The 248,217-nt window shown below is 32.9% G+C and overlaps 42 protein-coding genes and 1 non-coding gene across 60 annotated transcripts; 23 read left to right on the top strand and 20 right to left on the bottom strand.

Moving 5' to 3' along the window:
* The first annotated feature begins 2,356 nt into the window (after nucleotides 1–2,356).
* LOC128041936 (probable F-box protein At4g22030) lies at nucleotides 2,357–3,911 on the top strand. The gene has a single exon (XM_052632917.1). The coding sequence runs from the start codon at nucleotides 2,454–2,456 to the stop codon at nucleotides 3,720–3,722; it is 1,269 nt and encodes a 422-aa protein (XP_052488877.1). The 5' UTR covers nucleotides 2,357–2,453; the 3' UTR covers nucleotides 3,723–3,911.
* An 828-nt stretch (nucleotides 3,912–4,739) lies between these two features.
* LOC105771527 (glycine-rich protein 5) lies at nucleotides 4,740–5,627 on the bottom strand. Its single transcript, XM_052632113.1, has 3 exons — nucleotides 5,366–5,627; nucleotides 5,068–5,253; nucleotides 4,740–5,014 (listed from the first exon to the last, which is right to left on the bottom strand). Exons 1-3 carry the CDS (start codon nucleotides 5,625–5,627, stop codon nucleotides 4,740–4,742), a joined length of 723 nt encoding a protein of 240 aa, XP_052488073.1.
* Nucleotides 5,628–9,467: 3,840 nt separating this feature from the next.
* On the top strand, nucleotides 9,468–11,158 carry LOC105774291 (uncharacterized). The gene is made up of 2 exons (XM_012596738.2): nucleotides 9,468–9,832; nucleotides 10,607–11,158. Exons 1-2 carry the CDS (start codon nucleotides 9,547–9,549, stop codon nucleotides 10,987–10,989), a joined length of 669 nt encoding a protein of 222 aa, XP_012452192.1. The 5' UTR covers nucleotides 9,468–9,546; the 3' UTR covers nucleotides 10,990–11,158.
* A 4,543-nt stretch (nucleotides 11,159–15,701) lies between these two features.
* Nucleotides 15,702–19,124, top strand: LOC105773320 (wall-associated receptor kinase-like 20). Of its 2 annotated transcripts, XR_008196659.1 has the most exons (5): nucleotides 15,702–16,543; nucleotides 16,618–16,659; nucleotides 17,100–17,238; nucleotides 17,396–18,700; nucleotides 18,786–19,124. XR_008196659.1 is itself a non-coding variant. In XM_012595095.2 (3 exons), the coding sequence occupies exons 1-3, from the start codon at nucleotides 15,739–15,741 to the stop codon at nucleotides 17,225–17,227; spliced, it is 975 nt and encodes a 324-aa protein (XP_012450549.1). In that variant the 5' UTR covers nucleotides 15,702–15,738; the 3' UTR covers nucleotides 17,228–17,398. The 2 variants fall into 2 exon arrangements, 1 of the variants encoding a protein (XP_012450549.1); XM_012595095.2 differs by lacking the exon at nucleotides 18,786–19,124 and having other exon boundaries at nucleotides 17,100–17,398.
* On the top strand, nucleotides 18,263–18,953 carry LOC105773324 (NAC domain-containing protein JA2). Its single transcript, XM_012595100.2, has 2 exons — nucleotides 18,263–18,700; nucleotides 18,786–18,953. The coding sequence occupies exons 1-2, from the start codon at nucleotides 18,263–18,265 to the stop codon at nucleotides 18,951–18,953; spliced, it is 606 nt and encodes a 201-aa protein (XP_012450554.1).
* Nucleotides 19,125–19,945: 821 nt separating the features above from the next.
* Nucleotides 19,946–22,312, bottom strand: LOC105773322 (plant UBX domain-containing protein 4). 3 transcript variants are annotated; one of them, XM_052632242.1, is made up of 5 exons: nucleotides 22,107–22,312; nucleotides 21,937–21,981; nucleotides 20,901–21,186; nucleotides 20,676–20,771; nucleotides 19,946–20,516 (listed from the first exon to the last, which is right to left on the bottom strand). In XM_052632242.1, exons 1-5 carry the CDS (start codon nucleotides 22,253–22,255, stop codon nucleotides 20,133–20,135), a joined length of 960 nt encoding a protein of 319 aa, XP_052488202.1. In that variant the 5' UTR covers nucleotides 22,256–22,312; the 3' UTR covers nucleotides 19,946–20,132. The 3 variants fall into 3 exon arrangements, with proteins under 3 accessions (XP_052488202.1, XP_012450552.1, XP_052488203.1); XM_012595098.2 differs by lacking the exon at nucleotides 21,937–21,981; XM_052632243.1 differs by lacking the exon at nucleotides 21,937–21,981 and having other exon boundaries at nucleotides 20,901–21,195.
* Nucleotides 22,313–27,376: 5,064 nt separating this feature from the next.
* LOC105773323 (hypothetical protein) lies at nucleotides 27,377–29,931 on the bottom strand. The gene is made up of 3 exons (XM_012595099.2): nucleotides 29,505–29,931; nucleotides 27,976–28,149; nucleotides 27,377–27,870 (listed from the first exon to the last, which is right to left on the bottom strand). Exons 1-3 carry the CDS (start codon nucleotides 29,838–29,840, stop codon nucleotides 27,730–27,732), a joined length of 651 nt encoding a protein of 216 aa, XP_012450553.1. The 5' UTR covers nucleotides 29,841–29,931; the 3' UTR covers nucleotides 27,377–27,729.
* A 3,537-nt stretch (nucleotides 29,932–33,468) lies between these two features.
* LOC105773321 (uncharacterized) lies at nucleotides 33,469–35,375 on the bottom strand. The gene is made up of 2 exons (XM_012595097.2): nucleotides 34,803–35,375; nucleotides 33,469–34,170 (listed from the first exon to the last, which is right to left on the bottom strand). The coding sequence occupies exons 1-2, from the start codon at nucleotides 35,227–35,229 to the stop codon at nucleotides 33,668–33,670; spliced, it is 930 nt and encodes a 309-aa protein (XP_012450551.1). The 5' UTR covers nucleotides 35,230–35,375; the 3' UTR covers nucleotides 33,469–33,667.
* A 3,493-nt stretch (nucleotides 35,376–38,868) lies between these two features.
* On the top strand, nucleotides 38,869–41,824 carry LOC105773221 (alkaline ceramidase). Of its 4 annotated transcripts, none has more exons than XM_052632468.1 (5): nucleotides 38,869–39,070; nucleotides 39,438–39,615; nucleotides 39,697–40,269; nucleotides 40,572–40,917; nucleotides 41,037–41,824. In XM_052632468.1, the coding sequence occupies exons 4-5, from the start codon at nucleotides 40,664–40,666 to the stop codon at nucleotides 41,548–41,550; spliced, it is 768 nt and encodes a 255-aa protein (XP_052488428.1). In that variant the 5' UTR covers nucleotides 38,869–39,070; nucleotides 39,438–39,615; nucleotides 39,697–40,269; nucleotides 40,572–40,663; the 3' UTR covers nucleotides 41,551–41,824. The 4 variants fall into 4 exon arrangements, with proteins under 4 accessions (XP_052488428.1, XP_052488429.1, XP_012450383.1 ...); XM_052632469.1 differs by having other exon boundaries at nucleotides 39,438–39,583; XM_012594929.2 differs by having other exon boundaries at nucleotides 39,438–40,283.
* A 435-nt stretch (nucleotides 41,825–42,259) lies between these two features.
* Nucleotides 42,260–47,346, bottom strand: LOC105773219 (phosphatidate cytidylyltransferase 2). 2 transcript variants are annotated; one of them, XM_052632467.1, is made up of 12 exons: nucleotides 47,121–47,346; nucleotides 46,214–46,413; nucleotides 45,867–46,120; nucleotides 45,611–45,762; nucleotides 45,249–45,390; nucleotides 44,883–45,039; nucleotides 44,252–44,299; nucleotides 44,075–44,161; nucleotides 43,184–43,312; nucleotides 43,036–43,092; nucleotides 42,622–42,705; nucleotides 42,260–42,534 (listed from the first exon to the last, which is right to left on the bottom strand). In XM_052632467.1, the coding sequence occupies exons 2-12, from the start codon at nucleotides 46,286–46,288 to the stop codon at nucleotides 42,448–42,450; spliced, it is 1,272 nt and encodes a 423-aa protein (XP_052488427.1). In that variant the 5' UTR covers nucleotides 46,289–46,413; nucleotides 47,121–47,346; the 3' UTR covers nucleotides 42,260–42,447. The 2 variants fall into 2 exon arrangements, with proteins under 2 accessions (XP_052488427.1, XP_012450380.1); XM_012594926.2 differs by having other exon boundaries at nucleotides 47,118–47,346.
* Nucleotides 47,347–53,494: 6,148 nt separating this feature from the next.
* Nucleotides 53,495–58,499, top strand: LOC105773048 (fumarylacetoacetase). Its single transcript, XM_052632443.1, has 14 exons — nucleotides 53,495–53,867; nucleotides 53,967–54,045; nucleotides 54,700–54,758; nucleotides 54,838–54,962; nucleotides 55,060–55,134; nucleotides 55,638–55,713; nucleotides 55,805–55,904; nucleotides 55,997–56,056; nucleotides 56,271–56,341; nucleotides 56,443–56,505; nucleotides 57,065–57,129; nucleotides 57,356–57,452; nucleotides 57,939–58,064; nucleotides 58,187–58,499. Exons 1-14 carry the CDS (start codon nucleotides 53,664–53,666, stop codon nucleotides 58,247–58,249), a joined length of 1,263 nt encoding a protein of 420 aa, XP_052488403.1. The 5' UTR covers nucleotides 53,495–53,663; the 3' UTR covers nucleotides 58,250–58,499.
* Nucleotides 58,500–58,722: 223 nt separating this feature from the next.
* On the top strand, nucleotides 58,723–59,646 carry LOC128041865 (BAG family molecular chaperone regulator 5, mitochondrial). Its single transcript, XM_052632445.1, has one exon. It carries the CDS (start codon nucleotides 58,884–58,886, stop codon nucleotides 59,526–59,528), a length of 645 nt encoding a protein of 214 aa, XP_052488405.1. The 5' UTR covers nucleotides 58,723–58,883; the 3' UTR covers nucleotides 59,529–59,646.
* A 128-nt stretch (nucleotides 59,647–59,774) lies between these two features.
* Nucleotides 59,775–60,378, bottom strand: LOC105773047 (uncharacterized). The gene has a single exon (XM_012594655.2). It carries the CDS (start codon nucleotides 60,229–60,231, stop codon nucleotides 59,911–59,913), a length of 321 nt encoding a protein of 106 aa, XP_012450109.1. The 5' UTR covers nucleotides 60,232–60,378; the 3' UTR covers nucleotides 59,775–59,910.
* A 2,563-nt stretch (nucleotides 60,379–62,941) lies between these two features.
* Nucleotides 62,942–66,966, bottom strand: LOC105773294 (uncharacterized). Of its 2 annotated transcripts, XM_012595048.2 has the most exons (10): nucleotides 66,804–66,966; nucleotides 65,807–66,156; nucleotides 65,453–65,697; nucleotides 65,011–65,095; nucleotides 64,719–64,904; nucleotides 64,463–64,630; nucleotides 64,144–64,362; nucleotides 63,697–63,865; nucleotides 63,401–63,575; nucleotides 62,942–63,319 (listed from the first exon to the last, which is right to left on the bottom strand). In XM_012595048.2, the coding sequence occupies exons 2-10, from the start codon at nucleotides 66,119–66,121 to the stop codon at nucleotides 63,226–63,228; spliced, it is 1,656 nt and encodes a 551-aa protein (XP_012450502.2). In that variant the 5' UTR covers nucleotides 66,122–66,156; nucleotides 66,804–66,966; the 3' UTR covers nucleotides 62,942–63,225. The 2 variants fall into 2 exon arrangements, with proteins under 2 accessions (XP_012450502.2, XP_052488873.1); XM_052632913.1 differs by lacking the exons at nucleotides 65,453–65,697; nucleotides 66,804–66,966 and having other exon boundaries at nucleotides 65,807–65,936.
* Nucleotides 66,967–68,206: 1,240 nt separating this feature from the next.
* LOC105773295 (uncharacterized) lies at nucleotides 68,207–70,750 on the bottom strand. Its single transcript, XM_012595049.2, has 3 exons — nucleotides 70,503–70,750; nucleotides 68,668–68,889; nucleotides 68,207–68,553 (listed from the first exon to the last, which is right to left on the bottom strand). Exons 1-3 carry the CDS (start codon nucleotides 70,689–70,691, stop codon nucleotides 68,344–68,346), a joined length of 621 nt encoding a protein of 206 aa, XP_012450503.1. The 5' UTR covers nucleotides 70,692–70,750; the 3' UTR covers nucleotides 68,207–68,343.
* Nucleotides 70,751–77,336: 6,586 nt separating this feature from the next.
* LOC105772179 (uncharacterized) lies at nucleotides 77,337–79,852 on the top strand. Its single transcript, XM_012593489.2, has 6 exons — nucleotides 77,337–77,977; nucleotides 78,409–78,520; nucleotides 78,601–78,772; nucleotides 78,844–79,031; nucleotides 79,298–79,455; nucleotides 79,553–79,852. Exons 1-5 carry the CDS (start codon nucleotides 77,454–77,456, stop codon nucleotides 79,421–79,423), a joined length of 1,122 nt encoding a protein of 373 aa, XP_012448943.1. The 5' UTR covers nucleotides 77,337–77,453; the 3' UTR covers nucleotides 79,424–79,455; nucleotides 79,553–79,852.
* Nucleotides 79,853–81,681: 1,829 nt separating this feature from the next.
* On the bottom strand, nucleotides 81,682–84,592 carry LOC105772178 (cytochrome b561 and DOMON domain-containing protein At5g47530). Its single transcript, XM_012593488.2, has 3 exons — nucleotides 83,856–84,592; nucleotides 82,802–83,056; nucleotides 81,682–82,156 (listed from the first exon to the last, which is right to left on the bottom strand). The coding sequence occupies exons 1-3, from the start codon at nucleotides 84,477–84,479 to the stop codon at nucleotides 81,821–81,823; spliced, it is 1,215 nt and encodes a 404-aa protein (XP_012448942.1). The 5' UTR covers nucleotides 84,480–84,592; the 3' UTR covers nucleotides 81,682–81,820.
* A 3,103-nt stretch (nucleotides 84,593–87,695) lies between these two features.
* LOC105772180 (thymidine kinase a) lies at nucleotides 87,696–90,308 on the top strand. The gene is made up of 4 exons (XM_012593491.2): nucleotides 87,696–88,216; nucleotides 89,281–89,425; nucleotides 89,520–89,641; nucleotides 89,896–90,308. The coding sequence occupies exons 1-4, from the start codon at nucleotides 87,843–87,845 to the stop codon at nucleotides 90,149–90,151; spliced, it is 897 nt and encodes a 298-aa protein (XP_012448945.1). The 5' UTR covers nucleotides 87,696–87,842; the 3' UTR covers nucleotides 90,152–90,308.
* A 940-nt stretch (nucleotides 90,309–91,248) lies between these two features.
* LOC128041988 (small nucleolar RNA SNORD96 family) lies at nucleotides 91,249–91,341 on the bottom strand. Its single transcript, XR_008197196.1, has one exon. It is a non-coding gene; the product is annotated as a small nucleolar RNA SNORD96 family (small nucleolar RNA).
* A 1,366-nt stretch (nucleotides 91,342–92,707) lies between these two features.
* Nucleotides 92,708–95,294, bottom strand: LOC105772181 (uncharacterized). Of its 4 annotated transcripts, none has more exons than XR_001126621.2 (6): nucleotides 95,097–95,292; nucleotides 94,435–94,849; nucleotides 94,184–94,330; nucleotides 93,980–94,087; nucleotides 93,614–93,713; nucleotides 92,708–93,096 (listed from the first exon to the last, which is right to left on the bottom strand). XR_001126621.2 is itself a non-coding variant. In XM_012593494.2 (5 exons), the coding sequence occupies exons 2-5, from the start codon at nucleotides 94,781–94,783 to the stop codon at nucleotides 92,997–92,999; spliced, it is 624 nt and encodes a 207-aa protein (XP_012448948.1). In that variant the 5' UTR covers nucleotides 94,784–94,849; nucleotides 95,097–95,294; the 3' UTR covers nucleotides 92,708–92,996. The 4 variants fall into 4 exon arrangements, 2 of the variants coding, with proteins under 2 accessions (XP_012448948.1, XP_052488074.1); XR_001126620.2 differs by having other exon boundaries at nucleotides 92,708–93,016; nucleotides 95,097–95,291; XM_012593494.2 differs by lacking the exon at nucleotides 93,614–93,713 and having other exon boundaries at nucleotides 92,708–93,016; nucleotides 95,097–95,294.
* A 2,918-nt stretch (nucleotides 95,295–98,212) lies between these two features.
* Nucleotides 98,213–101,214, bottom strand: LOC105772177 (scarecrow-like protein 13). Of its 2 annotated transcripts, none has more exons than XM_012593485.2 (2): nucleotides 101,059–101,214; nucleotides 98,213–100,362 (listed from the first exon to the last, which is right to left on the bottom strand). In XM_012593485.2, the coding sequence occupies exon 2, from the start codon at nucleotides 100,156–100,158 to the stop codon at nucleotides 98,512–98,514; it is 1,647 nt and encodes a 548-aa protein (XP_012448939.1). In that variant the 5' UTR covers nucleotides 100,159–100,362; nucleotides 101,059–101,214; the 3' UTR covers nucleotides 98,213–98,511. The 2 variants fall into 2 exon arrangements, with proteins under 2 accessions (XP_012448939.1, XP_012448941.1); XM_012593487.2 differs by having other exon boundaries at nucleotides 101,096–101,181.
* Nucleotides 101,215–111,570: 10,356 nt separating this feature from the next.
* On the bottom strand, nucleotides 111,571–112,368 carry LOC105772176 (NADH-ubiquinone oxidoreductase 20.9 kDa subunit). Its single transcript, XM_012593484.2, has 2 exons — nucleotides 112,107–112,368; nucleotides 111,571–111,957 (listed from the first exon to the last, which is right to left on the bottom strand). Exons 1-2 carry the CDS (start codon nucleotides 112,258–112,260, stop codon nucleotides 111,794–111,796), a joined length of 318 nt encoding a protein of 105 aa, XP_012448938.1. The 5' UTR covers nucleotides 112,261–112,368; the 3' UTR covers nucleotides 111,571–111,793.
* Nucleotides 112,369–114,017: 1,649 nt separating this feature from the next.
* Nucleotides 114,018–118,580, top strand: LOC105772174 (protein NAR1). Its single transcript, XM_012593483.1, has 11 exons — nucleotides 114,018–114,328; nucleotides 114,587–114,654; nucleotides 114,827–114,980; nucleotides 115,180–115,366; nucleotides 115,551–115,677; nucleotides 116,326–116,503; nucleotides 116,617–116,666; nucleotides 116,753–116,924; nucleotides 117,070–117,196; nucleotides 117,328–117,419; nucleotides 117,936–118,580. The coding sequence occupies exons 1-11, from the start codon at nucleotides 114,206–114,208 to the stop codon at nucleotides 118,086–118,088; spliced, it is 1,431 nt and encodes a 476-aa protein (XP_012448937.1). The 5' UTR covers nucleotides 114,018–114,205; the 3' UTR covers nucleotides 118,089–118,580.
* A 724-nt stretch (nucleotides 118,581–119,304) lies between these two features.
* LOC105772173 (pentatricopeptide repeat-containing protein At4g16390, chloroplastic) lies at nucleotides 119,305–121,716 on the bottom strand. Its single transcript, XM_012593482.2, has one exon. The coding sequence runs from the start codon at nucleotides 121,629–121,631 to the stop codon at nucleotides 119,532–119,534; it is 2,100 nt and encodes a 699-aa protein (XP_012448936.1). The 5' UTR covers nucleotides 121,632–121,716; the 3' UTR covers nucleotides 119,305–119,531.
* A 4,354-nt stretch (nucleotides 121,717–126,070) lies between these two features.
* Nucleotides 126,071–128,803, top strand: LOC105774001 (heavy metal-associated isoprenylated plant protein 7). The gene is made up of 5 exons (XM_012596282.2): nucleotides 126,071–126,132; nucleotides 126,232–126,346; nucleotides 126,415–126,623; nucleotides 127,589–127,679; nucleotides 128,297–128,803. Exons 1-5 carry the CDS (start codon nucleotides 126,124–126,126, stop codon nucleotides 128,632–128,634), a joined length of 762 nt encoding a protein of 253 aa, XP_012451736.1. The 5' UTR covers nucleotides 126,071–126,123; the 3' UTR covers nucleotides 128,635–128,803.
* Nucleotides 128,804–130,236: 1,433 nt separating this feature from the next.
* LOC105773777 (SNF1-related protein kinase regulatory subunit beta-2) lies at nucleotides 130,237–134,702 on the bottom strand. The gene is made up of 4 exons (XM_012595890.2): nucleotides 134,038–134,702; nucleotides 131,884–132,062; nucleotides 131,617–131,779; nucleotides 130,237–130,770 (listed from the first exon to the last, which is right to left on the bottom strand). The coding sequence occupies exons 1-4, from the start codon at nucleotides 134,200–134,202 to the stop codon at nucleotides 130,444–130,446; spliced, it is 834 nt and encodes a 277-aa protein (XP_012451344.1). The 5' UTR covers nucleotides 134,203–134,702; the 3' UTR covers nucleotides 130,237–130,443.
* A 4,844-nt stretch (nucleotides 134,703–139,546) lies between these two features.
* On the bottom strand, nucleotides 139,547–142,360 carry LOC105774504 (uncharacterized). The gene is made up of 2 exons (XM_012597016.2): nucleotides 141,979–142,360; nucleotides 139,547–140,233 (listed from the first exon to the last, which is right to left on the bottom strand). The coding sequence occupies exons 1-2, from the start codon at nucleotides 142,304–142,306 to the stop codon at nucleotides 139,890–139,892; spliced, it is 672 nt and encodes a 223-aa protein (XP_012452470.1). The 5' UTR covers nucleotides 142,307–142,360; the 3' UTR covers nucleotides 139,547–139,889.
* Nucleotides 142,361–146,777: 4,417 nt separating this feature from the next.
* On the bottom strand, nucleotides 146,778–152,118 carry LOC105772593 (nudix hydrolase 2). The gene is made up of 10 exons (XM_012593963.2): nucleotides 151,969–152,118; nucleotides 150,025–150,185; nucleotides 149,678–149,892; nucleotides 148,928–148,993; nucleotides 148,649–148,786; nucleotides 147,854–147,931; nucleotides 147,732–147,782; nucleotides 147,601–147,635; nucleotides 147,254–147,362; nucleotides 146,778–147,117 (listed from the first exon to the last, which is right to left on the bottom strand). Exons 2-10 carry the CDS (start codon nucleotides 150,152–150,154, stop codon nucleotides 146,926–146,928), a joined length of 1,014 nt encoding a protein of 337 aa, XP_012449417.1. The 5' UTR covers nucleotides 150,155–150,185; nucleotides 151,969–152,118; the 3' UTR covers nucleotides 146,778–146,925.
* Nucleotides 151,984–155,681, top strand: LOC105772592 (trihelix transcription factor GT-2). Of its 2 annotated transcripts, none has more exons than XM_012593958.2 (2): nucleotides 151,984–152,354; nucleotides 154,530–155,681. In XM_012593958.2, exons 1-2 carry the CDS (start codon nucleotides 151,984–151,986, stop codon nucleotides 155,386–155,388), a joined length of 1,230 nt encoding a protein of 409 aa, XP_012449412.1. In that variant the 3' UTR covers nucleotides 155,389–155,681. The 2 variants fall into 2 exon arrangements, with proteins under 2 accessions (XP_012449412.1, XP_012449413.1); XM_012593959.2 differs by having other exon boundaries at nucleotides 154,533–155,681.
* A 1,459-nt stretch (nucleotides 155,682–157,140) lies between these two features.
* LOC105772591 (sister chromatid cohesion protein PDS5 homolog A) lies at nucleotides 157,141–170,872 on the top strand. 2 transcript variants are annotated; one of them, XM_012593956.2, is made up of 33 exons: nucleotides 157,141–157,487; nucleotides 158,816–159,019; nucleotides 159,130–159,311; nucleotides 159,705–159,831; nucleotides 159,948–160,166; nucleotides 160,494–160,710; nucleotides 160,797–160,942; nucleotides 161,047–161,192; nucleotides 161,693–161,842; nucleotides 161,948–161,996; nucleotides 162,093–162,284; nucleotides 162,504–162,686; nucleotides 162,943–163,097; nucleotides 163,177–163,303; nucleotides 163,378–163,527; nucleotides 163,622–163,681; nucleotides 163,847–163,983; nucleotides 164,153–164,270; nucleotides 164,356–164,490; nucleotides 164,602–164,801; nucleotides 165,406–165,562; nucleotides 165,749–165,889; nucleotides 166,186–166,266; nucleotides 166,602–167,246; nucleotides 167,347–167,418; nucleotides 167,933–168,012; nucleotides 168,689–168,740; nucleotides 168,828–168,914; nucleotides 169,008–169,051; nucleotides 169,270–169,332; nucleotides 169,408–169,541; nucleotides 169,832–170,244; nucleotides 170,336–170,872. In XM_012593956.2, exons 1-33 carry the CDS (start codon nucleotides 157,395–157,397, stop codon nucleotides 170,384–170,386), a joined length of 5,010 nt encoding a protein of 1,669 aa, XP_012449410.2. In that variant the 5' UTR covers nucleotides 157,141–157,394; the 3' UTR covers nucleotides 170,387–170,872. The 2 variants fall into 2 exon arrangements, with proteins under 2 accessions (XP_012449410.2, XP_012449411.2); XM_012593957.2 differs by having other exon boundaries at nucleotides 164,605–164,801.
* A 1,360-nt stretch (nucleotides 170,873–172,232) lies between these two features.
* Nucleotides 172,233–175,744, top strand: LOC105773978 (protein C2-DOMAIN ABA-RELATED 11). Its single transcript, XM_012596246.2, has 4 exons — nucleotides 172,233–172,396; nucleotides 172,565–172,702; nucleotides 173,643–173,738; nucleotides 175,075–175,744. Exons 2-4 carry the CDS (start codon nucleotides 172,592–172,594, stop codon nucleotides 175,369–175,371), a joined length of 504 nt encoding a protein of 167 aa, XP_012451700.1. The 5' UTR covers nucleotides 172,233–172,396; nucleotides 172,565–172,591; the 3' UTR covers nucleotides 175,372–175,744.
* A 1,328-nt stretch (nucleotides 175,745–177,072) lies between these two features.
* On the top strand, nucleotides 177,073–181,685 carry LOC105773847 (acetyl-CoA acetyltransferase, cytosolic 1). Its single transcript, XM_012595999.2, has 15 exons — nucleotides 177,073–177,267; nucleotides 177,385–177,432; nucleotides 177,539–177,637; nucleotides 177,896–178,069; nucleotides 178,152–178,257; nucleotides 179,024–179,162; nucleotides 179,262–179,339; nucleotides 179,429–179,494; nucleotides 179,612–179,697; nucleotides 179,920–180,019; nucleotides 180,104–180,214; nucleotides 180,317–180,358; nucleotides 180,501–180,587; nucleotides 180,825–180,910; nucleotides 181,261–181,685. The coding sequence occupies exons 2-15, from the start codon at nucleotides 177,399–177,401 to the stop codon at nucleotides 181,298–181,300; spliced, it is 1,248 nt and encodes a 415-aa protein (XP_012451453.1). The 5' UTR covers nucleotides 177,073–177,267; nucleotides 177,385–177,398; the 3' UTR covers nucleotides 181,301–181,685.
* A 3,642-nt stretch (nucleotides 181,686–185,327) lies between these two features.
* On the top strand, nucleotides 185,328–187,672 carry LOC105773110 (U-box domain-containing protein 35). Of its 2 annotated transcripts, XM_052632397.1 has the most exons (5): nucleotides 185,328–185,736; nucleotides 185,844–185,962; nucleotides 186,906–187,030; nucleotides 187,130–187,430; nucleotides 187,578–187,672. In XM_052632397.1, exons 1-4 carry the CDS (start codon nucleotides 185,403–185,405, stop codon nucleotides 187,380–187,382), a joined length of 831 nt encoding a protein of 276 aa, XP_052488357.1. In that variant the 5' UTR covers nucleotides 185,328–185,402; the 3' UTR covers nucleotides 187,383–187,430; nucleotides 187,578–187,672. The 2 variants fall into 2 exon arrangements, with proteins under 2 accessions (XP_052488357.1, XP_012450235.1); XM_012594781.2 differs by having other exon boundaries at nucleotides 187,130–187,593.
* LOC105773109 (serine/threonine-protein kinase D6PKL2) lies at nucleotides 187,549–190,703 on the bottom strand. The gene is made up of 3 exons (XM_012594780.2): nucleotides 190,504–190,703; nucleotides 188,713–189,667; nucleotides 187,549–188,624 (listed from the first exon to the last, which is right to left on the bottom strand). The coding sequence occupies exons 2-3, from the start codon at nucleotides 189,555–189,557 to the stop codon at nucleotides 187,748–187,750; spliced, it is 1,722 nt and encodes a 573-aa protein (XP_012450234.1). The 5' UTR covers nucleotides 189,558–189,667; nucleotides 190,504–190,703; the 3' UTR covers nucleotides 187,549–187,747.
* A 5,402-nt stretch (nucleotides 190,704–196,105) lies between these two features.
* Nucleotides 196,106–200,297, top strand: LOC105774880 (oligopeptide transporter 1). The gene is given in 10 exon segments (XM_012597447.2): nucleotides 196,106–196,335; nucleotides 196,415–196,860; nucleotides 197,259–197,356; nucleotides 198,138–198,710; nucleotides 198,971–199,140; nucleotides 199,143–199,228; nucleotides 199,295–199,477; nucleotides 199,548–199,641; nucleotides 199,644–199,823; nucleotides 199,826–200,297. Coding segments are annotated over 10 exon segments (2,247 nt in total). The 5' UTR covers nucleotides 196,106–196,262; the 3' UTR covers nucleotides 200,170–200,297.
* A 773-nt stretch (nucleotides 200,298–201,070) lies between these two features.
* On the bottom strand, nucleotides 201,071–205,903 carry LOC128041809 (phosphoglycolate phosphatase 2-like). Its single transcript, XM_052632221.1, has 11 exons — nucleotides 205,693–205,903; nucleotides 205,542–205,609; nucleotides 205,354–205,446; nucleotides 205,198–205,269; nucleotides 203,912–203,983; nucleotides 203,593–203,652; nucleotides 203,460–203,512; nucleotides 202,653–202,750; nucleotides 202,481–202,580; nucleotides 201,502–201,605; nucleotides 201,071–201,407 (listed from the first exon to the last, which is right to left on the bottom strand). The coding sequence occupies exons 1-11, from the start codon at nucleotides 205,835–205,837 to the stop codon at nucleotides 201,307–201,309; spliced, it is 966 nt and encodes a 321-aa protein (XP_052488181.1). The 5' UTR covers nucleotides 205,838–205,903; the 3' UTR covers nucleotides 201,071–201,306.
* Nucleotides 205,904–207,880: 1,977 nt separating this feature from the next.
* LOC128041808 (oligopeptide transporter 1-like) lies at nucleotides 207,881–212,119 on the top strand. The gene is made up of 7 exons (XM_052632220.1): nucleotides 207,881–208,163; nucleotides 208,243–208,688; nucleotides 209,081–209,178; nucleotides 209,958–210,530; nucleotides 210,790–211,048; nucleotides 211,115–211,297; nucleotides 211,368–212,119. Exons 1-7 carry the CDS (start codon nucleotides 208,091–208,093, stop codon nucleotides 211,989–211,991), a joined length of 2,256 nt encoding a protein of 751 aa, XP_052488180.1. The 5' UTR covers nucleotides 207,881–208,090; the 3' UTR covers nucleotides 211,992–212,119.
* Nucleotides 212,120–212,888: 769 nt separating this feature from the next.
* On the bottom strand, nucleotides 212,889–217,902 carry LOC105774079 (phosphoglycolate phosphatase 2). The gene is made up of 11 exons (XM_012596417.2): nucleotides 217,517–217,902; nucleotides 217,366–217,433; nucleotides 217,178–217,270; nucleotides 217,022–217,093; nucleotides 215,734–215,805; nucleotides 215,415–215,474; nucleotides 215,281–215,333; nucleotides 214,474–214,571; nucleotides 214,302–214,401; nucleotides 213,320–213,423; nucleotides 212,889–213,225 (listed from the first exon to the last, which is right to left on the bottom strand). Exons 1-11 carry the CDS (start codon nucleotides 217,659–217,661, stop codon nucleotides 213,125–213,127), a joined length of 966 nt encoding a protein of 321 aa, XP_012451871.1. The 5' UTR covers nucleotides 217,662–217,902; the 3' UTR covers nucleotides 212,889–213,124.
* Nucleotides 217,903–219,537: 1,635 nt separating this feature from the next.
* Nucleotides 219,538–225,023, top strand: LOC105773059 (C2 and GRAM domain-containing protein At1g03370). The gene is made up of 10 exons (XM_012594673.2): nucleotides 219,538–219,579; nucleotides 220,033–220,568; nucleotides 220,766–221,989; nucleotides 222,110–222,292; nucleotides 222,467–222,750; nucleotides 222,854–222,970; nucleotides 223,090–223,352; nucleotides 223,667–223,835; nucleotides 224,043–224,315; nucleotides 224,393–225,023. Exons 2-10 carry the CDS (start codon nucleotides 220,220–220,222, stop codon nucleotides 224,552–224,554), a joined length of 3,024 nt encoding a protein of 1,007 aa, XP_012450127.1. The 5' UTR covers nucleotides 219,538–219,579; nucleotides 220,033–220,219; the 3' UTR covers nucleotides 224,555–225,023.
* Nucleotides 225,024–225,375: 352 nt separating this feature from the next.
* LOC105773062 (hypothetical protein) lies at nucleotides 225,376–226,532 on the top strand. The gene has a single exon (XM_012594677.2). It carries the CDS (start codon nucleotides 225,443–225,445, stop codon nucleotides 226,265–226,267), a length of 825 nt encoding a protein of 274 aa, XP_012450131.1. The 5' UTR covers nucleotides 225,376–225,442; the 3' UTR covers nucleotides 226,268–226,532.
* Nucleotides 226,533–227,397: 865 nt separating this feature from the next.
* Nucleotides 227,398–230,501, top strand: LOC105773060 (protein phosphatase 1 regulatory inhibitor subunit PPP1R8 homolog). Its single transcript, XM_012594676.2, has 3 exons — nucleotides 227,398–227,709; nucleotides 228,296–228,868; nucleotides 229,478–230,501. The coding sequence occupies exons 2-3, from the start codon at nucleotides 228,456–228,458 to the stop codon at nucleotides 230,271–230,273; spliced, it is 1,209 nt and encodes a 402-aa protein (XP_012450130.1). The 5' UTR covers nucleotides 227,398–227,709; nucleotides 228,296–228,455; the 3' UTR covers nucleotides 230,274–230,501.
* Nucleotides 230,502–234,406: 3,905 nt separating this feature from the next.
* Nucleotides 234,407–240,140, top strand: LOC105773824 (BTB/POZ domain-containing protein At5g47800). 3 transcript variants are annotated; one of them, XM_012595970.2, is made up of 8 exons: nucleotides 234,407–234,770; nucleotides 235,505–235,587; nucleotides 236,630–236,726; nucleotides 237,214–237,304; nucleotides 237,374–237,443; nucleotides 237,527–237,931; nucleotides 238,364–239,104; nucleotides 239,447–240,140. In XM_012595970.2, exons 4-8 carry the CDS (start codon nucleotides 237,246–237,248, stop codon nucleotides 239,879–239,881), a joined length of 1,710 nt encoding a protein of 569 aa, XP_012451424.1. In that variant the 5' UTR covers nucleotides 234,407–234,770; nucleotides 235,505–235,587; nucleotides 236,630–236,726; nucleotides 237,214–237,245; the 3' UTR covers nucleotides 239,882–240,140. The 3 variants fall into 3 exon arrangements, with proteins under 3 accessions (XP_012451424.1, XP_052488634.1, XP_012451429.1); XM_052632674.1 differs by having other exon boundaries at nucleotides 234,410–234,770; nucleotides 237,533–237,931; XM_012595975.2 differs by lacking the exons at nucleotides 234,407–234,770; nucleotides 235,505–235,587; nucleotides 236,630–236,726 and adding an exon at nucleotides 236,840–237,066.
* A 1,980-nt stretch (nucleotides 240,141–242,120) lies between these two features.
* Nucleotides 242,121–242,678, top strand: LOC105772170 (uncharacterized). The gene has a single exon (XM_012593479.1). It carries the CDS (start codon nucleotides 242,121–242,123, stop codon nucleotides 242,676–242,678), a length of 558 nt encoding a protein of 185 aa, XP_012448933.1.
* The last annotated feature ends 5,539 nt before the right edge of the window (nucleotides 242,679–248,217 follow it).

Consider the following 248,217-nt stretch of genomic DNA (forward strand, 5'->3'; position numbering starts at 1 on the left):
ACAAAAAAGTCAACATTCTTTTATAAAATCTAACACTAAAAAACGAAAATTTAAATTAGTATTTTAGGCTTTGTCTACAGAGGAAATTCATATATTCAACACTACATCATCAAATAAATTTTACTAATTCAATAAATTAGTATTTTACGTTTTGTCTACAAAGGAAATTCATATATTTAAACTTTTTTTTGTGTTTCAACTTGTCAAACGTTTTCACAAATTATTCAAATATACTAACAATGTTATTTGTATAGATGACATGATCTTTTTTTTGTATTGTATATGTTTAATTACTTTTAGTTTTATTTATTTAATTATTTTATTAATTAAAAATAATGAATTTCTTTTAATTTGGGTTTTTAAAGCTCTTTTTTTCTTATTTAATATCAAAATGTTAAGCATAGCTCAATATCAAAAAATTTTGCATGAATTTCGTCTAATACTAACAATATTTTTTAAAAACCATGTGGCAGGTTGTGTCGATTGTGCGAATTTGCACTATGAACAACGAAAAAGCATGATTTTTAGGTTTTTCGAACATTCTAATATGTATATGTGACGAAAAATAAGAAGATAGGAGAGAGTCATCCTAGAATATTTAAGAAAACAACTTGAAAAACACCATTGAAGCCGATTCTGAAGCATATTTCCATCAATATTGAAGATTCGCATTTGATTTCTTAGGAAGCCATCATGAGTTTCTTTGTTTCTTGTGATTATACTGTTGTCTCTAGATGTTTTTATTTTCAAGTATGAACTAATTTTCTAAATACCTAACGAGATGAATCCTATGATGAATTCTGTTTTTTAATTTTTATTTCATGCAATAAATATTTAGTTTCTTGTTCTCAATTATGTGTGCTTAATTCTTGGTTTATTATTTATAGACTATTGATCCATGTTTGATGTGCTTAAATCAGAGAAGGAATAAACCTGCTTAAGAGTAGATCATGCGTAATTGAGTGGACTTGCATGCAATCTTAGAAATAGGATTAAATAAATCTACTAGATTAGGTTAGAGTCAAATCTATTAGGAAAATCCATAGCATAAGTTAATGCGATAATAGGGGTGTTAATTAGAAATAAATTTCAATTAATCAACCTAGAGTCAATTGCTCTTCCTCTCGAAACAGATATTAGCATAATTTAGAGATTTCTACGGATCAAAATACTAAGTAAAAGAATTACGTAATTTAGATTGATAGTGACAAATGAAGTCTAGGTAAATTCTTTCTTGGACATTGTTTCGCTTCTTAGTTGTTAATCGTTTATTTTCTTGCTTTGTTCTTTGTTGTGTTCATTAGTGAATTAATTTAATTAATTTTAGGGTTTTCTACAAAGGAATTTCATATATTCAACATTACATCATCATATAAATTTTACTAATTCAATAAATTATTATTTTAGGATTTGTCTACAAAGGAAATTCATATATTCAAATATATTTTGTTTGATTTGGTGTTTAAACTTGTTAAACGTTTTACAAATTACTCCAATATACTAATAATGTTATTTTTATGAGGTAGTAAAATAATCAATGTATGATCGACATATGATGAGATGACATGATTTTTTTTGTATTTTATATGTTCAATTACTTTTAGTTTTATTTATTTAATTATTTTACTAATTGAAAATAATGAATTTCTTTTAATTTGGGTTTTAAAGCTCTTTTTCTTATTTAATATTAATTTGTTAAGCATAGCTTAAAACCGAAATTTTTAACATGAATTTCCTCTAATACTTATAATATTTTGGTAGCATAACAAAAAATTTTAACACCGTTAGTGTTTTGCATAATTTTATAACATTTAATAAGTTTAGGTACCAAATTAGGGAAAAAAAGCCAAGTTCATGTACCAAATTAAGAAAAAGTGTCAAGTTTAGGTATCTGATGTTATATTGAGCCCTTTTTATTTTTATTTTGAGATAAGGCAATATTTAGTTCTTAAATTTTTAATTTTTCTCAATTTGGTCTCTAAACTCTAAGATTGTACCACGCCATCATCAAAATTCTTTTATAAAATATAATTTTAGGTGATGATGTTGCAATTAGGATGTCATATTATCACATGAATCAAAACGGAAAAGTTGGTAAATTATGAGATTAATATAGACTAAAGGACTAAAATTAAAAAAATTGTTGAATTTAAGGACTGGATGTTAGTTTTTCCTTTTATTTTTGATATAACATTGAACGAGACAACCTTTTAATAGGTCAGCTAATGTAACAAAGATTGGTCAATTCAATCAGACAGTCAAATTAGCAGACCAAATCAGCTATCCCTCATTGCTTGCTATAAATACGCCCCCATTTCACCTTTCATCTCTAAATCTCTTCTTTAATTTCCTTTGCTCAAAGCCTCCAATCAACCCACCAAATTTCTATATTTCCTCTCTTTTTTTCATATATATACATACATACATATATATATATATATATATATATACATATGGCTTCTTTACATGCTTCTAATAATTTTCTCCTCTCATCATCTTCTGCTTCAAACCAAATCCGTGCTGCTATATCCATCCCAAAGCTCCCATCGGTAAGATTTTCAGCCCCTAAATTACGACAACCCAAAACACAGTCCGAGCAATTGAATAGTAAAGACGGGTTCATCAACACAATCCCAATCCAAAACAATGTCCATAGCACACCATTGGTTCAACAAACCTCATCTGTTTCAATGGCTACCTTTCAACTGTATGCCATCTTAGAGGCCATAGCTGACAGAGTGGAGATGCATAACAACATTGGGGAACAACGAGATAACTGGAACACCCTTCTACTCAACTCCATCAATATGATTACCCTCACCGCCGCAACCATGGCAGGTGTCGCCGCCGCAACTGGCGTTGGCGCTGGGGTTTCTGCTATGGGTTTGAAGTTGGCATCCAGTGTGATGTTCTCAGCAGCCACTGGGATGTTGGTATTGATGAATAAGATTCAACCCTCACAGCTTGTGGAAGAGCAACGTAATGCCACGAGATTGTTTAAGCAGCTGCAATCCCAAATCAAAACCCTACTTGCTGTTGGTTCTCCATGCCAAGATGACGTGAATGATGCTATGGAGAAAGTGTTGGCACTTGACAAAGCTTACCCTCTTCCTTTGCTTGGTGTTATGCTTGAAAAATTCCCTGCAAGTTTAGAGCCTGCTGTTTGGTGGCCTACAAAACAGTCTCCAAACTCAAACAAAGCATTGACGAACAACAATGGGTGGACCAGGGAATTGGAAATGGAAATGAGAGAAGTGGTTGAAGTAATAAAGAGAAAAGACAGTGAAGATTACGAGAGATTAGGCAACAAGGCTTTGAACATGAACAAAGTTTTAGCTACATCAGGGCCATTGCTAACTGGAATAGCAGCTCTAGGATCGGCTTTCATGGTTTCTTCCAACAGCCCTTGGGCGGCCACAGTGGCGGCTGTTGCAGGAGCTTTAGCTTCAGCTGTGAACACCTTCGAGCACGGTGGCCAAGTTGGTATGGTGTTCGAGATGTACAGGAACAACGCTGGGTTCTTTAAGCTTATGCAAGAATCGATAGAATCAACGTTGGATGAATGTGATGTGGAGAAAAGAGAAAATGGGGAGTTGTTTGAAATGAAAGTGGCATTGCAACTGGGAAGAAGCTTATCAGAACTGAGAGATGTAGCCAAAAAATCAAGCTATTCTCGTATAGAAGGAAGCCCCATGGATGAATTTGCAAGCAAGCTGTTTTGATCCAATATTCTTTGACGTATAGATTCTTTCATTCATTCTTTCATTCGTTCAATTAAGCAATGATATTATACATATATTTGTACAATTTTGTAAGATGATATATATACAAGATCTAGGTTCAAACTTAAATACATATAAATGTATTTAACCATGTTTTTTGGAAATTAGAATCAGAAAGTGATTACTACATTTGTCAAACCCAACATTACTCCATTGTTGACGTGCTGTATCTCGCCCTTCATACCACTCTACCATGTATACAAATGTGTAAGATGGACACTAAATTATGCAAACCCAAAGGGAAATACTATGGTAAAAGAGTTGAATGTTATTATTATTGCCTTTGTTGTAGGTAATTTAACACCGTGAAGGAAAGGGTCTTGATTACCCTAATATGTTTCACATTTTGTTTCTTCCATTATGATGTAAGCAAAATGTTGACCAACTTTTGAAGGCTTACTTATCTTTAAGCCCAATAACTTAAACACCAATAGTACCATCATTCTACTAGGAATTTCTCAACTCATACTTAAATAAAAATTGTCTGAGAGTCTTCATTTTATTTTGTATATATATATATATATATATATATATATATGTTGTATGTGAGTTTTATCCGGTTCTTTTTAGTTTGGTTCGATTGTTTTCAATTTTTCGTTCATTATATTTTGTATTGATTTAATTTTACATTATAATTGGTCCGACATATATTTGTATTTGTGATTGTACTAATAATACTCTTAAAAAAATTTTAAATCAAAATATCTTCCATTTTTACTTTATGATACATAAAAATTAATTTTTCGGTTTTATTCTCTTAAATATGCTGATAAAATGAAAATTCCCCCCATCAATACAACTATAGAGGATGAAAAGTAGATTAAAGCATTAATGCATGCATGCATATTTGACAACAAAAGAAAGAGGTTTATTTGACAAACAAATCTCAAAGTTTCTAAACTTGAACATGAGACATAGGATATCCATTGTAGAAGGCGAAACCATGCATGTGTAGGTCTAAGGATGACCATGTTCAGTACTTGTATCTTTAACTCCACTTGTTCCTGGTCCAAAACCAACCCCAATGCCCATTCCCATTCCCATTCCCATTCCCATACCAAATCCCATGTTACCTTTGCCACCACCACGTCCTTTCTCAACATTTGAACCCCCTCCCATTCCCATTCCCATGCCTTCCCCATGTCCATATCCTTCTCCTCCATTTCCACCACCTCCACCCCTGCCTTCACCACCACCTCCTCCTCCTCCTTCAATGCCAGCTATCCCAAAACCTGCACCAAAACCATTACCATGACCTGAGCCTCCACCAGAACCACCCCACTACCACCCCCTCCTCCGCCGCAACCACTTGATGTCCCATCACTTCCACTTCCACTTGCACCACCAACACCAACACCTGCACCATAACCATTACCATGGCCATAACCTCCACTAGACCCTTTACTAACACCACCACCGCCACCACCTCCTCCGCCTCCACCGCCACCTCCTTCTCCTCCTATGCTTGCTCCTGCACCAAAACCACTACCATGACCAAACCCTTCACCAAACCTACCATAACCACTTCCACTTCCACCTCCACCACCTCCTCCAAAACCACCCCACCAACACTACCCCTACACCTCCTCCTACACCATGCCCCTCTCCATATCCAATACCATTACTTGAAGCACCACCTCCTCCACCCCCACCACCTCCTCCTCCTCTACCTCCACCACCAAAGAAACTACCACAACTTCGCCAACTTCTATATAAACAATGATTATCATCCCCATTATCACCATTATACCCAACATCACCTCCTCCAACAACAAGACTCAAAGTACCAGCAATACTTAAAAAAACAAGACCCACATACCACAATTTAGCATCCATTGCTGCCATTGTTTGGGAATAGACTAAGAACTAGACCCACACTTGCTTGGTTTCACTCTCCATCTCCATGATCACCTATTTATACACCACAAAGTTCAGTACCCGACAATCATTATACGATAATTACCCGCGAATAATGAAAAAAAGACATTGAAGTCAAAACACAAATCCAAAATTGTCTTGTGAAGTCAACCATAGCCGACAAATAATATTACATTATTATACAACATACATTGGTCTTAACCAAGTCCAATAAAAAAACACAAACAATTGTACCAAACCATTTTCCTTTATACGTATGGTGTTATGAGGCTGCATATATTTAATTCGAGATATTATGCTATTAATCAACTAGAGATGGTGGAGTAGGTAATGGAACTAATAATCCAATCTTTTTTAAATTTAAGTGAGAGAAAAATTAATTTTACAATGTTTTTTTAATGATTTTATGCATCGTGACTCGTAATAATTATAATAATAAAATCGACTATACTTACAATCTAATGATTTTTATGATTATTATGCTAAAAGGATTCAACTAGAGATGTAGAGGGACAACGGGTTCTTTAAGCATATGCAAGAATCGATTGAATCAACATCGGAAGAAAGTGATGTGAAGCAAAGAGAAAATGGGGAGTTGTTTGAAATCAAAGTGGCATTGCAATTAGGAAGAAGCTTATCAGAATTGAGAGATGTTGCCAAAAATTCAAGCTATTCTCGTATTGAAGGAAGCCCCATTGATGCATTTGCAAGCAAGCTTTTTTGATCCAATATTTTTTGATGTAGAGATTCTTTAGTTCATTCTCTCATTCATTCAATTAACTGATGATATACATATTTGTACAATTTTGGAAGGTGATGATGTACACTAGATATAGGTTCAATCTTGATGATGATGAATACAATACATAGGTTGAATCATGAATATTTAACATGCCACGTAAAATAAACCTTATGATGCGAGTCTTAAAGCCAAATTTTAGACCTATAGATATGATGGGTTTATACTACCTCAAGGCCCAACAACAAGGTTAAAATTCAAGCAAATAAAAACCAAGATTCAATCAAAGACAATATGTGAGGATGAATTTTTTCGAGGAAACAAGGAATGATATTTCCACAGAATGTGTGAAATTTATTAAAGTCAATTCAACCAAGTTGTTAATTTTCAAACTAAAAATATTAGTCAACTTGCAAAGAATTTTTGGATGGGAATGGGTTTAGATGTCTTCATAACATTTGAAAATCTATCTCTTAGCTTCGAAATGCACTTTGAATCACTCAATTTCGAGTTTGAGGGCTTAAATTATGACCATTTTTGTGAAGATTGCGTAAGCAGAATTTCTAGATGAGTTTATGACGGAATTACGAGTATCGAGCTTTTAATTCGAGTTTGAATCATATTGGCTTCGATTTTTAGGCTTAATTTTTATTATATATGAGCTCCATACTGTATTTATTTATTTTAAATTTTGGATATTGTTTAAGTATTTTAAGTTGTTTAGGAGTTTTTATTTGTTAGTCAAAAAAAGAAAGTTTAGTTTAAAATAAATTACTCCTTATTTAGGTTAATTAGAGTTTAATTATACTTTAAAGTTTTATTTGGATCTACTTAGCCAGCCTATATAAAGGCCTCTTCATTGTTATTAGGGACACAATTTGTTTTTATTACTAAAGTTTTATTTGTGGAAGATTTCTTTCTTGTGATTTTTAGAAGTAGTTTTCTTCTCGATTTTCTTCAAAGAGTCATGGGAATTCAATTTTCATCCTTCAATTTGCCAATGACTATTTCTTGGAGGGGTGATTAAAGCCATTAATTGAGTTTGTTTGGATTTATATTTCAAAGAGTTTAATTGGACACTTATCCTTCTATCCATCATATCCATCGGTTTATTCGATCCATTTTTCACTTTTAAATTTCATTTATTTATTTAGTTATTTATTGTTTTGAATATTTATTATTAGTCTTAATTTTTTTTTCTTTTAGTGTTTTTGTTTTCTTTAATTTCCAAATTTGTTTATTTCTTCTTTCTGAGTCAAATGAATCTTTTCTTCTTAAGTCAAATAACTTGAATATGATCATGATCTCGCTTCCTCGCTTAATCCTTTATCACCTTATCTTTTAATGGTACTTGGATGATCATTTTGTAACAATTTGATAATGTTAGTGATAGTTTTATAAGATTTGAAAGTTAGATGACCGAAATTATGTGTTTGACGATCAAATTCATAAATTTTGCAAATATGAAAGGTTAAATTTATTTAATTATATAAAATTAGAATCAAATTGATAGAATGTAAAAGTATTGAAAACTAAATGTGTTATTGTATTAGTTAGAAAAAGCATATGTCATAATCTCCATTAACTATTTAATAGAGAGTCACGAAAACAAAAAAATAATCTAAAACGTTACTGACAAAATTGAAAATCTTTATAGCTTAGTGTCCAAAACAGAAACACGCTAATAGTTAGGTGATTAAAGGTATGGTTTACCCTTTAGTTTAAAGGCAAGCATTGAAGTTTCTAGTAATTTCTTTTTCTTGGTTAATGCACTATTTCAGGCTTGAATTTGGTAATTGTTCTCAGATTAGGGTTTGAACTTATTTTAGTTCAAGTTAGTCCCTGAACTTGACAATTGTTCTTGCATTAGAGCTTAAACCTTTTTTAAGGAAATACCAAGGACTAACTTGAAGAAAGAAAATTTAGGCCCCAATGTTTAAAAAATTCGAATCAAATAGAGTGAAATGAAATTCGAATTGAATTGAATCTAGTTAAGTTTAAAAAATTAAACATATCAAATTAAAATCTTGTTACAATATAACTAATTCCATATTAGAGCACTTATCATTTCAGAAAATTTTAACTTTCTTTATATATTCTTTAGAATTTTTTAAAAAATTTAAAAAATATAAATTTTGAAATTTTTATAAATATTTTGAATTTTTGAAAATTATTTTGAATTATTTTTGTAATTTTTTTGAAAGACCAATTTGCTCATTTTCAAAATTGACAACGACCAAAGGAGTATTTACACCCATCTGCTATTCGAATTATTTGAACTGGAAAATTTAACTTGACTCGAACTCAAAACTCGAATTACTTATTCGAGTCGACTTGAATAACTCGATTCGATTAACTCGAAATTCAAAATATTTTTTTTCAATATTTTCGAATCAAATCGAGTTTTGCTCACCTCTAAAAATAAACTTTGAAAAATTAACGAAGGCTTCAAGTCGTGTATCAATGCCATTTTTTTGAAGGTTCTATTCGCCCTTACTTATACCATGGTATGCAAAGAGTTACTAGCAAATGAACATCGAGGATACAATGAAACCTAATGACTGTCTACGTTTTGCACTACAGAAACAATCCAGTAAGCACTAAACGGAGCATAGCAATGATATCAATTGCTATAAAGAATTTCTGTAGTAATTCTTTATAGAACAATCTGGGAATATAAAAAATAGTAGGAGGATAGACAGAAACTTTGTTTCTATGTTTTTTTAGGGTGTGTCATATAAATGAAAACATACTCCTATTTATTGGAGGTCTCATCTCTCTTCACAGAGACATACCCAAATGAATGGTCATATTTTATATTTTCAAATATAAAATAAGCTTTCAACCTCTATGCTCGGACTTGTATACCAACTGATTCTCGACCTGGCCAGCCGGTCTGGTTGAAATAACACTGCTTTAAGTAATATAATAGTTTTAAAGGTCCCTAATTTCAAATAACAAATAAAAGAAAGGGAAAAATCAAATAAACTAAAAGATAAGGGGCCTTTAAGAAAATATCAAGAAATTACTTAAAAGGACCCAATCTACGACTTGAAGTTGTTAACGGGAATTGCAGCAGCCCTTGACCCTTTTACCCTTCTTTCTTTAGCTCTCTGAATTTCACTTTGGGTGTTTTTTTTTTTAAAGATGATTCAATTATTGTTCATGGTGATATTCTCAGAGATGGCGGTGATCATGGTATTATCATTCAAGACACCGTTTAGGAAGCTGGTGATAATGGGTCTGGATCGGCTTAAACGAGGACGAGGTCCTGTGGTGGTTAAGACGGTGGCCGGAACGGTGTTTGTAGTGATGGTGTCGAGCGTATACAGCATGATGGAGATCCAGAAACGTTGGGTCGATGATGATGGACCGGTTAGTTCAACGGACCAGGTTCTTATGGTCCGACACCTTCTTGAAGCTACTCTCATGGGTAATTAATTAGTTCTTGCTTCAGTTGAATCAATTGTTTTAAATATAGTTGTTTGATTGTTAATCTCTAATTTTTTCACTTTTGTTGGAATCTTAGTTTTCAATCATAAGTATATGAAAATGTAAATCCAAGTCAAATTCTGCTTGAATGCTTACTGTTTTGCGATGTGGTATATTCAATTGGTTGACCATTGAATTATAGAATCAGTTAGGCAGGATTTAGCTTAGGTTGTTGTTGAAAGGCGGATTTTTCGGGGAGAAGTTTTTGAAGTGTTGTTCACGGCCAGTTGTTTAAACCCCTCCAACAATTGTCGGTATTGTTCCCGTCTTTGTTAACCCCTTGAGGCTCTCAGTGGAATCGGAGATAAAATCAGGAATTAAAGCAGAGCACAGTACCGACCATTGTTGGCGGCTCCGCTGGCTGCCTGACGAACAACATTTTGAAGACTTCTCTCGAAGGAGTTATCCCTTAACATTGCTTATCTTCAAAGATGGGACCTTGTTCTTTGTCTTGGTATAAAGCATATAGGAACTATTTTACATGGAAGCATTCGTTTTCGTTAAGCGATCCGTTGTTTGACACATAGTTATACACGATAATCATAGGAATATAATCCTCCGTATATATGAAAAAAACTCGGAAATTATTGAGCATAACTGTATAGGGTACATGCTCATATCTAACACTCACTTCCAACTCGGTAACATAGTCTAGGACTACTTTGTGACACAATTTTCATTTGCTCTCTGGTTTTTTTATGGTAACTTGTTGCAGGGGCCACAATTTTCCTAGCACTAATGATAGATAGATTACACCATTATATCAGAGAACTCCGGATAAGAAGGAAGACCATGGATGCTGTCAAGAAACAAGGTCAAGGTTCCGATGATAAAAAACCCGATGGCTTTGACAAAGTTAAATCCTTGGAAGAAGAAGTAATGACTCTTCGTGAGAAACTTAAGCAGCTGGAGTCTGATATCGAGGCAAAGACTAAACAGATTAATGCTGCAGAAGTTAATACGGTTGCTTTAAGGAAACAATCCGAAGGTTTACTTCTCGAGTATGATCGGTTACTTGAGGAGAACGAAAGCCTTCGGGGTCAGTTGCAATCTTTGGACCGGAAATTGTCACGTTCAGATAGTAAGAAGAATTTATAACGACCCAAATATCTTTTGCAAATCGGTATAGTTTAACTGTTGATTGCTGTTTTAGTTTGTCAAACATTCATCCTTTTTTAAAAGTGTTCTAAAACTTTTGAGGTTTAGAGAAATTGACCTTTATGTGTATTATGGAATCAAATGTTGAATAGATGAGTTTTGGAGAACATTTTTAAAGTTTTTTTCATGGAGAAAAAAGGTTTTGCTACTCGGGTTTTAAGTTCGGTCTAGATCAGGTGAGTTTGAGGTCGAGGATTGGTGATAGAATCCGTTAAATTATCGATTTTTATTCAATCAGTTCAATTGGTTTGAAGGTTGATTTAACAATAATTAAATAAATAATTACAAAATTTATAAAAGTAAACTACATCAAGGTTACTAAACTATTAGTAAGTTTATATTTTGGTCACTTAACTTTAAAAAGTTACAGAATAGTCATCAAGCTATGTGAAAGTTTTCATTAAGTCATTAGGCTTTAGTACGACTGTTGTATGCTTTCTTTGTTCGCACCGATAAAAAGGTCTCATTCCCCTTCTCTTTTACAATTAAGTGTTTTTTTTTTCACGAAACAATTTTGAACGTCACGAATCTACGAATCAAAATCTAGGCAACTTTCTTCTCCAATCTCCGACACTAACCGTCAGATTGACTTAGATATAAGATATGTTTTACTTGTTGATGGGTACTAATTCACCGTACCGATTGTTGAATTGTCACTTAAAGCTTGTTAGCCGGACTTTTAAAAAAAAAACATAATAGCCTAACTATTTAAATAAAAACTTTTGAATAGTTCAATGACATTTTCTAGCTTTTTAAATTCATGTACATATTTTCTAGCCATCCTACGAAATGGCTTGAAAGTGGGTCAATTGCAGCTGCCAATTGTTGACGCACCATCTCCGTAATAATATAAAATCTCATAAAATTCTGAAATTTCCAAACTGGTAGACTATTAAATATTAAATTATCAATTTAATCCACTCTAAATTGTGGTCTATTTATCGAGTGTTTACATTTTCTGAGAATTATTTAAATTTGAGTCACAAAAATGTTACGTATTGTGGTGTGTGTTAACAATAATTTACTTTGGCCATAGCATGTGTGAGTTATGACTTAGACTGCCACTAAACTTCGTTATCTTCCTAATGGCAGTCTTATATGGTAGTCTAAATACGTTTTAAATGTCAATTTAGATGTCCTATGTGACAATCCAATTTGGATGTCCTATGTGACAATCCAATTTAAATTTATTTAATTAAAAACCTATTTTCATCTCAGCAATTGAATATCCAATTTGGCATATAAAACTCATATGGACTACCACGTAGGGCCGCCGTTAAGAAGGTAACGGAGTTTAGTGTTAGAGTGACTACTTCGTAACAAAATGGTAACGTAAGTGACTAAAACGTAACATTTCAAACATAAGTAACTAAAATGTAATCTGAGGCAAACAAAAGTGATTATTTTTGTAGTTTACCCTTGAATTAAAAGAGTATTGAAATTTGAGATTTAATTTTGTTTTTATTTGAAATAATTTGGTTTGTTCATTTTTTGGTGAAAGTATCATGGAGGCCCCTATATTAAGAATCAGATTGCATTTTACTCTCTATTCAAAAAATAGGCAAGTTAGTCCTTATACGTTAAATCAAATAGCAAATTGGTCATTCTATTAAAAATTCCATCTATTTTTGCTGTTAAAAATTGATTCATATACATCAGCATGAAGTACACATGGACACCACATGGCACTATTTGGTTATTCTATCGGCCACGTCAGTTTTTAATAGTACAAATGGATGGAAATTTTAACAGAAATGACCAATTTGCTCTTTGTTTTAATGTACAAATTAGAACAAGGGATAATTTGTCCAATTTTTCAATAGAAGAGACAAAATGCAATCTAACTCCTAGTATAAGGACTTTCATGCACCATTTATTTTTATAATATTATTAGTATGTGCAAATTGATAATATTAGTAGTTGCTAATGTAAAATTCATTTTACTATTATTTATTCAATCTCAAAATCACTTTAAAATATTGTCAATTATGTTGAATTGATAATCAATTTATATGTCTACCAAATGTTATTAATGATAATAACTAATAATCTTATGAATTTCGACCTACGAATAATATTATAAAATTAAAATAAAGAGATTAAATCTGGAATTTTAATATATATATATATAGTAGAAGGACTAAAATCATAATTAACCCCATAATATTTAATTTTTTTGAATTAATCATTATACTACGTACAAGTTATGAATTCAGTCCATGTACTCTAATTTAATCATTTTTAGTACGATTGCTTTTCAAGTTTTAAAAATTTAGTCTTAACGTAAATGATAGAACAACTGCAATGACCCACTTCCTCTTACCGTGGTAGAGATGGCATCAACAACTACCGTGGCAGCTACCATGTTGTTTTCAGGTTCAATTCCCGGTGCCGATGAAATTATGAACCCAACATTGCTTGCTAGGGTCGTCCTTCCATGTTCCTCAACCATGGTGATGATTTCAGCATTGGCTCCATTTCCGACCACAACATTAGACCTTAATCCCCAGACCATCTTCAATTGCCTCGAGTTTTTGATCAACCACTGTTTAATCAATCAAGATTTTCAGGCCTACAATTGTCTCATGACATCTAATCTTTTTCACAATTAAGCCACCAAGTTTCTCGGCAGCCGACACAGTGGCCACTGCCATTGTCTTGTTGGGTTAAACTTTTAAATTGGAGTTTTGATAATAAAAAAATAAGTACCGAGAAAGTTTTATCTTTCTATTTAAGAGTTTAAATGATTCAATTTCAAGTTTAATCCGAATCCAATGTGATTACCCAACATTAATAAATACCTTAAAAGTTAGAGAAATTAAAGTTAAATAATAGTTACAACAAAATGTTACCATTAAAAAGAAAGCAATTAAAAACTTGGGATCGATAAGTTACCTGTCGGATAATACTTTGAAGATTTCTTTCGAACGTGGTCCCATGCTTGCATATATGTTGTCTTTGAGCCTTGTTGATTATTCGAATCCCCGCACACATTCTCTATGATTAATATGTCGACACATAATACTCTTCGCAGAGACTAAGGACAAAACTTTGACACAGAGATAATTTTCAGGTGTTGAAAAATTAATCGATTGTCTGACAAATAACACTTCAAAATTTTTTCTCGAAAGATTCGATGCGCTCGAGAAAACCTATTGTATAGATGTATGGCAATGATAATATATCGTTTTCAATAGCTCAAAGTAGTGGATTGTGGTGATGAGATGCAATAGTTTTTGTGGGACTAAAAATGAGATACATTTGTCGACTTTCCACTCGATCGACAATGACACTACATCGCCTGTCATGATCCATGCCAATCGAACATCCAATTAATGTGTCTGAAATTTACAAATACTAAGGAGATTAGATCCCCACGACGTGGAACTTTGTGGGTCGTACCGTACGGACCTTATCCACCGTACGGTTTATATATTTCATATCATCTTTCTTACGCCATTTTATCACGTTTTGAGTTGGTAGAATTAATCAAACAATTAATTACAAAATTTAGAAAAATAAGTTATTAAATTATTAGTAAATTTATATGTTGGTCATTTAACTTCAAAACGATACAAAATAGTCACTAAATTATTTTAAAGTTTTAATTTAAGTCACTAGACTGTTAAAATCGCTAATATATAGTCTTCTCTTTTCGCACCACCTACACTAATTGAAACCTCTCATTCCCTTCTCCATTTCAATTTGGTCGTATTTGATTCTTTTTAATAATACAATGAGTAAATTGATTCGTTTAACAGTAGAGGGACTAATTTGATCAGACCTCTATAATAGAAAAGCCTCTCAGATACATTCACTGAAAATCAATTTATTACATCCCTTAAGTGCCAAAAGTTTACATCTTTGGAGGAAATTGGTTTAAGGGACTAAATGAAAAATCTACCATTTTTGGAATCATGGTTTCTTTGGGTTTAAGGTTTACTTTCTTGGATATTGGATCAATATAACAAAGATAATTTGTAAAGTGGACAAATCCAATAATAATTTCAAAATAGTCGAGATTTATTTTAACCTATTTGTTTTCTTTCACATCATTAATCTTTTTTTTTATCTAATATCGGTCCCTATACTATACAAAAGTTATTGATTCAGTCCTTGTAGTTTAATTTGATCATTTTTAGTCCCTATACTTTTTAAATTTTAAAATTTCAGTCCTCCCTAACCGATACCTATTAAAAATTCTATTCAAAACTAAAACTTCGAAATTTGATCACTGTAGGGACTTGGAATGATCCAATTACAAAATATAGACTAAATCCACAGTTGTACATATGGTACAAGACCAGAAATTGAATTTAACTAAGCATATTTAAATGTTACGGTTGGGGTTAGGACTAAATCCACAACTTTAGCAAAATACAAAAATTAATAGTAAAATTTAACGTATAATTTATAATATATATATATATATATATAAAAGTGAACTCTATCCTTATGTAAATTTGCTTACAAATAAAGTAAAAGCATTTAACAATGGAATCCAAACATTTTCAGCTTTAATGAAATTCACATGGTCGTCAATCTTCTTGAAACTATAAAGCACAAAAGCAAAAGCAAAAGCAAAAGTGAAAAAACACAGATTCTCTCACTTTTTATGACATTAAAAACATTACAAAATCCCACAACAAAAAACAAAAAAAAAAGAACACAGTTTCCATTATTACACAAATGGATTCATTTACTTCATTTCTATGTTTATGTTCCATAATTTTTCAATCTGTTAGCCTTATAGATGCTCAAGCAAGCCTTTGTAGAACTACTTGTGGTGATATCCCTATAAATTACCCTTTTGGTATTGATGATGGTTGTGGTAGTCCTTATTATAGACACATGCTAGTTTGTTCCGATCTCGGAAACCTTTATCTCCGTACACCTTCCGGTCGATACCCTGTTCATAGCATTAGTTACTCCGATCCTCATATTCTTGTTACCGATCCGTTGATGTGGAATTGTAGAGACGGTGATCATTTTCGTCCTACGAGACCTTTTAGTCTCGATACAAGTACGCCTTTCACATTGTCCTCTCAGAATGACTACTTGTTCTTCAATTGTAGTGAAGATTATGTTATCGTCGAGCCGAAGCCTATCTTCTGTGAGCGATTCCCTGACCGGTGTGATTCGTCGTGCGATAGTGCTAGTTATCTTTGCAGGCATTTACCCGAATGTGCTGATGCGCTTAGTGCTAGCTCGTGTTGCTCGTACTACCCGAAAGCAACTGAGTCGTTACGGCTGATGCTTCGGTATTGCGCGTCGTATACAAGCGTGTATTGGAAAACAGTCGGATCCACAACGAATTCGCCTTATAGTCAAGTACCTGAATATGGAATCCGAGTCGATTTCGATGTTCCGGTTACTACACATTGTCTTCAGTGTCAAGATCCATCAAAGGGTAGTGGAACATGCGGATTTGATACACAAACACATATTTTCCTTTGTTTATGTAAAGAAGGAAATGTCACATCCTATTGTAAAGGCATGTTTGTTTCTCGAGAAATTTTCTGTAAATTTGCCATGAAAGTTTCTAATCACTTTTTTTTTCTTGCACAGGTCATGACATTTCAAGGCACAAAAGGGCAGGAGTCATTGCAGGTGAATTTTATGTGATCATTAGATTTAAATTGCAGTCACGATATGAACTTGATCGAAACTGCAAAAATAAGATGAAAAGAAACTCGATTTAATTCAAAAATATCTTTTTTTTTTAATTTTGAGTTAATTAAATCGAATTATTTAAGTTATACTTTTTTTCGAATTGACTCAAACAAATAAGTCGATTTTTCGAATTCGACTCAAGTTGAATTTTACAACTTGAGTAATTTGAATAACTCAAATAAAAAATTGATGTAAATATCCATTGGGCCGCTAATAGTTTTGAAAATGTGCATATTGATCCCTCTACAAGAATACAAAATAATCTATTCAAAGTTCAACTAACGAAATTTTACTCGATTCAATCGAACGCTCACCCATTTACAAAATAATCAGCTTAACATCGGAACCAGGATTTAATGAAATTGTGAATGTGACAGGGACTGTAACTGGAATTTCAGCAGCTGGAGCTATAGGAATTGGGATTGGTATATGGGTGGTGAAAAAAGTGAGAGCTAAAGCACCTGTAACATGTGGGGTTCAAAGCAATGAGAATAGGATTTTCTGAAGAAAGTTAAAGTAAACTGCAAATTTCTGTCTTTTTTTCTTTCTTTTTCTGAAATCAAATTTCGAGCTGTAAAGTGAAACCTCGTTAATGGTTTTTGTTTATGTCTTGTTTTCTGCTTTTTGCGATGGAAATTTGAGCTAACTGAGGATTCAACCGGTAATTTTGCAGCCATTCTCGATATTGTTATTTACTTTGCTCCAAAAATTCCCGACCCCAAACAGGTCTCTTCACCACCACTTTGTTCCGGTCACCAATTTGCTTCAAAAATTGAGGTTGTCTACAACCGGGCCGGAGAATGATTTGGAGAGGACTGGCACTGCTGGTTGGTTCAGGAATCAGGAGGATTGTGGTCTTCCCTATCGGACCTCATCTTTTTCATCGGCGGCTCCTTTTCTTCAGTGTCATCTTTAGCATTTTGATTCCGAATACCACAAACAACATAACCACCGATCTACAATATTTAAGAAGAAACAATCAGTAATGTCAACCCTAGATGAACAAAATATATTATTTTCCAAATCAATCAAAAGGATGATACTTGTCTGTCGTGGTCGTCAACAAGCGTGAAAACTCATGCATGACCCAATGTCCTTTTACGCCTTCGCTGGAACCCTTCACTTCGAAAACAAAGCTACTCGATCGATCCATGTTTTTGTCTGTTAATAAATTTTTAAAGGATTAAATTAAATTTTTATAATTTTAGGAGATCCAAAGTACAATTTTACCTTTATTAATTTTTATAATTTTTATCATGGAATAATAATTCCTTTTTTGTGCGGATAAGGTGATGTATTTATGTAATAATAATCCCTTTTTTTCATTTAATATATATATAAGATTTTTCATTTAATAATAATTCTTTTTTTCCAGATAACGTTATGTATTAAAATGGTTTTCAAAAATTTTAAAATAATTTTTAAATTTCAAAAATGTATAAAAATCCCTATTATGAGAAAATTTAATCAACTTTCGGGTTTCTACAACTTCAACGAAGTGTAGCTACCTATTTTCTTCAGTCATTCAGATACTAAATTTATGGAGTTTGATACTTATGATTATGAGTTCTTGATGACGGGAATTCCTCCCGGTTATCGATTTGAACCAACTGACATTGAGCTCCTTCAAGATTACCTCTTGAAGAAAGTGAATGGTGAACCGTTACCCTATAATATTATCTCCGAATGCGAAATCTATGGCAACCAAGGTAAAGAGCCATGGAAGATTTTCATTGAGACTTCAACCAAAACCTTTTATGTTTTCACCAAGTTGAAGAAAAAGAGTAAAGGCAAAAATATTGATCGAGTAGCTGGGTGTGGGACATGGAAAGGTCAAAGAACCGATCCTATTATGTATGAGGAGATGAAAATCGGGAATCGGAAACTTTTTGTTTTTCAAGTGAAGGGTTCCAACGAAGGCGTAAAAGGGCATTGGATCATGCACGAGTTTTCGCTTGTTGACGAGGAAGACAAACAAGTAGGCCCTAACCCTGATTTCGTAAATAGTATGTTTTGTTCATCTAGGGTTGAGATTACTCATTGTTTCTTCTTAAATATTGCAGATCGGTGATTATGTTCTTTGTAGTATTCGGAATAAAAATGCTAAAGATGACACTGAAGAAGAGGAGCCTCCGATGAAAAAGATGAGGTACAATTCGGAAGACCACAATTCTCCTGAACCAACCAGCAGTGACAGTCCTCTCCAAACCCTTCTCTCGGACTGGTCGTAGACAACCTCAATTTTTGAAGCAAAGTGGTGACCGGAACAAAGTGGTGGTGAAGAGACTTGTTTGGGCGGTACAGACATGACGGTGGCTCGGGAATTTTTGCAGCAAATTGTAGGAAAAAAAACTGTTTTGTATGTAATTTTATTTGCAGAAAACATTATGGAATTCGTTTTATGATCTGTTTTGTATGATACAGTAATACTATTAAATATCCTGCAAAATCACCGATTGAATCCTGGCTCAAATTTGTTTTACAAAAACCAAAAACCAAGACGTAAACAAAAAACCACTAACGAGGTTTCAGTTTACAGCTCGAAAATCCTATTCTCATTGCTTTGAACCCCACCTGTTACAGGTGCTTTACCTCTCACTCTTTTCAACACCCATATACCAATCCCGATTCCTATAGCTCCAGCTGCTGAAATTCCAGTTACAGTCCCGGTCAGATTAACACATGAAATTCACTTTTTATATTTACGGATTCTATTTACGGAAATAATGTTTCGATTGACAATACAAGTATTATAACAAATAAAGATTTTCAACATGTTAGGGTATGGTAAAGTAAATACATTCAAGTTATATAATTCAATTTTTTTTATATGTCATCCATTTTGATTTCTCGTTCGGGTTCAAAGAAGAGATCATGTAACAAGCTTTGAAATAATTTAAGTGTCATTGGTATCGGTGGTGGTGAGCGTTCGATTATGATGTAATTAATGAATCTTTGATTAAATGAATAAACCGTATTCAGTCATTAAAATGTTAATTTTAACATGACAACACCTCTAAACACCGAAGATTATGGCTCAAAACACCTTAAAATATTAATTTCAAAAAGTCAATCTTTTTAATGTCGAGTGTAATGAAGCACTGGTGAACAAATTGGCAGTAATGTGCGATTGTGAAGTGGGGGCTTTTCCATGCAAATATCTGGATATGTGGCTTGGGGCTGTCTCTGGAAAGTTGACATTTCAGGATCCTATAGTCGAAAGTTTCCGGAAAAAAATTATCTATGTGGAGAATCAAACAATTTGATCCCATTTAACCAGACTCAGACATCAAAACCTGCTTCTTGTACATAGTAGCGGTTCATAATCGTTCAAAATTATGGAAAATCTTCACTCGGTACAATAAGCAGTTATAGTAATGAGTAGATGGACGAGTTCTATGCAGCCCAAGCTAGAATTTCTGTATTACCACAGAATTGGCCAGGCCTGCCTGCTCGATGGTTTGGGTTGGATCAACAAGAAGTTTAGGAGGGAATCCCATCATCTGCAGTTGATAAATTGTTGCACTCTCAGGTCTAGATGCATCAATGAATGAACGGATGTCTCCAACTGTATTGTGCAAATTGAAGCGAGCGACCATGCGAGTCCCGTCAGCCAACCTAAGCTGAATTGAGGTTGATGGTAAACTTTCGTCAACAACCAGGCCAGGAGAAGGATTTGGAGCAGTGTTGAGAGGACTGGTACTGCTGGTTTCTTCAGGAGTTGCGGAAGTACTGCCGCTACCGAGAGTTCTTCCGACACCCTGAAATGCTGCCTGGTGCTTCTTCTTTGGTTCCTGCATGAAAGACAAAACATGGGATTGATATCATCAAGTGGACTTCAAGAATCAGCCAGTTAGTGTTCAATGAACATAAGAAGAAAACGGATACATGTCTGAAGAAGGCCTTTTCGATCCCTTCCTAAATTCTATACAATGCTGAAAACAGAGACTTACAGGGTATTTCTCGTTTCTCTTTATCAGATTGACATGAACAGGAGACCTTTTATCAGCACTCTCAAGTTCTTTAGGACACTCGGACTTTCTGATGCTCTGCATCAACATTCAACTAAGTTATTAATACAACACAAAAAGGTATTCAGAAAACATATAGAATGAAACAAATGTTTGCAAGATGCATGAAACAGAAACGACAAGAATGGAACGCCTAATTAGCATTACCTCTAAGAAATGTGCATTTTCGGGATCATCCAACCTTCTCAGAGGACCATCATTTACAGTGAAGCCATTAGTCCAGAAAACAATGTTGTGAATAACAGTCTGAGGCTGCTGAGGTACAGAAGATACAGTTTCCCCTGAAAGTAATCTACCGGTTCCAGTAAAACTTGTTGAACTTGACGATGGATTAAGCTGTTCAATTGGCCGTTCTACGGCTCCCAGTTGCCTAGCTTGATTGAAAATCCCATCTACTTCATTATTCTTCGAAGGATCTTGAACAAGCATGCCACTGCAAAATCTAAAGAGTTATACTCGATCACCCTTAAGCATTTCATCATATTGAATTGCAGGGTTGGTATTTTCTTTAAGATGAACACCTCGAGAAAGCTTAACATAGAAAAGTAAATGGTTTCATCAACAATGAAAAGAATGACAAATGTGTATATATAAATCAACCAGTTACTGAACCTCGCATCAGAAGTGCGGACCAAAACTTAGCAGTTCCTAGTTATACTGGAAATACATCAAAAAATGCAGCACTACTGACATTCCAATACTATTAAAATAGAAAAATAATTATATATCTCCTGATGGCAGATATAACACAAACTTTTGATGAAGCCTATGAATGTTGCCTAGAAAAATTGAAACTAATTTGCTATCATGAATAAAAACACTGCATTTGCTTGCAGTGAATTTTTATGGCAGAGAAAAGCTACAGATCGTTTTCTCCGATGTGCCAAAACAAGGTAGCATGTACTTATCAAACAACATAAAAATTGTACCTAATTCATCAAAATTTCTCAAACAAAACCTTTATGAATGCCTGTCTAGAAGTTGAATTCAACTTGCAATACGAACACATAAGCTCAAACTAGCATCATTTACAAAAGAGACAGGGCATAATACAAGTAGAGTAAGATAATTTATCAATATCGTCTGAAATTCCATATCAAGCAGCTAACAGTAAAGTAAATTCAAGCTATCAAAGGACTAAATTCAACACGATCTGCTATTCTTAGATCAGATGCGCTAATACCTTAGGTTTAAGATGCTTAAAAATTTGTGCGATAAGAATCCACAGCTGATAATAACAATAACGATACGTACGCATCGATTAAATTCAGAGGAAAGAATTGGAATGAAAGTAAGCAAAACAATTTTGAAAAATAAAAATAAAAATAGGCGAGAGAAAGAGATAGAGAGGACCTTTTCTCGCCGCCGGTGTAGTACTCCTGAGGATTATCGGAATCGCTGCCGGAATCAGGTCCAGACGGCCTGTTGAGATCGGCGAGCGTACGGATGCCACCGGAACGGCTGCTCGACGGCTTAGCAGGTTTCTTGTCATGTGAGGCCATTGGTATTCTCTGATTAAGAATGAAGCTTAAAGAGAATAATTGCAGAAAATGGATATGGAATCGACACTCTTTTCGCTAACATTTAAATTCAAAAATAGTAATTACTTCACTTCACCATATGTTTTTGGTTAAATTCTGTGATTAGTCCCTGTATTATACATAAATTGCATATATAATCTCTATACTTTAATTTAATCATTTTTAATCCTTTACTTTTCAAATGTTAAAACTTTAGTCCAGATTAAACGATAGCCATTAAAGGTTCTTAAGTTAAATGCTTCTATTTTCACATAATACTCACAAAAAAAAACTATATTATTTGACTTAATGGATTTATTTGTTATCTTTTAAGTCGAGATTGAAATTTCAAAATTCAAAAAGTATAATGACCTAATTTTAGACCAAACACGAAATTCACGACTTACGAGATCAATAGTAAAATTTGACCTAAGGGATTTAATTGCTAACATTTGGTTTCGAACTCAAATTTTGAAATTTAAAAAGTACAAGGACTGAAATTGATCATTTTAAAAAGTATAAAGACTAAAATTGATCAAATTAGAATACAAAAATTAAATCGACAACTTATGCATAATACAGAGGTTAATGGTAAAAATTGACCTTTCTTTTTCTTCCTTTGGTTCACTAATCATTGTGATCACTAGTAACCTATTACCACTAGGCTTGTCCATGGCTCGAACAGCCCACCTGGCCCAATAGGCCCAACCTAATTCGAGTTGGGCTTAGATAAAGATTTTTATGTCTTGGACCAACCCAATATGAATTTAATTTAAAAATAAAAATAAAAATTTTAAATTAAATTAAATTAATTATAAAAATATATAAATTGTTGATATAAAAATAGTTTTTTAATATTTTATTAATTTTTGAACAATGAAACGAGTTTTGCCGACTGAGCCTTAGCTTGATTGGCATCCACATTGTTGTTAGTGCAGGAGAATGTGAATTTGAGTACACTTAAGTACATTTTATCCTCCTATATAAGGGTTGAGGGGTTATAGATAATTCTAAACTTTATATAAAAACAACAATGAAATGAATTTTTGGGATGAGTCCAAAACAGGCCTAAACTTGAATTTTTTTGAAACTAGACCTTGAACGGACCCATAAACAAGTCTAGTCACCACCTTCTTCAACCAAAACCCATATGAACTTAATTAATTTGACCCATTGCCCATTTCTTAACAAATATTGTCATTGTTACATTAACTTAAATTAAATTTAGTTACTTTTATAATGTTATCATATATGGGTTAAGTGGATTTTGATTTGTGAGCTTAATTTTATGATCGCAATATAACAGTAAAAAGATAATAAAAAATCTGCATCATCTCTTTATTAACTGTTGAGAGGAGGTCAGACTCTCTTTAGAGAGAAAATTTTGAAGTGTCGCCCATTAGAGAGTTAATGGACTCCTCAACAGAAGGTATCGTCTCCGTGTCAAGGTTTTGTCCGACCTCTATGGAGAGCCATTGTACGATTCACAGAAGAAGGCACCTCGATTGATGGAGATAGGTACTTGCAAACTCATAGGAGAGGTATTAGTATTGTGCACAATATTAGATGGCACCATGGTTGCACAATACTAACACCTCTCTCATGAGTTTTTAGATACCTATCTCCACCAACTGAAGCGCCTCTTAGTGAGGCCGATAACTCACACATGATAACTGAAAACTCGACTCTAATTCGACTCTAATTTTCTTGAGTTTTAATATTAAATTCGACTCTAATTTTCTTTTTTTTTTTAAAGCCTCCACTTTGAATTGTTTCATCTTGAAAATTGCAAGAATTTGTTTTATAGAACCAAAATATTCTCTATTTATGTTTAACCATTAACGGAAACTAATTCTTTCAGTGGTTCCGCTCTTAACAATATCAATTTTAGAATTTAAACTTAAATTTTCTTAATGGGTGTGCAATACGCATTATCATTGCACTTAACATTTATCGATAAAAACTAAAAAAATCTTAACTAATATACATACACACACAAAATCATTATTATAAAATTAAAATATAGTATTTTAATAAAATAAATAAATTGATATGAATTTTATCTAAACTTAAGGTAAAAGTACCATAGAGGTCCCTATATTATGAGTCAAATTTCATTTTCTCCCTTTATTCAAAAAATGGGCAATATAGTCCCTGTTTGTTAAATTGAAGAGTAAATTAGTTATTTTTATTAAAAATTTCATCCATTTTTACTGTTAAGAACTAGTGTGGCCGACAAAATAACTAGATACGTGTACCTTATGCTAACATATAAATGACTAGTTTTTAACAGTAAAAATGGATGGAATTATTAACAAAAGGACCAGTTCACTCTTTAATTTAACGTATAGGGATTAATTCATCTATTTTTTTTAAATAGAGTAGACAAAAGTATAATTTTACCTTAAACTTAATCCGGTCCCAACATCAAAACTTTCAATATAGAAATAGACATGGCCTACAATTACGCTATACTCCATGCAGAAAAAGCCATTCTAGTCCCCAACAAAGCTAGTGTAAAATACAACGAAGTAGAAGCAAAGAGAAGGACAAAAAGGTCAATTCATGTTCTTTTTTAACTTTGTATTACTCAAAACATTATCCAAAATGTTAGAACAGAAAAACAAAGTACTTTGGTCATGTCGAATCGTTGTCTGAATAATTAGAAACTAAAGCCTTTTGAAACTCACCTAGGATCCTCCGATTTGTCAACAAAGCTTGCAACTCTCTCGTTTTTGGTCTATTAAAGGTGACCATTTCTAGAACACAAAGGACTCCTTCAAGGGGTTTTGTTTGAAGAAACCAGAAAATAATCATCTTCCATTATTACTCTCTCATCATCCATGAATGTAAGTTTTCTTTATTTTGTTTTCGTGTTTTTTTGTTATTTCATGTAGCTGTTTTGTTTGTTGAAAAAGAAAATTGAGAATCCGTTTGCATGAATAGTTTGAATTTGACGTGCTAAAAATATGTAAATTTACGAAAATTATATTAACTTTTTAACAGATTAAGTCTAAATTGTTCATATGATAATCACACTTGTATTTACAGTTTGATCCACATATTTTAACGTCATTTTTGACTCGGCATTTAATATGTCTATCTAAGTGTAATTAACTTGAAAATATATTCCTAATAAACACAAGTTCCAACAATGTAGACCAAAGAGTATTGAGAGAAGGCTACTCTTTCTGAATAAGTCTTTGAAGTGGCATCTATCTAGGGGCTAATGGACCCCTCAACGGATCTATATTGTCTCTAGTTAAGGTTTCGTCTCCCAACTCTACGAAAAATCCAAATGCCTAAAACAACAGGTTTAACAGAGCAGGAGTACCTCGTTGGATCAGACCGTGTGTAGAGTACGACCACCTACCAAGAATACGTAAGGATTGACACTTGGGTTTAAACCCATGTCCTTAAATTGCATCAATTAGCATTTATACTACTTGATCAGGTGGACGTGTGCCACACAAATTCCATTTCAACAAGGCGCTCCCACTCTGTTGAACCCATCGTCTGAAGCACTTAGGCTCTTCGCAGAGTTGAGAGAAGAAATCCAGGTCAAAGACAATACCGATCTGTTGAGGGATATGCCAGTTTTGAACAGACAACCCTTCAAAAACTTTTCCAAAAAAAGTCAACCTCCCCTCAACGAGTATCAATAGCAAATGTGCAACTTTCAATAGACAATTAGTCATTAAGATTGCATCATTTCCATTTCTAGGTTTAATATTTGATCATAACTATTTTGTCTCGTCATTTCAATTTTCACTTGACAACATGATGGAATTTTGAGTATAGAAACATGATGAAACAGCAACAATACCTCCATTTGGGGAATGGGATGAAACTGATCCAACATCAGGTCAAAAGTTCACCGTAATATTTGACAAAAAGAAAGAGGAGAAGAATGATCCCTCCTTCACTTTCCCTATTAGTGCTCCTCCAAAATCATCCCGTTCTTCAAATTTTCTTCGGAGCAAACGTCCCAGTCCTTCCTTTTACTCCAAGGTAGTTCTTTTTCCTTTTTGGTATATTAAAGTATCTTTCCTGTCTCTTTTACCATCCATGAAGACTTTTTTGAAGTTATGAAGGTCTCCCCTCAATATTGTTTTCCTAATAGTACAATGTATCTTACCGAGGTAAAAGTATCATGCAGGTCCCCTATATTAGGAGTCTCTATTCAAAAAATGAGCAAATTAGTTTTTATACGTTAGATCAAAGAGTAAACTAGTTCTTCTGTTAAAAATTCCATCAATTCTGTTGTTAAAAATTGGTCATTGTACATCAAGATTACGTATGTGTGACACGCCATATATTATTGTCTAGTTACTCCATCAATCACGTCAGTTTTTAACCGTGCAAATAGATGAAATTTTTAATAATAAAAACCAGTTTGTGCATTGAACGATTAATTTGTTCATTTTTTAATAATAAAAAAAAAGTAAAATGTAATATGACTCTTAGTACAAACGCCTCCGTAATACTTTTACTGTCTTATCAATTCATTATGTTAATAATGATAAATTAAAATTATTGTTTTTTATTATGCAGATATGTTGTTGTTTATCAGCACGGTGAAATGACTAAAATACACAATGGAATGGGTGGAAGTATCTATGAAGTTCCTCTATTATAAGTACGAGATTAAATTAATTATTATATTATTATATTGATCAATTTAATTCTTGTACTATTACAAACATCAAACTAAAACAAAGATAACGTTTGCTGTTTTAAAAATGACATAAAATTATTTCTCATTTACAGTTTAATCACAAATAAATCATTTTATCTGCAAAATCAAAAAAAAAAGCTTTCAAAATAAAATTTCGTCAAGCAATAAATGATATTTTTATATTTTTAAAGAGTAAATATTGAATCGGTTAAATTTTAATATTATTTAATTTTTTTAATAATAGAGGGACTAATTTGATACATTTAAGACATAAATGAAACCTGAATCTTTAATGGTTTTTGTTTTTAATTGCTTTTATTGGAATCTTTATCGAATTTGCCACAAATAGTAAGATTCAATTCTGCATGTCACTGGTGTACTAGGACAGTAGGGACCATTTTGATAATGGAAACAATGAAGCAACCTGAGAAAATAAATTTCCATAAAAAGACGTTCAAAAGACCAATTTAATTTGTATGTCCCAACATATCCTGTCCCCCAACATATCCTACAAATCTAGTGGGGAAACAAACAATATGGGATGTTCTACCAAAACAATAGATTGTTCTGTTCTTAATCAAATACAAATTGCAATCAGCTAGTCAATGGAGTGTATCAAATAAAAAAGAACTAAACGTACAAAGATAAGCCATTTTCAAATGCATTTAGCTTTAAGGGTTAAAAGACGACCAACCGATGAGAAAGGCCGGAGGAAAAATTGAATCTCTAAGAAGAATGTCGAGCCAATGTCTCTACTTTATCATCTTTATCGAAATTACTAGCGGCTACTTGATTTCACTCTTTCCAGCTGTCCATGGCGATTTGGTTTCGAATCAGACTCACCATCATGGGCTGTCAAACCTAAACTCAAATCCAATGTGCTTTCGTTCAGATCTTGTCGTACCATTTTATCATCCTCCTGAAACAGAGAATTGAAAATATAATAATAAGTGTAGAGGAAAGGAGTCCCTGTCCCGAACCGGCCCCAGCCAAAAGGGAAAGACATCAATAATTAGCAGCTTACCTCATTTTCTTCCATAGGCACATCGTTAATGTCAGGTTTTTCATCAAAACCATCAGTCCTGGAAGTTGGCTCTGCTACACTGGGGTCAGACTCACTTGGTTTATCTTCATCGTCAACGTTTTCTGCAGCCTCGTTTTCAGCAGCTTCCCTTTTTTGTTCTTCTAACACAGCAATCTACACGGTCAAGCAATCAAAACAATTATACGTTTTATGACCCGAAAACTTAACTGATCCCTAAAATATGCCGTAAAAACCCACTTGACAAAAGCAGTTGTTATCCTTGTTATGAACAAAGGCATGAGCATTGTACATCGTGCCAAACCAATTGACAACCTCGACAACAAACTGCACGAGCTAGATTTTAAAGGGATTCAAGGCCAAAGCAAGACTCCTCTAACACCGACTGACATACGGGTTTAGCTCTGTCGGCAAGATTATTATACGCTACATATCATGCTACAATAATTTCACATACTAAATCAGATGGTAAAAGTACCATGGAGGCCCTAAGGTACACGTGGCATGCCACATGTCATTGTTTGGTTATTCTATCAGCCATGCTAGTTTTAATAGTACAAATGGATGAATTTTTTAATGGAAATGACCAATTTACTCTTTGATCTAATGTATAGGGACTAATTTGCCCATTTTTTGAGTAGAAGGGGCAAAATGCAATCTAACTCCTAGTACAAAGGCTTTCATGGTACTTTTACCTAGACCAAATAGGTTTAACCACTACTAGAACCAAGTTGCTTAAAGCAACTGCATAGAAATCGTGTCTTCCACTGCCAAAAGGCTACCGCTTTGCAAGGCTCCAAAAAGCTCATTTATACTATGCAACCTCCCTACGGCTTTTTGCAAAGAGATTGTTTCAACAACTCAAATCCGTGACCTTCCAATCACAAAGTAGCAACCTTATCAATTGCTACCAAGGCTCGCCCTAATCCGAGAAAAGAAAAAGGGATACCCTTTATAGCACTATATTATTGGTTTTAAAAAGATCTCGAAACCTTGAAATGCATCTATGAGCATAAGGACGACAAGCAGCTCTATTTTTCTATATCCTTTATACATAATACCCAAATTAGCTATGCAATTAAAATTAGCTTCTAAACAAGTTAAGAACAGATTTTGACAAATATACAAAAAAAAACATGAAACTCTTAAAATTTCAGCCTTTGATCAAAGAAAAAAAAATATCAAAATAAACATTATAGAGTCAATGTATATTATAGTATCAAAATCCAATCACCCAAAGCTCCATCAGTCATATTAATCTTGAGAAATCCTTACTTTCAAAGCAGTTCCATTGAATCTAACCACAAAAGAAAACCCTAAAACCACTATAAACCCAAACCCCAGCTCACAGATCCAGTAATTTATATCAATAAACACCAAAATCAGATCCTAATTCACAGTAAATCACCACCAAGAAAATCAATACAAAGTATAAACAAAGACGGAAAACTTCAATTCACAACCAAAAAAATCGAAATTGACGAAACCCAAGGAAGAAACAAAAAATTTACCGGAATGTATTTAAATTTCCGCCTCGGAGGCTCCTCCGGCGCCGCTACCGTATCCTCCTTAGGAGAATTGTTCATATAGTTGTTATTGTTTTGGCTTTGGGTTATTGGGGTCCATTTAAAAAGGACAAGATGAGGACCGTTATTACCGTTAGAAGTACCATTGCTGTTGCTATGGTGATTTTGAGAATGATTATTGTTGTTACCGCCGCCACCGCCGGTGTTAGAAGGGGAAACGTTTACCCATTTCTTCTTCCATTTTCTTACCGGTCCGGTGAACACCGTGACTGGTCCATACCGAGTGGAGGACCGGCCAAGTCGAGCTCCTACTCCTTCCATTAAACTCAGCCGCGTTAGATCGGTGGCGAATTCGCCGTGACTCGCTCTAAAAATTAAAAAACGGAAATTTCGCTTCTTTGTTTTTTTCTTTCCCCTCTTCCCACTCTTTTTTATGTAGAAAGTTTGGGCCTGGATTTGGTGTGGCCAGGTCCAGAATGCGAGCGCGAATCAGAACCGTTAAATTTGTGTTCTGGCTCATGATATGGTAATTTTACGGCCTTTTTATTGTGATGGTGATTTTGTAATGATTGGAAATTGGAATGATACTTTCTATTGCTTGAAGTCATTTTCTCCTTTTTAATTATGTTTTTCCTTTTCCGGAAAGAAATAAATTCCCTCATTTTCATGAATCTTACTAAATTAATATATAGTTAAATAACAGCTATTCAATGTTGTCGGAATCTGATCGGATTAGTTCATCGAATTAGTTAAATCGAAAATTAATAGTTGTACAGATTCGAATAAAGATATGAAATTAGGTTTTAAACAAACCATTCAACATAGTCATCAAACCACGAATCAGAATCAATTCAATCAGTTTAATCTAATTTATTAGCCCAAATTCGTAAAATCTTTCCCAAACAAATAAAACCCAAATAAATTGGTCTAAATAGATAAACCTAACATAAAAAAAAATACACTAAATGTTAAAATATGTTATAAGTCACCGTACCTTCAAAATTTTGGAATTTAGCCTGTTTATTTTTCAGATTTCAAAATTCAGATGCAACAGTTAATATTGTTAGAACTTTTTGATAAATTCAAGTTAATCTTCCATTTTTTTTAAAATTTTATGTCTACCAAGTTAGTTTTTTTTTTCAAAATATTACACCAGCAAACAGGGGCGAAGATAGAAAATTTTTTACGAGGGCCGAAATTAAATTGTACTTTTTACGATAGTAAAAGTGTAATTTCATCATTTTAATAGTCTATATCTTTATAATTTTTAAAAGAATAAATCAAAATTTTATTATTTTTAGGGGCCTAAAGTGCAATTTTACCTTTACTAATTTAAAATTTTAAAAAATTTAAAGGACCTAAATGAAAATTTTCTATTTTAAGGGGGTCGGGCTCCTACCAACCCCCCTAGTTTCGCCCCTGCCTAGGGGTGAGTATTTGATTGATTCGAGTCGAATCGAGTCAAAAAATTTCGAGTTAGTCGAGTTGAGGAATCCTATTTTAGCAACCAAACTCAATTTGAATTTTCTTCGAGTCAAGTTAACAAATCATATTATTTATACTCAATGTTGTGTTTACGTGGACTGATTATTTAACTAGTAGACGAAGTACAATATTATTTAACTACATAAACAAATATAATAATTTTACCTTTTAACTTAATGAGTAAACATTTATCAAAACAACGTAGTTTTGCCTTTTCTTATTTGGATTTTCGAATAACTCGAATTGTGTAATTCATATTCGAGTTAAACCGAAAAACTTAATTTTTTATTCGAGTTGATCCGAATAACTTGATTAACTCAAATAACTCAAACTATTTAATTCAAAATTTGAATTTCTTTTATCGAGTTTTTTGAATCGAACCGAATTTTACTCACCTCTACTTCTGCCAACAAATTTAACAAAAAAAAAATTAACAACGCAAATAGTTAAAAAATAAATCTCACAATTCTTGTAAGTGTTTATTTTTTTTAATTATATAAATATAATTGATTAACTCGAGGTCATCGATTAATTGAATATCAATCATATTTTTCTAAATAATTTAAAAGGTATAATAATTTTAAAATATTTTCTAAAATATAATATTTAAAAAAAATACTCATAAATTCCTATATATTGTGGAAACCAATGTCGACATTATTCTCCATTGAGGTATACTATGTTGTAATCTTACTCTAGCGCCTAGTTTGGGAACTGAGAACAATCGTAGAGTCCTTTTGTATGGTAAACATTAATCCGGTTAGATTCTTATTATATTTTTTTTCTTTAAACACGATGTCTAAATCGTTCATAGTCTCTCCCTAACCCATATAGAGGGATAATGCATTTCAGCGCACTCGAATTCACGTTCTACTGCATTATGATAATACCCAGATCTATCAAGCTAAAACTCAATCGACACTTTTTATAATATAATTTAACATAGAGTTTTTATTGTATAAATTTGAATTCCAATTATTTTGACATATTTTCAAACATAAATAGCCGACGCAACTTGCCTCCAAAATCGTCACTATATGTGTACAGTTAAACCCATCATTATTAGCTACGATTGCAACCCAATGGCATTTGCATTGAATACATCGCTCAAATAACCAAATTTATTATTAGCAACGTAATCAACTCTGCACTAGCAAGCGCCAACATGAATACCATTGTCAAGTAAACCCCAATAGTGCATTAACTCTTATCAATTTATAAAGGTCAATAAGCCAAATACGTCGACAAGTACTCAAACATAATCGAGACAAATGAAAATCCCAACAATTATAAGGGTGAGTTTGGATGGGCGGTGCGTTTACCTGCGGTTAGTGTAAATACAGCGGTGGCGGTGAGATTAGATACTGTAGCGATACTGTAGCGTGAGACAAAAAGTAAGCTAAACGCACCGCATCGCACCCAATCGCCCATCCAAACCCACCCTAAATACCCTCTATAACTTCATCTTTACAAATACCGAGGCCTTAAGTTGATCATTACTTACAGAAAATATTAAACGAAAATTGCTTCCAAAATCGTCACTATATGTACACTTAAACCCCATGCATGGAATATCATTATCATAATCCACGATTTCAACCCAATGCTAGCATTTGCATTAAACACAGCACTCAAATAACCACTTTCAAACCCTCTTTATTATTAGCAACGAAACTATCTCTGTAATAGGACAAAACCGTCACTAATTGTTCATACCAAACCCCAAAAGGAAGCTATTTAGGATTTTAAAATTAAACTAAGATAGATCAGAATGACAAATGACCCATCTCAGAGTGGTCAAAATCACACAAAGTACATTTACTTGAAAAAAGAAAGTGAAAGCTCTAACACAAAACTATACATAAAAAATTAATTATGTCCACATATTTTAAAAAAATCCAAGGGTGTTTGGTTCGTTAAATCTTAAATTATGTTTCGTACTAGGATTACGAGAATGTAAGATTACAGGTGTAATGCCAGATTACATTATTTGGTTCATTTGGCTGGAATGTAAGATTCATGTATTTGGTTGACGAAATGTAAAATTACTTGAAAGCACATTTTACTTAATTGTTCTTGTTATAGATTTTTTAAAACAAGTTTAGTTCCTTTAATATTTTTAGTCTCAATTTCCATAAAATTTTGATAAATTATTACGATTCTTACTTTTTATTACAGTGTATATATTAATAAATACACTGTTTTGAAATAAATTTATAAATCATAACTATAATAATTCATGAAAAGTGATTGCAACTCTAACCATAGTTATAGTTGAAATCATAACTAATATATTATTAAATAAAACTGTAACGTATGACATCTACCAGTTCACTATTGAGAAGAAAAAATATTTTTTTTGGGTTTTAATCCGTCTTAAGAAAAAAGCCTAAATTGATTAGAGTAGTAAAAATAAAGGGCAAATTGATCCAAAATTTAAAATTACACCCGTAACCTAAGATCATTTAAAGAATGAATCGTAATGAAATTACATGGTCGAAATGTGGAATATAACATTATGGGCAGTAATATTACATTAAATGCTAACAATGTGAAATACTTCGGACCTTGTGCTGATCATTACTTACATAAAGCAATCAACAAAAATTCCCTCCAAAATCGTCACTGTATATACACTTAACCTAGAAAATCATCTTTATTAGCTATGACTGCATAAACGCAGCACTCAAATAACCAACTTTCAAACCAATTTTACTATTAGCAACGAAACCATCTCTGCAATAAAATGAAACCGCCGGTAATTCCTCGAACCCAACCGATCTCTTCGTCGCCGTTGCTACATTCTTTGAAGCATTTTTATCCAAGTTTTCGTCATTTGTTGTACGTTTATAATGAGCAAACCATTTAGCCTGCATGTACCCAAGTCTTCTCCAAGGTGGCACTTTCAGTCCATTACTTTTCATCGATTCCCTCATCGATTTACACATCAATCTCGTGATTTGCTTAAGTTCTTCTGGTTTACCGGCGAAAATCCGTGGGAAAATCTGGATAAGTGAGTCGTAACTCGTTGTTGGTCGAGCTATTTCGAACTCACCGCCGAGGTTGAGTTCGATGATGTAACGAGTCCGGTTCACGTTCACGTCTATGTATTCGTGACGTCCGGCTGGGTGCCTCCCGAATTTCTCCCACCGTGATTTGCACAGTCCTGTTTAAGCAATGTTGTCATTAAAGAACGAAGTTTAAAAGGTTAAATTTTGGTTTTAATCCCTTTACTTTGTTTAAATTTGAGATTTTGGCTTGTAGTTTAATTTGGCTTAATTTAGTCCCTCCACCTTTTATAATCTTATTAATTACTAGGGGGAAACATTGTTGGAGCAAGAGGGGTCCTTGGCCCCTCCAAAAATTTTGGAAAATTTTTATTATACTCATTTTTAAAAATTTTAATTAGGTCCATCAAATTTTTTAGAAAATTTAATTAAGCCTTCCAAAAGTTTTAAAATTTTTAATTAGACTCTCCAAAACTTTTGAAAATTCTCATTAATCCTCTCAAAATTTTTAAAAATTTTAATTAAACCCTCCAAAATTTATGGAAATTCTTATTAAGCTGCTAAGTTTTTAGAAAAATTTAATTAGACCTTTGAAATTTTCGAAAACTTTAAGCAGGCTCGTTCCACATTTGTTAATTATTCCAAATAATTGGCATGATTTTTGGGAAAGGGATGCTTTTAAAGATAAAATTAAAGTATATAGATTAAATTTCAAATAGTAGAGGGACCAAAATTGAATTTTACCTATTTAAAACCAGTAGCAGAAATGGAGAAAGCAAAAAAAACTTACCAGCATCAAAGCCATTATCTCTCAAATCAGACATAATCCGACGTTTAAAACCCTCCGACGACATATCCAAAACATTCCGGCAAGCCAGCTCTACAAGTCCGACGATCTTGACCTTCACGTTATCACCTTTGTTCTTCACCAATTGCTTTAAAGCATCTTTGGTCTCCGACCAATAACCCTCCGGCTCCGACTCCGACCCATCATCATGCTCATCATCTTCCTTCTCCGGCGCCGTCTTATTACCCTCATGATCACCAGTTTCGATAAAAGAATTTACAAGGTCCGAAAGATCTGACAAATCTTCCGACGAATGATCACTTCCGCTACTACTCTCGCATTGCCGTGCTACCACCGTCGACGCACGTGCCGCCTCGTCAAAAGCCGCCGCTATCTTATTGAACCTCACCGGAATCCTCGCCATCATCATCAACAAAATTAAACCCTTTTTTTATATGATCGAAGGGGACGTATAAATGTCTAAAAAAAAAACAAAAGGCTAAAGCTTTTGGAGTTTTGACAATGGCGTTGCTATGTGGTCATTTAGATCAGTGGATTCGAAGAATATGTCCTAAAGATTACACGAAAATGGTGTAATTAAATATGGAATTAATTGTGTATTTATAGAGTATCTGAGATATATGGGTATTGAATGGGATTTGACTTAATTCTTCACTGTTTTGAATGAACTTCACCTGCTTTTAAGTCTAGATTCATCGAAAACATAAGGGATTTATGAACCTGTACTATATTCATTTTTTTAGAACTAATTGCACAAATCATCCTCTAACTATAATCTTCATTCTAATTAAGTCCTCGAATTTTAAAACATTTTAATTAGGGATAAATAGGTAAAAGTATCACGGAGGCCATTTTCCTATGAGCCAGACTGCATTTTACCTCCCTTAACTCAAAAAATTAGCAAATTAATCATTTCTATTAAAAATTTTATCCATTTCTACTGTTAAAAACTAGTGTGACTAACATAATAACTAAACAGTTACACGTGGCGTGCTAGTTGTACCTTATTTTGGTTTATAGGGACCAGTTTTTAATAGTAGAATTTGACGATCTTTTTAACAGAAGGACTAGTTTGCTCTTTAATCTAATGTATAATGACTAATTTACTCATTTTTTAGTAGAGGGGATAAAATGCAATCCGACTCCTAGTACAAGGGCCTCCATGGTACTTTTACCAGGATAAGTATCAAAACTATACATGAACTTTGATTCAATGTTCAATATCGTTCATGAACTTTGGTTTTTATGCGATTATATCTAAATTTTTGATTTGATTCAATTTTCATAAATCACTAACAATGTTATTGAATTAGCACCATTTTACGTGAATATATTGCGTGCACGAACAATTATATTAATTCAATATGAAAAATAAATGGATGTATGTATTTATATGTGTACAGTTGAATCAAAATCAAAGTTCCATGTATACATATGAATTGTAACTCAAGCTTCATGTGTATAATTGCACCAAATCAAAGTTCATGTATCGAATTGCACATTGGACCAAACTTTATGTATAAATTTGATATTTATCCATTTTAATTACATCCTCAAACTATCGATGTTATATTAATAAGATATTTTCATTACTAAAATCGTTAATTTAACCATTAAATGAGACCTCGATCTTTTGGGTCATAATTTAAAATGATAAGTTTAAAGAAAAATGAATTGATGTAAAATATTGATTCGAGATTTTCAAACTTTTACAAAAACTATCCTTTCACTCTTTTTTTTTTTACTTTATTTTTAGTTTTAAATTTAAAAGTTATACGGCAACATTTTACTTTTATTTTAAATTACATCATATAATTAGAATGTTTTTAAAGTTTGGGGACCAATTTAAAATGAGGGTCATAGTTCAGGGAATGTCTGGTGAAATTAACTCTCTTTCTTTTCATTGTAATGTTTGTTTTTAATTACGATTAAATAGGCTAAATATGCCGATTTTTTTAATTGGCCAAATAGTTCATTGTTTTTCAAAATTTAGAGAAATAGATCGATTTTGAAAAGAGTGTGTGAAAGTACATCTAGCTAAACGAGCTTTCATGCCAACTGTGCAGAAAGCTCTCCCAGTTGATCGATAGCTATTTGTGCAAGTATCTTACGATTCAGAAGCAATTGTTTCTTGTACAGATTGTGTATTAATCTACTATAACTATAGGATACCCCCACTCAGCGAATTAGTACTGCATTTATTCGAGTGATCCACAAACGACGAAAATCCCTTTTTTTCCTATCTCTATCCCGATGAGCCGAAACCAAAGCTCTTATTCTTTGTTGAGTAATAGTTCGAGTAAGTCTTGAATAAGCCATTTCACACACTCTCTCCAAAATCGATCTATTACTCTAAATCTTGAAAAAAAAACCGACTTATTTAGTCAATTAAAAAAAATCGGCATCCTTTAATTACTGTATTAATGATGTCTTATCTGTCTAAATAACTACGTGGGAAATAGAAGCCGCCGTTGTTCAATGATTATTATTATTTTAAAGGGGCAAGAGTTTTGCTAAAAAAAACTGAACGGTGGTGGAGTTGTTTTGGAGTGACCAAGTTCAATGAACCTATATGTCAATGTCTAGGTACAATGAATCTGATTTCACCTGATGATTGAGCATTATCCATGAGAGAAATTGTTAAAGGTTAATGAATCCAATTTACAATCTAAATCAGAACACGTGGATCCAATTTAAATAATATTATTTGTCGAATATCTAAATTTAAAATAAAAAATAATTTTTAATTTTTTTTCGGATATTCCAAATCCGCAAAATTCGAATATGAATCCACTAAAATTATTTTTTATATACACAAGTGAATTCAGATCTCCAAATCCGAACTCGAATCTATATTTTTTATTCGAATAAATAATGTGAATTTGAATAATAAATATTCAAATAATCTATTCATTTGTATCCATTTTGAATTTATTGTAAATAATAAGTTTAAAGTTTGAATTCGAATATCATTTGAATCTGCAGAAAACAAATCGAGTATCTAAATCCGCGATATAAGTTACCATCCGCAATGAATTCGAAAGCTTTGTAATAGCTTATACATTTGCAATATACATTTATTGATATTAGAGGTGCTTATCAGTTAAGTCAGGTTTAAGTACGATATTAAGACATTTTATGCTTGCTCAAGTTTGATTCGACCTGAAATATGAGTCTAAAATTTTATTCAAACTCACCCTTATTTGTAATTGGCTAACCCAAACCCATTAAGGTCCACCCATATTATTATAACTTTCATTTTTATGTGCTATAAATTATATAATATATAAAAATTAGTATAATGTATTATACACATAAAAAACGGGTCAAGTTCAGCTCATGCTTTGAATGTTCAAATCTGAACTCGACCCATATTTTAAATAGCCCTACTTTTTTGCCTAAACACTCTAAAATTTCAGACAGGCCTTCAAGTTTAGGCTCGTAACTTAACCCATGAACATGTCTAATACACATTAATACCAATAAAATAAAAGTACGTCCACCCACATGATACTATCTAAACCTATTTGATGGTTAGGTTATTTGCCTAAGACTGAAGTCCAACCCGATATTTGAGAGAATCTAGACAAAAATATTAGGTTCAAAAAATAGTTTTGAACAATAAAATTAAGCCCGTTTATAATAGGAGTTGGGCTCATGCTTGCCCCTGCTCGACTCATTTTTAATATTATGTATATCATATAAAAATTAAATCTAAAATAATCTATAATACCATGATGTGAATATGAGTATATCTAAAACGGGTTTGGTCTAAACGATTTACAAAATAGAGGAATTTGTACAAAATTTTAAATTCACATTTCAAATTAAATTGTATCTGAACAAGTATAAATCATATTAATACCATAGAATGAATAAACCCGAAGTAGCATTGGCATAAAGAAGTGAGATAAGAAAGCTACTGAGCCCATGACATGGGGACACAGCCCATTCTTCCCGTACTACAAGAGAGGAGTCTTCAAAGAATCATCATCTATGGCGTTTAAGGCCCATTCCAATTTTTCTTGTCACCTTCGTGGGGGACACCTTACTCTCAAAAACCCAAAATTTTAACCCTTTTTTCTCTTTATTAGCGACACATTATCTTTTGCCTCGAACGCCTAAAAGTCTAAATTACCATATTCCCAGTTATCCCTTACTAACGTATACTTTGTGTCTCAAAGGGAAATAGAGGACAGCACAATATTCCATTTCAGCAGAGCATGATGAGATCTATCTCCACCTCTAAGGTTTTATTTTTCTTTTCCATTATATTTAATTTTTTTTAATTATATGAGTGTAGATATGATTACATGTTTGATAGGTGTTTAATTTTGGATTTAATTTGCTTAAGAAAATTTTGAGTGCTGGGATAGATAGCTTTATTGTTTAAACAATGCTTGTTTTGGGGTATTTTGTAGGAATGCGAATTTAGCTTCTTTGTTGCTTGTTGATGGTTCAGCTAATATAGTTTTTGGTTTATAGATTAAATGATATGGTTAGTGGTGAAATTGTTTATTGAATCTTTATGTCGTTGCTTTTTGGGGTTTTTTTTGTTGTTGTTGTTTTTTTTTAAAAAATTGATGGAAATTGAGATGAAGTTTGTGTGTGGTGGAGGCTAAGGACTGTTCACTCTTAGGGCGGAGAGCCGTACTCTTTGGGTGGTAGGAGGTGAAGAAGAAAGAGGAGCTTAAGGAAGAAAACGGTAGTGAGAGGTATCTATATGAGGTTGACCTCTTTTGCCACATGTAGTCGCTTGATAGGTTCGTTGGCCGCTTCTATGATCTCTGGTTAGGTGAATAACTTGAGATCGCCTAAATTTTCAAGTACGTGGTGATAATTGATGGTTGTCTTATCGAAGTGACCTTGTTGTCAGGGGTGGTTGGCTTGCACTTCCTTTGATCCTGACAAACAATACTTATGGTGGAAGAGATAAGATTGACGAAACCTGATGGGCGGAGTTAGGTGGTGAAGTGATCATGGTACTTTGGCGCAGATTGCCAAGTAGCGTATGTATTTGGAACAGTCCTTATGGTGGAAGAGATAAGACGGACGAAACCAGATCGGCGGAGTTAGATGATGGTTGTCTTTGATAGGCTTGTTGCTCCTTCTCATGATCTCTTGTTAGATGAGTAATGTGACATCACCAAGATTTCAAAATACGATAAGTGATAGTTGTCTTACTGGAGTGACCTTATTATTAGGGGTGGTTAGCTTGCACATTCCCTTGATCCTGGCAGAACAATCCTTATGGTGGAAGAGATAAGACTGACGAAACCAGATGGGTGAAGTTAGGTGATCACGGTACTTTGGCGCAGATTGCCAAGTGGAGTACATATATGGAACAGTCCTTATGGTGGAAGAGATAAGACTGACAAAACGAGATGGGCGGAGTTTGGGGATGATTGTCTTGATAGCCTCGCTGGTCCTTCCCATCATCCCTTGTTAGGTGAGTATTGTTAGGTGAGTAATGTGATATCATCAAGATTTCAAAGTATATGGGTGATAAATGATGGTTGTCTTGTTGGAGTGGTTGGCTTGTGCGTTCCTTAGGTGGTCATGGTACTCTGACGAGGATTGCCAAGCGGCGGAGTACATATATATATATATATATAACAAAGTTCAATGTTTTTGTTCTCCTTTGGCTAGCCTTCTCCTTAAAGTCTTGCTTTTGGGGCTTATAATCTGTTTCCATTGTTCTCATCTTCCTGCTCTTATAAATGCTTAAACATCAGACCTTATTTTTTTCAGGACATGGTTTTGAAGGTTTCATGAGCTCTGCAACCTTCTTAGGCTGGAGAACGATCGCGTTCATTCACAATTGCATACATTTATAGCTGAAAATGGCTGATGGAATATCAAGCTTTTGGGGTCCAGTCACATCTACAAGCGAGTGTTGTGAGAAGAATTATGCCTACTCTTCTTATGTTGCAGAGTTCTACAATACTATATCGAATATCCTCGCCATTCTTTTAGCCTTCATCGGTCTCGTAAATGCCATACGACAGAGGTTCGAGAAAAGATTCACTGTTCTTCATGTATCTAATATGATACTTGCCATTGGAAGCATGTTATACCATGCCACCTTGCAACGCTTGTGAGTATCGATCTTTATACTTGATGTAGTTCGGAATTAGTTAGTTGGCCATTCAAATGCATGCTTTTCGTTCATGGATGGTAATTGTTTCATTGGTTTGCATCTGAATATATTAACAGGCAACAACAAGGTGATGAAACTCCTATGGTATGGGAGATGCTTCTTTATATGTACATCTTGTACTCACCGGATTGGCATTACCGAAGCACGATGCCCACTTTCCTTTTCCTTTACGGTGCCATTTTTGCCGTCGTTCATTCTGTCATTCGTTTTGGCATCGGCTTTAAAGTGCATTACGTGATTCTCTGCCTTCTTTGTATCCCACGGATGTATAAGTACTACATTCACACCAATGATGCCTCTGCTAAGAAGCTCGCGAAGTTGTATGTGGCTACGCTTTCCCTAGGTAGTTTATGCTGGTTCTCCGATCGTGTTTTCTGCAAACAGATATCGAGTTGGCCAATCAACCCCCAAGGTCATGCTTTATGGCATCTCTTGATGGGTTTCAATTCATATTTTGCAAACACATTTTTAATGTTCTGTCGTGCTCAGCAACGGGGATGGGCGCCGAAAGTCGTTTATCTTATGGGCATTCTCCCGTATGTGAAGATTGAGAAACCGAAAACACAATGACGATCGAGGAGGGAACTCTGAAATATAGTTTTCCTTCCCCCGTTATGGGAGGTAATCAAGAAAAGCAATGAAAAAAGTCTCAAGGATGATTTATTCATTGAAGTTGTTTGTCAGGATCTCATTGAAGTTTTAATTTGTAAAAAAGTAGAAACATGTACCATATTTAAAATGCTTTTTGTTTGAATTATGCTAGTAGTTAGGGTTTTGAGATAGATCATGAATTTTTGTTCTTATAGTTTTTTTCCTTACTATGGAGATTTTGGATTTTGGATTACGAATTAGATTCTATTTTATCCTCTCTATTTTAAAAATAAATAAATTACTTATTATATATTAAATCAAAGAGAAAATTAGTTGAAAATAAATTACTTATTATATATTAAATCAAAGAGAAAATTAATTTTTCAACCGAGTGATGAAGAATGGGACGCTGAACAACTAGTTCGGAAACCATATTGATAGATCAATATAGACAAAAATTCATGTGTCCATACATCTCGATCGAGAAAATCGACCCGTATTCGAAGTAACATAGCTCACAACCATTTGAGCAAATCTTCCTCTTGATATCAAACAAGTTAGCATTCCCATTTAAGCACCAATTGTATCACTGCTTACTCAGTTCTCGCTATGCTCAAACCCAAAAACCAATCGAAAACCAATACACATACATGTATATATTGAGAGAGAACTTAGAAACACCAGAATATAAACTCTCTGCTAAGCTTTCATGTATATATAAATCAATGATTAATTGGCTTAAATGTTACACTATACAGTGTGAGGATAAAGAATGCCTGTCTAAAGATAAATTACTGGGAAACAAGTTCATAACGCCATATACATATGCTCGGGAAAAGAACAAGATGATTGTTTGCTCAGAATTAAGCTGTGTATTTAAGAATGTCCAAGTCTGTCCTGCAAGATCTGCCCAAGCTTTGCGAGAAGAGTTTGCTGCTCCTCGAAAGTAAGGTTCGTCAAGACCTGTGTAGTGATGCAGTGTATCTTTTACAGTTACAAACCCTAAGTAAAAACCGAACAGCCTAAGTAAAACACTAAGGATTCATTTACCTGGTCCAAGATCATTTCAACTGAGATGCCCTCACGCACAATGAAGGACTGGTGATAGATATATGCAAAAACTGCCATCACCATCTATATTTAACAGTCGAACAAGTCAGAGTCGCATAGATATGTTGAACTAGCACTCTAATGAAATGTAGATCCATTCGTTATATTTACTACTTAACAACAGTAAACAACAAAATTCATACAGCTACATATCAATAAAAACTTTTTCCAACACATATCCGGACATGAGAATTAGATACAAGTCCCCAAGAACCCCTAAATAGACGAAAAATTTCGACATACCTGTGTAGGACACATGCCTCTATTTAACACTCGCCCCCGAGTCTGACTAATATAAAGACATGACATTTAATTTAAATGTTCAATTAGGATGAAGAGTCCCAATTTTCTTACCTGGCAATCCATTCTATCTGTAATTCCACCATGTCCAGGTATACTATCACCAAAGTCCTGTAGTGATATTGGAAGTGGGGGTTAAAATATTTAAGTATCAAAACAAGCTAAGCAAAATCTGAATGGAGAATACGGAAGGAGTTGATACCTTGATTTTAAAAGCTCGTTTGAAACCACTTGCAAAAAAGCCCCCAAAAGGTGCTATAATGGATGCAAACAAACCAAGGCATAAAGCATGCCACTGAACTGGCAAAATAGAGATCTCTTTCCAAGGAAACTGCAAAAAATTGGAATAACGATAACCTTTTAACTTACTCATATTAAAGTTCCCATTGTTAGAATCTATGTTACATGCACTCTTCATTTTCTCGCATCCATGTCTTACATATAAGCTAGAAAATTGCTTTTTTTTTTGGGGGGGGGGGGGGGCAGGGCAAAGTACAATTTTCATCATTATACTAATATGAAATTTCATAAAATTTTAAGGGGCTATATGGAAAATCTACCATTTTGAGAGGGACAAAGGCCACTGCCTGCCTGCCTTTGCCTTCATCCCTATTTTCATATATTCACATGTGGGTATAGGAGTATGATCCTCCTAATATATGAAACAACTTAGAAAAGTTTGGCTATATCTGCTTTGGGTACATATTCTTATCCAACACTTACCCCCGAGCCCAAGTAACATAGCTTAGAATTTGACTATGGGACTTAACGAACCCAAGCAGTTCGAGTTGAGATGATAATCATTCAACAAACCTACATCGATGAAGACACTAAAGCTTATTATATGTAACTAGCAAATCTTGTTGACTGCAGCGGCTCATATTTAGTAAGAGATACTTCAAAATTGGATGATATTCAAATATCTAGTCTTTCCCTTTTAACCAGGGAAATCGGAACAATCAGACTAGAGTTCATGCCGAAACTTTTATGGGGAAGTTAAAAGTGTAATTGTCTCTTTCAAGCAAACCAAATCATACCAACTGAAAGAATAATTAGGGCAATAGATTCAGATAAAAATTATATGTAAGCTTACCCATTGACTAATCCATCCTGGTAAAGTATAATACTCTGGCTTGAACAATGGACCTGGGTCGCATTGAAGCCAACCAGTTGATAAATCCTGTAATCAGTACCCTCACACCATAAGTTTAATGAAAAAGAAACTGGTGCCTCTTGAAGAATCAAAGAAAAAGTTCGATCCAATAATTACCTTCCTTGGACAGGTTAGCCATTGGAAACGACCCAAGATATTTGCAAGCTGCATATGCAAAATCTTACGTCATGTTTATGAACACGTACTAATATGAAAATATATACCATAATACAAAACGCGCATAACATAACTTCCCAAGGTTGTTTTAAAGATTCATGATGAAAATTGGAAAGAAAATGAAAATAAAAAATGAATGTTTATACTTGTCATTCAGCAGCATTAATCAAGGCATCAGCATTAGATATTACAAGGTGTTCAATAATCCTTCACAAATGAAGGGTGAGAAGGATGCTTGTCAATGCATAAATCTATTAAACTCATCCACAAATGTAAAATATCAACTATGACTCCTAACATTGATACCACAGAGAAAAAGAAAAACAAATAAAGAATATTACAAGCCCCTTAAAGCATCAGTAAGGACAGTTGTATTGCCTGCATTGAAAATGCTACTACTGCATTAACCTTTTCATAACGAACCAGTTTAAACTATTGCATTCTATTTGACTTTTGTAGTTTAGTGAATTTCCCTATCCTATTGATGTAAAACCTGCAGAAGATAAATGAAATCCTGACTACAAACAAGATGGAGTCAAATTCAAGATAGAAAAAAAAAAATTATGCTCACCACAAATGCAGAGATCATAGTTGTAACAGAAGCTCCAATAAATCCCTCCCACGTTTTCTTCGGAGATAATTTAATTAATGGTGTTCTTCCAAAGAAAAAACCAACGACATAAGCAAAAATATCGTTTATGACAATAAGCGACGCTGGAAGAAGAAACCTGGGAAAAAAAGTTCTTTAGTTAAGCAAGAAGAACAGGACGATGAATAGGGAAAGAGAGAATACAATCAAGGTACCAACATTCAATTGATTAAAATTACAAAACAGAGACCCTTTCAATTTTATCTTCATGATGGTGTACATTTGCTTATCTATATCTGCGTGCAAGTGCACAAAGATAGGAAACGTAATTCTCGAATGAGAAGTTACCAAAAAATTCCTTCAAAGATATTGGCCACAGTGAAGGATGACTGTGTGAACACTACAATGAGAATCATATGCGTCCATGCATACTGGCGAAACTGATACTTGTACATGTTCTTCTTCAATGTAAGAATAAACCACATAAAACCTGATCCCAAGAACCCAACACAAAAAAGAAAAGATATCAATGGCCATAGGTATTATTTTATATAAAAGGAAAATTCAAGGGGGCAATCACCATATAAAAAAGTAAGAAAAGCATCTAGCATATAAGAAAACGATGTAGGCATTCCCAGAAATAATAAACTAGTTCCACTTTGGTCAAAACGATATAGGCATTCACACATAAAATGAAATGCTTAACCAACCTGCAATGTACAAGAAGTAACAGATAGCCATTTGATACTTGATAAGGCTGCTAACAAACTGATACAAAAATTTGTCCGGAGTAACAGAATTGACGAGTGGTTGACTGAGAAGGCGGCCATATACAAATAACATTGCAGTGAAGAAGAAATGCCTGCCATAAAACAGAGATGAATACATGCTAGTAAGATCGAACACTAATGTCTATGGCACAACAAGTCTTGGTTGCCATATTGAAGGAAAATGTAGTATTCTCACCAATTTAATAGCCTAAATCCTGGAAGATGCTCATCTTCATGTGCTTTTCTGAGTAGATTAAACAGCTCTTTTGCCATAAATATTTGGATAACCACCACCATAGCTGTGATATAAAGATGACCCATGTAGACAACTAATGCAAAACCCCCAATCATCCAAACAGTAGAGTATGTCCGAATCCACATTGATTTGTACTTGTTACGGTCATCAACAAGCAAAGTTCCACCATTTGGTTTGCTAGGTTCTGGAATAACCTGAAAAAATATTTGGATTTTTATTAAGTTAAAGATAAAAGAACAGTTTTGCTTGCATAGAGAAATCTCCCTTTCAACGTCTGAGTACCCAACCTCATTAGAACGTTTACGCTGCCGAACCCGAGAAGTACCAGCTGATGATAGGGCTATATTGTTCTCCTTTTCCATGGCTCTTTAGTCGAATGTCAATCGTCAAACAAAAACACATGCATATACTTGTGAAGCAGGAAAGAACTGTTACCGTCCAAGGTACCAAATTACACACACTTGAAAGAGATGACAACTGGAACTCACTGCAATGGTATTCATATAAAAGCTATAATCAGCTAGTTGAAGAAATATCATGCAGCAAGTAAGCATAGGCACAAAAAATTCATTAAATATGCCTGCATTCGAACCTTTTTCTTCTGAAATACACTACAACATAGTCTACAACACATCCAGTTAAAGCCATACATTCACCATGCTCTATCATTGAAGCTAAAAAAATAGACATATATCATAGACAAAAAAGCACCTTCTGGTTCAAAATAAGCAACTTTAAAAAGACATGAAAAATTCATCTAGTCCAAAATCATACACGGCATGGGTCTTTATAAATATTACTGAAATCCCAATCTCTAGCCTTCTCCACTCATGTTTTAAGGCAAACAGTGATATTCCAACAAGATGAAAGAACCATATATATATATATATATATATATATATATATATATATTGAATGGCAACTTTTAAGCTAATTAAAATAACATTCAAACCTTAAACGATACTTTAACCAGGAAAATTTGATCAATTAATGAATCTAGACGTTCTCCCAATGAAAATTTTCAAATTCCAGGTTCAGCAGTAGATTTAAAAAGAGGAATTTCACTCAAAACTATTAAGCTAATTAATTACAAACAAAAGAAAAATCTATAGAAACTGAACCAAATAACACAAACCCAGAAAAAACCAACAATCAAAGTTTAAATTTAAGACAGTAAAGAATGAAAGTAACCACTCAAAATCAAAACTGAAGCTGAAAGAAACTCAATTTCTGGAACACCAAAAGACCGCCGGAAAATCAGAGAAAAACATTAACAGCGGCTAATATAAAAGCATTAGCGAGAGAATTGGAAATCTGGGTTTAGGGTTTATTGCAGTTATAAATAAATAAACCCTCTTGAAAGCAAGTGACAGAGAGAATAAGAATAATTAAAGGATGAGGAGGACAAGTAAAGCAAAAGGCTGACGCTTTTCTTTCTTTCTTTTCCCTGCTTACTAAAAGAAGACATAAAAAAAAGCAAAGATTCTTATGCAGTTAAAAGATTCTAAAGGTTTCTTTTCCCGACCTTGAATTTAATAATTATTTTCATATTGGGTCTAATATTTTTATTCGGACTTACACAATTGTTCTTATACGAGTGGTCTGATTTTTTTTTTAAGTTAATTCTTGAAAACCCTAAAGTTTAAACTCTAATATGAGAACAATTACCAAGTTTAGGCCCCAATATGAGAGCAATTGCCAATACCAGATACTAACTTGGATCGAAAAATATTCAAAGTCTAGTGTGAGAACAATTGCCTAATACAAGGCCCAATATGATAAAAATGGTCAAGTTCAGACCTTAAATAATGATTAATACAAATTCTATAACTACCCATCAATCTTGAACTCAACGATGTTAACCGAGCTAATACTCAATTAATAATATATTAATATACTTTTATATTAAACACGTAGCTCGGGCAAAAGAGCAATTGGTAGAACTATAGAAGTGTTCATGGCACAGTTATTGAGCTATACTTTAACCATAAAAGTAACTAAAAATTTGACGGCATTAGAGGGAATTCATGTTAAAAAAATAGGTATTGAGTTATTCTTATCGAATTAATATTAAATAAGAAAAATAGTTTTAAAAATCCAAATTAAAAGAATTTTATTATTTTCAATTAATAAATTAATCAATTAATTAAATAAAAATAATAAAAGTAATTAAACATATAAAATAAAAAAATCATATCATCTATCACATGTCGGTCATACGTTGATTATTTTTGTTACCTCATAAAAAATAACATTGATAGTATATTAGAGTGATTTGTAAAGCGTTTGACAAGTTCAAGTACCAAATCGAGCAAAAAATAATTAGGTACAAAATTATGAAAAAGAGTCAAATTCAAATAACAAATTAAACCTAAAAAAGATTAAATACCAACCTAAAAAAAAGTTTAAGTATGAAATTAGAAAATGAGTAATTTTAAATGTTTCGTTCTTATATATCGAAGATGTATTCGAATATATTGTATAATATGCTATAAGTACAAATACATTAAAAATTGTACAAAGGCATCAATCAGCCTCCTCAAATTCAAATACGAGTGACGAAGTCAAAGGGGTTGGCAGGGACCGGTTCAAGAAAAATTTTATTTAAGTTTTTTTTATAATTTATAAAATTTTAAATTAGTAATAATAAAATTACACTTTGACTCCCTAAAAATGATAAAATTTTTACTATCATAAAAATATAAATTTTAATTTTAATTCTCTAATTTTTTTTTAATTTTGTCCTATATGAAAAAGATGTCAAATAAGACAAACCCAAGACAATGGGTCACATTGGTTTTATCACTGTATTTTCTTTGTCAAATACAAAATCTAAGTTTGATTCAATATGGGCAGTCTTTCATATGGAGGAGAAGAAACCAAGGAAAATATGGAGGAGGAGAATACTTTTATTTGTTTTAACCCATCTTCAATAAAAACCCCATTACTTAGGGGCGAGTGTTCGATCAAATTGAGTCGAGTGAAAAATTTTGAGTTAATTGAATTGACGAGTCCTATTTTATTATTCTAACTCAATTTGAAATAAGATTCGAGTCGAGCCGAATCGAATCGAGTGAAATTGTTCAAATTTAATTAAAAATTAAGCATAGCAAATTAAAATCTTGCTATAGTATAACTAATTCCATGTAACCATATATAAATTTGAAACCATATGTGTTTGAAAACTTTTTCAAAGTAAAATAATAATAAATTCGTTATTTTGATAAACTTGAATAATTAATTAACTTATTTAGGTGGCTAAAATAATTGTCTTAGAAAATTTTAGTTTTTAAAATATAAATTTGGAATTTTATAATTATTTTGAATTTTGAAAATTTTATAATTTTGTTGAGGAGAGACCATTTTTTCTGATTTTTAAAACTTGACACCGACTAAAAGGGTATTAACACTAATTTTTTATTCGAATTGTAAAATTCAACTCGATTCAAACTCGAAATTCGAATTACTAATTTGAGTTAACTCGAATAATTCAAATAACTCAAACAATTCGATTCGATTAACTCAAAATTCAATTTTTCGAATCGAATCGAGTTTTACTCACCCTACTATTATTTACATCTATTTATGTTATATATCTCCTTTCAAATTAAATTATATATATATATATATATATATATTAATCCGCATCAATTTAGCTGAGTAATAAATAAAATACCCATTTATAGAAAGTATTTTTTTCAAAGGTGTATTTCTATAAAATCAATAAAAAATTTCACATTACCAAATCTAAACCTAGTACTTTTTATTTTACAATTTCATCCAAAACTTCATTTACCTCTATATAACCTTTTAATAAATATATTTATTATATAATTTTTCATCTATATCATGGATGCGATATAATCTAATCTAATACTATTATTTAAATGTTTGACAATTCGTGTCACGTATCAATAGAATCTCGCTCAATTGAAAATTTATCGAAACTCGTTTCTTTTATAAAATAAGAAATATTATTATGGGGATGCTTTATGTTTTTTTAAAATATATTTTTATAAAAATCTAAACAATACACAAACACAAGGGTGACACTAGCTCCACCTAAAATAGAAAAAATATAAAATTGGCCTCTTTATATTTTATAAATTTATAGATTAGTACAAATGGTTAAATTACATACTTTACCCCTCAAAATAATAAAAATTAATTTAATCCTTTAAAATTATAAATATATAAGTCGATACAATAATGAAATTACATTTTAGCTATCATAAAAGTACATATGTCAATTCCAACCTATTTTTACTTGTTTATTTTATCATAACTTTTTTTCTTAACAATCATCGTATCGACTCTTTTTAACATAATGCTTAGAACTATTCATTGTCTATTCTCAACCTATAATCAACCTATAAATAGGAGAATAATGCACTTCAACGTACTTAAACTCACGTCCTCTTACATTGACAATAATACTCATACCAATCGAGCCGAGAATTGTTTTTCATAAAAAATTTTATAGTTTAACCATTTTTCCCATGCATATATTATATTTATAGTATCGTAGATGTCACCTATGCCCTCTTTGTTGTTATTGACAACATAACCCTAGACTTCACCGTCATGACAATCCCCCATTTGATCCTTATATAAACCCTCAAAAAGCACTAATCCAACCTCTCCCAACGTTGCTAATAATCCTGCTTATATTCGCCATTGGCACCAATGGGAGCTAAAGTAGGCAAACACTCAAACCTAAAGCCAGAATCCAAGGCATTAGTGATCGGTTCAAGCACTCAAAAGCCATCCATCATTGAAGCCATAAAGCCCCAATGCTTGAAAACAAGAAAGTCGACGAAGAACTACAATGGCTTTAAAAGGCCGTCGCAATCACTGGCCGAGGAAAGGGTTACAAAAGCGAGGAAGTTGTTGACTTTAGAAGACTGGTTATTAGCTTCTCCTGGTGGACCTTTGAAGGATTATTTTAATGGAGGCGAGCTTTATGTTTTTAAACAGTTTAATAAAAGGGTTCATCCGTCTTCTTCTTCAATGGAAATTGAACCAAGGGTTAACGATCACGATGGTTTCTCCGTTGATCTGTCTTCTTCGGTTGATGTTTCGGGTTGTTCTTCGTTTAGTAGAAGTCAAAGTGGGAAATCGAAAAAGAAAGTGAGTTTTAGGTTACCGGAAGAGGCTGATATTATGGTGTTTTACTCGCCGGCCGGTGGTGATATTTGAGTGTACTTTGAGAGAGTGATGGAGAATATCCTTCTATATCTAACGTCGTATTGTATCATGAAATCTATAAATAGGTGAAAGTAACTAAGAGATCCCTGTATTATAGGGATTGCATCAAATTAGTACATCTATTATTAAATAGATCAATTTAGTCCTCGTACTCTAATAATTAAAGTCAAATTGAAATAGAGTTAACATTTATTGTTTAACATAGTTAATTTTTAAAATAATTTTATGTTTCTTTTGTTTGGAATTGAATAGAGGACTAATTTGATCCGCCCTACAATATTTTAAATTTTTGACTTATTTAATTATTTTTGATAGTATAAGGACTAAATTGATTCATTTAATAATAGATGGACTAATTTGATCTAGTCTCTATAATATAGGGACCTTTATGGCACTTTAATCTATTATAATATATTATCCATGAATGTTTGAAGAATCTAATTTAGCACTCAATGCTTACATATTTTTTAATTTAACCCTAATTATTGTTTTGAGCTGAATTTGACACGTAACTTTTATAAATAAATATATTTAATTATCAACTTTTCAAAAGAGTCAAATTATTTTTAACGAAAATACTAATTAAAGCATTAGTTTGCATGGTAATCCATAGGTACTTTGTGCTCTATCTTTTTTTTTTTTTTGGAAATTTTATGGATTTTTTATAAGTTTTGTGAATTTGGAATGTTTTATTTTTACAAATTTTTTGACATGACATATAAGATAAATAGCGTCATGCCAGCATTAAGTATATGTGGACTGTCATGCAAATTGTCATACCAACTTCGCTAAAAAAATATTTTTATTAAAAAAGCAAGTTGATTCTTTTTTAAAGTTTGAGAGTTAAATTTAGTTCAAAAAAAAGAAAAGACCAATGGGTCACAATTTAATCAGTTTGGTTGATTTAACTGCTAGACAAACAATAACTAAGTAATTAATTAAAATTAATAGAAATTTTAAAAATAAAAAATTTATTAAACCGGTTCAACTATCGATTTTTGTCCTATTTTTTTATCAGTTTTGAGTAGTTTCCGATTCAATTAGTTCAACTCTTTTGTTCGAGCCAATATACCAAACAATTTTCAATCTAATTAATCCAACCAACCAATCCAGGCTTGTTTTAAGAACATTGGTCACATCATCAAATCTTGACGGAATCCAAATTTAGGGACCAAAATAGATCTAGTATCAAGTCCAGGTACCAAAGCGAACTAAAAACAAATATAAATATTAAAATGAACCTAATTGTCAAATTCAAGGGTAAAAAATTATATTATCCTTGAATAATACAACTTGTTTTTAAAAATGTTATCCATAAAACCTCGTGGCTACAAAATGTTTTTTTTTTTTTTGTGAATTATAAGAAGATGACAGAACTCTAACAACAATACGACCGGTACGACTTAAATTTAGGCCATATTTGGGGCCGTGAACACCTTAACCATCAGGCCAACACGAGTTTCTCAACAGCTACCCAATTTGTTAGATGGAAAGATAAAGTCTTAATATCAGGTGCTTAATCAACAAATTAGTATTTAATTTAGTCCTTGTAAACATTGAAGAGCAAGTTGCGTAAAACAATGTCTTTCTTATTATTATTTGGTTGATCTAATAAATTGATATTTTGTTAGGTGTTTTTAAGTTGTAAAAATATTTTGGATAAATTATATTAGTAGTTATCTAACTTTTAGTAAATTTATTTTTGTCATCTAATTATGACAAATTACAAAATAGTCACTCAACTGTTTAATTTTGTCTTTTTATCAAATGGATAGTTTTTAAAATTGATATAATAGTTGCTTTAACTGTTAACATTTATAAATTATGTCAATTTAATCGATTAAATAAAATTAACCCTCAACATTTACACATTATGTAGTTTGGTCTCTCTCTCGTAGTTTTGCTTTTCTTTATGACATCGAGGGTTAATTTTAAAAGAATAAGAAAAGATGAAAATTATTATATTGGATTTTTCGATGTTTCTTTTTTGTATATTTTAATTAAATTTAGTTGATAAATTCATTTTTTAGCTTTTTTGGTACAAGGGCCACAAAGAAAAGCAAAACTACAAAAGAGAACAAGTTACACAATGTATAAATATTGAAGGTTAGATTGTTTTTAGAATCAAGACTAAATTGACAAAATGTATAAATATTGAGGGTTAAAATATAATTATGTCAATTTAAAAAGTTGTCATAGTTGGCCTGTTGTTGACAAAAAGACAAAATTGAATAGTTGGGTGAAAAACAATATTAATAGTTGGAGGACTACTAGTGTAATTTACCAAATATTCTACCTACCAAATAATTACAAAATTTACAGTGAAGTGCAAAGACTGAATTGAAAAGTTGGTAGCGTCGTGCTTGTCCTCCTCCTTCGTTGAAAATGATGATGGCATCGGCAACTACCTCACATGTGAGGTCCATTATAAATACCCACATTCATGGAAACTAATTCACTCTCACCTCTCTACTTACTCCACCACAGCTTGCTTCACCCTTCACCTTAGCCCCCCATTTCTGTGCGAAAATGGCTTTGAAATCCTTCATCCATGTCCATCCCGACTCCCATTTCCCCATCCAAAACCTTCCTTACGGAGCATTCAAAACCCATTCTACTACACTCCCCCGTCTCGGCGTCGCAATCGGTGACTACGTTTTGGACCTCTCCGAGATCGCTAAATCCGGTCTGTTCAACAGCCCTTTACTCGCCGGTTCCGATTGCTTCCTTCAGGTTTTCCAGTTCTGTCTCTTAGTTTCTTAAGAACTCTTAAGCTGGGAGTTTTATAAAGATTAAATTAATTGATTGTAATTTGATTGGTTTTTGTGCCAGCCTACTTTGAACAAATTTTTAGCTATGGGACGACCTGCTTGGAAAGAAGCACGTGATTCTCTTCAAAAGCTATTGTCATGTATGTCTTCATGATTGTATTACTCGGATTCTTTATGTTGAACTTATATTCAAACATGGGTACGAAATATTAATTTATATTTCTATCATTTTTTAAGGGACTAAACAGATTTTTTTTTCATATTTTGGGGGGCCAAAGTGAGATTTTACCATGGATTAACCTGTAATTTTATTACTTCTAAAGGGACTGAACAGAAAATTTTCATTTGGGGCAAGGCCCCTGCCAGCCCCTGCACATACTTGTATCTAATGCTCATGCCTGAGACAGAATAAGTTACTTCTGTTTTGCTGATAGCATGAATAATATTATTACCAAGTATTCAATACTCATACCCGAGTCTGAATAAGATGATTTTGCTGATAGAATGAATAAGATGCTCATACCTGTATTCAGTACTCGTACTGAGTCTGAATAAGATACTTGATTTTGCTGATAGCATGAATAAGACACTCATATATCTGTATTCAATACTCATACCCGAGTCCGAGTAAGATGATTTTGCTGATAGCATGAATGTTATTAGTACCAAGTATTATTGAAGTTGCAATAGTATGGTTTTTAGCTTAATGTAGTTTTCAGTTGAAATGAAGATTAAGATTCATTTTTTGATATTTGGAAGGGAGAAAATTTGACCATTTTTATGGATCTGTGCAGCTACAGAACCAGCCTTGCGTGATAATATGGAGTTGAGGCAGAAAGCACTGGTGCCAATGGTAAGAATATGCTGGTGTGTTTCAGTATGTTATCAGTGTGAAGTTGTTCTGTTTTACGATTTTGTTGTGAAATCTTTAGAGCGAAGTGGAAATGGTTCTTCCTATGGAAATTGGAGATTACACAGACTTCTTTTCATCAATGCATCATGCTAAGAACTGTGGAACCATATTTGTTGGACCTAAAAACCCCATTGCACCTAACTGGTAAATCTTACTTTTGAAAGTTTTAACAAATGAAAGAGTGATGGGTTATTTTCCTTATTTTCGAAACTCATAAGCATGGCTATTCTGCCCTATCCAGGTTCCGTCTTCCTATTGCATATCATGGACGAGCATCTTCGGTTGTCATCTCTGGAACTGATATTATTAGACCAAGGTTAGAAGTTCATATGACTTATTCCAGTAAAAGTATCATTGTACTAGAAAACAGATTGCATTTTGCCCCCTCTACTAAAAAATAGTTAAATTAGTCTCTATACGTTAGAGCAAAGAGCAAATTAGTCCTTCTGTTAAAAATTCCATCCATTTCTAGTGTTAAAAACTAATCCATGTACATCAAAATGAGGTATACGTGGCACGCCACATGTAATTGCCTGGGTCAATTTTTAACAGCAAAAATGGATGAAATTTTTAACAAAAAAGACCAAGTTGCTCTTTTATCTAATGTACAAGGACTAATTCGCCCATTTTTTGAGTAAAGGGGGCAAAATGTAATCTGACTCTTAATACAGGGGCCTCTATGGTACTTTTACCACTTATATTTTTGCCAGTATATGGAACTTCATATAATTTCAGTCAAAATGTTCAGAATCATTTTCTTTTAATTAGTGATTGAGATACTAGCATAGCTGTTCTAATTGGCTTAGTTCACTGTTCTAGGGGTCAAGGGCATCCAACTGGTAACTCTACACCATATTTTGGTCCTTCACTGAAGCTAGATTTTGAACTTGAAATGGTCAGCCATTCATTTTATTGTCATCATGTTATTCTCTTATTGCACCTCACCATGAGTTATTCTCTTATATGGTCTCTTACTAATCTGGCAGGGTACTGTAGTTGGTCCAGGAAATGAATTAGGAAAAACTATAGATGTTAATGAGGCTGCAGATCATATCTTTGGTGTTGTCTTGATGAACGATTGGAGCGGTATGATTATGTTTAGTTGCTTCACTTCATCATCCCCATTTCTTTCCAACAAAATTTCAATAGCTTATTTAAAAGAAACTTGGTTTTGGCAGCTCGAGATATTCAGGCATGGGAATATGTTCCTCTTGGACCCTTTCTTGGAAAGAGTTTTGGTAAGTACTAGTGTATGTCACCCGTGTCTGACATATATGTGGATGTAGGAATAGGGACCCTAAAAGGCCCTCCAAATACATGGAGAAACATAGAAACAGTTCAACATACTCGTGTTAGACACTCACACTTTAGCCTTAAGTAACATAGGATGACTGTGTGATTCTTCATAGGTTGTTATAGTTGGACTTTACATTTTCCTCCCTCATCTTTTAGGTACTACAATATCACCTTGGATTGTGACCCTAGATGCTCTACAGCCTTTCGCATGTGATGCTCCTAAGCAGGTATCTTAAATCTTAAAGCAATTTGAGCCTTTTTTCCCCTATTCTCTTTAATGGTCACTATTCTTAATATAACTAGCTGAAGAGGCCTATTATCATTGCAGGATCCCCCTCCACTGCCATATTTGGCTGAGAAGACATCCAAAAATTATGATATTGCATTGGAGGTAGCATCTAGCAGCTTAACAGATATATATCCCATTTGACTTTCAATACTTCACTATTCATCTTATTCTTCCATATTATACTCTAATACACTTCTTTTCCCTAGTTTCTTGTTCTTGAATTACAAGGTGAAAGTACCATGGATGCCCCTATACTAGGAGTCAAATTGCATTTTGCTCCCTTTCATCAAAAAATGGGCAAATTAGTTATTGCACCTTAGATAAAAAAGCAAACCGGTCCTTTTGTTAAATATTTCATCCATTTCTACTGTTAAAAATCTATTTGACTAATGGAATAACTAGATAGTTACATGTAGCGTGCCACGTGTAACTCATGTTGGCAAACAAGGACTAGTTTTTAATTGTAGAAATGGATGAAATTTTTAACAGAATGACCAGTTTGCTCTTTGATCTAATATACAATCACTAATTTGCCAAATTTTTAAGTAAAGGGAGCAAAATGCAATCTAAATCCTAGTATAAGGGCCTCCATGTACTTTTACCAAATTACAAATGCTTAAATTTTATAATATTCTTGTGGCAACCTTTTTCTTGCTTCTAGGTTCAAATTAAACCTTCTGGACAAAAGGATTCAAGTGTGGTTACAAGAAGTAATCTCAAGAACCTGTAAGGAGTTCGAAGTCACTAGTGCTCTTATTAATTTGAAAGTGCTTCTGGATGAGAGTCATTTTTTCCCTTAATGAACTGAAGAAAATTGATATTGCTTGAACTGAAGACGTTGCATATCTATCTATACTTTTTTTAACATATGCTAATTTGCTGATTTTCAAAAGTGTACTGAGTTCTTGGCCAAAAAGAATCATTTACTGAATTTGTATAACCTTTGTAACAGATATTGGACATTGACTCAACAGCTAGCACACCATACAATCAATGGTTGCAACCTGAGGCCTGGTGATCTGCTTGGAACTGGGACCATTAGTGGGCCTGTATGTATATGCCAATCCACATACTGAGTAATCATGTAATTGTATATGCATTAGATATTTGTCCAACTTCATCCACTACTCTTTGTCCTTGTGCCTCTTGTATTCAGTGTACCTTTGATGCGTACTGAACAAGGCAGCCAAGTGGGGTCTTTGGGCATATCATATGTGCTTGCCTTAGACACTCATTTAAGCCAATACTTCTAACTATATATAGGTGACAATATTAAAGCAAAGTAAAGAAGTTCAAGAAACACATTGATTAAAATTTCGGCATTTTTAGTTAGTTTTTCATCGCAGTGGGAATGGCTATGCTACTAATTGTATGAATTTAGTATTGACCTATGTTGCTTGTCGGTGTACGTGAGTTGCATTATGATAGTCAATGGGTCATTGCTGCATCTGTTTTCAAATCTTCAATATTTCGAGCAATAACTGTAAATTATCTGGCAACGTTAGCTCAAAGTTCAGCGTCTGTGTTTCGAGCAGGAGCCAGATTCTCTTGGGTGTTTGCTGGAACTAACATGGAATGGACAGAAAGCATTGTCGTTAAATGGGACAACCCGAAAGTTCTTGGAAGATGGGGATGAAGTAATCTTCACTGGTTGCTGCAAGGTACTTCTCTTTGCTTCACTAGTTGCAAATATATTCTAGTAGTTCGTGTATCACCCATCATATGCAATTACTTGATAGGCTGATCATAAAAAGATAACCTGAATTTGTCTAACCTGAAACAGGGTGATGGTTACAACGTCGGTTTCGGAACCTGCACCGGTAAGGTTGTTCCACCACGAGATTGAGGACACTGTTGTTTTTAGAGACAAAAAAGAGCCGAGTAGTTTGCTGCTGCCATTGTTGGTCTTCAGTAGAAATTATCATAACTGAATTGGTGGTCTTTCTTGTTGTACACCTGTTGTTTAGAATGTTTAGTTGTTTGTAAACCCCTCAATGTCTGTTGAAACCTGGAATTGCTCAATGTGTCAAGCATTCATTAGGCTGTATGAATATTTTTGTTTTAAATAAGTAAACTCGTGTCGAATATTCATTAAACTGTACTTATTTCGTTAAATATCAAACTCATGTACCAAATAATATAATAATCCGAATGTAACCAATATAAATATACCAACAAATTACATCAATTTAAAATAAAAGGATCAACTTTCAAATTTAAACATAAAAAAGGACCAAAACCATAATTCCACTAAAATAAATACAAAGCAGGGTCCAATCGTGAAAAAAGCAGAGGAGGGTCCCTTAGTTAAAAAAAAAGCGGTGCTGTGTACTAACGCCACCCATTTGCATATTAGGCGCTGAAACCATTCAAAGCTAGAAAAAAGAGAGAGGGTAAATTGAACTCAACAGTCCCCTACAGTTTATAAACTCGTTGCCGACAATCTTCACCGTCACTTACTAATCCCCTAAAAAAAAACCATGAAATCCTCTCGCCAATTCAGCTACTCATCGTCTTCAACCTCCACACTAGTCTTCACTTTCAACAGCGACCACTCAAATTCTCCTCAACAACCCAAAGAAATCCCCATCGAAACCCCAGTCCCAATCACCGTCCACCTCCCCGACGCCGCCTCCGTCGCAGCCGCAACCAAGATCCAATCAGTTTACCGAGCCCATGTCATCCGCAACCTGTACAAACAGATCTCAGACGTGAATTCCTCTGCCGACCGTCTGCAACACTTGATCCAACGGCAAGAAACAGTGGACGCTATCAGGAACGACGAGAAAGAGAAGCTGAGGATAAACGAAACGTTGATGGGTCTTTTACTGAAACTGGATTCGGTACCAGGTTTGGATCCGACGGTAAGGGAAGGGAGGAGGAAAGTGAGCCGTAGGATCGTGGGGTTGCAAGAGATAGTAGATGGGATATCGGAAACGAAAGTGGAGGACGACGGAGAGTGGTGGTGTGGACAGCCGCGTGGGATATTTACGATGAAGGATTGGGATGAAGTGGTGGAAGTGATGGAGGAGGAAGTGTGTAAAGAGAGAGGTGGGGCGGAAATGGAGAGGTTTTGCGCCGAGTATTTAGGGTTTAGATGCTTACAGAGGTTTCTACGCGAGTGAATCAAATTCTATGTACTTTGTTTTTTTCTACTTCATTATTGTATTGTATAAAATATGTATTTTACCCTAAGCTTTTCTGTAAAATTATACTCTATAAATACAAATAAAATTTTATAAATTACGGGTAGATTTGGATGGGCGATTGGATACGGTGTGTTATGTTTAGCTTATTTTTCGTCTCACGCTATCTAATCTCGTTACAGTTATTTTTACACTAACCGTAATTAAATGCGAATCGGAGATGGATTAAAATGGACCAAATATGATATAATTTAGATTCCAATATTAATTAAGCTTGAAGCAAAACAACAGTTGAAAGAGAAGAGTTTAGAATAGAAAAAAACAACAAATACAAACGTAGTTTTGCATGAAAAGAGTGGATTCAAGCAACACAACTACATTTGCACCGTGACATGCATTTCTTACAATCGGAAAGTGTCGGCTTCCCACCGTCGCAATCACACCGCCTCATGCATTTAGACCTGGAACTTCCGCCCCACAAGCACCGTGCCATGCACCGTAGAAGCGGCACACACCTTGGACAACCGTATTTCATTTGCTCGGCAATGCAGTCTTTACACCCTTTATTATTACTACCGCCGCCATTATAGGAACAAGCTAGAGCTGGAAAAGCCATCCATGACAATAATATCACCAGAACCGCCATACCCAAAGCTAAATTATGCACCTTCTTCGTCTTCATTCTTCCCTTTATCTGTCTCTTTGCCTATTTCCAGGTGTTCTTATAGAGAGCATATATTTGCAGCAATGGCTTTAATAGCCGTTTGATGAAAATCTTGTGGTTCATGGAATTACAAAGTGGGTTTTATTTTTAGGATGGATTGGGATGGGGGGTTTGCTTGCCGCCTTGCCCTGCATGCTTTCATTCAATGAAGTCATTAAATGTTCTTGCAGCCATGTCTTGGTTTGCACAAACAGCTCATTATCATTTTTTCTTTCTCGAGGTTCAACTCTTATCTTTGATAAAACAATTTGATGGATTTTGCAGTTCATTAGTGTAAACAATAAATAATTTCATGTTTAAGGTTAAAAGGTAAATTTGGATGAGCGTTTACTTATTGTTAATATAAAAATAGTGGTATCAGTGATATTAGATATTGTGGTGATATTGTAACGCAAGACAAAAAATAAACTAAATGTACCGTACTTAATCAATTTCGGGTTTGAATAGTGTTTATTTATATTATATGCAATTTTTAATCAATTTCAATTAGGTAAATTTGTGAGTTGTTTTAGATTTTAGTTGTTTTGAACATAAAATTTCAAATCAGATCATTATAGGTTTAGATCGTTTCAATTATAAACTCTTCAAATTTAAGTCGTTTCACGTTTGAATTTAAGTCATTTTAAATTCAACTTGTTTAGAACAAATTAAACTTAATTTAGATTAAACCTTTATTGAATTTGAATATCTAACAAATAATTTAATCAATGCATATTCAAATTCGAATAGCAAAACTCGAATTTAGGGCAGATATACAAAAATTACAAATATAAGTTTGAGTTTTAGAGTAGATCAAATCTTTTTGCCCCCTTTAGATTTGTTCATGGATTGAGTTATCCGTCCAGACTCGAAAGTCTGTCTAAAATTTGAAAAATTTTAAACAAAAAAGTTAAATCCATTTAAAATATGAATTGAGCTCAGGCTTAAACATTTAAATTTATAATACTTTGCATTACGTTACTTTTATATATATTAAATAATTTAAAACAGATTAAAAATTAATCCTATATTAAATATAAAATACTACTCTAATATAAACATTAAAATAATGTTTAGAAGACTATATAAAAAATTCAATAAATAAAAAATATATAAATTATTAAATATTAAAATAATATAATATATCTTTTAAAAAAATTAAAAAATAATATGGACGAGCCTAAAATGAGTTTAAGTTAGTCATGTACAAATATGGACAAGTTTGAGCAAAATTTTAAGACCATATTTCGAGGCAGACTGAGCTTGAACAAACATTAAATATAATAATATTATGCTTAAGCCGGACCTAAACCCCTTTCCATTACGTTTATTAAGTTTACAAATACAATTCAATTATTTTTATAAATAAATGTCCGAAAAATTATAAAATAAAATCAATATAAAACATGAACAAACGAAAAATTGAAAAATAACCAGACAAAACTCATCTATACTAAAATTCAAACCGTCCCAAATTTTGGGTTCAAACAAAGAAAGTTTCCATTCCATGCAACTTGTCAAATAAGGTGGGGGAACATTTTCAGTTTCTGTTTTCATACAATTGGATCGAAGTATTTTCAAACCTTGTATATACATTCACTGTAAGCTTACAAAATGTATATACTAAATGCCATTGTGATTGGTTAATTGCATTGCGGTCTCGATATACCGAAGATGTCCATCAATGGGTAGAAAATATAGCTAACCAAAGAAGTCAAATCATAGATATTTTGGCACAAATCAATGGCAGCTTCTTCGGTAAAAATACCAGATGCTCATGTATCAGAAGTCAGATTGTATTTTATCTCCTTCACTTGAAAAATGAACAAATTAATCCCTATATATTAGAGTAAAGAGCAAACTTGTCTTTTCTATTAAAAATTTCATCCATTTCTACTGTTAAAAACTGCCTTGGCTGATAGAATAACCAGGCAATTCACGCCACGTGTACCTCATTTTGACATACAAGGTTTAGTTTTAACAGTAGAAATGAATGAAATTTTTAACAAGAGAACCAATTTGCTCTTTAATCTAACGTATAGGAACTACTTTGTCCATTTTTTGAGTAGAGAGGACAAAATACCATCCGACTACTAATACAAAGGCCTCCATGGTACTTTTACCCAGCTTCTTCTGCTGCTAATGACTATATAAAGGACTCTACCTTTTGAGTGTTTCCCTAACAAATAAAGCAAAAACGGGTTTAAAGAGATGTGTATTGGTATGGGTTTTGTGTGTTGTTATTGCTTTAACTTTCCCTTTTAATGGAAGATCAAGAGAATTATGGGATACTACTAGGAAAGCAGAGGCTCCTCAAACACAGTTATTTGCAACACAGACTCTCCATCAAACAGGTCAGATCTAGCTACTCCAAACACTCCCTTTTTTTCATTTGTTATTGTTAATGGCTAAAGTAATTTAGTCGGAAAGAGCTAATAGTTGATTTGCCACTGGATGCCAACAGGTTCTTATCCTTGGGCTGACGGTCCGAACCACTATATGACCAGCGGAGGTCTGACAGTCTGACCGCCGATGGCTAATGGCTTAGAGTGATGAAGCAAATGCTAGCACACAAACACACACACACACACACACACAGATATACCTGGCCCTTCAAGATCTATATATGCACAAAAGTTGTAATAAAAAAATAGAAAGAAATAAAACGAATAAGAGGTTAAAATTCAGGTTTGAACTGGTTAAAATGATATCCTTTAAAAGGTTATTGTATTGTATTTAGTTTTGTGTTCGTAGTACTTTATAAGCATGTTTCTTCAGAATAGCAAAAATTAATACTAAGAATTAAATTGTTGAAGATAGACAACCAGCTTCATAACAGCAAATCAGACACTTTATAAGCATTTTTTTTTCTGTCTTCACCTAAACCACATAAAAAAATTGCAAGAACTAACCTTGAAGAACCAACAGCAAGTAACCGTATGCCAATAGTATCAGTTGATAGAATTTTGTAAACTACTGTTGCTGTTCGTATATCTGCATGTAAGCTTCAGACAATGCAACCATCTGAGGAAGTGTTTCAGAAACATGCAGATCCTGCATTTCATACCTGCAATACATAAAATCAGATGTATTATTCATTATTTTGTAGCGTTTCACTCACTTAAATGCTAATTATTTAGAAAATTACCATAGTTCTTCTGATTTCCGCTGTACGAAGACCCTGTAGAACCCCTCATCAGGCTTACCATCATGAACAATATTAGCAATCAGATCATACTTGGACCGCAACTTTTCATTCTCTTTGGTCGGTGCTGGCAGAGGAATGTAGTCCTTCAACTCTAGGTTTTTCACAGGAAAGTTAACTGCAAAAGAGAAATATTCCGTATAAAGTGACAAGAACAGCAGTAGGTCTTGTGAGATGTAGTGATCACGTTCCAGAGATCGATAAAACAAATATCCAATAACATAACTGATAAAACTAACCCAATGTTGGATTCTTTTCTCTGAAGAAATTATTCTTAGTAAAGCGGCTCATGCGAACTATCAAGTACTGTGGCAATCTGGTGACACGGTATCTCATCCTCGCTGGAGGACGAACAGTGGTCGTTACAGTCTCACCATCAAACTTCTTCAATATATTGAACAAAGGAACCTAAAGAAAATTCAGAAATAAAATTAACCTCGATACACTAAAAGCAATCAGAAATCATAAATTCCCTAGTTGGTTTTCCACTCCAAGTTTATTTCATAACAGCATTTTCCTTCTTTCTGTCTGATCAACAGAACAAACACAAAATATTTAAAGACCATTATCGATGTCAAAGGCATCCATAACTTCCCTTGCCATTCATTGGTCCCCCCTAGTTCATTGTCATCTAAACTTAAAAGATTCCATGCATGAACCCAAAAAAAGGAGTTTATATAAAATACCTGAGGTATTATATTTTTCTCCATCACATCTTTGAAAAGAGGTGGTTCTGGCAAATCCAATCCAAGCATCAGAAAAGGCATTCTGTAAGTTTCGGTACCAATATTATTATTCTCAGTTGCACCATCCATAATCTTCAGAGCTCCATTGTGTTCCCCACCACCTTCTTTTCTCTCACTAATAGCTTTGTTCTGCGTCTCTTTTACAACCTCCAGTTCCCCCTAATAATACCGGAATGTAAAATAAGCAGTAAGGACAATAAACTAACTTAAAACAAGATATAAAAACACAAAAGAATGACAGTAAGGTTCTAATTAGAACCTGAAAGCACTTATGGATGATGCTGCTACTTTTCTTTGAAATTCTAAGATCTGCATGCAGTGTATTAAGAAGCCATGACATAAACTCTACTGGCTCAGACTGCACACCTATTCGAAACCGTTTTTTACTGGCTTTCATAACGGCCTGTAGAAACTCGTGAGGGCTCACCTGTTTACACAAGTAATTTGAAATACCATGAATCAATGTGTTTCAAAACAATAATCATGCAATAACATGATTATAAGTATGATTCAACCTGTCCTTTAAAGTTTCGAGCATGCCAAATCTTTCGTGTGAGCTCCCCAAATCGATGAACAAGCTGAGATCTACAGTGCTGGTAATTTTCAGGGATGAGGAAAAAGTTCCTCAAGGGAGTAACTCTCATTAAAGATTGAATGGTGACATTGACAAAATCAGTTTTTTGAATATTATTCAATCCCACCTGAAGATATGCACAAATAATGAGATCATATCAATACAAAAGAAGGAAAAAAAATTAAAGACTTACTTAAATATGTGCCCTTGATTTTGAGAACAAAGATGATTACCATTCCTGGAAGGTAATCTGAACCGTCAAGTGCTCTAGACCATTGCTTGTTCTTGTCAAGTTGTTCAACTTGTTCTCTGGAAAACCTGCAAATATGGAGCCCAAGAAAAAACTGAAGTCCTCAAAAGTAAAGGCCTCTTATCACCAAAGGAAACTTTAAAATTGAAAGGAAATCTAAACAAATATCAACCACCAAAGAGTAATGTAGATAAAAAATCCTTTCAAGTTGTTAGCTAAAAGCTCTAAAGAAAACATGAACCTCGTGCAAGCTAGATAACCCATAGTAAATTACGGCACAAACTTCACGCAAGCTAGATGTTCAGAGAATGATATGATACAGTTGCACTATGCATACATATGCAGGGACAAAGTAAACTGAAGGGAGGATAAGAATAAAGGGAAAAAGGGGAGGAGCAAGTAAAAGCAATGAGATATGAGCAAACCTTGGGTTTAGAACATATCGTATATCATCTAATGACGGGTCATTAATTTCATATCCATCAGGGAGACAATACACCTTCTCAGTTCGAAGATTGATATAGACATGATGTCCTGCTTCGAGACTATGAGTGTAAGCATGGGACTTCTTCCCTCTTCCTTGGTAATACTTCCCACATACCAGACATGCATACACATTCAAATTTGACAAAGAGACCGAACAAAACCTCTCAAAATCAAAATCTAGCACCTATAGAACAGGACAGAATAATCATTTTAAAAGATCTTAAAAGAAAAATAAAACCAAGTAATTGACAATTCCAATACCCACTCAAATATCAACATTTAAAGTCATTTACCTGTCGGTTAACAGTATCAAGGTAAGGGCAGTCTCTTCGTACTTCAACCTGGCGATTTGATTTGTCTAAAATTGATCCTCTCCCATATGGATCATCGTCATCGTCATCATCATCATCTTCTTCTTCAGTTTCAACCCTTCGGCCAACTTCTTCTGCCCCACCACTGTGATCCAATACCCTCCTTTCATCATCTTCATCATCATTGTAAGGCACAAGCGGTTCTTCAGCAGGTGAAGAAGGAGAATCCACAATCCTCCGCCGTCTTGAGTCTCGTTCCTCATCTACGCTATCACCATCTTTCCTGCTTCTTCTCATCTTTGTTTCCCTCTACTTCACTCTTTCAGTTTCAGCTAATAAAACCCATTTCATCAAAAAAATTAAATTTTATTAGGTTGCGTTAAGGAATTCAGATTTCAAAACATGCATTTGAATTTAAAAATACTATAAATTGTGTAATAAAACAAATGTAAATGTAATATATTCATGATTATTTTTCAAATTCAAAAGATGGATTTCTTATATAACTAATTACTAGTGAATTGAAATGGCTTAATTTTTGAATTTTACTTAATTATGCATAATGTATGCATTTCATCCTCACAATTTACATAGCAAATGAAATCAAAATACAAATTTCCAGATTCAAACTTCCATACCAAGCATTAGGATCGTCTGTTGCATTTACTTACCCAATATAAATGAAAAAAGAACATAAAACTGTTCTTCTAAAAATTCATAGCCAATAATCTAGGGTTCTTCTCGAGTAGCAAAAATTTATAGTAGCAAAATAACGAAACTTGGAGGTGCTTTTTTTTTTAATTCGTGAATTAATTTATATGATTTAAATCAGGAAACGATAAAAGGAAGAGATGTATAAGGAGATTCGACAAGAATTATCAAGATCTTTTAGCAAATAATAATAATAATAATAATAATAATAATAACAGATTAACAGAACTTAAAAAAAGAAGAAGAAGAAGAAGAAGAAGAAGCGTACCACCAAAAAGAAAAAGAGAATTAATGGCGAAGCTGATAGAGGAGTCTCTAGGCAGAGGCAAAAGCTGAAGATAATATTCACTGCAGCAGGCCGTCGATGTATTGAGAACACAAACACAGTGACTGGAGAGGTAAGAGCCAGCACAATTTCACAATTGAAAAAAGTTTCGTTTTTGCAATCAAATAAAAAAGGGTAAACTACAACCAAGGTCATTAAACTATTAGCAAATTTATATTTTGGTCACTTAACTTCAAAAAGTCACAAAATGACTTATTAACTTCATTTAATTTACTGAGTTATTTAAAAGTTTTTATTTAAGTTTCTTTGCTGTTAAGTTTTTTTTTTTTAATTCAACTAATGAGTTCCAAATTATTTGAATCTAAGCCAATCTGACGAGCAATACTGGAGATCGAAGGAAAAAACCTATTTGACTTTTGATCTGCATATTCGTGAAAGAGAATGGAAAAAAAAACTTTCGATAAGTATAGACAGTATGAACAAAATAACCATACAATAACAATTTTAACAACCCAATAATTTAAATAAAATATTTTAAAAAAATCAATGATCATTTTGTAATTGAAGTTATTAATAGTTGAATAACCTTGGATGTAATTTACTCAATAAAAACTAGATTTTATACTTCTATGAAAACTTAATTTTAATATAAAAATAATTTATTGCCTCAATAAGATATGTTAATTATTTTTCATTCCATTACAAATTACGAGAAGAAGTTGATTTTTTTCTTTCATAACAAATTGACGAAAAATATAAGGATCAAAATTGATCAAATATAACGACTAATAGCAAAATTTAACCCTTTTTTCTCTTTCTGGTGCAATATTGTCTTCCTCCGGTTGAACCCCTCATTCATTTCATTTCATTTCAAGTTTCAACCAGTAGTATAACTCCATGCTTCCCCTCAGCTAAAATTCTAGTCAGCAGAGAAAACAATAACATCTGCGGCCTACCGGTAGTCCATGGCAAGCAGGCCACGACAGTAATAAGCCTCAATCATGAGGTATTAATCCGAAGTCTAACAATGAAATCAAAGCTTAATTATGGTGAAATAACTAGCATGGCCCTACATCCCACATCAAGCTCCATAAGCAACCGAGGGTCAAAGGCCGAAACCATAAACAAGTCTGACAATTAAACAGACAGTGCAAAAGTATCGATTTAAGCAAGATTTACAGCATGTTCAGAAACAATCACTTTAGCTATGCTCGAGTAAATAGATACAACGGTCAAAGAGAATCATAAGTAAAATAGTGCTAAATTTCAGCATGTCTTGCACAACTGAAACAAGTCTGTCGTTATGTTCTAGTTTATGTAAATATGTCGAAAGAACGAACAAATTTATTTTCCATACCATGAATGTTGTAAAGAGAAGACACATGTAAATTTTAACTAACATCTCATTCATTAACTTTCACAAAGGTATTTCTGAATACTACGGGTCAAATGCAATAATCATCGACCACACATGTTAACATAAAGAACAAAAAAAGGTTATGTCCAAACCTGCCATATAATTTCAATTGCTTCCCCATTTTCTCAAAACACTCTCTTTAGCAGAAACTTGAACATATGCTTCATTGTTTACCGTATTGCTAGAATCAACAGGACCATTTCCTAGGATTTTTGATGTTACATAGGAGAATCCGTCTCTGGTTCCTCGCAAAGCATAAAGCAATGGATTGAAGATGACAGCCAGCAATAGTTCCCCCTTTGCAATTACAAGATACTAGCAAATGAAACAAAGAACAACATTATGTGCCGGAGCAAAACCAAGTAGCAGCGTCTCTCGGAATGATGATATACAAATAACCATTTCAAAAAGGAAAAGTAAACATCGTACCATGACAATAATACCAAGAATAGCTAGGCTTGCTTGTTGAGCTTCTTGCCAAAAATGATCGCCATTGGACCAACCAAATCTTCCACCCCATCCAAACCAACCTCCGCCACCAGCATTATCCCCACCACCTGCTTCCTCTCTTCTTTTAATTTCTTTGTTCCACTTCTCGAATTCAGTTTTCTTTCCACCAAGTGCACTTTCTAATGCTTTTCTAGCTTGTTCCTGCAACCACACAGGAAAACTTGTTATATGGGACAAATCGCAGTCCAATTATCCAATCCAGTGTCGAGCACGATTATGGTTGTTACAGGCCAAGTTGTTGGGTCTTGGTCCAGTCTACTAAGAAGTTATGCAAGTTGATATATAACAGAGCAACAACTTGCACGATAGTCACGAAACAATTTTACTAAATTCTACTGCCTACTCCTCCTCCCCTTTCTCCCTATCTCCTTCAATCTTTCTGAAATATCTACTTCTATAGTTTTCGGTTGGATAGTACCAAAATTAATGGCAAAGATGAGTACAATTGGGAAATATGCATCATTAAATATGTTGAGGGGAGGCCGACTCCTTCCAGAGAAGTTTGTAAAGTGTTATCCGTCTGGAACTAACGGGCCCGTCAATGAGTCAATATTGTCCCCGGATCGGACCAGGCTTTTATCTCCCAGCCAAGCACGGTTCAACCTAGCGAAACGCTCCTGCTCTGTGAACCCACTCCCCAAGCAGCCTCTTCAGGCACTCAAGCTCTTTGCAAAGTCAGGGGGACAAAACCCCAACCCAGACCCGGAACAATACTGACCTGTTGAGGGGTTGTTTGGCTCCACACTTCAGACTTTCCCGACGGAGTCGAACTCCACTCAACAAAACATGAAAAAAAATCATACTTTGAAGCCATTTGAACAAAGGAATTCATCAAGTAATTACATTTACTGAAAAACAAATAGGATAAACGTACAACAAATTCACATTACATAAACTACTGAAAAACCAAATAGGATTAAATGCATACAAAAAATTTACTATCAGCTACAAAACAAGATAGACGTCCATGTTCCAACCTGCCTAAACCAAAATATTTATTCATTTTGCAGCCAAAACATATGTAGTAATCCAAAATAAAATATAGAAACAAAGGGGAAAAAAGGGATAAATGTATATAATTGTGGTGGCAAAGACAAGTCTAATTGGGAAAATGCATCATTAAACATGTTGCGGGGAGTCTGGCCAAAAAAGAAAAAAAACATGTTGTGGGGAGGCTGACTTCCTCCGGAAAAGTCTGAAGTGTCGTCTGTTCAGAACAAATGTGCCCCTCAACAGGTCAATATTGTTTGCAATTCAGACCGGAGTTTTGTCTCCCAAACACGCATGGTACAACCTAGCAAGACACTCCTACTCTGTGAACCGACGCCCCAACAGCCTCTTCAGGCCCTTGGGCTCTCCGCAATGCCCCGACCCAGCCTGGGGACAACACCGAGCTGTTGAGAGGTTGTTTGACTCCAAATGGATGACCCTTCACATAGTTTTCCCCCGAAGGAATCAACCCCCACTCAACAAAACACAAAAAGAATCATACTTCGAAGCCATCGGAACCATAGAACTCGTCAAGTAATTACATAAACTACTGAAAAAAAAAAGGATAAACGTACAACAAATAGGATAAATGTATCCAACAAATTCATTAACTATCAGCTACAAACAGGGTAAACTTCCAAGTTCCAACCTGCCTAAAGCCCTAAACCAAAATCATTATTCATTTTGCAGCCAAAACATGTAAACATCCAGAATCAAATATAGAAACAAAAGGGATAAATGTGTTGAATTGTGGTGGTAACTACCTCTCTGCGGTTATCTGAGAAAAGGCAACAAAATCTGCCGTTGCATTTGAGCCTGAGCACCAAAGAGCTCCAGTTTCGGCCAACATGTTGAGTGCGGGAAGCGTTGATAGACAGTAAACCAGATGATTCGGGTCGGGTCGTAAACAATGAAGATGAACCGAGAGAGTTTAGGTTTAGAACTTGCGCCATGGTTTTCGCATGTCCCGCTGATGATGATGCGCGCCTCTCTCTATGATAAGAGTTAGGGACCTTAGGCCATTTCCCGGTTATTGAAAGCCCAATTTGTGCAACTTTCTTTAGGCCCCATGCAAGGGAATTTTGGGCTAAGTCTATATCTCAGAATTGAAATTTTAATCTTTATATATAAATTTTAGCCCTAAAGTTCGCAACTAGATGCACTTTGGTACCTAAAATTTTTTAGTCTACTTTGGTCTTTAAATTTGGCAATTAAATTCATTTTGGTCCCCAGACTTGGATTTTGTCAACATTTTGATGATGTGACCAGTGTTACTAGAATAAGTCTGTGTTTGATAGGGGAAAACCAATTCCGGAATTGGTTTTACACGTTTTCCAATGTTTGATAGCAGGAAAATATTTTCTTTTTGTAAAACCAACTCCGCAACACGGGAAAACCTATTACAAATTTGGGGAAAATGTCTTACGCTTTTGAACTCGATAAGACATTTTCCGGAAAATGACGCATTCTTCTCCCCTTTCCCCTTTCCCTTCCCCTACCCTTTTCCCTTCCCCTTGGGTTGGAAATCAGTTTGGTCAAGGACCTCTTCCGGTTCCTCCTTAATCCAGGTAAGGCTCCTTCTTCTTCTTCCGTTCTTCATTACTTTTTCTTCTTTTGTTCTTCATCTTCTCTTCTCAGCATATTCTGTTTTGTTTCCTCTCTTTCTCTCTTTCTCAGGCAAATTTACCATGAATTCTTCGCTGATTCTTGGCTTAAGGCGATGGTCGTTATTTGATTTCTAACATTTTTATTTTAATGAATTATGTTGATTGTCATCAAATTGAGAGAAAGTATAGTAGCCGATAAAGATTACAGATTATCTATTGGGCTATTCGCCTCCTATTTGGGTGACTTTTCTTGCTGGATGATATTTTGGTTATATTTTGGTTATATACAGATGGTTGATTATGTCATTTAAGCATATATTCTTCATAAATCTCCCCTTGAAAAAAAAAAGAAAAAAGAACTTTCTTCTGTTCAATGGTGTTATTCAATGGCTACCTTTTTTACTATGCAGGGTGCTGTATACGCCATAGATATGATTATGGAGCCATCATCCTACTAGGTAATCATTTTGGATTTGGTTTTAGCTATTACACAAACTTCTGAATATAAAATGCTAACATCACACAACTTAATTTTTTTTTTTGATAAATCACACAACCTACTATCAAATGAATATACAAGGGAACATCTTTGTGGCCAATGTCTAATCCCTTACTCAAATTACCAGTGATGCCATGGACTTGTGATAGTTCACTATTTGTCTGCTAGGTGAGCAGATATGGAAGAGAGCAAAGCTCTTCCCCAAAACGTAGATGGATAGGATAAGATGTGGACTAGGGTAATCTTTTATATGAAATAGAGTATTCATTGATGGTTTATTGCATTGCCTCTAGTGAGATTCATAGGCATCTTCACTAAATGTATATCATATGATAACCAGTTGGGTTTGGGTTAAGTCTAGAACTGTTTTCTACTTTTTCTTTGTGCATTTTTTGGCTAGGATGAGTTGTACAGGGAAACTAAAACAAATCTTTAGCTTCTGAGAATTCCCTATTTCTTTTTCTGAAGAATTTTGTCAGCTCTACTTGATTGTACCAAAGCATCAAACTTGTATAAATATGCGAAGCAATGCCCCTAGAAATGTGCAGATGTTACTATTAGCTAGTAGTCGCACTTCCTTAGAGTCTTCTATTAGATGTTTTCGTACCAAAGTTCAAAGATAGAACGATCGATGCCATATATTTATTTAACTAAAATATGGCTTGTGATATTTTGTCTGCATTTGAGGTAATGTTCTTAATAACATTAAGAAAATGATAGTAATTATCCCTTTCTTTTAATGCATATTTAAATGGAAATGGTTTTTGTGATCAAGATGAAAAGAATAGAGCACATCTTTCAAGTGGCTAAGGTTATCCATTAGAATGTATGGAAGTTTTAAAGGAAAGGATTAAACAAATTATACCAAATGATATAACCCCTAAATGATATAATTCAGTTTGAAATGTATGTAACATACTCTGTCAAAAGTTCTAAGAGCAAGATTGTGAGGTTCAATGAGCCTAAGTGGACAATACCTCATCAAAAGTTCTAATAGCAAGTTTGCGACTTCTTTCTTCTCTGAGAATGAGGAGTGCAGTTAAAATTGTGAATGAGAGGTTTATATTTGATCGATTTCTGTCTTTTTCTTCTATAATTTCCTGGCCTTATGATGCGGGGAACCTTATTGAACCCCATATTCTTTTAAGGAAATATAGTCATTTTTCTCATGTTGTACTAGCTGAACTGTATTGTTCTTTTATATATGTGCTGCTATAATTTTACCAGGTTGTTATACATTATCTTAACTCACACGACTTGTACCTGATGCAAATGTCTATATATACATGGCAAACACATTCTAAACATGAAAATATGAGTTGCATTTTACTAATATCTCTTGCGACTGGTGCCTGATGTGATGTCCATATATCCAAACATGAAAATGTTGGTTCCAATTTACATATCATGAAGATGGTAGTTATATAATTTTACATTCATGTGTTTTGGTGTGATTGCAGATAAAGGATGGTTTCTTTGAGGGAAAGACACTGTTGTGTCTCATTATGTACGCAATGGGGAAGAGCAGATCTGTGCTCTCAAAGACATTGGTCCTAAGTAGTTTCAAATTCATTTATTGCAAATCTTAGATGGAACCATAAAAGACTTTGGCAGTACTAAATGCGGTTTTGATGTTTTGTTTTGGGTTTGGATAGAAAAAGAGAACAACAATATAACTAGTTTCTTGTTGTGCTATGGATTGCTTTTGCTTTTCTTTTCAATAATTTTATTATCTCGTCTTTATTTTTGTGTTGGTAACATTTAAATTATAGCTTTTAATTGCATATTACACTTGCATTAGTTACCCAATATATATTAATGTAGTAATTTAAGTTTGACATATCATTTAGTACGAGTTAATACAATATACTAGTTAAAAAAATGAAATTTTCTAATAATTACAGTATTTTTATTTTAATTTAAATCCCATGTTAAATATATGTATCACAAGAATCAGATTGGATAAAAGTAGAATCAAATTAATATAAAATTTAAATACAAATAAATGTTTTAATAATGAAGAAGTAAAATCAAATCGGTATAATCTACAAATAGATGAACATTTGGAATTTAATTGGGTAAAACTTTTATTAATAAAAATTTATTTATAAATAAATCATTGCAATATGTGTAAAAATAATTTAAAATATAAAAATTTATTAATATGTATATAAATTTATTAATATATGTAAAACAACTTTTTGAAAAATATTTTCAGAAATCATCAAACAATGCAGAAAATATTTTACAGATTCAATCAAACACCAGAAAATATTTTCTAGTAAATCATTTTACAGAAAAGTAAAACATTTTCCAGAAATCATTTTACGGAAAACATTTTACTGCCAATCAAACAGACCCTAAGACCGAGAATTAATCAATATAACAGTTCGAACAATGGGGTTGAACTGATTGACTCAAAAACTACTTGAAATTAGTAAAAATTGAAAACCAAGACAAAAATCGACAATTGAACAAGTTCAACCGGTTTAATAATTTATATATATATTTATGAATATTTAATTATTTATTTAATTATTGTTGGTTTGCGTTTGAACCAATCAAACTAGTCGAATTAGGAATCAGTAGTTTGACCTGTTCAACCATTGGTCTAATTATTAAAACATTGGATGTGATACTTTCAGATCGTGCCACATTAACACCTAAAAATTTATATAAACTTTTAAATCTTCAAGTAATGATTTGACATAATCTCAGAGTGTCACGTAATTAAACTTTTATAATTTTCAAGTTCAGGGATACAAATGGACCTAATTACCATGTTCAAGTGCTAAAGTGAAAAAAAAAATGCACAATTACCAAAGTGAACCCAGTTGCCAAGTTTAAAAATAAAAAAAACATATTATCCTTTTTATTTTTTAAGAACTTAGTTATTATTTTATTTTTCGAATTTAGATCCATTATTACCATCATTTAATTTTTATATATTATAGTACAAAAATCTATGTAGTATTTTATCATCTATAGGCGACGGAATAGAAAATGTCATACAAGAATGATTTTAGTAGCCCAATAATTTATATGAAAATTTTCAGTATAATTCAATCATCATTGTGTAACCTTTTGAAGTTAAGTGACTAAAATATAAAATTATAAATAGTTTAGTGACTTTAGGTTTAATTTAACCTTCGGATAAAGAATCTAATTTAATAATAATAATAATAATAATAATAGAAAAGGTATCTAGAATTTAAAGCCTGTTCTGTCCCTAAGGACAAGACAGTTTAATTTAAATTCAAAAATATTTTGAAAATGATTTTTCATGTTTATCCTTTTCCCTTAACTTTTTTTTTTCCCTTTAATTTCAAAAATTAGATACCTACCTGCAACGCTACTCGAAGTTACATTCCTACCCCTTACTCCACCTTGGCCTTTGCTCTTATAGAAACAAAATACAAGAAGGTCAGTCTTGTCATTCCAACTCAGTTTAAAGCGGGGGAAACATAAAAAGGAAGGAAGCACCATTGTGTAAGTACAATTCTACCCCCAACAGCAACCTTTCTCTCAAATAAATTTAATATATTTGTATTTTCTATTTATAAAGAATATGAATTGTATAATTCATTAATAATTCTATATTATATAATAAATTTTAAGGTTAAATTAGCCTAATATATCGGAAAAAAGTTAATTGGTAAAATAGGCCGCTTTTTTTTTTTTAATACGTCCACTGGACACATTTTCTTTGTAATTGTCGGAAAATAATAGTAGTTGGATGAACTTTTCATACACTATCTCTAAAATTGACCTATTTCGCTAACTCTTGAAAAAAAAGGCCTATCTGACAAATTTAAAAAACTGATATTTTTAGCTTATTTAGCCAAATTTTAAAATATTCATATATGTGTTTTTAGGGTTAATTATAGAAAATTAATTGATTATTCAACTTCAAAAATATTATAATTTAATTTTAAAGTATTAATATCGTATCAATTAAATATTTAATTATATTAAATGAATGCCGCTTTAAATCACTAGTGTAACATTTTAAAAATGTAATTGTGAACACAAGCATACCTACTGTATGGATAACTTTAGTCTGTCATGTTAAAGTAAAAAGATTGTACCATTAAAATTTAAGAATACTTCCTTTCTTTTCTTTTTCCTTGACAACTCAAATTCGAGATATTCATGCGATAGATACATATGTGTTTGCAATTTGACTCGTAATTTAAATATGCGTCATACCAAATTTGAGTTGTATTTTAAAGCTCAAGCTAATGGTGAGGTTGAAGGAAGAACATGGTTGACACAGTACTGATATATGGTAAAATTAACAGTTTCATCTATACTAATCATAAATAGTTAACTGGATTGGTGTTATGAGTTGACTCTATATTTATTTTTTATGCAATAAAATAATGTCTCGCTTTTTTACATATGATTTAAATTTTAAAATAATAAAATAGTTTTTAGAATTTCTTTTCACCCATGATGACAAATTTAATTTCAAAATTAGGTACATTTTTTTAATGATCTCATTATAAGTTATAGTCATATCAGTTATTTTGGACACGATACCTAAAATCACTCATAGCCCATCTTTAACCCATAAATAAGGGATAATGTGCATTAATACACTCGAACTCAGTTTCTCCTGCATTGGCAATAATATTTATACTAATCGAACTAAGACTCAATCATATAGCTTTCGCCTAGTTTTCAATTAACCATACGAGTAAAAATTTATTTTAGAATATCATTAATTCAAGTTTATGAAAATCTTTTAATAATTTGTCGATTTAAGTTTAATTATTAAAAAAAATCAAGAAATTAATTTCAAAATGTGCAAATACTAGAATCACTTCGTACGTTTAAAATAAGGGTAAATTGCGTCTAATGTAATTGAACTATTTAAAACTTTATATTTTAGTCATTTAACTTCAAAAAGTTACAAAATTTCCACTAAATTGTTTAAAATTTATCATTTAAATCACTGGATTATTAAAATTACCATTATATGGCCTTCTCCAATCGAAAGGGTAAACTTCCCATTCTCTTTTACAACTTAGTTTTTTTTTTCATGAAACAACTTTTAACGTTATGAATCTATGAACCAAAATTCGAATATATTTCTTCTCCGATCTCTAACACCAACCATCAGATCAACTTGGATCTAAAGTATATTCTTCCACTCATCGATGGGTACTATTCCATTGTATTGATCGTTGAATCGTGGCTCGAAGATTTCCAGCTAGACTTTAAAAAATACTTAACAATCTAACGACTTAAATGAAGACATTCAAATAATATAATAACTATTTTATAACATTTTAAAGTTAAGTGACCAAAATGTAAACTTATTAATAGTTCAATGGCATTGAATGTAATTTACCCGTCTTAACACTTCAAAGCGTCTATCATGAAGGGCAGGAGCGTCTTTTGGTATAAATTTAAACAAAAAGTAGATAAAGAGGGAGATTTTGGTCATTTTAATAAATATAAAGAGAGAGAGAATAGAGAAAGACAGAGCAGTTGGAGAGAGATAGAGACAAACAGAGAAGAGAGAAACGTTTGTTTGTCTTGTTTTTTTTTTTGGTTGGTTTGGTCGCAGTTAAAAAGGTTGTGTCATTATATGAAAGAAAACCATGGTGTCGGACCAAGAAATAGCAAGAGGTGTGGAGAACTTACTCCGGCAATCGGACCCTAGCGTCGCCACCAACTTAAACGGCGTCGTTCAACAGCTTGAAGCCAAGTTAGGTCTTGACCTTTCTCATAAAGCTGGTTTCATTAGGGACCAGATCAACCTCCTCCTCAGTCCACCACAAACCCAAGCTCAGCCACCTCCAAAGGACCATTTTAACCTCCAACACCACCCTCAATTCACTTCCCATCATCATCATCCCCAATTTCCTCCCCATTTTGCCCTTCAACATCACTCACAATTTCCTTCTCATGAACTCAACTTCCGTCAACCGCATCCTCCTCTCACAGCTCAACCACCGCCGCAGCTTCAGCCACAATTGCAGCGGCACCACCCCCATCACCGTCAGCACCATCACCACCAGCAGCAACCTCAACAGCTTCAGCAGCCCCAGCCGGTTGCCTCCAAAGCCGAAGTTTTCACTCAAAATGCCGCTACCATTGCCACTACCGAAGTCCCTAAAGAAAGGTTTACCGCCTTTTTCTCAATGCTTCGTCCTATTTTTCGGTTTTGCGTGTGGGGTTATGTAAAAAATAGGTTGATTTTTTAGGGTCTATTAATTAGGATTTTGGGGTTTTTGTTTTGTTTTTACAAAAAGGTTAGCCTTTTTTTGTAAGTTTTGTGCTACTGAATTTGGGTTTTCCTTCTCAAGAGTTTAGGATTGTTAGTGTAATTCCCCCCTTTTTAGGGATTTAGGGTTTATATTACCATGAAGGTAATGAGAAAATTCCAAAATATTTTTACCAATTTTACCCGTTCATAGTACTGATTTGGTGCACATTAGGGTTTATATTAGCTGAATATCCTGGTTTGTTGTTGGTTATGTTTCTTCAGGAATGTCGATGAAGCTTAATCGGTAGCTAACGTATTCGTCTTTCTTTTCGATATTGTTATCGCAGTGCTCCGGTTGGACCTAAAAGAAGAGGTGGATCAGGGGGTTTGAACAAAGTGTGTAGTGTTTCACCAGCACTTCAAGCCATTGTCGGCGAGCCAGCTTTGCCTAGGACTGAGGTTGATTTCTCCAAATTTATTACAGTATTTAGTTTTAATGTCTGAATGTTGCTATTCTTACATGCATCTGTTTGATTTAGATTGTCAAGCAGCTATGGGCATATATAAGGAAAAACAGCCTGCAAGATCCGAGTAACAAGAGAAAGATCATTTGCGATGATGCCTTACGTGTGGTGTTTGAGACAGACTGCACTGATATGTTCAAGATGAACAAGCTGCTGGCAAAACATATTACCCCCCTCGATCCTTCAAGTATGTTTCGATATCTGCAATATGTTTTTGTTCTATGACGAGTCGGTTAATAATTTTGCTAATCTTTGCAGAGGAATCGAGTCAAACTAGAAAAGGGAAGGTAAAAGTCGAGTCCACCACTGAAGGTGTTGAACCAGGGCCCAAACCTGTAATATTATCCGAGGCGCTTGCCAAGTTTTTGGGTACTGGAGGAAGAGAAATGCTAGCAACCGAGGCAGAAAATCGTGTTTGGGAGTACATAAAGGTTAATCGTTTGGAGGTATGTGGCTTGTACTTAAGTTTGTGCATCTCTTGATTAGTTATCGTGGCCGTGATTGAGGGTAAAATTCCCATGGAAGATCCTATATTAGGGGTCAGGTTGCATTTTGCCCCCTTTACTCAAAAAATGAGCCAGTTAGTCCCGATATGTTAGATCAAAAAGCAAACTGGTCCTTTTTGTTAAAACTTCTCATCCGTTAAAAACTGACTGTACTTCTACCCGAGATTGATTTTTTTTCTTCTCATGTTTCAACTGCATATTTATAGGATCCGTCGAATTCAATGGTGGTACTGTGTGATGCCAATCTTCGTGAACTTCTTGGATGCGAAAGCATATCAGTGATGGGCGTACGGGAGACGCTACTACGACATCATTTATTTAAGCAGTCTTAAGATCTCTGATATATATCTGCTAGTATTAACTGGTTAGTATCAACGCTCGAATAAGTTCATTATCATAGAATGCGATGCAAGCCCTTTTAATATCGTTCTGCCATTAATTCCCGAACTTGTTTCTCGCAGGTAGAACAAATAGTGACGGCCCTTTTCTCTTTTGTACGCGGTTCTTTTGTTATGTTGGTTCTTTTTGTGCATTCGAGTTCTTTAGATTCGAAAGCTTTAAAGCTAGTTTGCTTGTGTATGGTCGAAATGAAAATGTAGGATGGGGCTTATGATGGCAAGGATATTTTGTAGTTATGCCGTTAGCCCCGGAACCATCTAGGTGTACTTGTTTATTTTGTCATAGGACCGTCTTTTCCGATGCTAACCTCAAAACTAAACTGAAGTTGAAATGGAAATACAAGCTGGTTTAACTTATTACAATGACTGTATTCTGTATATGCATCCAGTTACATAGTTTCTAAGTGTTGGCTCTAAATTCAACTTGCTTTGTGTTTTTCTTTTTGGTGGCTGCAAGTTCACCAATTTAGGCAAAGACTATATATGCAGGATATTTCATCAGCTGTCAATATAGGCAAGGACTATAATATAAATATTAGAAAACTATCAAAAGAAAATTTTTTAGTGGAGCTGATATTAATTTGTATATTTTATGAGAGTTAAAATGCAATGGTACCATTGTATTAACTTATATTTTATGATTTTCAAAAGAATTAAATTAAAATTCTATATATATATATATATATTTTTTTTTTGCTATATAATAACTTAAAATTTTATAAAATATTTGGGCTTTAAAAATAATAATTTTTCATTTTAAGGAAGTTAGGGTCACTTTGCCTTTGGATGGTAAATTTATCGAGTTTAATATTTTATTTAAATCCTCTTAAATTTTAAACTTCGTGGATCAGTTCTAATGGAGTAATCAAATGAAATCTTTAAGCTTGATTTTGGCTCAAAATAAACTTGAATTATTCAAGTTCAGTTTGAATAGTTTTGTTTAGGGTAAATTATATCTCTAGTCACTGAATTATTAGTAAATTTATGTTTTGTCACTTAACTTTAAAAATTATAAAATGATCATTTAATTATTTAAAAGTTTTCATATAGGTCACTAAACTATTTGCAATTTTTGTTGAAGTCACCAAGTAGCTAAGGTTTTGTTTTGTTTTTTAATCCGTTCTCTCAATTTTGAGTTTGAGTAAATTGGCCCTTTTCAAAAAAAAAAAAAAGAGCAATTTAGTTCTTGTCAATTTTAAAATTAGTGATTAAGGACAATTAATAACAACATTACTATTTTTGATCCATTTTACATAATATTGATTGATATAATAACAAATTTGGCTTTCAGATTTACATATTTTGTTAATTTAGTCTGATTCTAGCAAATTAAACTAATTTAGCTCACAATATTTACACATTTTGTCAAATCAATCTTGATTTGAAAAAAATTATAGAAAATCTAAGAAATTTAAAAGAATATATAAAATTAATTTAAACTCCATAAAATATCTATGACGTATTAAAGGACCAATCATATTGTGCCATGTGTAATAAAAATATTTAATTTAATTTAAATTCTATTTTATTTTCTTTTAATTTTTATTAATTAAAAATTTTAATAAATTTAAATAATTAGTTAACCTTTTCAATTTTATTTCTTTATTTTTAATCTTTCTTCTTCTTATTCTTCTCCTAGCTTCATCACCATCGTCATTCACCATTATCACAGCGGAACTCCATTCAAGCAACCACTGCCATCGCCACTCAAGCTCCAACCCAACGTCATTCACACGCCTCCACCATCGCTATTTTATCATTTGGTGGAGGTGTGTGAACGACACTGGGTGGATCGACAACGGCCTAAATGGAGTTTGACATTGGTGATTGTGATAAAGCTAGGAGGAGGAGGAAAGAAGAAAGATTAAAAGGAAAGAAATAAAATGAAAAGGTTAATTAATTAATTAAATTTATTTATTTTTTAAATAATAAAAAAATAAAAGAAAGAAAAAATTAAATAAAATATATTTAACACATATGGCACAATATGATTTGGCAACTTTAATACGTTATATATATTTGACAGCTAAATTAGTTTAATTTGTTAGAATCAAGACTAAATTAATAAAATATGTAAAAGTTGAGGGCAAATTTATTATTACACCAATTAATATTATGTAGTTCATTTCCAAAATTAACAGAGGTTAAATTACTCTTGAGAGGGACTGATTTGCTCAAACTCGAAACTGAGAGGATCTGAAGAGGTAATGTAGAATAAAATAGAAATTAAACTATTACAAGAGTATCAAAAGAATAAGTCTCTACTTCTAAATTCTCTCTGAAAATCTCATACATACATAAATAATAACACTAACAGCAGAGGGTCCAACATCATGCCTGCTGTGTCCTAACACCATGGCCGTACACCCCATTTCCTTCACCACCATTAACGCCGCCATACGGCAGTTTCCCTTCACTTTCCGACCTTTTCCTCCTCACTGCGACGAACCATGTGTAAGCTTCCAACAAGACAGCAGTAGATGCCAAAGCCACGATGACACCAATGTAAGCATGCTTCCATTTCTTCTCAGGTTCCAATATGTCGAATCCTTTGAATATGTTGACCACACTGAGGATTATCACTGTGTATCCCACCAAATGATGATATATATTCCAGTACAATCTGTATTTATGCTCTGGTTTTGGCCTTACAAGCAATGCAAATACCTAAAAAAATTATCAGGAGTGAATTAAAAAAAATTATTTTTAGAGGACTAAAGTATAATTTTATCATAAATTAATCATTTTTTGTAGGAAACTAAAATAGCAAATCTCCATTTGGAGGGTCAAGCAATAGATTAAGAGTAAGGGTCAACATTCAATCGAATCGAGTCAAATTGTGAAAAAATTTCGACTTAATTGTATTGACAAGTCCAATTTTATCATCATAACTAGACTAAAAAAAATTTCAAGTTGAGTCAAGTCGAATAAATTTGTTCGAGTTAAATTTAAGAAAAATTAAATTGGATATATTGAAATCTTGCTAGCATATATATTTAATTTTTTAATAAATTTATTTTTTGAGTTTATAAATATTATAAATTTTGGAGAACAATATTTTATAAATATTTTTTGAGAAGGACTAATTTGCACATTTTCAAAACTGTTATCCAAGGGTATTTACATCAATTTGTTATTAGAGTTATTCGAATTATTCAAGTGATAGAATTCACCTCAACTCAAACTAGAAAAACCGAATTACTTATGCGAGTTGATTCGAATAACTAGATTCAACTAACTCGAAATTCATCAAAAAAATTAATTTTTTCAAATCGAATTAAATTTTGCTCACCACTATATATATGTGTTTACCTGAAGTGTTCCGAGGCTGAAAAGGATAATCCCAATGGTTCTATGAGCATCAAATTGAATACCAACGGATTCGCTACCGAGTTTAAGACCGGTACCCCAACCAGCAACCCCAACGACGTAAGCCGAGAATTGACACAAAACATGGAGATAAAACCAAGCTGGATCAGCAGATTTGAATACCTTCAAGTACCTTGCTATTATAGCACCCATAGGCATCAATATACCCCAACTCACTGTGTTCAACACTCCATGTATCTGTAATATTTTGATCATGTTTACAATTTGAAAAAAGGCATATATCAGATGGAGTTCTCAATATTTACAATTTTTTTTATTAATTTGACTTTTATTATTATTTTAGTTAATTTTGACCTTCATTTATAAAAAAGAAATATTCGAATAATATTTTTAAAATAAATATAGACTAAAATATTAATTTTAATAAGGTTGGTATGACAATTATGTGGCAGTCCACTTATATATCGTCTTGACATGACACAAATGATCTTATGTGTTATGTCAAAAAATAAATTAAAAATTATAAAATAATAAAAATTCAAAATTTAAAAAATTATAAAAACTCATAATTTTTTAAAAACATAGCATGAAGTAAATGTGAATGGTTATGTGGGCTACTATATTTAAAATTTGGGTAAACTACAATATAGGTTACCCAACTATGAAAAGTTACAAAATAGTCATCTAACTATTCAATTTTGTCCTTTTAAATCACCAACGGCTAACGTAAAAATGAAAACACCTAAAGATATAATATTGCTATGCGATAAAAAATAAAATTAGATAGTGGAGTGACCATTTTGTAATTTTTAATAGTTTGGATGATCAATAAAAAAAAGAAAGAAAGAGGTGACTACTAATGTAGTTTACACTTAAAAATTTAAAGTTTTAACCGGTATTTTAGTTAGAAAACAACAATTCAACTCCTTTTAAAAAGTTGAGGTGAAATTTAGCTCAAAAAATTAAAGACTAAATTGATAAAAGATATAAATGTTGATGACTAAAATTGAGAAAAAAATTAAAGCCATTCACTTACGTTTCTCTTTTTAAGCTTTGAACCACCACCATTACTTGTTCCAGCCTCACCAGAAACCAAATTCAAAGTACCCATGGATTGAACATTAGCACCAGAAGTAACATGCATTTGTGGGATATTTCCATTAAGGCCCCCTTCTTGCCAAACTTGATTCAACATGGTACCATTGTTCGAAAGACCCAAAGTCGCAAATATAATAATCTCATCGTTTTCATAACTTGCAGACAGATCAGACACATTGAAACTCAACTCACCTTCTTGCAACTGTGTTTGGTACTGTGTAATAGGCGATGTATAAACCCTCATAGTACCATTTGTTTGTTGATAAGCAACAAGTGCTTGTGACCCGACCATACCTGTTGATGTCGGGTTTATAGCCCATGCAACCCATCTAGATGATCCGATTCCACTATGCCTGTATGCTATTTCGAGCTTGCTTGATGAAGTATCATAGTTGAAATGAAGAAATGAGTTCAAAACAGGAAGATCAGAACATGTTTTGAAGACACGATTGTTGGGAAATGAATGCTTGGCACAGTTTTGGCCGTAGGATGATGATAAAAGGAAGCATGTAATGAGAGAAAGTGATAAAGTGAGCTTTAGGGTTAGTCGTCGTCCTCGCATGGTGATACAATGGGGAAATATTTTGGTTCTGATATATGATGTGAAAGTCTTTTCTTTGTGTTAATGGTGTTTCTCCAACAGGAATGGGGGGTGTTAATATAAGAGGGAGGGTATGTCGGTCGATGAACATGAATGAACGAGAAATTATATATATTGGGTTCTAGTTTCCTTGGAACATCTGTTTTCACTCTTACCAAACTTCCAACAACAATTATATGTTTTGGGATAAACTAATAATTAGTCCTTAAATTTAGTAAATTTTTTTAATTTAGTCCCTAAATTTGGATTTTTTTTAGGTGTGAAGACGTGACACTTTATTAAAGTATCATTTCGTCACTTAAAAATTTTAAAGATGATATAAAAACTAAAATTACAATTATATATACAAAGAAACGCGATACAATCTCAAAGTGTCGTAGTATCACACGTTAATAGAATCTAAATTTAGGGACCAAATTGAGAAAAGCTATCAAGTTTTGAGACTAACATGGACCAAAAAAATGTCAAATTCAAAAACTAAATGTTATTTTATTTTAGGATAAATATAAAACTATACATGAATTTTAATTTTGTGCGATTTTATACAAGAAATTTTGATTTGATTCGATTTTAAAAATTAATAACAATATTATTGAATTAACACTATTTTACATTAGATATCACGTACGAAACAATTATATTAATTCAATATGCAAATAAATGTAATATGTTTATTTTTTTTATATATGTACCAACCTTTAAATAGGAGGATAATATACTTTAATTCACTCGAACTCACGTCTTTCTATGCTGACAACAATATCAATGTTAGTCGAGTTAAAATCCAATCATATTTTAGTGCCTAATACTTTTATTATTAAAACCCAAAGTAGGTGGGTGGAGGGTTTAATTAATGGTTAAAGGGAAAAGGTGTGTTGAAACATTTGGACTGTATCTAAAACGAGTCAAAAGCATTTTGCAGGCTTTTTGTTGGCGGTGGGTTAGGTATTCTAAGGTTCTAGAGATGCTTTTTTGGGTTGGGTGTCAAAACGACCCTAACCAAACCTCACCGGCTCACCTGCACCACCACATCGTGGCACCACATGGCCATGCCATCAGCCAGCTACTTCGGTCAACGTAGGTCGAGTGGGACACCCACTCCAACACCCCAACCTTTTCTCTTATTTCATTCAATCTCTTTGTTAAACCAATTCAGAATTCAGTAGTTAAACCACAAAACTTGACACTACGTGATAATTCCTCTTTAGAACATATTACAACTATTCATGAGTCGAGTTACTCGTATAAATTTAAAAGTCTGTTTAAAATTTGAGAGAATTTGAAAAATAGTTTAAGCCCGTTTAAAATACGGATATCCTCTTCCAGAAATTTCCGTAGGAGGATCCAGGAAAACGCGTAGAAGTCCAAGAACGCCCTTTGCCTCCTTTACAGTACAATCTGCAATTTTATTGTCGTCTCTCAAAAGATGCAGGAATTTCACCTACCATTGTTTAAACACCCACCATGCATGAATCATTCGTAGTTGCTTGGATTTCCAGAACGTGAAGAAACCCATCAACTTTACCTCAACTCTTAATGCTTGTAATTAAACTAAAAGAAACTAGATTTGGAAGTTGATGAGATTGTGACTAACACAAACAATCTAAGGGGTCCATTTGTTGTTTACTAAAAAAGAGGTGACCAAAATTTGATGATTCATTGCATATATTTGCATTGGTGTTGGGTGTTTGTGCTTTTGACCTAATGAGATGAGTTGAATGGCTTTTCGTAGCAACCTTGTACACCCCAACATCCATTGATTGTAACCCTTCAACCACCCTTGTAATTTTTTATAATCTTTGGTTTGCTTGAATGGGTGCTTAGGTCAACGATTCCATTCTTCCCATAGAAGTTTACTATTTAGAGTTCGGGATTTAAACTTTACTGGCGGTAAAATTTCATTTTATTTTTGCTAGGTGATTGTGTACCACACACATAGTCCAATTTGACGACGTGTTTTCATTTCGTAAACTTCACGCGGTTCTTGATGGAGTCAAGAGATAAAACTTCGACCTCAAATTTTATCGAATATGTTGAGAAGTTTATATATCATGGATGTATGACACTTTAAAGATTTTTCTTAAAGAAAGCAAAAAAATCTATAAAAAACATAAATAATTATTACAACATATCATATCATGTCATGCATTTGCTAGGAGTCTTAGCATTTCTATTCATTTGCATTCCATGAGGTAAATATTTCTCATAGACATGTCTAACGCTCACATTTTGGATCAAGAGAACTGATGACCATGATGAGAATTACGGTGAGATTCGACCTGAGCTTGTAACTGAAGACTATGAGGAGGAATTAAACATAGTTGAAGTGGTCTCTAATCCAACTGACATAGCAACAAATCTAACTGTAAAAGTAGAAGTGACAGATGAGCTAACCACTAACATGGAGCTTAAACCGATAGTGAATGGAAGTGTAGAAGTGCCAATACACTTTCTGGCCATTGTAGAGAAAGTGCCAACCGAAGAATTCGGGGAGTTTCATTCATTCTCATTCGACAACGGTAGCAAGGCTCGGGCAACCGAAATTTCATACGACATGAAAGGGAGGAAGCTCGAGGCAATAATACCCCGAAAAACGATTTGGGGATGGCTTGAATTTGGTACCAAATGGCTTGTAATGTGGATGTTGCGCCGAACGAAAATAAGGCGACATCATTGGAATCGATCGAAGGGGCTGGTTCGTATACATCGATAGAGGAACAAACATTGGATCAAAGTGCCCATGTTGAATTTTTGATTTAGCATTTATTAAGAGTGTTAGCTCTAGGTATCGTAATAATATATATTGATAGTTTTCATATCAGATTGAATATTTTCAAAGCATAATTACCACATTTGACATTTTATAAAAGCATAGGTACCGAATAATACACAAATTGATAGTTCAAATATCATATCGGACATTTTCAAAGTACAAGTACTACATTAAATATTTTATAAAAAATAAAAATATTAAATAATACACAAATTAATAGTTTAAGTACCACATAAAATATTTTATAAAAGTATTTATCTCAAAATAAAATAAACTTGAAAGCAAGTTGGACCGAGCATTGACCCAACTTCGATTTTGAACGGGTCCAGAGTCTAACTTTTATGGGCCTAATAAACCGGTCCAAACCCTTTGAATGGTACTTTAGGCTTCGCCGGCGGTAGTCTGCTGACGTAAAGCGGAGTGTTAGGGCGGAGAATCAGATTCTATGTCACTTAAACGCTAAAACCCTAATTCTCTCTTAAACCCTAAAATTATTCATTGGAAGCGCCACTTGCCAAATTTCACTCTTTCAACATGCAAATGCCCTTGAGATGAGCCTCTCCATCTTCCCCACTTTTAGTATATCTCAAAAATCAATGTTACCCACTTCTATTTCAAGCATGAAATCCCTAATTTCCCCTCCCTTTTCTCCCTTAATTCTTCATTTCCCCAAAACCAAACCTTTTGCCTTCTTCTCTTTACCCTCAAAACCCCCCAATGTTTCGTACCCTAAATTTCTCCACGCAAAACCTTCAATGCCTTCGCCAAGATCCCCGATTTTTTCAATCCCGATTCGACAATCGCATATAGAGACACCCCAATCTTCTTTGCCGTGCGGTGAGGTCCACGTCATCGTCGGACCCATGTTTGCTGGCAAGACAACCACACTTCTCCACCGAATCCAAGCTGAAAGCAACAATGGCAGGTTCAAAGTTCAAAAAAATAAAAAAACCCTTATATTCCTTTCGCGGTTTTGTTTGTTCCATAGAGCTGGGTTAAATTCTGGTTTTAGATGTTGTATAAGTTAATGGTTTAGATAAAAAAGAATTGCTGTGATGAACCAGCTTTCAGGCTTGTCAGCTTATGCACTTCTCTTGCAACATTGTATATTCAGTGGGAGAATAATCCATTGCATAAATGGTTGTTAATTGGATGTGTTTTCAACCAATATCTGAAGATTTTAAGTTGTTGATATTGTGTGTGCAAAATTAAGGGTTATAAAACTTGCCCCTGTTTTAAAGGCATCCGAAAATCCTTTGTAGTACTCTTTGTTTTGATGTTGTGCTGAGAAACAGGGGCCTGTCGAAGTTTCTAAAACTTCATATCTCGATCTTAAGACTCGAGGATGGAAATTTTGTTAATGTAATTGTTAAGCTACAACGTAGGGAAGTCGTTATGAATCTTTTTGAGCGGGTCGGCTCTTGAGAGAGAGGTCTTTGAAATGTTGTCAGTTGAGCAGCCGATTGGACCCTTAAACAATGGAGATATTGTGAACGGGGCATCTATGCTCGGTTTTAGCCTCAGCTTTTCTCTCCTAATTCTGAGGAGAGCCCAACGGGTTCATGGAGTTTAGCATGAAGTGCTCCCTAAACTCTTTGAACCCTTTGACTCTCCTCGGTGTACAGGAGACAAAACCCCACCACAGGGACAGTACCTTCCATTAAGGGTCTGAGACTCTCACCTCAACAAATCTTAACCATTTTACTAACAGATTGTCTGTCCTTCACACCGAGCAAAGCCATTGTGTGAGTTGAGAAATGTACATAAATTTGGTGACCTTGTGACCTTTCAGTAGGTTGTATTCTATGTGCTGAAAAGTACCTGCTTCGTAAATGTTCGTGTTTTATTCATTGGATAGTTATCTTCAGCAAACTTACGTTGAGGTCACATGGCTTGTCGTTTGCGCTTCTGATACAATGATCTCTACTTGGTTTTCTTGTTAGACTCTCGTCTTGTTTAACCTGTCTATCTTTAAATTTGGCTATGCAGAACTGTGGCTGTAATAAAATCAAACAAGGATACAAGGTATGGATTGGATTCAATTGTGACACATGATGGCATGAAACTACCATGTTGGGCATTAGCAAATTTATCATCATTCAGACAAAAGATTGGCCCCGATGCTTATGATCAGGTTTGCATCTTTCTCCCGAGCTTCACGAGTGTTACGGGTCTATATGGGTATTTATTGTTGAACTTACTCATAAATGACCCAGTGCTTGTAACAGCTTGATGTCATTGGCATCGATGAAGCTCAATTCTTCGAAGACCTTTATGACTTCTGCTGTGAAGCTGCGGATCATGATTGCAAAACCGTGATAGTAGCCGGGCTGGATGGTGACTATTTAAGGTATTATTTTATCGGCTTACGTTTTCGAGATGCATTCATATAACACCCTCTTAGATAAAAATACCATGGAGGCTATTGTACTAGGTGTCAAATTGTATTTACTCCCTCTACATAGTTCACGTACGCATATTGGAGTTAATTTGTCCATTTTTTGAGTAGAAAAAGGCAAAATGCAATTCAACTCTTATTACAAGGGCTTACGAAGTATTTTTTTACCCATCCTCTTGTGATTTAAACCCAATTCTTGCAAGCAGAAGGAGCTTTGGATCGGTGCTCAATATCATTCCCCTTGCTAACTCCGTGACGAAGTTAACGGCTCGATGTGAGCTTTGCGGAAAACGAGCTTTCTTTACCTTAAGGAAGACCGATGAGACAGAAACGGAGTTGATTGGTGGAGCCGAAGTTTACATGCCGGTATGCCGACAGCACTATGTGGACGGGCAAGTTGTGATTGGAGCTGCAAGAAGTGTGTTGGAATCAAAGAAGCTTCAATGTGGGACTTGCGCATAGTTCTTTTGTTTATCCTTGTTTATGTGGCCCTTTAAAAAAAGGGTAATTGGTAACAATCTATGTATTGTGGATGTAAATGCAGTTTGGAAATTTGCATAATGTAGCTTTCATGACATTTTTATTTCTCTGTAATGAAAATGTGATTTCTTGTCCTTTACCTACTTGAAGGAACCAGCTTCCCCTGGGAATGGGTTAGGTCGGTCGTATAATTCAATTTTAAGTCCTTCATTGTCTTTTCTCCAAAGAGATTTTCAAGATTAATTCTAAATTTTGCTTTTACTTTAAAAACTATGAAATTTATTTTTTGATTTTTAATTCTTTTATTTTAAAAAATCAGTAACTTTTCAAACAAATAAACCAATCAAGATTTTTATACGATATTTTAAAATATACATTTTATTGAAATTTTATTATTTTAGAATAAAAAGAAAAGATAAATTTTAATTCAATTTAATAAATTATAGCTTTTAAGTTAGTTTCATTAAATAATTATTTTACGTTAAATAAAAAGTAAATTGATTAATTCTTTATTAATTTATTTTCAGGAGATACATGTAACATTCCATATATAACCATCCTACAAACAACACCATTTTTAACAATAAAATAAATATTTTATTAAATTAACCAATTTATTTTTGTTCCAATAAAAAACTTAAAATGTAAATTAATTTCTAAATTTCCAATACAAAAATATCCATGATAATTTCACCACCAATTTTCAAAATTGCAATTAATAATTTCTCAAATATTTTTATTTTCTTATCAATATTCTAAATTTCTTCCACAACAATAACAATTTTCGATTTTTCTTCCGCTCGTCAATTTCCAAAATTTTCTTCCTCAACCACAAGTTTGATTTCTCAATTTATCTTCCTCAACCCTAAATCATAGAGAGGCACGTCGGGGGAATCCAACAAGTAAAACTCCTGTAAGGCATTTCCATATGAAAAACCCTTTAAACAATTTCTAAAAAGACATTTAATTTAGTAATTTGAATAAAAAATTTTAATACGCGAAACCCTAATATAACCAGCGAAATCATTGCTGCTAAATGTGAGAAAAATAATAAGTGAAAAAAGCATTATAATTTGAAAAGGCCTCAGAATTGCAGAATAACATCAAGGCTTTATTTAAAGCCATTCAGTCCCGAAAGATGGTGTTTTTATAATTGCTTTCCTCATCAGCCACACTCTCAAAAATCCAAAGGAATAATATACATACACACAGAATAAGTACAATTAATTAGATCAGAAAAAAAAAAAAACTACGAGATCTAAAGGAAGCGTAAATAATAAATGTTCGTCTCATGGCCAGTCCCAAGAGGTAAAAGCAGCGACGCTGCTCCACAAGGCGATGGAATATGAGACAACTCGTCGACGGAGGAGCTCCACGAATGGAGGACCGTCAACGTCAACGAGCTTTTTTCTATGGCGTTATCTTCGAGATTTACAAACACAATATACGGTTTGCCCCGGTTTTATAGATAAGGATTTTGAATCCTCCGCCATATATACGATCAAATTGAACACCTAAAAATAAGAAAAGAAGAAGAAATTAATAGATTCAAAGTATTTGATCAGGGATTTTTAGACGAATTTGAAGCTTTGCTTGGAAGAATTGAGCGGTGAGTCGTAAAATGGGTGTTTCCAAGGTTAATTTATAGCGTGGCTCGCCGCCACTCGCTTTTGATGCTAGGGTTTTTGCATAGCGACATAAAGTATCAAGGCCCAACTAAAGGCCCAACAATTTTAACACTTGGAATTGCAAAGCTAAATTTTGAGAATGGCTTAATTACAGGATTAGCTCCAAATTAAATATTTTTTTCTCACTTAGATACTTAAAATTTCTTTTTTATTAAAACTGGTATATAAATTTTCAATTTTGTTTCATATTATTCTAAGAGTGTAAGATGTCCAATAGGAAACAAAAATTTAAGTACCTAGGCAGGAAAAACACTATAATTATTGGGCCAATTTTATATTTAAGCTTTTTGGAATTGAAGGGTTGAAAATAAAATATTAAATTTCTAAATTGAATTTATTTAAAGCCAAATTTAAATTATAAAACTTGTATACAATATGTTACTACACTTAAATACGAATAGGAGCACATTGCTTAATAAATGTAAATGTTGAATTTTGAAAAAATAAATATTTACACCCTTAATTTATTGTATTTTATGTTATTTGCCAATAAATTTAAATATTAAACAATATATTTTAATTCGAATATAAAAATAAAATATTTAGAAAATCCATAAAATTTAACAATACCCAAACTAGTAATAAAATTAATTAATTTACATTATAAATTTATTTGTTATTTGATAATACTATAATGTTATCTATAATTTACTTATTTTTCAATGCTCCTAATAAGAGGATTTATATATTTGATATAATTTTTTTCAAAGGGTTATTAAATAAGCCCTCAAACAAGCCCTAAGAGTTAGATTCAAGGACAAAATTTAAAATTTAAACAAATTACTTCTTTTTATCATAATCAAAATAAACTTGACTTGATCTATAATAAACGATGAAGAACATAAAAAAATGAGAAACCAAAACTTGTAGGATAGATTGATCCAAGTGATGGTAAAACAAGAGAGGTCATTGCACTGAAGATTGATCCAAATGAATGAAAAAAGTCACTAAAAATTTTGGTGGGGAGGGACCAAATCATATCATATCATATCATAAATATTTGTTAAAAACCCCTCCCCTTCACATGTTAAAAAAATCAAGTCCTAGCATAGGGCTCTTTTCATCACCACAAAATTCTATTCTAAACTACCCTGACCTTATTATGTACAGCAAGTTGTCAATATCATCTTCCTTTGCTATCATCCTTTTTCTCCACATCCTGCAGTCATAGCATACAAAATGCCCAAAAAAAAGGGTTTAGATCAATGCCGGTGTTGCCGAATCCCGTATAATCGTCATCTGTTATTAGGTTGAATATACATTGTATAATGAGCATTAGATAAGAACTTCAGTTTCATCCATTTCGATGTCACAAAGTAATATACAATGCAACAGCCAAAGAATCTCAACTATGGAAGAGAAACCAAAAGATATATAGCTAGGGTTAAAGTACCTGGGAGGTCCCTGTATTATAGGGACTGGATAAAATTAGCCCCTGAACTATTAAAAAGAATCAAATAAGTCCAAATTGTAAGAGTTAACATTTATTGTATAAAAAAATGTCTTGAAAATTATTTTTTTTCAATTGCATTAAACTCCAAACAAAAATTGCATTTACAGAACCATAAAAACTTTAAAATTATGAGCTCTGCTATACAATAAATGATATTTTTCAAATAGGAAATGTTAACTATATTCCAATTTGGACTTATTTGATTCTTTTTAATACTACAGTCTACAAGGATTAAATCAATCCATTTAATAGTAGAAGGACCTCTCAAGTACATTCATCTATAACTAGTGGAAATAAACTTACAAATTTTATATTGAAAGAATCTGGGGAGGAGCCAAAATAGGGTTGTGTATGACTGATTTGTATGTTCATCAATAGTTACACCAGACCAGAGATGTTCACCCTAAACATAATAATAGCAAAATTTGTCATTATCCTTCTCGAAAACTACTGTTGAACCAACTATTAGTTTATCTGAATGCCATCAAAAACGATAATTCTTACAAATATCGCTTCCAACTCTATGAATGTTAAATTGTAAGTTACATAATAGCAGCTCTAGAGATTGCATTACGAATCTAGGTTTTCTAAGAGCAAGCACTTTCAGCAAAGAACAATCGATTTCGTGTGATATGGTACAAACTAAAGAATATACGTACACATTCTTACCTTCTGTTATGCTTTGATGGCTTTGACTAAGAATCTCTTGCACAGCAGGATTTGTTGTTCGAGCAAGTCGTTTAATACGATTCAATCGCAATCCTTTTGAACTTAAACCTGAACACCATTTTTTTATATACAAACACAGAATCCGAAATTTGAGTAGTTCATTAATAAATGGTAATATAAAGTGATATGAATTTTTAAACTTACAATTGGAAGTTCCATTTTCCTTCATCAGCCCACCAATTGAAACCCCATCACCAACAGGATCATTTATTGCTCGAGCCAGATGTTTTATGCGATTCAAACGTACCTTTCCAGGTAAAATAGCTAACTTATGAGCAGGGACATCCAAACCTGTTGAAGTAAACCATAACAATGAACTAGTAAGAACATAATCACACTGTGTTTTATATCCTTTTTGAAGTTAACATTAATGGTTATTTTAAAGGGGAGCTGACTGTGGGAGTTTCCTGTATCGAGAATCAGTCTTTGTTGTTGTCCGTGATCCGTTCTTAGAAAAGCATCAGCAGCAACAGCAACATCAGCATTACACCGAGGACTAACATCCGAAACCGAAACACAAGTTAAAGCATTACTTAAAGGTAATTGAATTGGTGATATAGGAGGGTTTAATCGAGCCATTTCGGCTCTTTGTCTTCGCAATTGATAGTTCCTTCGACGTCTGGCTAAATGCTTTTCTTTTTCCTCAAGGCTCATTGATTGCCTTCTTTGCCTATCCCTTATACGACGACGTTCCCTCTCTAACTCCTTTCGTATCTCTGATCTGCTTGTTAATTCTTCCATCATCGTTTCACAGTAGAATTCGATTGAATCACACAATCTTCAGTTAATTAAAACATCCACTAGATTTTCCTGTAAAACAAATATTAAAATTTAAAAAAAAAAAAGCAATCAATGAGAATAATTATATATAAAATAAAAACAATTTCAAAATCGTGAGAAAGGAAAGCTAAATCTAATGATTAAACATTTTTTTTCCATAAAAAGCTGCAAACTTCTCTGATCTTATAAATGAATATTCCTCACATTCAAATCAAAACCATCACAAATTTTTTTATTAAAAAAAACAGTAATGGAAAATGAAGAGGAAAACCCTAACCTGGAGACGGTGGAATTGAACGTAGGATGAACAACAAATCTGGAAAATAAACAAATAAATCATAGACAAAGGCAAATGTAAGAACTGAAAACGAGATCGAATCGGTGCTTTTCTTTTCTCTTTTATTAATATAATTTTGGGCGAATTGAAACTGTTCCTTCTTCGTAAAATTAAAGCCCGTTATTCATTTTGATAATTTCATTTTAGGGAAAAATAATAATATTTATTTTACAATTTGAATTCGAGTCAATTTAATTTATTTTTAATTATATAATATTTGAATTATCTAATATTATTTCTTTTAACAACTTTAACCCTCAACATTTAGAAATTGTGTAATTTGATCCTTTTATCTTTCAATTTTACTTTTTTGACACTAAGTGTTAAATTGAAAAAAAACAAATTTCACAATGGATAAATGTTAAGAGTTAATTTAAAAAAATTAAGACTAATTTGACATAATATATAAATATTGAAAGCTTAAAATTACCATTATGCTAATTCAAAGTCAGCCACTTAATTACTGGTGACAAAAATAAATAAATAATTGAGTGATAATTTTGTAAATTTTCATAGTTGGGTGACTATAAGTATGATTTACCCTTTATATTTTTGGTTGATAGGGAACGATGGTATTGGTAGGTAGTATGTGTTTGACTTTCATAGGCGCCTTGTATTCACTTTTTGTTCTTTGTATGTTGCGCCAAAAGCCAATACGACAGCGTATTGGTAAACTTTCTGAATAACAAACAAAACCATGAGAAAATTATTTTTCATCACATCTTAAAAACAAAATAAATATAAATATTTTTTTTTCTAAAAAGTAATTCTATTTTTTCGAATATCATTTTCATGAAGCAAAGCTTGAATCCTAAATACGGAGAGTCCTCCCCTTATGATATTCGCCTAATCTTCTACGGTGTCGTTTTCCCGCTTATGTTTTGTCTATTATCTTTTTCCTCTTGAAAACTCTTTTCTAAGGAGTTTCTCGTAGAAACCTTTGTCCAAAAAAGGGAAGGATTCCCATTATCACAAAGAAAGAGGGGATTATAGTGCAATTTGCCCTTAAATTGCCACAATTGGTAAGGTTTCTTCTTTTATTATTATTGAATAAGTACACTTACTATTTTCGATATTCGTAATTCTTTATATGATTAATATCTTAATAATTTAATTGTACGATTAATATTTTAATGATTCAATTATTATGAAAATTTTTAAACTGATTCGATATCTTTATCATATTAATTTAAAATATTATATATATATATATGTGTGGTGTATGCGGAGTCGTTATATGCTGGACGAATGATTTCTCCACAATCATGATTGAGGAGGGGAGTGGTACTTTAGATCTGAGCGATTGGCAACGTGTAATCAAGAGCCGAGAGAGACGACTAGAGGTGCTCATGGGCCGGGCGGCCCGGCCCGATGGCCCGCCCGAAATATGGGAGGGTTTGGGTAAAAATATAGACCCGAAATATGGGCTTGGGTAAAAAAACGAGGCCCGTTTAGAAAACGGGCCGGGCCTCGGGTACAACTTTTTTGGCCCGGGCCCGGCTCGGCCCGATATAATAAATATTTTTATTTTAAAATTTTTTAATTTTTAAAATAAATTTTTGGTATTTTATTAAAAAATGGGCTGGGCCGGGCCGGGCCCGAGCTTATGATTTTTTCCCGGGCCGGCCCTGGGCAAAATTTCAGGCCCATATTTTGAGCTGGGCTAAAATTTTTATGGGCCCGGCCCATGGGGACGACAAGGTTTTTCTTCCTCTGGAGATGGGCATTTCAACGGTTTCTTTGATTTTCGAAATTGGGGCTCCACAAAGGTGACTAGGTTTTTCTTTCGTTTTTACTTTGGTTGTGGGTAGGATGTAGTAACTGTTATCTTTTTCTTGTTTAGGACTTTCTTTAGTTTTCTTAATTGCAGTCTGTTTATGTCATTGTGTATTATGTTGCCATTTCCAATTATATATAAGCCCAACTTTTATTCAAAAAAAATATTATATATATATTAATATTTATTGAACGGTTACGAGTTTTTTAACATGAAACAAATAGTTAAAAAAAATTTAATTTACATCAAATTTGACATACGTGATCTATATAAATGAAATATAAAATGTAACGGTTGGATAATTAAAATATCAACATACAGACTAGGGAAAACATTTAATTTTTTCGATTAGTTTTTTATTAATTTGACTTAATCGACCATAATCTACAAAAATTGACTCAACCAAATTAAAGCTCAATTATAAATAATTAGAAATACATTAAATTAAATCGATTTTTAGGTCAAATCGGTTAAAAAATTAAGAACAGTTAATCCACCGAAATAACTATCTAAATTGAATTTATAACCGAAAAAACCGCCAAATTAAAATCGATTAAGTCGATTTTCTCGATTTTAACCGAAAATTGCTCTCCCGTGCATATAAAGAGATACGAAAGAGTGTAAAACTATTTTCGTTTTATACAATGGATCTCTCCCCACGCATAACACACAAACACAATATTTGGGGCCCTTCTCCACCACTTACTAGATGAGATGACATTTATTTTTGTTGTTTCCATTGAAAGGAAACCATACAAACGCCTAATGGCGCTTAGGGATAGTCCCCAAAAAGGAAAAGTTGTTCCGAATACAAGACAAGACAAATACAGCTCAAAGCTAGGAACAACTACGATCGTGGTGCGATAGTTCCAACCCCAACATAAGGCTTTAGGTTTACCTATAACCAACCATAGAGTCCAAAACCATGACCATACAAAAACGGAAGGAAAAGGAGGAGATCAAGACCGCAACTACAGGCCTCAACAAGTGACTATGAGATGCCGTGTTCATGGTTTTAGGCCATCGAGGAGGAACCCGCAAAACCGTGCACGACCATGTAAGGATAGAGCCATACTCCAACGGAGCTCAACAACCTTTAGAGCTAGAGTCTAAAGCAATGGAAGCTGTGAAACATCACCAAATCCAACTGAGGTGGCCCGAGTCCGGTTCCCATACTGCTGATGGGTGCCATGACCAACTTAAAATTATAGAGCTGAGGAGGAGTCAGCGCAGAGAGAACCACTTGAAAAAGAGACAGAAAGGGAGTCTTTTGAGAAAATACCGAAAAAAAATTCGTCACTGTCATTTCCTATTAAAAACAGGTAATAGTATATGAATTGATTCACTGATTGATGTGAGCCAATATCCACAAAGTGACTAAAATCTGCTCAAAGCTGTTTCATAAGAAATGTACACTGAGATTTTTGCAATTCAGTCCCTTTGCCTAAAAAACCAACAAAAAGCTAAGCTCATATTTTTCTATAAATTTACAGCACACACCTAAAGGTTGATGCTATAAAATTAAGAAGAAAAAAAAAGGGTATTTGGGTAGAATTTACAGATTCCTCCATTCCTTTTTCACCTCCATGCAGAAGAGGTTGCCATGGCTCTGTTTATCCACCCAAGATAGAGAGACCCTTCTCTCTCTACAACTCTATAGTTGTTGTTATATTCTTTTAACATATCTCGTACCGCTGATGTGACCAAAGAACTCAACGGATATGGAGAAAAACCAGCCATCATAAATCTCGACCTCCATTTTCCGAGAAGTTCGTGTCTTTCCACCCTTTCTTGCCCTTCACAAGCAATCATATTCACAATATCCCGAGCCACGCAATGCTGTTCTGCACTGATCCTTTGCTTGTCGTCTCTTGGACAAGCTACGTCTATGGATTCGAACATAGCTGTGTAATAATTGAGTGTCTCGATGTACCGAGAAAAAAAGGGGGATGTGTTGGTGTTAGACTCTTGCTCAACAAGGGTGACGACTTTGGGGGACAAACTCTTCACCAATCTCAACAATCGGTCTCTGTGGTTCGAGATGGTTACGCTCTCGTCCGGCATGTGATGCAATACATAAGGGAAATTCACGGCTAGGGCTTCCCCAGGACGAATGTTGAGATTCTGTACTTGAATCTCGGAAGTAGACACGCTAGTATCATGAAACTCGAATGGCACTTTGTACGACTTAGCAAATTCCGATAGCTTCTGCCCCACAATACTAAGTCCGCCACCTCGAGCATGATTTGACTGAGAATCATCAATACCAGTAACACGGATAAATGGAGGCCCACCAGGGCGTTTTGAAAGAGCTGCAATAAGGTACATCCATTGGGTACCCTGTGCTATTTGGAAATCAATGATATGAATTCTCTGCTCGTATTCCATGACTTCCTTGATGACAGCATTAGCTGATGTGTATGCAAACTTCCAGTACGGGCAGATTCGAAAGAGAATATGCATGTAAGACATTAGTTCCGAGCTTGTCGGTTCTTGACATTTTAAGGCTTTGTAGATATTACTCCCCGATGATTCCAACCTTGCTCTAAGCCCTTCAAGAACATAAGCACCCAATCGTTGGAGTGGTTCCCCAGATACAGAAACCATTTTCTCCAACACATGCATTAAACCTGCCACTCTCGACTTGTCATTGTCGTAAAGCGCTTGACCACAAGCAATAAGCACCTCCTTCAAGTCTAATCTAGGAATCATGTCCACCAGTTGCTCGTGGTTCAAGCCTGCCATTGAAGCAGCTTGGTGAGCTCCACTAGTAAAGCAACAATTGCAGCTGTCTATAATATCCGATTCAGGCCCCAACAACGAGACTTCCAGCTCTCGTAACTTGTGCTTCAATCCATTGCTATCATCAACAACAGAAGATCCACTGAACGGTGATCCATGTGTATTGTCGGGGGAATGATGAGGATCAGACATCCACGATTGAGAACCTTGTGGAGAGAAAGGACTCCTGCTCGACGAGACACTTATAGCAGAAGGGGAATCATAAGCAACGATACTAGCAGCCGCCGTGGATGATTCCAGAGTAAAAATCTGGTCATTGTAGGCTTGATAGGACACACTGGGTCCTTGACTGCCGATATCCGAACATGCATTGTTCTCTAATATCTGAATATGAGGCAAACAAAATTGATCAACATCCTTAACAGGTTGGTGATACAACCTGTGGATATTGACCCGAGTTTGGTGTTTCTGAGACGTTTGCATCTAAACCGAACCCTGCTTGTCAATAAAGCAGTCGATTTTCGATAGAATTCGTTGATAATACTAGTAACACCTTCGTCTTCTAACAGCAAACAATCACTCGATCAAGCAAAATCACTCGTTAACCAAAAACAGAATAGATTAAGCAAATCTCCATGAATGAATTAACCCAGTTTGATCCTCAGCATCAATTTTGACAATCACAATCTGTTTTAAAGAAATCCAAGAAAAATAAAAGAGATTAGATTATGTAACTAAAAAGGGGGTAAAAAGTCAGAGAAAAACCAAGCAATAAAAAAAAAAAAGAAAAAAGGAAGCCATAGCTAACAAGCAATCTATATACAAGAGCGATCAGCTCCAAGATTCATTATTCATTTAAATCTAACATATAGAAATGCTTTTTTTAATTATTATTATGGGATGCTTGTAAAGCTAAAGCAAATACTTCATATATCATAAAAAAATGCCAGAATTTCATTTTCTAAGCTACCAAAAGTACCAAAAAAAAAAGTTGTTGATATGATTGTCATAAAAACACAAATACACACACAAAAGAAAAACCATTTTGATTATTTTAGAGCTAACCCAAATTCCCAAATCATAAATTATGAACAAAAACGAACCATAAGCTTCAAATTGAACTTAAACAAAAAAAAAAAAAGGTTGGTGATATGATATCATCAGAAACATAAATACAAAAAAAAAAAACAACAACAACATTTTTATTAATTTTAGAGCTAACCCATATTCCCAAATCATAAATTATGAACAAAAAACGAAACATAAACTCCAAATTGAGCTCAAAGAACAATGATTTTTCAACCCCACAACTTATCATCAGCCATAGATAACCAAAAACAAAGGGATTAAAACGATGAACCGAAGAGTAAATAATTAGCATACCTTAGTCAAAAAACAGCAGCTCTTTTCTTTTTTTTACCTTTTAATTTCTTCTTCAACAACCGTCAAAGCCCTTTTTTGTGTCTCTGATCTAAAGATGATGGCTGCTTTTGATTTTCGTTCCGGTCACTGGAAAATTAATGGTGGAACCTGTATTATTTTTATATATATAGTCGTGAGTGTGATGAATTTACCAATAAACGCCCTTGGTAATCTTTTGTATTTACACGAATGCCACTCCGAAAATTCTAAAAGAGGGCGTAAAACAAAAAAATCTTTACTCGCTCACAACGTGTGGACCGCCGTGTGCGCTCTCGGCACCAAACCGAGTGTGAGACTTAATTCAATTTAGTCCCTCTATTATTAATTAAAAATTTTAAATAAGATTAAATTAAAATAAAGTCAATTTAAAAAAAATTAAACTGGAAATGAAAAAATAATAATATTTAAGATATCTTTTTGTACAATAAATTTTAATTTTGTTAAATGGACTTATTTAATTATTTTTAATTTTGTAAGGATTAAATTGATGATTAATTTAGTCTAGTCCTTGTAATACACAAACTTTCATAAGAGAGTAATCGGTTTAATATGTGAGTTCAGTTAGTTTTTTTTTTCAAATCAAATTAATCGATTTTAACATGAAATAACGGACCCTACCGACTTTAATTAAGAAAGTCAACCAAACTGAACTGACATTGACTCAATTGATCTCTTCAATTAACCGTTCCAAAATTTTTGGGTTGGTTTAGTTGTATTGAATTAATATATTTAATATATTATAAATAACTAAAAATAATATAAGGTAAGTTAGTTTTTTCGATCAATTTGATTTTGGCAAAGGTCAAAATTAACTAAGCCATCCCACCGGACTAAGGGTGGGTTTGGATAAACGTACTGCCCGTCCAAACTCACTGTAAATTATAATCAAATTGAGTTGGATTTATATTAAGATTATTCGATTTTTTTTATTTGGATCAATATCACATGTCTAATTTAATATATATATATATATATATAAATTAAAATCTGTTTTCAGTCATTAAAATAATAAAATTAGTAATATATTTATTGTAAATAATAGAATAATGTGAGTGCAAAATAAGTCAAGTTTTCCCCCATTTTTAATTTTCAACTTCGAAGATATACAACAATTAATTGGCTTGAGATAGGAAAAGGCTTCGAATTTGATGGCCTTTTTTAATTCTAGAAGACGACTTTATTATTTAAATATGCTTCAACGTGGAAAATAAATTTTCACTTTTTATTTACTACTCTGTTAATTTAGCACCGTCCAATTTAAAGAAAAAAACTACAATTTAAGTGAATCGACCCAGTTCATACGGTTCTCGGTTAAATAAATTATTAAAAAATAAATATAATTGTTAAAATAATTTTAAAAAAAAACGGTTCAACCACACTACGAATCAAATGGTCTAATATCTTTTTTTAAATTGGATTGAACGGTCAGTCCAATTCAGCTAACAGTGGTAAAGACATGTAATGGGAAATTACCAATTCAATCCGTTCAAAAATGATAAAATTATATTTTAACCTCTTAAAAATTTATAATTAATTTACAAATATTAAAATATTGATAAATAAATTTTAATTCAATTCACATTTTATTGTTTCAATAATAATCTCATCTACTTCAATGATTAGGGTTATATGTATAATATAATTTTTTTCAATTTTAATAGCATAAATTTTGACTTTTTTGCTTGTGTTGACAATTGATGTTAAAATTATTTTAGCAATTGATATTAAAATTAAAATGAAATACCTAACTTTTAATTTATTTCTTGAATATTATATAAGAATAGGGGAGTTAGTAGGGTCTCGACCCTCTCTAAAATAAAAATTTTCCATCTAGTCTCTTTAAGATTTTAAAAATTTAAATTAGTAAACGTAAAATCACACTTTGACTCCTTAAAAATGATAAAATTTTGATTCAATTATTTAAAATTATAATCATATAAATTAAATTATATTTTTATTATTATAAAAAATATAATTTAATTTCGATCTCTCAAAAAAAATTTTGACTTCATCCCGGATAACAATGATATTAAAAAAAAAGACGTAATCAATGATGCCGTTAGCCATGAATATGGGATTAAATAATAAACTAACTGCACGTTAACATCAGATTTTGGAGACGCCTGAATCAACAAAATACCATGGGCGGAAGCAATGAATGAGTAAATGGCAGTTGTGTAAATTATGACAAATTGAGGGGGGTTTGGGGGAAGCCGCATCTACCAGGAAGTTGGGCACTTGGCAGTAAGACAGGTTGCTCATTCCCCGAAGCAACCCTAACTTTCCCGAACGTGTTTTTGTAATTATTTTTTTTTGTTTTTTTTTGTTTTTATCATATTATTTGTTTTTTTTTTATGAAAGTTAACAAATTGTAAATATTATACTGTAAGAAGATGACGTGGCAACGTGCAGATGGTAGGCAGGTTCCTTCTCTAGTTTCTCCGTGTCATCGTCATAAGATCAGGTGCTTCTGGAATCATAGTACCCCTCGAGATAATACGGTGAGATGCGATGCCAAAAATCTCTTCGTCTCTATGGAATTTGTAAATTAAATATTTTATTTAAAAATTGAGTAAATTAATTTTTATATATTATATTAAATAGTAAATTAATTTATTTTACTGTTAAAAGCGATACCAGTGTATAAAAATAGATAATATAGTTCTTATATATTAAATCGAATGACAAATTGATATTTCTATTAGAAATTTTATCGTTGTATTAGGAGTCAAATTGTAATATATCACATCTATTAAAAAATAAATAAATTAGTCTATATACGACAGATTAAATAGCAATAAAAATCCCATCCATTTCTATTTTAAAATAATGGTCTTTGTATGTTAAAATGAGGTACACGTGATACACTAAATCGTTTTTAGCCTAGTTAGCTCATGGCAACAACTTTGACAATTTTAATTTAATAAACACATCCATGTGTTACGGACCACAGTTCAAAGCTCATGATCATTGCACAAAGAAATGGATGACTAGAAATTGAGTTCTTACGTAGTTAATAAATGACTAAAAACCCTTTTTTTCTAACTGTATGTCAGAATGAGGTACAGGCGGTACACTGAATATTTTTACTTTGTAGAAAAATAGGTTTTTAAGTTAATTTAATAAACACGTCCGAGTTTACCACGTGATAAATGTTTTTACTTGGTTAATAAATGACTAAAAACCCAGTTGCCACGAGCCAACTAGACTAAAAACCAATGAGACAAAAACACTCTCGTGGTAAATGTTTTAATTTAGTTAATAAATGACCAAAAATCCATTTTTTCTACAAAGTAAAAACATTTACCATGAGGGTGTTTTTGTCTTACAAAAAAATAATTTAAACCCTAAATAAATTTAGAAAGATCCCACTCTTTACGTTACCATTTCACCTAAAGCTTTGTTTATTTTATACATCGTTTTTTATAAATATATTGTGGGTATGTCATAATCTAACTTATGCTATACTTAAAACTCTTTACTGAATTAGTGTTACGAGTCAATCAGACACCGAAATTTCATCTCAAATTTACATAAAAAAAAAAAACCAATCAATGAATATAAAGAGAGGATGGAGTCTAATTGAGTCAAACAAAACCATAAAATTGAAACTTAAAAGTCTGAGATTGAAATATTGAAGATAAAAAAGATGATTATGAGATTCAAAAGCAAATATTACTTTATAATTCGTACATATATTTTTCATAGTGCTGTCCTTTTACATGTGTGTATGCTCTCTTTTTCCCCTCGAAAAGGGCTATTTTTCTTGTATTGAAAAGTAAACACCTCAATGAGATAAATGTTGATTAAAAATAGGGATAAATTAATATTTAGCCCCTGAACTTATTAATGTTTCCTACATTGGTCTCTAAATCTTTTCTGGCCCACAATAATCTTAAAACTTTGGCAACTTTTCACAACATGGTCGTGAACTTGAATTTTGTTAAGGTAGATCATGTTATCACTTGATTTTTTTTTATTTTTATTTTCAGGTGATGATATGACAGGATTCATAGCGCTACATCATTACCCTTGAATGGAATCTAAGTTAAGGGATCAAATTGAAAAAAAAAAGTTGTCAAATGTCGAGATTAATTTGAATTAAGAAAGTTTAAGGATCAAATTGAAACAAATCCAAAGTCAAAAATTAAGGATGTGTTTGATAATGTATTGAAAATGAACTTTCAACATTTAATTTATTAATTGTGTTTGACAGTCGTATTAGTATTTTACTCGGACGTTGTTTGATAAACTAAAATTTAAGTGCCCAAAAATTAAGTGTTGAATTTTATTTTTTACTAAATTTTATAAGTGCTGAATTTATATTAGAAAAATTGATTGGTAAATTGTAAAATATAAATATTGAATATAATTATATTGTTTGATAAAAACAAATCTTGATTTAAAAAATATTTATTTATTAGTTTTAATCTTATTAATATAATATTTTATATTATTTAAAATAGTTTTGGGTAAAAGATAAATATCTTATTTATTTTAAAATTATAATTTATTTCAATCTTTTATTTTCTATATTATAAACTGAAAATTTAAGTACGATGAATTTTATAAGTGTTGAATTTATACTAAAATTTATTTGGTAAATTAGTAAATATGACTAAGTAGGTAGCTACTTATCACTTGGCGTTGAAAATATTAAATTGATTTTATTTTTCAAAAAAAAATATTTTTAACTAAATTAATTTCTCATTTTATTAAATTTAAAATATTCAAATTATTATCTTTACTATTATCCATAGCTCGTAAACTTTTAAATAGGAGGACGATGTGTTTCAGTTAGACATGTCCATGGGCCGGGCAGCCCGGCCCGGCCCGACGGCTCGTTTGAAATATGGGAGGGTTCGAGTAAAAATATAAGCCCGAAATATGGGCTTGGACAAAAAAACGATGCCCGTTTAAAAAATAGGCCGGGCCTCGGGCACCACTTTTTTGGCCTAGACCCGGCCCGGCCCGAATATAATAAATATATATTTTTTATTTTTATTTTTTATTTTTAAAATACTTTTATTTTTATTTTTTATTTTTAAAATAAATTTTTAATGTTTATTAAAAAATGGGTCGAGTCGGGCCGGCTTATGATATTTTTCCCGGGCTGGACCTGGGCAAAATTTCATACCCATATTTCGGGCCGGGCCTAGGAGGCGGGCCGAACATTTTTCCGGGCCTAGCCCGAACCCGGCCCGGCCCATGGACAGGTCTAGTTTCAGTGCACTCAAACATAATCCTCTTGCATTGATAATAATACTGATACCAATCGAGTTAAGACTCAATCGATAAATTTGATTATTTTTAAAGAAATTAAAATATTAGAAACACATTAAATCATGGATGTAATAAAGTCATCAATGGCGGCATAATTTTACCACAATGATATATTCCCAAAATCACCATATGCATACCACGGTTTATCGTTGACTATTTTACATTGGCTAATTGATGATAAGTCTTATGGTACAAGTATCGAATTCCAATCAACGGTATTGTTTCACCCACCGTGCTATATTTTATTTATAGGGTAAATTACGTATCTAATTTATATTTTAGTCACTCAATTTTAAAAAATTATAAAATAATTACTAAATTATTCGAAAGTTTTCATTTAGATTACTGGGTTCTTAAGTTTTCTTTCTTAAAAAAATTGAACTACCAATTTTTAAGCGACGGTTCGAGGATCTGTACGATAAATCTGTACCCAACGGTAATTTTAGAATATTTTTATAAGGAGAGGACAAAGTCAGCAAGAATGGACCTACACAACTCAATGGTGCGTCATGTGGGGGATTTGATGAGCATAACGATTGAGAGAGCCTATGACTGCAAAATATATTACATGATTAAAGCTGATTTATTATCTCTTATACTTTTTCCTCTTTTCTTCTTTTTAAGCTTTGTCTTATTCTTCCAAACCCAATAGTAATGAAAATTTTCATTATTGGACCCATCTGTGATGTATATGATTGAAATATTAAGTTATTCATTTAAAAATAATTAAATGAAATTTAATTGAAATAATAAAAATAACTAATTATCATGTTTTTGGTATACATATTTATTTATGGTAAATTATTAAAATAGTCACTTTTGTTTGTTTTAGATTACATTTTAGTCACTTACGTTATCGTTTTGTTACGAAATGACCACTCTGTCGTTAAGATCTGTTACCTCCCAAACGACAGTCTGATGTGGCAGTTAAAATAAGTTTAAAATGCCAACGTGGATGTCCAGCTGAGATGATAAATGTTGAATTTTTTTAATGAAAATAGAATACAAAATTTACCCTAAAACCCAAATCATTCATGCTGGACATCCCAAAATTTTGTATTCTATTATCATTAAAAAAGAATTAACTTTTCTCATCCCAACTGGACATCCACGTTAGCATTTAAAATACATTTTCACTGTCACGTCGGACTGTCATTTGGAAGGTAACAGATCTTAACGACTGAGTGGTCATTTCGTAACAAAACGATAACATAAGTAATCAAAACGTAACATTTCAAATATAAGCGACTAAAATATAATATGAAGCAAACAAAAGTGACTATTTTGACAGTTTACCCATTTACTTATTTATTATTAGTTTGTAGCAATTTGCTATAGTTTTGGTTATATATCATTGGTTTTGACTCTTGATTTTAATTTAATTTTGACAATATTACTTTTATATCGAGAGAGATGTTTTCAAGGGAAAAATTTGATGTTAACATTTCAATTGAAGTAGTTAATAGTGTCAATTATTTTGATTGATTAGCTAATGGCGTTATACAAGTAAATGGGCTAAAATGTAGGGACTAAATCTCAATTTTGAGTGTAACAAAAGAGACCAAAATTATAATTTAAGTATTATTTGATTATTATTTTTAAGAACATTATTTTTACGTAATTGAAAATAATTCATTGACTTTATTTTTAATTTTTTAGTGATAATTTGAAGGTGTTTTTATTTGTTTATAAGACATTTGTCAATCCCTTAACTCTACTCGTGGAATCTAAAACCTACACTCTGAGAACGACGACTCTTTTTTTTTAATATTAATCTCATTATAAAATTATATAACTCTACATCATTCTATACTTGATGATAACACCGATAGCAATCGAATCAAGATTCAGGGCCAGTTATTCATTGCTTAAAAAAAGTACTTCTGACTCCAAAAGTACTTTTGAAAGAAAAGCTGTGAATAACAAGCTGCTTTTAGCTGAAATTTTTAGCTTTTTAAAAGTGTTTTTCAAAAGCATTTTTGAAAATGAGCTGAAAAGTAGAAGTTAAAAATTTTAGCTTTTCCTCTCCCAAAAACACTTTTGGTGCTTAATTACTTTTTCACCCCTCCAACAACATAATATTTTTCTTTTTTTTTTCTTGGTGCTTAATTACAATTGTGTTAAAATCATTAATTAAAAATAAAAAATATTTTTTAAAATACTAATTACAAATATTTAATGGTTATATTTAAACATTTAAAATATATTTTATATATTCTAATTAAATTTTATAAATAATTAATATTTATTACTTAAAAATATTTACAATTTATATTTCATATATTAAAATATTAACAACAAGTTATAATATTTTTTATATTATTACTAAAATATAATAATATTAACTAATTTAAATATTATTTAAATACATATTTGTTACTTGATAATAACATGTCTAAAATGAAATTTTATTTCAAAAGCACTTTTTGACAGAAATACTAAATATTCAAATTTTAAACAACACTTTTCAAAAACACTTTTCAAAAACAATAAAGATATAAACCTGCATGGGTAACTACTTTCTAAGAAAGAATACAAGGTAGAACATGACATAGGTTTAGGAACATAAGGTGGTGGGATGACGTCACTTGCTTTTTTACCCTGCATATGAAATAGACAATAAAAAAGACAAAAGACAAAAAGTGATGCAAACATTTCATCCAACTTGACTTCACTGTTTTTAGTGTTTAAATTCAATCCAATTGAACCCAACAACGACAATAAACGAGCCACGTCATTCATGACTCAATCTCACCATATGAACTAAAACCACCTTTCTTTAACCATTGGACTACAACTGAACAGCTTAGTTTAGTTTAACATTATGGGTAAATTGAGCTCAAAGTCACTAACCTATTAATAAATTTACATTTTAATTCTTTAATTTTAAAATATTATAAAATAATTATTGAACTATTCGAAAATTTTTATTCAAGCCATTAGGGTGTTAGATTTTTTATTTTTTGTTTAAGTTTGATCAGTGAAAGCTACGCAATAATTCAATTACCAATACGATAAATCAATATCCATCAACGAGTAAAAAACGTATCCTAAATCCGAATTAATTTGACTATCAATGTCGAAAATCAGTGAAGAAAGCTATTTGCATTTTAATTCGTAGATTCATGATATTCAAAGTAATTTCATGAAAAAAAACTAAACTATACAACATTAATTTTAACAGCTCAATGACTTAAATAAAAATTTTAAATAATTCAATGATATTTTATAATTTTTTGAAGTTAAGTGACCAAAACATAAATTTACTAATAATTTAATGACATCGAGTGTAATTTACCCTAATAATTAGTGATTTAAATGGCAATGTTTTTCTGTAAAAAATTGTGTGTTTTTTAATAATCAAATGTAAGACTAAACACACGGTTACACACCTAAAAGTTTCGGACAAAACACTAGTGCACCCTTGTTTTTTCCTTTCGTTCTTGGGCTACAGGTTTCTGGTTGGTAGTAAAGATAGGTTCTATGGGCTTAAAAGCTGCCACTTTACGCCGACCAGCCACCACGTGCAGCCCGTTTTCAAGGTCAAAGTTGCTAAGTATTCGGCATTATCATCGATCTTCAGATATCGAGTCTCTAAACCGGATTCAGTCCTTCAAAAATATTCATCGAAAGAAAGAAGAAACACCTTTGTAACATGACAAATGCTATGGTGTCAGAAACCGGAGGCAACCTATGTGCATATTTAAGACCACGAAAGTTCACAAAATCAATCATTACTTGGGATGTAATCTAGCAGAGCCCGAATACTGCCAAGCTCAAGATTGACTAGAAATTTGAAGTTTGATACTCAGCTCATGTTCAATCGAACATTTGTATTTTAAGGTCGAGATATAATTGAACTACTCGAGTTCAAGCTTAATTAAGTTCGTTTACCAATTTTTAAACTCAAGCTTGAACTTGAGCTTGAGCTCTCGATATTTAAACTTAAGGTTAATAATATATATTAGGGGCAATCGTATAATTTAATAATATAAAAATATGAAAAGCTTGATAAGGCTTGTGAACCTTTCAAGCCAAGTATTACTAAGCTCGAATTCAACTCGATCAATAGCTCAAGCTCGACATTTACACCCCTAATCATTACAAAACAATCTCCTAAAACATCAACAACTTAAGCTTAACCAATGATGTTCATGCTAATAAATTAAAGACTAGTGATGGTACCTGTCTCTTACACGGCAGCTTCCTGGACCTATCTCTCGAGGACGACCCATAGTCCTAAAACTCAACTACAACATCAAAATGAATAGCAGGGAGGAATATTGTTATCTAAAAACGAAAAAGAACAACCATCGTCGGGACACTGAACTATATGCCCCCGAAAGTGTTACGAAATTTTAAACCAAGAAGAAACTACAACACCGATAATGACATAGCCCAAAGAGTTAACCAGAATACTTCTTAAGTGATAACAATAAGCTAGGAACCTGAAATTCAAGAAAATCAAGATGGTGAACATCCTTTAGATTCTAATACCGCAAAGAGTCGTAAGTTGAAAAGCCCCAAATCTTTTAATCTACGCCCTCAAAAAGAAACTAATATTCACATAACTGTAAGTTATATATGCTAACACGAACCAAGAAATGAGGAAAGACGGAAGGTAAAAGTACCATGGAGGCCGCTGTACTAGGAGTCGGATTGTATTTTACTCCCTTTACTAAAGATATGGACAAATTAGTCCTTATACGGTAGGTCAAAGAGTAAACTAATCCTTTACATTAAATAATTCATCAATTTATACTATTAAAAACTAACCTAGATGACGGACAAAAATGGAACCATCAAGTCCATAAAAAGCAACCAAAATATTTTGAAATTTGATATAACTCGCTAACATGAAGCACACAATGAGGAAAGATTGAACCATAAAACCAAAAAAAGCAACCAAAGCGTTTTGAAGATCAATATAACTCACTAACACGAACCGAGCAATGAAAACTCGAATGTAGGAAGATGGAACCGTAATTCCAATAAAAAAACAACAGAAACATTTTGAAATCGATATAGCTTGCTACCACGAACCAAGCAATGAAAACTTGTATGGAGGAAGATGGAACCATAAAGCCAATAAAAAGCAACCTGAACATTTTGAAAATCGACATAACTTGCTAACACGAACCAAGCAATGAAAACTCGAAAGTAGGCCATTTTAATGCTGCAAACAATCAATTGCATCAAAAGGTTGGTGCCTTCTAACAGTTATTCAAAGACAACCTCATTTCAGTGGGATCTTAGACCCATATAAGTCACATTTTAAAGCATCAAAAGAGTACAGCAGCAATACAAATGCCTTGAAATGAACAACATGAAATCAAAGACAGCAATGAAGATTATTCAAATTGTCCTAAAAACATAAAAGTGAATAGACGAGAATAGAAAAAGAGAGAAATGGCTAGTTTTTGAGTCCACGTTTTCGGTATCGAGCGACCTCGCCATCATTAGGGAAAAATCCCATGAGTCGACCCGCTGAGTTCTGGTACGCGTACATAAATCCACCCATTAACCCGATCAACCCTCCTGTCACCATTGAAGGCCCTTTTAATCCTGGTTTTATCCCTGCATCAACCAAGAAAAAGAAAAAAGAGGTTGAAACTTTGAGCCAAAAACCCTTTCTTCCCCCAATTAAACAAATTCAAATGCTAATAGATCAAAAAAGAAAAGACCCACATGCATTTCAATGTTACAAAATTAGAAAAAAGGGTTACCGGAGAGGTAGCCGACGGTGACGGAAACGCCGGTAATGGTAGTGAAACGGAGGTAATCGAGGGTGTTGAAATTGCCAACGACTTTGGTGAAAGGAGGGTTTCGATCTATAACTGGGTACTCTGGTTTGGCCGAAGCTGTTATGTCTGTGTTCATCTTTGATGTTCGGTTTTTTTCTTTGTTTTCCCTATTGCAGGCGCTGTTTGGTGTTGGCTTCGATGACTAAGTACACTCGATTGGGAAAAATAAATAGAAGACCAGAACAGGACGCCTCTGGTCGGAATTTGTTTTTTATTCTTCAGATTTGGGCCAATCCAAAAACCATGTTATAAAATGGATTTATTTTCTGTTTAGTGGTGATTGGTTTTGGGCTTTCATATTTTGTCCATGTAAAGACCAAAGCCTTTTTATGTGGACTGAAAAACTAAAGTAATTTTATATTTTAGTCATTAAATTTTAAAAAGTTACAAAATAGTCATTATACGATTCAAAATTTTCATTTAAGTCGGTGAATTGTAAAAATTATTCTTGTATAGCTTTTTCTGTTCAGTCTACCTTCACAAATCGAAAACTCTTCTTTTTATTCTCTTCTACGGCTTAGCCTTAATTATACAGTTTTCTTCTCTGATTTTTGATATTGATGGTAAAATCAACTTGGATCTAAAGTATATTCTTCTATTCGTCGATGGGTACTAATCTATCGTATTGACCGTCGATTCATTGATGATCACTTTGCTGGTATCTATGGACAAGCAGGAATAGTCGAGTGTTTAATGGCCGAAGCTTTGATTAGGAGAGTATTCTTGATAGAGGCATGCGATTAGCAGCGAGTGTTATTTAAGGCTCAGGTGGAGATGTGGTCGGTCGTCAAGCAAGTTGTTGGCAGGCAACCTACGTTGATTTTATGGGAATGACTGCCCTTAGGCTGGCTAAAGATAAACACTGATGGCGCGAGAAATGCTTCCTCGAGGGTCACTATTGCGGGTAGTGTGTTTTGCAACCGTGAAGGGAGGTGGGTACAAGGTTTTGCTCACAATGGGGACTACTGCTGTGGGGAGTATAATATGATGGTCTAATGTTAGCATGGTCTAATTTTTTTTTCTTTCAAAATATAATTTTTTGAATAAATATTATTATTTTGAGCTGGAGGTAGATAAATTCTAGTTATTTATATAATTATTATATATTTAAATAAAATAAAACAACATATTTATTTGTATTCAAATTTAATTAAATTTGAGCTTGAAAATTCTATTAATGATTTTTAAAACGAGTAATTTTGAGCTTAATTTTTTATTTAAACTCAAATAAAATTTTAAATACAAATTGTAAGTAATATTTAAAGAAAAATTATTTATTTGATATTTTAGTAGTTTTCTTAATTCATTATTTTTAGTAAATTTTAAATATTGTCTCATTTTTCTTAAAATTATTCAAACAATATTTCTATATATGTTACTCAAATACCTAACTTTTTGGTAAATGTACTTGAAAGGTCCTTCTATTATAGGTATCAAATCAAATTAGTCCATATATTATTAAAAAATAAAATAAAATAAAATTAGAATGGAATTAACATTTAATCTTTTAAAAATATTATTTACTATCTAACAATGTTAATATTTTTAAGTTTTTATGGTTCTATAAATGAAAAATTTTGTTTGGAATTGAATCGCAATTAAAAAAAAAGAATTTTCAAGATATTTTTCTATATAATAAATGTTAACTTCACTACAAATTGGACTTATTTGATTTTTTTTAATAGTAGAAGAATTAAATTGATCCATTTAATAATATAAAGACTAATTTGATCCATTTCTTATAATACAGGGACCACCGAAGAAATTTAACCTAAATGTTTTTCTCTTAGTTCATAATCAAATAATAAAAAAGAGGTCCCTAATACACACGCGCCTTTGCTTTCTGCTTCCCTCCGGTGATAGTTACCGCCTTTGACCTAGGAAACTATTTCAAGCTCCTTCAACCTTTCTCTCCTCTGAAAAGAAGCTTATTATCGAATCAAAGTAAATTTGTAGCTTTAATTATCGATTTTCGAATTGAATTTTAGGCGTTGTATAATAGGAGCTGAGAATTTAAAACGATGTCGGAGAAGTTCTCGCCGACTCTCAGAATCGGAGATCTCAGTGATTTCATAGCACCGTCTCAAGCCTGCGTCGTTTCTCTCAAAGGACTCAAAGCAACCCCTAAGAAACCTGAACCTCAGGTACTTACACCTTTACTTTCCTCAATTATGAATCCATTTTTTAAGGATTTTTTTGTGATTTTTGCCAATTTTGATTCGGAATTGCATGCAATAGTTATTATTATTATTATTTTGTAATTTGGTCCTGTTTTAGCTTGGTGATGTTTTATAATCGCATCGGCTTAATTCTACTAATTTATCAAATTATATAGCAGTAGAAGGGAATGAATTTTCGTTATTTTTGGTTAAAATTTTCTTATTTGAAATGCTTTGCTGAAGGTTTTAGCTGGTAAGAGTCAGCAAACTGAACCAGTAAAAATTTCACTCAAGGATTGCTTGGCATGTAGGTAATATGTTTCTCTATCTTCGACCTATCCTTCTTGTCTTTAAAATTGCTTATCTTGTTCATTTGAGGAAATTTTCTTGTTTATTAAGGGTATAATTTTAAGGTAATTATCAGAATAGTTGAATGTTGAATGACTAGTTTATGACTTTCAATTGTTCTTCGCGATGTTGTAGTGGGTGCATAACCTCAGCGGAGACTGTGATGCTTGAGAAGCAAAGCTTAGATGAATTCCTTTCCAATATTAATAAAGGGAAAGCTGTAATTGTATCCCTGTCTCCACAGTCAAGGGCCTCCCTTGCTGCTCACTTTGGCATTCCTCCACTAAAGGTATGATGTAACTTTAGAAACCTAACCTAGAACACTTTGATCGTGGCATTCTACCCCCTATCTGTAATTCCTTCCGACTAAATATGTGATTCCCAACATATGATATTGCATTATTCTGTTTGAAGTACTTCAAATGTTGCCTAAATGTTATTTAAGTTGAATGTTTCTAATTATGGAAGTTCTTTTTCTCATATTTCAGGTTTTCAAGAAACTCACAACTTTTTTAAAGTCTTTGGGAGTAAAGGCTGTTTTAGATACTTGCTGTATTAGAGACTTAACGTTGATTGAAACTTGTCATGAATTCATTGCTCGATATAAACAAGGCCAAGCAACTGACGACGAGAAAAGCAAATCCTCGCTCCCAATGCTGTCCTCGTCATGTCCAGGTATACATCTTTTCTAGCAATAATTTAATTGTATTGCCTCTTCCTAAAACCCCAAAATGCATATGCACAGATGGTTTGGACTTGTGTATTATATATTGAGAAGACTATGCCAGGGATGTCATAGTAATTTATAGAATTCCAGTGACCAAAAGTGGTTTTCCTGTGTGTCTTTCTCTAATTCCAGGGTGGATATGCTATGCGGAAAAACAACTAGGATCCTATATTTTACCATACATATCCTCAGTCAAGAGTCCTCAGCAATCAATGGGAGCTGCTATTAAGCATCATATATGTCAAACAATGGGTTTCAGGTAGTCTTGTCTGTTCAACTTTTATTCATCAGACTTGTGATTTCTTTTGGTCATGATCATGCTATGAACAACACTTCTGCTAGCAGAGACAACTTAAAACTAGTTATGTACTCTAGTAATGATATTTGGCTTTTAAGTTTCAGATGAATTGTGCGAGTAGCAATTCTCTTATAATTTAATTTAGAAAACTAAAATCTTGCTAAATTCCGTAATTTCCAATGAATTACAGCATACTGTTTACAACGACAAAGCCTTCCACACTTCTAATGCTAGTGGAGAAACTTGAAAGTAAATGAAGATTGAAGGTCATAACTGTGACAAAATCATATTCATTTGGCATTCTAAGTACCTCCATATTAATTAGTATAATTAAAGGATTGTTCTAATTGCTTTCTTTTTAACAATGTGGGTCGTAGAACATCTCTCCAGTCCCTTTTGTCTTTTTTATTTACTATTCAAGTGCTACAAAAAGTTAGCTTTTCATCTATGGACTGACATTTCAAGAAGGCCAATCTTCAGTTGGTATCTGATAAAAATTTCTAGTCTTATATCTTGATACTATCCAAATATTAGAGGAAATGGAGAATGCTGAAAGCTTTATATTATTCTTAATGCTTGAATTACCAGATAATTCATTTTACTTGATAGGCCGGAGGAGATTTACCATGTAACTGTGATGCCATGTTATGATAAGAAGCTTGAGGCTGCCAGGGAGGACTTTGTTTTTCAAGCAGAATCTAATGATGAAAGCCATGCAGATCAAGGTGTTTGTATTCCAGAGGTTGACTCTGTCTTGACCTCTGGAGAAGTATTAGATTTGATACAGGTGAAGTCAAGGTTGCACATGATCTTAATTTGACATTTTAATGTAACAATTTTATGTTGATTACCTTATGGCTTTATGTAATCATTTTTAATTTATTTGGTCAATTTATGCAGTTGAAAGAAGTTGATTTTGATGCCTTGGAAGAGTCACCTATAGATAGAATGTAAGTACCACAATTATCCTCCCTAAAGAGATCCTCTATTGCCACCTTGTTGTTACATACAAACAAAAATTATTATCGTTCCACAGGTTGGCAAATCTTGATGAGCAAGGACATCTTTATGGTGTCTCAGGAGGCTCTGGAGGTTATGCAGAAACTGTCTTCCGGTATGCTGCAAAAGTTCTCTTTGGAAGAGAAATTGATAGCCCTTTGGACTTCAGAATTATAAGAAATTCTGATTTCCGAGAATTGAGTCTAGAAGTAAGTTTGCTTTTTAATTTGATAGCATTTTTTTTAGCATGGTTTTGTTATCTAAACTCAAATGGCTCAAATGGTCATGGTACCAACTTCAACTCTACATTTATTTCTTTTTTCTCCTTTATTATCCTGACAGTCAAATATGTAGGTGGAGGGGAAAACCGTGCTGAAATTCGCCCTATGTTATGGCTTCCAAAACCTGCAAAACATTGTCAGGAAAGTTAAAACAAGGAAATGTGATTATCAGTTTGTGGAAGTCATGGCATGCCCTTCAGGTTTCTGTTTCCTTATATCGTTTTATCTTTTTGGATGTCGAATTGGGTTTTTGAAACATTCACTTGTAGCTCCTTATAAGATGGTGAAAATTCCGGTTTAGCATAACAGTTTGGTATGTTAATACATGCAGGTTGCTTAAATGGGGGAGGGCAAATCAAGCCAAAGCCAGGACAATCTCCAAAGGAGTTAATTAAATCATTAGAAGCCATTTACATGGAAAACGTGAGTGTCTATTTTTGGTTATCAATTTATTCACTTGTTTTGGAAAACCAAAAATAATAATTCATCAAGCTAAAATACTTCGTTATGGACAACAATTATGTACGTTTGGTTGGAGTTTTATTTTTTCAACATGTTTTAGTCATTGGTTAGCTATATACTAATCACAATTGGTAATTTTTAGCCACATACATGACTTGTTTGTGGCAAAGAGAAGGAAAAATTTTCACTTACTTCGAAGAGGTCTTATTTTTTACAAGACTTTTTACTCATCTTTCTAATTGCATGTTTATATGTGTACTAATTATTGTCTAAACTAATTTAAAACATGTGTTAAATAAGTTTTTTCCTCGTGTTATTACACTAGTAACCCAATGTAGCATTAAAGCATAATCATACCTGCAACGCTGTACTGCTAGAAGTGAGCATTTACATGCCATAAACGATCAAGCTCTCTTTCGAATGTGCATTTATTCCTTTTTGTTCTTTCTTTTTAATTGATTCTTCATTATGCCATAGGTTCTGGAAGCTGATCCATTTAAGAACCCTCTGGTAAAACGGTTGTATGATGAGTGGCTTGGGCACCCAGGTTCTGAAAAAGCGAAAAGGCACATGCACACAGGATACCACCCTGTTGTAAAAAGTGTCACTGCTCAGTTGCACAATTGGTAAAAACACTTTTCTAACATATCTGGTCCTGTTTAACATGGTAACTTTTCCTCTGTTGTCTCTCCTTGAGTGCATGTTCATTGTTTTTCGGCCGTGGCATGTCTTCATTGGTCGTTTATTCCTTTCGTAATTGCATTTGCGAGGAGACCAATTTTGATAAGCAGATAATTTGTTTTGAAGAAATTTATTTATTATCACAATCTTTTTTTTTTTTTGGCTACGTCTTTATCGGATACGGGTATGTGTTCGATATTTCGTATACTCGTTTGTTTTAACCTTTTAATGTATTTGAAGAATCATACTCAATACGTACGTCCGAATGTATGTCATGTACAACTGTCGGACACATACTTTATAGAAAAAAAAGGTGTATGGGTAACATAGCTTGTCATGTATTTGCTGTGTTAGATATTAGGCAAAAGAAGGAATTGATTCGTGTTCTTAATGGTATTTAGAAACATTTTATAGCATATATGCCAGTGTGTTTGTTGTTAAGGTTTTGTTTTGGTTAATGTACCTATCATGTCTCTTTATTATAGGGATTGATCAATTTAATCCTTATATTATTAAAAAGATCAAATTTGGACAGTTAATTTCACTATTTAAAATTGAGATTAAAATTATTTTTACTGTTCAACCTTTTTCAATATTTTTACTATTTAAATAGTAAATGTTGAAACTTGATTTTTTTAGGTAAATTACTCAATAGTTATCCAAGTTTTGTGCATTACCCATTTCAAATTTTTGTTATTTTTATTTTAATCACTGCTGTTATATAAATTCGAATTTTGTCACTCCAAACAGATTGAACTATATTTTTGATACAATACTTATAATTATTTATAGTTACTTTTTAATTTTTAAATAGGAAAATAATGCGTTTCAACGCACTTGAAGTTATGTCCTCTTGCACAGGTAACAATATTAAGCTAAAAACTCAATCCCCATATTTAATATCTTTTAATCCTACATAATTTTTATATAAAGTAAAATAATTTACACGAAATTTTTATTTGACCGATAATTTTTTAGCTGCAAACGACGATTCATCAGTGGACTCTTAATCTGAAAGGGTTTGGGCTAAGCTTCACTCGTTTTTTTAATATAAGGTCTTATTTGAATATACTCATTCTTAGCACTCGAGAACGATGCTTAAAGCAGATTACATTATAAATTTTTTTTAAAAATAAAAACAAATTGTTCAAAATGGCAAAGACAGTTGGCCCAACTCATGCAAGACTCCAGTAATTTGGCAGCACTTCATTAACTTACATCAGGATATATAGGAATATAGTGTACCATGCTACAAAATTTTCCCACCATTAAATTAGAGGATGCTAATAAAGATGAAAAAGAGGAGTTTGAGAAAATATTTTGTTTCTAGACATTATATATTGATGCAATGAACTGACCTAGGGCAAAGACTTCTTCATGAACACACACAACCTATGCAACTACCAAGTCGGGTGAACGTCTCGACTCCAACCATGACTCGGCAGCAACTTTTGTCGTCAAAAACCAGCCAGCTTTATCTGAGGCTTCATGGAACGGAGCATCTAGTTCCTTCAAATGCGACTCAATGACAGTTGCCAATCCTTTCTCCGAGTATTTGTGTTTCCCATGTCCGGTATTGATTCCGAGCAATGGGGGAAGCTCCTCCCCAGACTCCTGTACCTTTGTCAAATCATTGATCCAAACATGTAGTGCAGTTAAAGCTGCCCCGAGAGATAGACTCTTGAGATTCAAGGACCATTGTGTTGGAGACCTTGATTGTATACCGGCATAAATCTCTAGGGAAAGTCCCAGCTCTAAAAGATCACAAGCTCTTTCCAACAAATCTAAGTTAACACAGAGATCAATCAAACAGTTACAGTAAGGCTTCTTTACATCGGAACTGATATGATTAAAAAGTTCCAATGCTTCGTTCTTGAAATTCCCTTCAACGTTTTGCTCCCCTATCAAAAGTTTCACCACACGACCTAGTTCTGGTTTAGCCTTCTCGATGCAATCCATTACCTTACCAAGTTCTTCTCTAGGTGTATGTGTCATCACATTCAGAAGACAACCGCAAAACCTATCATCCGGAGTAATTCCCAATTCATAAACTCGGTTAAACATCCTCACAACATCGTCGGTACGCTGAGCTTTCCCGTAGCATTGGATAAGGGATGTCAGAACAAAAATGTTGGGCTCAAAGCCAGCTTCAAGCATCATGTTCAAAATCCCCTCAGCCTCCGAAACTTTCCCGCTACAAGAATATATGGTGATCAAAGATGAAAACGTCCAACTGTCAGGTTTGCAAGCCCCGGAATTTTTCATGTCTTCAAAAATTTCAGCAGCTTCATCTGCAAAACCAACATCAGCACACATTGCTAAAAGGGTATTGTAAAGAACAACAGTCAACTCCAATCCCTTATCTTTCATCTCTTTATACACATTTAGAGCATCTTCACCATACCGAGCTCTTCCATAAGCTCGTAAAAGTGCAGCGTACGTTGCCCAATTTGGTGAAAATCCATTAGAAAGCATCTCTTTGTAAATACTCTTGGCTTGCCAAGGCCTCTTGGCTCTCCCCATGGCATCCAACAAAGTATTATATATAACTACATTAGGTTTAACACCTAAGGCCTTCATTTCCTCATAAACATTTAAACATCCATCATAATTTCCAGATACACCATAGATTTTAATCAAAGTTGAAAATGTAACAGGATCGATACGCCACTTTTCTGTTCTAGCACGGTCATACAAGGTGAAGGCCATATCAACATTTCCAGCACGGCCATAAGCATCGATCATGGCAGAGTAAGTAACATCATCAGGGTCACACTCATAAGTAGGCATTTTCTCAAACCACTCAACAGCCTTACTTGGCAAACCACAGACCCTAGAACAACTAATCAAAGTCGAAAAAGTAACATTATCAGGCTTAACCCCTCTTTGAAGCATTTCATCGAACAGTTTCTCAGCACCATCCAAATCCTTAGACTTCCTCAAAACCTTAAGAGTAACATTATAAAGAATGACCTCTCGACTGGTTTTCGTTAATATCTTTCGAAAATGATCAAGAACAAGCAACGCAGTATTAGGGTTCGACATGTTATTGAGAACAACAACAGCATCTTGTTCCGATACATCGTCACCTAAACTACTCAGAACAGCTAAAACATCTTTTTCATTTGGATTACAAGAATCCAAAGACTCAGCTACTTTGAGCAGAGAAGAATACCTTGAATCATAAGTCAATTGCCTAAGACGTGAAGCTCTGGGGCTTCGAGGATTGACCCACACATAGCTTTTCGAAGCGGTTTTGCCATCTGGGTATTGTGAATTGGTGAGTTTTCGAGGGATTTGAGTCTCTTGCGACATTAGGTCTTCCAAAGAAACATGGCTGCTGCTTGCTTTGATAGAGGTTTTAGATAAGGAAACCAGGTTTAGAGAAGTGGGTGGGTTGGTTCTTAAGGATTTTGGTTTTGGTGAAACAGAGAGAGAGTGACGGTCACGTAAAAGAGAAGAAGGTGAGGAACATAGATGATGATACGCCATTGATGTATCTGTTTGTTTAAGCTTTAAAGCTTAAACTTTAGAGAGAAGAAGAGGGAGTGTGTTTTCTGTATAGGGAAATGACCTTATCTACAAAAAACAAACTTTGAAAGATAACACAAAGGTTAGATTTTTTTAATTTTACCATCTTACCCTTGTATGTTCTTCCATATTACGATTTTGCTTTCTTTATGTATCAAAGTATCTAGTTTTAATAGCTGTTTTGGCCACCGTATTATAACCAAATTTTCTTTTTATTATTTCTTGGGTCACCAGCCCGTTCTTGAGAGATAAAGCATTTATGGTGAAAAATTAAAAATATTAATCATTTAATTAATTTATTTTAGTCTAAAATTTTCTTTCCCACATCAAAAGCTGAAAATAATAAAATTTAGGCTCCTTTCAGCCTTGAGCCTTGGACGGCTGTACTCTCAAACTACCCTGAGGTTAGGCCTATGGGTCGCTTTGCTTTCTCTATTTTCATTAGGTCCTTTTTAACCTTTTACTATCGCCCACTTTTTCGCATTTGATTGGTTTAAACGATTATGTGGGATTTTTTTTATTGGAAATAGTTAAATAGCCAATGTGATAGACGAATGAAAGCAAAGGGGCCAAAGTAACTGAACAAAATAGTAAGAGGGACGAAGTGAGAATTTCATTATAGTGTAAGGAACAAAATGATAAAGAAAATTAGTAAAAGGGCCAATGTGAGAATTTCATTATAGTACAAAGGACAAAATGATAAAAAAAATAGTAAAAGGACCAAAGTGAGAATTTCACTATAGGGCCAAAATAAGTATTAATTCAAATATTTATTTTCTTTTACGACAGGTACAACCATTATTTTGTTTTGTTTTAAACTTCACAAATAGGGTCAGGGATTGATAAGTGTCATACAGGATGCAGTGAAATATTAATAAAAAAAACATGACAATTTTTTAAAGTTACTTTTGAAATAAAAGAAAGTATATTTTCGGTGTACCAAATATTAACCTTACATTTTTTAGTAACTAAAAAGTAAACCAAATCAAAACAAGTTATAAACGAATGAATAATCAAAACATAACTAAACAAAATTCACACGTAACAACTATGCACACTAAGACTAGAGACCCATAAATAACACTTACACATGGTGGCACATTGAGCCTCAACCTTTGTCAATAATATAGGGTGCTTATGGTGGCTAGTTTAGCCGGATTATGCGCCCCAAATTTTAGTTAAGCTTGTTCATATTTGTAGATGTCTATTTCAAGTTTGTTTAGGTTCCTATTGTATTTTTTTTTATATTTTTAAAAATTATAATTATTTTTGTTTTAGATTTAGATTTAGTCATTATATATATTTTATTAAATTTATGCATATATGAGTTAACATATTTTTAAATATTTACTATTTACTATTTTTATGATATAAATTACATAAATAAAATAAAATAACCAACATATAGGCCTGTTAAAGGTGTCCAATATCATTCCAATCAAAATGAAGCAAGAAACAACACATTTTGGGCTATTATTGGACTTAAACAACAAGAAGATAAAGGTGGTGAATGGTGATACAAGTGGTGGTAAAGGTGTCAGAGCAGGTGGTGGTGGTGGTGGTGGAGGTGCTTGATCTCAACTTCTAATCCTTTTCACTTCTCTAACTCAATGATAATACCATACAAATAAGATTTAGAAGGTCTAATTATAATTTTAATCCCTTTATTATGCTAATTAATTAGTGATTTAAACTTTTAAAATTGGTATAATTGATCTCTTTGCTACTATTGAGTTTTATTTCGATTGGTAAAATTATCATAAAAGTCCTTAAACTAAGAGTCAATTTGTATTTTATTCCCTTTACTCATAAAAAGACAAATTAGTCCCTATTCGTTAGATCGAAGAGTATATATGAGTTATTCTGTTAAAAACTTCATCCATTTCTGTTGTTAGAAACTGGCATTGTTGACAAAATAACCAAACAGTGTCACGTGTATCTCATGCTAATGTATGTGGATCAATTTTTAATAGTAGGTATAGATGAAATTTTCAATCAAATAACTAGTTTACTATTTGATTTAATGTGCATGGACTAATTTTCTCGTTTTTTTATATTAAAAAGGGCAAAATATAATACAACTTTCAATACAGGAGCCTACATGATACTTTCACCCAATAACATTACGTGACATAAAAAAATTTACACACATAACAAAACTCGAAAGTGAATATTTTAATGACTCAGATCTTCCATCTTAACCAATAATCATTAACAAATATATATATATAGATAGATACAGACATAAAAGAAAAGAAAAAGCTTTATCAAAATTACCAAGTCGCAGCGGCGAAGCTAAGGGGGCTAGCAAGGCCCCGACCCCCCTAAAATGAAAAATTTTCTACTTAAGCCCTTTATGATTTATAAAAATTTAAATTAGTAATGGTAAAATTACACTTTGGCCCCCAAAAATAATAAAAAATTGATTTAATCCTTTAAAAATTATAAAGATATAGACTATTAAAAAGGTGAAATTACATTTTTACTATAGTAAAAATATACAATTTAATTTCGACTCCTTTAATTTTTTTTTTTTTGCAAATTTTAACTTAATCGATTTATTAGATTTTCATTTTGATGTATTTATTTTTGTTTTCAACAATGAATGGAGGAAAAATTTATTAATCTATCAACCACAAAAAAAGGACAACATATAAATAAAGTAAATCATACTACTTTTATCAATTAATCAAGTTTTCCATTAAAGGTAACATATCCACGTCGCATTCCATTTATTACACAATAATTCATGTCTCTAATTGAATTTTGGGTAAATTGTACTCAACGTCATTAAACTATTAGTAAATTTATATCGTGGCCATTCAATTTCAAAAGATTACAAAATAGTCACTAAATTATTCGAAATTTTTTATTTAAGTTACTAAGGTGTTAAAATCCTTATTATATGGCTTCTTTGTTCACACGTCTACACCAATCGAAAGCTCACATTTCCTTTATATTCTACAGTTTAGTTTTTTTTTTCATGAAATAACTTTGAGTGTCGTAAATCTGCGAACTAAAATCCAAACAATTTTTTTCTTCAATCCATGACATTGACCGTCGAATCAACTTGGATCTAAGGTGTCTTCTTCTACTCATTGATGAGTAGTAATCCACTATACCAATCGTCGAATCGTCACTTGGAGTTAGCTAGTCAGGCTTTAAAAAAAAAACTTAATAGACTGGTGACTTAAATAAAAAAACTTTTGAATAGTTCAATGACTTAAATAAGACATTTCAGATAGTTCAAAGACCATTTTATAACTTTTTAAAATTAGGTAACTAAAACATAAAATTTACCCTAAAATATATTACGTAATATTCACGATGCTTAGCTATTTACGTATGTACCTCATCATTCAAAGAGATGGGCAAATTGATTGAGATGTTGAGTCAGCCAAAGGACACAATGTCTACCCATCCATTAAATAATTCCACGTCAGATTTGCACAATTTCCACCTTCTTTAAAGTTTAAACCCCCCTCCTCTTCTCCACATAAATTCAAATAAAAAAAAAGCAAACTATATAAAAAAAACAAGGGTAAGTTGCATCTAAAGTCATTAAATTATTAGTAAGTTTACGTTTTGGTCACTTAATTTAAAGTTACAAAATGATTATTCAATTATTTGGAAATTTTCATTCAAAGTCGTTGAACTACTCAAAAGTTTTTATTTAAGTCACTGGGCTGTTAATGTTTTTTTTTTCAAGTCTAACTAGCGATCTCCAAGTGACGGTTCGATGATTGGCACGTTGAATTAATATCCATCAACAAGTATAAGAACATACCTTATATCCAAGTTTATATGACAGTCAGTGTTAGATATTGGAAAAAAAAAGATGTTTAGATTTTGGTTCACAAATTATTGATGTTTAAAACTGTTTCATCAAAAAAAAAAACCTGACTTGTAAAAGAGAAAGGGAAGGAAAGCTTTCAATTGGTGTAGATGGTGTGAACGGAGAAGGCCATATACAAGGGTGGCATCCCGCCAAGGGACCCTAACAAGGTCCCTAACACCCCTAAAATGTAAAATTTTACTTTTGACCCTTTAAAATTTACGAGATTTTAATTTAGTGAACGGTAGTAGTATACTTTGGCTCCATAATGATAAAATTTTGATTTAGTCATTTAAAAAATATAAAGATACAAACTATTAAAATTGTGAAATCTTAAAAACATACAACTTAATTTCAGCCCTTAGAAAAAAAAATTTTGGCTTCGTCCCTGGCCATACAATAGCGATATTAACAACTCAGTGACTTAAATAAAAAATTCCAAATAGTTCGATGGTCATTTTATAACTTTTTAAAAGTTAAATGACCAAAAAGTAAATGTACTAATAATTTACTGAGCTTGGTGCAATTTACCCAAAAAGAAAGTTAATTATTTGTTGCACATAAATAGAGCCGTGCTCCTAAAGGTCCTCATAAGTAATTCTCAGAAGCGTCGCGAGAATGGGAGAAGTAAGCCTTTCCTAATATTACTGTATCTTAAAATTTATTTTGTGTTCATCGGAGTATTGAGCTTCATTATTATGTTTTGTATGCATGGCAATTTCAAAGGACAAAAAAGAAGAAGAGAAAAAGGAAGAAGAAAACCCAGAGATTATACTAAAAGTTGATATGCACTGTGAAGCTTGTGCTAGAAAAGTTGCAAGAACCCTCAAAGGATTTGAAGGTTATATTTTTATAAATTTTTCCTTTTAATATTATTATTATTTGGTCCCTAAAATATTTGACCGACAGGAGTGGAGGATGTTGCGACTGATAGCAAGGCAAATAAGGTGGTGGTGAAAGGAAAGACGGCCAACCCCGTCAAGGTTCACGAAAGGCTATTAAAGAAATACGGTAGAAAAGTGGAGTTAGTCTCGCCGTTGCCGGAACCACCGCCGCCGGAAGAGAACAAGGAAGAAAACAAAGAAGCTAAACCCAAAGAAGAAGAACAGAAACAAGAGGTAATAATTAAAAAAAAAGGGTCAAATTATGATGTTGGTCCCTTTATTATTACTCTCAAAATTTGGTTTTAATCTCTTTTATTTTAATTTTGACATAATTTAATCCTCAGTGAAGGTACATAAGAGGTTCCTCTACCTCATCAAATTAGTCCCTCTATTATTAAAAAGAATAAAATAAGTCCAATCCCTATGTTATAAGGACCTCCCAAGCACTTTAACCTTTAATACTCATTTAGATTAAAGGACTAACTCTCAAAATGAATCATAATAGAAGGACCTTAGAATGAAACCATAACATGCTTTTGAGTTTGAAATTAGCTTGGCTACTACTATACCTGCTATGCTATGCTATCTAATCCCATACTGTAACAAAAAAAAAAAAACCAGTGTGTGGTGTGGTGCTGTTTTGGTGCTGACATTGAAAGTAACATAACAAGTTGGCCTTGATCACACCCCCATAGGGCTATAGCCCACTGGCTCGTATTACGAAGGAGAGAGGCTTCTGTTTAAAAGGTGACCCCACGGTTCCATTTTCACTACAAGCCTTTGTACTATTAACTGTGACTGCATGTTGGGTGTCGCAGCCATGGGGTCAAGCCCTTCGAGCTCACGGGTTGACACTGAATTCAGATCCTACCTGCCTTTTCATCATTAACTTAATTATCGTTTATGATCGTTAATTATTGGGTCTAGGTTTTGTTTTTATTTGTACAAATAGTGGGGTTCTGGTATTTGTTTAAAGGCTTTTTTAAATTTTTACTTCTCGTAATAAGAGATCGGTGGGTGGATCTTTTTTTATTAATTAATTTAATATTTAGAGATTATTTTACTCTTTTTTTTAGTAATAAAAATAAAATACGATCTAATTTTTAATACAAAAATTTTTATGATAATTTTATCGGAGAATATCATAATTATTTTAATTTTTTGTAAGTATTTATTTATTTAAATATTCATTGTGGCAGCCTCCTGCAGTGATAACGGTAGTATTGAAGGTTGGCATGCATTGTGAAGCATGCGCTCAAGCATTGCGTAAGCGAATAAGGAAGATCCAAGGTACTCCATTTCATTCATTATTATTTTCCTATATCATTTACATTTCGGTATAAATATTAGATATAAGTAGATTGAATTTTAGCTCGATTGGCATGGGTATTGTTGCTAGTGTAGGAGGAGGTAGTTTCGAGTGTGTTAAAACGCATTATCCTCTTATTTATGGGTAGGGGAGGGGCTATGAGTAATTTTAAGTATTGTGTTAAAAAAAATTAGATATGATCAGAACTTATAATAATAAGTATTATAAATTTAGACCTAATAATAACATTTTAACATTTAGTCCCTGGACTTGGTAACTCCATTCCTACCATAGTCTTTGAACAGTTTTTGGTCACATTATTTTCGAATTTGATAACGGTTTTCGATTTGGTCTTTGGATTTGGATTTTGTTAAGATTTGTTATGTCATCACCTGAATTTTCTTAAAAATAATTTTTTAGATTACTTATTTTAAAATTTTTAGACGATAACGTGGTACAATCTTAAAGTGTCATGTCATCATATTTTAATGGAATCAAAATTTAGGGATCAAATTAAAAGTTGTTACCAAAATTTGAGTCTTATGTAGACAAAAAAAATTATAAGGATTAAATTGAAAAATAATGTAATTAATGACAGGCGTAGAGACGGTGGAAACCGATGTGGGAAATGATAAAGTAACCGTAAAAGGCACCGTAGATCCTACAAAGCTGGTTGATTATGTTTACAAGAGAACCGGCAAGCAAGCATCCATAGTGAAAGGCGAAGAAAAGAAGGAAGAACAACAACAAGAAGAAGCAGAGAAAAAACCAGCAGAAGAGGCCAACAAAGAAACCAAACCAGAAGAAGAAGACGACAGAAAGAGTGATGATGTAATAAAGCGAAGTGAATACTTACAATCCAAGTATTTCTCGGAGCTGGAATATCCTCCTCAGTTTTTCAGTGATGACAACCCAAATGCTTGCTCTCTTATGTAATTTTTATTACCATGATTGATGATCCATGCAATTTTCCATGTACGTATGTATGTAATAAGGTGCTGACAATGCTTGGTTGTGACAATCTCGTATGCTTGGTTTTAGAACCATGTATGGAGAGACAGATTAGTTGGTCGTAATATTGATTATACTCAACTTTTTGGTTTAATTGTGATTTTGATCCCTCTACTAGAATTTAATCTTTACTGTCATTAGTTGTTTAAAGTACTTGAGAGGTCCGGAGTGGATCAATTTTGTCTCTATATTATTACAAGAAATCAAATAAGTCCAAATTGTAACAGAGTTAACATTTACTGTATAAAAGATGTCTTGAAAATTATTATTTTTCAACTGCAGTTCAAGTCTAAATGTTAACTCTATTCCGGTTTGACATTATTTTATTCTTTTAATAATACAATGACTAAATTAATCCATCCAATAATAGAAGGATTTCTCAAGTACATTCACCGTCATTAATTAATCCAAATAAATAATAACGTTAACTATTTCGATATAAAAATAGGGTAATCAAAATTACAATAAACTTTGGTCCTATGTATAATTTGATGCATGAACTTTGATTGTGGTTCATATGTACATACAATTTCTTTTTTTTTTGATTCAATTATACACGTTTAAAGAAATAGTTATATCCATTTATTTTCATATTAGATTCGTACAATTGTTTATGCATATATAATATTAAGCGTAAAACAGTGTTATGTCGACAATGGTGTTAGTGGTTTGAAAAAGTTGAATCAAATTAAAATTCATGTATAAAATTGTACATTGAACCAAAACTCATGTACATTATTAAACATTGGACCGAAATCCATGTATAGTTTTGATATTTATGCATATAAAATATCATTGCATATTTTTTCTTAAAATCATCCGTTCCAACTAATCACAATTAACCAAAATAGATAAGAGCGATATTTGGGATAAAGTCATTTAGTCCCTGAAACTTAGTATCTTTTTTCAACTTAGTCCTCAAACTTTTTTTATCCAGATTTGTTGAAGTTTTTTTTTCCAATTTTGGTTTGTGATTACATGGCACTCTGCCATCACCTAGATGTCAAACTGGCACAAATCACATGGATCAGAGCTTAGAAGATTTGCAAAATTCCAACACTAATGATTTGGACAAAAAAAATTCAGACTAAATTGAGAAAAATTTAAATGTTTATTTATATTAACTAATAATATTATAAAGAAAAGAGACCAAATATTTTAAATTAAAAGAGTAAGCTATAATAAAGTTTACTCAACTATGTTTTTTTTAGTCACCAAAGCATAAAAAGTTATAAAATAATCATTCAACTATTCAATTTTATTTTTTTAATCACCTAAAGTTGGAAACACCTATAAATTTAAGTTAAATGGGTGAGAAAAAAGAATTGAATAATTAAGTAAACCTTTGTAACTTTTCATAATTGGGTAAAAAAAACCGTGACTAGTAATATAATTTACCCAAATTAAAAAATAATGACTAAATCCCAAGTTCGAGCTAATAGAGGGATCAAAACCATAATTTGACCCAACTTTTTAAACTTTCATTCTTTAACCAAATTGGCCTAAGAGGAGAATTATTAGTATAAATTTCATGGGAACCAAATACTTATATATATAAAGCGTGGAGAAAAACAAAGATCAGAATCTTTAGAAGTTTTCATATGGCGACTCCCTACCTAGGCTATATATAGTTAAAGTTGACGGCACAACATCTATACTGATAACTATATATCAACCACATTCATGTGATCCACCCGAGACTACAAAGATCCCGTACCGGGACACAATCTAATACTACCGCTGCACGGGTTTGTACAGCACCACGGTCACATACTTGGCTCGAAACCGATGAGTCGAACCGAGTGCCACCACAGGTTGGCCATTTTTCCCCTTTTGAATGTACAGATGGTTGAGGATTGCGTGCTTTGGTCTCGACAGAGGTGGCGGGATCTCCATGTGAGATGCAGGTAGATTAAGGAGTGGAAGTTGTAGGTGAGGAGGGACGAGTGGTGGCTCCTTAGCGAAATCTTCGGCTCCAAGCGGCAAATTACTGTAACTTGACTCGGGGGACAGCGGAGGTTCGAAACTAGATATACTTTCAATATCTTCCGGAACATAATCCTGCAGGGTTATCATTCACAAGGTGACGAAGGGAAGGAGAAAGAAGACGGTAGGTAAATGTACCTAAAAGTCCCTTCATTATAAGGATCTGATCAAATTAGTCACGCTACTATCAAATGGATCAATTTAATCCTTGTACTATTAAAAAGAATAAAATAAAGCCAAATTAGAATATAGTTAATATTTACCGTTTAAAAAAGTTAATATTTTTAAAGTTTTTATGGTTTTGCAAATAAAATCTTTTGTTTAAAATTGAAGTGCAATTGAAAAAAACAAATTTCAAGACATTTTTTTATATAGTAAATGTTAAATCAATAACAATTTGGACTTATTTCATTCTTTTTAATAATTTAAGGACTAAATTGATCCATTTAATAATAAAGAGGCTAATTAGATCTAGCCCTTGTAATACAGAGACCTCTCAAGTACTTTAACCAAAGACGGTAATACAAGCAAGAATGCATAGTAGTAGTCCCATGCATCTACGGTTTGCCACTTTCACAATGAATATAGCAAAATATAATAGAAAGTACGAAAACCGGATGCTATAGCCAAGTGGAAATCGGCACTTTAGACCACACAAGGAACAAAATGCTTTGATGCTTAGCAATACATGAACATTAACCGTAACGACAATGATAGCTTGATAAACAAGTACGTGTTACAATGCATCAATAGGAAATACCACCAAGGAATGAATTTATTCCGAGCTGAATATTCCTAAGCAGAAGAATGGAAGACAGGAACAGATATATATTTACAGAAAGCACTCGTATTCAATGAAAACAAATAGTTGGAAATCCTAAAACTACGAATACCATACCAAGATAAAGACAATAAATTTACCTGCAAGTCCAAAATGTTGTTAGCATTGCCTGTGCCGTCTTGAGCCCATGGCAAGTCAGGGGCATACCTCCATTGTCCATCGACAATGAACCTATACTGGTAAACACCCGATGGTAACACTTTCATAATAGTGAAGTCTTTTCCACATCTCTGCAAAGGGATTCTGATTAAGATAGCAAACACGTGTTAAATGTCGCAGTTCATAAAGAGCTAACTATTTTTCTTTCGATATAAAAAAAACATAGGGAAGTAGTGAATATCGAGAACCTTGTCTTCCAATTATCCCATGATCCCTCAACGGCTACTTCTTTGCCACCATAGCCCCATGTAATCATTGTTGGAATTCCCTTCTCGGTGCAGCCATCTTCGTATCCGATTGCAGACTGCATCCACGATGGGCTTGATCCGTGCATCTCATCAGGTCTTTGTAAAGGAACAACTGGAACCTGTGTTGAAATAAGACACGGTGGACAAAATTGTAGGCTTTTTCAGAGAAATCAACAACACATGAACAACGAGAAAAATCCTGAAACAGACCGAAACTAGAAATCTAATAAAATAACAGATTCAAGAAATCTGGCCATGCAACGTGTATGGGGTTAGGCTTAAAAGAGATTTAGGGCAGGATTTGGATTACAAGGAGAAAAGGGTTTTTGGATTTAGAAATAGAAAGGGAAGCTCAGAATAAAGGAGTCCGAGACAAAGAAATGCGGGATTATTACATGCAGAAATGGTGGGAAGGCTATGAAGCATTTGGAGGGACTAATAAGAACATTCCTTGTCTTGCAGGACTATTAGGGGTAGTACATGGTAAGAAGCTCCCCCGTCCCGCCAAAAAGACAAATTTGAACATTCCATAGCCCTAAACTATGAGCTAAATTATACAAAAGCTGGTCATTTGCAGATATTGCAAGAAATCGCACATAGGTCCCTATTGCCTGCATGTTAAGAAATGTTGGGTGTAATGGTAAGGCACATTATACTTATACAGAGTGAACATAGGTTTGAACTTTGGAGACAACATTGTTGGGAGAGGCAGCCATGAACCTGGAACATAGACCGTAAAACAGACATGGAAGACAAAAAAAAAATTAAGAACTGCCTAAACTGCCCATAAAGGCTGCATTGAAGACAACCTATAGATTAGGTTAGTTTTATCCATAATGCACCACAAGTTTTAAAGCTATAGCAGGAAAATTAACACGTCATGCATCAATGAATACCATTTTCTGCCATAGATAGCATAGACAGTAGCATTCTCGATCAGGTGACCAAATTTTACGGCCATTTACATTAAACCCATACAATTTCCACATAATAAGTTTCCTCTCTACCCGAGGCCCTTTGTATACACATAAATTCTTGCAAAAGTTAAATGAAACAAGCATTATAACTAACCAATAAACAAAGGGATCACACTAAGACTTTCCACCAAAATTGCAACACGAAAAAAAAAACATGAATTTATCAAAGGAATTAAATACAAACTAGGCTTGAATCCCTAATACATAATAGTCTCCAATTTTCATTTGTGACTTTCCAATTTCATTGAATCTTGAAGAAACATAAAAAGCCAAAACTCAAGATTTAAACTATGTATTCTTAAAAATGAAAACTCTATATACAAAATAGTTTCTAAACTATAATTTTTTGCAAATTGTGCGAACTTTAATTTCATTGAATTAGGCACCAACCACTAAGTTAAATACTCGAGTTTATGCGAAAATTACAGATCAAAAACAAACTCCTGCTACAATGTAAGAGCTTTGATTCATTATTTACATAAAAATCTTGAAACCTCTAAGTTAAATACTCAAGTTTAAGAGAAAATGATGAATCAAAATCAAACTCATTCTACAATGTAAGAGCTTTGATTCCTTGTTTACATGAAAATCTTGAAACCTCTAAGTTAAATATTCAAGTTTAAGCGAAAATGATGAATCAAAATCAAACTCATTCTACAATGTAAGAGCTTTGATTCATTATTTACATGAAAATTTTTAAACCTCTAAGTTTAATACTCAAGTTTAGCGAAAATGATGAATCAAAATCAAACTCATTCTACAATGTAAGAGCTTTGATTCATTACTTACAAGAAAATCTTGAAGCCTCTAAATTTACAACACATTGATCCATTTATAAGTTTTCTTTTTCTTTACATTGTTTTAACTTTTAAATAGAAACTCACAATATTTATTGAAAATTTACAGATACTTAGCATTAATTGGGAAAAACAGTTTTGCTAGTAGCTATGAACCAATAAACAAATGAACTACTAATTAAAAATTCACTTTCATAATCATTCTTTTATCTTGATATTATGCATTCGAAACCAGATTCCCATGCAAGAAAATCAAATCATATTCCACGAAATAAAAATCCCAAGCAGAAAAACGTAAGAAAATAAAAGTAATTGAGTACCTGAGGAGTAAACATGAGAGGAGAATGTGTTGATGTGGGACTGTGAGGAGGTGAGTGACCCATAGGTGCCGCCATAGCTTCAAGAGCACTGTTAGCCCTTGTTTCTTCTTCTTCAATCCCTGATGGGCTATTACTCCCATCTTCTCTTCCATTCACATTCCCCATTTTTTTTTAATTATTAGTATTAAACTATTAATTATTGTTTCTTTATTGATGATCAATTTATCACTTCTAAAAAAATTTATATAAACTAAGCAGAGAAAAAAAAAACCCAAATTCCCACCACTCACAGAATCTCAAAATTGACTCATGATTCCCCCATTATAATAGATACCCATACCCATCTTTCAAAAACAAAAACCCAGATGTAGAATTGGGAGAATTTTGTAAAAAAAATTGAAAAGAAGAAGAAGAAGAAGAAAATTGAGCGATGAGTTAGGAGTGGTGATGAAGTAGTGGGGATCTGGAATGGGGGATGAATGGATGATGGTCACGTCATCATTTGACAAAGTCTTTTGTTTCTCAGTTTTGGTTTGGTTTTTTATTTGGTTTTTTCGGGGGTTGAGATTAGGGCAATAACATGAGCCCTTTTTTCACCCTGTTCTGTCTCTGATTTCTATCGCCCAAAGCTTTAATGTCTAATGCCTGGCTTACCCTTTCCTCCTTCACTTTTGAGCTCTGCTTTATATAATATCTTCTTCTTTTTTACTTAAATTAAAAAATATTAAAATATTTTATAAATAAAAGTCTTGTCTGATTTTTTAAAAATAATTATTTACAATTGCTAAAATAAGGGTTAAATTATTTTTAAAGCCTGAGCTTAATAACTTTTCTTCTATTAGAGTTTGAATTTTTTTTATCGAAGTTAGGCCTTGAACTTAGCAATTGTTCTCGTGTTGAGGCTTGAACTTTTCTTTTGTCCAAGTTAGTCCTCGAAAACTTAAAATTCAAGCCCCAATATGAAAATAATTGACAAATTTAAGCCCAAAATATGAGAATAATTGTCAAATTTAGAGACTAACTTGGAAAAAAAATTCAAGCTCTAATTTAGGAATAGTTGCCTAGATAGACCTCACTCAATGTGGAAACCATTGACAATTAATTTGGACCCAAAAAAAAAAAAAATCAGAATCCAATGTAAAAAAAAATTCAAGCTTAAATCTCAAATTGTGATTTAACCCTTAAAATAAATATTCAAAATTTAATTATTACATATATTATACAGTAAATAATTATTTTTAATATTTAAAAATAAATATTTTCACGTATAAATTATAAAAGGATAAATGGCGGGATGGAAACTAACATATTTCAATATTGTTCAGTATAATATTCGTTTATTAAGCTAAATAACGAGTATGAACAAATAATTTTGTTCATCTATTAAACAGTGAGTTTGAATAGAGATGTGTTCGGTTTATTTATGTTCAATAACAAGTTTGCTTATTAACTCGTTTATAGACTCATTAATTTAAACAAAATATTTTTCTATGAATGATACTTAAATAGTATTTTTCCTCTATTTTTATATTTAAGCTTAGTTAGTTAGTTAGTTAGTTTATTTTGTTGTTTATGTTGGTTTATTGTTTGTGGACATGTTCACTTAACATTCGCGAATATATAAATGAAGTAAAATAAATCGAGCCTGAATATATCAAACAATAAATGAACCGAGTTCGAACATTGTGTTAAAAATTTAATCGAACACGAAGAGAATATAAACAACTTCAAAAATAAACAAACGAACAAGAATAAAGCTTTGTTTGTTTGAATCTGGTTTATTTACGCCCCTAGTAAAGTGTCGCAAGATCAAACTTAATATTTGTACACTTCAACACAACACAAACCCTAATTAATTAATTGCTAATGTATTATACACATAACAATTTTTGTGTATGCCATGTCAGCAAAGCTAACAAACATTTATTAAATTTTTTTATCCATTTTGAGGTAATTTAACAAACAATGCAAAGTTCAAGTGCTAAAAGAAGCAAAAAATTTAAATGGAATGCTTTTTTTTTTTGGTAACATTGAAGAGCAAAATATATATATATATATATATATATAAACATTTAATTTATCATTTCAATCAAATATTCATTTAAAATATATTTATTACATAATTTTTATCTTTCATAGGTCATAATTATATCTGTTCTTTTTGACATAATGTTTAAAATTACTCATAGCTCATCCCTGACCCATAAATAAGAACATAATGTGTTTTAGCGCACTCGAACCCATATACCCATGCTAGTGACTCAATCAACAAATATTTATTAGGGTAAACTATCAAAATAGTCACTTTTGTTTAGCTCAGGTTATATTTTAGTCACTTATGTTTGAAATGTTACATTTTAGTCACTGAGCCGTTAATTGTCATTAACGGTGTAACGGTAAGCTAACGTGACACGTTAAACCATCATTTCAAACGCAAATTTTAGGTTAAATTCTACAATTAGTCCCTATGTTTTTTTTTTCTTTTTGACCAATTTAATATTTTTCTTTTATGCTCTTTTAATTTTCCTTTTTTTTCCCATTCTCTTCTGCTTCTCCCTTTGTTTTCATCCTTTCTTCATTTATTTTAACGTAATTTTTCTATGTTTTTCATTTGTTAAAATTAGTCAACAAGCTCGCCTCACTCGAAAAAATTAATTTGTTAAAAAATAGTATAGGGACTAGTTTTAGCAGATAAAAACATAGAAAAACTACATTAAAAGAAATGGATAAGTGAGGAAAACAGAGAGAGAAGCAGAAGATAATGAGAAAAAAAAAGTTAAAAAACATAAAAGACAAAATTAAATCGCTCAAAACGAAAAAAATATGGGGATTGATTATATAAATTAACTTAAAATTTTTATTTGAAAGGATGATTCAACGTGCCACGTCAGCTTACAGTTACATCGTTAACGACAATTAACGGCTCAATGACTAAAATGTTACAATACGATAACATAAGTGACTAAAATATAACTCGAACTAAACAAAAGTGACTATGTTGACAGTTTATCCTATTTATTATTTAATGTTTGCATAAATTGTTTAATAAATAATTGATTGTATTGATTAAGATTTTATTTTTTCTAGAAAATAAAAGGCTGATAAATGCTTGTCTAAATATGGAATTAATAAATAATTAGACATTTTATAGGTTTCCTCGTGACATTGAAGGAACTCAATTGTTTCTATATATAAAACTAACCTTTCACTTCACTTCATTTTTTACAATATTAACTTTCCTTTTTCATAATAAACAATTTCATTGGAATAAACAATGTTTTGGATTTCTCGAGTTAATATTTACTATATAAAATGTATTTAAATTTATTTATTTTTGATTCTGATTTAATTTTAAACAAAAGTTTTATTTATAAAATTGTAAAATTTTAAAATATTAACTTCGTTAAACAATAAATAGTAATTTCGCCTTGTTTGATTTAACCCATTAGCGAGATTAACTTAATTAAGTCTCTATAATATAGGGTCCTCTTAGGTACATTCATTATTTATATTAAATATAATAAGAACACAAATTAAAATGCAGAACTCAAGTATTTGGTCTGATGGCCAAGGGATATTAACCTATAAAATCCACTCAGTTCGAGCCTTCGAGGGAGCAAGTGGTAGGTCTTTATTTGGGTAATGTCTAAAGGTGTTCATGGCCAGGCCGGATTGGATTTGGGTTGAGTTTAAATATGATATGAACACACTTTATATTCGTCTAAAGTTGACCCACCAGAAATATGAGTCTAAAATTTTGCACAAGTCTATCTATATTTGCAAATGACCAACCCAAGCCTATTTTAAATCCACCCACATTTTTTTTTGAAAAAAATAAGGAATACATTTATACTATTTTTAATTTAATATTTTTATTTATTGAAATTTTATATATAATCATATTAACTTTTTTTAATGTTTGCATTGCAGTAGATTTATTTTTTACATTTTATAAATTACATAATATAAAACATTACAAATTAAAAAAAGAAAGGGTCGATCGAGTTCAAGTTTTGAACGTTCAAGCCCGAGCTTAACCTATATTTTAAATGAACTTAATTTTTTTATCCAAACTTATTTTTTGAATTTAATATTTTTGTCAAAACATTTTCAAAACTTCGCGTTAACCTTAAAAATTAAACAAATAACTCGATCCATAATTGGTGTATCCAGGCCAACCAAGTCAGACTAGTTGCTCAGCTCACGAGCACCTCCAACTGCCAATAGGAAAAGGACCTATCAGCGTTAATGAGGAAGCGGCAAAATGGCCGCCCCATTTCACGAAGTGGTCCATCAATAGACAAGCAATTATACGAGCTCAAGCGTGGTACCCGTACTACAAATTACTACAGGTTAATATGTTATGAGGTTGAAAATTCTCTCTGGGACAATACATCAAACACGTAGATGGCCTACCCGAATAGCCCCCATGAGCCGTATCTGATGACATAGGAGAAAAGCCCCATTTATGCATCATAAAACAAAGCATTGAATTATATTTGTTGCCTTTCCTAGTCATAGCAGCAATTCAGTGCTAATTTATACATTTTCAACAGCCATTCTTATTTTGGTACAATGCTTCGGTTTATTGCTTCTTCTCCTAAATGAAAGATTCGAAAGGATTTTGGTTGGCTCAATTTGAATTTTAAAATTTTGGTTGGCTCAATTTGAATTTTAAAATTTACATAAGATCAAATTTAATGTTTATTTTTTAAATTTAATTTTTATATTTTAGTTAAATTTGACAATCAACATCTTGAAAAAGAAATCTAATTTATTTTTTTATAATGGAAATAAAAACTAAAATTTTAAAATTTTAAATATACAGCCCACGTATATTCCAAATCGACAACCATTATTTTATCTATGACAGCTATCACCTGCTAGGGAAACTTACGGATGGTCTAGAAGTATAGTTACTTTATAACCTACCTCTCGATTAGGAGATTATTGTTATATCCCTACCTCAATTGGGATTAAGTTGGGCCCTTTTTTGGGCCACTCAAAGCCCATTGAGAGGAATAATTGGATATGAACTCTTATTTACCTATAAATACCCGTACTTTTTTCCACTCAAAACCTTAATACATTATGCATTTATATTGAGTCCATTTACTTTTCCGGCATTTGGTCCTAGAATGAGTGAACCGGCCTTCCTTGACACCACCTCTCTCCTCCGTCCTCGTTGATATCATGCATCAACAAGTATATTAACCCTTGATATAATGTTCAAGGGTGAAGCAATTAAATTGCTTTAGAAGTTAGGAGGGGCTAAAGACGAACCATAAATTTTGGTGGGCAAAGTACAATGTTACTATTATAGTAATATACGATTTCATGAAATCTTAAGATACTAAATGACAAATCTACCATTTTTAAGGGTGAAAGTCGCTGTTGACCTTTGTGTTTGCCCTAATAAATGCTTTGGCCACAAATTCTAAAAAGAAATAAAAAATATTAAATATATATATCAAAGTCTATATTAAACAAAACAAAATATAGAAATACCTTAAAAGACAAATAAATAAATAAATAAATATAAAAACACTCCAATGTTAAATCCATTTTAAGCATTGAGTGTTTATCATGTTTTGGGTTATTTTCAATTTAACCCCTGAAAATAAATAGTTTAAAACATGCAAGTGTATTTGGTTCTCTTGGCTCAAAAGCAAGATACAATACAAAACATTGTTATATACATGGCAATGTATATATGTATATATATTGTTACATATGTAATGGAGGGAGATGATTAAATGCAGCTTGTAAACTCAATAATGTGACTGAAGCGCCATCTAAATGAGCCCATAAAATTGTCATATACATCCACACATACACACATCATATCCCAATCAAGACGCTATTTGTTTATTGGTATTGGTAGCCCTTGTGATGCATGATTTTGAAGGTTTAGACATGATGTCTTGGAACCGAATCCTTCCAGCCGTGTAGGTACGAATTCCGTTCCCGACCGATGAAAGTCTCAGGTGCTCGTGTTTCTTCACGAACGCCGGTCGGCACATCGACTCTTTCGGTATTCCAATGACTTTAACGGTACATATCTTTTGCAAATCGGCAACTCCGTGAAGGTGGGATGGAAGATCGATCATGAAATCTCCGTATTCATCGGTTGTAGCTGGTGTTGTACCTGATTTGGTCTTACAAGGAGTTTCACATTTAACAGACACCAAAGCCCCTGTGTATAAAGGTGACAACGGATCATATATCTATAATTTTATTATCTTTGATGGTTAAATTATGGTTTTGATCTCTTTACTATGCTACAGTTTATAATTTAGTCCTATCCTATAAATTGTTAATACCGTTAATTATTCTTATTAAATTGCTGATAGCACCTTAGTGAGAATACTTAACAATGTTTCGATTAACTAATAACATTATAAATATAGGAAAACTAAATTATAGCAAATTAATGTACATAAATTACAATTAACATTTTACATAACAAAAGGACTAAAATTATAATTTTACCTTAAATTAAAGTAAGAGCTTTGACAAATAATTGATCACAGACAAGAAAAATAATAACGGTATATTATTATCAATACCAATTTGATTATTTATGGACTAATTAATACAATTAAATTGTCCCATACTTTTTTTTCTTTTAGAAATGAATACATGCAATAAATGTGTGATGCATTTTAGTCCTCATTAATTAATTTAAATTAAAGGGACTAATGCAATTATGCCTAACAGTGACATTGCATTTTCTGTGGACCCCAGAGGTTTATATCTTCATGAATTTAGAAAATAATGATTGCCCTTTACTATTTAATCCAATAAATATTAATTAAAATTTTATTTTTCACTTTCTTTACGTTAAAGTATATATTTATCGTAATTAAACCTGAGATGACATCCAATAAATAAATAATTTATAAATAAATAAAAAAAAGGATAAATGTTCAATTTCATATTGCTTCATTTTGCAACAATATTGTGGCGACTTGTCACCCGATGACGTCCAAATTTCTTTAATCGCAAGTTTTGTATGATACATACAAAGCAACGTCTTAAACAACTCTTTTATGTGACTATCAACGTTTCTTTGTTTTAGGTCCAAGGCAACCCTAAATTTAGTGTGTGTTTTTTTAATTTTAAATTTTCTCATTTAAAAATCACAACACATGCAATCATAAGGAAATAATTTTCAACTCAACAAACATATATGGTGAAAATCATTAATGGTGTCAATAAAGATATAAAATAAATCTTGTTTTTTTAAATATAAGCAGGTTGAGTCTTAATTCTATTGGCATGGGCATTAAGGGCGAAATCAGAAAATCTTTTTAGGGGTTGAAATGAAATTTTAATTTTTAATAGTCTATATCTTTATAATTTTTAAAAGATTAGATCAAATTTTTGTAATTTTAGGGGGACCAAAAATAATTTTATTTTTATTAATTTGAAATTTTAAAATTTTCTAAAGGGCCTAAATAGTAATTTTATATTTTAGGGAGTCGAGGCCCGTGCCAGCCTAAATTTGACTTTAATGAACATTATTACCAATGTAGGAGACGTAGATTCGAGAGCTTTTTTATGAGCTGTAGAGTAACTATAATTAATTTTAGACAGAAATTTCAAAATAAAATATTAATATAAAAAATCGAAAATCCTAGGGAATGAAACCTAAGGAAATGAAGATATATACTTTTATTGGGTGACTCAAAGGGTGTTGGAGCAATATAGCAATCCTAAGTTTATACAAACAAACAAAAATGAAGTTTTAGAAAGAAACGAAGATTCCATGATTCAACATATTATTGATTAATTTACGAAGGATTTGGGATTTTGGAATTAATCTACGCTAAATATCTTTCAACAAACAACAAAATCAAGCATCAAGATAATCAAAACCAGAGAATCACGATGAAGAATAAATGATATATATATATGAAATGGCGGAATGGAAAATACCTGATATAGGCCATGAACGAAGTTCAGGTTGTGGATCGCGGCGGCGGCGTTGGTGGCAAGCTTCACAAAGAACAGTTCCGGTGACGAGAACGGTCGAGAGCTTCTCTTCGCCGTATCCTGCCAAATGCACCATCTCATCTCTGCTTGAAAACTCGTACAGCGTTGGCTTATTCTTAATGATGAAATGATCTTCTTCGAGTTTCGCCGCCACCGCCATTAATGGAGTTTGCTGAAGGAACAAGAAGAAGAAGACGATCGTCATCGTCATTGCCATCGCCGAGCAAAAGCTGCTCATCGTCGAACTTTTACTCTGAATTTTGATCTGCATATACCTTTGTTTTTAAAAAAACTATCGAGTGTTTCAGCTCAGGGCCAAATGACAGATTAATAGAAAGAGAGAGCGCCAAATATGCCGCCGTTTTATATTAGGTTAAATTATTCTATTAGTACCTGCACTATGCATAAATTATGGATTTAGTCCTTGTACTTTAATTTGGTCATTCTCAGTCCCTGTACTTTTAGAATTTTAAAATTTTAGTCCTGAAAAAATTGACAGCTATTAAATTCAATGCCATACTATGGTTGACAAACATGGGCCAATTCAAAAAGCAAATGACTAAAATTGATCAAATTAAAGTATAGGTACTAAATCAACAACTTATGCAAAATATAAAGTCTAATAGAAGAATTTGACCTTTATATTTCGTACAATTTTTCTTTTCCTTTTTTACGACACTGCCCTTATTTGTTGACCTACAAAGTACAAACAAGAAGGGGGATGGTCAAATGGTGTAAATATTAAACACAATAAAATTGCATTCGGGAATATTAAAAAATTAGACTCTCCAAATAATTAAATTTTTTATTATGGAATATTTATTAAACGTTTTTTGATGAAAAATGTTGGCTGCATATTACCAATGATTATAAAATGGATAAATTAGAAGGGTGGTTTTGGTAAAATAAGACAAAATGTGGGTCAAAATGAGAGACGTAGATATTGGATTTGGAACCCTTTTTTTTTTTTCTTCTTCTTCTTAAAAAAAGGCAGATCAACTGTAAAGTTGGTATAGGCCGGAAGGAAGTTTAACTGTTGGTTGGTTGCCTACTCCTATCACATAATATAGGTCAAATTATGCTTTTGGTCCTTTTCTCATGTTCATATTTGAGATTTAATCCTTTTTTCGCTGACTAGGAGCGGAACATTGTTGGAGCCAATGGGGGCCTTGGTTTCCTTAACGTTTTGGAAAATTTTTGAAAATTTTAACTAGCTCCCTATAATTTTTATAATTTCTAATTAAGCCTCCAAAAGTTTTGAAAGTTTAAAGCATTCTCATTTTTAATTAAATCCCGTTCCTAAATTTTTTAAAATTTTGATTAGGTCCCTGAAACTTAATATTTCAACTATCATGCTTACATAATCTTTTACTTTTAATTTCATGTTGGGAGTGATCATAATTTTAAATTGGAATAATTAATGGTGTTTAACTGTTTGAACTAATTAATAATATTATAAAAATAGAAGGATCAAATTATACCACATTGAAGTAGAAGGATTAAAACTGAATTTAAATATAATATAAGGACGAAACCATAATTTGACCTATAATATAGATTTTTTAAAAGCCTTTATCCAACCTTTTAATTTAATCAATATATATACACATATTTTATATATAGATTAGAGACACACAAAGAGGATGATCGATTCGAAATATAATCACATTTATTCGTATATAAAAAAACTCTAAATTGATATTATATTTATATCAAAATTTTATATAAATTTCATAGAGAATGATTATATATATATATATATATATATATATAACTAAATTATTTTTATAAAAAGGAGACTTGGGCGGGAAGAACAAGTTCATAATATTCAAGCCTGCCCCAACAATCACCTATCTACATTTTTTTTTCTTTTTTGCTATTTCAAGCATAGAGATTTTTTTTAAACCACGAGAGTTAAGTGAGATGGTAACGGTCTTTCTTATCTTAACTAATGATCGAGGGTTCGATCTTTATCTTTGATATAAAGCAGTTTTAAAACTCGTGATCAACATCTACCCCTTTAATAGGCTTATAGAATACGAAAAATTAATTACTGGGCTCGTACAGATGAATATATCGGGATACCTAAAGAAAGAGTATTTTTTAATTAATTAAATAGGTTTGTCACAAATTAGTTGCCACATTAGCTCTTACTTAGGGGATTGCTAATGTATTATATATATATATATAAGTGGGAATTTAGGGAATTGCGAAATCGTGAAAAAAGAGGGTAAGGTGAAGTGTATAAAACAGGAGATGGAGTTGGTAACCTGACATATTATCTGCATTAGAGAAAGATTGGTTGTCCTATTTTCTATTTTCTATTACATTACTCTTTTCATTGTAATTTAATTATGCTTTTAGAATATTTATGATTGAGTCTCAGTTTGATTGGTATAGGTAGTGTTATCAATGCAGGAGGATATAGGTTCGAGTGTGTTGAAGTGTCAAAAAGAACAAAGATGATGTATAAATTTATTTTCTGACTTATAATTTAACCAATAACTTTTTTTGATAAAAGTATCATGGAGGCTCTTGTATTATGAGTTAGTCCTTGTACGTTTAACCAATTAGCAAACCGGTACTTTCTGTTAAAAATTCATTTATTTCTACTGTTTAAAACTGGTATGACTAACATGATAACCAGAAAGTTACGCGTGGTGTGCAATTGTACTTCATTATGACACATATGGACCATTTTTGAACAATAGAAATGAATGAAGTTTTTAACAAAATGACCAACTTGCTTTTCTATTTAACGTACAGGGATGAAATTATCCATTTCTTGAGAAAAGTGGTAAGATGCAATCTTACTCCTAATACAAGAGCCTCCATAGTATTTTTACCCTTATATATCCATAATACAACTTTAATTATGTTTCTAATATTTTAAGATAATGTATAAATGATACAAGGATTGTGAAGGCCCTGTACTAGAAATCAGACTACAGTTTGACATATTTATTTAAAAAATTGGTAAAATAGTTATTGTACGTGAGATCAAAGAGCAAATTAATTATAATTTCGAGGTTTTCGAAGCTTTTACGAAATTTTATCTTTCACTATTTTATTTTTATAGTTTTAGTTTTTTACTTTTAAAGGTAATGCGGCAATGTTCTATTTTATTAAAATTTGAGAATATCGATACAATTAACTATTTTTATTTATTTGTTCCATATTTGTATTGAGTTTTACATTGTAATTTATTTCGAGATGGATGTTAACTCGAATCTGAGCTTAAACGATTTAACCTTTGTATATATATTCATCTATTTAATTTTAAAAATATTATTATTTATTTTATTTAAAATTATGTATGTTTGTAGTTATTCATTTAAATTAAATGAAACATATTCAACATGTTTACAAATATTAAACATTATGGTTGTCAACTATAATACTCACACATGTTCAACAATAAACAAACACCAATAAATATATTTATTATTATTTAGATATAAAATAATAAAATATAAATATTAAAATCTATATTGTAAATAAATAAAACAAATAAATAATTCATAAATAAATTTATTTATAAATTAAGGATGCTCGAAATTTTATTTATATTAAAAAATCAAATTAAGAAAAGAAAAACAGCATCGCAACTTTATTTTGCCATTAATATTTATTTAATTTGATGGAAAGAGTAAAGCGAATGTATTGCCAATTTATTTTGCTATTAATATTTATTTATTTATTCTAATGGATTGATTGAAACGCAGTAGCAACATGGTTCATTTTATGTATTTTTTTCATTTATATTATTTTTCCAGTGTAAAATATTTTTTAAAATTATTTTTTCAAAAATTATTTTCGAGAAATTTTCATAATTGATCTAGACAACGAAGTTTGATTATTTATTAATAAAATTAATAAATAAAATTTATTTAAAATGATTTTTATTATAATAATATAAAAATGAAAGAAAGGCAAATGGTTTGGAAAAAAAATCAAATTACATAAAATTGATAATGCATAAAAAAAGGAAGAAGCAATAATTGGTTTTCTTTTGGGTTTAGAAACAGAGGAGAATGGGCCCTAAAATGAAAAATTGTTATTTAAGTCATTTAAATTTTTTAAATTTTAAATTAGTAAATATAAAATTACACTTTAATTTCTTAAAATTAAAAAATTGATTTAATCCTTTAAAATGATAAAGATTTAGATTATAAAAATTAAAATTTCATTCGCCCCTAAAAATTATTCGGTTTCGCTCCTATTTAGAAATACAAGAAGCTTTTGAAAATGTTCTTCTACCAGGAAAATAGAAAATTTAGGTTGACTTGTAAAAATATTGAGATGGACGGAATTTATTTTCTAGAAACAAATATAGGAAAATGATTAAAATATTTTAAGTGAGTATTTTTATTTCAAAATGTCTTATCGATAAATTTAACAATGTTAATAGTTGAACCTAAAATTTGAAATTTAAAAGCTAGAGAGACTAACGGTGCAACGAGCTCATGGTGGTCCAAAGTGATGGCAACCAAGAGGCTCACCCTCGTCCAGGGGTGGTGCCAGAAAATGAAAATGTGCATTTTTGTACTTGTAAAATTACATTTTGGCTTTTAAAAAATTATGAAGATAAACTATTAAAATGGTAAAATTGCATTTTAGCTCCCATAAAAATATACAACTAAAAACCAGCGCCCCACCGGCCAACATGGACTCGACCACCTCTGCTGTGTAATATGCTTAAATTTCGATCAAATTCAATATAATTAGAGAAGACAAGGATATTCAAATCTAAACTTTGAATGAATCATTCATTTTATTCAATGTTGTGCAACAGGTAGCATCATTTGTATAAATCAAAAGAATTTATTTATGAATTTTAGAAGTTGAATCCTTGCCCCATGTATAATGTTAGGCGCCATAATCCAGGATTTACTGCCCATTGAGGTCAGTAGTGTTGAAGTACATGTAGTTCTTTTCGTCTGAGAATACCGATGTGGTAGGCACCGGAGAAAACCCGGAATAGTTTCTATCTTTCTTTGCCAAGCATATATCAACAATGTATTTCAAGAGTTCGTGTTTCTGGACGAATGGCTGCGCCTCGTATTCTTCAAATGGCATCCACTGCAGAAAACATAGAATTAACCATGAAAGGTTTCATCGAATGCAGACTGATTCCGAACTGCGTCGATAGTTTTCTGATGTTGTTGCGAAATGACACATCCTTGTAACTATAAAAAGAAAGTGGCTGTGAATTTACCTTGGCTGCCTCTAACTCGGTTTCCTGCTTCTGAACTTCTGAAGAAAGTGGCTCGAGCAGGCATAGGAAGAATATATCCGACTTATCGAAGAATGCTTTGTGACTTTGTCTGCAAATAGTTGAAGGAGTCGGGTTTTCGGTTCATGATAAAAAACCCATTAAAGAAATGCATCCTACATATTGTACTCCTTAAGATTGTTATAACACGCATGAAAGATGATTGTGTTTTCACGTCATGCCCAAGTATGATTTAGAAAGGTCGATAAACCCTAAACCTTAAACTTAGAACCGTAAGATACATGCTTGTGTTTTCATTTTAAGTAGTTATGCTTAAACAGATTACATACCTGAATGCCAGTATTTCGATAAATTTGGTATCAACCTGAGTCAAAAAACGACCGAAGATCCTCAGAATCATTAACAAACATGATTCACCATCTTGTCATATATGTGTGTATATCGAAAAATTGTTACTCACTGCTGTCTCTTCTTTGACTTCTCGAACCGCAGCTGCGCAGATATCTTCTCCCTGGAGATAAAATAGTTCAAGAAGGGAAAATACATGCCATTGTATTATATATAGAATCCCGACACACATACCTCATTCACAACTCCTGTAGGGAACTTCCACACACCCGTACCTCGAAACCGTCCAGTGCTCTCTTGAACCACTAAAACCTATGATCGAGATATGAAAACCCAGAAAGTTGAAAATTATAACCATGTTTCAAGTCCAGCAGCGGCATGGATAAGCAAGTATCAGCAAGTGAGATGTAAAAGTGAACGAGTGAGTGAGTGAGCATTCGAGAAATTATTAGCAGCAGTTGCAGTGTTAAAATTAGTTAAATACTGAAGATGATGATGGATATTGGATAGTACAGAACGGGGGAGGGACTGCAGCCACAAGTTCTTTAGGAACTCGACGTGTCAAAGAGAGTCTCGGTGTGCCTTTTTTCCACTCGCTTCAACATGGATTATACACTGAAAAGTTGCAGGCTGATTTGAGCATATATGAAACCATCTTCAACATGAAAGAACAAGGGGTATCGTATTTATCCATATATGATTCACATCTAAAATTGTGTATATTCAACCAAGGGTTAAATCGTTAGGTCACAACTGCGAGGTGGTGCAGTATACGAAGCGGAGAAAAGCTAAAAACTGCTAAATGAGTCGAGGAACTATGAACGTCCTCAAATGAAGAAAATGCACAATGTATGGGTATACATAGTGAAGCATAAATGAAGATCCCTGGCATTAAAAAGTATTGTGCAATAAAAACTGTCAAATTGTAGGAGATTTCTCATTCTAGTGATAAATGAAATATTTTATGCGAACTGGATACCGATCGAAGCCATAAATAAATGGCAAGCTGCATGGAATTGGGGAATTTACCTCTCTCTTTTCGTTCATGACAAATGCACCGATGCCTATCCGGTGTGAAGCATTTGCAGGAAGAGTATGTGTACCTTCAGGAATCCAATAACAAAGCATCAAGTAATTTGGCTCAGCATGGTGAAACCAAAATCCTTCCTGTGCAGCAATACAGCAGTAACGTAAGATATACGACAGACGAATGAAAAAGAATAATAAAAGTGGCAGCTATCAAGTTAGCATTCACAAGGGCTTTCGAGAAATCAGCTCGATTTGGTTGTAAAGGATGAAAAAAATCACCTTGACAGCAGCTTCAACAAGATTGACATGCTGAATAGGCAATTTGATCCACACACCCTTTTTACCCTGCAAGACATGTTCTTACCGCTGTTAAACCAGGAGTGATTTTGTAGAAACCAAATATCAAAATGTAAAACAGGAGGTGCTAACAACTCAAGTATCTTAATTTCATTATAGAATCCAAAGTTAACCTACTAAGAATGATGAAGGAAAGGCCCAATGTAAAGACACTAGCAATGAAAAAGAAGTGTTGTACGTCTCTATCATGCTTGGAAGACATTGCCAGGTCAACCATCACGCACAGAAGGCCTCGCCAAAGTGCTACATGACTACAGACACGTGGACAAAACGTTATCTACACGTGGCCCAAAATGCCCCACACTTGTCCCATAGGACTTTGGACTTTGGAGCTATATAAACCACCCCTTATGATATAAAAGAGGGATTTTCTCAACACAAGCCCGTCGAGTGAAACCGCCATTGACCACCAAACCCGTAGTTTCCCTTCACCAAACAGTAATATAACAGTATCTAGAAATTTTGTGCGAGCGGTGGGCTGTTGCCAAGGGTGTAGCTAGAGGGGACAGGCAGTGGCCATGGCCCCTTAGCTCAGTGATATATTATCACTGTTAGTGCTTTATAGTTCTAAAACAATTAATTTAATCAAAATTTAAACATTTTTTTAAACTTCGGCCCCCCAAGCTTTTCAAATTCCTGGCTTAGAAACAATAAGAGGGTAATAAAGAAAACCTGGTGTCGCCACTGTGCTATTGAAGCTCTAAGCACTGAACCAAAGAGGGCAGAATCCATAGCTTCTCTCACTTCAACAATTACTCCTCCATATCTATCATCGACTGCATTAAGTAATTTAAAATCTTGAAATACTTGTTCATCTTTTTCATTTACGGGCGTTGAATTCACTGATGTTGACATGGCCCTGAATCTGGTTCTGGTTCTATAGCTAGCTGCCACAAAATCAAACATAAACATTAAAAAATCTAATTGATTTCAAACCCAGAATTTATAACCTTTTTTTCTGTACTCACATAAAAAAAAGTTTAAAACTTGATGAAGCTTTTTTCATTTTAGATACATACCAGTTGAAGATGAAGACAGTTGAAGTGTCGTACAAGAGGCCAACTTTGGGGCAAATCGGAATCCCAATAAAGACCAAAGATTTCTGGCTGTGATTGAAAAGCTTAGCAATGCTGCGGGTCTTCTCAACATGTTTTTTGATTCAATTATTACGGGCTATAAGCTGGCATTTTAGTAATATAAAACAATCAAATAAATATTATTTTAATAGCGTTTTATTTTGGTTTCAGATTGGGTGATTTGTGAAATGGCCATGGCTAAGCCACACATGGCGCCGGCAATGAGGTGGGCAGCTATCGTTTATAAACTTAAAATTAAAAACCACCTAAAAGGAACCACAGGGACGACACAACTGATGTAATGGAATCCGCTGTGGGTCTTTTACATGAATAAAAAACTAAACTTAGGTCTGGTTAATGTGTTAGGCGGCAACAGCTCGAAAAGCCGCCCAATTAGGAAAAAAATAATATTTTTAAGGTGCTTCTGCCATTTTGTTAGACTACATCAAAAATCATTTATATTTTCTTTAAATATTATACAATATCGAAAAATTATAAAAATAAAAAATTAAAGTTATTTTGCTTAATTAACGACCGGTTCAAAATAAAAATAAAAAAATAGAATAAAAATGAAGCCGACACACACCCTTACACATTATACCAGTTTTTTTCTTAAAAAAAATTAAACCGATATCGCCAACCTGTTAAGCAACCCAACTTAAAATTTTTTTTGTATTTATTCAATATTTTCTAATCTTCAAAACCACAAAAAAATATAACATTTAGAGCTAGTATCACTTAACAATTTGGCGACATCACTTAAAAAATATTTTTTTTTTGTTTTATCTAAAATGAGTGTCTTATGATGGGCTATTTTTGAGATCGGTGCTGCTTGATAAATTGGTAACAACTAAGTTTACTGTAGAAATCATACTATTTACGTAAATAATTTAAAGCATGTCCCATTATAGCAAATTTTTTGTATTATCCATGTAAAAACTCAACCCGTATATGAAATTTCATGTTTTTAATGGTTAAAATATATCATAAGTCTTTATACTCTTCAAAATTTAGGATTTAGTCTTTATATATTTATTTCTTATAATTTAGTCTATTTATTTTTCAGATTTTAAAATTTACGTTTAATTGTCAATACTTGATAAATTTGTTGGTGTATTATTTTGAAATGAAATAAAATACTCACTTGTTAGAAATGTAATTAAAAGTAACAATTCTAATCAAGGACGAAGGAGCATGGCAAGCCCTTAAAATTGAAAATTTTGCTTTAGTCCCCAAAGTTTATAAAATCTTAAGTTAATATATGATGAAATTATAGTTTGACTTTTAAAAACTGCTAAAATTTTGATTTAATCTTTTGAAAACTATAAATATATAATTTAATATAAGGGTGAATTGCATTTTATCTCTCATAAAATATATAATTTCATCTCGACTCTCATAAAAAAATTATGACTTTTCCTCTTATTGTAATAAACTTAAAATTATCAAAATAATCTTAATCATGTTAATTGGACTTAAATTTTAAAATTTTAAAAATTAAAAAATTAAAAATTTTTAAAATAAAATTATAAAAACTAAATTTCAAATATAAAAAAATTACTGTTACTTATATAAGCATATTTTATTTTTTTTTTTTGGAAAAGGAAGGGGAATGAAAGATCTAAGCGGATGACACGTGGCAATAGAATAAAACCGTAATTATCTTCAAACGATAGGTCAAAGCCGTAATTTTTGCAGGCTCTAGCTTTGCCCTTTTTTTTTACTTCTATTTACTATTTCACATTTTCACCCAAGTTCCAAACCTAAACCCTCACGCCACCGCCGCCCCATTTTTGATTTTTTTTTTAAGTGGGAGTAATAATTTATTCGAATTATTAGCAGTAGTAGTTATAATTTACCGGTAGTAATTTCTGTTGGGTTTTTTACCGTGTAAAGAGTGAAATGGAGCTTTTCACCGGCGGCCGGGAAGCTTTCCCTCAACACGTGACGCCATTTCCTGATTTAACGGCGATTATGGAACCGGCGGAGGACTTGATGATGAGTGATCATCGACCTACTCTGCCACCGCGAAAGCTGCGTCCGATTAGGTACAACGGGAGGTCACCGGCGAGCTCACAAGCGGAGGATCACTCGGAGTTTGCTGAGGCGGTTGAACTTGTCGGTGATGAGGTGTGCGCGATAAATGGAAGTTCCTTTGACTACTTGACACCTCCTATTAAAGCTGAAGTTGGTGACGTGACGGCTACTGTCGGCGGAGGCGGCAGCGGAGTAGAAGGACCGCCTAGCTCGGAGCAGAGAGGAGAGCCTTCTGGGTACGTATGTATGTTTATTACTCCTTCCACTACATAACCTTATATTGGTTAAAATCTATCTACTTTATTCGTGTGTATGTATGTTCCTTATCATCTCAGAACAGATATTTATTCAATAAACTATACTAATATATTAATATACTTCCACCCCTTATTAGATTAGATTAGGTAGATCTTTCTTCTTTTTTTCTTTTTTTTTTTTGAAATTTGAAGTTGAAATGTTAAAATTTCCCCCAAAAAAACTAGTAATTTGGTGCATCTTGGTTAAGTTCATTTGAGCAAATAGTAATGGCTGCCTTAAGTAAATGTTAGGTTGGGTTCTTTTAATATCCTTTAATTTGAGTTTTTGAGTACTTTCTTGTTTATGTCGGTACATCTTTTTCATGGTAAAGCCTGTTTTCTTTTTTATGCAAATGTTTGGAACAAAAGTATAAATAAAGCTAAATGCTAAAATGAGAGTCCAAAGGTTGCTCATATAGGGGTTCAAACAAAGGCTTTTCACGCATTTCGATCTAGTTTGTAGTAAAAATTACGGGAATGCTTACGGGTTTAGAATAGAACACATTATAGTTGAATCAAATGATACTTGAAAAGAAGAGAGAAAAAATAAAACATAATCTGGAACATGATATACAGCATTTGAAAAGCCTTATTTGAGCACTTTCGAGAATGTTTAGCCTTTATTTTACCATTTTAAAAGGTTTGGCTTTCATTTAAGCACTTTCATATATGTTTAACTCTTGTATGACCATTTTAGATAAAAGTACCATGGAATCATATTGCATTTTGCTCCCTTTATTAAAAGATAAGCAATTTAGTCCTTGTACATTAGATTAACAGTAGAAATGGATGGATTTTTTAACAGAACTGGTTTGCTCTTTAATTTAACATACAGGGACTAATTTGCCCATATTTTAAGTAGAAGAGGCAAAAGGCAATCCAACTTCTAGTATAGGGGCCTCCAGGGTACTTTTACCGATTGTTTTAAAAGGTTTGGCTCTTACGTGAGCATCCCTTAAAGATTTAGGACCTAGTTTGAGCATTTAGTCTATAAATAATACCTTGGACAATAACTAGTGTAAGCTAATTTGTTGAAATGTTGATATTTCTTTGGATTTTCCAATGTATAATATCTTTGCCTATTTCAGTGGGAATGATGAAAAATGTTGCCAACTTGAACTTTTTGCATTTTAAAGAACATTATTATTTGTTAAACCTAAAAGGTGATGTGCCCTAAGTGAATTTATTAGCAAAACTTTTTTCATCTCTTCCTTTCCTTTCTTCCATTTTAGTAGATCGGACGGCCATGTCAGTGTTTATGGCATTTATTTTTTAGTAGATCACATGGGAGAAAGGGATGTACAATACAAAGCATCATCAAATTTATGTTTTATGTACAATGAGTCCCGTTGTGTTCAACTTCCTAGTTTTCTAATGGAGGTAAGAGTTTATTGGGGTTTTGCCGAATTCGGGTGAAAATAAAATGGGAGTGAGTCCTCTTGTCTTCGAAAGTAGTATGGCTAACTTTACAGGCTGATTAATTGATTTGTCATTACTTGCTATTTTTGTCAATTCCTGCTTTTCATAGTTCCGCATGGCATTCTTGTTCGACTTTTTGAATGTGCATTTCGAAATTGTGTGTGAAGACATAATAATACTTTATAAAAGGTGAAAAGTGCTAACAATACCATGGAGGCCCTTGTAGTAAAAGTTGGATTGAATTTTGTCCCCTCTACTCAAAAAATGGACAAATGACTCTATGTGCATTAGATCAAAGAGCAAACTGGTCTTTCTGTTAAAAAATTCATTCATTTCTACTATTAAAAATTGGTTCATATCTGTTAGCATGAGGTACATGTGACATGCCACTAGTCATTGTCGGGTTATTCTGTCAACCATGTCAGTTTTTAACAGTACAAATGGATAAAATTTTTAATAAAAATGATCAATTTGCTCTTTGATCTAATGTACAATGACTAATTTACCTATTTTTTTAGTAGAGGCGGCAAAACGAAATTTGACTCCTAGTACAGGGGCTTCCATTATACTTATACCGTGAAAAGTTGATCGAGTTTATTGTATCGACATGCCATATGGTCTGAAGCTTATTTCAGCAAATTCGTGTCTGTAACCAGTAATCCAATCGAATGTATTGTGATATTTTCCTTGTTTCAGTAGCTCATCTTCGGATAGTGATGATGATCTGTCAGCAACTGGGAACGAACCTTTAAAGAAGAGGAAGCGAAAAAGCAGGAAAAAGATCAAACTTTTCTTGGAAAAATTGGTGATGAAAGTGATGGATAAGCAGGAGCAGATGCATAAGCAATTAATGGAGATGATTGAGAAGAGGGAAAAGGAGAGACTGATTAGAGAAGAAGCATGGAAACGGCAAGAGATGGAAAGGGTAAAAAGAGACGAGGAAGCAAGAGCACAAGAGATGTCTCGTAGCATAGCTCTCATTTCCTTTATCCAAAACGCTTTAGGCCATGAAATTGAAATACCCATATCGACAATGTCATGCATGGAGGAAAATGGGTTTAAAGATGCAAGTGAAGATCATATTCAAAAGGACACGGTTAATCCAATTGGTCCAACGAATAGATGGCAAGAAGGGATGATGCAAGCTAACGGGGCCGAAAATCATGAAGGCGGTGTCAGCTGTGATCCAAATAATAGGAGATGGCCAGATGCAGAAGTACAAGCGCTGGTAATGCTTCGAAGCACTTTGGAACACAAGTTCCACATCACGGGCTCTAAGTGCTCCATATGGGACGAGATATCGGCTGGGATGTATAATATGGGTTACTCCCGAAGCGCAAAGAAGTGTAAAGAGAAATGGGAAAATATCAATAAATACTTCAGAAAATCCATGGGGAGTGGTAAGAAGCATCACGAAAACAGCAAGAGATGTGCGTATTTTCATGATTTGGATGTGCTGTACAAGAATGGATTCGGTAATCCAGTGAACCATATCAACTGTATCAAAGTCGATAACATGGACAACGGTGAAAGCTTGAAAGGTAATGAAGGTTAATAAAATTAGGATTTGGGATTTTACTGGCTGTGACTTTGCAGGGACCTTGAGAGCATGAAAAGCAGAAAATATTGAGAAACTCTTATGAATGAAGGGCCTCAAAACCTGATTATGAGGTAGTCACGTGAACATTGTTTGTAATTTGGGCATGGAATCTGTTTCTTTTGTCCATTTTTGTTTTTGTTTTCCTTAGTCATTGATATTTTACCTCTTGTTGTGTTCATTGTCCCGTAAGAAACAGAGGATATCAGTTGGGAACCGAAGTTGATTTGCATCTTGTCAGTTGTGTGTGATATGTTTTTTCTTTAAATATGCTATAAGTCACTGTACTTTTCACAAATTTAGAATTTAATCCTTTTATTTTAGGAATTTGATCTTTTATTTTCAGATTTCAAAATTTAAGTTTAATTGTTAATTTTTTTGTTGTTATTAAATTTGTTGACGTAACATTTGAAATTAAAGAAACTCATTTAGTAGCAATTTAATTTAAAAATTTTAAAATGACGGTGTAATAGGCTTGAATTTAACAAGATAATTTTAATAGCGTTAACAATTAGACTTTTATAAAGTAGAGGATTAAATTTTAAAAATAAAAGTACAGTGATTGAATTTTAAAATTATGAATAGTATAGGGATTTATGATAAATTTGAACTTTTCTTATTTTGAAATAATTTTTAATTAAATATTGAATTTTAAATTTAATTTAAAAGTTAAATTGGTGGTAAAATTTAATCATGATAATTGAATGACGAATTTTTCATAGTTTTAAAATATAATTATAAATATCAACAAAAAAAATGTGATGTTATAAGATGACAGATTAACCCTAATAATTATGGTGAGTAATTATGAATCCTCGATGACAATATTTGTCTTAATCACTCATGATTAACTTCTTTGAAAATGCATGCATGCCTAATTTAGTTTCTAGTTTTAATTATGTTTTTGGCAATTTATTTAACGAAAATGAAAAATACGTAATGCACATAAATAATGTTGTATCAAAACATTATACATTATGATAAGGGTAAATTACATTTAAGTTTAGTAAATTATTAATAAGTTTACGTTTTGGTCATTAGATTGTTTGAATATTTTAGTTTAAATCACTGAATAATTTGAAAGCTTCTATTTAAGTCCCTGAATTATTTGGAATGTTTATTTACGTCACTGAGTTGTTAAGACTTTTTTTTTTTAAAATAGTTAATTAGTTACAAACAACGATTTGACAATTGGTATGGTGGGTTAATACCTACCGATGAGTATAAGAATATATTTTAAATCTTTGTTGATTTGACGGTAAATATCAGAGATCATAGAAGAAAGTTGTTGGGATTTTGATTTATAGATTTGTGACGTTCAAAGTTGTTTCATAAAAAAAATTATATGTGAACTTTTAATTGGTGTTTGTAGTGTGAACAATGAAAGTTATATAATAATCTAGTGACTTAAATGAACATTTTAATTAATTAAGTGACTATTTTATAATTTTTAAAGTAAAATGACTAAAATATAAATTTATTAATAATTTAATAATATTAGAGTGAAATTTTGAATTAGATCAAGTCTCTATATTTTTAAAATTTAAAATTTTAATCATAATCATTAATTAATTAACTGAATTTTAAGGATTAAAAATAAATAAAAATCTTATAATAAACTAAAGGACAAGGAAGAAACGAAAAATATGACATCAGCAATTATCTTATTAAAAAAGAAAGAAAGAAAAGAAATCAGGCATTTGGAGGGGAATTTAAGTTGCATTTAGAGCTCATTTGGGGTGGTCTATGTGTTAGATTCGAAAAAAGCCTCGAATCCCGAAACTCAGAGGCGTAGCGAGCGAGCGCGAGCCATAGCCTGAAAAACCCAAACCCCTTTTCGTTCTTTTGTTCATATTCTCAAGTATCTTTGTATCCACTGTGCGACTCATTGAGCTGAGACTGGGAGCTATAGAGAAGGAGACGAAGCTGCTGCTTTGCCCTGTGAGTAGAAATTACGGATAATAATGGCGGATAAGCTGGAAGAACAGCTCAAGGAGCTGGGATCCAAGCTGGACCCTCCTCCAACCACCAAGGACGCTCTTCTTAAGCTCTTAGAGGTACGCATTCATTCTTCAACTTAATTACTTAATTCTACCGAGCTTTCATAGTTTCCCTAGGGTTAATTCAAGCTTAACCTTTTTTCTTTTCTTTAGTATTTTAGGTTTTAAGGCTGTAATAGACTGTTTACTTGAATTAGATTTATTACTTGAAGTTTGTTCTTAATTGGATTTGTGGAGAAATTTGGTTGAATTAGGGTTGTTTCTATAATTCACGAGGTTTTTCCTTAGTTACATTTTTTTCTACTTATTTCCTGCAGTTCCCACTTGTATTTTTCGCTCTTTTATTGTTCTTGTCTCAAGTGGTTGTGTCTTCAAACATGTTATGGTTCTTCTAGGTAGTGCATCAGGATCTGAGTTAGCTGCAATGTGCTATGCCTTGAGAGCTGGACCTTGTTTGACTTTTTCCCCTCAAGTTTGAATGATTGATAACCTTTGTACTTTAATAACATTAATATGCCAGAAATCTTTGTTTTCGGCTGCACTTCATGAATTACACCACCCACCATTGCATAACATGACAAAAAATGCATACTATGGACCTAGTTATAGTTTGGAATTGTCATTGTGGTTTGAGAAGGGCTTTAAGGGGTATTGGGGTAAACATTATCAGCCTTGAAAAGAATTCAACCTAGATTCGAAATTAGTTCGGGTTGGCTGCATTAATAAAATTTTCTTCCTTCTGTTAGGTTGTGGGTTCTATCCTTAAAATGCTCAAAAGAAGCTAACTAATCTTTATCAATGTCAATCCATGTAAAATGTTGTTTTACGCTCCCTCGTTCCATTTTTTTGTACATTGGATTACTTTTGCATACTCGAAAATCCATTGCTCTACTTTGCACTTGACTAAACAATCAAATATGTCGTTCCTTTTGTTTACAAATGATTAAATTTACATCGATAAAACAAATGCCTCAGTGAAGAATTCATGTCTTATCCGAACATAGGGCAAAGTGATTTTGTCGAATATGCATTGGTTTTGTTTTCATGTCACATGTTGCTTGGAATCTCTAATACACTTGTTATTTTTTTATGACCTGAAGAGGTATCTTCTTATGCATGTTTATGACTGTAGCATTGGTTGATATTTCTCAATGGTTGTAAAGCTTCCCCCCCCCTCCATATATATTTTTTCATTCTTGCCTATTTCTTTTGATATTTCACATATCATTCTTTATCTTGTTGCTGACTTTCCCTCACTTCTTCCGTTTCGGAAATTCACACATCTGGCATTGGGCCTATGTGCCAAGACAGATGGGTCTGTGATAATATGTACTGCTTCATGTTATTTGGTATATATCGTTAATATTTTCTCCTCTAATCTGCAGCAAGCTGCTACATGTCTTTCTGAGCTTGATCAGTCTCCAACATCATCAATAATGGAATCAATGCAGCCTCTGCTTAATGCAATTGTCAAGCCTGAACTGCTGAAGCATCAAGATAAGGATGCAAAACTTCTAGTTGCAACCTGTATTTGTGAGATAACTCGGATAACTGCGCCTGAAGCGCCTTACAGTGATGATGTTCTAAAGGTGATTTTCTTTCTGAAGGTTTACTGTTTACTGTTTTTGGTCTTCATTTTCTTATGCACTAATACATTTTCAACTGAACTTCTGGTGATTGATATGTGCCATGCTTTCAGGATATTTTTAACTTGATTGTTGGCACTTTCAATGGTTTGAGCGATACCGATGGTCCATCATTTAGAAGGATAGTTGTAATTTTGGAGACTCTTGCGAAATATAGATCGTGTGTTGTGATGTTGGATCTTGAATGTGATGATTTGGTTAATGAAATGTTCAGTACATTTTTTTCTGTCGTAAGGTATGTTTTATTCCATTATTTATTTAATGTCAAGAACCGTTTACTAATCGGTTCTGTTTACCAAAAAGTATGCGTTTCATGTAACATGAGTGCTTTTGTTTTTGTTGAATGTAGAATTTTGAAATGGCTTTATGGTACAATATGATATTGGTCTTAGTATTTCACTTTAGTGCAGTGGCTAAGATATGCCTGCAACCTCTTTTTGTTCATTGTATGTATATTGAGCATATCTATTTGTATGTGCATGTCTGTCTTGTGGTTGGGTTGGTACTTGAAAGTTCCATCTTCCCATAAGTTGCTTTTGTAGTAAGAATCTGCAGGTTGTTTAAATCCTTTTCCTGTATGCTTTGAATTATCTTGGACTGGAGGACTGATGTTAACTACATATTGCAGGGATGATCATCCAGAAAGTGTTTTATCATCCATGCAAACAATCATCATTGTGGTGTTAGAAGAGAGTGAAGATGTTCGAGATGATCTTTTACTTGTTATATTGTCTGCATTAGGTCGTAATAAAAGTGTAAGAATTTCATATTTGCTATTGGCTTATTGCTTACAAATTGTATGGCTGCTTATATTTATCCCCCAGGAATTATAATTCTGAAGGAAATTGATTTCTGGAATCTATAATCTCAGGGTGTTACTCAAGCTGCCAGGAGACTTGCTATGAATGTCATAGAGCAGTGTTCAGAAAAACTTGAAGCTGGCATAAAACAGATTCTTATTTCAGTGATGTCTGGAGATAATCAATTAATAAAAAGTGAAATTGACTATCATGAAGTTATCTATGGCATTTATCATTGTGCTCCTCAGATACTGTCAGGAGTTGTCCCATACCTCACAGGAGAGCTGTTGGTATGAACACAAAAATTCTTTTTCATTTCTACTAATTACTTAACTGCTTTAAGATTTTATCGTCCATGTGAAGACATATTTATTTGTTGTTTTTGAGAATTTTTGTATATTCTAAAATAATTCTTATAATCTTTTCGAGGATGAAATGTTTGTGGTTCTGGAGAGTTTAGGTTCAGCCTTTGCGAAAATGGGGACTTTTTCCTTTTCTTTCCTTCCTATTATGGATTTGTCATAGTTTAGTCTTAAGTTCGGAAAATAAGTTCAAAGATGGTTGGAGTTGGTTGACAGTTTCTGAGGTTTATAAATTATAAATTCCAATATATGCAGGCTGATCAATTAGACACTCGTTTGAGAGCTGTGAGATTGGTTGGGTCCCTTTTTGCTCTGCCTGGTGCTAACATATGTGAAGCATTTCAGCCAATATTTTCAGAATTTTTGAAGAGGTTGACTGATAGAGTTGTCGATGTTAGAATGTCTATCCTCGAACATGTTAAGATCTGTCTGTTGTCAGATCCCTCTAGACCTGAGGTTCATCAAATAATCTGTGAGTTTCTTTTGATTTTTCTTTTCTCAAAATATATAGTTATTTATGTTAGTTCGCTAATTTTGACATTGTTCTAAATTTTCTAGCTGCCCTATGTGATCGGCTTTTAGACTATGATGAAAATGTTCGAAAGCAAGTTGTGGATGTAATTTGTGATGTTGCTTGTCATTCTCTTGTTTCCATTCCTGTTCGGGCTGTAAAACTAGTTGCAGAGCGTATTCGGGACAAATCTGTATGTTAATTTTCCTGTACTTCTTGGACTGCTTTGCTACCCCTTCTGTATCCAGTGATCATTATATACTGCATATAACTTTTTCTTTTGTTTGGAATGTACAGCTGCTTGTTAAAAAATATACCATGGAAAGAGTGGCTGAGATATTCAGAGTTTATTGTGCTGGCTGCTCTGATGGCTCGATCAATCAGAATGAATTTGATTGGATACCTGGGAAGATTTTTAGATGTTTTTATGACAAAGATTTTAGGCAAGTCATTTGGGATACTTGCAAGCACGGACTAATTTTGCACTTGTTTAAAATATATCGCATTATTTATCTTTGTTTTTCCTTATTATACGAAGTTTAGGGGTTATTTAGTTAATGCATTTGGATCTCTTATTAGGGAAGTTCGGTAGATGTAAGAAGGGATATTATAAGCTTAGGTTTGGAGTTATGCTATATTTTCAACCTTTCATTAATTTTTGCTAAATAATATCTTCAATTTGATCCATGCAAAAGAAAATGAAAATCCTGTTTGTTTAAATTTCCTTCTCATGATTATTTATTTATTTTTCCCTGAGCATGTATGCAAGTAGTTATTAGGATGAATTAGTAATCTGTTAATTAGTACGTTAGTGAAAACTGTTTTCCTATTAGTAAAATGCTAAGTAAAAGATTTAAAGAGCTTTCTGCTACGATTTTATGTTGGGTGTGTGTTGTGCACAATTGTAGCATTTGTAATATGTAGATCCTGATCTTCCTTGCAGGTCAGATACGATTGAATCTATTTTATGTGAATCCCTCTTTCCTACTGAATTCTCAATCAGAGATAAAGTTAAATGTTGGATAAGAGTCTTCTCTGGGTTTGACAAAATTGAGGTCAAGGCACTTGAGCGGATGCTGGAGCAGAAGCAGAGGTATATTGTAAATGCTTTCCTAGATGGCTTTTGATTAACTTCCCTTCATGTGTGTATTTAATGGTTTCTACACTGATTTTTTGGGGATTTCCTGTTGGATTACAGGTTACAGCTAGAGATGCAGAGGTATCTCTCTCTAAGGCAGATGCATCAGGTTTGAAGCTTTGAATGATGATATAGTATCCTAAAGCTCAGAATTTATACTTCTATTAACTGTTAAATTGAAAAATCGGTACTTTCTCCCATGCAGGATAGTGATGCTCCTGAAATACAAAAGAAAGTTTTATATAGCTTCCAAAACATGTCTCGCACTTTTTCTGATCCTGTGAAGGCAGAAGAGAGTTTTCAGATTCTTGATCAGTTGAAAGATGCTAATATTTGGAAGATTTTATCGAATCTACTGGATCCCAATACCAGCTTCCATCAAGCTTCTAGTGGTCGGGTAGGTTATAAGATATTGACTCTTTTGTTTTTTTTGAGTTAAAGTTAAAGATATTGACAAATGCAAATTGAAGGGGATGTTGCTCATAGGTGAACTTCTCTTTGATTTTGGGGGAAAAATGTATTATGATGAGTAGTTTGACCCATGGAATCTAAGTTTTTATCTTTTTAAAGTTTTTCCATTGTATGATATATCTGTGATATATGTCTGTATTTGCAGGATGAATTACTTAAAATGCTTGCTGAGGGGCACGAACTCTATGATTTTCTGAGTACACTCTCACTGAAGTGTTCTTATCTACTTTTTAACAAGGAGCATGTGAAAGAAATCCTTCTGGAGGTTACCGTACAGAAGTCTGCTGGAAACACATTATACATCCAATCTTGCATGAATATACTCGTGGTAATAATTTGTATCTCTATGAAACTTGTTTTTCTGGGCGTGAATGAGTGCTGTTGTGCAATTTCGTTGGCCTTTGCTTTTGTGTGCATCTCTCTTTCCTATGCTTCAATTCACAATGTTATTAAGAATTTGCAATTTTGGTGCCTTCAACATAGGTCCTATAAAGTTGTTTATGCCCCCCCCCCCCACCTCTCCCCTCTTTTTCTTAGAAACACATTCAAGTTTTGTTTTATAATGTCTCTTAGCTGCTTTCCAGATTCTTGCGCGATTTAGTCCATCGCTTCTGGGTGGAGCTGAAGAAGAACTGATTACTTTTCTGGAAGATGACAATGAAATTATAAAAGAAGGCATTTTGCATGTTTTGGCTAAGGCTGGTAGTACCATACGGGAACAACTTGCAGTGTCATCAAGGTGCAACTTTGGAATGCTTGACTTGTTAGAGTTAGTTCGTTACCCTTATTCTTACCATCTTCGTAATGGTTGTTTGCAGTTCAGTCGATCTTATACTGGAGAGGCTTTGTTTAGAAGGCAGCCGGAGACAAGCCAAGTATGCAGTGCATGCACTGGCAGCGATAACAAAGGATGATGGGCTCAAGTCTCTCTCTGTTTTATATAAGGTTACACAAAATGTCATGCTCGTTAGTTTCTTAATTTATTTGCGTAACTTACTGTTTCTTTGCTCTATTTGCAGAGCCTTGTGGACATGCTAGAAGAAAAGACGCATCTACCAGCGGTGCTCCAGTCTTTGGGGTGTATAGCTCAGACTGCAATGCCTGTTTTTGAAACTAGAGAGGGTGAAATAGAAGAATTTATTAAAACTAAAATTTTGAGATGCAATAATGTAAGTCTTGTGAGAAACATTGTATCCTTCAATTATTTTCTATCTCTGACATATTGATTAAATTTTCATGCATAAACCTTCTTTGTTACTTCAGGATGCAGATGGCAGTGCAAATGGATGTTGGGATGACAAAAGCGAACTTTGCATGTTGAAGGTTGTGGATTGTTGTTTTTTCTTTTTGTAAAAACAATTTCATTTTTATTATCTGTCTCTTGGAACATGAGTTCAGGTTTCCGGTTTTTATTTTCAAGCTTTTTTTTTTTTTTGTAACTTTTCTATGATGGATCTCTCAGCCTCTAATATTGTTTTTGTACCACAGGTATTTGGGATAAAGACATTGGTCAAAAGCTATTTGCCTGTCAAAGATGCTCATCTTCGGCCTGCTATTGATGACCTTCTAGGACTCCTTAGAAACATACTTTCTTTTGGTGAAATATCTGAAGATATAAAATCAAGGTACTATAGTTGACATCTGGAAGTTTGTCTCTGGTTCACTCACTGTTTTCTTTACTTAATAATATTTTGTGTGTGGCTGTTGAATATCTCTGTTGGTTTCCCTCAATTTATGGGAACCTGTTGCCTGTCGAGGCCCACATTTCACAGACAAGTTTTTCTTATCTTACAGCTTAGTTGATAAGGCTCATTTAAGGCTTGCTGCAGCCAAGGCAGTTGTTCGTCTGTCCCGTTACTGGGATCATAAGGTTCCTGTTGATGTCTTCTATTTAACCTTGAGGACTGCTGAGGTGAAGCATTTGTATAATATGCAACATTGATCTTGTTTTCTTGTTCACTTTTCCTTTTCTCTTATGTTCTTTTCTGGGTTTCTAGATCTCTTTCCCTCAGGCTAGGAAACAATTCCTCAACAAAGTTCATCAATATATAAAGGACCGGCTCTTGGATGCCAAATATGCTTGTGCTTTCTTATTTAATATACCTGGATCCAAACCACTTCAGTTTGAGGAGGTTTTTATGCTGAACTTGAATTTTTGTGTAGTTTTTTGCTGAACTCATTTTGTTGTTCTGTTATGGCAAGATTTGTGAATTTGTTGTTATTTTCTTTTGTGTTTGAAATAGCAGGATAAACAGAATTTAGCCGACATCTTCCAAATGTATCAGCAGGCAAAAGTTCGGCAGGTTGCTATACAATCTGATACAAATTCTTCAACATCATATCCTGAATACATCCTGGCCTATTTGGTTCATGCTCTTGCTCATCATTCATGTCCCAACACAGATGAATGCAAAGATGTCAAAGCATTTGAATTAATATTCCGGTATATGCATCTCCTTTAATCTGTCTCAGATATATGGTTTAGATATAAATTGAGTAGACTGTTGTCTCACATTGGTTAATTTTGGAGGCCATGTGGACCTTAAGTTGAAGAGAAGCCTCTTTGACTATAGCATCTAACTATGAACCGAGGGATCCCTAACAACTTGAGATCTTTACTCTGCTAAGAGATCCTATGTTAAGCAGATTGGCAACAGGTTATGAGGCCCAACCTGAACATTAAGTCATAGAAAACCTCAAATTTAACTGCTGTAGTTACAAACACTTGAATTAAACTACGAAGTTTAGAAATAAAAAAGATAATCAACTTTTTATCTATATTCTAATGGATTAGATGACTTTATATTGCCTGTTTCTGTGAATCCTCAATACTAAATTTTACTTCTTGCCAGTCGCTAGTGTTTTTCAGCAGCCTTCCATATGTTATTACTTTTTATTGCTGCAGTCTGATATCATAGATTTTGTACTGACGGGGTTCACTATTCTTAATGATTAGGTTCTTGCTATAGGTAGAAATAAGTACTTGGTAATTTGTATTTAATTGAGAACTTTTTACTCATTGAACTTGTCTGTTCTGTATCTTTCAGGCAATTGTACTTGACTATTTCTATGTTGGTGAATAAAGATGAAGATGCCAAGTCAGAAGCTGATGCCAACAAGGAGAAGGAGAATATTTCTATGATATTCTCTATCTTTAAGAGTATCAAGCACTCTGAAGACATTGTTGATGCAACAAAATCAAAGGTTCAGTGAGAAGTTTGTTTTTTATACTAGTAATTACTATTATCCATTTTTTCCCCCTATTATATTGTATAACTAGTTGATAGGCTATCAGTTTGGGGCCTTCTGATGATAAGTTAAAAAGCCCTCCTTAAGAACAAAGAAGCTAATTGGTCTGATAATTTATTTATTCTTTTTTTTTTTTTTCAGAATTCGCATGCTATCTGTGACCTTGGACTTTCCATCATGAAGCTCTTAGGTTATAAGGAGGATGCAGGTCTTATACAGTCAGTCTCTCTGCCTCCAATCTTATACAAACCATATGAAAGAAAAGAAGGTGAAGATTCCCAGGTAAGATTTTAAATTACCTGAAGCTTTCTAACTGCAATCAGGCAGTGATAGGAAAAAACTCTGTACAACTATTACTTCAGAGACTGGATGTGAGCTATTTTTTAAGTAATGTGCATAACGCAGTTTTATATGTAGCTAACTCACTTGTCAATAATTTGTGCAAACAGTTGTTATGCTTCAACCATGCAATCACATTGTGCTATTGACATTCATTCATTTATTTCTTCATTTGCATCTTATTTGGGCTATATTTTTAGTACAATGTTATTGATTATGCTCTTTCTTATTTTTGATAGGCTGGAGGAAGGCAAACATGGTTAGCTGATGAGAGTATCTTGTCCCACTTCGAATCCGTAAAGTTGGAATGTGATAGAATGGTACTATATGCTCTCTTTCATTCATCTATGGGGTACTATATGGTTTATCTGGAAGGGCTCCCTTTCATTCATCTATTTGATGTTAAAATTTTGGATATTAAATATTTACAAATTTGAAAATTTATATTTGCAATTTTGCATATAAACTTATAGATGTATGTAATTTATATTTTATGTATATAATATATTTTTTTAGAGAACTTGAAAATCGGCTATAAATATCTATGAAAAAATTGAAACATCCGGATAGACTCAAACTAGTATGTTGAAATACTCTGGTATTTAGTGTTACATTGTTCACTAACTTTTCCTGCTCCTCTTTTATCACACATTAGGTTCATGCAGAGATTGTCAAGGAGGCTTTTAAAGACAGTGAAACTGATAGAAATGAAGTGCCTCTCAGAAAAATGATTAAGCAGTTAAAATCTAAAGAACCCAAGGGTGGGAAGGCTAAAAAGAACAAGTCTCTCCCTGTAGAAGCAAAAGATGCTGAAAATGATGTTGATATTTTGAAAATGGTGAGGGAAATAAATTTGGACAGTCTAGAGAGGTCCAGTAAGTTTGAGTCAACCAATGGTCATAAACATTTCCCTACCAAGAAAGAAAAAGTGGAGCAGGAGCATCAGAAAGGTAATAAGAGAAAATTAAGTGTTGCAGCTTCTGTCCCAGTGCCAAAACGCAAGAGGTCGTTACCTGCACATAGTGCTTTCAAGCTTTCACGAAGTGTTTCTAAGGTCCCTTCAGGACATGACTGGCATGAAGTTAAAGATTCCTCATTTCTACCTATGAAAATGGACATTGATAAATTCTATGATTCTAAAGACAAAAAGCCCACAAATCGAAAACGGAATGAGAATAATGAGTTGGACCACTTGGTGTCATGCAGTCGGAAGAGAAGAAGCGTCCCATTGAAAGCTAAAGGCAAAGGCTCTGATAGTGATGAGGCAGATGAAGATGAAGCTGATGATGAAAATCTTGAGGTGTGTTTTCTTTGACTTGATTAAATTGCCATCAGGGATGCATGCATTTAATGCTCTCATGGTTCACTGTTGTGAATATCTGTTTTATATTTCCATGCAGAAGTTAGACACCCCCAAGTCTGCAGCTGGATCTAGCAAAAAGCAGAAGAGGAGCATTGCAGGATTAGCGAAGGTCCTTGTTTTCACTTCACATCTTTTTAATTAGCACTATGAAGGTTTCAAGTTGGTGCTGTTGTATGAAACTTGAAAAATGACTAATCCATTAGTATTCACAACTTAGAAGGGTTAGAAAGATAAATCCTGGTGGCATTTATGTGGTGGTTTCCTTTGAGAACACCTCCCTGCCTCTGGAATCCCGCCCTTTTTTTCCTCCCCCTTTTCTGTCTTGGTGTTGCTTGTATGCTATTTTTAATGCTTTTGCTAGAAATTCTCATGTTTCAATATTTTAAAGTGCACCGAGGACCTGCCTTGCTTCTCTCTCATTCTCTCTGTAGTTGAGATTTAGCAGGGATGCATACCATCTATATTCTACCTCGTGCGTTTCTAGTTTTTTCTTACCATTGTTGCCCTATAAGTGTTCTAACACATTATGAAATGGCTTCTATTTCTCTGTTCTAATCCTCCCATTGTCTCAAAGTTTTGAGCTCTTTGTTCATTATTTAATCTTCTTTGTTTCCTTTGCGCAGAGCTCAACCAAGGAAGATAAAATTGATGTTGCAGATTTGATTGGTTACAGAATAAAAGTGTGGTGGCCCTTGGATAAGCAGTGAGTCCCATAACTTTGCTGTTCTTTGCAACAGAGTCCAAAAGTTTACTGTGAATCATTCTGTGAAATAGATTGATTGTCAGTCTGTATCTCAGTTGCATTTCACATGTTATTTAGGTTGCATTCACGTGTTTGAGAATTCACACTAGGCTTCATTTGGTTACAGTTGAAATTCTGCAAATGAGTTTGTGCTTTTTGTAGATCTGAAATGACCATTTCGACTTTCTCCTTATCTGATTTGCATATTCATCCACTTTTTCTTGTTTTAATGAGGACGAAAATTTATTCAAGATTCTGGTCTTACAGCAGTCCTTATGGCTCTGTGCTGATCTAGTCTTACGGCAGTCTTTAAGGCTTTAATTTTAGGTTTAGTATTGTATTTAAACCATAGTGCTTTTCTGGTCAATTTAACAGTTTCCCTGTGGGTATTAATTTGTTTCTACTATAAAGTGTTTTTTTTATATTCTCCACATTGTTATACATGTTAGTATTATTCTATTTGAACAGGTGCAATTTCATTTTGCATAACATCAGTCTTTATGGTTCTGTGCTTGTGTAGCAATGTTATTATGAACCTATCAAGGGTTTAACATTGTTTGAAGAAAATATATTTCTCAAGAAAAGATCCAATTATGAAGGTTCTCCACTGATTATATCTTACTGCTGGAAATGACAGGTTTTATGAAGGTACAATCAAGTCTTATGACGCCATAAAGAAGAAGCATGTGGTAAGCTGCACTTTTTTTTCCTGCTTGAATGTATATGTTAACGCTTGTGCCACATGGAACCAACTGTTACTCATATATTCTTATTAGGTATTATATGACGATGGAGATGTGGAAGTGCTTCGTCTGGATAGAGAGCGTTGGGAGCTCATTGGCACAGGCCGCAAGTCTGGAAAGGTTAAGGCTTCACATCTTGCATTTCTCTAGGCTGAAATCAGTTAAATATTTGTTTGAGCTTGCTCTTTATCACTTTGCTTGCACTTTTTGCAGAAGTCAAATTCATCGAAAGTCAGCAACAGCCCTCTGAAGGAAGTGTACGTGCTATCAACTAATGCAGTTTTTAGATAATTCTGTTGTGAATCTCAACTTGTTGTAGTTCTGTGCGTCTCATGTCCTCAAAAAAAAAAAAAAAAAAAAAGGAAAAGAAAAGAAAAAAGAAAAAGATGGCAATTGTTTTGAGGGTGACTTGTTTTTACATCTAGTAACTAACTTCTCATGTTGCTTCATAACTTGATTGTTGTACAATTGACAGGTCTCCTGGGCAGAAAAGTAAGAGCTCTGGTGCTTCACGTCAGAATATCAGTTCAGTAAAGACGTGAGTAATCGCTATCCGACATGAAGCTATTTGCCTTAAATTGGTTTGTGAGTTTAATTGATATTTGATTTGCAGACTTAAGGGGAAAAGAACTCCAAAGAAAAACTTGAAGCATGCTCAAAGGAGCATGTTGAAAGATGATGAAGAGAATGCTGGTGTGTCAGAATCCAAGTCCACTGCCGCAAAAAAAATTCCTAAAATGAACTCAGGTATTGTGTATTTATTTTCATAAATTTTCTTTAGGCTGTTTTAATTTCTGTCGAATGTACATTGTGCTATAAAGTTAGCTTGCTTTATTAGTTTTGGTGATGCAACCAGAACTAATGTCATTTAGATCAAATATTGCACTTTGAACATCATTGAAAGCCACAAAATTTTGGTAATATGTCGGACATATTACTTTGAAACTTGTGGAACAAATATGATATGGGATCTTGGGTCATTATTTCTCTTTCCCCTCTCATTTCATGTCTTTGAATGTTTCTTTCCTTTTTCCCAGATGAATCTGAAGGATCAGACACCGAAATGGTAGACGAGAACCTAACAGATAGGGAAGAATCTGGGAAGAAAACGGCTTCAGTTTCCCAAGGAAGATGTTCAGAAGATACAAAGGGAAGCCCAAATAATGCTGAGGAGTCGGATGAAGTTAAATCTGATGCTGACGGGAATCTTTCCGGGCATATAGATAGCACTTCAGAAAATGCTCGAAAGGTGGACGAGGAAGAGAAAGCAGCTGATGAATTAAGTGAAGAATCTAGAGAACCTGCTAGTAAAGCAACTGCATCAGAACCTGAAGAGGCTGAAGAAAGTGATCATGTTGAGAGTAAAACTCCAATCTCGAAAAAAACATCGAAAGGGTCTTCCTCAACTTCGGATGTTGCAGATTCCGGGATTTCTGATGATGAGCCCCTTGTAATTTTACATCTAGCAATGTCCTCAGCAACTTTCATGTTCGTCTTATATATTAATTTGAAATGATTTTCTTTTCTTTTATTAAATGCAGAGCAAGTGGAAGCATAAGGTCGGAAAATCCGGTTCCAAGAAACTGCAGTAAGGGGTTGAAGATGAACTTGAGCGGGAAGCAAGTGGTGCTGTGTCTGTTGAAGTGGTACGAAAGAACCTAACAAGACGATGGTCATCTGACTTTTATGTAAACACAGTAATAAATGTCCGAGTAATTGTCCTTGCCCTAGCCGTAGCTATAACGGTAGACTAGAACCTTGTAGAGAATGTACTGTAAAATAACTGTAGGGGGGGGGGGAACTGTAGTGCATGGATGGTGTAGGGTGGTAGATGATTAGAGATAGTTTGCATGAAATTGATAGGGTACATTTGTATAGTTTAATTGTATTTTGGGGGATTGTTTTACAACTTTATTTGACTTTAAAACATCCATATCAAATTGATCATTGTTTCACCATCGTCGTCTGCACACTGCTCAGCCTACCATTGGCTGCGGTGGGAACACAAGCTGTTCGAATTATTGTGTGAATCAAATATTCTGCAAATGGAAGTATTTGTGTGAATGCTCGGTCATAAACGCGTCCCAATAGTTTTGTAGTGTCAATGGATAATTTTGGACTGATTTTGATTCCATTTATTTTATAATGTTTTTATGTTTTTCTTTTTTGGGTTTATTTTGTCATCACTATATGATAGCAGCGACCACTATCAGGCCTCTTTAACTTGCTGAAATTGGGGCAGTGCATCTGATCGGAGCTAAGCTAACGCATGTTAGTCGGTATAATTCTGGTTGTGGCCTATGGATTTTGAGATTTAGTTCTTTTCTCTAGGGTATACTAGACTAGTATTGGTAATTTTTTTGGTCTATGAAAAGTTACATTATTCAATTGTCTTTTTTTGGTCAGCAGTTAAAAATGAAACACCCAAAAATCTAAAAAATAATTTAATATTGATTATGGTTAATTATATTTTCATTTGGTCTTGTGAATTAAAAGTAAAAAATAATAGCAACAACAATCCTCAAAAAAAAGAAAAAAAAAAGCTAAGCAACAACTAAAGGTTTTTGTCGATTTGAATCTACTATCAACTAGAGGATGAAATTGACCCAATAAAATTTGATAGAGGGACTAAAATAAAAATTAAACCAGTACCATACACAGCGAAGCACGTAAAACAATTTAATTAGTGGTATTAAGTAGAAGCAGTGCATTATGACCAGAAAGGAATTGGAAAAAGAGCCAAGAGTCAAAGTGGAAGAGCCAGCCGCAGCGGCAGGTTTTTGGCTAAGTCTAAACACGATGCTAACAATTTTTATTATTGTGTTCAGATTTAGTTTCATTTCTTTAAATATATATAAAAATTAAGACTTAAATATATTAACATATCCATTCGTAATTTTACCAAAAAAAATTGTTTTAGTATTTTATTTAATTTTTTTGTTTTTTTAAATTTTTGATCTTATATTTTTTGTCAAATTAATTGAAAAGTTCATATTTATTAACTTTGTTTAAAAATATTTTTTAATTTTAAAATAAATTTTTATTCATTTTGAATAATTTGACAAAAGACATAAATTTGAAAATGAAAAACTGAAAAATTAAATAAAAGGCTAAAATAATTTTTATAAATTAGAAACTCGAATAAATCATCATGCTTTAGTTGGTTAAAATTTATAATAATGTAAATATATTCCTTTCACCTAAATTTTATTAAACTCAAAAAAAAAAAAACAGTCATAGATGTGTTTATGTTAGTCTGGTCGATTTCAAGTCTAAGTTTTGAATTAAAATATTTTCAACTCAAATTCTTTTGAATATTTTGGAAAACAAAAAGAACTTTGAAACATAAACAAATCATTCAATGTTGTACTAATCTAATCCAGCATTTTCCACGTTTAAGCATAGAATTTCCTATATTTAATGCTTGTAATCCTAAAATTGTATATACGTGTTTAAAGTGGGGTTCAACTTTTTCTTTTAGCTTTTTGGTATTTCCAATCCCACGCTGCTCTAAAACACTCTCTCTCCTCCGCCTCTCTCACCCTCTAATCTGGTCACTGGTTTCTTCGATTTCAAGTTGAAGTCAAGCTGCAGCTATACTGGTATAATCATTCTCTTTGTTTATGGATCTGTTTGGCTATTGCCTTTATCTTTGATGATTTTTTTTTTGTTTATTATATCCTCTTTTTATTTTCTCTACAAATTATGGATTCCTTGCTTCTGGGTTTTCACTTCTTTTTTTAAATTATTGGAATTTGGGTTCTTTGCAGTGATTTGGTTAATATAGAATTGAAACAATGGGGGAGTTGTTGGGACTGCTAAAAGTGGTGGTTGTGCAAGGTAAAAGGTTGGTTATCCGGGATTTTAAGAGCAGCGATCCTTATGTTATAGCCAAGCTCGGTGATCAGGTTTGTGGAACTTTGGGTATTTATCATTTAATTTTGTTGTTTCCCCTTTGTTTCAGTATTTTGTGTCTTATAGAAATTGATGATATTCTGCCATTTCAAAGAATTTGAATAACTCATGTTTTGCATTGGCAATTCTATGTTTCTTTAGTTCCTCTCACTATCTTGTATCAAAAGTTACTGTTTTGTCTCCTTCTATGTACATTATGTTGGTAAAAGTAGCATGGAGCTTCCTGTATCAGTAGTCAGTTTGAATTTTGTCCTCTCTATTAAAAGAAATTGGCAACTTAGTCCCTATATGTTAGATCAAAGAGCAAAAACTTCATCTATTTGTAAGGTTAAAAACTAGTGTGTCTGATGAAATAACCTGCAGTGACACGTGAAGTGTCATATGTACCTCATGCTGATAAAGAGGGATCAGTTTTTTAAGGGTAGTAGTTGGATGAAAGTTTTAATAGAACAGCCAGTTTGTTCTTTGATCTAACATACAAGGATTAATTTGCCCCTTTTTTGAGTTGAGGGGGCAAAATGCAATTCAAATCCTAGTACAGGGGCCTCCATTGTACTTTTATCACTTTATGTCCAATTGATGTTAAAAGCAAAATGTAGAGAGCACAGAACTCCATTTGGTTTGCTCTTTTCTTTCATGGTTTTGTGGTGCTCGTTTTCTGGAATTTAACTAACTTAATTCCTGTTACCACACGAACTACAATTCCGAAAACTTTTGGATGTTTATCGGTCAATCATAAGATTGTTGGATTCTCTATTGTTTTTAGTGCTGACAATTTGTTGTAGGCTTAGCAACTGTTGGCAGTGAGCCTTTGTATTCCCTTTATCTTTTTTTTTCTCTATTTGGTTTTGATTTGCTTGTACAAGTTTCCTATTTATTTTTTCATTCTCGCAATTGAATATTTTGAACCAACTTAATGTCTTCCATTTCTAGGTAGCAAAGACTAAGGTTATCAACAGTTGCCTCAATCCAGTATGGAATGAAGAGCTCACTTTCTCCCTCACCGAACCTGTTGGAGTTCTAAATTTGGTAAGTTTATGATATTTGGACTCCAAAAGTATCTTGATCAACATGTTTGATTTCGTATCTTATCAATTATTTTAACCTGTTATAGAAAGTTAGGAATTATTACTTTTTTTCTTTAGTATAGGAACCATATTTCTATTGAATTTTTTCTTCGTTCTGACCCGTCCGGCTTTTAAAATTTCTGATTCATAGTTATCCTATTGGGATAAATATCAAAACTATACATGAATTTTGATCCAATGTACAATGTCTTACATGAACTTTGGTTTTGTGCAATTTTATTATACATGAAATTTTGATTTGATTCAATTTTCACAAATCACTAACAACATTATCAAATTAACACCATTTACGCTGAAATATTGCAAACACAAACAATTATATTAATCAGATATGAAGATAAATGTATGTATTGATTTTTTAAATGTGTACAATTGAATCAAAATCAAAGTTTCATGCATACATATGAACCACAATTCAAGTTTCATGTGTATAATTGCAGAAATCAAAGTTCATGTATCAAATTGCACGTTTGACCTAAGTTCATATATAAATTTGATATTTATCCCTTATCTAATTCAAGCTAGTTGATTAGATCATTAGAATCCTTATAGTTGCATACCATGCATTTACCTTTCCTTTTGTTTTGAAGCATATGGTTTTGGTTCATCTACACCTAAATTTATCTATTTGCCTGCGTTTGTTGGAGTTATATCTGTATTTGCCGAATGTTTGCGAGTTGAAATGTTATTATGCCGGAAGATACAGATTTCAGAAATTTGATACCTTCAGTTTCCTCTATATAGTTTTCAACTGTTTTCTCAGTTTTGATGTGAAGCAGGCAACAATATCCAATTGTTTTAGGCTTCATCCGTTAAGTAGAACTGATTTTCTGCCCTAACTCATGACTTGTAGCTTATTGTCTTCTTCTTTGAAAAGAGAGCAATTATAATTAGGGTAAACTACACCCAAGGTCACTAAACTATTAGTAAATTTATGATTTGGTCACTCAATTTTCAAAAGTTATAAAATGGTCTCAATTATTCAAAAGTTTTCATTTAAGTCACTAAACTATTCGAAAGTTTTTATATAAGCCATACAGCAGCTATTTAAAATCCCAGTGACTTAAATGAAATTTTCGAATAGTTCAGTGACTATTTTCTAAATTTTTGAAGTTTTGTGACCAAAATGTAAACTTACTAATAATTTAGTGACCCTTGGGTGTAGTTTACCCTTATAGTTATTATGGTTGATGAAAAACTTTAGAAGATGCTAATAAAATTGTTGATAAAAGTTAGATTTTATGAAGAATTGATGAAAAACGCTTTTCTTTTTGCAGGAAGTATTCGACAAAGATCGTTTCAAGGCCGATGACAAGATGGGACATGCTTATCTGAACCTTCAACCACTTGTCTCAGCTGCTAGATTAAGCCATGCTCTTCGAGTTTCTTCTGGTGAGATGACATTGAGGAAGGTTGTACCCGACACTGATAATTGTCTTGTTAGAGAGAGTTCTATTAGTTTGATAAATGGTGAAGTGGTTCAAAGTGTCTGGTTAAGGCTTTGCGCAGTTGAGTCCGGGGAGATAGAGCTAAAGGTCAGGTTAATTGAGACACGCGATGGACCTTCAAGGTAGTTGAGCTATATCCGCTGATGAGATAAGTGTTTGGGAGCTCAAGTTCAGGTGATTCCCGCAAGGCCGCAAATTAAGGTGAGCTCGGGAATATGTAGTTGAATGTGTGGAAAAGTGTAGTTTCCCTTAGCTGTTTCCCTTAAGGCAACTTAAGATAAAATAGGTGGTAGTTGAATGTGTGGAAAAGTGTAGTTTCCCTTGGCTGTTTCTAGTGTACATTAGGTCCAGGCATAAAATAGGTTGGTTTGAATCTTTGATTTGTACCTTTCAGGATGGCAATGGCAGCCAATACTGGACCTTAAATATATGCATCCTGAACTGAATGTTGTTGTAGTATATGTGTTTTGAGCAATTGGTTTTAATGACTTAGAGATAAGAGGGTCGAATTTTAGTACATAATCGATGTATTTAGTGCATAATGTATAACCCTTCTGCAGGATTATAATACACAATTTGAACTAATCTCACATTAAGGCAGGATTCAAGGGAAATAGCTATTTAATAAAGTAGACCCTGCTTTTTAAGTAATGTATATAGGTATGGGATATAAATGTTAAGAATTTATATATTGATAAAGAAGAAAGAAACACAAAGAACTACAGCTTAATCATCCTACTAAAACCAGGAGAAATAAGGTCCTCATGCAAGGCTCCCTCCTAAGTTCAACTGTTTTGCTATCCATTAGGAAAAAGACAAGTGTATGTGAACTTCAGGGGGTTGTATTAGTAATTATATTATGGATGGTGACCTGTCAAATTATGGTGCATATTAAATGATGATTGTAGATTCTTTTAGTAAAAATGATTTTTGAAGGTAATTGCAGATGAATGAAGCCTTTCATAAGTCTTGGTTATGGTCTTCATCTTTTATAATAATAATAAAAAGTTTAGTTTAAATGTTAACTTATCTATGTTTTTTTCAATTTAGTAATTGAATTTAGTTTGATTGTGTAATTTAGTATCTGAATATTTTTTAATCCAATTACATATATTTAACAAGATCATACGGTTCCAACATTTCTTCAGCCACGTATGTTTGGTTTGAATGTCAAATTAAACATTGAAATCAAAATGAAAAAATTGTAAGTACCAAATTGAACATTATAATTAAACTCAAATATTAAACCATTTATTAAAAAAGCAAAAACTTTGCATAAAATATATATTTAATTAATCTTATATAATATGCTCTCATTTAAAATAAGTGTTAATATTTGGTACGTTGAGAGTGTAAATTTTTTTATTCCACAAGCATTTTTAAAAATTATTATGTGTTTTTAAATATTTTATTATACTTTTACATGATATTAGTCAAATCTTCCGAAATTGCTTGTCAATTTTGTTAATTCTGAGAAAAAGTTAAAAGAAATGACAATAAATAAACATTTAAATTAAATTCCGCCTCCGATAGTATTTTATCTTCTAATTATTATTATTTTGAATATAAATGTTTAGGACTATTTATATTTCCTACTCAACTCTTAATCAAAATCTTCTAAACATAGGCAGCAATGCTAATGTCAATTAAATTCGCACTCAGTCGGTGCACCTTGACAATTTATTGATAATCATGATCGTCTGTTATGTATCGAGCTACACTCTTTTAATATTTTATAAATCTAATTTCCGAAATTTTTTTATCTCAATATTATTTGGACCGGAATTTATCCATTTGCATTAAAGACGTGTGCATTTACGCATTCCAATGTTTGCTACCTTTGCCACTTCGATCATTTGCTTGGTTTTATCTATATAACGAAGAAAAGCTCTCGTCTTTAGTAAAAAAAGTTCTTCTTTTCTTCATTCCAATCCTTCCCCAACATACAATCAAATCAAATTTTAATACTTCCCCTCGTGATTCAACCCAATCCCATTTCTTCTTATCTTGTTTAAATCTTGGGTATTAATCTATACCCCTTCACGCTGTTTTTCATTTGTTTTTTTCTCGAAATTTAATTCAACCAGAATTATTTACGCTTTTGATTTAAATAAACGTTGTTTGATTGTGTGTTTTCAGCTTCTTTTTAGCGAATGGCTCCTCCAGATTCTATGATCAAACCAAGAGGTTATTTTGATTTAATTAACGCCATTAGAGCTTGAGCTACTTTTTTATTTGTTTTTATTGAATGGGATTTGCTTGTTTTAACTATATATAGCTCTGTTTGTTACAGATGCTTGTATTGTTGGCGTTGCACGTACACCAATGGGTGGTTTCCTTGGTTCCCTTTCCTCTTCCTCTGCTACCCATCTTGGATCTTTAGCCATTAAAGGTAAACTCCTAAACGGTAAAAATATCATGGAGGTCCCGAGTCAGCATTTTGCCACTTTTACTTAGACAAGTTACTCCTTTTATCTAAAGTATAAGTGTTAACTTGACATTTTCTAAGTAGAGAGGGTAAAATTCAATTCAACTCTTAGTACCATGACTTTTATGATACTTTTACCCCTCCTAAACCCCATTTTTTTTAACTCCTTGTAAATATATTTGGTTCCAATTTATACCTTTTTGTGTTAACACAAATATGCAGCTGCCCTTCAAAGGGCAAACCTTGATCCATCACTTGTGCAAGAGGTGTTCTTTGGGAATGTTCTTAGTGCAAATTTAGGTCAAGCTCCTGCTAGGCAGGCTGCATTAGGTGCTGGTATCCCCAATTCTGTCATTTGTACCACTGTCAATAAAGTTTGTTCATCTGGAATGAAAGGTAAAAGTAAACTAAATCCAATTTCTGGACTGAAGTATGTTTGATTCTTTGATATCTTATCGTTTATTCGTTGTTATTGCAGCGGTGATGCTTGCATCGCAAACTATCGAGTTAGGTATCAATGATGTTGTGGTTGCTGGTGGTATGGAAAGCATGTCAAATGCACCCAAGTATTTGGCACAGGCAAGGTCTGTATCCATGTTTTTGTTCAGTATTAAATTGTTTCATTCATGCTGTTCTTTTTTGTGATCTCATTGATGACATTTAATGAATTTAACAATGATTTTCTTTGCGGTTTAAAGAGTATTCTTTGATACACATTGAACTGAAAATGGAGAGCCTGTACCTGCTAAGGTCATTAGCTACTTCCTTAGTCAATTTTAGCTTGGAGAGTTGTTTTCATGAAGCTTAGATTGATGGTGTTTTTGATATGTTTTGTTGCCTTTGCATTAAACAATTTGCTGCTTATTGCAGTTCATAATGAACTAGATTAATTTACTACAGTATTTTGTTTTATTTTGTAATCTCTATGTTGTCGGTAAAAGTGTTATGGAGGTCCTTGTACTAGGAGTCAGATTGCATTTTTGCCCACTTTGCTCAAAGAATAGGAAAATTAGGCCATGTATATTAAATCAAAAAACAAATCCTTTCTGTTAAAAATTTTATCCATTTATACTGTTAAAAACTGACATGGCTGACAGAATAACTAGATAGTGACACGTAGTATGCCATGTGTACCTCATGCTAACGTGCATTGATCAATTTTTAACTGCAAAAATGGATGATATTTTTAATAGAACGACCAGTTTGCTCCTAACTCTAACATACAAGGACTAATATGCCCATTTTTTTAGTAGAAGGGCAATCCAACTCCTACTACAAGGGCTTCCATGGTATTTTTATCCTATGTTGTCACAAGCTATTGAAAGTTCAATCTTGGATTTTTATGTGCAGAAACGGATCTCGAATGGGACATGATACGGTTATTGATGGCATGCTCAAAGATGGGTTATGGGATGTATATAATGATTTTGGTATGGGAGTCTGTGGAGAGTTATGTGCTGACCAGTACAAGATTACACGAGAAGAACAGGTTCTGTTTCCTTGTGATCCAAATTAGAGCTGATTATTGTTGTTCAGAGTTTTACGTGTGTTAATGCTCTTCATACACTCTACCTACTTTCTTTTGCAGGATGCTTATGCTATTCGAAGCTTTGAGCGTGGAATTGCTGCTCAAAAAAACGGCCACTTGGCTTGGGAAATAGTTCCAGTGCAGTTTCTATTCTCACTCTAAACTTAATTAAAATCGATAACTTACATTATTCTGTCAACATAATATTCTCAAACTTCTACATGCAGGTTGAAGTTTCTAGGGGAAGAGGGAAACCGTCTGTAGTTGTAGATAAGGATGAAGGTTTAAGAATGGTATAAGGAATATTGTGCTTCAGATTTTACATTTCACGGAACATATGTTCTGTGCTGCAATTTTAACAATTCTTGTCCTAAGTTTACCTTTCTCTTTTTTATGTCTACGTCTTCTAGTTTGATGCTGCTAAATTTAGGAAGCTTAGACCAAGCTTTAAGGCCAATGGAGGAACTGTTACGGCTGGCAATGCTTCTAGCATTAGGTATCTCCTCTCAATATCTTCCCTTCCATTTTTAATATGTTCTTATAGTTGCAATGCTTTAGGAATGTGATTGCTGTTGCATTCCCTCCCGTGTTCTTTGTAATAATTTGATCAAGATTTTGTCTTTTTACAAAAATATTCGTCTTCCGATGATAAAATGGCTGCTGCATATAACTTTTACATTTTGGTTTTAGTTATGGGCTGTTTTGTTATGTTGGGCAGTGATGGTGCAGCGGCATTGGTTCTAGTAAGTGGGAAGAAGGCAGTTGAGCTTGGTTTGCAAGTGGTTGCTAAGATCCGAGGATATGCCGATGCTGCTCAGGTACTGGAAATAATAGCTGTTTGCATTTGCCTTTGTATTAGCTTACTTTTAGATAACTAATGCTTATGGAGCTTGTCTCGGTAGGCACCTGAATGGTTCACTACAGCTCCGGCCCTAGCCATACCAAAAGCCATTTCAGCTGCTGGTTTGGATGCTTCTCAAATTGATTACTATGAAATAAATGAAGCTTTTTCGGTAAAAAAATAGGCTAATACTTTTGGTGTGTAACAAGTCCGTGTTTTAATCTTTTTTTTTGCAGTGGTGCATAACAAGTACGTATTTTAATCTTTTTCGCAGGTTGTGGCTCTCGCCAATCAAAAACTGCTTCACCTTAATCCTGTAAGTCTTCAATCCACGAAATCCATTATTGACTCTTTCTTTTTCCCTGGTTTCTATTGGCTTGTTCATAGTACTTTTTAAGCTTCACTATACGCATTATATGATTTTTCAATGTCTTAGTTCATATTTTTCTTAAATGCAGGAAAAGCTTAATGTTCATGGAGGAGCTGTATCTTTAGGACATCCACTAGGATGTAGTGGAGCTCGCATATTAGTTACATTGTTGGGGGTAATTCATCGGATTTAATTATCTATGTTACTTCGACTTTTCAATTTTTCTTGAAGTATCAATGTCCAATATCTGTTGACATATTTCCAGGAAAAAAAGCTGTTCATACTTGTATTGAACATTATCTAACACTCGCATGGTTGCACCTAAATTTGAGTAATAGGATAATACATCAAAGAAATTTTATGGTGCAACTTTTTCTTTGGCTTAGAGCATTTCGTATTTTACGTATTGCAGGTGCTTAGACATAAGAAAGGGAAGTTCGGGGTTGGCGGCATCTGCAATGGAGGTGGTGGAGCATCTGCCCTTGTTGTCGAGCTCATGTAAGCCCTCCATAAAATTCGTGGTAATGTATATGCTGTTATACGTAATAACTTGGACTCTAGGTCTGAATGTCGGATATGAGTTATGTGTCCAACATGAAGGTATTCTATTCTTTCCTGGTTTTGCAATATACTTGGAGGGCCTCATGTTCGGAACAATATAGGCCGTGGCATCATTGGTTAAAAACAATGATCCCTCCATGTTTGTAAAAAGTGTTGACGGAGTCAGAGTTCTCATCGTAGGAGCTCGTAGATTCCTTGAGAAGATCTCTAGACTATCACATGGCCTGCAATAATTTGTATGTATAACTGTTAGCTATGGTGGTGGTGATGAATCTTGCATTTTGCAGGCCAGAATCGGATGCCAAAGTGCGACGATCATCGTTATGAAGCTGATATACATGCTGTTATGTTGCGGAATTTGCCGGGGTTTTATTAAACCCCCAAAGTTGAATAGAAAATAAATATTATAACAGGTTTTATGGAGGTAGATAGGTATTGGTGTTGAGAGCATTCAGTCAGCAGAATAAAGACGAATCCATGTCGGGACCTCCTATTTTCTTATAGGTTGAATCGCTCCATAAATTGTATACAAAGTAGTCAAACTTTCATTAACAAAAGCTTAGTGTTGTATTTCATCCAAAAAAAAAACCTTAATGTTGTACTTCCTTTATGCCCTCACTTTCTTTTTCAAAAGTCGAATTATCGGTTTATTCGGTTCGATCAATTAAATTATTTAAAAGTTTATTGAGAATTAAAAGAAAAATTGGTTCAATTGATGTTTTATTTTGGTTTAAACGATTTGTTATTGGTTTACGGGTTAATTGGTTCAATTTTTTTGTCGAGGTTTAGTATACTATTTGGTACTTGAGTTTAATATTTTTATTTAATGTGATCCTTGTATTATTTTTGGTGCAATTTTGTATTTGAAAAAGTTTATATTTTGGTGCCCAAAGTTAAAGGTAATGTAATTTTTGTTTCAATCTAGTACTTATATTTGACAAAAGTTATATATATATTTTTAGTGTTTAATTAGGATTTTAGAGTTAATTTGATGAAAGCTAATTACTAATATTATTAGGTTTAAAATTTTCATAATTTTTGCTAATAGAATAAATTTAGTTTTAATTGTGAATTTGTTTAATTTTGTGTTTAATTTGTCAAATATAGTCTCTTGGATGAGATTTATTTCGTGTTTTAGGATTGATTTGAAGAAAGTTAATTGCTAATACTACTAGTTAATTATGAATTTTTATTAAATCAACTCTAAAACTCAAACTAAATATTAAAAATAAACACTATTATCTTCAGGTACCAAAATGTATAATTTTTGTCAAATACAGGTGTTACATTGGATTAAAAAATAACACGGGTACCAAATTAGAAAAAAAGTGTTAAACTCAAGTACCAAATTATGTGTTAAGTCGTCTCCAAACTAGTACTTCAACAGGTTTTTGATTTAACCAATTGACTTGGTCTAGTTTTAAAAACACCGTGTGAATCTTTTTTAGGCAAATAAAATTGTATGTAGACTTTTTTTGGGCAAATATTAAACCTAAAAAATGGGTTTGAACAAAACAATTAAGCCCATTTAAAATATGGGCCGAACTCAGACTCAAATATTCAAAGTTCAAGTCCAGCCCATTTTTAAGTTTATAATAATTTATATTATGTTATTTTTATATATTATGTAACTTATAACACATTAAAAAAACTAAACTTATACTAAATATATAATACTACTCTAATGTAAACATTAAAATAATTTTAAAATGGCTATATAAAAAATTTCAATAAATAGAAAAATATATAAAATTATTAAATATGATATAAATATTTTTAAAGAAATATGGGCAGACCTAAAATGAGTTTGGATTAGTGTTCTATAAATATGGGTAGGCTTGAACAAATTTTTAGGGTCATATTTCAAGTTAGACCGAGTTTAAATAAGTATAAAAAATATTAATATCATGTTTAAGCCCGGCTCATGAACATCTCTAATTGTATCCGTTAGTAATATGATATCAACTAGATATAAAAAAGAAGAAGAAATAATCATACAAGCGCTGTATGAACCTACAAATATTTTTAAATTCATATAATCTAAATTATTTATATATAAAATATATTTTAAATATGTTTATAACAAAATTGAAATACATAAATATGATGTTACCAAAATTTATATATATGAATACAGATTTGGTGAGTTAAGATAGATTTGTGTTTTGGTTTAAATATTAATTTCATTATAAGTTTTTATCATATTTATTCTTTTTGATACAAGGTTTAAAATTACCTATAGCTCTTCTCTAATCCTTAGGATAAGAGAATAATGTGTTTCAACACATTTGAACGCACGTTCTTCGCACTAACAATAAGACTGATGCCAATCGAGTTAAGACTTAATTGATGATAATGGCATTGCTAAACGCTTTGCTTTGGATTTAATAGTTAAAATAAATAAAATATGAGATAGAACAAACATGTAAGAATGAATAAAAGTATAATTTTAATGTAATGTTATTAAAATATAAATAAGTATATAATATTTATGACAATTAAAAAATGTAGCCGGTACATCAATTTCTGGATAATTAATCAACCCCGCCCTGTTGACTAAAATACAAACTGAATCAATCAGCAGCATATGCGAATATCCTTTCTTTTTTTTATATGTGTTTTTTTTTAAGGTAAAAGCATTTCAAAATTACTCGGGTTAGGAATCAGATTGCATATTGTTTTTTTATTAAAAAATTAGTAAATTGGTTCCTGTATGTTTGATTTAAGAGCAAATCGGTTCTTTCTGTTAAGAAGTTACTAATTTGCTCTTTGATCTAACATATAATAACTATTGTTAGTAAATGAGACAAAATGTTCCAGTTCAAGACTTATATTTTGCATTATAATTTTGTTCCAGATCGAGTTATATAAAATATTTTGGTAGGTCTGTGTGACGAGTTCTTTTAATTTTTTTAATGTGGTTAACTTTCCGACCTAAAATGACAGACAAAAATGAATAAAAATGAGTATAGTTTTTTTTAAATTATTCATAATTCCTCCTCTATCAATATATAGGAGGACAATATATTTCAAGATATTCAATTCACATATTCTTATATTAACAACAATATTTATATCAATCAAGCTAATACTCAATCGATAAAAATCTTTATAGTTGAATGATGAAATTTGTGAAGAAAGCCTATATGTTATGCTATTTGACTTAAGGTTTCCGTATTGTAGTTGATAAATGTGAGATTAGCGTTGCATAGTTTCAAAGAAAGCGCAAGCGTATGAACATATAAAATAGTAACAACTAATCGAATATCCATTTCTATTATACCTCCAATAATTGTTGACAAATTAATTAAAATTTATTTATTTTAATATTAAATTATCTTTCCCATCATTATTCTTTTTAAAAATTTGTGGATGACACTTTTAATAATGTAATTTTAAAGAGAATTATTATAAGTAGTGATAATTAAAATTTTTTAACTTGTTAAATTTATATTAGTGTTAATCTCAATTTTTAGGTTATTAGTAGAACCGAGAAAAGATTATATGAAAATCCTAAAATTCAAGATAAAATTGTTGATGCGGCATTAAACTATTGAGAATGAATAATATATCTTTTATACAATCATTTCTCCAATAAAATTATATCATTAATATTTATAATAATTAAAATATATTTAGACATAGTACATAAGATTTAAAATAAAATCTAAATTAAAAGAGAGCCAAACTTGAAGCTCAAATTTTATGAATTTCACATTAATTCAATTTTCTAAACATTCAGTCACTAAATAATTAACAAATTTACATTTTGGTCTTTCAACTTTAAAAAGTTATAAAATGGTCACTGAACTATTCGAAATTTTTTATTTAAGTCATTGGTTGTTAAGTTTTTTTTTTTAAAAGTACGACTAGCAAGTTTCGAGCGACGATTCGATGATCAGTACAGTGGATTAGTAGCTGCCAACAAGTAGAAGCACATACCATAGATCCAAATTGATTTGACGACCAATGTTAAGGATCAAAGAAGAAAGCTATTTAGATTTTGGTTTGTAGATTTGTGACATTCAAAGTTGTTTTAAAAAAATGAAATGTAAAAGAGAAGAGGAATAATAGTTTTTGAATGGTACAAGTAGTGCGGATAGAGGAGGACAAACAACAATAATTTTAACAGCCCAAAAACTTAAATAAAAATTTTCGAATAGTTCAGTGATCATTTTGTAACTTTTTAAAATTGAATGACCAAATCATCAACTTACTATTAATTTAATAACCTTATATGTAATTTACTGAAAAATGCAATCGCTTTCATTAACGTTTCAGAAAAGTCGAATTAAAAGGCAAAGAGTTGGACTTTGAACGCTATATATAAACCTATAACTTAATTCATTTCCTTTCTTAATTTCATAATGCATCAATGAAGCTTAGTTTCTATAGGTAACCGTCAAGCTCATCAATTTTTCCCAAGAAAATGTCGATACCGCCGACGGAATCAGCTCACAATTACACCTTCTCCAGCAGTATAAGAGAAATAGAAGAAGAAGAAGAAGAAGAAGGGAGTGAATTATTTGAAATTCACGACGGGGAACCCTTATCGTCGATCAAAGAAGAAGAGATCAACAGTTTATTTTCTTTTGACGTAGCGGCAAGAGATGACGATGAAGATAATATATACGTAGCGGTAGGGAAGAGCCAATCAAGTATCGATGCACTGTCATGGACGATCTCTCATTTTATCAATGGTTCTTCCACTACTGTTTATCTCATCCACGTGTTTCCCGAGATTCACTACATTCCTTCTCCATGTAATTAAATTTAAATTCATTCACCATAATTTTTTTTTCAATCCGACTCGGTTCGAAGGGTCGAGTCGGATCGTCAATTAATGCATAACTTTGGTTTTTGATGATAGTAGGAAAGCTGCCGAAGAGTCAAGTATCGGCATCACAAGTGGAGAGTTATATGGCGGAAGAAAGAGGGAAGAGACGCCAACTGCTTCAAAAATATATTGATATCTGCTCTGCTTCTAAGGTACCGTAAACGTTATTTACTATTTAGTTGCATTGATTTTTTCGAAGGAAATTTTGACGGTTAAAATTTTCTATTAGTCCCTGTACTTTTTGAAATGGTCGATTATAGTCCCTGTGTCAATTCTTAATCCTTTACTTTTTGAATTTTGAAGTTTTAGTCCAAACCTATAGGGTGAATTTAAGAGGCCGGCAGGGAGTTTGGCCCCTCCAATGACTTTTTGAATTTTGAAGTTTTAGTCCAAACCTATAGGGTGAATTTAAGAGGCCGGCAGGGACCTTGGCCCCTCCAATGAAAAATTATCTGTTTAGTCCTCTCTAAAATAATAAAAATATAAATTAATATATGGTAAAAATTGACTGTCTCACAAATGAAAAAAAAATCCTTTTTAGTCCCTTAAAAAGGCTAAAATTATAAATTAATAAATGATAAAATTACTTTTTAATCTCTCAAAAATTTATACTAAATTTCGTCTCCCTTAAAAGAATTTTTTGATTCACCCCTGCCAACTCAAACATAAGCAATTAAATTCAATTACTAGTCATGTTCTATGCGTACAATCGTAGATTTGATTCATATTCTCTAATCGGATCATTCAAAAGCCCCTATACTTTTCGAATTTTGAAATTTTAATCTTAATGCAAATGACTATTGTCAATCCATTAACTGAATTTGTAAAAAGTAATATGTAGAAATAATAAACTGACAGGACATTATACATATGATAATTTGTTTAGCGTGTCAGATTTTGGAAATAGCGGAACTTAAATTAGTTAATTTAACAATTATCATTTAGTGAATTTTAAATTTTGAAAAATATAGGGACAAAATTTGATCAAATTAAAGTATAAGACTAAATCTATGATTTCTGTAAAGTACAGGGAGTAATAGCAGAATTTAACCAAAACCTAACAGATTATAGACCAATTGATTTTATTTATAACAGGTTAAGGTAGATACGATGCTTGTTGAAAGTGATATGGTTGCAAAAGCCATATTAGATCTAATACCTATTCTAAACATTACAAAGCTAGTGGTTGGAGCCTCCAACTCCAACTTCACAACTTCAAGGTAATCTCACACACACACACTTCTATATATTCTTAGAACCCTTTTCTATGTTCTGTTTCTCTGTCTTTATCGTTGTCTTGTTTTGATGGGGTGTTTTAGGAAAGTAAAGTCAAGGAGAGGTGTTCGGATAGCTCATCAAATATTAGAGACTGCACCAAATACTTGCCAGGTCAAGGTCATATGTGAAGGAAAAGACGCGACTGCCCAAATGCTCGAATTGCCGTTGCCCTCACCATTGCCCTCACAATCTCCAGCAGCCAATGAAGACCAGTTCAAGGTGTTGCCGGAAGCTGATGATGATCGCCGTAATGATTCGTTTGCGTGCATGTGTTTCAGACCCACCAAGTTCTAAGAATTTCTTCATTAGCATTATGAAACACAGTACTAAACAAGCTCCACTGTATGTCCCATTATTTCTCTCATGATTGTTACAATTTTATTACCAGATATGGTTTTGGAGTTCATACATGAATGTTCTGGTCTGTCGTGCTACATTGCTCTCTGTTTGAAATCATATATTAATTCATGAAATAATTACGAAATGCAGATTCAAATTTGTTAAATAGGTAGCAACAACAGACATAATTTTCTCCATGTAATGTTTCCATCAAGAAGAAACTTTCAGCCTCGGATTACTGACAACCATTGAGATGTTCATAATAATTCTTCCTGTTAAAAAGAAACAAATTCGGTTCTGCGATTTAATACCGACAACCGCTAAAAGAAATCAAACTCGAGATAATTGTCTGAACCTTTCTGATTATAAGCAGCTGCATTGACAGCAACCTTTTCACTTGTTGATGCCGGTGAAGCTGGAACTCGTTCAAGCTCGACTGGCTTTGGAATCTCAGGTGGAGTAGCACAACGAATCAATGCCCAATTCACACCTTCGAAGAAAGGATGTTGTTTAATCTCGGTTGCACCTCGCTTATAAGCCAATCTATGTTGTGGTTCCTTTACGAGTAGTCCTCGTATGAGGTCCCTTGCTGCGAAACTCACAATGGGTGATTCTGGAAACCGAAGAGGTTGTCCTACGACATTGAACAATGTTGCTCGGTTCCCGGATCCCTTGAAAGGAGTTTTACCAAACAAGAGTTCATAGAGGAAGATTCCAAAAGTCCACCAATCAACAGCACTTCCATGGCCTTCACCTTTGATGATCTCTGGAGCCAAGTACTCGTGTGTCCCAACAAATGACATTGAACGTGCATCAGTTGGCTCTGCTATTAGCTCAGGTAAAGGACTCACTTGGTTTCCGACTTCGTTTTTCAGCTTCCGGTCTTTCCTGGACTTGCTAGAAAAGAGACGGGGAGAAAAGCATGTTGTTGGAACAACACAAGCTGGTTGAATGCATGAAGGTTCGATGCAAGCAGGCTGAACACAATAAACAGGGTTCTTCCTTAACGGCTCTGATTCGAGAGAGGACGTTTTGACAAGAGTCGGACTAACAGTACAACGAAGGGAAAGATCGAAATCAGAAAGCATTATATGACCATCTTCTCTTACAAGAACATTTTCGGGTTTAAGGTCACGATAGATAATCCCAAGCATGTGAAGATATTCTAGTGCTAGCAAGACCTCTGCTACATAAAACCTGCAAAATAGCATACAAGAGTTTCAAATATCAGCATATATGTTTCAAAAAATCAGAAACTGTGGCATTTTCGGTTTATTTGTTATACTTTACTGCTTGTTCCGGAAAATGTTTCCCTGGTTGCTTCTGCCTAAGGGTGTGCAAATCTCCACCGGGACAGAACTCCATTACCAAACACGAGAACTTCTCCGTTTCAAAATGCGTGTAAAGCGTAGGAAGGAACGGATGATCAAGAGATTGCAGTATCTCTCTTTCTGTTTGAGCTCGAAGCAGCTTTTTACGACTTGCTAAAGATGCTTTGTCCATAACTTTCATTGCAAAATAACACTTTGTTCCACTCAACTCTGATAGATAGACACTCCCAATGTCGCCACAACCTAACCTCTTTAGTAGTCTAAAATGGCTTAAACCAAGAATCCCATCTTTTGCCCTAACAGCTTGGATAGCTTCCCATCTCAAATCGTTCGCTTTATGAGGCTTATTGATACTACTACTAAAGCTGCTACACGAGCTTTCATCGCTCACATCACTGCTTGTACTGCCTCTACATATGCTGCTCTTGCCACTCTCAACATAATCAAGACGGTCACTGATCTTGGCAAGACTACTAGTCCCGTCGCTAACTTTGGCAGACACCAAGCTGCTTTTAACACTTCCATATTCCGATGTTTTCTTTTCTTGATCAACAGAGATTTCGGGTGAATCTCTAGTCTCGTAAATGGATGAATCTACTCCACTCGATGCTTTTTTAAGACATGAAACCAATGAACTTGATTCCAACTTATTAGTTAAAGATTCAACAGAACCATTTTGATCTAAAATCAGTGACCTTTTCTTTTCGGAAGCCTCTCCCACAACTTGTTTCGATGTAGTCCCTACCGATTCGAGAGTAGCCAGCTCGGATTTGCTTGTCTTGGAAACCTTTGAGGCCATTAGCAACGAGGTTCAAATCTCACAAATACATAGTCCAAAAATCATTACAAACAGCACCATATCTCCATCTGAAGTCCAACATAGCTGCTTCCTCTAACTCCAACCAAAAGCTAATCATACAAAGCAGACAAAATTATCATAAGAACAACTCATCATGATTCACTGAGGTCTGAGGTCAGCTAATATAACTAGTGGTAAAAGTACCATGGAGGCCCTTGTGCTAGGAGTGAGATTGCATTTTGCCCCCTCTACTAAAAAAATGGGCATATTGATCCTTGTACATTAAAGTAAAGAGAAAATTGATACATCATTTAAAATTTCATTCAGCCACGCTAGTTTTTAGCACTAAAAATAGATAAAACTTTGACCACAAATGACTAGTTTGAGACTAATTTGTCCAATTTTTATTGGGTAAAGGAAGCAAAATGCAATACAAGGGCCTCTATGTACTTTTACCTATAACTAGCTGAACTACAATGGGAAAAGAATCCTAGAAGCATATTTGAATTACAAATACTAGAAATATCTTAAAAATTGAAACAAATTTCTCACCTAAAGAGAGAAAATTAGCCATTAGAACACTTTTTTTGCGTGTGTCAGATGGAGAAATCCCAGTAAATACAAAAGAATCAATCATAAAACAGCATGCAAGGTTCTTCCATTTACATATGCAAATTTTTATTCAAAAAAAAATACAAACTTTCCCCCCAAAAGAGATATCCCAAAACAGTGAAACATTTGAGTGAAACCAGATCTCCATCAATGATAAAAAAGAGTAAGAGTTTTAAGTAAAAACCCAAGACAGATCCAAAGCTAAAAAGAAAAACCCAATCACTGAAAACCAAGATAATAGGAGAGAAACTACTAGTATTAAGCAAAGATCAGTAAAAACGCCATTAAAGCTAAAAAAAAGGTAAGAGAAGAGAGAGAGAGAGAAAGAGAGTACCAATGAAATGAAATTATGAGATGACCGTGGAATTGGGAAGGTTAAGGGAACGAGAGATTTGGGTTAAAGGAGAAAGCAAAGGACTGTAGAAGAAGAAAGAGAGATGTTTGGGTAGCTTCTTAAACAGTTACAGCCGCACCCACCACCACTCAGTTGAGTTGAGTTTGGCCTTTTATAAAGAGAGAGAACATAACAAAATGGAAGCTTGAGATATATAGTGAGAGAAAGGGTGTTTTTCTTATGAGTGTTTACAAATTCCAAATGGACCGGCCTTCATTGGATACAAAACCTATTAATAACTATAGGGTCATCAAACTATCAATATGTTTACGTTTTGGTCCTGTAACTTTAAAAAGTTATAAAATAGTCACTAAATTATTCGAAAGTTTTTATTTAAGTGATTAGGTTGTTAAGCTTTTTTAAGGGTAAACTATAATAGAATTCATCCAACTTTTTTTTTGTTACTCAACTATAAAAAGTTACAAAATGGTCCCCCAACTATTCAATTTTATTTTTTTTGGTCACTACTTAGCTAATGTAAAAATAGAAACACCCAAAAATTCAAGGTAGTTTACCCTTTTTTGAAAGTCCGACTAGTGAGTTCTAAGCAACGGTTTGTCAATTGGTATGATGGATTAGTACCCATCAACCGGTAGAAAAACATATCTTAGGTTCAAGTCAATCTAAAGCCAATGTCAAAAATCGAAGTAGAAAATTGTTTCAGTCTTAGTTTCGTAGATCCATGACATTCAAAGTTGTTTCAAGAAAAAACTAAATTGTAGAAACTAAGAGGAATGATAACTTTTTGTTGGTGGAGGCGGTTCGAACAAAGAACCCCACACAACAATAATTTTAATGGCTTAGTGACTTAAATAAAATTTTTCGAATAATTCAATGATCATTTTGTAACTTTTTGAAATCGAATGACCAAAACATAAATTTACTAATAGTTTAGTGACATTAAGCGTAGCTTGCCCTAATAATTATAAAATGCTAAAGAATTTTGATAAGATGGTTGAATTTTTTTAAGTGATATTATTATTCAAGTAAATTAATATCAAGATATATAAAAAATACTGAAATTTAATTTAAATATATAATTTTACATGCTATAAAATAAAATTGTATCATCATTACCTCAATTTTTTTAAAATAAAAGCTTAGCAAACTTCATATAAATGTTTTTTTTCAATTAATAAGCTCAATCATGGTATGTAATGATGAATATAAATTATTGAAAACTTCTTTTAAAAAAGTAAGATAAAATATGTATTATTTTATGATTTTGGAAATTTTAATACATAAAAATAATAATCTCATATGTAGGACCAAAATAAACAAAATATGATTGGCAGCCACCAACACATAAATTAATGATCTGGTAAGAAATTAATTAAGCATAAATGAGAAAAATTTTAATTAATTTACTCTCCCACCTTTTCAAATATAAATTGATATTTATGGTGACATTGAAGATTGTTGATCCTAGGAGTGTTCAATCGGTTAAGAGACCTAAATTATCATTAATTGAATTAATCAACTCTTTTAAACCCTTAATCGTTAATTAAACTAATTTTTTTAAAAAATTAATCGAACTAAATTTTTTCGGTTAATTTGGTCGGTTAACGGAATTAACCGAAATTTATATTTTTTTATTTTTGGACCGATTAATTTATATTTCCAAAAAATTAACCAAACCGACTAAATTATTTATTAAATTTGATTAATTCGGTTAACTGACCAATTTCGAATCAAATTAACCGTTAACTGAACTTCCAAAAAATTATTAACCAACCCCCGACCGAATTAATTCGGTTAACCAACCGATTAATCGAATTCGATCGGTTAACTGAATTAATTTGATTTTACCCGAAATTTGCACACCCCTGATTGATCCCCTAAATTGGGTATTTTATTAAGAGTAAAACCATGCAAATTAATAAAAGAAAAGTAGATATGAAAATCAATTAATTAGTACAAGTTAAGGGTAGGTAAGAGTCAAAATGATTTTTATTTAATTTTTTAAAAAAATTAGATAAATATTAAATTTATATATGAATTTTGGTTCAATGTGTAATTTGAGATATAAATTTTTGTTTGATTGAAATTTGAATTGTGGTTCATGTATATATATATACATGAAACTTTAATTTTAATTCAATTGTACACATTCAAGAAAATAACTTTATACATTTACTTTCATATCGGATTAATATAATTGTTTGAGTATAAAATATATCAACATAAAATTGTGCTAATTCGATAACGTTGATAGTGATTTGTGAAAATTGAATCAAATCAGAATTTCATGTATAAAATCTAACAAAATAAAAGTTTGTGTATGATATTACACATTGGATCAAGTTCATGTATAATTTTGATATTTATCTCTTTTAAAAATGAGATAAATCTTAAAACCATACATGAACTTTGGTTCAATGTGTCACGGGGCTAGACCTTTAGTCTTGCAAATTGTACGACCTTATGCGATTTCTTAGCTTCAAATCTGCCTAAGTCAACTTAACCCTCAAATTTGAGAATTCTCTTGGAAATTTTCTAAGGCACAAAAAAATATAGCGGAAGTAACTCGAAACGAAAAGAGCAACAAAAGTGTTGAAAAACCACAAGAAAGCAATGCACACAAAGTGTTTGAGTAAATGCTCTCAATATATTATTAACTCAATAATAATTGGATATAATGGGATGATTACAAATGAAGGGAGAAGCCTCTATTTATAGTTGAGTTCTCCCAAAATCGACAGTATAAATTGAGTTACATCACGGTCAATATTAGAGCCTATCTACAATTGATTTGCCCTTTTTGCCCTGGTAACTCTAGTTTGACTGAAGTGTTTCACCGGGCTACCAATGTTTCAAGTAGATGGGTTTCTCCATAGGCTCAACAAACCGGGTCAGTTCATGTGGGTCAAATGAACCCCATTTAATAAGTTGACCTCTATAGAGTATTTTGTGCGCAATAGTCACGAGCTTTGATCCACAGCCCGTGACATAATGTTATATATAAACTTTGATTTTGTGCAACTTTACACAAACCATTTTGATTTATTCAATTTTTATAAAACAACTAACATCATTATCGATAAAACATCATTTTATGTTTACATATTACATACACAAATATTTATATTTATCCACTATAAAAAATAAATTGATATATTCATTCTTTAAATATATACAATTGAATCAAAATCAAAACTTAACGTGTATAATTACACAAAACCAAAGTTCATATATTAAATTACATATTACATCAAACTTCAATATTTATCTTTTTTTAAATTACAAAATTTTAAATTAATTTAATGTGACACTTTAAATTTAAAGTTCAATGCTACCCCTATAATGTAATTTAAAATTTGGGTTGAGCCATAGAAATTAGAAGTGAAGGTGATCCATTGATTTAGGGAGGCAATAGTAGTGGTAGGTAGGGTTTTCCATATATTTATGAAGAAAAGTATAAATAATAATACTTTTTTCTTCTCATCCTAAATATATCTACCAATCCTCAACACTCAATTCATAAATATTATATATTTACATATATAACTTCATTAATAACTCTACACAATTTAAATTTGGTCACTTAATTATAAAAATTTATAAAATCATCACCTAAATTTTTAAATTTTGTTTTTTGTCACTGGCCGAGTAATGGTGACAACTTTTAAAATTAGCTTAGTAGCAACTTTAACCCTCAACATTTATACATTGCATCAATTTAGTTTTGATTCTGAAAAATCTAACCCTCAACATTTATAGATTGGATAATTTGAAAATTTTTTTACAGTTTTGTTTTTCTCTGTGACCCTTTCACGTAAAAAGGTAAAAAAATTATCAGTTAAATTTGATTGAAAATGTACAAACAAAAATAGAAACACCAAAAATCCAAGATAATAAATTTTATTTTTCTCGTTCTTTTAAAAGTAATCTTCAATGTCACAAAGAAAAGCAAAAAAAATGCATGTGTAAATGTTAAGGGTTAAATTTTTTATTGGATTCAAGAATAAATTGAAATAATTTATAAGTGTTGAGGATTAAAGTTGCTATTATACCAACTGTTAAAAGTTATCAGTGCTTTAGCCAACTGGTGATAAAATAAAATAGTTTGGTGACCATTTTGTAACTTTTCATAGTTAGGTAATAAAAAAAAGTAATAATTGGGTGACATTTTATAACTTTTCATAATTAAATAACCAAAAAATTGTTAATAGTTGGATGACTAGTAATGCAATTTACCCTTTTAGCTTTGATTGATGCGGCCAAGCATATGATTTGAATCACAAAAACCAAAGATTTTGATTGATGCAAAACGATATATGTTGGATTGTAGCTGAGATTTTTTAAATAGGTTTAGATATTTTTAAATCTTAGATTTAGTGATAAATTAAGAAAGGGTTTTCCATTTTGATATTTTATGTTAATTTTATCAATCATATCGTTATTTTAAAATTGAAATTTCCTAAAATATTTAAAAGAAAAAGAAAAGAAAAGAAAAGAATAAATTAATAATAAATACAAATAAATATAAATATTTATTTTATAAATTATAACGATAAAATTAAAGTTAAAATATGGCAACGTCCTTGTCTTCTTCAGATATTTGGAATTTAATTCATGTATTTTTATTTTCAAGAATTTAATTTATCTACTTTTTAAATTTTAAATTTCAATTGCAATTATCAACATTGTTAATTTTTTTATTAAATTTGTTGGTGTGACATTTTGAAATGATAATAAAAATTCACTTTGTGGCAACGTAATTTAAAAATTACGTAATGAATCTAAATTTAGTAAAATAATTTTAACAAGAATAAAATATAAAATTAAATTCTAAAATTATAGATTTATTAAATTGGTAGTAATTTCTTAAAAAAGATGTTAAGATAAGATAGAGGGGAGAATAGTTGGAATTGGTTGGAGGTCCCAAAGGAAAATCTTATTTATTATATAAGAAGGAAGTTGGTAATGAATTCATTACAAATGCAATATGAGCCATAATAAGTTAGATTTATGTGAATAACATCCCCATCTCTCTACTATTTTATTAAATATATGATGCCCACTTCTTTTCTTAAATAAATTCGGATTAAATTATTGTCGGTTGTGAAAGTGAACCTATTGTCCACATAAATTGAAAATTCTCATTCGCTTTTATTTCTTTTCGTGAAATAATTTTGATCATTACTGAATCTATAAACCAAAATCTAAACAATTTTCTTATCTTATCTTTAATATTAGCCCCAGTGTTGACTTGGATTTAAAGTATGTTCTACTTGTCAATAGGTATTGATTCACTGTATCGATTGTCGAATTGTCGCTTGGTACTCTCTAGCTAGACTTTTTTTAAAAAAAAAATTAACAGCTCAATGACTTAATTAAAATTTTCAAATAATTTAATAATTTAAATAAAAACTTTTGTGATTATTTTGTAACCTTTGAAATTGAAGGACTAAAGCGTAAACTTAAATCGGGTGTAATTTGCCTAAACATTAATACAACATGTATTATGAGATGGGATAGTAAAACAAAGAGAGTACAAGGCAGGCGGCCGCGACCATCCTTTGCATTTGGCATGCATGCATAATTGTCTTCATTTATAATTATAGCCATAGGACATGTAAATCTGTTTCCTCCGCCGATTATGGAAACGATACCATCACAATAATACAGACATATATATATATATTAAACCTTGGGTTAGGTACCCATTTCTGTTGCTAATTCAGTCTGTCAGAGGCATGGAACATCAAGACTCTAAACTGATTACTTTGTCTTACCAGACCAAGAACATCGACATCCACGAAACCTCTGGTAAACTTCATTTTTCTTCTTCAGTTTCTTTGCATGAAATGGAACATATGTCTTGTAACAGGTTTAAGCTGTTTTGCAGATGATGAAGTAAATGATTCTCCAATAGAACAAGTCCGACTCACTGTTCCAATTGTCGATGATCCGACATTACCATGTTTGACATTTAGAACATGGGTTTTAGGGATAACCTCGTGTGCTGTCTTGTCTTTCTTGAACCAGTTCTTCCATTACCGTCAAAATTCACTCCACATTTCTTCACTCACAGCACAAATCCTTGTTCTTCCACTTGGAAACCTGATGGCAACATATCTACCTAACAGAACACTTGTGTTGTTTCCTTCAACCAAATGGTCCTTCTCATTGAATCCAGGCCCTTTTAACATTAAGGAACATGTTCTTATTACCATATTTGCAAATTCTGGTTCTACCAATGTTTATGCAGTCAACATTATCACCATAGTTAAAGCATTTTATCATGGTCAGATACACCCTTTCGCTGCTTTGTTGTTAGCTCATACTACCCAGGTCAGTTTTTTTTTCCGGGTATATTGGAAAGTATCGGTAAAAGTACTACGCAGGATTTTATACTTGTCGTCTACGTTATATATCAAATAGTAAATTAGTTTTTCTGCTAAAAGTTCTATCAAGTTTTACTATTAAAAACTTGTGGCACACCACATATAAATGTCTGGTTATTCCGTCAACTACATCAATTTTTAACTATAGAAATAGATAAAATTTTTAATAAATTAAAATGACTAGTTTTCTTTTTATTTAATCTACAAGGGTTAATTTACTCATTTTTTAAATGAAAGAGACAAATACAATTCGGCTATTAGTACAAGGACCTCCACAGTAATTTTACCATAAAATACCTCATATTTATATTATGGATTATGATTGTTTCTTTTTGGAATATTCAGATGCTTGGGTATGGATGGGCTGGGATTTACAGAAAGTTTCTTGTTGATTCACCGTATATGTGGTGGCCTAATAACCTAGTGCAGGTCTCCCTCTTTAGGTGCCGTCTCTTATTAATTTTACCCATTTTCCTATACATATTTTTAGGTTAAATTATGCTATTATTCCTTCTATTTTTATGAAAGTTGTGGCTTTAGTCCTTATATTTTTTAAAATTTAAGATTATAGTCCTAACCCAAATAGTAACAATTAAATCTATTTGGTTAAAATCAATTACGGTCATGTACTATGTGCACGGTTGTGGATTTAACTCATATTCTTTAACTGGACTATTTTAAGTCCCAATATTTTTCAAAATTTGACATAATGCTTGTTAATTCATTAATTGATGTTTTAGTGAATATAATATATGAAATTAACAAGATGATATGACATTACAAATATGATAATATGTTTTTTTTGTATCCGGACTAGAATTTTAAAATTCAAAAAATACATAAACTAAAAATGACCAAATTAAAGTACAGAAATTAAATCCATAACTTTCGCAAAGTGAAGTGACTAATAATTTAGCCCATATTTTTATAGTTTCCAACTCATTAAATCGTAGGGTAAACTACAATAGTAGTCACTTAACTATGAAAAGTTACAAAATAGTCATCTCCCTATTTAATTTTATCTTTTTTTGTCACCAATTAGCTAACGTGAAAATGGAAATACTAAAAAACCCAAGATAATTAGGTGACCAAAAAAGACAAAATTAAATAGTTAAACTTTTCATAGTTGGGTGAAAAAAAAAAAGTTTGGTGATTTAGTAACTTTGGCCAAAAAGAGAAAAAAACATATAGTTGGGTGATAGTTTACCTAAATTGTAATTGTAGGGCGTTGCATGATGATGAGGTTAGGCAAAAAGGTGGCCTAACAAGGTTGCAATTCTTCCTCATGGTGTTCATATCGAGTTTGGCGTATTATATCGTTCCAAACTATCTTTTTCCGTCCATTACGGCTTTATCCTTGGTTTGTTGGATATGGAAGGATTCGGTGACGGCCCAAATCATTGGAGCCGGTCGAGACGGTCTCGGGGTAGGATCGTTTGCACTGGATTGGTCAACTGTGGCTAGCTTTTTACAATCACCATTAGCCACCCCTGCATTTGCTATAATCAACATAATGTTGGGGTTTGTCATTGTAGTTTATATATTAACCCCTGTAGCTTACTGGACTAACTCCTACGAAGCGAGGAGATTTCCGATCATCTCGTCGCATGTGTTCACCGACGACGGCGAGAAATACGATGTTTCGAGAATTTTGAATTTCACGACCTACGAATTCAATCAACGAGGATATGATGGCTATAGCAAAATTAACTTGAGTGTGTTCTTTGCATATTCTTATGGTCTTAGCTTTGCTACATTGGTTGCTACTGTGTCACATGTTGTGTTTTTCCATGGAAGGTAAGGTACTTACCTTTTAGTTTAGGGTAAACTAAACTCAATGGCTGAACTATTAGGAAGTTCATGTTTTGGTTATTCAACTTTAAAAAGTTATAAAATGGTCACTGAACTAATCAAAAGTCTTTATTTAAGTTAAAGTTGAGTGATCAAAACATAAACATACAATAGTGACCTTGAGTGTAGTTTACCCTTTAGCTTGACAAGATAGCGGACGCATATTGGGTAACGAATAACGGCTGTTGTTTGATTCGTGTTTGTAGCACGATATGGCAACAAACGAAATCGACATTTCGGGATAAGTTTAGTGATGTTCATTATAGAATAATGAAGAAAAGCTATGAAGCAGTACCGCAATGGTGGTTTTATATGCTGTCGAGCATCGTAGTCGGACTCGCTGTGCTTATTTCTCAAGGCTTTGGCAAGCAGTTTCAACTCCTTACTGGGGAGTCCTTTTGGCAATTGGCTTGGCCTTGTTCTTTACTCTCCCAGTAGGTGTGATTATGGCTACCACAAACCAGGTATATTTTCGATACGCAGCTTGTTCATATGTTACTTTGTTATATTCACTTTATATACATGTGCAGCAACTGGGACTAAATATCATCGCCGAGCTGATTATCGGTTACATTTATCCGGGAAAACCGTTGGCAAATGTTGTTTTCAAGACATACGGTTATATAAGCGCGGCGCAGGCGGTTATGTTTCTACAAGACTTCAAACTAGGCCATTATATGAAAGTTCCTCCAAAGTCGATGTTTGTTGTCCAGGTAAATTTTCTTAATGGATTCGATACTTTTATATCGATATAGTTGTCTGAAAATACCCGGAATGTCAAAGTTGGTAGGAACGGTGGTGGCTACTAGTGTCTATTTTGGGACAGCTTGGTGGCTCTTAACAACAGTGGAACATATATGTGACCCATCTAAATTGACAAAGGAAGTCCTTGGACATGTCCTGGTGATGACATATTCTATAATGCTTCCATCATTTGGGGTGTAGTTGGACCAGTTCGAATGTTTGGTCGGCTCGGTTTGTATTCTAAGATGAACTACTTCTTTCTTATCGGGATTGTTGCACCGTTGCCCGTGTGGATACTGTCCCGTATGTTCCCTGAGAAAAGTGGATTAAGCTCGTTCACATGCCGTTGATTATCGGAGGTGCGGGGGCATTGCCAGCAGCCAGGGTTGTGAACTACTGGTGTTGGGGTAGTGTTGGGGTGTTGTTCAATGTTTTTGTGTATAGGAGATATAAAGGTTGGTGGGCTCGTCATAACTATATATTGTCAGCTGGGTTAGATGCTGGTGTAGCTTTTATGGCTATTCTTTGTTACTTCACATTGCAAATGTGGAATGTTAATGGACCTAAGTGGTGGGGTGCTCAGTTAGATGATCATTGCCCCCTTGCTAGTTGCCCTACTGCTCCTGGAATACAAGTTGAAGGTTGCCCTGTTTTTCAATGAAATTTTCCTGCTTGCTTTAAACATACTAGAACATATAAACCCTGTCGTATATAAAATTTTGACGGGTTAATATGTAAATTTGTTATCGTATTTTATGAACTAAACATAAATTTATCACTTTAACTTTATATTGAAATTTGTGGTTTTACTTTGCCACTAAAACTAGATTTTTATTGAATTATGTTATTCAATTTTAATTTAAATTAATTTGAAGACAAATTTAATAAAAATATATTTTTATGTTCTACTTTAACATTCACAACAAGCTAATTAATATAATATTAAAAATAAATAAAATGGTTGTTTTATAAAAATAAACTTAATTTTTTTCTTTTATGATATATGTATTTTTATTTTTCAAGTTTTTATTTCATTAAATAGAAATTAGATTTTAATTTATTAATTTTCAATATTTATAAGTTAAGTTATTGGTAACTATTAAAATAAAAAATTGAAAGAATTTTTCTTTTAAATTATGTTTTCAAATCATCAAAATTAATATTGAGTGACAAATTTAATAGTAAAAATCAATCACATAAGAGTTTAATGGCAAATGTACTCATATTTTCAAAATATAATGACAAACATCAATAAAAAATATAGTAACAAATTTCAATTATCACTTATAGTATGATGGTAAATTTGCACTTTAACCCAATTTTGACACATTTGTATACTCATATCGTGCTCATGTAATTTTTTAGTGTTATAATCATATCGTATTTAAAATTATCGAACCTAATTTCACGGGAGTAAATTTAACTATTTAACTTTACCTGAGGAGAGGGAAGACGATCCCAAATGTAAATTGCAACATCATATATGCTCCTTTTATATCATGCAAACAAATATGATAATCAAGATAGTGCTTTGCCTCCATTTTGTTCAAAGAACAAAAAGATTAAAAACTATATATCTATATATATAAATATGCTTTGAGCTTTAATTTATTCATTTGTTTTCAGAACAAGGATAGGCCATGAAACAATCTGGCCAGTTTCCTGATAATGCGAGAATATTTCAACATTTTCCGGGTACAGTAAATCGCGGAAATAATTCTTTTGAGTATAAATTTGCAAACAACACTGCCAAACAGGCAAGAATAAGGAGTAAAATGGTGAAAATGAAACAATCAGATCATTCTCCCAATAAACTGAGAATATCAGATACCTTGTTGGTGTAATAATCTGGTTTGATGCTGTTTGAGGGGTCATCAAGAGTGGACTGTGTTGTTACTCCTGAAATTTTAGGCATTGCAAACATTAGAAAATATAAGAAAACCTAAGAAGATTCTTAGTTTAATGGTCTTAAGAACAAGAGATAGCAATAAACCTGATAGAACAAGCAGGGTTTTGCAACCAGCATTTTGTCCAAATAAAATGTCAGTATCTAGTCTATCACCCACCATGCACATTCTAGATGTACTTACATTAAATCTGCAAAGCACAACACAGCAGGGAAAAAAAGAGATTATCAGAATAAGTAGAGTAAGGTAAGTGTTCATCAGTATTATGCACCAAAGAATCAGTATCAGGTTTGATCATTGTTCAATCAAGCTCAAGCAACTTGAGATATCAAACGAGCCAAATTCAAGTATTCTAATGCTTGACTCGAGTAGCGAATTTTTATTTATAATTGTGATAAATCTTTATAAATAATAAAATATATTTAAAATTAAAAATTAGTAATATAATGAACAATGAAGGGTATATAGGTCAGTTCAAAAGTTTCTCCAAATTAGTATTAGAAAATCTCAATTTGAACTCAGACACAAGCTCGAGTGTCATAGTTGAGTTTGAAGTGAGCATGAAAATTAAATCCATGTTTTTACTATATAAACAAGCTTTTAATCGAGACTAACACCCTAATTGAGAGAGCTAAGAAATTCGATTTTATCCCGAATCTAGTTAAGCTTTAACAGTGAAACTTCATCAAGTTCAAGCTGGGTTTCGAGCCTAAAATTTCAAGTCAAGCTCTAGCTTCTCAAAACTTGATCTCGGTTCAGCTCGCTAAGAAGCACTTAACATAGCAGGGTTTTCTACCACGTTTGTTCCCAAACTGTGAAAATGCCATTTTCATTTTAGTGAGGTGCAAGCGACATGAATTTTAAGAGCCTACCACCACTACCAGTCAGATTCATTCATAATTGAGCAACAGACATTCTCAATCTTCACATGCAGTATATAATACTACCTGATGCTAATCACTTCAGAAGTAAACTCCAGACATTTAAGTCCATATAAATGCAAATTACACAAATTTTCATTGCTGGTTGGTATATATACAGAACTAGTGCATTAAAATAACTTACTTCTGCAGTAAAAAGTCCATCATGAAGGTTGAAGGTTTTCCAACTACAATAGGCTCTTGTTCCGTTGACCCACAAACGGCAGCAACCATGCATCCCGCACCTGCAAATATGAACTAAGAAATGAATGAAGTGGAACTCTCAATCAAACTGAGCAGTAATCTAATTTCTTTACCAGGCCACTCTTGCAGATCAGTCATGTGTCCAACTGAATCACGGTTCGTAGCAATAAAAAGACAACCTGGGTTCTCACGGATGCAAAGGGTCGCATACCTGCCAGTTGCAAATATTTTAAAGAAAGATCAAAGACTCCAAAAAGCGCTGCCATATCTTACAAGTTCAGATCTGATAATAGTTTGTTTAAACTAGGCTTTATACGTTTAATAGAAGGCAATTATTAGCATTTTCTACTCATCTAGCCAAACATTGTAACCTAAAATTTCCTTGGTGCCCCTAAGTTAACTAGTATTTAACTAAAAATGACCCCTCAGATATATTTTAGGAGCAAAGAAATCATATTTTAAGTCTAACAATGTGCTGAGATCAATAACGTAGATGCATATACAGTCAAAATACTTTTTAGAGTTAAATATAACACGAAACTTGGGAACATGTGCTACTGATCAAGGTAGTGAAATATCTAATAAGACTGTTATTAGTGTATGTGATTCAGAACTTTTCCATGTTTTCATGACCAAAAACAAAATATAAATTGCTCAGCAACGAAATCTATGGGGAATAGAAACTGGTTCTAAGTTATTTTAGGGGACAAATTTCAGAGACAACCAAAAGTTTAGAAGACGTGCTATTTTTTTCCCTCAAAACCAAAGACCAAGCGAGTAGCCATCCACTTACTACGTGGTTCAAACCCTACATTCTCAGTGCACTTGCACAAACATACTCGAGAAGCAAGCATAGAAGACGTCCTAATCTCAAATATTCATAACATCATCAAAAAGTGAAGATGGAATTTTTAACTTACTGAAGTTTGTAATAGTTAATATCTGGATCTAATCCAACAACAACTGCTCCAACCTGAAGGTAGAAGTTATGAAAATCATGGAAAAGAACCAAGTGACACACTCAGAGAAATTGTAGGCAAGATGTTACATTACATATTTATCATGCTCAAAGAGACAATTTGATTTCCACTGAGCCCTTTTTTCTGCATCTTCCTGCAACAATATTTCCTCTAAGCACTTAAAATTCATTAAAGCAAGAGATTATGATGCAAGAAAAACAAGCACGGTAGAATCAAGGAAAAGATTACAATGAAAAACAACCAAAGACACCCTAGCAAGGCAACAAGCAAAGGCAAGAATAGCAGTCCAGCACACAAACAGCATGTCAGTTGTTAGAGAGATGGAGAAGAGGATGTATTCCTAATCCAAAGTCATGAACTGGAAAACAAAATTGAAAAGACTAAGAAAGTACTGGGCCACCAAGAGCGGTAAATCCAGCAAGTTGCAACTCCTGTACTATGCCTTCCCCGCCAATGACATAAACCTGAAATACAAACAAATTATTAATAGTGTGCAAAAGATAAAATAAATAGAGGTTAAATATTCATTTCCCCCCTAAATATACCACTGATACTTAAAGAATAAAAAATGGCAATTAGATACTTAAAGTTCATTCATCATGTACTTTGGTCCTTTTGGTTAACATTAGTAATCTAACAATTGATGAGGCATAAACTAACACTCGATTATGACACTTAGTAGAAAATGTCATGTAATGATGATACATTGAAAAATATATTTATCTTTATTTCTAAACAAAATTTTTATTTTTGAACTTAAAGAAAATTGGAAACACAAAAGATCTGGGTGACAAAATGGGAAGAGAGGAGAGGAGGCTGGGGAAGCGCAGTGCAGAACTCTTGTGTGGTTTGTTGGTAGAGTGCAGGACTCTTAGCCTCAATGACTAGGAACCTAACCTTGACAATTTCATTTTCAACAATCAAAGATCAAAAAAAAAAGACAGAGCATGAAACAGGGAAGGGGGATAGTTAGCTGGAGATATACATATACTGATAGTCTGACACTTAACCGTACAGTTTGAAATGAAATTGAACTTTAGGTATTTAACTGTGAATTTCTATTCTATTAGAAAAGAGTGGTATTGTTCAAGGACAACTGCATATTCTGGCCAACAAATATGCTGGAAGAAAAGTTATGTTGCAAGAAAAGGAAAATATACATGAGGCAAAAATTGCATATTCCATTTGGATAGAAGGTAACAAGAACAGGGTAAGCAGGATTTAGCAGCCAAACATACAGTCAAGAGAGAATAGCAATAAGAATTATAGAGAGACTCAAATAGCAACCACAACACTGTGTTAAGAGTCATAAATTTTCAATTTCAACTCTTTCCATAGCCGATATTTAAAGCAATTGACTGCAGTAACATGAATATTCCATTTGGATAGAAGGTACCAAGAACAGGGTAAGCAGGATTTAGCAGCCAAGCATACAGTCAAGAGAGAATAGCACTAAGAAATTATAAAGAGATTCAAATAGCAGCCACAACACTGTGTTAAGAATCACTATTTATCAGTTTCAACTAGTTTCCATAGCCGATATTTATAGTAACTAGCTGCAGTAACATTCATTAGGTTTGCAACAACAATAAACACAATGCCAGTGAAAACGCATAGCCGCTACTTAAATGCCTTAAAATGTTTAAGGAGTGAAAAAAGAGAAAACAAGAATAGTAACCTTCTTGTGAGGAGGAAACTGGTTGACCTTCAAGTACATAGCAGCAGCAAAAGAAGACGAAAATATCTCATCCTAAAAATACAGTAGAACAATCAGGAAAAAAAAAAGAGTTGTTTCTTTTCTTTTCTTTGTAAAATTTAATAACATTTGAAGAACCTGATTGACAGAAAGTCCAAGAGACTGAAACTTGTTAGCATATTGGATTCTGGACTTGGTAGAGTTGTTGGTCACAAATACCAGTTTCTTCCCCTATTAATCAGATAATAATATTATCGATCATTGCACAAGGATGAACCATAGATTCAATAATCAAATGGAAAGCAAAGAAAGAGTGAGAGAGAGACCTTGGATCGAAGCATATCTAACGTCTGTGGGACTCCATCGATCAGCTTGTCGCCTTTCCAAATAACACCTGCAATCGCATCGTTACCTTTTATTCACTGCAAAATCCAATGAAAGACAAAATAGGAGTAGAAAAGTGCGTGGAAATGGAACCATCGCAATCAAATAGAAATGCGTCGACGGAATCCAACAGTGCTCTCGCGTTCGCACAGCATAGAAGCTCGGCGGCGGAAGCAGCAGCGACGCCGCTCATTGAACTCGGATTCGGATTAGTAGCCTCCATTGATACTTGTTCCATCAACGCATCAACAACTAATGTTACAACCCTTTTGAAATCCTACCCACCCATAAAGAAAAGAGTAGTTCCTATAAAGATAAAAAAAGTACAGGAATGGTAAAATATTCCTAGAGAAGAAGGTTACGCAACTAAGAACACTACTTTTAGCAAATGCTATAGAAGAACACTACTTTTAGCTAATGCTATAGTTTCATCAGCAAAATAGTGAGTGCCTAAAGGTCAGCTATCTACCTCGAAAGATCAGTGTTTACAGATTGGTCAATTTATTAATGGAAAGTTATTTTTAAGGGTAAACTACACTTAAAGTCACTAAACTATTAATAAGTTGACGTTTTGGTCACTCAGCTTCAAAAAGTTACAAAATGGTCGCTGAATTATTCAAAAATTTTCATTTAAGTCACTGAACTATTCAAAAGTTTTTATTTAAGTTACTAGGCTGTTAAGTTTTTGGATAAACTATACCATTATAGGTAAGTTTTCGTTTTGATCACTTAATTAAAAAAGTTACAATTTGATCACTAAACTTTTTAAAATTATTTTTTGGTCACTGGTTGTTAAGTGACACTTTTTAGTTGGTATAATAACAATTTTAGTCATCAACTATTATATTTTCTTGGTAATTTGATTCAGGTTCTATATATAAATTATAAAAAAAACTCAAAATTATTTATTTAAAAATTAGTATATAAAAATTCTAAAAATCTCAAAATGTTGTTATTGAGAAACTAATATGTATGAGAAATAGAGAAAATTATCATTTAATAGAATGTAATAACAAATTAAAAACATAATAACACCAAAAAAGGTAGATCATTACATGCTTCCTCAAGATTTCTAAACCAAATTAGTAATATCTTCAAATCGAGTTTCATACCCTTAAAAGTGTCCTAGATTAATACTATAGAAACTTGTGAAATTTACTTTGATACCAATTTTTAAAATATAAAATATAAAATAAATAGCCGAATAAGGGTATCAATTAATTCTTATTTTCTAGATTTTTATTATTTGTATTAAATTAAAACTTTCATGGAAATGCTAGTGTGGCTTTAAAAGGTTTGTAGAGATACTATTGAGGTCGTAAACATGATTAAGGATATTACAATGAAATAAAAATATAGAGATTAAATTTCAAACTTTCAAAGAGTATAGGGACTTATATGATATATTTTAATCTATTACTTAGTACTGAAAAGGAAACTATGCGGGCAATTTATTTTTGGAATCTAATTCTTCTAGAACTTGTTGGTACTATTCTTTTCTTATATTGTTTTGGGTAAAACATGTTTTTTTTTAACAATCTAATTATAGGTTCTGATCATATATGTCTCTTTTTGACACAATGTCTAGAATTAACCACGGCCCCTCCCAACCCATAAATAGGAGGATAATACGCTTCAATGCACTCGAACTCACGTCCTCCTCCATTAACAATAATACTTATACCAATTGAGAGGTATAAGAAGGAAGTTGGTAATGAATTCATTACAAATGCAATATGAGCCATAATAAGTTAGATTTATGTGAATAACATCCCCATCTCTCTACTATTTTATTAAATATATGATGCCCACTTCTTTTCTTAAATAAATTCGGATTAAATTATTGTCGAAGTTGTGAAAGTGAACCTATTGTCCACATAAATTGAAAATTCTCATTCGTTTTTATTTCTTTTCGTGAAATAATTTTGATCATTACGAATCTATAAACCAAAATCTAAACAATTTTCTTATCTTATCTTTAATATTAGCCCCCAGGTTGACTTGGATTTAAAGTATGTTCTACTTGTCAATAGGTATTGATTCACTGTATCGATTGTCGAATTGTCGCTTGGTACTCTCTAGCTAGACTTTTTTTAAAAAAAAAATTAACAGCTCAATGACTTAATTAAAAATTTTCAAATAATTTAATAATTTAAATAAAAACTTTTGTGATTATTTTGTAACCTTTGAAATTGAAGGACTAAAGCGTAAACTTAAATCGGGTGTAATTTGCCCTAAACATTAATACAACATGTATTATGAGATGGGATAGTAAAACAAAGAGAGTACAAGGCAGGCGGCCGCGACCATCCTTTTGCATTTGGCATGCATGCATAATTGTCTTCATTTATAATTATAGCCATAGGACATGTAAATCTGTTTCCTCCGCCGATTATGGAAACGATACCATCACAATAATACAGACATATATATATATATTAAACCTTGGGTTAGGTACCCATTTCTGTTGCTAATTCAGTCTGTCAGAGGCATGGAACATCAAGACTCTAAACTGATTACTTTGTCTTACCAGACCAAGAACATCGACATCCACGAAACCTCTGGTAAACTTCATTTTTCTTCTTCAGTTTCTTTGCATGAAATGGAACATATGTCTTGTAACAGGTTTAAGCTGTTTTGCAGATGATGAAGTAAATGATTCTCCAATAGAACAAGTCCGACTCACTGTTCCAATTGTCGATGATCCGACATTACCATGTTTGACATTTAGAACATGGGTTTTAGGGATAACCTCGTGTGCTGTCTTGTCTTTCTTGAACCAGTTCTTCCATTACCGTCAAAATTCACTCCACATTTCTTCACTCACAGCACAAATCCTTGTTCTTCCACTTGGAAACCTGATGGCAACATATCTACCTAACAGAACACTTGTGTTGTTTCCTTCAACCAAATGGTCCTTCTCATTGAATCCAGGCCCTTTTAACATTAAGGAACATGTTCTTATTACCATATTTGCAAATTCTGGTTCTACCAATGTTTATGCAGTCAACATTATCACCATAGTTAAAGCATTTTATCATGGTCAGATACACCCTTTCGCTGCTTTGTTGTTAGCTCATACTACCCAGGTCAGTTTTTTTCCGGGTATATTGGAAAGTATCGGTAAAAGTACTACGCAGGATTTTATACTTGTCGTCTACGTTATATATCAAATAGTAAATTAGTTTTTCTGCTAAAAGTTCTATCAAGTTTTACTATTAAAAACTTGTGGCACACCACATATAAATGTCTGGTTATTCCGTCAACTACATCAATTTTTAACTATAGAAATAGATAAAATTTTAATAAATTAAAATGACTAGTTTTCTTTTATTTAATCTACAAGGGTTAATTTACTCATTTTTAAATGAAAGAGACAAATACAATTCGCTATTAGTACAAGGACCTCCACAGTAATTTTACCATAAAATACCTCATATTTATATTATGGATTATGATTGTTTCTTTTTGGAATATTCAGATGCTTGGGTATGGATGGGCTGGGATTTACAGAAAGTTTCTTGTTGATTCACCGTATATGTGGTGGCCTAATAACCTAGTGCAGGTCTCCCTCTTTAGGTGCCGTCTCTTATTAATTTTACCCATTTTCCTATACATATTTTTAGGTTAAATTATGCTATTATTCCTTCTATTTTTATGAAAGTTGTGGCTTTAGTCCTTATATTTTTTAAAATTTAAGATTATAGTCCTAACCCAAATAGTAACAATTAAATCTATTTGGTTAAAATCAATTACGGTCATGTACTATGTGCACGGTTGTGGATTTAACTCATATTCTTTAACTGGACTATTTTAAGTCCCAATATTTTTCAAAATTTGACATAATGCTTGTTAATTCATTAATTGATGTTTTAGTGAATATAATATATGAAATTAACAAGATGATATGACATTACAAATATGATAATATGTTTTTTTTGTATCCGGACTAGAATTTTAAAATTCAAAAAATACATAAACTAAAAATGACCAAATTAAAGTACGAAATTAAATCCATAACTTTCATAAAGTGAAGTGACTAATAATTTAGCCCATATTTTATAGTTTCCAACTCATTAAATCGTAGGGTAAACTACAATAGTAGTCACTTAACTATGAAAAGTTACAAAATAGTCATCTCCCTATTTAATTTTATCTTTTTTTGTCACCAATTAGCTAACGTGAAAATGGAAATACTAAAAAACCCAAGATAATTAGGTGACCAAAAAAGACAAAATTAAATAGTTAAACTTTTCATAGTTGGGTGAAAAAAAAAAAGTTTGGTGATTTAGTAACTTTGGCCAAAAAGAAAAAAAAACATATAGTTGGGTGATAGTTTACCTAAATTGTAATTGTAGGGCGTTGCATGATGATGAGGTTAGGCAAAAAGGTGGCCTAACAAGGTTGCAATTCTTCCTCATGGTGTTCATATCGAGTTTGGCGTATTATATCGTTCCAAACTATCTTTTTCCGTCCATTACGGCTTTATCCTTGGTTTGTTGGATATGGAAGGATTCGGTGACGGCCCAAATCATTGGAGCCGGTCGAGACGGTCTCGGGGTAGGATCGTTTGCACTGGATTGGTCAACTGTGGCTAGCTTTTTACAATCACCATTAGCCACCCCTGCATTTGCTATAATCAACATAATGTTGGGGTTTGTCATTGTAGTTTATATATTAACCCCTGTAGCTTACTGGACTAACTCCTACGAAGCGAGGAGATTTCCGATCATCTCGTCGCATGTGTTCACCGACGACGGCGAGAAATACGATGTTTCGAGAATTTTGAATTTCACGACCTACGAATTCAATCAACGAGGATATGATGGCTATAGCAAAATTAACTTGAGTGTGTTCTTTGCATATTCTTATGGTCTTAGCTTTGCTACATTGGTTGCTACTGTGTCACATGTTGTGTTTTTCCATGGAAGGTAAGGTACTTACCTTTTAGTTTAGGGTAAACTAAACTCAATGGCTGAACTATTAGGAAGTTCATGTTTTGGTTATTCAACTTTAAAAGTTATAAAATGGTCACTGAACTAATCAAAAGTCTTTATTTAAGTTAAAGTTGAGTGATCAAAACATAAACATACAATAGTGACCTTGAGTGTAGTTTACCCTTTAGCTTGACAAGATAGCGGACGCATATTGGGTAACGAATAACGGCTGTTGTTTGATTCGTGTTTGTAGCACGATATGGCAACAAACGAAATCGACATTTCGGGATAAGTTTAGTGATGTTCATTATAGAATAATGAAGAAAAGCTATGAAGCAGTACCGCAATGGTGGTTTTATATGCTGTCGAGCATCGTAGTCGGACTCGCTGTGCTTATTTCTCAAGGCTTTGGCAAGCAGTTTCAACTCCCTTACTGGGGAGTCCTTTTGGCAATTGGCTTGGCCTTGTTCTTTACTCTCCCAGTAGGTGTGATTATGGCTACCACAAACCAGGTATATTTTCCATACGCAGCTTGTTCATATGTTACTTTGTTATATTCACTTTATATACATGTGCAGCAACTGGGACTAAATATCATCGCCGAGCTGATTATCGGTTACATTTATCCGGGAAAACCGTTGGCAAATGTTGTTTTCAAGACATACGGTTATATAAGCGCGGCGCAGGCGGTTATGTTTCTACAAGACTTCAAACTAGGCCATTATATGAAAGTTCCTCCAAAGTCGATGTTTGTTGTCCAGGTAAATTTTCTTAATGGATTCGATACTTTTATATCGATATAGTTGTCTGAAAATACCCGGAATGTCAAAGTTGGTAGGAACGGTGGTGGCTACTAGTGTCTATTTTGGGACAGCTTGGTGGCTCTTAACAACAGTGGAACATATATGTGACCCATCTAAATTGACAAAAGGAAGTCCTTGGACATGTCCTGGTGATGACATATTCTATAATGCTTCCATCATTTGGGGTGTAGTTGGACCAGTTCGAATGTTTGGTCGGCTCGGTTTGTATTCTAAGATGAACTACTTCTTTCTTATCGGGATTGTTGCACCGTTGCCCGTGTGGATACTGTCCCGTATGTTCCCTGAGAAAAAGTGGATTAAGCTCGTTCACATGCCGTTGATTATCGGAGGTGCGGGGGCATTGCCAGCAGCCAGGGTTGTGAACTACTGGTGTTGGGGTAGTGTTGGGGTGTTGTTCAATGTTTTTGTGTATAGGAGATATAAAGGTTGGTGGGCTCGTCATAACTATATATTGTCAGCTGGGTTAGATGCTGGTGTAGCTTTTATGGCTATTCTTTGTTACTTCACATTGCAAATGTGGAATGTTAATGGACCTAAGTGGTGGGGTGCTCAGTTAGATGATCATTGCCCCCTTGCTAGTTGCCCTACTGCTCCTGGAATACAAGTTGAAGGTTGCCCTGTTTTTCAATGAAATTTTCCTGCTTGCTTTAAACATACTAGAACATATAAACCCTGTCGTATATAAAATTTTGACGGGTTAATATGTAAATTTGTTATCGTATTTTATGAACTAAACATAAATTTATCACTTTAACTTTATATTGAAATTTGTGGTTTTACTTTGCCACTAAAACTAGATTTTTATTGAATTATGTTATTCAATTTTAATTTAAATTAATTTGAAGACAAATTTAATAAAAATATATTTTTATGTTCTACTTTAACATTCACAACAAGCTAATTAATATAATATTAAAAATAAATAAAATGGTTGTTTTATAAAAATAAACTTAATTTTTTTTCTTTTATGATATATGTATTTTATTTTTCAAGTTTTTATTTCATTAAATAGAAATTAGATTTTAATTTATTAATTTTCAATATTTATAAGTTAAGTTATTGGTAACTATTAAAATAAAAAATTGAAAGAATTTTTCTTTTTAAATTATGTTTTCAAATCATCAAAATTAATATTGAGTGACAAATTTAATAGTAAAATCAATCACATAAGAGTTTAATGGCAAATGTACTCATATTTTCAAAATATAATGACAAACATCAATAAAAATATAGTAACAAATTTCAATTATCACTTATAGTATGATGGTAAATTTGCACTTTAACCCAATTTTGACACATTTGTATACTCATATCGTGCTCATGTAATTTTTTAGTGTTATAATCATATCGTATTTAAAATTATCGAACCTAATTTCACGGAGTAAATTTAACTATTTAACTTTACCGAGGAGAGGAAGACGATCCCAAATGTAAATTGCAACATCATATATGCTCCTTTTATATCATGCAAACAAATATGATAATCAAGATAGTGCTTTGCCTCCATTTTGTTCAAAGAACAAAAAGATTAAAAACTATATATCTATATATATAAATATGCTTTGAGCTTTAATTTATTCATTTGTTTTCAGAACAAGGATAGGCCATGAAACAATCTGGCCAGTTTCCTGATAATGCGAGAATATTTCAACATTTTCCGGGTACAGTAAATCGCGGAAATAATTCTTTTGAGTATAAATTTGCAAACAACACTGCCAAACAGGCAAGAATAAGGAGTAAAATGGTGAAAATGAAACAATCAGATCATTCTCCCAATAAACTGAGAATATCAGATACCTTGTTGGTGTAATAATCTGGTTTGATGCTGTTTGAGGGGTCATCAAGAGTGGACTGTGTTGTTACTCCTGAAATTTTAGGCATTGCAAACATTAGAAAATATAAGAAAACCTAAGAAGATTCTTAGTTTAATGGTCTTAAGAACAAGAGATAGCAATAAACCTGATAGAACAAGCAGGGTTTTGCAACCAGCATTTTGTCCAAATAAAATGTCAGTATCTAGTCTATCACCCACCATGCACATTCTAGATGTACTTACATTAAATCTGCAAAGCACAACACAGCAGGGAAAAAAAGAGATTATCAGAATAAGTAGAGTAAGGTAAGTGTTCATCAGTATTATGCACCAAAGAATCAGTATCAGGTTTGATCATTGTTCAATCAAGCTCAAGCAACTTGAGATATCAAACGAGCCAAATTCAAGTATTCTAATGCTTGACTCGAGTAGCGAATTTTTATTTATAATTGTGATAAATCTTTATAAATAATAAAAATATATTTAAAATTAAAAAATTAGTAATATAATGAACAATGAAGGGTATATAGGTCAGTTCAAAAGTTTCTCCAAATTAGTATTAGAAAATCTCAATTTGAACTCAGACACAAGCTCGAGTGTCATAGTTGAGTTTGAAGTGAGCATGAAAATTAAATCCATGTTTTTACTATATAAACAAGCTTTTAATCGAGACTAACACCCTAATTGAGAGAGCTAAGAAATTCGATTTTTATCCCGAATCTAGTTAAGCTTTAACAGTGAAACTTCATCAAGTTCAAGCTGGGTTTCGAGCCTAAAATTTCAAGTCAAGCTCTAGCTTCTCAAAACTTGATCTCGGTTCAGCTCGCTAAGAAGCACTTAACATAGCAGGGTTTTCTACCACGTTTGTTCCCAAACTGTGAAAATGCCATTTTCATTTTAGTGAGGTGCAAGCGACATGAATTTTAAGAGCCTACCACCACTACCAGTCAGATTCATTCATAATTGAGCAACAGACATTCTCAATCTTCACATGCAGTATATAATACTACCTGATGCTAATCACTTCAGAAGTAAACTCCAGACATTTAAGTCCATATAAATGCAAATTACACAAATTTTCATTGCTGGTTGGTATATATACAGAACTAGTGCATTAAAATAACTTACTTCTGCAGTAAAAAGTCCATCATGAAGGTTGAAGGTTTTCCAACTACAATAGGCTCTTGTTCCGTTGACCCACAAACGGCAGCAACCATGCATCCCGCACCTGCAAATATGAACTAAGAAATGAATGAAGTGGAACTCTCAATCAAACTGAGCAGTAATCTAATTTCTTTACCAGGCCACTCTTGCAGATCAGTCATGTGTCCAACTGAATCACGGTTCGTAGCAATAAAAAGACAACCTGGGTTCTCACGGATGCAAAGGGTCGCATACCTGCCAGTTGCAAATATTTTAAAGAAAGATCAAAGACTCCAAAAAGCGCTGCCATATCTTACAAGTTCAGATCTGATAATAGTTTGTTTAAACTAGGCTTTATACGTTTAATAGAAGGCAATTATTAGCATTTTCTACTCATCTAGCCAAACATTGTAACCTAAAATTTCCTTGGTGCCCCTAAGTTAACTAGTATTTAACTAAAAATGACCCCTCAGATATATTTTAGGAGCAAAGAAATCATATTTTAAGTCTAACAATGTGCTGAGATCAATAACGTAGATGCATATACAGTCAAAATACTTTTTAGAGTTAAATATAACACGAAACTTGGGAACATGTGCTACTGATCAAGGTAGTGAAATATCTAATAAGACTGTTATTAGTGTATGTGATTCAGAACTTTTCCATGTTTTCATGACCAAAAACAAAATATAAATTGCTCAGCAACGAAATCTATGGGGAATAGAAACTGGTTCTAAGTTATTTTAGGGGACAAATTTCAGAGACAACCAAAAGTTTAGAAGACGTGCTATTTTTTTCCCTCAAAACCAAAGACCAAGCGAGTAGCCATCCACTTACTACGTGGTTCAAACCCTACATTCTCAGTGCACTTGCACAAACATACTCGAGAAGCAAGCATAGAAGACGTCCTAATCTCAAATATTCATAACATCATCAAAAAGTGAAGATGGAATTTTTAACTTACTGAAGTTTGTAATAGTTAATATCTGGATCTAATCCAACAACAACTGCTCCAACCTGAAGGTAGAAGTTATGAAAATCATGGAAAAAGAACCAAGTGACACACTCAGAGAAATTGTAGGCAAGATGTTACATTACATATTTATCATGCTCAAAGAGACAATTTGATTTCCACTGAGCCCTTTTTTCTGCATCTTCCTGCAACAATATTTCCTCTAAGCACTTAAAATTCATTAAAGCAAGAGATTATGATGCAAGAAAAACAAGCACGGTAGAATCAAGGAAAAGATTACAATGAAAAACAACCAAAGACACCCTAGCAAGGCAACAAGCAAAGGCAAGAATAGCAGTCCAGCACACAAACAGCATGTCAGTTGTTAGAGAGATGGAGAAGAGGATGTATTCCTAATCCAAAGTCATGAACTGGAAAACAAAATTGAAAAGACTAAGAAAGTACTGGGCCACCAAGAGCGGTAAATCCAGCAAGTTGCAACTCCTGTACTATGCCTTCCCCGCCAATGACATAAACCTGAAATACAAACAAATTATTAATAGTGTGCAAAAGATAAAATAAATAGAGGTTAAATATTCATTTCCCCCCTAAATATACCACTGATACTTAAAGAATAAAAAATGGCAATTAGATACTTAAAGTTCATTCATCATGTACTTTGGTCCTTTTGGTTAACATTAGTAATCTAACAATTGATGAGGCATAAACTAACACTCGATTATGACACTTAGTAGAAAATGTCATGTAATGATGATACATTGAAAAAATATATTTATCTTTATTTCTAAACAAAATTTTTTATTTTTGAACTTAAAGAAAATTGGAAACACAAAAGATCTGGGTGACAAAATGGGAAGAGAGGGAGGGAGGCTGGGGAAGCGCAGTGCAGAACTCTTGTGTGGTTTGTTGGTAGAGTGCAGGACTCTTAGCCTCAATGACTAGGAACCTAACCTTGACAATTTCATTTTCAACAATCAAAGATCAAAAAAAAAAGACAGAGCATGAAACAGGGAAGGGGGATAGTTAGCTGGAGATATACATATACTGATAGTCTGACACTTAACCGTACAGTTTGAAATGAAATTGAACTTTAGGTATTTAACTGTGAATTTCTATTCTATTAGAAAAGAGTGGTATTGTTCAAGGACAACTGCATATTCTGGCCAACAAATATGCTGGAAGAAAAGTTATGTTGCAAGAAAAGGAAAATATACATGAGGCAAAAATTGCATATTCCATTTGGATAGAAGGTAACAAGAACAGGGTAAGCAGGATTTAGCAGCCAAACATACAGTCAAGAGAGAATAGCAATAAGAATTATAGAGAGACTCAAATAGCAACCACAACACTGTGTTAAGAGTCATAAATTTTCAATTTCAACTCTTTCCATAGCCGATATTTAAAGCAATTGACTGCAGTAACATGAATATTCCATTTGGATAGAAGGTACCAAGAACAGGGTAAGCAGGATTTAGCAGCCAAGCATACAGTCAAGAGAGAATAGCACTAAGAAATTATAAAGAGATTCAAATAGCAGCCACAACACTGTGTTAAGAATCACTATTTATCAGTTTCAACTAGTTTCCATAGCCGATATTTATAGTAACTAGCTGCAGTAACATTCATTAGGTTTGCAACAACAATAAACACAATGCCAGTGAAAACGCATAGCCGCTACTTAAATGCCTTAAAATGTTTAAGGAGTGAAAAAAGAGAAAACAAGAATAGTAACCTTCTTGTGAGGAGGAAACTGGTTGACCTTCAAGTACATAGCAGCAGCAAAAGAAGACGAAAATATCTCATCCTAAAAATACAGTAGAACAATCAGGAAAAAAAAAAGAGTTGTTTCTTTTCTTTTCTTTGTAAAATTTAATAACATTTGAAGAACCTGATTGACAGAAAGTCCAAGAGACTGAAACTTGTTAGCATATTGGATTCTGGACTTGGTAGAGTTGTTGGTCACAAATACCAGTTTCTTCCCCTATTAATCAGATAATAATATTATCGATCATTGCACAAGGATGAACCATAGATTCAATAATCAAATGGAAAGCAAAGAAAGAGTGAGAGAGAGACCTTGGATCGAAGCATATCTAACGTCTGTGGGACTCCATCGATCAGCTTGTCGCCTTTCCAAATAACACCTGCAATCGCATCGTTACCTTTTATTCACTGCAAAATCCAATGAAAGACAAAATAGGAGTAGAAAAGTGCGTGGAAATGGAACCATCGCAATCAAATAGAAATGCGTCGACGGAATCCAACAGTGCTCTCGCGTTCGCACAGCATAGAAGCTCGGCGGCGGAAGCAGCAGCGACGCCGCTCATTGAACTCGGATTCGGATTAGTAGCCTCCATTGATACTTGTTCCATCAACGCATCAACAACTAATGTTACAACCCTTTTGAAATCCTACCCACCCATAAAGAAAAAGAGTAGTTCCTATAAAGATAAAAAAAAAGTACAGGAATGGTAAAATATTCCTAGAGAAGAAGGTTACGCAACTAAGAACACTACTTTTAGCAAATGCTATAGAAGAACACTACTTTTAGCTAATGCTATAGTTTCATCAGCAAAATAGTGAGTGCCTAAAGGTCAGCTATCTACCTCGAAAGATCAGTGTTTACAGATTGGTCAATTTATTAATGGAAAGTTATTTTTAAGGGTAAACTACACTTAAAGTCACTAAACTATTAATAAGTTGACGTTTTAATCACTCAGCTTCAAAAAGTTACAAAATGGTCGCTGAATTATTCAAAAATTTTCATTTAAGTCACTGAACTATTCAAAAGTTTTTATTTAAGTTACTAGGCTGTTAAGTTTTGGATAAACTATACCATTATAGGTAAGTTTTCGTTTTGATCACTTAATTAAAAAGTTACAATTTGATCACTAAACTTTTAAAATTATTTTTGGTCACTGGTTGTTAAGTGACACTTTTAGTTGGTATAATAACAATTTTAGTCATCAACTATTATATTTTCTTGGTAATTTGATTCGGTTCTATATATAAATTATAAAAAAAACTCAAAATTATTTATTTAAAATTAGTATATAAAAATTCTAAAAATCTCGAAAATGTTGTTATTGAGAAACTAATATGTATGAGAAATAGAGAAAATTATCATTTAATAGAATGTAATAACAAATTAAAAACATAATAACACCAAAAAAAGGTAGATCATTACATGCTTCCTCAAGATTTCTAAACCAAATTAGTAATATCTTCAAATCGAGTTTCATACCCTTAAAAGTGTCCTAGATTAATACTATAGAAACTTGTGAAATTTACTTTGATACCAATTTTTTAAAATATAAAATATAAAATAAATAGCGAATAAGGGTATCAATTAATTCTTATTTTCTAGATTTTTATTATTTGTATTAAATTAAAACTTTCATGGAAATGCTAGTGTGGCTTTAAAAGGTTTGTAGAGATACTATTGAGGTCGTAAACATGATTAAGGATATTACAATGAAATAAAAAATATAGAGATTAAATTTCAAACTTTCAAAGAGTATAGGGACTTATATGATATATTTTAATCTATTACTTAGTACTGAAAAGGAAACTATGCGGGCAATTTATTTTTGGAATCTAATTCTTCGAGAACTTGTTGGTACTATTCTTTTCTTATATTGTTTTGGGTAAAACATGTTTTTTTTTAACAATCTAATTATAGGTTCTGATCATATATGTCTCTTTTTGACACAATGTCTAGAATTAACCACGGCCCCTCCCAACCAATAAATAGGAGGATAATACGCTTCAATGCACTCGAACTCACGTCCTCCTCCATTAACAATAATACTTATACCAATTGAGAGGTATTGCATAATCCATGTACCATTAGCATACATGAATCTCATAAATACTCAAGTACAAAATCATCTACTACATGCAAACAATGCATTAGACCTGCCCATGCGCTGAGTCAATCCCTAACAAAATTATAGGTTCGTTTGATAGGCTCAAGCCTGACCCGAAAAACGAGCCTAAATTTTTACTAAAGTCTGACTTGGATTATATATGCTAAACTTGGGTCCAGTCCGGCCCATATTAATTTTTTATTATATTATATATATATAAAAATATTAAAAAATATAATATATAGAAACACTAAAAATTTTAAAACTGATATTTTTATCAAAATTGATATTTTTATCTAAAAATTAAATCAATGTTGGAATTTGAAGGAAGAAATACTTAAGAGGAGTAATTTATGTAGTAAAAAAGTCAAACCTTAAACGCGAAAAGGGCAAAGCAATAGCAAATTGCAATTTGTAACAGGTTCAAAAGTCTCCCTCCTTTCTTAATTCTTTGTTAAACAAAATAAAATTAATTAATTAATGAAGTAAAAGTGTCCTCCTTTTTTGGATTTGCTTTCGTAGATGATCTCATCTTTTTCCTGTTTTTGACATATTTTATTTGAATCTTTGTAGAATATATAAATTCCCCAGATTTAATCCATTTTGTAGATTCTTTATCAATATAATTTATTCTGTTTGCGTGCGTCCATTATTTATTTATCGTTTTTGAATCTGTGTTTTGTCTTCTTCTCCTTCTTCATCAACCAATGTAGCTTTCTGGATTTGTTATTTCTTATATGATTAATTAAGGGGATGCTACTGGGCATTGCCTTGATTCTTCATAAATAATTAAATAAAAAATTGAACAGTTTTGAGTTAGATTTGAATATTAATGCTTTGGGGATTTATCTCTCTGTTTCTTTCCTTCTCCCAGACATGGAAGAAGGGGAATTGACAATGATTAGAAGGAAATAATAAAATGGCGGCATTGTTCATTCTTGGGTATTCTTGCTTGTATCAATGACGGAAACAGTGTTGATCAGAATTGGATTGGGGGAGTAATAGCAAATTTGGATCATCTTTCGATTGATCCCTGAAATAAAACCTATAATAAAAGAAAAATGAAGCTTGTGGTGGGCGTAATTGAAGCAAGAAACATACCGGCAATGAATTTAAACGGCGTCAGTGATCCATACGTGAAGCTTCAGGTAGGAAAAAAGAGGTATAGGACCAAAGTGGTGAAGAAGACGTTGAACCCAAGTTGGGGTGAGGAATTCATTTTCAAAGTAGAGGATTTTAAGGGGGAGCTTCAAATCTCTGTGTTGGATGAGGATAAGTTCTTCAATGATGATTTTGTGGGGCATGTTAAACTTCCAATTTCCCAGGTTTTTGATGCTCCCCAGAAATCTCTCGGCACTGTTTGGTATCCCCTCCACCCCAAGAACAATAGGTCCAAGAACAAGGATTTGGGTATGTTTTTTCTTTTTCCTATCTTCATTTTTCAGCATTTACAGAACTTCAGTTGCCTCTGTGCTAGAATTTTTATGTTTATTAAGGGTCTCAATGTCCCTTTTTGAGTCTCAAAAAGAGGTTAATTAAGTAGTTGGTGTGGGCTAATGCTTTACTGATTACCAAGAATTATTGTGCTCTTTCAACCTTGGGTACAGGTGAAGTGCTTTTAAATATCTATTTTCAACAAAAGAGTTCTTCCATGGACATGAGTTGTAATGGTGATAATGCATCATCATCATCAACCTGCCCTTCTCCTTTGAGACTAGAAGATAGCGTGTCTTCCAAGGAAGAGAAGGATAAATCATTCAAGGAAGAGAAAGAGAAATCATTATCACAAAAATCCCTAGCAGGTCGTATTGCTCAAATCTTTAATAAAAATTCTGACACTGCTGTGGCTAGCTCTACTGCTGGCATTGATTTGACTGAGATGCCTGAAAATTCAAAAGCTGATGTTGCTGATGAGAAGCCTGATGATCAATCATCCTCTGTGTCATTTGAGGAAGCAATGAAAACAATGGAATCTAAAGATCAGGGAAGTGAAATTCCAAGCAATTTACCTGGAGGAGTTCTTGTGGATCAACCATATGTGGTTTCGCCTGCAGAGCTAAACTCTCTACTTTTTTCATCTGATTCAAGTTTTCCTAAGTCATTAGCTGAGATGCAAGGATCAAAGGATCCACAGCTAGGGCCTTGGAAATTTGAAGATGGTGATTCCAGCTTGAAAAGAGTTTATACTTACATCAAGGCACCAACCAAAATAATTAAGGCTACAAAAGCCACCGAGGAGCAAACGTATCTAAGAGCTGATGGGAAGAGTTTTGCCGTTCTAGTAGTTGTGAGCACTCCCGATGTTCCATATGGGAGCACCTTCAAAACTGAATTGCTGTACTGCATTACTCCTGGGCCTGAGCTTCCATCTGGAGAACAATCTGCACATTTGGTTATTTCATGGCGAATGAACTTCTTACAGAGCACGATGATGAAAGGTATGATAGAGAATGGAGCTCGACAAGGTCTAAAGGAAGGCTTTGAGCAGTTCACTACTTTACTAACTCAGTCTGTTAAACCAGTTGATTCAAAGGATATTGGTTTAAACAAAGAACAGATTTTGGGATCATTGCAAGCTGAACCCAAGTCAGATTGGAAGTTGGCGTTCCAGTACTTTGCTAATTTTACTGTAGTTTCCACAGTTTTTATGGCCTTGTATGTAATAGTTCATATCTGGCTAGCTGCTCCTAGTACAATTCAAGGACTAGAGTTTGTTGGGCTTGACTTGCCTGATTCAATTGGTGAATTCATTGTGTGTGGTGTTCTGGTTCTGCAAGGTGAAAGGCTGCTGCAGATAATCTCACGCTTCATGCATGCCAGAGCTCAAAAGGGTAAACATTCACATCTAATTAGAACTCTGCTCTACAAGCAAGAAGAGTGGATGATTTCCATGTTTCATTTCGTGTTTTTCAGTCTTTAATTTCCTTTTGCTTTTGTCTTTACAACAATAGGAAGTGATCATGGAGTGAAAGCACAAGGGAATGGATGGTTACTAACAGTTGCTTTGATTGAGGGAAGTAATTTAGCAACTGTAGATTCAAGTGGGTACTGTGATCCATATGTGGTGTTCACTTGCAATGGGAAATCTAGAACCAGCTCAATCAAGTTCCAGAAATCTAGTCCCCAGTGGAATGGTGAAAACTAGATTGTCCTTTGTCTATGTTTGAATTCAGTTTGCTTGTTTGCACTAGCATACTATATAATAATGATTCTTACAGTTTCTTTAGATCAAAACCTTTCAAAATTTGTCCAAGAATTATTTAAATCTTACTTCAATCAATTGTTTAAATGAGCTCTTATCTTTGCAGAAATATTTGAATTTGATGCAATGGAAGAGCCTCCTTCCGTACTGGATATAGAAGTATTTGATTTTGATGGACTTTTTGATGAAGCTACATCCTTGGGACAGGCTGAGATTAACTTTTTAAAATCTAATATATCAGATCTAGCTGATGTGTGGGTTCCTCTGCAAGGTAAGCAGGCTCAAGCATGTCAATCTAAACTGCACTTGAGAATTTTCTTGGACAATACAAGAGGTGGACATGTAGTTAAAGAGTACTTAAGTAAGATGGAGAAAGAAGTGGGGAAGAAGGTAAATAGATGGCTATTCTTCTATTTAGTTTCACATGGCCATGAATAAAATGTTATTTTCCATTCTTGTTATCCTCTTGCAAGCAAACGATATATATTTGCAGATAAATCTTAGGTCTCCTCAAACGAATTCAGCCTTTCAGAAACTCTTTGGCCTTCCACCTGAGGAATTTCTTATCAATGACTTTACCTGTCACCTGAAACGGAAAATGCCTCTTCAGGTTCTGTTTATTGGGCTATGTAATCTTTTGTAAAGCTCCCCTATTTTGTGATGTTCGCTCTGAGTAATTAATGTATTGCATTTGTCCCTTTTTGTTAATCTGCAGTTGCATCTATGCAGGGCCGCCTGTTTCTGTCAGCTAGAATACTTGGGTTTCATGCCAATATATTTGGGCACAAGGCAAAATTCTACTTCCTTTGGGAAGACATTGAGGACATTCAAGTTTCTCCTCCTACTTTGGCATCAATGGGTAGTCCAATTATTGTGATAACTCTCCGTCTAGGAAGAGGACTGGATGCTAGACATGGTGCAAGGACACAAGATCGTGAAGGCAGGCTGAAGTTCAATTTCCAGTCATTTGTATCTTTCAGTGTAGCTCATAGGTACTTATATTAACTGTGGTTCGTAGGCAATCAAATGATGAAACTAGTTCCAAACGGGGATTTAAACTGCAGTCGCAATGTATATTCGGCCATGATGTGTTTATTGATGTATCATATGCTATTACAGTTAACTGCGGTGAATACTGGTAATAAATATAGGTGGTGGAGAGCATGAAACCCCTAAATGACTGTAACGTTGCTTTGCAGCCTATTTAAATCTCCAGTCCCATGTATTAAAGATCTACGATGAGAAAAAAGAGGGTTGTGAAATCCTTGTTGTCATTTCTTTGACTTGCAAATTTTTTGTTCACTAGGACAATCATGGCACTGTGGAAAGCCAGGTCCTTGAGTCCAGAGCAGAAAGTGCAAATAGTTGAAGAAGAGTCCAAAACCAAATGCCTCCAAACCGAAGAGAGTGGATCCTTCTTAGGCCTTGAGGATGTTAGCATGTCTGAGATTTATTCGACTACTCTCTCTGTTCCTGTAAGTTCCCCTTTCTCTCCCTCTATGGAACTAGTTTTGCTGCAGTATGCATCCTGCTAAGAACCTTCTTTTTATACCCATCTTGTATCTGAGGTACTTCAAGTTTTCCCGTTATAGCTTTATCTTTAGGATTCTTCACATCTAAATGTAGTACATTTATGGATGTGTTGCATCTGATGATGGTAAATTACTTTGTTGGTGATTCAGATTAGTTCCTTCATGGAGATATTCGGTGGCGGTGAAATGGATCGTAAAGCTATGGAGAGAGCTGGCTGTCTTAACTATTCTTGCAGTCCGTGGGATTCAGAAAGTGCTGATGTATATGAGCGGCAAATATATTTCAGATACGATAAGCGTGTGTCCCGTTTTAGAGGAGAAGTGACTAGTACTCAACAGAAATCCCCACTTCCCGATAAAAAGGGTTGGCTTATCGAAGAAGTAATGACTCTCCATGGAGTTCCACTTGGGGACTATTTTAATGTATGAATGCAATTGAAACCAAGGATTTTCTTTGCATTATCGGTTACTTTGAGTATTAAACTTTTCAATTTTTGCAGCTTCACCTAAGATACCAAATCGAGGATTTAAAAGCAAAGGGATGTTCGGTGCGAGTGCTTACTGGAATTGCATGGTTGAAAAGCACGAAGCATCAGAAAAGGATTGCCAAAAACATCCTCTCAAACCTAGAAGATCGCTTAAAGGAATTTTTTAGATTGTAGTATAGACAGGATTCGCAGATGAATGTCGATATCTCCTTACTGTAGTTTACATGTTGATTTTCTTTAGTGCTTGTTAAGTTTGCATGTTTGAGATCTACCCAGAATTGCATAATAGCCGCAATCAGGATGAGTATCTCGATCAAGTCAACCCCAAATTTTGTTCAAAAGCGAATGTGACAACCGGTGGCAGGCAGGTTCCTTGGCTTTGGAACCTAGCAGTGAATGTAACCCTTCATTGAAGCAGACCTACCAAAGGTTTAGTTTATGAAAATAGAGGTCTGTTGAGGCTCTTTTTTTTCTTTCCCATTTCTGGATGAACATATTCATTGTTGCTCTTTTTAGCAACACTTCAAACTGTATTTTCTGTTGTACTTTGGATGGAATTGTGAAGAGCAACTGTTGTTTCTTTGACAAAACTGCTCTGTAACCATACTTTAAATGCAAAAAGGAACATACATGTTTAATAAAACTTGTGCTGCTGCTGATATGCTGATATTTAGAGGATCTTAAGAGGAGCATACATCCATGTATGTATTTCTATAGTGCAATGGAGCTCTAGTATGTTTTTGTTCAATTTAAACTTGGCATTTGATGTTTACATTTTTTGTCGATTTGATTTTTATTTTTTTATAGTTAAATTTAATTCTCAATCTTTTAAAAAGAGTAAATTACTATTTTTTTAATAAAAATATTGACCAAAATATTAAATTTTTAAACTTGGTAATAAAATATGGTTAAAATTAGCTAAAAAATAGAGTAAGAATAAAATTGATAAAATATATATATGTTGAGGTCTAAATTATGTTCTGTTAATAGAATAAATATAGATAATAGATAAATTCAAAAATCTCCGTCCCTTCATCATCCTTCACAGCAGGAAAACTAAAAATGCAAGCTTGCAGATTCCAACTCCATTATCCTCAACCTCTTCTTAAACATCCGACCCCCACCCCACCCATACCCAAAGACAGCGGTCTTCTTTTCCGCCAAAAGCTCCTGTACCTCCAATCCTTAAACATCAATCCCCACAAAGCTCTCAACTTAAACCCTTCCCTCCGTTCCACCCCACTTTCATCTCTCATTTCCCTCGAACGCTCCCTCTCTTCCGTCGGCCTCTCTCGCCCTTCCATCGGCCGTATTCTCGACATGTGCCCCCTCCTCCTTACCTCCGACCCTCTCCCTCCCATTAACTTCCTCCTCCACGAAGTCTCCCTCCCTTTCCCTCACCTCCCTTTCTCCCTCACCCGTTGCCCTCGCCTCTTAGTCGCCTCCGTCCCCACCCAACTCCGCCCAACTCTCCTTTTCCTCACTTCCCTCGGCCTCGTCCTGAATTCCCATACTACCCTTCTCTTAGTTTCCGACGTGGAAAACACCTTGAAACCCAAAATTAACTTCCTTCAATCTCTGGGTTTTGACGAGCCGGAGGTGAACCGGATGGTGGTGAGATCACCCGGGCTGTTGACTTTGAGTGTGGAGAATAATCTGAGGCCTAAAGCTGAGTTTTTTTTGGAGGAAATGGAAGGTGACTTGGAGGAATTGAAAAGATTTCCTCAGTACTTTTCGTTTAGTTTAGAGAAAAAAATTAAGCCGAGGCATAGAGCTTTAGTGGAATATGGGTTCAAATTGCCATTGTCAAAGATGTTAAAGATTAGCGATGGAGAATTTAATGCTAGATTGATTGAGATGCGATTGCAAAGAGTTCATAAGAGATAGCTTTTTCTTTTTTTTGGTTCAATTTTGAGCCATTGTTGACATTTACTAGGTTTCCCATTGAAGAATATGTATCTGTAACATAGTGAGTTTAATTTTAAGCAGCCATGTGCAATTTAAAGATATTTCAATCATTTGCTGATATGTGGTCTTTTTACTTCGTTTATGGTACACTGTCTATTACTCGTCTCTTGTAGAGATTGCTCAGCCTAATATGTCGTAGGTCCCTTGGAATGAGATTGAAATGGTGGTTTACTTTGGTTCCAAAGGAATGCTGTTGCCATTTAGGAGACTCAAGTTTTTTATTTGTTTCAATGGAGTGCCAATAAATACAATGGTTTTGAGTCTCAAAATTCTACTTTGATAATTTCCTTATCTGCTCTGTGTCTTTAAATTCCACTGTTACTTGATCTTTGTTTAATGATGGTTGAAGCTAGCTATTGACACTCATAAAAAGTGTGAGCTTAGAGGTAAGTATGGCTAATTGTTTGGTTTCTTCTTCTTCATTTGATCATTGCTTGGAATTTTGGTTCATACCATTGCACTTCTTTCAATAGCATTGAATCTGTTTGTGGTAAGGTGGCTTATGCTCTAAATTATCAACTTGAGGAATTTAGCCTGCTGGAAATGCTCTGCTATGATGATTCTTAGACTTGAGGGATTACAAGGAAGCAAGTTTGTGAATAGGGATTGAAAGTGCTGCTAGTTATTTTCTCTGAAGTCTACAAGATCATGCTTGATACGGTAATAACAAATCAGGACTTGCCTGTGCTTGTTACCCTCCAATGGAAGATCAATCAATGTTTACTATTATGTCATGTTAGCAAATTATTTAAAAATTTTAAAAATATAAAAAGTTCATGAAAATTTTTAAAAAAATTAGCATGAAGTACATGTAAATTATTATACAAACACCATGTTCAAATATCTAAAGTTTTAGTCTGTATTTTTATTAAAAAAAATAAGATTCAAATCGATAAAAATGTAAATGATAAGATTATGCCTTAATAATTAACTCAATAGTTTGTAAATGAGGCCAAGGTTGGCAAATTGGGGGATACAAAATGGGCTGAGCCCAACAACATTACTGTGGCAAAAGACATATTATTGTAGAGGTATCTTTTAACACATTAACACCAAGTAGTGCAAATAATACCAAGTTTTTGGGTCATTCAGTTTCAGTGTTGGTGACCCAAAGCTTGATAGAAAGAATGACGGTGAATGGCATAGCATAATCTGCACAGAGGGATCGAAAGACGGAAAGAGTGTGAAGCTTGTTGTTGTTGTTTGCGGTTGATTAGGCCTTTTGGTTTGGGGTTTCATGATGGATGGTGACAGATACAGTGTTGAATTGATTGCGATGGAATGTTTTTTGGTGCCCTTCCTGCCTTCACTCCCTCAGCGTTTCCTGCCTTATGGCTTATGAACCCTAATTACTAGCCAAGGTCAGTCAATTACTCTCTGCTATTGTTTAACTTTAGTAGATTATTGAATCAATTCTTGCACAACACTTTCTGGGCATGTGAATCTCATATGTTATTGGTTTTTTTTGGTTTCCTATCGATTTTCTGGAAAGACCTAAGCTCTATTTTACAAACCTTAAATTTTGCTATTAATCCCTGTAATTTGAAGTTGTAGATTTAATCATCTTTTTTAAAATTTAAAATTTCATAAATTAAGTTTTGCTATTTTCAAAATATGCCGTGGTGAACATATTATCCTATCTCTAATATCGTGTTAGCTTGTTATTTCCACATTTTATTCACTTAAAAATCCAGTTAATGGGTTAACTATGGCATTTATGTCAAGATTGAAATTTCAAAATTCAAAAGTATAGGGACTTGCAGTAATTCAATTGGAGAATATGGACTAAATCTACAATCATACATATAGTACATTGAATCTAATATGATTGGTTTTATGGTTTCCTATCAATTTTACAAAATTTTTGTTTGTTCCGATGTGTTCTTTTGGTGCTATTACATTATTCCAATGTTTTTATTGGTTTTTTTTCTTTTGTTGTTGTTCAAGGGTTGCTGTTGCGGTCTACGCATGAGCTGGAGGATTACTTGCTAAAATTGTTGGCTGCTGAGTGGTGACATAATAATATTAGCAGCTAATTGTTAAATATACATGCTTTGATTTTACTTTGTTGAGTAATATCATATTAATAAAGAAAGAAAAAAGGAAAATGTATGGGAGAGGTGGTCTTGATAGATTCAAAAAAGCTCAATCCTTGGAACCCTTCTCGGTTTCCCTGAATTCTTCTTCCCCCAAAACCGCACCCAAAGCTGGTCAAGTTGAACAACATTCACATATTCAAAATGCAGTTGCTCAGCCTCAGCAAGAGGAGGATGTTCAATCCAAGCCAGCCACTCAGGTTGGGGCCGGTCAATCCACTTGGCAACCTCCTGATTGGGCTATCGAGCCTCGCCCTGGTGTCTACTATCTTCAAGTTGTCAAGGAAGGACAAGTACTTGAAACCATTAATATCGATAGACGCAGACTCATCTTTGGCAGGCAATATCATACTTGTGATTTCGTGCTTAATCATCTCTCCGTTTCACGTCAGCATGCTGCTGTTGTTCCTCACAAGAATGGCAGGTCATTTCTATTCCTATTGCTTTATTTATTTACGGTAATAGAAGATTTAAAACTAAAGTTGGTTCTGCTCAAATTATTTCTTTTGGATTTGTAGTAATTGGTAGACAACATAGTCTATTTCTCATTACATGAAATCTTTATCTTCACTCTTGCATTTATATATGTACGTATATTGTATTTATGTCTGAAGCTGGTAAAAATACCATGGAGGTCTCTATACTAGGAGTCAGATTGCATTTTGCTCCTTTTACTTAAAAGATGGGTAAGTTAGTCCCTATATGTTGGATTAAAGAGTAAGCAAGACCTTTCTGTTAAAAATTTTATTCATTTCTACTATTAAAGACTGGCGTGACTGACGCAATAACTAGACAACCACATGAACATTATGCTCATGTACAGGGACCAGTTTTTAATAGTAAAAATGGTTAAAATTTTTGACAGGACCAATTTGCTCTTATTGTACGGATTAATTGGCCAATAGAGGGGGCAAAATGCAACCCGACTCCTAATACAAGGGCCTCCATGGTATTTTTACCGTCTAAAGCTCCCAACTTATTTTAGAACCTCTTGTAATAATGTGTTATTCACCAGCTCTTATAATCTCAACAGCATATATGTCATTGATTTGGGATCAGCGCATGGAACCTTTGTTGCAAATGAGCGTCTGACAAAAGATACACCTGTTGAGCTTGAAGTAGGTCAATCTTTGCGTTTTGCTGCATCCACGAGAACTTATATCTTAAGGAAGAACAATGCAGCTCTATTTCCTCGTCCTCCACCCCCCACCGAGATAAATCTACCCCCACGGCCTGATCCTTCTGATGAAGAAGCTGTCGTAGCTTACAATACACTTATAAATCGTTACGGTCTGAGCAAATCTGACTTGCTGCCCAAATCCATCTCATTAGCTGAAAGTGAAGACAGCACACTGCCAGAGAGAGCCACTAAAAGAATGAGGAAACTAAAAGTTACCTTTAGGGATCAGGCTGGGGGAGAGTTGGTCGAAGTTGTTGGAATTTCAGATGGTGCAGATGTAGAAACCGAAACGGGACCCATAGGTGTAAAAGAAGGAAGTCTTGTTGGAAAATACGGATCTCTTGTACAAACAACAGTAATTCCTAAAGGTAAGGATGTATCGTCTGTAAAAGAAGACGGTGTTTCTCAGAAAGGTGTGACTGATAAACTGCAAGAATTGTTGAACAAAGTAAAAAATACACCAAAAGGTGGGATTTATGATGATCTTTACGGAGAATCTTTATCTGAAAAAGTGGGTTCTTCTTCGTGGGCTTACACTAGTGATAGTGCTCCTACAGGAGATGATGTTGTTGGTGGTGCCTCAAGTGGTAAACCTGGAACTAAGTCTGCCTCATATGATGATAGCGAAGATGATTTATTTGGTGATTGATTGAAATGCTCTTTGGCAACAATTTTCCCACATTGGGTTTTTGATTAAATGACACAAAAGTAAGTTCTTTCTGGCCTTAGAAGCAAAAGGTTATTATTAACTCTTTTTAAGATGGAGAAATTTTCGTTGTAATTTATTACTAAACTTTCTTTGTACAATGGATTGTCAACCTCTGATTGGGGATTTTAAAGTCCACGTTAGAGAATGTTTTCATTTCCTTTTAATCTACTCTTACTCTCGGCATGAACTAGAAAGTGGCTATGGTTAACGATAAAAAAGTACTAAGAGGTGGTTGTAGGTAGAGGTGTTCATGGGCCGGGCCTGTAAAAAATTTCGGCCCGCATACTAGGCCCTGGCCTGGCCCGAAATATGGGCCTGAAATTTTGTCCAGGCCCGGCCCGGGAAAAATTTCTTAAGCCCGAGCCCGGCCCGTTTTTTTAAAAATAAACACCAATTTTTTAAAAAAGTATTTTAAAAATATTTTAAAATTTAAAAAATATAAAAATATATTTTTATTATATATTCGGGCCGGGCTAGGCTCGGGCCAAAAAAGTTGTGCCCGAGGCCTGGCCCGTTTTTTAAACGGGTTTTATTTTTTGTTCAAACCCATATTTCGGGCCTATATTTTTACCCGAACCCTCCCATATTTTGGGTGGGCCGTTGGGCCGGGCTGGGCCGCCCGGCCCATGAACACCTCTAGTTGTAGGAGTAGAAGTGAACATTAAATCAATGAGTAAATTGAGTTTTCTGTTACAAAATTCTATGGTAAAATATTAGGAGTTAGATTGTATTTTGTCTCATTTATTTAAAAAAAATGGGTAAATTAATCCTTGTACATTAGACTAAAAAGTGAATTGGTCTTTTCGGTTAAAACTTTCATTCATTTATGCTGTTAAAAACTGGAATCAAACAATGACATAATGATGTGTCATGTGCACTTTATGCTGATTAATTTTAGCAATAGAATAGAAATAGATAAAATTGTTAACAAAATAACTAATTTGCTCTTTGATTTAATGTACATGAATTAATTTGTCCATTTTTTGTGTATAGGAGTATAATACAATCTTACTCATATTACAAGGGTTTCTATGGGATTTTTATCAAATTTCATTAATTTACTCTTTGATCTAATATATATTAATTAACTTATTTATTTTAAGTAAAAATGTAAATTGAAGTTTTAATATTTCTACCTATCATTAACACCAACATATCTGTTATGGTTTTATTGGATCATACAGACACTTGTCTCAAAGTGAAATCATTATTCCTTGTATTAGTGGTTTTGGGTGTGGATGAGCAGTCAAATGTGGGTTATTAAGTTACGTGTCCCATGAGATTTGAGGTAAAAGTGTGGTGATGGTTTCTTTAGGTGATTTACATCACAACATTAAAAGTCCCAACTTACAGAATTTCCTTTATTCCTTAGTGGACTTTTAACTTTAGTGTTTTTTGTGCCGTACAAATTAGGAGACTTAAAACAAACACCTTTTCCATGGTTAAAACTTACGATTGTAGCAGTAAAAGTACACAATTTCTGATTGGGTCCAAAGCTCAGCCCAGTGGGGATTCTTCTTCCATCTCCACTCTACTTTTAAAACAAAACAAAACAAAACAAAAAAAATAGTTCACCCCCTAAATTGTAAAAGTTTTTGTATTAAGAGTCTGATTGTATTTTATTTTATTTATTAAAAATAAATAAATTATTGTTTATATATTAGATCAGATAGTAAATTGATCTTTTATGTTAAAAATTTTATCTATTTTTACCATTAAAAACTGACATAATTAATGGAATAACTAGAAACGTGTACATCATGTTGATTTATAAGGGCCAGTCCTTAACAGTAAAAACTGATAATTTTTTTAACAAAATGATCAATTTGCTCTTGGATCTAACATAAAGAGATTGATTAGAATATTTTTTTAAGTAGAAAAAAAATGTAATTAGGTAATATTGATGGATTTAATTATTATTTGGTTAAACAGTCCACAATTGAATTAAGTTAAGCCGTCTATTTTATCTTTCACAAGGGACTGAAAAGATGTGGAGGACCCTCCCCTTCGACATCCACCTTATACCAACGGACGAGTGTGACCCCCACAACTAAATTTTCTTTATTTACTATTTATTTTAATATTGATAATATATTAATATTTAAATTTGATAATTTTGTTAATTTTAGTATTTAAATTTGACAATTAGATGCACTTTGGTCTTTAAAATTGGATTTTGTCAAGATTTAACGATTGCAACATGACTGGATTGGTTAGTCGGACTAATTAGACCGAAAATCAATTGATATACTAGTCTAAATAAAGGAGTTGAACTAATTGAATCGAAAACGGCTCGAAATAGGTAAAAATAAAAAAAATTAAGATAAAAATCAGTTGTTGAATAGGTTGAACCAATTTAATAAATTTTTTTTAATTTTAGTTATTGTTAGTCTAGTAATCGAATTAAGAACTTATAATCTGATTGGTTCAACTACTGGTTTAGTTATTAAAACACTGTATATGAGATTCTAAGATTATATAAAATTTGTAAATTTCATGTAGTATAATCACATAGTGCCATCAAAATTTTAAAATATTCGATTTGTTATACAGCCAAAAGCATAGGCAAAACAGGACATGAACAGAGAACAAAATGGTAGAGACGTATGGAAAGGTCGTTGCCTTAATAAATACAAGTAGACTGAGATGGGGAAAATATATAAAACGTGAAGAGAAGAAAAGAAAATGGGAAATGAGGGACAGGGGTGAAATAGATTGAAATGCTTTGTCTGAATTTGGCCTGCGAAACAACCAACAGGCAAGGGGTCAGACGGCATCCCATCAACACTGACTTTCGGAGGACTGATATCAACGGTAAAGAACATGACACGTGGTGGCCATGCAAATCGTGTAATGGCAATGATGGTCTAAGGGACAAGGGTCTAAATGAGATGGGAGAATATACCTACATAGTGGGGGGTACCATGATGACTAACGTACACAACCATCTTTTTGCTTAATTAGCCCCTTCTTTAATTTTAAGTCTTCAACCCACTACTCGTCCCTTTGCTTTGGCCTTTTTTCTTTTTGGGTAAATTTCATTGATAGTCATCCAAGTTTCTTTTTTGGTCACTCGTCTATGGAAAATAATAAAATAGTCACCTAACTATTTAATTGTCTTTTTTAGTCACTAGTGGACTAACGATGGCAACTTTTAAAATTGACATAATAATAATTTAAACCTCAATATTTATATATTATATCAATTTAGTCCTGATTTTAAAAATCTAACCTCAATATTTACACATTGTGTATTTTGGTCTTTTATAATTTCGCTTTTCTTTGTGATCCTTTCACCTAAAAAGCTAAAGAAAAATGATTTTTAGCTAAATTTAATTGAAAATATACAAAACCGAAACACCCGTAAATCCAAGATAATAATTTTATATTTTCTCATTCTTTTAAAATTAACCCTCAATGTCACAAAGAAAAGCAAAATTGCAAGAAAAGGACCAAATTATACAATGTGTAAATGTTGAGGGTTAGTTTTTTGTAGAAACAAGACAAAATTGACATAATTTATAAATGTTAAGGATTAAAGTTGCTATTATACAAATTTTAAAAGTTGCCACATTTTGAAAACTAATGAACAAAAGGACAAATTTGAATAGTTGAGTGACCAAAAAAGAAATTTACTAATAGTTAGGTGAAGATTTTGTAACTTTTCATAGTTGGATGACTAAAAAAGAAATATACTGATAGTTAGGTGAGCACAAGTGCAATTTACCCTTTTATTTTCCTATAATATCAAAGCCTATCTGCCCTGTTTTACGGTTTTGATTCCTTAGTTTTTTTAAACATACAAAGGCAGACCCTTCCCCTCCCCACAAATAGATGATGGATGTTAGAAGATGAAAAAGAAGGGACTACACCTTAAAATCCTACTTTCTTTTTTTCTTTTAGGATTCGATTCAAAGAAGGTAATGATGGCGAGCACACACACCATTGATGATACATTACCATGTTGACTAATCCCAACAAACCACTTTCTCTGTCTTATTGGTAAGACATTAGGGACACCCTCTCCCCACCATTTTCCCTTTACTTGTGTCTAATTGAAACCCCATAAGCTAACCTAACCCTCTCTCTTTCTCTCTATTTCTTTTAGCTCCCCATTTACAAGTTATTACATGCATGAAGCAATTCATATATCCTTTTCATGCCTCATCATCATCATCATCTTGTATGCAACTGCAATTGCATGATGTAAACTTGTTAGCTTTCTTACTTTACCATACACACACAAAACAGTCTCTCTCTCTCTCTCTCTATCTATATGTATAGAAAGTACAGGTTCTTTCTTGTTCTGATGCACTCAAGGGTAAAATATTAGTATCTAATTGCAGCTTTTTGGCATATCCTATTAAGTCGATAACAGCTAGTTGCTGCTATGTTTGGAATAAGCTACTTTGAACTTCCACAAGCATATGATTAAGGGTATGTCTTTTGAGTTTTGATTTTTCTTTTTTTATCATTCCTAGTGATGATATACTGCAGATTCTGTTATTACAATGCCTTCAAAGGGGATGATTTGATTGATAGAAATCTCATTACTTCTTATTATTGGTTTCCCACTCCAATTAAAAGCACTCTCTCAAGTATATGCATATATTATGGATTACCACATATATAGTTTTTGCTTTCCTACAAGATTAAAATTTAAAAAAAAAAAAAAACTACTTTGAAAAGTTATAAAAGAAAGTTTTTATTTAAGTCTTGTTAAAATTATTGTTATATGGCCGCCTTCATTTTTACTGTCAGGGTCTGCACCATCGAAAGCTTTCCTTTCATTTTATTTTCAATCGAAAGTTTTCTTTTCATGAAACAACTTTAAATGTTACGAAGCTACATTGATCTCTCCATTAACCGTCAGATTAACTTGAACTTAAGATATATTTTTCTATTCTTCGATAGGTATTGTCATTGTCTAGAGCTTGCTAGCTAAACTTAGAAAAAGGAAACTTAATAGCTCAGTAACTTAAAAAAAAATTTAATAGTTAAATGATCATTTTATAACATTTTAAAATTGAGTGATTCAAAATGTAAATTCATTAATTGGTTAATTTGTGTAATTTACCAAAAAAAAAAGGAAAAAAGAAGAATAAAAAAACGATACAAAGCTTTTTCAAATTTCTGGGCAGATCCCTTTATAACTTTTGAAAAGACTGCAGATATATAAGTTGAAAAGCTTTGGAAGCCATTTGAGCAACGCCTGCCATGAACAAGCATGAAATGGAATCTTCATGTTCATAGGGTAAGCTTTTCTTATTTTGCTATTAAAAACAGTTGTGGGTCATTTTCGTATTAGTCTAGACTGCTCTACTTGAACCTCTTAGGTTTAAATAATGGTTGAATATGGATATCGAAATATTAAAAAAATTTAAAAGGTGATGATGTTGGATGAAGTGTCGGTCAACCAAGTTGTAGGATATTCATTTTGGGCTGGCAATTGTGTCTGAATGCACTCAATGACAGCCACGAAAGCAAAAACCTCAGCCACTTATTTTTTATTGTATCCTTTTCAAAGTATAAAAGAGAGCATAAAAATATTATTAGTCACAACCCATTTTCCTCTGTATTAAATGAGTGTATCCAAATGTTAACTCATGCCATGCTATTTATAATTTCAAAGATTAATTAATATCCATCATTTCATCCGAACAACAATATCAAAACTCTAAAAAAAGAAAAATTAACTCATAATTACTGTCGACCAGATATTATTTCCATGGAAAAAAAAACACCATTAGTATAACTGCATGCGCTAGAGCAGTGATATATGTTCTTCGACTATCCACCAAAATTAATGTAAGTGAGCTACCTTGCTACAATTCTGTATATGCTTTTATACAATAATTTGAGCTCTTTTTGCACTGTTCTTAAGCTTCATGCTCTGGTCTTTGTGTCAATTATGAGTTTATTAAATCAAAGTATTTAAATAATATATGTATAGGCTTTTCGTTTTCCTAGTATGGTATATGGAAATTGCTTTATCTTATCAAATATATATATATATAGAAAAGCAGTAGATACATATAAGGCCAAGTTTCATTCATTAAGTGGGAACCAGGTTCTGGGGGTTTTCAGTTTCATGTAGTAACATGTGTCTGGTAATAAGCAAAAAAAGCTGAAAAAACTTAAGCACTAACTTCAATGGAAACTGCCAAAGATTGAAAGGGTATTAGCTGATATATTATTACAGCAAGGTTGGGGTTGTTTTGTTTCTTCAAGACTCTTCTATGTCAGTGCATGACAGCAAAGAAATATAAGTGATTTTATCTTTTTTTATTTTGCAGGTAAAAGACATATTATTACAGGCTAAAGGGTCTTGTAGGGTTGTAAACAGGGAACTGGTGAAGTTGATGGGACCCTTTGTGTTGAATAAAAGTTAAGGTAATTTTTTTCTCTTTTTTTTTTTTGACAAACTTCACAATGTAAAACAAATACATTGATTGCATTTGTCTGTAACAGTTCAAATACTGATTACTAAAAGCTCTGGTTTCATAGAACCTTTTTTTATAATTTTACTTTACTCTTCTATACATTCTATATTCCTTCAGCTTCTTTTTTTTCTCTCACTTTCTTCTTTTCATCTTCTTTTTGCCATGTTTATGAACTTCATAGGGTGTTTACTGGAGACTAGTTAAGGCGATATGTTTCAGTTTCTTACATGTCTTTTTCAGTATATATCTGCCAAAGACCAAAATCCAATATGTTGAAAAGAACCAAAAGGGTTAAGTCTGGTTCAACTGTGCTTGTCAGATTATGCATGTGCACGTGTTTATGACTATGGGTTTTTTTTGCTGGTTGTATTAAATTAATACATATGTTCAGCTACTTCATTTTCATGTGTTTACTGTGCTTCAATCAAATGTTGCAGTGTTGTAAAGGGAAAAATTAATCAGAAGAAACATGAAGTTTATGAAAATTGGGACAAAACCAGACACCTTCTACACAGAAGAGGCTACCAGGTATAACAAGTGTGACCATGTTTATTATTACAGGATAAATCTAATAGTTTTGGTCATTTGGTAATGTAGGACTGTGATTTCTGACATACCAAGTGATCTTACAATAAGGATTAACAATGTTTGTTTTCTTCTACATAAGGTATACTTTGCTGACTTCATGTATTCTTGCCTTATTTCAATGGTTTCTACTTTCTAGCATATATTTATGCGTCATATTCTTAGCTGCAGATTCCACTTGTTCCGAAGTGTGGTCTCTTACAACGGCTCTGTTCCGACGCTGATGATTCCGACATTGTTACGATCGATCTTCACGATGTTCCGGGGGGAGAAGATGCTTTCGAACTCTGTGCTAAATTTTGCTATGGGATAACGATCAATCTCGGTGCACATAACTTTGTTCCTGCATTTTGTGCTGCTAAGTTCCTTAGAATGACTGAATCTATTGAGAAAGGGAATTTTGTTCTGAAACTTGAAGCTTTCTTCAATTCATGCATTCTTGAAGGTTGGAAAGACTCCATCGTCGCACTTCAAACCACGATCAAGTTACCTGAATGGTCTGAAAACCTTGGAATCATTAGAAGGTGCATTGATTCTATTGTAGAGAAAATCTTGACACCAACATCAAAGGTTTTTTTTTTTTCTTTTTACATCTATTTTGCTACTTGCAGAAAAGGTATAATGAGACTCCTGTACTAGGAGGTAAATTTAGAAGTCAAATTACATTTTGCCTCCTCTATTAAAAAACGTAGGTAATTTAATCCTTATACGTTAGATCAAAGAGCAAATATTTCAACGATTTGTACTGTTAAAAACTGGCGTGACTGATAGAATAACTAGATAGAGGCACAACACTATGCCATATGTACCTTATGCTAATGTATAGAGACTAGTTTTTAACAATACAAATGGATAAAATTTTTAGCTAAAGAACTAGTTTACTCTTTGATCTAATGTATAAAGATTAATTTGTCTATTTTTTGAGTATATGAAGCAAAATGCAATACTTTTACTTGCAAAAAACATATGATACGTTAGGTTGAATTATATGAATTCATGCAGGTTTCATGGTCCTATACTTATACTAGACCAGGGTACATAAAAAAACAACACCAGTCTGTTCCGAAAGATTGGTGGACCGAAGATGTATCGGATCTCGATATAGACCTTTTCCGATGCATAATAACAGCGGTAAGATCAACATATATACCACCGCCACAGCTCATTGGTGAAGCTTTGCATGTGTATGCATGTCGTTGGCTACCGGACACTACAAAGTCTAGACCTCTCCATAGTTCAGGGTCACAAACCGAAGAATCCAGGGAAAAAAGTAGACGGATCCTCGAATCTATCGTGAGCATGATTCCGTCTGATCGAGGCTCGGTTTCGATAGGTTTCTTGTTAAAGCTTCTTAGCATTGCAAATTATTTAGGAGCATCCCCTGTGACAAAGACTGAACTGATAAGGAAAGCTGGCCTGCAATTTGAGGAAGCAACACTTAATGATATGTTGTTTCCTTCACAGTTGCCCACTGATCAACACTTTTATGATATTGATTTGGTTGCGGCTGTATTGGAAAGTTATTTGGTGTTATGGAGAAGACAATCCCCTTTGCCTACAGAAAATAGCCACATGGTTAGATCGATTAGAAAGATTGGGAAGCTTATTGATTCGTATCTTCAAGTTGTTGCAAGGGATGTGAATATGCCAATATCAAAACTAGTTTCTTTAGCTGAAGCATTGCCAGATGCTGCTAGGGAAGATCATGATGGTCTTTATAAAGCCATTAATATTTATCTCAAGGTAAGACCAATTTACTAATCAACTGCATGTTATGGATAGGGTTAAATTACTTTTGGGCATCAACTTTGTAACTATTCTCACATTGGGTTTGAATTTTTTCTTTGTCTAAGGTTTTGAACTTGGCTTCTCACATTGGGTTTGAATTTTTTTTCCAGGGTTTTGAACTTGGCAATTGTCAAGTTTAGGGGTCAACTTGAATAAAAAAAAAGTTCAAACCCTAATGTGAAAATATATTTTCTAATTTAGGGTCTAACTCAAATAGTGAATTGACCCTTATGGATAAGCATATACATACACACATAAATCAGTCTGTTTTATATGTTCATTCATTGATATAAACAGGAGCACCCGGACGTAAGTAAAGCAGACAAGAAAAGGATGTGCCGAATGCTGGACTGCCAGAAACTGTCCCCAGAGGTACGTGCTCATGCGGTGAAGAACGAGCGGCTACCACTGAGAACAGTGGTCCAAGTCCTGTTTTTCGACCAAGAGAGTGGTTCCAGGTCCACAACTCATAAACCAGAGTCAATCACCAGAGCAAGACAAGCACCAATTGAAGCAGAAGCCAAAGAAGAGTGTGACAAAAAGGTGCAACATGAAGTGACAAAGAGTAGCAGCAGGGTGACTGAAACCAGTGAAAGAGAAATTCAGAAGAGAATGGAAGCCAAAATGGTGAGAGGAGATTCAGAGAAAGGCAAAGAAAGGAAAGGGGAAACCAATTCAACTGCCAAAATGATGGAACCTAAACAGGTATTTCAAAGGAGAAGTAGTAGATGAAGAATTATTGATTTGAAAGATATAATATATATAGTGTTGAATAATTGTCTTTGTTATTGTGTTTTTCATGTACACTTTTTTTTTTTTGCATACATATGATATTAAATTGCAGCAAGCAATGCACCATTTGTAATAGCTTAGGAAAGAGATTTCTTTTAAGCTGTAAAGACCAATAAATTATAAGCTTAGCCTTCCATCCATCCTTAGTATTTTATTTATTATGCGTTTAATACAATAAAAAGGTTTGTATTTGAATTGACCCATTTGTTCACTAGTCTTGTTTCTATATGGTAGGATTCTTGTTCATCATAATGGAGCCTAAACCTATACTCTTCTGCTAAAGATGCCACACTTCTAAGTTTAGTAATTACAATCCCATTTGTTAATTTATGATTTCAGTCTCTTTATTATGGTAATTTTTTTTAAAACATACTTTTATATGATCTTTTTTATGTCATAAGAAGTGTTTATAAGAAAATATCTTTTTGTGGATTGAGTCTTAGCTCGATTGGTATGGATATTGTTGTCAATACAGGAAGACATGGATTCGAATGCACTGAAACGCATTATTCTTCTATTTATGGGTTAGAGAGGGACTATGGGTAGTTTTAGGCATTGTGTCAAAAAGAATAGATATGGCAAATTGATGGGTGTCGAATCCACCAATATAAACCTACGCCTAATTTGCGATTTAAGCAGTATAGGGAGTAGGGTCGATCCCTCAGAGACTGGGTTTACTGCAAATTGTTCCTCTTTTGACCAGATTTATGTCGGGGCAGTTGTCGTGCCCAAGAAGTTCGAGGGATAAAATTTGAAGACCTGAAATAAATAAATAAAATGCGTGAAAAGAAAAAGTTGAAAACAGAATAATAAAAACAGTTAAATAAATATGAAGAAAATTTAATTAGAATAAGCTCAGCTTTAGGCACAAATTTTCCTCGTCTTTGAACCGATCCTCGAAATTAGATGAACTCCTCTTTTCCAAGAAGCTAGTTATAGCTACCAAGGACGCATCGGACACCAACTCTTCCTTGTGTAAATTAGTTATGGAACGTCCAATAACTAACCCTTACCGATCGAACAACCATGAAACGTTCGTGATTTAGAACTCCGGCAGCTTTGCGTTCTAAAAGAGCCTCAACCGCGTGGGACATTTAAATCCGGTTACTACTTCCCTTGACGGAACCAAACAACAATCTCCACTTGGCACGCCAATGTGTTCACAGAAAACCGATTAGAAACGTTCCTTTTGGAATTCCAACTGTACGTCTAACCACACTAAATCAAACGACGTCTTTTTTGACTTAGTGTTGACCTGACTTTGTGAGTTGACAAAATCATACTCTTAATCCTGAGAAGTAATAAGTACTGGAATTTTAGGAGTTAAATTGCTCGGGTTCGTAACTCACGGGTTTTGACGAGGCTAATTTCGACCTAAAGCTGAAAATGAGTTTAGTTGACTAAAGTTTGGGGCATGTTGGTTATTGAATAAATTAAATAAGGTAAATGGGTAGTTGGCTACTAGAAATTAAAAGGGAATTTGAAAAAAAAGATTGCAAATGGCTTAAGTTGGTGGCTACTAAGAAATAATAAATTGAAGGAAAAGAAACTAAAGGCAGCAAATGAATTCGTGACAAGAAGAGAGAATGTATTGAAAGATGAAAGCTTGATATTTTGATTGATTCAAGACTTGATGATTAAAATGAACAAAATAAGCCACTATTTATACTAGTGGCTTTGCTAAATTAAGAGCCAACCAGTATAGAAAATCAAGGAAAAATATCCCATGATATAAAAAAAAATCCCAAAATAATCTCCCACTAAGTCAACAAAAATTTCAGCTAATTAATCTTGGAAAAATTCTGCTTTGGTCCTCCTTCTTTGCTTCTTTCTTCAATCTAGCCCAATTGTTTCATTTTTCTTCTATTTAGCCCCAAATTGCATCCCTGCACAAAATTCAACAAAAATAAGGAAAAATTAGTGGTGCACTCTCATAAATTAACCAATTTAATTACATAAAATATGTAACTTTAGCATTTAATCACAAATTAAGCATTGTGACTCATTTTTTAAATTGACAAGATGCTAAATTACTCAATTTTTAGAAGGATCAATTTATTTAATTTTAAAATTAAGAGCCAACTTTTGAGTTTCAACTGTGAGCCCAATTAGCCCAATATATAAGTATTGAACTTAGCAATTTGCAGACCAAAAATTCATTATCTGAATCAAAAGAGACATGGCAATGCCAAGATATCGTCCCCTTCATCTCTGTCTACTCATCTTGGTCATCTACACCACTCCTTCCATAGGACTCCTCAATGGCACCGAGCTCCTCAAGGCGGCCTGCAACCAAACGTCCGACTACGCATTCTGCTATGCTACTTTAACTGCCGACCCCAACGCAGGTGGCCCACAAGCCCTTGCCGGCGACCTTGCTAATGCTGCTTTACGTTTAGCTCAAACCAAGGCCACCCACGCGCAATCCCTCATACCTCTCCTCCTTCAAAATGCCACCACCTCTTTGGACCACAACCGTCTCCAAATGTGCCAAAGTAGCAACAACAAGGCCATTTCTCAGCTCTCATCGGCTAACAATGACTTCAACTCCGACTCACTCGACACCATGGTGGAAGAGATAAACACTGCTGCTCGGGCTACTAATGACTGCTTGAATGAGATCCAAGACAAAGGCACCCACTTTTCACTTTTGGCAACCATCAATGCAGATTTGATTAAACTCTATGAAATCTGTATTGTATCCACTAGATATTTTACTGTTGAAGATTTGTACTAGTTTGATCTTTGATGCAGTGTTTTTAACCCAATTCATCTTTGTAATATACGTATGGATGCATGATTAGTGATTTAGACAAATAAACTATATGGTTAATGAACCTTTCATACAATATGTATAATACAAATAGGTAGTGCCAAAGTTGATGATGGGGACCATAAGCAGATGCATGTATACCTTCATGGTCACGGGTTAAACAGTTTGGTTTTTTGTTTTGTTTTGTTTTGATCATCCATGGCGTTGGTGTTGGGTCTACTTTAATAAGTCTAAACCCTAAATATGTGTGTCCCGCTCCTATGTATTAACAACAAATTATAAAGCACTAATAATGCAAATCTTTTGAGTTCCATCAACTGATAGGGTGAGCCTTTAAATTTAAAAAAAAAACAATACAATAGGCTCCGATGCTTTCCATATTCATTTAATTGGTTAAATCATGAAAGTAGTATACTATTCATTAATCATTGTTTTCAATTGTCACCCTTATTCAATATATTGTGTTATAGATGTCGATAATGGCAATAGAATTCTCACAAAAATAAACAAAAATAAGAACACACAGATTTTTACATGGAAATCCTTTCAGAAAAAAATCACGGGTAAAGGAGAATAAATTCACTGATGTTGAAAAACGAATGGTACAAGAGGAGTTTAGACTACATCTATTTAAAGGTTGAAAAATCTTATTATAGTCAATGTTAAATAGGAGTTTCGACCCTCGGCCTTAAGCCCTATACAGATCCCCTTATTTTGCCACTATATTTTTTTTAACAATGATTCAGATCACACAACTCTATAATCTTGCTTATTTCAACTTCTCTTTTAAGTCTACAACTTTCAACTTCCCTAATTTATATGCCTAATCTTTTTTAGAGTTAAGAAGTTGAGTGGAAAATTATTTTTTATTCCTTTTAAAATTTATAGAATTTTATGTTAATCTATAGTAAATTTGTATTTTAGCTCTTCTTAAATTTTAAAATTCAATTTTAACCCTCCAAAATGAAAAGTTTATAATTTGATCCTCAAAAATTGTAAAAACTTACATTAATTCATTGATAAAATTGCATTTTAACACTTTAAAAATTATAATTCAATTTTGACCTCTCAAAAATATTTCGACTTCACCCTTGCTTGGTTCAATAGAAAAGTTAAAAGTATAGAAATAGAAGAAAAAAGGAAAGATAAATGAACATTTTTATTTAATGTATAAAATAAACCAATTCATTTTGAATGATAAGAGGAGACGAAATGAAAGAGATGTGCGTATTTGTAAGATTCTCATATTCTTTCTTCTAAAGTATCTTTTATGCCCATTTTATAGTTTATGAAGATTGATTCTTTTAAAATTCGTAGATTTCCCTTTCAACGATATTGTCTCTGAAATTTAAACTCGAATTCTCCCTTTAAAAATGTAATAAGTAAGTTAAATCAAAGAAGGCATGAATTTTTTATTTAATTTTCTTTTCCTACTAAGTACACCAACCATATATATAATGTTTTCCCTCTATTTGTTTTTTCTTTTCTCTAATTTCCTTTCTTAAAAGTACTAAAATTTGCTAGAACGGAAAAAGAATTGACCCGACAATCTGTTGATGGAGGAGAAGAAGAAAAGTGAATTGTAAAATATATTGTATTTTTTTAAGGTATTTATCGAAGCGAGTTCATTAATTAATCTTCCGCATTCTGTAGGTCCATTAAGGAAGTAGATGCTAGCAAAAAATAGATTGAATTTAAAAAAAAAACTTAATCGAACTCGAAAATAATATTATTAAGAAGAACAATCACAAATTTGAAAAATTGTTCTTTATAAATCATAAATCAGACATAAGATATAATTTGATTATATCAAATTTATATAAAAGGAATAAATATTAAATTTATTACTAAATTTATATCCAATGTGTAATTTGGTACATGAATTTTGATTTGGTACAATTATATACATGAAACTTGAATTATGATTTATATATATAGATAAAACTTTAGTTTTGATTTAATTGTACACATTTAATGAAATTAATACATACATTTAAATTTCATGTATAAAAATGCACAAAATCAAAATTCATGTATGACATTACATATCGATTAAAATATTTTTATACAAAAATAAATACGATAGATGATAGTGTTAAATTTTAAATACTTGAGAGGATGAGAAATGAAGTAAAATGAAGAGGGTAGCAACAACGGGTAAACAATGTATACAATTAGGGATGGTAAAACCCAAACCCTCAATGGATTTCGAATCAATTTTTTTATTTGAAAAGTGGATGGAGAGGTAGGTGGATTTTTTCTTTTAGGTAGTGGGTATAAAGCGATTATCGTAGTTGCTTGTCTCACCTTGACCCACTTCACCATATAAAATTATCATTTTATCGTTATAAACTATTAAAAGAGTAAATATGTAATAACACGATATAGAAAAAAAAACATATCTTATATTTAAATATTTTTTTGAATAATTATGTCTAAATATTTACTTAATTTTAAAAACATTAAAAAAATTAAATTGAAACATAATAAGATGAAATGAGGCGAGAATAAATATATCCAACATCTATAAAAGTGATAATAATTTTCAAGTGATGGAGAAAAATATATCAATTATAAAGCGGTAATAAATTTTTATATTTAATGTAGGGCAGGGGAATTTGAAAGGGGTTTTGGATATTGGGAGGTAAATGAAAAAAGCCAATGACTAGAAGCCAAGCCATGATGAGTCATGGAAAGTCGTGACAGTCAATTCACATTGACCATACACACCCACACAGAGATGTTCCATCTCGGTCCATCGCCACTTGAAATTCAAATCTAACGCCTAACCTAACGGTTCTTTTACTTTTTACTTTTCTTTACTTTTGGTCCCTACTTGAATTAAAATGTTAGAAATTTAATAAAAAAGTGAAATCAAATTGAACAAAAATAATTTTGTTATACTTTGATTTGAATTGGCGGTTGCAAAAGGTGGTAAGCTTGGCCATTTCCTTACGGTGGGTTTGGATGGGCGATTGGGTGCGGTGCGTTTAGCTTACTTTTTGTCTTATGCTACAGTATCGCTACAGTATCTAATCTCACCGCCACTGCTGTTTTTACACTAACCGCAGGTAAACGCATTGCCCATCCAAACTCACCCTTAGTCGAGGTGTCAGAGGACTTGGTTCGGGACTTAGGGCCTTTGCCCACTTCATTTTTAAGCTAATCCATGTAATCTAACCATATAATCTCTAGAGTTGCGTGAATTTATTATATGGTTTTAATTTATTGCGTTTTGGGCTAGTATTTATTAATGTGCGTTACGTATTGTAGTAAGACATATTACATAAGAAGACAACGTTATAAAATAGTATTGTTAACATATTGTAGTAAAACATTCAATGTTTTAAAGATCGAGAATCATAAAATTTATTAGGAATTAACACCCAACGATTCTTAACACGTTTTGAATGATGATTTAGTGGAAGAATTTTATTTTCATAATTCTAAATGAATTAATTTATTTGAGAAAAAATACTCAAAAGATATATTTTTTCTTCAGTATAATTTTATTTCATTTAATACACATTTTAATATAAAATAAAAAGAATAATTTTATTTAATTACAATGCATATATTTTTGAAAATTAATATTTATAAATTATTACAAAGGTGTGTTAATGATTTTCACATCCAAACATATGGCTAGTATTAATAATCATTTCAAACACCAAAAGCACGTGATTTGTTAGTGGAATGCTAGACTCTTAATTCCAATAAACAAAGATCAAACTTTGGCCAAATGAGATGTAATTATTTAATTCAAAATAAATTAATTGCATCAATAAAATAAAAGTACAGCATTTTAACGTAATTTAGGTTTCTTTATTACATTTAATTCCCAATTATGATTTCCTTTAACCAAAAAAAAAAAATTGTCCCACAAAGCATAAATATTAGTAAAATAATAAAGTTAGAGTCTAAGATTTGAGTTGTATTATTATATGTAATGTGATATAAATTATATTATTTTGATTTTTTTTGCAAATAGAAATTTAAATGTGATATTAATTTTTTAAAAAATTGTTCGTATTTTTCTTCTAATGTTGGATATAGCATATTGAATAGACAAGTTAAGCCTAATAAAAATAAATTAAAATGTAAATTAAAAAATAAATGTAAATAAAATGGAGGAATCATGAAATTTTGAGAAATTAACATCTGACGGACTTCACACTTACGAGTGTTGAGATAGACTAAAAAATTGAGAAATGATTTAAAATAGTTGTATAATATCAATATTAAAATAAATCAAGACATTATGAGTTTGATAATAAATTTGTGTGAATCTCAAGTTGATTGTCAGTAGCACTATCTATAATTATTTATTATTAATAATATATAAATTGATTGAGCCTTAACTCGATTGGCATAGACATTATTATCAAAGCAAGAGAACATGTGTTCTAATACGCTGAAACACATTATTTTCTTATGAATATTAAAAATCCGATAAAAAGTTGTTTGATTCTTCATTTTTGACAAACAAATAGCAGTAACATCTACAACAATGTTCATAATGCTATGAACAATACTGTTAATTTAACTGTTAAGATATAAAGCACAGACTCATCCTTCACAAACCTCGTATAGTCAGATAAGTTGGATAAAAAAGTATAGTTAGAGATAATAGTATAATACTATAGCATGAAATCCACTATCAAATAAGGTTTAAATATGCCACAAGTCCCTGTTATTTTTAAAATTAGGATTTTGGTCTCTATACTTATATTTCATGAAGTTTAGTCCTTTTATTTTCATATTTCAAAATTCAGGTCCAATTGTTAGTATTGTTAATTTTTTTATCAAATAAAAAAATCACTTGGTAGACATGTAATTTAAAAACAACTTTGTAATTAACTTGGATTTAACAAAAATGTTATCAGATTAACAATTAGACTTAAATTTTGAAATTTAAAAAGTAGAGAGATAAGTTCCATGAAATATAAGTACAATGACTAAATTCTAACCATCAAATAAATATATCCTTTGCTAGTGGTTCTAGTCTACCTCAAGCGAGTTTAACAAATGGTAAACAACACTCAAGGTCATAAACTATTAGTAAGTTTAAATTTTGATTACTTAATTTTAAAAAAGTTACAAAATGATCACAAAACTATCCGGAAGTTTTCATTTAAGTCACTATATTATTAAAACCGATGTTGTATGGTCTTCTCTATTCACACCGCTTGTACCAATCGAAAGCTCTCATTCCCTTTATTTTCAACAATTTAGCTTTTTTTTTCTTAAATAACTTTAAACATTGTGAATTTACGAAACAAAATCTAATTCTTCTTAGATATTTGACATTAACCGTCAAATCTACTTAGATCTCAAGTATGTTCTTTTATTCGTTGATGGATATTGATCTATTGTAATAATCTAGTGACTTAAATAAAAACTTTAGAATACTTCAATGACAGCTTTGTAAATTTTTTTAAGTTGAATAATCAAAATGTAAATTTAACCATAAAAGAAATTGAAGGCAGAGGGATAGATTAGA

Source organism: Gossypium raimondii, chromosome 6 (genome assembly GCF_025698545.1).
Source record: "Gossypium raimondii isolate GPD5lz chromosome 6, ASM2569854v1, whole genome shotgun sequence".
Lineage (NCBI taxonomy): Eukaryota > Viridiplantae > Streptophyta > Magnoliopsida > Malvales > Malvaceae > Gossypium > Gossypium raimondii.

Excerpts from the sequence above, each read along its gene's own strand:
- LOC128041936 (XM_052632917.1), top strand. The coding sequence starts at position 2,454 with ATGGCTTCTTTACATGCTTCTAATAATTTTCTCCTCTCATCATCTTCT.
- LOC105771527 (XM_052632113.1), bottom strand. The coding sequence starts at position 5,627 with ATGGCAGCAATGGATGCTAAATTGTGGTATGTGGGTCTTGTTTTTTTA. Across the intron at positions 5,254-5,365 it reads GGGGCATGGTGTAGGAGGAG|GAGCAAGCATAGGAGGAGAA; the intron begins GTGTAGGGGTAG and ends GTTTTGGTGCAG. Across the intron at positions 5,015-5,067 it reads TTGCGGCGGAGGAGGGGGTG|GTTTTGGGATAGCTGGCATT; the intron begins GTAGTGGGGTGG and ends GTTTTGGTGCAG.
- LOC105774291 (XM_012596738.2), top strand. The coding sequence starts at position 9,547 with ATGATTCAATTATTGTTCATGGTGATATTCTCAGAGATGGCGGTGATC. Across the intron at positions 9,833-10,606 it reads TCTTGAAGCTACTCTCATGG|GGGCCACAATTTTCCTAGCA; the intron begins GTAATTAATTAG and ends AACTTGTTGCAG.
- LOC105773320 (XM_012595095.2), top strand. The coding sequence starts at position 15,739 with ATGGATTCATTTACTTCATTTCTATGTTTATGTTCCATAATTTTTCAA. Across the intron at positions 16,544-16,617 it reads TGTCACATCCTATTGTAAAG|GTCATGACATTTCAAGGCAC; the intron begins GCATGTTTGTTT and ends TTTCTTGCACAG. Across the intron at positions 16,660-17,099 it reads AAGGGCAGGAGTCATTGCAG|GGACTGTAACTGGAATTTCA; the intron begins GTGAATTTTATG and ends TGAATGTGACAG.
- LOC105773324 (XM_012595100.2), top strand. The coding sequence starts at position 18,263 with ATGGAGTTTGATACTTATGATTATGAGTTCTTGATGACGGGAATTCCT. Across the intron at positions 18,701-18,785 it reads TTGACGAGGAAGACAAACAA|ATCGGTGATTATGTTCTTTG; the intron begins GTAGGCCCTAAC and ends TAAATATTGCAG.
- LOC105773322 (XM_052632242.1), bottom strand. The coding sequence starts at position 22,255 with ATGGCCTCACATGACAAGAAACCTGCTAAGCCGTCGAGCAGCCGTTCC. Across the intron at positions 21,982-22,106 it reads TACACCGGCGGCGAGAAAAG|CTGTGGATTCTTATCGCACA; the intron begins GTCCTCTCTATC and ends TGTTATTATCAG. Across the intron at positions 20,772-20,900 it reads AAAATGCACATTTCTTAGAG|AGCATCAGAAAGTCCGAGTG; the intron begins GTAATGCTAATT and ends ATGTTGATGCAG.
- LOC105773323 (XM_012595099.2), bottom strand. The coding sequence starts at position 29,840 with ATGGAAGGAGTAGGAGCTCGACTTGGCCGGTCCTCCACTCGGTATGGA. Across the intron at positions 28,150-29,504 it reads GGAAATTTAAATACATTCCG|ATTGCTGTGTTAGAAGAACA; the intron begins GTAAATTTTTTG and ends TTGACCGTGTAG. Across the intron at positions 27,871-27,975 it reads TGCCTATGGAAGAAAATGAG|GAGGATGATAAAATGGTACG; the intron begins GTAAGCTGCTAA and ends TCTCTGTTTCAG.
- LOC105773321 (XM_012595097.2), bottom strand. The coding sequence starts at position 35,229 with ATGATGATGGCGAGGATTCCGGTGAGGTTCAATAAGATAGCGGCGGCT. Across the intron at positions 34,171-34,802 it reads AGATAATGGCTTTGATGCTG|GACTGTGCAAATCACGGTGG; the intron begins GTAAGTTTTTTT and ends TTGCTTAAACAG.
- LOC105773221 (XM_012594929.2), top strand. The coding sequence starts at position 40,664 with ATGGCTGATGGAATATCAAGCTTTTGGGGTCCAGTCACATCTACAAGC. Across the intron at positions 40,918-41,036 it reads CATGCCACCTTGCAACGCTT|GCAACAACAAGGTGATGAAA; the intron begins GTGAGTATCGAT and ends ATATATTAACAG.
- LOC105773219 (XM_052632467.1), bottom strand. The coding sequence starts at position 46,288 with ATGGAAAAGGAGAACAATATAGCCCTATCATCAGCTGGTACTTCTCGG. Across the intron at positions 46,121-46,213 it reads AGCGTAAACGTTCTAATGAG|GTTATTCCAGAACCTAGCAA; the intron begins GTTGGGTACTCA and ends ATATTTTTTCAG. Across the intron at positions 45,040-45,248 it reads ATCTTTGAAGGAATTTTTTG|GTTTCTTCTTCCAGCGTCGC; the intron begins GTAACTTCTCAT and ends TTTTTTTCCCAG.
- LOC105773048 (XM_052632443.1), top strand. The coding sequence starts at position 53,664 with ATGGCTTTGAAATCCTTCATCCATGTCCATCCCGACTCCCATTTCCCC. Across the intron at positions 55,714-55,804 it reads TAGATTTTGAACTTGAAATG|GGTACTGTAGTTGGTCCAGG; the intron begins GTCAGCCATTCA and ends CTAATCTGGCAG. Across the intron at positions 55,905-55,996 it reads CTTGATGAACGATTGGAGCG|CTCGAGATATTCAGGCATGG; the intron begins GTATGATTATGT and ends TGGTTTTGGCAG.
- LOC128041865 (XM_052632445.1), top strand. The coding sequence starts at position 58,884 with ATGAAATCCTCTCGCCAATTCAGCTACTCATCGTCTTCAACCTCCACA.
- LOC105773047 (XM_012594655.2), bottom strand. The coding sequence starts at position 60,231 with ATGAAGACGAAGAAGGTGCATAATTTAGCTTTGGGTATGGCGGTTCTG.
- LOC105773294 (XM_012595048.2), bottom strand. The coding sequence starts at position 66,121 with ATGAGAAGAAGCAGGAAAGATGGTGATAGCGTAGATGAGGAACGAGAC. Across the intron at positions 65,698-65,806 it reads TTGATACTGTTAACCGACAG|GTGCTAGATTTTGATTTTGA; the intron begins GTAAATGACTTT and ends CCTGTTCTATAG. Across the intron at positions 63,320-63,400 it reads CGGAAATCAGAAGAACTATG|GTATGAAATGCAGGATCTGC; the intron begins GTAATTTTCTAA and ends TATGTATTGCAG.
- LOC105773295 (XM_012595049.2), bottom strand. The coding sequence starts at position 70,691 with ATGGCGCAAGTTCTAAACCTAAACTCTCTCGGTTCATCTTCATTGTTT. Across the intron at positions 68,890-70,502 it reads TCTCAGATAACCGCAGAGAG|GAACAAGCTAGAAAAGCATT; the intron begins GTAGTTACCACC and ends GTGTGGTTGCAG. Across the intron at positions 68,554-68,667 it reads TTCTTGGTATTATTGTCATG|TATCTTGTAATTGCAAAGGG; the intron begins GTACGATGTTTA and ends TTCATTTGCTAG.
- LOC105772179 (XM_012593489.2), top strand. The coding sequence starts at position 77,454 with ATGGTGTCGGACCAAGAAATAGCAAGAGGTGTGGAGAACTTACTCCGG. Across the intron at positions 78,773-78,843 it reads TACCCCCCTCGATCCTTCAA|AGGAATCGAGTCAAACTAGA; the intron begins GTATGTTTCGAT and ends TAATCTTTGCAG. Across the intron at positions 79,032-79,297 it reads TAAAGGTTAATCGTTTGGAG|GATCCGTCGAATTCAATGGT; the intron begins GTATGTGGCTTG and ends GCATATTTATAG.
- LOC105772178 (XM_012593488.2), bottom strand. The coding sequence starts at position 84,479 with ATGCGAGGACGACGACTAACCCTAAAGCTCACTTTATCACTTTCTCTC. Across the intron at positions 83,057-83,855 it reads CAAAGCTTAAAAAGAGAAAC|ATACATGGAGTGTTGAACAC; the intron begins GTAAGTGAATGG and ends AAAATATTACAG. Across the intron at positions 82,157-82,801 it reads TCAGCCTCGGAACACTTCAG|GTATTTGCATTGCTTGTAAG; the intron begins GTAAACACATAT and ends TAATTTTTTTAG.
- LOC105772180 (XM_012593491.2), top strand. The coding sequence starts at position 87,843 with ATGAGCCTCTCCATCTTCCCCACTTTTAGTATATCTCAAAAATCAATG. Across the intron at positions 89,426-89,519 it reads GCCCCGATGCTTATGATCAG|CTTGATGTCATTGGCATCGA; the intron begins GTTTGCATCTTT and ends TGCTTGTAACAG. Across the intron at positions 89,642-89,895 it reads CTGGATGGTGACTATTTAAG|AAGGAGCTTTGGATCGGTGC; the intron begins GTATTATTTTAT and ends TCTTGCAAGCAG.
- LOC105772181 (XM_012593494.2), bottom strand. The coding sequence starts at position 94,783 with ATGATGGAAGAATTAACAAGCAGATCAGAGATACGAAAGGAGTTAGAG. Across the intron at positions 94,331-94,434 it reads CGATACAGGAAACTCCCACA|GTTTGGATGTCCCTGCTCAT; the intron begins GTCAGCTCCCCT and ends TTACTTCAACAG. Across the intron at positions 94,088-94,183 it reads GGAAAATGGAACTTCCAATT|GTTTAAGTTCAAAAGGATTG; the intron begins GTAAGTTTAAAA and ends AATGGTGTTCAG.
- LOC105772177 (XM_012593485.2), bottom strand. The coding sequence starts at position 100,158 with ATGCAAACGTCTCAGAAACACCAAACTCGGGTCAATATCCACAGGTTG.
- LOC105772176 (XM_012593484.2), bottom strand. The coding sequence starts at position 112,260 with ATGAACACAGACATAACAGCTTCGGCCAAACCAGAGTACCCAGTTATA. Across the intron at positions 111,958-112,106 it reads CACCGTCGGCTACCTCTCCG|GGATAAAACCAGGATTAAAA; the intron begins GTAACCCTTTTT and ends TGGTTGATGCAG.
- LOC105772174 (XM_012593483.1), top strand. The coding sequence starts at position 114,206 with ATGTCGGAGAAGTTCTCGCCGACTCTCAGAATCGGAGATCTCAGTGAT. Across the intron at positions 115,367-115,550 it reads GCTGTCCTCGTCATGTCCAG|GGTGGATATGCTATGCGGAA; the intron begins GTATACATCTTT and ends CTCTAATTCCAG. Across the intron at positions 117,197-117,327 it reads AGTCATGGCATGCCCTTCAG|GTTGCTTAAATGGGGGAGGG; the intron begins GTTTCTGTTTCC and ends TAATACATGCAG.
- LOC105772173 (XM_012593482.2), bottom strand. The coding sequence starts at position 121,631 with ATGGCGTATCATCATCTATGTTCCTCACCTTCTTCTCTTTTACGTGAC.
- LOC105774001 (XM_012596282.2), top strand. Across the intron at positions 126,624-127,588 it reads AAGAAGAACAGAAACAAGAG|CCTCCTGCAGTGATAACGGT; the intron begins GTAATAATTAAA and ends TCATTGTGGCAG. Across the intron at positions 127,680-128,296 it reads GCGAATAAGGAAGATCCAAG|GCGTAGAGACGGTGGAAACC; the intron begins GTACTCCATTTC and ends AATTAATGACAG.
- LOC105773777 (XM_012595890.2), bottom strand. The coding sequence starts at position 134,202 with ATGGGGAATGTGAATGGAAGAGAAGATGGGAGTAATAGCCCATCAGGG. Across the intron at positions 132,063-134,037 it reads CTCTCATGTTTACTCCTCAG|GTTCCAGTTGTTCCTTTACA; the intron begins GTACTCAATTAC and ends ATTTCAACACAG. Across the intron at positions 131,780-131,883 it reads TGGGATAATTGGAAGACAAG|AATCCCTTTGCAGAGATGTG; the intron begins GTTCTCGATATT and ends TATCTTAATCAG.
- LOC105774504 (XM_012597016.2), bottom strand. The coding sequence starts at position 142,306 with ATGCAGATCAAAATTCAGAGTAAAAGTTCGACGATGAGCAGCTTTTGC. Across the intron at positions 140,234-141,978 it reads TCGTTCATGGCCTATATCAG|GGGCTTTGGTGTCTGTTAAA; the intron begins GTATTTTCCATT and ends CTTTATACACAG.
- LOC105772593 (XM_012593963.2), bottom strand. The coding sequence starts at position 150,154 with ATGTTGAGAAGACCCGCAGCATTGCTAAGCTTTTCAATCACAGCCAGA. Across the intron at positions 147,636-147,731 it reads AAGTCAAAGAAGAGACAGCA|GTTGATACCAAATTTATCGA; the intron begins GTGAGTAACAAT and ends TTTTTGACTCAG. Across the intron at positions 147,363-147,600 it reads ATCGAAATACTGGCATTCAG|ACAAAGTCACAAAGCATTCT; the intron begins GTATGTAATCTG and ends AACTATTTGCAG.
- LOC105772592 (XM_012593958.2), top strand. The coding sequence starts at position 151,984 with ATGGAGCTTTTCACCGGCGGCCGGGAAGCTTTCCCTCAACACGTGACG. Across the intron at positions 152,355-154,529 it reads CAGAGAGGAGAGCCTTCTGG|TAGCTCATCTTCGGATAGTG; the intron begins GTACGTATGTAT and ends TCCTTGTTTCAG.
- LOC105772591 (XM_012593956.2), top strand. The coding sequence starts at position 157,395 with ATGGCGGATAAGCTGGAAGAACAGCTCAAGGAGCTGGGATCCAAGCTG. Across the intron at positions 166,267-166,601 it reads AGTTGGAATGTGATAGAATG|GTTCATGCAGAGATTGTCAA; the intron begins GTACTATATGCT and ends ATCACACATTAG. Across the intron at positions 168,013-168,688 it reads TGGTGGCCCTTGGATAAGCA|GTTTTATGAAGGTACAATCA; the intron begins GTGAGTCCCATA and ends TGGAAATGACAG.
- LOC105773978 (XM_012596246.2), top strand. The coding sequence starts at position 172,592 with ATGGGGGAGTTGTTGGGACTGCTAAAAGTGGTGGTTGTGCAAGGTAAA. Across the intron at positions 172,703-173,642 it reads TAGCCAAGCTCGGTGATCAG|GTAGCAAAGACTAAGGTTAT; the intron begins GTTTGTGGAACT and ends TTCCATTTCTAG. Across the intron at positions 173,739-175,074 it reads CTGTTGGAGTTCTAAATTTG|GAAGTATTCGACAAAGATCG; the intron begins GTAAGTTTATGA and ends TTCTTTTTGCAG.
- LOC105773847 (XM_012595999.2), top strand. The coding sequence starts at position 177,399 with ATGGCTCCTCCAGATTCTATGATCAAACCAAGAG. Across the intron at positions 177,638-177,895 it reads TGGATCTTTAGCCATTAAAG|CTGCCCTTCAAAGGGCAAAC; the intron begins GTAAACTCCTAA and ends ACAAATATGCAG. Across the intron at positions 180,020-180,103 it reads GATATGCCGATGCTGCTCAG|GCACCTGAATGGTTCACTAC; the intron begins GTACTGGAAATA and ends TTGTCTCGGTAG.
- LOC105773110 (XM_052632397.1), top strand. The coding sequence starts at position 185,403 with ATGTCGATACCGCCGACGGAATCAGCTCACAATTACACCTTCTCCAGC. Across the intron at positions 185,737-185,843 it reads TCACTACATTCCTTCTCCAT|TAGGAAAGCTGCCGAAGAGT; the intron begins GTAATTAAATTT and ends TTTTGATGATAG. Across the intron at positions 187,031-187,129 it reads TCCAACTTCACAACTTCAAG|GAAAGTAAAGTCAAGGAGAG; the intron begins GTAATCTCACAC and ends GGGGTGTTTTAG.
- LOC105773109 (XM_012594780.2), bottom strand. The coding sequence starts at position 189,557 with ATGGCCTCAAAGGTTTCCAAGACAAGCAAATCCGAGCTGGCTACTCTC. Across the intron at positions 188,625-188,712 it reads TTTCCGGAACAAGCAGTAAA|GTTTTATGTAGCAGAGGTCT; the intron begins GTATAACAAATA and ends GCTATTTTGCAG.
- LOC128041809 (XM_052632221.1), bottom strand. The coding sequence starts at position 205,837 with ATGGAACAAGTATCAATGGAGGCTACTAATCCGAATCCGAGTTCAATG. Across the intron at positions 203,653-203,911 it reads TTACCGCTCTTGGTGGCCCA|GAAGATGCAGAAAAAAGGGC; the intron begins GTACTTTCTTAG and ends ATATTGTTGCAG. Across the intron at positions 202,581-202,652 it reads TGATCTGCAAGAGTGGCCTG|GTGCGGGATGCATGGTTGCT; the intron begins GTAAAGAAATTA and ends TCATATTTGCAG.
- LOC128041808 (XM_052632220.1), top strand. The coding sequence starts at position 208,091 with ATGGAACATCAAGACTCTAAACTGATTACTTTGTCTTACCAGACCAAG. Across the intron at positions 208,689-209,080 it reads TGTTAGCTCATACTACCCAG|ATGCTTGGGTATGGATGGGC; the intron begins GTCAGTTTTTTT and ends TGGAATATTCAG. Across the intron at positions 210,531-210,789 it reads GTTGTGTTTTTCCATGGAAG|CACGATATGGCAACAAACGA; the intron begins GTAAGGTACTTA and ends TCGTGTTTGTAG.
- LOC105774079 (XM_012596417.2), bottom strand. The coding sequence starts at position 217,661 with ATGGAACAAGTATCAATGGAGGCTACTAATCCGAATCCGAGTTCAATG. Across the intron at positions 215,334-215,414 it reads TCTTTGAGCATGATAAATAT|GTTGGAGCAGTTGTTGTTGG; the intron begins GTAATGTAACAT and ends TTCTACCTTCAG. Across the intron at positions 214,572-215,280 it reads ATTAACTATTACAAACTTCA|GTATGCGACCCTTTGCATCC; the intron begins GTAAGTTAAAAA and ends TGCAACTGGCAG.
- LOC105773059 (XM_012594673.2), top strand. The coding sequence starts at position 220,220 with ATGAAGCTTGTGGTGGGCGTAATTGAAGCAAGAAACATACCGGCAATG. Across the intron at positions 221,990-222,109 it reads GCATGCCAGAGCTCAAAAGG|GAAGTGATCATGGAGTGAAA; the intron begins GTAAACATTCAC and ends TTACAACAATAG. Across the intron at positions 223,836-224,042 it reads CGACTACTCTCTCTGTTCCT|ATTAGTTCCTTCATGGAGAT; the intron begins GTAAGTTCCCCT and ends TTGGTGATTCAG.
- LOC105773062 (XM_012594677.2), top strand. The coding sequence starts at position 225,443 with ATGCAAGCTTGCAGATTCCAACTCCATTATCCTCAACCTCTTCTTAAA.
- LOC105773060 (XM_012594676.2), top strand. The coding sequence starts at position 228,456 with ATGTATGGGAGAGGTGGTCTTGATAGATTCAAAAAAGCTCAATCCTTG. Across the intron at positions 228,869-229,477 it reads GTTCCTCACAAGAATGGCAG|CATATATGTCATTGATTTGG; the intron begins GTCATTTCTATT and ends TAATCTCAACAG.
- LOC105773824 (XM_012595970.2), top strand. The coding sequence starts at position 237,246 with ATGAAGTTTATGAAAATTGGGACAAAACCAGACACCTTCTACACAGAA. Across the intron at positions 237,444-237,526 it reads TTTGTTTTCTTCTACATAAG|CTGCAGATTCCACTTGTTCC; the intron begins GTATACTTTGCT and ends TCATATTCTTAG. Across the intron at positions 239,105-239,446 it reads CCATTAATATTTATCTCAAG|GAGCACCCGGACGTAAGTAA; the intron begins GTAAGACCAATT and ends TGATATAAACAG.
- LOC105772170 (XM_012593479.1), top strand. The coding sequence starts at position 242,121 with ATGGCAATGCCAAGATATCGTCCCCTTCATCTCTGTCTACTCATCTTG.